The sequence below is a fragment of the Aquarana catesbeiana genome, linkage group LG01 (genome assembly GCF_042186555.1).
Source record: "Aquarana catesbeiana isolate 2022-GZ linkage group LG01, ASM4218655v1, whole genome shotgun sequence".
Classification (NCBI taxonomy): Eukaryota; Metazoa; Chordata; class Amphibia; order Anura; family Ranidae; genus Aquarana; species Aquarana catesbeiana.
This window is the reverse complement of record NC_133324.1, coordinates 58,671,555-58,901,989: the sequence shown is the minus strand read 5'-3', so window position 1 is coordinate 58,901,989 and position 230,435 is coordinate 58,671,555. Positions and strand designations below refer to the sequence as shown.

Here is a 230,435-nt window from a genome sequence, read left to right as displayed (position 1 = left end):
AGGTGGTGGTGTATGACATTCTGCATGAGGTGGAGAAGATTCGGGTGCTTGAGAGAGACAAGCGGAGTCAGGGGGCTTGGTTGAAGGCGTGGAGGGGTTTCAAGCCTCCCTGACTGCCAGGAGTCTCTTTCCCGGGTGTGGCTGTCTGTCTCTTATCACCCTAGATTATTATTTTTTTGGATTAATTTTTGATAAATGGCTGCGTACATAGGTGATGGGTTGTGCCTCTTAGGCCCTCTCTGCTGCTTTATGTAAATAATTTTGGTAGTGGATTATGTATATATTGTATATATTCTGAACATGGATGTGTATTCCTTGGATTTCTGTTGAAGTTTTGTACTATGGTTTTGTTTTTTACTTTTGTATAAAATTGGTTGCTTGATTCTTTTAATAAAAGATCAATAGTGTCCCATCATTGGTGTCACTGGGAGGAATTACGCTCCACTGTTTGTGTCATTGGCAGGACTAGTGCCCCATCATTGGATCCATTGGGAGGAATTATGCCCCATTGTTGGTGTCAGTAGAAGGTATAGTGCCCCACTGTTGAATAGTGGGAGGAATTATGCCCCACATTTGGCATCAGTTGAGGGAATGGTGTCAGTAGGAGAAATAGTGCCTCATATCAGTGAAAGGAATGATGCCCCAAGGGACGGATAAAGGCGGGCAAAGGGCCGCATCTGGCCCACGGGCCACAGTTTGGAGACCAATGCCTTAAAGGATCAGTCGATGCAAAAGTGATATTTTTTTGTTATAGGTGAATGGAGCCACCATCTGACTTCTCGTGTCTTGGATCAGTGGTGGTCAATTTTTTGAGGTATCAACTGTGGCTGATGACATCACCAAGAGCCTGTACATAGTATTTAGTATACAGTATAATGCTACGGAGGAAGAGTGGGTCAAAGACTGTGGATGTGCTACAGGAGTGGTTGGAGGCTAAAAACCTACTGCAGGATAGAGACAGAGGCTGGGGACATATTACTTGAGACTGCTAGAGATCACCATCATTACAGCCCTTTTACAAATCGGTGCTGACTGCTGGTTTCTGTGGGCCACTCAACAAATACTAAATGGCAACGGGTTGGCCGCTATGATCTTGGACACTGAAGTGAAACCTCCCTGTCTTAATTCCGGATTCAGTTCTTCTGGACATTTTGGGTGTTCCCCCGCACATTCTGACCCTTCCTGTTACACTCTACATAAAATATATTAAAGAAAAATACCAAGCAGGGATGGTGGGAGCACCTTTTAATGGCAGCACCAGGTGTGCAAACCCAGGTACTCATTGCAAAGATCTCCCCAATCCTCAAGAGATACACTATATTGTCAAAAGTATTGGGACACCTGCCTTTACCCGCACATGAACTTTAATGGCATCCCAGTCTTAGTCCGTCGGGTTCAATATTGAGTTGGCCCACCCTTTGCAGCTATAACAGCTTCAACTCTTCTGGGAAGGCCGTCCACAAGGTTTAGGAGCGTGTCTATGGGAATGTTTTACCCTTCTTCCAGAAGCACATTTGTGAGGTCAGGCCCTGTTGTTGGACAAGAAGGCCTGGCTCGCAGTCTCCGCTCTAATTCATCCCAAGGGTGTTCTGTTGGGTTGAGGCAGGACACTGTGCAGGCCAGTCAAGTTACTCCACCCTAAACTCGCTCATTCATGTCTTTATGGACCTTGCTTTATGCACTGGTCCAAATCATTTGGTGGAGGGGGGATTGTGGTGTGGAGTTGTTTTTCAGGGGTTAGGCCTGGCCTCTTAGTTCCAGTGAAGGAAACTGTTGGGTGTCAGTATACCTTACCAAGACATTTTGGACAATTTCACTCACCCAACTTTGCGGGAACAGCTTGGGGATGGCCCATTCCTGTTCCAACATAACTGCACATCAGTGCACAAAGCAAGGTCCATAAAGACATAGATGAGCAAGTTTGGGGTAGAGGAGCATGACTGGCCTGGAGACTGCGAGTCAGGCCTTCTTGTCCACATCAGTGCCTGACCTCACAAATTTTCTTCTGGAAGAATGGTCAAACATTCCCATAGACACACCCCTAAACCTTGTGGACAGCCTTCCCAGAAGAGTTGAAGCTGTTATAGCTGCAAAGGATGGGCCAACTCAATATTGAACCCTATGGACTAAGACTGGGATGCCATTAAAGTGCATGTGCCCCAATACTTTTGACAATATAGTGTATAATGAACTGTCAGAGGATTTCACTCTCCAGCATCTACTACACTCTGAATATCAGCTTTGGGTAGACTGACCCCTAAACTAGGAAACTGCACTGGCATATAAAAACCCTGCACATACTATATTAATTTGGTATCAAGCAAACTTTGTAAACTCCTCATAAACATAATAGTTAAAATGCTGTGCAGAGTTTTATCTTGGCTAAAAAGTTTGTGGGGAAAAACAAGAGGGGTACATGGCCAAACATTTGTGGACACAAATTTTTGAGTTCTAGTGTTTCCATGGAAGCGCACTTCTAGTAGTAGTTAGTTACATTCAACCGGACATGTTCTGTAATGTTAAAGACATTTTGCAGCTCATCCAGGAATTCTGAATAAGTATTAATCCTTCAATTCACGTGGCCAAAGGTGTCAATTGTTGTTGAAACCCTAGATTAACACCTGTGCAGACTTCAAACATCGAGAAGTAGTTTGTGTAACTAGAATATCGTGGTTACACAACCTTCACACCTCTCATTCTGTTCTTGGACAATCAGCCTTGACACATTTCATGAAGATTAGATTAGGGTAACTTGTGCTACCTGTGTTGATATAAATGCTGGGGCATCTTCCCAACACTCATTAGAACTGAAGAAGCAACTTGGATAAAATAAGACACATCTTCAACATTACAGAAAAGTCAAGTTGAATGTCACTAACTACTACTAGATATACCATGACCTAGAACAGGGGTCTCCAAACTTTCTGAACAAAGGGCCAGTTTATTATTCTTCAGACTTTAGAGGGGCTGGACTGTGGCCAATGGGAGTAGAAAATGTCCTGGCATCGATAACAATGCCCCTTCATCGGTGTCTATGAGAAGAATAATACCCCATTATTGGTGTCGGTAGGAGGAATGTTGTCCTATCGTTGTTGTCAATGAAAGGAATAGTGTCCCATCATTGGTGTCAGTAGGAGGAATAGTGTCCCATCATTGGTGTCATTGGCAGGAATTGTGCCTCATGCATAGGTGTGCGTAGCCTATTGCATTAGGGTGTGCACCCCAAAGCTCAAACACATATGCATGTGTGTGCAGTAGGAGGATTAGTGTCCCATCGTTGGGGTCAATGAGAAATAGTGTCCCATCGTTGGTGTCAGTAGGAGGAATAGTGTCCCATTTTTGGTGTCAGTGGAAGGAACAGTGTCCCATCATTGGTGTCAGTGAGAGGAATAGTGACCAATTGTTGGTGTCAGCGGGAGGAATAATGTCCCATCGTTGGTGTTAATGAGGAATAGTGTCCCTTCGTTGGTGTCAGTGGGAGGAACAATGTCCCATCATTGGTGTCAGTGAGAGGAATAGTGTCCCATCATTGGTGTCATTGGCAGGAATTGTGCCTCATGCATAGGTGTGCGTAGCCTATTGCATTAGAGTGTGCACCCCAAAGCTCAAACACATATGCATGTGTGTGTATATATACGGAAGGTGTCAGGAGAGCAGTGGATGGTGTCATAAGGGCAGATATTGGTGGTGTCAGTAGGGCAGTTACGATATGATTTTAATTATTTTTTTGCAATTTTTTAGGAGAAAAAAAAAAAGATTTTTGTATTTATTTGGTGAAATATCAGGGGTCTAAACATTGGAAATATGCACCACACGGGGTGATTAGGGTGTGCCCAGGCACACCTGGCACACCCTGTGCGCACACCTATGGCCTCATGGTTAATGTCAGTGGGAGGAATAGTGCCCGAAGGGCCAGATAAATGTCACAGTTTGGAGACCACTGACCTAGATAAATGAGAACCTTAACAGACATTGAAGGGTGCTGTTAATACTATAGCACACAAAGACATAATAGACATTTGTACGCTTCCAACCAGTTTGGAGGAGGTCTTTTAATGTTCCAGTATGACAGTGCCTTTATGTGCAAAGTCAGCACCGTAAAGACATGGTTCAGTATGACTGTGCCCTTATGTGCAAAGTCAGCTCCACATGGTTCAATGTGAAGGAAATTGAGTGACATGACCTCAACCCTACTGAACACCTTTGGGCTGGATTGGAATGCCAACTGTGAGCCCAACATCATGATCAAACAAATGCTCCTTTGGCTGAAGGAGCCCAGTAACACTCCAAAATCTTGTGGAAAGACTTTCCTAAACAGCATAAACTGTAACAGCTGCAAAGGGGATGAAAGGCATGGGGGGGGGGGGGGGCAACTCCATATTAGTGGCCGTGGCTCTGGAATCGGATGTCCAGTAAGCTCATATAGATGTGATGGCCAGATGCCCACAAACATTTGCCTAAATAGTACGTTAAATTCTACTTTTAAAGATGGTTATTTCACTGCCCCACCTTATCCTATGGAAGTTGCCAAAAAGTAGAGCAGTGCTGTAAAAGGTAAGAAAAAAAATGTGAAAGTTGGGAAATTAACATACAACAAAGATTTTAGAATTCTACTTTCTCATTATTGTCCTTCCCTTTCCTATCCTGACATGGTATCTTAAAAGCTTTAATGGCAGATGCTGGTACATACAGTGTGTGCTATGTTGTTTTATGTGCTTTGTCGATTTGTGGCTGTCCAACCAGTGCTGATGGCGATGGATTATTTTCTGTTTGGCTTTTCCGTTATCTTTAACACTGACGCAAGTCTTAAATAGCAGCGCTGGCAAGAGCCAGACCGCCTGGAGGCCTTATCCTATGAAGTTTGCTCAAATCAATTATTGCATAATTTCATTTCCAAAAGCGGCATATCCATGGCATGTGCAGAGGCTGACTCCTAGCTGCACGTGCCCGTGTGTACGCGTAAGATGCCCTTACTGTGCATATGGATGAAGTTGAAGATTTCCGCAGGCATGGCATGGAAACCTGGTCGAGGCTTCACGTTGTCATAGTAGTGGTGGGTAATAAAGACCCCTGATGGGTTCATAGGGAAACCCCAAAATCCGTAGAGGTGGACCTCATCACACAGCTCCAGAGCAGCTGTTACCAGGATCAGTCCGCTGCTGATGCGTTTCGCACGCACACCTTGGATGAGCCAGAAACGGGAGACGTTGATGAGATACTGGGGATGGAAATAGTAGACGGACTGCTGGGACTCAAAGTCATCCAAGACGTACTTGACTCGGATGGACACATCCGTGTTGCGGGTGTTGTAGAAGGCAGGGAGGAGGATAGAGGCATTCTCAAAGCCCTGTAGCACGTCATAGAAAGGTTTTCGCCATTTCTCCAGCTTCTGGAACCTGAAATCCAAGGAACAGTCATCAGCATTCAGGCTATATTAGTCTTATAGGGACAATGATACTTTGCCAATTCATGACAATGATGGTGTCTGCTGATTGCTCACCCATTACAAGTTATACTCACCAATCCAAGCTCTTTTGCTGGGACTTTTGGGTATGGAGGAGCATGTGACCTCTCCCATGTGACCCTGGTCACGTCTGGGTGGCCAAATGCTACGCCTGGTGTGATCACAGTGGGAGAAAGCCGCCGGCAGTGCGCATGAGCACCCCCTACCCTGGAGAGCCGGATAACGTATATATATATATATATATATATATATATATATATATATATATATATATATATAATTAGGCGCAGAGGTGCCGCTCTGTAGCAGTAAGACTGCTTAGCACTTAACTTCTTAAATATAAAACTTAGCCTATCTCTTAAACTTAAAGGGATAAATACCCTTTACCCTTGCAGTGGGTCTTCCTCCCCCCTGCAATGGTAACTGTTCCTTTTGTTAATGGCATGATAAGTAAGGTGATATACTTACCTTATTCATCGCTCCCTCAGCAGCTGGCGCTCTCCTCTATTGTCTAATGCTCCTAAGTTGTGGGTGGCCCCTTGGCATTTTTCCATACAATGAAGGACTTTTTGGTCTTGCATTGTACAGGGTGGCGACAGAGGACTGAGACTGGTTGGGCAGCGAAGGGAAGAATTTTTAGGGGACTGGTCACACGAAGAAGAGGAAGCATGCTGGCAGCGTTGCCAACCTCCCACTGCATTTTATATCATACATTTTATACATTATACGTTTTATACATTTTTTACATATTTTTTTTGGATATGTATTATAGCAGAAAGTAACGTTACTTTCAAACTGGGGCGGGCGTCGGCGGTAAAACGGCGCTATTTTTAGCGCCGCTTTACTGTTGTTTTAGCAGCGCTATTCAGCCGCTAGCGGGGTGGTTTTAACCGCGCTAGCGGACGAAAAAGAGTTAAATCCGCCCTCAAAGCGCCGCTGCAGTAGAGGAGTGCGGAGTGTATGGTGGTGGGTAGTATGTACAGAAGAGAAGTGCGTAGCGCATAGCGGTGGGTAGTATGTGCAAGAGAGGAGTGCGGAGCTTATGGCGGTGGGTAGTATGTGCAGGAGAAGAGTGCGGAGTGTATGGTGGTGGGTAGTATGTACAGAAGAGGAATGCGGAGTGTAGGGTGGTGGGTAGTATGTGCAGGAGAGGAGTGCGGAGTGTAGGTTGGTGGGTAGTATGTGCAGGAGAGGAATGCGGAGTGTAGGGTGGTGGGTAGTATGTGCAGGAGAGGAATGCGGAGTGTAGGTTGGTGGGTAGTATGTGCAGGAGAGGAATGCGGAGTGTATGGTGGTGGGTAGTATGTACAGAAGAGGAGTGCGGAGTGTAGGTTGGTGGGTAGTATGTGCAGGAGAGGAGTGCAGAGAGTATGGAGGTGGGTAGTATGTACAGGAGAGGAGTGCAGAGTGTATGGTGGTGGGTAGTATGTACAGAAGAGGAGTGCGGAGTGTATGGTGGTGGGAAGTATGTACAGAAGAGGAGTGCGGAGTGTATGGAGGTGGGTAGTATGTGCAGGAGAGGAGTGCAGATTGTATGGAGGTGGGTAGTATGTGCAGGATGGTGTCAGTAGGGCAGTGGACCGTGTCAGTAGTTCTTTATTTTTATTATTATTTTTTTTTACAATTTAATTTTTTTTTTTAATGCTTTTTGGGGGCCAGTGGGTGGTGTCAGTAGGGCAATCAGTGCGACAGGAGAGAAAGTTGCAAGCATCAATCTCCCTGTATAGCTTTTCAGCTGACAGACGCTTCTCCCCCTCTCCCTCCCGCAGCTGTCAGCTGAAAAGCTATAGGAGATCGCCGCTTGCAACTATCCCCCCTGCCGCACCGATCACCCTGACTGTCAACCAGGGGATTATCCATGGGTGCAGTGTGGGTCACAGTGGACTCCCCTCGGGATCCGTGTGCAGTGAACACACTGCACCCATGGATGATACGCCACTGCCTTAGTTACAAGCTTTATTTTCCACTTATGGACCGTATGAAGTAAACTACCTTCCAGGCTCCTTTGCCTTTTCAGGTTTCAGATGCACAGCGGTTAGCACTACCGTAGTATTGGTATTGGAATTGAATTTGTATGTTCTCCCTTTCCTTACATGGGTTTCCTCCTAAACTCCAAAGAAATGCTGGTAGATTAATTGGCCCCATTCCAACTTGACCCTATTATGTGTGCGGTGCACATGTGGGACAGGGACCTTAGATCGTAAGCTCCTTGAAGCCACAGATTGATGTGATTGCACAATACGTAAAACGGGCGGCACTATATAAATACTCATAATAAAGAAATGCATGAGAATTTCTGACCTCTCTGTTATAATGCTCGGGTTGATTGTCACCACATCTGTCTTCATACCGACATCTGCCACATATTTTTCAGAGATGGGAGGTAAATTGCACCTTAAATCACAAACAATAACACACTGTTAAAGGGAGATTACAGAAGGTTCTGCCAATTTCAAGTGTGGGAGGCATGTAGGAAAGAGTTAATACTGTCAGTGGGAGAAACACAGCCCGTGGTTGGCGTCATTGGAAAGAATAGAGCTCCACTGTTAGTGTCATAGGGAGGATTAGTGCTCCATAGTAGTGTCAGTGGGCAATATAGTGTCCCATTGTTGGTGTCAGTGGGATAAATAGTGCATAAAAAATTAGTGAGTAAAATAGTGCCCCATCGTTGGTGTCATTGGGAAGAATAGTTCCCCATATTTGGTCTTGAGTGAAAGGAATGGTGCCTTATTCTAGGTATCAGTGGGATGAATAGTACCCCATCATTTTCATCAGTGGGAGGAATAGTGCCCCATCATTTTCATCAGTGGGAGGACAAGTGCCCCAATGTTGGTGTCAGTGGGAGCAATAGTTCCCTATTGTTGGTGACAGTGTGAGAAATTGTACCCCATTGCTGAGGTGTCAGTGGAATAAATAGTGATCCATTGTTGGTAACAGTGGAGAATAGTGCCCTATCATTTGTTTCAATAGCAGGCATAGTACTCTTTGGTGTAAGTAAGATTCGGCAAGGTTTCATACCTCATACTGCTCCTCTGTTTCATGGCAGGAGGTATGCAGGTACAGTTGAGCAGCAGGTCACTCCACAAAACAGTGCCCCCTACAGGACATTACTGGGATGTAGAATGCTCGATTCTCCAGGACCCAGCCTCTGTGGTTGCTCTTCATACAGCAGCTCCAACATGCAAGGAAGAGGCTCTACATTTAGCGGGCCCTAGTTTGAACGCTGTTGCTACTAATCAGATTCCATTGAAAAAACAATCCCCTATTCCCCTCCTGCAACCCCCCCCCCCTCCCTTTTTTTTTTCAATATGATCCAGGGATGGAGGCATACGAACTCGTAGTAGTCGATGTCTCATATAAAGTCCCAATACATTTTTTTATAATCAGATTCCATGTTATTGAAGTAAGATATAAAAAGATATAAAAGACCATGAATATAATTCTTGAGGCTTTGGATGTACACACTCAACACTGAGGGCCAGGCAAAGATGGGGACAATTTGAATATAAAATTACCTGAAGACAAAATCTGCACTGTCTATTTCTTTTCCACATTTGCTTTTTTTCAGTATCCCTCCATTGCCCACCACGGCACACTTCTTAAACTGGGAGCGAGAATAAGGCATATCCTATGTGAAATAAGACATGACAAGCATCATGATAGACCCAACGGCACATGAACCTGGAAGTTCTTCCTTAATAGGTCAATGAAAACGTCACAGAGAGTATATATTACCGTGTGCAGTCTGACACTGCAGACATTCTAAGATACCTTGGGGAATATATTGAAGATTTCAGGGCTGATCTGGAATATACCACTGGTGTCAACTTCATATCGGAGTTTTGTCCCAAGTGGCGTGTTCTTCTGGGTGGTGAAAAGGAAAGAAGGTGCATTGCAACATCTGGAGAGGGCATTTCTGGAGCAAAACACAAGAGCAGCACATGTTACATCTCTATAGTAAAATGCTTAATGTCTTAGGAAAACAGTCTAATAAATGTATACTTTCATCCTGTGTGCAGTGACAAGATGGCACTTGCATTGGGTTTTGGAGAAAAAAAGCCTGCGTTGCTCATTGCCCGGGAGTATCAGTCCAGCCCAGGCATGCCACAGTAACTCACTTTGGGGTAACCCACTGTGTTTTTAGTATAGCATCATGGTCTCTGCACTTTCAGGAGATTTTTTTTCTCCACACCTGTTTCCTGGCATGGACCTTTTGGCTGAGACCGGAGAAAGTTTTAGGCCGGGTTCACACATGTGCAGTGCGAATTTCAGGTCTGTTTTCACTGTGAATTTCCAAAGTAGCTGTTCAGTGGTTCAGCTGAGATTTAGATACAGTTCTGATGCGAATTTTAGGAGCGGGCAGCCGCCGGCGCCCTTAAAAATAGCTGGATGTTAAGTCAGCTATGACAACGTCCATACAACATGACAACGTCCATGACAACAATAACTCATCAGCGGGTTTCCGGCTGAAAGCTGAATGTAAACCAAAGAATTGGCAGCAACAAAATTTGAGAAAAAAACAGCGTGGAGGTCATCCCCAATCCATACCAGGCCCTTTAGTCTGGCATTGATTTTATGGGGAACCCCACGTCAAAATTTAAAGAAAAAACGGCATGGGGTACCCCCCAAAATCCATGCCAGACCCTTATCTGAGCATGCAGCCTAGCAGGTCAGGAAAAAGGGCGACAAGCAAGTGCCCCCCCCGAACCATATTAGCTCACATGCCCTCAATATAGGGAGGATGCTTTGCGGTAAGGGGTCTCCCCCCCAAAAGCACCTTGTCCCCATGTTTATGGGGACAAGGTGCTTGTCCCCACCCCCACAACCAACCCTGGCCAGTGGTTGTGGGGGTCTGCAGGCATGGGGCTTATAAGAATTTGGAGGCCCTCAGATCCCGCACCCCCCCCCCATGTGAATGAGTATGGGATACATCGTTCTAGATCAACAAGTATTCTCTGTACTTGCTCAAAATATCCATAGCCTGCAAAAATGAAAGCAAATGCATCCACCACACCTAGGGACTGATAAGCTGTAATATATTACATTACTGTTCTTGAGTTCAACTCCTAGGCCCTGACGATATGCAAATATGCGGCCTCTCGGCGGGTGGGCCTTAGCGCCAAGAGGCTGCATATTTGTGTACCATATTGCAGACACAAATGCGCCAAGAACGAACGCCCTGCGTGCTCCCGGCACAGTTACCGGAAAGCGCCCAATCGCTCCTTGAGGGTAGGGACTGATGTGAATGTACAATGTATATGTAAAGCACTGCATAAACAGACAGCGCTATATAAGTGCCTTAAATAATAATAATAATAGTAAAAAGTACAACTATAAGTAGAGTGTTTAGACTCAAAGTCAGGGTTTTCTTTTCAAATTCTGCATTTTTTCCATTTTGGTGGAAGTCTAAATGCAAGACTAAAAAAAAATAAAAAAATTTGAAGACATAACATTAACCCCTTTCTGTCTATAATCTGTATATTACCATTCTCTGCCCAAATGCCCCATGCCGAGGACATGTTATTTTACTTCCTCTTCTCTTCCCTGACACTTTGCACAGCTGTTGACTCTAAATCTTGGCTACCAGCCGGGGACCCCGCTGACATTCAGGAATCAGTCAGAGAGGTTCCTGTTCAGTGATCCCTGTGATAACCGTCAGGTCTGTAGGCTCCACTAACAAAAATAAAAGCCTTGAGCCCACAGATGACCATGGCAGTGCTCATACACTGTGCCATCTTTTTAAAAATGCAACAGCCAGATACAGTTGCACTATTAAAAAAAAAAATTACATTTTTGGAAATCTGTTAGCCTATAAGAAAAAAAAAAAAGGTTTTTTTTGGAAAACAAAAAACAAAAAACAGTTTACCAAATAAAAACTATATATACCCTTAAAACTTATGTATAAAAGTAATTTAGGTATGTAAATTAATTATTGTTGAGTTACAGAGGCATGAAAAATTTTGGCCTGAGCATCTAGTCACCAATGACCTCTGGGCACAAATTAGTTAATAAAAGAACAAGTCACCTTTTTGTCACCAGGAATTAGTGCAATAAAATTATTTTCACAGCTTGGCAGTCACAAAAGTTCTGTATCATGCAGTGCATGGTTGCATGAGTGAGTGACCCTTACCCAATAAACAGAGGTTTCATGTAGATATTCCATGTTTGTTTTTGGATCTTTTTTTTTTTTAATTAAATTTTTATTAAATTTTTAAATTTGAACATTAAGATGTTCTTCAAGGTCACAGAGGTGAGGTGATGAGATGCCCACAAACTTTTTGGCCATACGTCGCCTTGAACAGGGAGGCCCACACTGAAGCTTTCCGATGCCGATTCTGGTACACATGTGGCACTTTTGTCCTTCCCTTTTCTTTACAGACAAGTCAATGGCCAGACTCCACTCACACAGAAATACCACATGCCCCTGATGGCTGGAGCATACCGGACTTACTTGAAAGTGTTGGCTTCGGTCACATTTATCTCCCACTTGCAGATCTGAAGGCTTTTCCATCTTTCAAACAGTTCCGTCTCTTTCACCCTGCAGTAAAGAGAATTTCCACACGTGAGAATATTAATAAGATTCTTACTTACCATGCAATCTGACAAAAGTGTGGCAAGCCTCCAAAGGAAGCTGTTACTTTCTAACATCTGAAGCTTTACTGTTAGGCCTTGTTCACACGGGGAGTACATAACCGTATGCCCGTGGATGGTTGTGTTTACCCACACCTATCTAGGATGCATTTGGAGTCACCTGCACGTGGCATAGATGCATAGCTCCCAACTGTCCCTAATTTGGAACAAAGTCCCTCCGTTTCTCTTTCCTCCTCATTTGTCCATCGTTTTGGTCTGATCTATATATTTGTACAGTGGAAAGTATGTTACAGCCTTATTCCATAATGGATTTAATTCATTATTTTCTTCAAAATTCTACAAACAATACCCCATAATGACAACGTGAAAGAAGTTTGTTTGAAATCTATTTATTTATTAAAAAATCTATTGAAATTTATTAAAAATAAAAAATGAAAAAATCCCATGTACATAAGAATTCATAGCCTTTGCTAAATACTTTGTCGAAGCGCCTTTGGCACCAATTACAGCCTCAAGTCTTTTTGAGTATGATGCTACAAGCTTGGCACACCTATTTTTGGGCAGTTTCTCCCATTCTTCTTTGCAGGACCTCTCAAGCTCCATCAGGTTGGATGGGGAGCGTTGGTGCACAGCCATTTTCAGATCTCTCCAGGGATGTTCAATTGGGTTCACGTCTGGGCTCTGGCTGAGCCACTCAAGAACATTCACAGAGTTGTCCCGTAGCCACTCCTTTGTTATCTTGGCTGTGTACTTAGGGTCGTTGTCCTGTTGGAAGATGAGCCTTCGCCCCAGCCTGAGGTCCAGAGTGCTCTGGAGCAGGTTTTCATCAGGGATGCCTCAGTACATTGCTGCATTCATCTTTCACTCAATCCTGCCTAGTCTCCCAGTTCCTGCCACTAAATAAATCCCCACAGCATGATGCTGCCACCACCATGCTTCACTGTAGGGCTTGTATTGACCAGGTGATGAGGGGGGCCTGGTTTCCTCCAGATATGACGCTTGCCAAAGAGTTCAATCTTTGTTTCATCAGACCCGAGAATTTTGTTTCTCATGGTCTGAGAATCCAGGTGCCTTTTGTCAAACTCCAGACGGGCTTTAAGGTGCCTTTTAGTGGAGTGGAGGAGGAGTGGCTTCCGTCTGGCCACTATACAATACAAGCCTGATTGGTGGAGTGTTGCAGAAATGGTTGTTCTTCTGGAAGGTTCTCCTCTCTCCACAGAGAAATGCTGGAGCTCTGTCAGAGTGACCATGGGGTGCTTGGTCTCCTCCCTGACTAAGGCTCTTCTCCCAGATCGCTCAGTTTGGCAGGGCGGCCCGCTCTAGGAAGTGTCCTGGCAGTTCCAAACTTCTTCCATTTACAGATGATGGAGGCCACTGTGCTTCCTGGGACCTTCAATGCTGCAGACATTTTTCTGTACCCTTTCCCAGATCTGTGCCTCAATACAATCCTGTTTCGGAGGTCTACAGGCAATTCCTTGGACTTCATGGCTTGGTTTGTGCTCTGACATGCACTGTTAACTGTGGGACCCTATATAGACAGGTGTGTGCCTTTCCAAATCATGTCCAATCAACTGAATTTACCACAGGTGGACTCAAATCAAGTTGTAGAAACATCCCAAGGATGATCAGTGGAAGCAGGATGCACCTGAGCTCAATTTTGAGTGTCATGACAAAGGCTGTGACTACTTATGTACATGGGTTTTTTTTTAATTTTAATAGATGTGCAAAGTTTTCCAACAAACTTTTTTCACGCTGTCATTATGGGGTATTGTTTGTAGAATTTTGAGAAAAATAATTAATTTAACCCATTTTGGAATAAGGCTGTAACATACCAAAATTTGGAAAAAGTGAAGCGCTGTGAATACTTTGCAGATGCCCTGTAAATAAAATGCACTTTCATATCTTTCAAAAAGTGTCTCCCAGTGTAAAACCTTTCATCCAGTTTCTAAATTGCTGCATTTGTACATTTCAAAAGCCAGTATACAGGGATAGTAGTGGTAAAAAAAAAGCACTTGTGAGTTTAACGAATCATTTTTTTTTGTATAATTCTCTTTTAAGGGCTGGTGGTAGGTGGTGTGTCCTATGCCTACATACTTTTGCTAATAGATGTCCCTCATTACCATCTCAGAAAGTTGGGAGGTATGAAGATGTCACATTGTAAGCAGTGGCTGCGTCCATACAGCCGCTGCGTCCCGATTGACAGCAATAGGACTGCCTGCATGGGGATGGAGAACACCTGTGCATCCTGTGCGGGTAAACATTGTCCTCCACAGGCATATGCCCTCTGTGAACAATGCCCTATGTATAACGTACAAAAAAAAAAAACAAATTTCAGCTTTTCGGTGCTCTCACATTTTGAATGTCATGCAACACTGTACCCATATGAAATTTTTGTCCTTTTTTTCACGCAAATAGAGCTTTCTTTTGGTGGTATTTAATCACCGCTGGGTTTTTTATTTTTTGCGCTATAAAAGAAAAAAGACTGAAAATTATTTTTAAAAATGCATTTTTCTTGGTTTCTGTTATAAAATTTAGCAAATTTGTCATTTTTCTACATAAATTTTGGCTAAAATTTATACTGCTACATATCTTTGGTAAAAATAACCCAAATCGGTGCATATTATTTGGTCTTTGTGAAAGTTATATGGTCTACAAGCTATGGTGCCAATCTCTGAAAATTGATCACACCTGAAGTACTGACGGCCTATCTCATTTCTTGAGACCCTAACAAGCCAGGAAAGTACAAATACCCCTCAAATGACCCCTTTTTGGAAAGTAGACATTCAAAAGGTATTTAGTAAGAGGCATGGTGAGTTTTTCGAAGTTGTACTTTTTTCCCACAATTCTTTGCAAAATCAAGATTTTTTTTTTCACTAAATTGTCATGTTAGCAGGTTATTTCTTACACACAGCATATGCATACCACAATTTACACTCAAAAACGCATTCTGTTACTCCTCCTGAGTATGGCGATATCACATGTGTGAGACTTTTACACAGCATGGCCACATACAGAGGCCCAATATGCAGGAAGCACCTTCAGGCGTTCTAGGAGCATAAATTATACATATTTCTTATTTCTTGACTACCTCTTGCGCTTTTGAAGGCCCTGGAGCACCAGGACAATAAAAACGCCCCAAAAATGACCCCATTTTGGAAAGAAAACACATGTCATTTTTTTTTCTACATGTTTTTGGGAAACGTGGAAAGAAAATGAAAACTCTTTTTTTTTTTTTTTTTTTTTTTTTTTACACAAAGTTGTCCATTTATACAATAATTCTAACACATAGCATGTACATACCAAAAATTACACCCCAGAATAGATTCTCCTACTCCTCCTGAGTACAGCTATACCACATGTGGGTGACTTTTCCACAGCCTGGCCACATACAGAGGCCCAACATGCAGGGAGCACCTTCAGGTGTTCTAGGGGCATACATTTCAAATCTAATTTGACTACCTATTACACTTTTGTGAGGCAGTGTAGTGGCATGGATGAGAACTGATGTGGCATGGATGAATGGGGATGGTTGAGCCATAAATGTGGATGGCTGAGCATGGATGGGATGACTGAGCATGAATGAGTATGGCTGAGTATGGATGGGATGGCTGGGTACAGCTGGGTATGGCTGAGTATGGCTCGGTACTGGATGGATGAGTATTGCTGAGTATGGATGGCTGAGCATGGATGGATGGATGAGTATGACAGAGGGATGGCTGAGCATGGATGGCTGAGCATGGATGGATGGTTGAGTATGACAGAGGGATGGCTGAGCATGGATGGATGAGTATGACAGAGGGATGGCTGAGCATGGATGGATGGATGAGGCTGCAATGGGCACAGAGCAGCGCTGTGGGCACTACACATCCAGCCCATGGCACTGCTGCACCCGATCTCTCCCCTCTCCACTCACACTGTACTGATCGGTACAGAGAGGGGAGAGAGGAACATGATGCCAGTTTGTTTACAAGTGATCGCTCCATCATTTGATCTGTACCTTTAGGGGGGAATATGGCTGTTTATGCATTACTATACTGCATATGACCCACTATTGAGAAATTCAGATAGTTTAGGCTTAAGAGAGGATGCGCATTTTTAACCCATGAGTCCAAGAATCCAAGGAGTCATTGGTTGAGCCCAATAGCATAGATTTGGAAGGCCCCCCCCCTAAGAAGTGGGGGCTATCCAGCTTGAGAAATCCTAATGTACAAAAGTCAAGCGCAGCAGTCATTTCAAGAGTACCAAGTCCTTTAATAAAAACACGAGTAAGAACAGCCGGGCGCGGTGCTCCCGCTAGGCGAACTAGGCAGCCGCCTTGGGCGCACTGTTGCCTAGGGGGCGCAGCCAAGTCCGCTGACTTCCCCACTAGCCTGGCTGGGGAACACGAGGGGCTGAAGAATGCACCGCTACACAGGGCTGAGGTGCTGACTGACTCTCCAAAGAAAGCAGCAGCCGTAGAGGACATCCATCATGGCTGCTGCGGAAGAGGTCAGCACGGCAGCTCAGCCTGTGAGGAGGGCGACAGCTGAGGAGACGGGCACAGCTGTGGAGGGGAGGAGGACAGTGGGGAGGGGACACTGGGGAGGCGGACACAAGGATAGCTGGAGAGTTGGAGGAGGAGGGCATGAGGACAGCTGGGGAGGCTGAGGAGGTGGGCACCATGTCTCAGGTCTCCGGACAAAGGAGAAATTCTGCTGCCCTTGTGAGTCCGCTACAACCCTGTTGTAGTCACCTAGGCAAGATAACCAGCACCCCCCCCCCCCCAGGGCGCCTGGGGCATGAAATAGTCAAGTACCAGCCCTGAGAACAGCAAATCAAAAGGTTTCCAATGCATTTTGGAGGCCAATGTATCTAGCTGGACTCAAAAGTTCCTAACTAGAAGTAGGCAGAGCTCTCATGAGAAAACATGGGCACCACAGTGTTTAGATGGTTAGCACTTCCACCTAGCGGCACTATGGTTGTCCAATTGAAATCCCAACCACAGCACTACCTGCCTGGAGTTTCCATGTTCTCCCTGTGCCTGTGTGGGTTTCCTCCGGGTACTCCGGTTTCCTCCCACACTCCAAAGACATGCTGGTAGGTTAATTGGATCCTGTCTAAATTGTGTATGTACTGTATAAATATGAGTTAGGGGTCTTAGATTGTAAGCTCCTTAAGGGCAGGGACTGATGTGAATGTGCTATATATATATATATATATATATATATATATATATATATATATATTATATAAAAATGTAATGTACTGCATAAATTGTAGGCGCTATGTAAATACCTGTAATAAATCTCATTCGGCTGTAATTACTGGAACAATAATTTGCAAATACAGGCACAGTCAATGGTGAATGCAGGCACTACCACTTGCAAATCATTTTTCCAACCAGGTGTACTGTAAAACCTCTTTGCAAGAACTTTGTATTGAGTCCAATTAGAGTCCAATTACTTTTCATACGAAATCTTCCAATGGAGGACACTAATTCTGGTGACCTAGGGGCCCCAAAAGGAATTCCCTTATTTTGCAGGGATTTCCTCTCACTTCCTGTTTGGCTAAGGGACAGGAAGTGAGGGGAAATCTCCGCAATAATACACAGATCGCGAAAAAAAAAACACATTTGACAGAGGTTATAACCCTCTCTTACTCAACTTATCCAAAATGAAAGAAAAAAATTTTCCCTATAGTTCAACTTTAACTACTTGCCGACCAGCTGCCGTAATTATACTGCGGCAGGTTGGCACAGCTGCGTGAATCGCCGTAGGTGTACGTCGGCCGCTTTAAGAGCGATAGGGGGCGTGCACCCGCGGCGCCACGCTGGAGCCGATGCGCGTAGCTGGCAGCTGTGATCGCTCCACAGAGAGCTAGAACGGGGATATGTCAATGTAAACAAGCAGATCCCCATTCTGACAGGGAAAGAGAGCGAGACCTGCTGTTCGTAGTGATCAGGAACAGCGATCTCTCTCTTCCTCTAGTCAGTACACTCCCCCCCACAGTTAGAAACACCTCCCTAGGGAACACTTAACCCCTTTATCACCCCTAGTGTTAACCCCTTCCCTGCCAGTGACATTTATACAGTAATCAGTGGCTATTTTTAGCTCTGATCGCTGTATAAATGTCAATGGTCCCAAAAAAGTGTCAAAAGTGTCCGATCTGTCCGCCGCAAAATCGCAGATCGCCGCCATTACTAGTAAAAAATAAATAAATAATAAAAATGCCCTAAATCTATTCACTATTTTGTAGATGCTATAACTTTTGCGCAAACCAATCAATATACGCTTATTGCGATTTTTTTTTGTTTTTTTTTACCAAAAATATGTAGAAGAATACATATCGGCCTAAACCGATGAAGAAATGTATTCTGCCCACTAGATGATGCTTTTGCCTTTCTATGCACACACACACACAGGAGCAGTGGGGGAAATCACATGCGATTCTGACAGGAATCGAACCGCATCCCTGTTTAAATCGCATGTGTGTACATTCATTTTGTATCGATGCAAATCGGTATCGGGAGCATTTGGGCAAGTACCGATACTTGCGCAAATGCTTGGTATCGCCGCCGGTATCGTTGCATTTTCTAGATTATACCATTGAAAGCTCCAAGGTTTAACAGAAGCCAGTGGTTGACTCATCCAAACATGGTATGTAAATATCACTTTTGCATGGGTTGTCCCTTTAAGAAGCCTTTAGGGGTGTTTTTTTTTTTTGTTTTTTTTTTTGTTTTTTTTTTATGGTCCTGCATAATACTTCTATGAGCAGTCTCGAAAAGCAGGATGTTAAAAATAAGGGCAATTTTTTATTTAATTATACATTGTTGAGCTTTCAAAAGGAACAAAGATGAGTCAGCACCGCTATTAAGTGCCTTAAGTGGCAGCCAAACTGCGATAATCTTGGCACAGCTGTTTTTCTAAATGCTCCAGCCATACTATGTGGTAAGACGAACATAAGAATAATGGAGCGACGTTTTCCTCCAACGTTCTGGGGCTTTTGCTTCTCGGATGAAAGAATAATGGATAATTGTATACAGGGTGAGCAGGGCAATCGGAAGAAAATCTGTTTTGTACATATTTTTTAATGTGCTAGCAACTTTTGTTGCTAGCACATATATTCTTCAATTCCTTTTTAATAAATATGAAATTATGACACTTTACTTCCATGCCATAGCTTGAAATTAAATTGGGGGGTTGTTATATTTTAAAGCGTAACTCCACTTTTGAAAAGAAATTTTTTTTTTAATAACATTCAACATTCATCATACAATATGACTTGTGTCGCAATTGTATACGCTATATTATTATTTTTTATTTGCAATTTTTTTTCCCATGAAAGTGCAGTTACCCTTTAAAGCAGTCCTCTTTTCCATTAGACCTCTACCTCCTCCTTCATGTAAAATGGAGTGTTAGTCATTTACATAGACGTACTTAGGCTTACATCCATGCAAAGAGCCGTGTACACCCGCATAGGATGCACAGGTGTTCTGTGCATCCATGTGTAGGCAGTCCCATTCATGTCTGCAGCGGTACCCCCGTAGGGGCTGCTGAGTGATTTGGCCCACCTGTCACCCTTCCTGGTCCGGCATTCACTTCCAGACTCTAAGACAATGAAAAGTCCATCAGCTTTGTTTTTTTTTTTGTATTTTATTGAGGGATTAGAACTTGGATGGGGCTAAGGAATTTATGGGATGCCCAGAAAAAATTCTTACATGGTTTGATACTCTTCTCTTGCACAACACTTGCTGCAGACTATCTCTCCTTCTCCCTCTAGCACATGGTTATGCCTGACCCTGATTTCAGCCGGGCCTTAGCAACAGTATCTTATTACAGGCAGGGACGGCGGGCCCCTATGGTGTAGCAAAGAAAGTTCAAATGCCAGCTGCCCTCTTTGTTGGACTACTGCTCCCAGTCAGTCCTCTTCAGACCTTGACAGCCCTCCTGGCTGCAACTGCCTGTCTCCACTGCCCATGACACCACAGTCTCTCCCACTGGCTCCACATTCATTTTTAGACTGAACACTCCCAGTCCACTTCGGCATGCCTCCCAGCTCTCCTGACTGTGCCTGCCACTCACCGACACCTAGGGTTGCCACCTGTCTGGGATTCACCCGGACAGTACGGGTTTTGAATCATGTGTCCAGGTTTTAGTCTGCCTGAAACCCAGACACATTATTCAGACAGGAATGTGGCATGGAACAGTGTCTGACAGGAGGACGAGGTGGCACTATGCACACCGCATACCTATTCTCTTTGGAGTGCCCAAAGATAGGTATCCTAGGTCTGTGATCCTATAGTGCATACTAAAATAAAATAAATTTTGCTGTGCGCCGCTAAAGTGTTCAGGTTTGGAATGAATAAAAAGTGGCAACACTACCAACACCTGGTGGATCGCTCCTGGAGACTTGCCTGGCAGTATTCCCTGCTGTCCTCTCCTGCTCCTGTTCAGGTCACCCCTTGGGTTGTGTGGGGTTCCTGTTCAGCTCCGAGCCCCTTAGCCCAAGGTCACCCTTCGCCCCAGAGTATGGGCCTTCCTCAAAGGTCCTGACAGCCTAATACTCCATCTCCAGTTCTTCCAACAACTCCCCCCAGCTTGGCTGACTCTAGGTATTTAAGAAGGCCTGCCCTCTGCCAATCCAGGTTGGGGATTGGTCAGGGCTACTTAGAACACAAGTAGCTGTGAGTCACCAGCCTACTCCAAGCCACTCCCAGCACCACAGATCAAAACAAACAGGCCTAGCTTTCAGCTAGGCCTGCCTAAATTTACCTGTTCTACAAAAAAAAAGTCTCACTCTAGTACCTACACTAGGTAGAGGGTGCTACATGTCTATTGGGATGCAATGGCTGCAGGGACACAACCACAGGTTCCAATTTGACAACCGTGCAGGTATGTGTTCAGACATCCCAACCTGCAAAAACTAATTTCAGGGAGGTGGCGCTTCGCGCCCTCAACCCACCCGCGGCAAAATATATATATATATATATATATATATATATATATATATATATATATATATATATATATATATATATATATATATACATTTTTTTTACTTCAGAGCAGAATATATAATATATCTCTGCTCTGAAATAAAGTAGAAAACATAACAAATAAACAAACAGTGTGTGTGTGTATATATATATGTATATATATATATATATATATATATATATATATATATAGATATATATATATATATATATATATAATATATTTTTTTTTCCAATGCTGTAAGGAGACTCAACACAAGAAGAACGTTTGTTCTCTAGCGTTTGAGAATTCTCCCATTAAAATCAATGCAATTTGGTCCACCACAAAATGGCCGCCAGCTGGAGCCCTAATTACAAGGATTCTCCCGCACCTCACGGGAGACTTGAGATGTCTGCGTGTTGCCATCCAAACACTGTCTATGTTTGGGGACAAGCACTTGCATGGCTGAAGAATTGAAGACTGCCTACACATGGGTACATGGAATTTGAATTGAGTTAGGAGCCCAGATGTCACTAGAACAGTGCAGGGGTGTCTACATGCAAGATTTAGGGTCCTAAGCCCTGTTTACACTTGAGCGTTTTGTAGCTTAAAGCTCAAAAACGCTTGACAAGAAAAAACTCATTGTTTTTAATAGCCTTTGTTCACATCTGAGTGTGCTTCTAGTAAAATGTCTGTCACTCAAAAAAATTACATGAGCTACAGGGGTTGGACAAAAATATAGAAACACTACATGAGACACCTAGCTAACAGATGGGAAGCCTCACTTTCGTCATTCACTGCGTGCGCTGCTAGTAATACGGAGTAATGTTAGAGCTTACTGAGCTTCAGAGAGGGCAAAATGTTGGTGCCTGCTTAGCTGGTGCCTCTGTGATTGAAGTTGCCAATTTATTTGCGGTGTCGCGAGGTACAGTATCAAAAGGTAATGATAATATACAATTTCTGGCAAAACATCAACTGGTGAGCATAAGCGCGGTCGACATGGTCAACTGACCGAAAGAGACAAAAGGACATTGCGCAGGATTGTGACACGGAATAAGAAAACAACGGCTGCAAAAGTGACTGCAGGGCTCAATCTCAGTCTTCCAAAGCCCATGTCCATAAAAACTATGCAGAGAGAACTCTGCCAAATCACTAGTGACCGATATGAATACTCAGAAGAGGTGAAAGTGCTGCAAGCTCCATAAATCTTGGACTATCGATCAATGGAAGACAGGAATATGGGCCGATGAATCGAGCCTCACACTGTTCCCAACCACCCGACGTGTTTACATGTGACGAACACCGTCCCAAGCTTATGATCAGGACCAGGGGCGGCTGGTGGTAATTTTTTGGGGGGAGCGGCAAACAGTACCACCACCCCGCCCACCTCCAACTCGTACACCCCCGGTTGGTCGGTCAGACGGTCGGGTCTGGAGCACTTACCCCATCTATGGTGGGCTGCGCTTCTCCCGGGCTTCACCGGCGGCTTCCCCTGCTCGGCTGCGGCGGGTTCACCTTCCCCTGCTCTCCACGTGCATCGCAACGGTTTCCGTTTCCTCCCTCCTCCTTGGCGGCCAATTGGGACTCTTTTCGGCCAATCGGAAAACTTATACCCGTTTCTGATAGCCCGGATTGAGGATCAGTGTTTCAATAGCGAATATTTATTTGCTGTTGTAACACCTTGGTGGGCTCATGGCGCAATGCTCTGATCCACAAGCCTCTGGCTCTAATCAGGTGCTTCAAAAAAACACCCACGCCGCTGTAAATCGTGCTTCCGGCGTCCTGAAAGGGGTCGGACGCATCAATAGGGGGTAGCGGCCATGGATCATAGAGCATTAATTAGGATGTGACAGCCGTGGATAGAGGGGGCGGCGCCCGGGCACCCCTAATGGACGGGCCGCTACTGATCAGGACTGTCTTGTGCCAACGGTAAAGCAAGTTTGCGGCGCTATCATGGTTTGGGCAGCCATATCTTAGTATTCTGCAGGCCCCGTCATGACCTTGAAAGGTTGAGTCACTGGCAGTGACTATGTACAAATTTTGGCTGAACATATGCACCCCATGATGCAAACATTATTTCCCAAAGACAGCGACATTTACCAAGACAATAATGCTCTGATTCACACAGCTGGTGTTGTCAAATCGTGCTTTGACGAACATGCAGACGAAGTCTCACACCTTCCTTGGCCGCCGCAATCGCTGGACCTCGATATCATAGAGTCATGATGGTCAATTTTGGAGAGCAAAGTTTGGCTTGTTTTCTGCCTCTGGCATCTCTGCGAAAACTGGAATGATTTTTGCATGAAGAGTGGTATCAGGTTCCATTATCCACAATCCAAGACTTATATTTTTCGATTCCCAGGAGGATTCAGGCCGTTTTAGATGCCAAAGGAGGTCCGACACCATATTAGGTAACAAGTTTGTTCTTTTACCTGGTGTTTCCATCATTTGACCCAACCCCTTTATTTTTCAGGCAGAATTGAGTGGTTTTTGTCCCCATAGATTTCAATGGAAACGCTGGCAAAGCGTCACATGAGCTTCTTTCAAGCGTTTTTTCCAAGAGTTTTGTTGCACATTTTCTGCTCAAACAGCAACTTTCTGGCCCTTTCTCTGCAGCATTCCACACCTTTTAGTTGAAAAATGCCTGAAAATACGCCTCACAAAAGCTGCAGAAAAGTGCCTAAAAAACACTCAAAAACATTTGGAAATGTGACGCTAATGCCCCGTACACACGGTCGGACTTTGTTCGGACATTCCGACAACAAAATCCATGGATTTTTTCCGACGGATGTTGGCTCAAACTTGTCTTGCATATACACGGTCACACAAAGTTGTCGGAAAATCCGATCGCTCTGAACGCAGTGACGTAAAACACGTACATCGGGACCATAAACAGGGCAGTGGCCAATAGCTTTCATCTCCTTTATTTATTCTGAGCATGCGTGGCACTTTGTCTGTCGGATTTGTGTACACACGATCGGAATTTCCGACAACGGATTTTGTTGTCGGAAAATTTTATAGCCTGCTCTCAAACTTTGTCGGAAAATCCGATGGAAAATGTGTGATGGAGCCTACACACGGTCGGAATTTCCGACAACAAGGTCCTATCACACATTTTCCGTCGGAAAATCCGACCGTGTGTACGGGGCATAAAGCTTTCCCGGGATCTTGCTGAAAGTCTCATGACTTTACCCTTACCTAGACACTATGGGTGGAAGTCAGACTATATTTAGTCTATTTAAAGCAGGCCATAGACAGATCGAAATGTGGATGGTTCAGCAGGGACGGGAGTAATTTTGATCAGTGGCCATCTCTGTTTGACGGAAATTGGTCTTGAGATTGACCTCTGTTGAACGGACAAGTTGGAAGCCTTTTATCAATCAGCAGTTACAGACACTGAACAGTTTATTCTGACAGCACCGGGTTCCACTGTCAGAACACAATGTCCCGGGTGTATGTGGATGAAGGAATCTTTTTTTTTTTTTTTTTCTTTTAACCCACCCGCTGAACGGAAAACAAGAAAGCAGTTATGGCCAGCTTTAACCACTTCAGCCCAGGAAGCTTTTACCCCCTTCCTGACCAGAGAACTTTTAGCGATTCGGCACTGCGCTGCTTTAACTGACAATTGCGCGGTCGTGCGACGTTACACCAAAACAAAATTGATGTCCTTTTTTTCCCCACAAATAGAGTTTTCTTTTGGTGGTATTTGATCACCTCTGCGGTTTTTATTTTTTGTGCTATAAACAAAAAAAGAGCAACAATTTTGAAAAAAAAAAACAATATTTTTTGCTATAATAAATATCCCCCCAAAAATATAAAAAAACTATTTTTTTCCTCAGTTTCCTCAGAATAAATGTATTCTTCTACATATATTTGGTAAAAAAAAAATTGCAATAAGCCTATATTGATTGGTTTGCACAAAATTTATAGCGTCTACAAAATAGGGGATAGCTTTAGGGCATTTTTATTATTATTATTTTTTTATTAGTAATGGCGATCTGCGATTTTTATCGTGACTGCAACATTATGGCGGACACATCGGACAATTTTGACACTATTTTTGGGACCACTGTCATTTATACAGTGATCAGTGCTATAAAAATGCAGTGAAGGGGTTATACACAAGGGGTTAAGTGTGTCCTAGGGAGTGATTCTAACTGTAGGGGGGAGGGGATACCACTGACATGACAGCGATCACTGCTCCCGATGACAGGGAGCAGTGATCTCTGTCATGTCACTAGGCAGAATGGGAAAATGCCTTGTTTACATAGGAATCTCCCCGTTCTGCCTCTTCGTGACACGATCGCGGGACACCGACGGACATCGAGCCCGTGGGCACGATCACGCTGTATGAGGCGGGCACGCGTGCCCACTAGCCCCGCAAATTAAAGGGGACGTACAGGTAAGGCCCATTTGCCCACCGCTGCCATTGTGCCGACCTATATCGGCGTGCGGCGGCCGGCAAGTGGTTAAGCTAGCTATAGATGGATTCAAATTGGCCCAGTTGCCAAGGGCCAGCCACATTTTAGTTCTTCTTTATTTGTTTTGAACTTTTCTTTAGTTGCTTCCTGGTTTCTGGCCTAGCCCATAATGATGTCATACAAGCATACCCTCTTATCTGCATGCCTAAGCTAAGGGCAGATGGGTTCCAGGAAGTAAATGGCAAATGCTACATGAATCATTTGCCCTCACTCAAGATGGCCAGGGCTATAAATCCTACAGGTGGAGGGAGGGAGGGTTTTTCAAAATGATTTCTCAACAAAATAAAGCATGGAGACATGGATGGGTGAGTTTGCTTTGAATATTAAAAATGAATTAAAAGAGCTTTTTTGTTTTGTGGTGCTCACTTTACTTTTTTTTGTTACTTCTGAACTCGTACCTAGGCCTTTAATAAGGCTTACCTGTAGGTACAGTGAATATCTCCTAAGCTTGCGCTGCTGCTAAGGGATGCTGCATTTTCCCAAAAAATTGCGTTTGATAAACCACTGCGCAAATATCGTGTGATTTTAAAAATTACAAAGCCCACCAATTTATTCTCTAGGGCCTTTGCTTTAAAAAAAATATATAATATTTGGGGGTTCTAAGTAATTTTTCAGCACAAAATTCTGATTATTACACATGAGCAAAAGTACCAGAAAAGGCCTGGACTGGACGTAGTTAAAGGAGGAGAATTGTGTCACCAGATGTCAAAGACAATTTTCTGCAGACAGAATCATAAAAGTTCATTAAAAAAAAAGATAATTAGTAAAGGGTTAAAAATCTTGCAGAGAGATTGCCTTTAACTGGTTGCTGCCCGCCCACCATCAAATGACGGCGGTGCAGTGCAGCTCTTGTTCTGGGACGCCGTCATATGACAGCGTCCCAGAACGGCCGCTCTCGCGTGCTAGGACACGGCCCGACCCCGATCTGTGTAAAGAGCTGCATCCGCGGCTCGTAAACCATGTGATCGTCTGTGTCCAATCACAGCCGGTCACATGTAAACAAGGAAGTGCCGGTAATCGGCTCTCCTCGCCTCACACTGACAGAGTGTGAGGAGAGGAGAGCCGATCAGCGGCATCTCCTCACAGGGGGACATGTAGGAATGTAATCATGGCACTGATCATCAGTGCCCTGATTACAATAAATAAATACAGTGCCACAAACAGTGCCCACCAATGCCAGCATACAGTGCCCCCCAGTGGCAGCAATCAGTGCCCACCACTGTCCACAAGTGCCACCAATCAGTGCCCATTAGCCATGCCAGTCAGTGCTGGCAATTAGTGCCACCTATCAGTGCTGCCCATCAATGCCCATCAGTGTCGCCCATCAGTGCCACCCATCAGTGCCTATATGTACGCCTATCTGTGCCACCTATCCGTGCCCACCACTGCCACCTATCAGTGCCCGCCACTGCCACCTATCAGTGCCCACTAGTGCCACCTATTAGTGCCCATCAGTGCCACCTAACAGTGCCCATCAGTGCCGCCTATCAGTGCTCATCAGTGCCACATATCAGTGCCCATAAGTGTGGCATATTAGTGCCACCTCATCAGTGCCCATAAGTGCCGCGTCATCAGTGCCCATAAGTGCCACCTCATCAATGCCCACCAGTTCACCCTATCAGTGCCCATTGACGCTGCCTTATCAGTGCACATAAGTGAAGGCGAAAAATTACTTAGTTACAAAATTTACTGCCAGAAAAAAAGTAAAAAAACATTTATTTTTCAAAATTTTTGGTCTTTTATTTTTTACAAAAAAAAAAACCCAGCAGTGATTAACCACTTCAATACCAGGCACTTAGACACCTTCCCGCCCAGCCCAATTTTCAGCTTTCAGCGCTGTCGCAATTTGAATGACAATTGCGCGGTCATGCTACACTGTACCCAAACAAATTTTTTATCATTTTGTTCCCACAAATAGAGCTTTCTTTTGGCGGTATTTGATCACCTTTGCGGTTTTTATTTTTTGCGCAACAAATAAAAAAAGACCGAAAATTTTGAAAAAAAACAAGTTTTTCTTTGTTTCTGTTAAAACTTTTTGTAAATAAGTACGTTTTCTTCTTCAATGATGGGCGCTGATATGGCTGCACTGATGGGCACTGATACGGCGGCACTGATGGGCACCGATGAGGTGGCACTGATGAAGTGGCACTGACGGGCACTGATGATGGGCACTGATAGGCGGCACTGATGGGCACTGATAGGTGGCACTGATAGGTGGCACTGGTATGCGGCACTGATGGGCACTCATAGGTGGCACGGATGGGCACTTATAGGCGGCATTGATGGGCACTCATAGGTGGCATTGATGGGCACTCGTAGGTGGCATTGATGGTTACTTATGGGTGGCACTGATAGTTGGCACAGATGGGCACGGATGGGCACTGATAGATGGGCACTGATGGGCACGGATGGGCACTGACAGGTGGCATGAATGGACACTGATGGGTGGCACTGATGGCATTACTTGTTTGCAGTGATGCCCCTAAGGGTGGCATTGCTGGGCATCACTGCAACATAATTGTGCCAATCAGTGCCCATTTGTGGGCACTGATTGGCACAGATTTGGCAAACTGGGCACATGTGGATGGCCATGGGATACATACCTGGCCATCCACATGTTGCCCCTTCCCTGGTGGTCCTAGTGGCGATCCCTGGTGGTCCAGTGTGGTGATCTGCGGGGGGGCTGTGCTGATAAACAATCAGCGCAGACCCCCCCTGCCAGGAGAGCCGCCGATCGGCTCTCCTCTACTTGCGTCTGTCAGACGCGAGTGAGGAAGAGCCGATCAACGGCTCTTCCTATTGACAGCGTGATCAGCCGTGATTGGACACGGCTGATCACGTGGTAGAGCCTCCGCCGGAGGCTTTTTACCAAGATCAGTGTAGCGGTGTGTCAGACTGACACACCGCTCCACCGATCGCCGCGATGCGCGCCCCCGGGGGCGCGCTGCGGCATGTTATCCTGCTGGACGTCATATGACGTCCAGTCAGGATAACAGAACCACTTCCCGGACGTCAATCCGCTATAGGGCGGGCGGGAAGTGGTTAAATACCACCAAAAGAAAGCTCTATTTGTGTGAAGAAAATGATAAAAATTTAGCTTGGGTACAGTGTAGCATGACCGCGCAATTGTCATTCAAAGTGCGACAGCGCTGAAAGCTGAAAAATGGCCTGGGCAGGAAGAGGGTCTTAGTGCCTGGTAGGAAAGTGGTTAACTATTTTAATTACTGTTTAAAGTGAATAAACATACCCAACGTCCTAAACCAAATTAAGAGTAAACAGGAAATTCAGCACGATGGCCAACTCACATAGAGAGAACCTTCACATTCATGATGTCCTGTCTCAGCTCCAGGCACTTCGTACAATTGAAATCTAAAGGACCTTCATAGAACTCAAAGTACCTGAAAGACAACGAGAGCGAATGTTACTCGGGGGATTATAGCGGTTACATGAAGAAAAAATAAATACATATGAAATGATTTTATTTTTAAGCAGAGCTAAACCGAAGGCTGATATACAAGACACACTTCAGTCATCTCTGTATTCAATCATAAAAAAATCTTTTAAATGCATGCTAAGCCTCTTTTTGTTTTTGTCTGTTTTCTATGTATATGTTTTATATACTGTACAATAAAAGTTACCTTTAAAAAAAAAAAAATGCATGCTAAGCAGTGTTCATTTTGGCATTAAAGTTTGGATTTAGTTTTAGTGATAGTCTTTAGACATGTGCAATTCGTTTCGTTCCGACTTAGTTTTTTAGTGAATTTCGACAAATTCGTTAATTCGCAAATATCCGAATTAACGAAAACCTGTTTAACTAATTTTTCCGAATATTTGGAAATTCGAAAATTCTAAATTTCGGAAATTCGAAAATTCTACATTTCGGAAATTCGAAAATTCTACATTTCGGAAATTCGAAAATTCTACTTTTCGGAAGTTCGAAAATTCTACATTTCGGAAATTCGAAAATTCCAAGTTTCGGAATTTCTGAATTTTAAAATTTCCGGATTTTCCAATTTCCAAATGTTTGAATTTTCAAATTTCCGTATTTTCGGATTTTCGAATTTTTGAATTTCCGAATTTTCGACTTTCTGAATTTTCAAATTTCCGGATTCTCGAATTCCCGAATTTTCGCATTTACAAATTTACAAAAAAAAACCGAATAAAACGAATATTACCTAATTTTTCAGCAGTGCACATGTCTAATAGTCTATTGACTAAAATGCCATTTTAGTTTTAGTCGTATTTTAGTCTACTAAAATCTCCAATACATTTAGAAACCTAATGGGTTTAAATTGTAATGCATTATTTAAGCATTTCTCTAGAATTGCCAAACTCATTATATACTCTTGGAGTAAAAATCTAATAACATGTTATTATTTATGGTATTAAAGTAGAACTATATGCAAAATGCTTTTTTTTTTATTTATTTTTGGATAGAGCAAGAGAGGGTTATAACCCCTATCAGATTTTTTTTTTCCATCTGTGTCCCATTGCAGAGATTTCTCTTCACTTCCTGCCCCATAGCCAAACAGAAAGTGAGAAGAAATCCCTGAAAATTAAGCGAATTCTTTGGGGACCCCCAGGTTAACAGAATTAGTGTCCCCATTGGAAGATTTCCCCTCTATTACTTTTCTGTGGGCAGTCCACAATTTGGGGTTTTCTTCTACTTTCATTTTCAATGATCATAGTAAACAGGAAAAAAAGAGAGGGGGAATCTCCTTAAACTAGAACTATAGGCAAAACATTTTTTCCCCCCATTTTGGATAGAGTAAGGGAGGGTTATAACCCCTGTCAGACTTTTTTTCTGCCATCTGTGTCCCATTGGGCAGATTTTCCTTCACTTCCTGTCCCATAGCCAAACAGGAAGTGAGAAGAAATCCTTACAAAAGAAGGGCATCCCTTGCCCCCCCCCCCCCCCCCCCCCCCACCCCCCCGGTCACCAGAACTAGTGTCTCCATTGGAAGATTTCCCCTCTATAACTTTTCTGGGGACAAAAAAAACTTGGGATTTTCTTTTACGTTCACTATCAATGATAATGGTAAACAGGACAAATAGAGAGGGGGGGGGAATCTCCCTAACACAGACAGCAATAAAAACCGACAAGCGTTCTAATCTCTCTCCATTTTATCCAAAACTAAAAAAAGTTTTGGCTTTAGTTATACTTTGATGCACTACAGACATAGATTTAGCCGTTGTGATATAGAACTTTTTTATAAATAAAACCAAGTTTCATAAACAAAAAAAAAATATTGCTTTTTGACAAACAGAAGTGCAACTTTAAAAAAAATATTAAAAAAAAAACAAAAAAAAACTGTAAATTGGCTGTAATGCCATTGCACATATTACCTGAATATATTACCAACAATAAATATTAAGAAAAAAATAAGAAAAGCCTTTTTCTTAATTTTTTTTCTTTCAGCAGCTTAGTAGATGCCCCATACTTATTCTTTTGTGTTAGTGCAGTGTTAATTTTGATGTCAAATTTTCGATTTAGTTTTAGTCATAGTCTTTTGTCCTAGTCCTTTAGTCATAGTTCTTTGTAGTTCAATTGCTGTGATAGTTCATTCATACTTCCTGTTAGTGTATCTGCTTGCCCGTATGGGATGTATGGGCACACAGCTACACAGAAAGGTCTGCAGGAGACCTGCATAGCACCAGCGATCTGCAATGCTTTACAGGATCCAAAAAAATATATATATAATAATAATAATAATACATGCACATTTTTTTTACCTGCAAAAAAAAAAAAAAAAAAAAAATACATTTATTTTATTTTTTTTTTAAAGTGAACTTATCCTTTAAAGAGAAGTATGTTTTTTTTTGTTGTTTTGTCTTTTTCATAATAATACATGCACATTTTTTTACCTGCAAAAAAATGTACATTTATTTTATTTTTTAAAGTGAACTTATCCTTTAAAAGAGAAGTGTGGTGTTTTTTTTTTTTAATATACTTACCTAGGTGGATGCAGCATCAACCCAATGCTGCATCTGTCCCCCGCCATTTGTAAGGGTGAGAACCGAGTGATCAAACACGGCTCTCTGCTCTCCCCCCAACCTGATTTTGTTTTAGTCATAGTCTTTTGTCAAAGTCCTTTAGTGATAATTTTTTTTTTTTTTTTCAAATCATACTTACCTAGGTAGATGCAGCATCGATCTGTTGCTGCATCTGTCCCCTGCCATCTCTAAGGCTGAGAACTGAGTGATCAAACATCGCTTAATCGCTCAGTTCTCCCCGCGCTCACCGGAGCCCTGGGCTGTGGAGGGGGAGGGAGTGGTTGGCTCAGGCTCTCTGCGGGTCGTTGAGAGGTGCCAGTCAAATTTCCTGGGTGGATCCCGACCGTATGGTCGCGATCTTTCCCCAGCCTGGACTGGCACTGTGACATCAGCTAGCAGCGGACATCAGCCCGCTGTTTGCTGAAAACAGGTCACAGGAGTGCAGAACAAACTGATCCACAGGAGAAGTGCAGACAAACCAGCTTTGGCTGCGCTTCTCCTTTATTGATTACAGAGCTGCATTCATTTGTGTCTTCCATATCTGCTTAGAGTTTAGCTTTAAAAGTGGTACTAAACACACACTGTTTACATTGTACCTTCTGTTTCTGTATGTAGATGATGGCACTGTAATTATTTTAAATTGAAAAAACCCATCTAATTACCTTTTTCCTAATCGATGTGCAGCTGTCACATGACCCAGCTCTCTCCCAGCCTGTCTGCAGGGAAACATAAGCAGGAGGAGCTTTCTAGTCAGATGTGATAAGGAGGAAATGCTCAGCATAGAAACTCACTGAAAACTGAGCATGTGCAGAGTTGCCACCACAGCTGCAAAAACCCCTGGCTGAATTCGGGACATGAACAGAATGTGGAGATAATGAGCAGCAGGATCAACCAGGTTTTTTTTGCAGAATACAGAAAATGAATCTCATAGTGACTGAGTGAGTATGAACAGCATGTAATACACCATTTATTGATCGATTTTTATGATGTGGGTTTAGTGATACTTTACCACTTAAGGACTGAGCCTTTTTTTGAAATTTGTTGTTTACAAGTTAAAAACATTTTTTTTTTGCTAGAAAATTACTTAGAACCCCCAAACATTATACATTTTTTTTCTAACACCCTAGAGAATAAAATGGCGGTCATTGCAATACTTTCTGACCCACCGTATTTGCACAGCGGTCTTACAAGCGCACTTTTTTGGGAAAAAATACACTTTTTTGAATTAAAAAATAAGACAACAGTAAAGTTAGCCGAATTTTTTTTTATATTGTGAAACATAACGTTACACTGAGTAAATTGATACCCAACATGTCACGCTTCAAAAATTGCGCCCGCTCGTGGAATGGCGACAAACTTTTACCCTTAAAAATCTCTATAGGAGACGTTTAAAAAATTCTACAGGTTGCATATTTTAAGTTATAGAGGAGGTCCAGGGCTAGAATTTTTGTTCTCGCTCTACCGATCGCAGCGATACCTCACATGTGTGGTTTGAACACCGTTTTCATATGCGGGCGCTACTCACGTATGCGTTCGCTTCTGCACGCGAGCTCGGCGGGAGACGCGGTACGTTTAAAAATCTTTTTTTTTTAATTATTGATTTTACCTTTTATTTTTTTTATTTTTACACTGTTTTTTTAAAAAAAAAATAATTGTGTCACTTTTATTCTTATTACAAGGAATGTAAACATCCCTTGTAATAGAACAAAAGCATGACAGGACCTCTTAAATATGAGATCTGGGGTCAAAAAGACCTCTGATCTCATATTTACACTTAAATGCAATAAAAAAAAAAACAAAAAAAACTGTCATTTAAAAAAATAATAAATAAAAAAATGGCCCTTTAAGAGCTATGGGTGGAAGTGACGTTTTGACGTCGCTTCCGCCCTGCAATGGTATGGAGACGGGTGGGGGCCATCTTCCCCTCACTCGTCTCCATGCCCAGCAAGGGTGAAAATCCGATTGGCTCCGGTAAGTGGCGGAGGGGGGGGGGTGGACCCTCCTCCGCCGCCGATAAAAGTGATCTTGCAGTGAATCCGCCGCAGAGACCACTTTTATCTGAAAGCGGACCGCCCGGCGAAGAAGAGGATACCGGGGTTATGGTAGCTAGCTCCTGCCATAATAAGGACGTATATTGGTCCGGAAGTGGTTAAGGATTTTAAACTGTTTCAGCAGAAAGCCCAAACGTCAACAGCTACTAGACCAGGATTCTCGGCACCTAAAACTACCATCAGCTCTATGTAATATTTTGGAGTATTTAAGAGGAAATCAGTTAAAAAAAAAAAAAATCTGCCCCTCTGAACTAGGAAAATTGAGGAATTTTCCACTTATTCCCTATGGAGAATGGCACCTTCTGAGAATATTATCCATACTCTCTCTACACATTTGCCTCACATTGGCCCTCGGCAACATTTGCTGGAAACCATAAACAAAGCAACAAACGTGGTAAAGTCAATGAGCCCAACCTCTATAAATCATCTCAGTCTGTGCTATACCCGGTGTCTGTGCCCCAGAAGTGCAGAGCTGGCATTCCAGGATGGGCACATAGTACTTCTGTTGCCCTGTGAAGGACCTGGCTCAGCTTCCATTCATAAGAACCTTCTACCGGAACTATGTGTGCGGCTCAGCGAGCTCACATGTCACGCATCTTCCAGAAGACAGATATGACCCATGCCACTTTTAGGGATGAGCTGACATTAATAGGTCGGATACGGTTATTCAGCAACTCCTAACTATGTTAATTATTTCCTGTTGACTCGGTGCTGCTTGTCCTGTTCTGGAAGTCTAGCTCTGGCTAGACTCCAACACCTTCACCTCCTCTCTACATGAAGGGTCAGTCAATCCAAAACTAATATTTCAGTGTTTGGTAGAAGCTGCAGAGATAAACCAGCAGTTTCCTTTATTTCTGAAGATCCTTGTGCTGAGTTCCCAGGTCTGTACACCCTCTGTACCCATTACGAGGAGTTCCCACCATCGCTGTGCTGAGTTCCCAGGTCTGTACACCTGCTGTGCCCATTACGAGTGGTACCCACCATCCCTGTGCTGAGTTCCTTGGTCTGTACACCTGCTGTGCCCATTATGTGAAACTCCCATCATCTCTGCATTGAGTTTTTGGGTCTTCAGTCCTGCTGTGCCCTTTAGGAAGGGTTTCCACCATCCCTGTGCTGAGTTCCCGGGTCTGTACACCTTCTGTGCCCATTATGAGGGGTTCCCACCATCCTTGTGCTGAATTCCTGGGTCTGTACACCTCCTGTGCCCATTATGAGGGGTTCCTACCTTCCCCGGTCTGTACAACTCCTGTGTCCATTATGAGGGGTTCCCACAATCCCTGTGCTGAGTTCCCGGGTCTGTACACCTTCTGTGCCCATTATGAGGGGTTCCCACCATCCTTGTGCTGAATTCCTGGGTCTGTACACCTCCTGTGCCCATTATGAGGGGTTCCCACCTCCCCCGTGCTGAGTTCCCCAGTCTGTACAACTCCTGTGTCCATTATGAAGGGTTCCCACCATCACTGTGCTGAGTTCCTGGGTTTGTACACCTCCTGTGCCCATTATGAGGGGTTCATTTTGTTTATTGAAAAATCTTACAAACAACAACTTATATACAATAAAACCATAATAAATAAATAAAACATATTTACAAAATAATTGAATATGATTATACAAAACAAGAATATAATAAATGGTACAAACCAAATTGCGCACAACACAATCCCTACGGGAGAGCCAGACTAAGGAACATCACCGTCACCATGCATGTAGCCTTTTATCAAAAATAGATTTGATCTTGAAAATCTAGGGGAGTGAAACAAGAATACAAAGAAAAGCCGCACACCCCGAGATCAACAGGCAGCAGCTACAGCGTCCTGATATTCCTCCACGCCCTTATCCAGGCCTCCTGCTGCCACCTGCCTTTCTCAAGACCCTGAATCTTCCCAACCTCACCCAGAATGTCCTGCACCACCACTTCGACAGGGAAGATTTTACTCCGCAAGGATACCTGACACCGTGCACTCCACGTGAAATAACGGACTACTAGACTAACTAAAAAAGGGTTTCCAAATCATAATCCTGACGAGTCTGGAATGCCCCATACACCCACTCTGCATAACTCATATGGGGGAGGAAGGGTATACTCAGAGCCCTCCCCACCCTCTTGTACTCCTCTATATTAAAAGGGCACTGAAGTAGAAAGTGATCCATGGACTCCACCACTCCTCCATACTCCACTCTCGGGCAGCCCCGATCACTCATGGAAAGAAACTTCAAGTTGCTCTTCACATAAAGTTTTCCATGAAAGGCAAGCCAAGCCTGATCCCTAAACTTCATTGGGATTCTCTCCAAATTAATCAATCGCAAACCCACATGAGGGGTTCCCACCATCCCTGTGCTGATTTCCCGGGTCTGTACACGTCCTGTGCCCATTATGAGGGGTTCCCACCATCCCTGTGCTGAGTTCCTGGGTCTGTACACCTCCTGTGGCTATTATGAGGGATTTCCACCATTTTTGTGCTCAGTTCCTTGGTAAGTACGCCTGCTGTGCCCATTATGTGGCGCTCCCATCATCACTGAATTGTGTTTTTGGATCTTCAGTCCTGCTGTGCCCTTTGTGAAGGGTTCCCACCATCCCTGTGCTGAGTTCCCAGGTCTATACATCTGCAGGGTGGGTCTATACAAGATATATAAGAATCTAAGGGCTGACTCAACCCACCAGCCTCCATCTATAATAACTACACATTGGGTGAACTTAAAGTAGAATTCCAATGTGAATTTAACTAGTCTTAAAAATGTTCCCTTTCCCCCTCCTAAAACCCATGCTGGCTAATGTGTAAAACAGATGTATACACTAGTACTATTTTTGGCCCGCTCCGGTCACATGATTCGGCTCCCCTGTGACAGGGGAGGGAGGGCAGACAACGGATATGACATTGGAGCTTATGAGTGACATCATCACTCCCCGAGGTCCCAGCTGTTGTCGACCGCACTCTCCTCTCCCCTGCAACTGCTGGCTGGCACAGGATCACGTGACTGGACCAGAGAAGGCTGAAAATAGGGAAGTATATACATCTTTTTATTTTTATATGTTTTATTAGGAATGATGAGGGGACATTTTTAAGAGTAGATAAGTTTAGGCTGGAATTCTACTTTAAATTTTAAAGGCAACCTGTTGACTTAACCTTACCTTGTGGGGTGGGCCCGCAGTAGGGTTGCCACCTTTTCTTCAAGTCAAACCCGAACACTTTCACGGCGCACAACATTTTTTTTTTTTTTATATAGTATAAACTTTACATATATTTTGCTATTAAATAACATTTCTAATCATATGAAGTTGATAACAAGAGTCCCCCTTTTACATCTGAATCCGCAGAATTCCCCTTTTACATCTGAATCCGCAGAGTTCCCCTTTTACATCTGAATCCGCAGAGTTCCCTTTTTACATCTGAATCCGCAGAGTTCCCTTTCACTGTAAGGGGGGACCCAGCTGACCCTGATGTAAGGGAGAACTCTGGGGACTCTAACATAAGGGATGCTCTGGGAACCCTGATTTAAGGGGGGGACACTGAGAACTCTGATGTATGGAGAGGACTCTGATGTAAGGGGAAACACTGGTGATCAGTTGCGATACCATCCATTTGACAGCTTGACAGTTTGGTTGAAAGCACAAGCAACTGTGACAGTTATCATTCACACACATCAGAACTTCACTTTGCAACCCCGGATCATAATGCTTCCCACAGCTAGTGTTAATTGGTCAGGGCAGCCACGTGACTGTGTTGTCCAATGTCCACTAGCCGTTGCAAGCATTACGGTGCTGTACAACCTCCGGGGCTGTGTAGTGAGGTTTTCAAGTGCCTGACTTGGCTGGTGTGGGCAGAGGTGGCATTTACAAGCAGTAGGGACTGGGGATAGGGTTGTGTGAGTTAAAGTATAACGAAAGTCAAAAGTTTTTCTTTTAGTTTTGGATAGAGTGCAGAGGGATTAGAACCCCTGTAAGTTTTTTTGCTGTCTGTGCCCCCGTTAGGGAGATTCCCCCTCCTTATTTGTCCTTTTTACCATTATCATTGAAAGTGACAGTAAAGACAAATCCCAAATTTCGGTCTGTCTCCAGAAAAGTAACAGAGGGGAAATCTTCCAATGGGGACACTAGTTCTGGTGACCTGGGGGTCCCCAGAGAATTTGCAGGGATTTCCCTCACTTCCTGTTTGGCAATGGGATAGGACGTAAAGAGAGATCTTCGCAATGGGACACAGATGGGAAAAAAAAAAAATTGGGTCATAACCCTCCCTTGCTCTATACAAAATGGAAAAAATGGAAAAAAAAAGTGTTGCCTATAGTTCTTCTTTAAGCTGGCCATCCACTGCTCAGATTCGAGCTGATGCCTGCTAGATGGCCCTACCGACAACGCTCCATTCAACAAAAGCCGATTGTCCATTGGACTTACATACCTTCCAACTTTTTGAGATGGGAATGAGGGACATCTATCAGCAAAAGTATAAAGGCATAGGACACACCCGTTGCCACACCCCCCTTAAAGGAGAATTGTAAAAAAACAAGATTGGTTAAACCCACAAGGGTTTTTTTTACCACTACTATTCCTTTATATTGGCTTTTGGAATTTACAAATGCAGCAATTTAGAATTCAGATGAAAGGTTTAGCCCTGGGAAACACTTTTTGATAGATAAAAAGTGCATTTTATATACATCTATATAGATCAGACCAAAATGAGGTGGAATGAGGGACAGAGGGACATTGCTCCAAATCAGGGACAGTCCCTCCAAATCAGGGACAGTTTGGAGCTATGAACTCAGGCCCGGACTGGCCATAGGGCACACCAGGCATTGGCCTGGTGGGCCGGGGCCGCCGGGCTCAACCTCGGGGGCCGCGGTCCGATGCCTGTTGAGCCCGGCGGCCCCAGCCCACCGGGCAAATGCCTGGTGTGCCCTATGGCCAGTCTGGGCCTGAGTCCATAGCTCCCAACTGTCCCTGATTTGGAGGGACTGTCCCGGGCCGCACAGTGGGAGGTAAGCAGTGACCGCGGCCTGGAGAGGGTTAACACAGGCCGCGGTCGCCGCTCACCTCCCGCTATGCGGCCGTGCCTGTGTCTCTTCTCCAGGCTCTCCTGCCCTGCTGACAATGTCTTCTATCAGCAGGGACGGGAGGAGCCGGAGATCTGTACACTGAACAGCCTGGGCAGCAGGTCGGATCCAATTAAAACACTGATTGCTGTCCGCGGCCGGCGATAGCTAGACAACGGGGGTACGCTGCCAGGGCTGCGACCGCTGATGTCATGGACACATATGACGTCAGGAGACCCCACCCACCTAGGCAGATTACGTCCATTCAAAAAACCAAGGGGAGTGAAGCGAGGAGACAGTAAACGTGAGAAGTGAAGCCATCAGATCGGGAGTGCATACAAGGAAAGGAGACACAGAAGGTAAAAGGGAAAAGGCAGAACAGGGAGTAATGGAGGACACAGGAAAGTGTAAATTAGATTAAGATGAATGGTGGCAAAAAAAGAGATAAGGAAGGGGGAAGAAGAGGGGAAGGAGGGAAGAAGTACAGATAGAAAAAATGGGGGAAAATATAAAGAGAAAAGGAGAAAGCGTGAGAAAAAAAGAAACAGAAAAAAAGAGACAAAGGAGAGGAAAATAAGAAAAAAAATACAAGTGAAAAATAAAAAAGGATAAAGATAGAGAAATGAGAATAGGAACAAGGAAGAAATGAGTGGGATAAGGAGACAAATTAAGAGGATAAAGGTGCAACTGAGAAAAATGTTGGAAAATAAACTGAAAAAAACAAGTAAAGAAAATTACCTAAGTAAGAAAAAATAAATAAATAAAGTGTGAAACAATAAATATAAATAAAAATATAAAAATAAATAATAATGAAAAGAAAAGAAAAAAGGAAAAATAAAAAATAAATAAAGGATAAAAAATGAAGGTAGGACTGTGCAGGGGAGGCAGAGCGTAAAAGGGGCTACTGTGATTACAGAGAAAAAGGAGGGGGCATGACTGCAAGGGGTACTGTAATGGGGGGCTGTGATTGGTAGGGGCACTGTGATGAAAAGGGAACTGCACTGTAAAGGGGGACTGTAATTATTAGTTTCCTTTACAGTGCAGTCTCCTTTATATCACAGTGCCCCATTACATTAAAGTGCGGAGGACTGACTCCGTGATTATCCCGTCACCAACCCTCTCTCGAAAGGGCGGTTGCTGGAAAATTGGCTGATCAGTCTACATTGCCTGGGCCTATTTTTTGTTCTAGTCCGGGCCTGTATGGACTTATACTGAAGGTGCCTGAGATCTCTCTGTGAACTACAGAACACCTTCCCCCTATGAAATTGAGATTTATTCTATTTATTTATTACAGGTACTTATATATCGCCGTCAATTTACATAGAGCTTTACATATAGAGTATACAGTGCCTTGAAAAAGTATTCATATCATTTGAAATTTTTCACATTTTGTCATGTTACAACCAAAAAAGGAAAATTTATTTTATTGGGATTTTATGTGATAGACCAACATTTTTTTCACAAATAATTATCTGAAAAGTGTGGTGTGCATTTGTATTCAGCCCCCCTTTACTCTGATACCCCTAACTAAAATTTAGTGGAACCAATTGCCTTCAGAAGTCACCTAATTAGTAAATAGAGTCCATCTGTGTGTAATTTAACCTCAGTATAAATACAGCTGTTCTGCAAAGGCCTGAAGGCCAAGGAACACACCAGACAGGTCAGGGATAAAGTTGTGAAGAAGTTTAAAGCAGGGTTCGGTTATAAAAAATACCCCAAGCTTTGAACATCTCACATCCGAATATGGAAAGAGTATGGCACAACTGCAAACCTACCAAGACATGGCCGTCCACCTAAAATGACAGGCAAGGGGAGCATTCATCAGAGAAGCAGCCAAGAGGCCCATGGTAACTCTGGAGGAGCTGCAGAGATCCACAGCTCAGGTGGGAGAATCTGTCCACAGGACAACTATTAGTCGTGCTCTCCACAAATCTGGCCTGTATGGAAGAGTGGCAAGAAGAAAGTCATTGTTGAAAGAAAGTCATAAGAAGTCCAGTTTGCAGTTTGCGAGAAGCCATGTGGGGGACACAGCAAAGATGTGGAAGAAGGTGCTCTGGTCAGATGAGACCAAAATTGAACTTTTTTTGCCTAAAAGCAAAATGCTATGTGTGGTGGAAAACTAACACTGTACATCACCCTGAACACGCCATCCCCACTGTGAAACATGGTGTTGACAGCATCATGTTGTGGGGATGCTTTTCTTCGGCAGGGACAGAGAAGCTGGTCAGAGTCCGACAGCCTGTCCGACATACTTCCGACGTACCTTCGGCGGACTTGCGGCAGACTTTCTTACGAACGGACTTGCCTACACACGACCACACAAAAGTACGACAGCCTAGTACGCGGTGACGTACACCAAGTCCGACGAGACTATAAAACGGAAGTTCAATAGCCCGTACGACACCCTTTGGGCTCCTTCTGCTAATCTCGTGTTTATCTCGTGTTAGTAGAAGTTTGGTGAGAGACGATTCGCGCTTGTGAGACTCGTATTTTTCAGTTCGTTTTAACTGTTGTTCAGTCTGTGCTTGTGAGGTTTGTATCTGCTTTTCAGTGCGTTTGGTCAGTTGGCATTGAGAAATCTTTGTTTTATTGGCCGCTCGTTCCTGATTTTCAGGTCGTTCTTCACAGGCCTTGCTGTTCTTCAGTGCGTTCTGTTTAGTGCGTTCTGACCAGCCGACCGTTTTGAAGCCATGTTACCTGTACGTACTCGTCGTCGAGCTCGTGCATTGTATGTGCTTGGTGCTGTAGTTTATTCTTCAGCCCAAGACCAGTCCATGAACAGGGCGAGGAGGAGTTCATGGACCAAGAATTGGTTGCTTCAGCGTGACCAGTTCTGTCACATGCCTTTGCTCCGTGAGATCCGTGAGAATAATCCTGAGGATTTCAGGAACTTTCTCCGGATGACGGACCCCGTTTTTGACCGTTTGTTGGCTTTGCTGACCCCCTATATCAGCAGGCAGGATACCTGCATGAGGCAAGCCATCACTCCGGAGCAGAGGCTGGTCGCTACCTTGCGGTATTTGGCCACAGGGAGAAGCCTGCAGGACCTTAAGTTCTCGACAGGCATCTCCCCCCAGGCTCTGGGGATCATTATCCCAGAGACCTGTTCTGCCATCATCCAGGTCCTGCAGAAGGACTATATTAAGGTAAGATATTTTTCTTTTATTAGCATCACATGTTCTTTTATGTAATCTTTGATAATGTAATGTATTTCTTGCTTCAAACACTACTTACCATCATTGCAATATAGTGTGAATGTCCCCTTTTTATCCTCACACATGCTGGATTTTTTTCCTGTTATTTTTTGTCATGCATGTATATTTTCCTTCAATAACCTCCCCAGCATGAAGTGATGGGAACATATCCACCTAGTCTACTCATTTTGAATGTATTTTGTTTGAGTGTATTTAGTGTGCTTATAATTAGCAATTAGCTAGATTTCCCAACCCCCCCCCCCCCACCACCTAAACTCACTCCAAATAGTGTGCTGCTAAATAGCAATTATCTAGATTTCACAACCCCCCACCCCCCACCCTCGTAAAAATTAGCTTGAATGTTCTGTGGTGTTGATTTGTCTAAAGCAAATATATGTTGCACTTTGCAAAATGCATGTGCACTCTACAGGTGCATTTGTTCCAGTGCTTTAGTAAATGAGCAGAAGCTCTGCTGATTTCCATCATCAAATCATATGCAAGCCTCAAAGTGTTTTCATTAATTGCCCTTGCATGTGATTGTGTACTCCTTGCAACATGAATGCCTTTTTACATTACCTCATTTACTGTAAGCTGGTTAGCAACTGCACCTGCAGAGTGCGACAACTGCAGTCTTGTAGCCTTTTTAGTCCCTAAATTCCTGCGTGTCCTAAAAGTAATCTTTTTTAGGGATTTCACAACCCCCTAAAATGTAATCAATGTTCCATCAGAGGGGGTGAGCAATCTGATAAGTGTGCCTTTCAATATTAGTTATTCCAGAAGAATTAAATTATTGAATGTTATACTGATGCTGGGGAATAATGTTTTTAATTGTCTAATTTTCTTGCAATGTTAGCTTCAAAATTAATTGATTTTGGTTTTCTTGTTTGATTCCCCAGTTTCCTTCAACGCCACAGGAATGGCAGACTGTGGCATCCCATTTTGCCAGCCGTTGGGACTTTCCCAATTGTGGAGGGGCTATAGATGGGAAACATGTCCACATTGTGCCACCACCCCATTCGGGGTCATACTATTTTAATTATAAGGGGTTCCACAGTATTGTTTTAATGGCGGTGGTGTCGGCACACTATGATTTTTTATATGTGGACGTGGGGAAGAATGGCCGGATGTCGGATGGAGGAGTATTTGCCCAGACGGAGTTCTGCCAGCGTCTCCAGAGTGGTGGCCTGGGATTGCCACCTGATGCGGATAACGTGGAAGGACTCCCCTTTGTCTTCATTGCCGATGAAGCCTTCGCTCTCAGCAAGCACCTCATGAGGCCATTCCCCCAAAGAACCCTCACCCCGGAGAGGAGGGTTTTTAATTTCCGGCTGGCCAGAGCTAGAAGAGTGGTTGAGAATGCGTTTGGAATTCTGGCCAGCCGGTTCCGCCTGTTTCAAACAGACATTAATTTGGCGGAATACAAACCTAATTTTATCATTTTATCGTGCTGCATTCTGCACAACTTTTTAAACAAACATTCTCATAATTATATAGGCACAGTTGGGCCTGAGGCCGGACAAATAGATGCCAACCTTACGGGCCTGGATACTGTCCGTACTGGCTTGGCCCCCCAAAGTGCCCGTCAAGTTAGACAGCAATATGTTAATTATTTTATGGGTAGGGGGGCCATTGCAATGGGCCAGGATATTTAATTTTTTACAATAAAAAAAATATTGATGAAATCTTGCATTATATTTATTGCTTGCCTTTCTTTTGGGCTTTCTCCTAGGTTATGGTCGAGCAGTTGTAGTGCCAACTGTATTTTAATTTTAAATGTCTAAATAAGCTCCATTGCCACTGTAAACAACTTTTTTACAATTATAACCAAACTGATACTGAGCCTTGAAATAACAAACCACACATTTATTTAATTCCTATAAGGAGATGTTTTTATTAATGGTTGTTATGCATTCAGTTCTGCATTTAGTATAAAATGTTCATAGACAAAAATATAATGATATCTTAATAATGTAGAAAAATATAATTATATTTAAATATTTCTACCTAATCCACAAAAAAATATTTTTGGCTTTTTGATTTTCGCAAACAGGCTTTTTTTTTTTTTTTTTTTTTGGTTTTTTAAAATCAAGTTTAGTTTTTTTTTTTTTGTTTTTTTGAAAATCAAGTTTTGTTATTTTTTTGGTTTTTTTGAAAATAAAGTTTTGTTATTTTTTTGGTTTTTTTGAAAATCAAGTTTTGTTATTTTTTTGTGTTTTTTAAAATCAAGTTTTTTTATTTTTTTGGTTTTTTTAAAATCAAGTTTTTTTTTTTTTTTGTGTTTTTTAAAATCAAGTTTTTTTATTTTTTTGTTTTTTTAAAAATCAAGTTTTTTTTTTTTTGTGGTTTTTGAGAAAATCAAGTTTTATTTTTTTGTGGATTTTTTAGGTATTTACGAGAAACAGCCCTCCTTTTTTCAATTAGGTTAAACAGCCATTTCTGTTCAGCCAAAAAAATAAAGAGAAGGCCCAGAATGGGGTCAGCAAAACAGGAAATGAAGGACATGATTGATGTTTTGGGGTTTCAAAAAGGGCATTTAGATTCGACCCAAAACATCAATCATGTCCTTCATTTCCTGCTGCATACGATCCAGCCGATTACGCATTTCATCGATGTCCTTATTCTAGGCCATTATTTGACCAATTAGCCGTTGGGCACTTTCTGAGGTGAAATAGTCACTTCTTGTTGTACCTAAAGTGGAATGAAACCAAAAAAGGTCTTTAGAAATATGCACACATACATAGTTTACCTTACCATAATAAAGCTGTTGTCTCAGACACTGACCTGGTGGGGTGCCCATGTAGCATAATTCCTCCACATCCTCGGGGGTGGCGCTGTTGCTTGAATCAAGCACAACCAGATCCCCTAAAATAGAGTAGACAGATTACATTAAACAAAAGGCAGCCATGCATAGATTACCGTAAGCTGGTGTGTCAGACACTCACCTGGTGGGGTGCCCATGTCGCCCACCTCTCCTTCCTCCACATCCTCAGTGGGACTTGGGCTGATTTCCCAATCATGTTTGGCTTGGGGTGGACTGTCTTCTTGTTGGCTGAGTGATTTTTCCCCTATGTGAAACAAAAAATTATTAATCTACTTAGCACACAGATATTTTAGTACATAGTAATTTTCCAACATTTGTAGTGAAGTGGTTTGTGTAGAGTTCCTATTTTACCTCAATATTTAAAATTATAAAGACATATCGTATAGATAGATATCTAGATATCAATATCTCAAAATATAGTTAATAATCTTTTGATCTCTCTCTCTCTCTCTCTATATATCTGGAACAAAATCTATAAATATCTAACTAAATGTAAAGCAAAAAAAAAAGATAACTTAAAATATTCAAAAAGAATGTTTTACATTTCTATATCTATCTACCTATCTCTATATTTCTCTCTCTCTATATATTTCTCTCTCTCTCTCTCTCTCTCTCTCTCTCTCTCTATATCTCTCTCTATATATATCTCTATATATCTATCTATATATATATATATCTATATATCTATATATAGATATATATAGATATATAGATATATAGATATATATATATCTTTATCTATCTATATCTATATATCTATATAATAGATATATATATATAGATATATATATAGATAGATAGATAGATAGATCTATCTACAGATATGTAACGAAGTTTATTAAAAGATCGTTTAAAACGATGAACAAAAAAATCGTATAGGAAGGAAAAGCACATGGAGCAGTATACAAGGTAATAAACACAAGAGAAAAACACGACAAGTACTTACTTTTTTTAAGAACTTTCCGGATACGTCTGTATTGATCCGGCTCCCTGAGTTTCAGGTCAGACCATCTTTTTCGAAGTTGATCTCTGGAGAGCTGGACCCCAAAAGATGCCTGCAAAGTGTCCACGACCTTCGCCATTATTTTGGCCTTGCGCAAATTTGGCCGTACGTACGGCCCATACTTCCCATCATAGTCGTCTTTGTGAAGAATGGCCACCATCTCCACCATCTCTTTAAAACTCATATTAGAGGCCTTAAATCTAGGCCTCACAGATTTTGTTGACTAGGGATGAGCCGAACACCCCCCTGTTCGGTTCGCACCAGAACATGCGAACAGGAAAAAAATTCGTTCGAACATGCGAACACCGTTAAAGTCTATGGGACACGAACATGAATAATCAAAAGTGCTAATTTTAAAGGCTAATATGCAAGTTATTGTCAATAAAAGTGTTTGGGGACCTGGGTCCTGCCCCAGGGGACATGAATCAATGCAAAAAAAAGTTTTAAAAACGGCCGTTTTTTCAGGAGCAGTGATTTTAATAATGCTTAAAGTCAAACAATAAAAGTGTAATATCCCTTTAAATTTCATACCTGGGGGGTGTCTATAGTATGCCTGTAAAGGGGCGCATGTTTCCCGTGTTTAGAACAGTCTGACAGCAAAATGACATTTTGAAGGAAAAAACACATTTAAAACTACCGCGGCTATTGCATTGCCGACAATACACATAGAAGTTCATTGATAAAAACGGCATGGGAATTCCCCACAGGGCAACCCCGAACCAAAATTTAAAAAAAAAAATGACGTGGGGGTCCCCCTAAATTCCATACAAGGCCCTTCAGGTCTGGTATGGATATTAAGGGCAACCCCGAACCAAAATTTAAAAAAAAAATTGACGTGGGGTTCCCCCTAAATTCCATACCAGACCCTTCAGGTCTGGTATGGATTTTAAGGGGAACCCCGCGCCAAAAAAAAAAAAAAAAACGGCGTGGGGTCCCCCTAAAAATCCATACCAGACCCTTATCCGAGCACGCAACCTGGCAGGCCGCAGGAAAAGAGGGGGGGACGAGAGTGCGGCCCCCCCCCCTCCTGAACCGTACCAGGCCACATGCCCTCAACATTGGGAGGGTGCTTTGGGGTAGCCCCCCAAAACACCTTGTCCCCATGTTGATGAGGACAAGGGCCTCATCCTCACAACCGTGGCCGGTGGTTGTGGGGGTCTGCGGGCGGGGGGCTTATCGGAATCTGGAAGCCCCCTTTAACAAGGGGACCCCCAGATCCCGGCCCCCCCCCTGTGTGAAATGGTAAGGGGGTACTTACCCCTACCATTTCACTAAAAAACTGTCAAAAATGTTAAAAATGACAAGAGACAGTTTTTGACAATTCCTTTATTTAAATGCTTCTTCTTTCTTCCTTCATCTTCTTCTTCTTCTGGTTCTTCTGGCTCTTCTGGTTCTTCCTCCGGCGTTCTCGTCCAGCATCTTCTCCGCGGCGTCTTCTATCTTCTTCTCCTCGGGACGCTCCGCACCCATGGCATGAGGGGAGGCTCCCGCTCTTCTCTTCATCTTCTTCTCTTCTTCATCTTCTTCTTCATCTTCTTCTTCATCTTCTTCTTCTTCTTCTCTTCTTCATGTCTTCTCCGGGCCGCTCCGCAGCCATGCTGTGGCATGGAGGGAGGCTCCCGCTGTGTGACGGCGTCTCTTCGTCTGACGGTTCTTAAATAACGGGGGGCGGGGCCATCCGGTGACCCCGCCCCCCTCTGACGCACGGTGACTTGACGGGACTTCCCTGTGACGTCACGGGGAATGCCACAGGGAAGTCCCGTCATGTCACCGTGCGTCAGAGGGGGGCGGGGTCACCGGGTGGCCCCGCCCCCCGTTATTTAAGAACCGTCAGACGAAGAGACGCCGTCACACAGCGGGAGCCTCCCTCCATGCCACAGCATGGCTGCGGAGCGGCCCGGAGAAGACATGAAGAAGAGAAGAAGAAGAAGAAGATGAAGAAGAAGATGAAGAAGAGAAGAAGATGAAGAGAAGAGCGGGAGCCTCCCCTCATGCCATGGGTGCGGAGCGGCCCGAGGAGAAGAAGATAGAAGACGCCGCGGAGAAGATGCTGGACGAGAACGCCGGAGGAAGAACCAGAAGAGCCAGAAGAACCAGAAGAAGAAGAAGATGAAGGAAGAAAGAAGAAGCATTTAAATAAAGGAATTGTCAAAAACTGTCTCTTGTCATTTTTAACATTTTTGGCAGTTTTTTAGTGAAATGGTAGGGGTAAGTACCCCCTTACCATTTCACACAGGGGGGGGGGCCGGGATCTGGGGGTCCCCTTGTTAAAGGGGGCTTCCAGATTCCGATAAGCCCCCCGCCCGCAGACCCCCACAACCACCGGCCACGGTTGTGAGGATGAGGCCCTTGTCCTCATCAACATGGGGACAAGGTGTTTTGGGGGGCTACCCCAAAGCACCCTCCCAATGTTGAGGGCATGTGGCCTGGTACGGTTCAGGAGGGGGGGGGGCCGCACTCTCGTCCCTCCCTCTTTTCCTGCGGCCTGCCAGGTTGCGTGCTCGGATAAGGGTCTGGTATGGATTTTTAGGGGGACCCCACGCCGTTTTTTTTTTTTTTTTTTGGCGCGGGGTTCCCCTTAAAATCCATACCAGACCTGAAGGGTCTGGTATGGAATTTAGGGGGAACCCCACGTCAATTTTTTTTTTAAATTTTGGCTGGGGTTCCCCTTAATATCCATACCAGACCTGAAGGGCCTTGTATGGAATTTAGGGGGACCCCCACATCATTTTTTTTTTTTTTATTTTGGTTCGGGGTTCCCCTGTGGGGAATTCCCATGCCGTTTTTATCAATGAACTTCTATGTGTATTGTCGGCAATGCAATAGCCGCGGGTAGTTTTAAATGAGTTTTTTCCTTCCAAATGTCATTTTGCTGTCAGACTGTTCTAAACACAGGAAACATGCGCCCCTTTACAGGCATACTATAGACACCCCCCAGGTACGAAATTTAAAGGGATATTACACTTTTATTGTTTGACTTTAAGCATTAATAAAATCACTGCTCCTGAAAAAACGTCCGTTTTTAAAACTTTTTTTTGCATTGATCCATGTCCCCTGGGGCAGGACCCGGGTCCCCAAACACTTTTTATGACAATAACTTGCATATAAGCCTTTAAAATTAGCACTTTTGATTTCTCCCATAGACTTTTAAAGGGTGTTCCGCGGCATTCGAATTTGCCGCGAACACCCCAAATTGTTCGCTGTTCGGTGAACTTGCGAACAGCCAATGTTCGAGTAGAACATGAGTTCGACTCGAACTCGAAGCTCATCCCTATTGTTGACGTTCCAGCCTCCGGGCTGTCTCCACTACCTGAGGTCGTCAACATGTCAGGTGTCTCCGCCATTATTTACTCCACTACGCGCCGTAACAAAAAATGGGCGGAGAACATGAGTTAAAATCGAACGTCAGGGGCGGGCGACGCAGGCGGAGTTTCACACATGCGTAGTATGTAAAGAGGGCCCTTGCGCACGTGTCGTACGTACGTTCTGTGCGTCGAATTAGGGGGCGGAGAACATGAGTTAATTTCGAACGTCAGGGGCGGGCGACGCAGGCGGAGTTTCACACATGCGTAGTATGTAAAGAGGGCCCTTGCGCACGTGTCGTATGTACGTTCTGTGCGTCGAATTAGGGGGCGGAGAACATGAGTTAATTTCGAACGTCAGGGGCGGGCGACGCAGGCGGAGTTTCACACATGCGTAGTGTGTAAAGAGGGCCCTTGCGCACGTGTCGTACGTACGTTCTGTGCGTAGGTGATAGTGGACCAGGACGTTACAAAACGAAGGTAATTTTAGATATATTTTTTTTTGGGTTTTATTATGGTCATGACTTTGTAGCAAGCGGCCTATATGGCTTGATAGATTGATGAGGCCTACATAGGGAGAAGATGATGAGGGGTTAGCAGAAACATATAATAAAAGTGTTTTTTGTCTTGTGACTTCATCTTTTCCAGATATAATGAATCCCCTATTTAAGGATCCAGAGTTCCTTACAGCTTTTATTTCTAAATATCGAGAGATGAGGAATTTGTGGGAGGTGAAACACCCTCAGTATTATGCAAAGCATGTGAGGAAGTCAACGCTGGAGAGACTTCTGTCCTTTGTCCAGGCGACCATCCCGGAAGCAACAATGGAGACATTGCTCAAGAAAATTGGGGTCTTGAGGAACATGTATAAGAGGGAGCATAAGAAGATCCAGGAATCAAGGAGATCAGGAGCATCAGCAGATGATGTTTATGTACCCAGGCTGTGGTACTACAATCAACTCCGTTTTCTTGATGACCAGAATGAAGCCAGGCCATCACTTTCAACCCTTCCCTCCACCCTTCCCTCCACCCTTCCCTCCACCCCAGCAGAGGCTGATGAGGAGCAAGCTGGGTCTTCCATCCTGGATGAACCAGATATGACCATCTGGAGTCAGGTAAATTATTTTAACAAATATTTACTGTACTAATATTAATGATGTTAACTGGATGTTATAATTGTCTAAAATAATTTTGCACTCAAAATTGTGTATACATATCAATTGACAGTAGTGGCTAAATATGTTTGGCACCTGCTTGAAATAATTAGGGTGTCTGATTAGACTCTTTTATTAAAGAGATGTATTCACATTGAATTTGCTATTCATGAGAAGCAAACTGTGTGTCATTGATGAACCCAAAAAAATATACTCAAACTATTGTCCTTTTTTTATACACAGGATGAGTCTATCCAGGAGGAATGTGGGGAAAGTGGCAGGCAGGAGGAGACCGGGCCCATGGACAGCCTGGAGGAGGCCGGATTCACCATCATCCTGGAGGAGGCTGGGCCCAGTGTCAGGCAGGAGGTGGCTGCTCCCAGTGAGGTGGCTGCTCCCAGTGAGGTGGCTGGGCCAAGTGAGGTGGCTGGGCCAAGTGAGGTGGCTGGGCCCAGTAGGAGCCTGACCGAATCCCAAGTGCCTCCCCTCCACCTTCCCAAAAAAAGGGCCAGGAAGGGGATGGTCACACAGGACGCATCCCTGCGCCTCATGCAAGAGGCCACCCGTTTTTTAAGGAGCCCCCCCGAAGCGGAAGAATCCTATGGCTGCTACTTAGCCAGCAGGCTTCTTCAGATGGATTGGGAGCAGCGCCTCATTTGTGAGCGCCTATTTGGGGAAACAATCCATAAGGGGCTGCAGGGCACGCTAACACAAAACACCCAACTACATGAGGCAGCCCCCCCTCCTCCTCCTCCTCCTCCTCCTCCTCCTCCTCCTGCCACAACTGAAACACCACAGCCACAGCCTCCAAAGAAGGCTACAGGGAAGGCTGCAGGGCAGCGTGGAGGAAAGGCTGCAGGGAAGAGAAGAAAGTGATGACCTGGGTTCAGTCTGGTCTGACAGAAGACGCAGGCTGTTGTAGGACCACAGTCTGGGGACATCTAGATCATCTGCTGGTGCTGTTGATCTCTGGGATTCTTGGACCAGATTGTGCTCCCTCTTATATGGACTCCGCAAGATCCCAATTTTCTTGTACACCGACTTTTTCCAGCGTTGACTTCCTCTTTATTTTATTTTGACCATGAATAAATGGATCTTTTTGGAGTTTAGCAAAAGACTTTATGTGTTTTCTTTTAAATCATTGATTTTACACACAATGTTAAATTAACAAGGGACAACAATCTCATTGAGTTTGAAAAAAACACACCAAAAATACATTACTAATGTTAATAATGTTCAAGTGGTAAGTCTTGAAAATAAAAAAATTTACATAACCAAAAACGGTGCTTTGGGTTAACTTTATCTAAAAACTAAAAAATAATCACTATAAAAAAAAACTAGAATAATGGGTTCTTTGTGGTAACTTTACAAACCTAAAAAAAAAAAAAAAGGGGAAAAAGTATTATTAGTATGGAAACATTGTTTTTAAAATGCATACTATATCATTCATGAGATCAAAGAGAAAAAGAATCCAGAAATCAGTTCAGGAGAACTCTGATTATGAACAGCAAAACACCTTCGTTCTTTAGAGCATTCGTAAAGAAGAAATAAAATGCGCTGCATTCAACGATCAGAGATTTTGCAGCGTGATGAATGTGCTACCTACAATACGAACACTAGTTTTACTAGACCGAGTGCTTCCGTTTAGTTTTTGCTTATGAGCATGCGTCGTTTTTTTGTCCGTCGGACTAGCATACAGACGAGCGGACTTCGGGGTCCGTCGTAGTTACGACGTAAAGATTTGAAGCATGTTTCAAATCTAAAGTCCGTCGGATTTGAGGCTAAAAAAGTCAGTTGAAAGTCCGGAGAAGCCCACACACGATCGGATTACCAGCCAGCTTTAGTCCGTCAGCGTCCGTTGGACTTTTGTAGACGAAAAGTCCGACCGTGTGTACGCGGCATTAGAGTCTGCAAAAGACTTGAGACTGGAGCGGAGGTTCACCTTCCAGCAGGACAACGACCCTAAACATACAGCCAGAGCTACAATGGAATGGTTTAGATCAAAACATATTCATGTATAAAGCCCAATACACACTATTAGATTTTCTGCTGATTTTTGTCTTCAGATTTACCAAAACCATGTAGTGCAAGGGCCTGCATGATTGCATAAAAATTAAAACTCTTATGCCCTGTACACACGGTCGGACATTCCGACGACAAAATCCATCGGATTTTTTCAGACGGATTTTGGCCTAAACTTGTCTTGCATACACACGGTCGCACAAAGTTGTCGGAAAATCTGATCGTTCAGAACGAGGTGACGTAAAACACGTACGTCGGGTTTATAAACGGGCCAGTAGCCAATAGCTTTCGTCTCGTAATTTATTCTGAGCATGCATGGCACTTTGTGCGTCGGATTTGTCTACACACGATCAGAATTTAAACGATCGGATTTTGTTGTTGGAAAATTTTATATCCTGCTCTCAAACTTTGTGCCTCGGAAATTCCGACGGAAAAAGTCAGATGGACCCCACACACGATCGGAATTTCGGACAACACAATCCGATCGTACATTTTCCGTCGGAAAGTCCGACCGTGTGTACAGGGCATTAAGGTTTTACCTCATATTATATGGTTTTGGTAAATCTGAAGACAAAAATTTGCAGAAAATCCAATAGTGTATATGGGGTCTTAAGCCTCGTACACACGGTACAATTGTTGGCCAACCGAGCGTCTGATTTTTGTCAAAAGGGCGTGTGCTAGGATCTTGTCTTGCATACTAACGGTACACAATTCTCGTGCCACAAACACGAACGTAGTGACGTACTACAAGGAATTTCAGCTCTTGAGCGCCACCCTTTGGTCCCCTTCTGCTAATTTCGTGTTTGATGACCATTGATTCCGAGCATGCGTGTTTGTACTTTCGACTTTTGTGTAACGGATTTGTGTACTGACCATATGAAAATCTAATGTCAAACTGTTGTCTGCCAAAAATGTACTAGCCTGTCATCCAACATTTGTTGGTGGAAAACTGGATAATTGTCAAGAGGAGCGTACTAAACGGTAAGATTTTAGGACAACAGTTTGTCAATAGACAATCCCCTGCCAACAATCGTACCGTGTGTATGAGGCTTTAGAATGGCCCAGTCAAAGTCCAGACCTACACCCAATTGAGAATCTGTGGCAAGACTTGAAAATTGCTGTTCACAGACGCTCTCCATCCAATCTGACAGAGCTTGAGCTATTTTGCAAAGAAGAATGGGCAAAAATGTCACTCTCTAGATGTTCAAAGCTGGTAGAGACATCCCCCAAAAAGACTTGCAGCTGTAATTGCAGTGAAAGGTGGTTCTACAAAGTATTGACACAGGGGGGCGCTATACAAATGTACCCCATACTTTTCACATATTTATTTGTAAAAAAAGTTGAAAACCATTTATCATTTTCCTTCCACTTCACAATTATGTGCCACTTTGTGTTGGTCTATCACATAAAATCCCAATAAAATAAATTTACGGGAACTGCTAGTGGTCACACTTCAGTTGCTTCATAGGATTGTTAGAGGTCCGGTGACCACAATCCTGAAGACCTTACTTATCTAACAATGAAGTGAACCATGACCCCCGAGGAACCACACAAGATACCAACTTATACGCCATTGAGGCCTAACCCTATCCCGTTACCAACCACGGCAAATTTCACGTTACCCATCGTGAAACATCCTTATAACACAATTGCCAGGAGAAGATAGCCTTATGCCGCGTACACACGACCAGCTTTGCCGACTGAATAAACTCCGAAGCTTTCTCCGACGGAACTCCAACGGAATTCCATTCAAGCTGTCTTGCCTACACACGGTCAAACCAAAGTTCGACCGTCCAGAACGCAGTGACGTACAGCACGTACGACGGGACTAGAAAAAGGAAGTTCAATAGCCAGTAGCCAATAGCTTCCGTCTCGTACTTGCTCAGAGCATGCGTAGTTGTTGGACCGTCGGAACAGCATACAGATGAGCGGTTTTCCCTATAGGAATTGGTTCCGTCGGAAATATTTAGAACGTGTTCTATTTCTAGAATTTTCAAAAAAAAAATTCACTTGAGGCCTACACACGATCGGAATATACAAAGAAAAGCTTCCGTCTGACTTTTTCTGTCGGACATTCCGCTTGTGTATACACGGCTTATCAATAGCAAGTTATAACTGCAAATATGAAATACCAGACCAAGTGGTGCAGATTTCACTGGTTAAATCATATGTCCTACCCGAAATTCAGCTCATCTACACCCTGGTACTTCCTATCAGACCTGATGAAACACACGCATAGCATATACTAGATTAACTACACATATTGTTTTCTGTAAGTTACTTGTGTTATTGTTACATATGTATACATGTATTGCCAATGTTCATGTATATTTCTTTTCTGTTTCAATAAACTTCTTTTGAAAAAAAAATACATTTACGTTTTTGGTTGTAACATGACCAAATGTGGAAAATGTCAAGGGGTGTGAATACATTTTCAAGGCACTGTACTAGGGCCAATTTAGACAGGAGCCAATTAACCTACCAGCATGTCTTTGCAGTGTGGGAGGAAACCTGAATGCCCAGAGAAAACCCACGTAGGTGCAGGGAACGCATAGAAACTCCAGGCAGGTAGCGCCGTGGTTGGGATTCGAACTGAAGACTGAGATGCTGAGATGGGAGACAACAGCTGCACGGACACGGCCGCTGCTCCCAATGTGACATCCATGTGGGATGTCACATTGGGTGATCCATGTGGGTAAACACGGCCCTAACATGGGGTACGGATTCAATTGCCCTGTGTTAATGAGGCCAAAGGGTGCAATGGGCTTGAAATAACTTCTAATGCCGCGTACACACGAGCGGACTCTTCGACCGGACTGGTCCAACGGACTATCCAACGGACTTTCGGCGGACTTACAACGGACTTTCCCAACAAACGGACTTGCCTACACACGATCACACCAAAGTCCGATGGATTCGTACATGATGACGTACGACCGGACTACAATAAGGAAGTAGAGAGCCAGTAGTCAATAGCTGCCCTAGCGTCGGTTTTCGTCCGTCGGACTAGCATACAGACGAGCGGACTTTTCGATAGGAACTGGGTCCGGCGGAGTTCCAACGTAAAGATTTGAAACATGTTCCAAATCTAAAGTCCGTCAGATTTTTGACCGAAAAAGTCCGCTGCAGGTCCAATGAAGCCCACACAAGGTTGAATTGTCCGCCGGACTCGGTCTGTCAGACCAGTCCGGTCGAAAAGTCCGCTCGTGTGTACGCAGCATAAGGGTTGCTAAAGTACATTTTTTAGTATATTTTTTTGCAGAAGGTATTCACATGTCTCATTCTATCACATATCCCAAAAATAAAAGGATTATTCCCAGTGGAGCATTGCAAAAGATTGCTTTACACCCAAAACAGACAAATGTATATCCAGAACTCTTGGTGTATAGTAGCATTGTAGCCCAATAGTATAGAGCCATTTATTCCAAACTCATAGCTCCCAACTGTCCCTGATTTCGAGGGACTGTCCCTGATTTGGAGCAATGTCCCTCTGTCCCTCATTCCTCCTCACTTGTCTCTCATTTTGGTCTGATCTATATAGTTGTACATAAAATGCACTTTTTATCTTTCAAAAAGTGTTTCCCAGTGCTAAACCTTTCATCCAAATTCTAAATTGCTGCATTAGTAAATTTTAAGAGCCAATATAAAGGAATAGTAGGCCTACATACATTTGCTAGTAGGTGTCCCTCATTCCAATCTCAAAATGTTGGGAGGTATGCAAACTGCATACAACCTTTGCAAGCTTTTTGGCTATCATCAGTGCAGTGTATGGAAACCAAATAGTGAATAAAAGTAAAAAAATAAATTATAAAAATTTAAGTGGAATTACACAAATAATCAAATTTAAGAGTTCTCACTCTCAAAATATTTAGATGGCAAAAATCACTCCGTTCACCTCTAGTCTCTGCACTGCTTAACATGCCCGGACCCCAGTCCTGACACTGCAGAGATGGAGGGGTGGGGGGGGGGTGGGCTCAGTGATTAGGGACACATAACTATCAATGACAGGTTATGCAGTAATCTGCTCCTTTCAGCTGTGCACAGGAGATACAGTTTCAAATGAGCAGGAAGTACAAATTGAACCTGACACGGATCACTTAACCCCCCTGCTCACATCATTCAGGACCCCCTGTGTATATTGGCAGAGTCCATGTACTGATTTAGGCCATATTATTATTATTATAACTATCATACAGGATTTACGTATATAAGCTTGAGCAGCGCTTTACAACATGAGGGCAGACAGTACAGTCATATTCTAGGCAGATAGAAAATGCACAAATGAATGCAACACTGTAATGATTAAAGCAGCCCATAGATTATACCCGATTTCCCCATCCACCTATTAGATGTGTATGGGGGAATTCTTCCCACTGAGCAATTGTATTCTGACAGCGGAGAGACTTCCCTGTCAGCTATAGCCTGCAGTGTTGATGGAGCAGGGAAAACCCAACAGGGTGGTTGTAACTGGTCAACTGGTCGAATGGGACGAGACTGAACGTACCAAGTCATAACTGTAGTATATAGACGTGGGTGTAAGGAATGGACAACCCCCCAAGCAAACTCCCTTTGCTAGCAATAATATGACTTTTTAAGGATTTGGTCAGTTTGCAATCACACGTTCCTTTGGTATGAGTAACCGGACTTTGTCCTTGTATGCGGCTCCTTAACCAGGTTTAGAATTAATTATTAGATATTTGTGAGACCACTAGACAACTTTAACTATGGAAATAAGTAATATGCAATTTCCCCTTCATTGCCCATACATGGATCAAAATTCAGCTGGTCTCTACTGAACTGATTCAGTTCCTGTACAGCAGGGCAGGAGTGAGAGGATGAAGCAACATAAGGAGCCAATCAGTTAATGTGCTGGAAAGAAGCATGCTGATAGGTGGATAGAGCAGATGAACTCACTGTGCTGCTTCTCCTTTCACTGTCCAGTCACAGGCTGGTGCGGGTCCAGGACAACCTGGGCACAGACAAAGTGGTTGAATGATGCTGGCCATTAGACTGAGGACATCCAGTGTCCCAAAAAAGTACTGCTGCGGAAATTTCTGGATTAAAGCTGGTTAAAAAAATAGTTTTGATGTTTTATCTTTCAGCGGGCTATTCATTTTATTTTTTGCTGCTTTAAAGGGTAAGGGAACTTTACCAGTAACACTCCCTCCCCAAGCAGAATTACTATATATTTTGTTTGTGGCCCTGACCCACATCACATCTCCCAGGAGGCTGAAGGAGTTGCCAGTGGGTGACCCAGGGGGATTATTTCAGAGCATCATCACATCAGCCTGCCTGCCAGCTGAAGAGGACCAAGATGGGGGGGGGGGCAGTACCAGCAGCTTGGCATCCAAACAGTGGGTGTTGGCACTCAAACATATGTTGGAAAGTGCCTGTTGCATCACATCCCTTGAAACATTGAGGGGAGGAATTTAACAGGTACTGTATGTGACATAGCCAAAGAGCAGAGTTCTCCAACCCAGGTGGTGTTTGCACTAGAGAAAGACCATCCTTATTATCTAGGCCTCCTCAGATGGGTACATAACATAGCCAGAAAGCAGAGTTTTCCAACCCAGGGAGTGTTTGGACTGGAGAAATGCCATCCTTATCATCTAGGGCTCCTGAGATGGGTATGTAACATAGCCAGAAAGCAGAGATCGCCAACCTAGGGAGCGTTTAGACTGGAGAAAGGCCATCCTTATCATCTAAGGTTCCTGAGATGGGTACATAACATAGCCAGAAAGCAGAGTTCTCCAACCTATGGAATGTTTGGACTGGAGAAAGGCCATCCTTTTCATCTTGGGCTCCTGAGATGGGTATGTGACATAGCTATAAAGCAGAGTTCTCCAACCCAGGGAGTGTTTGGACTGGAGAAATGTCATCCTTATCATCTTGGGACCCTGAGATGGGTATGTGACATAGCCATAAAGCAGAGTTATCCAACCCAGGGAGTGTTTGGACTTGATTGTGTTATTGTTACATATGTATACATGTATTGCCAATGTTCATGTATATTTCTTTTCTGTTTCAATAAACTTCTTTTGAAAAAAAAATACATTTACGTTTTTGGTTGTAACGACCAAATGTGGAAAATGTCAAGGGGTGTGAATACTTTTTCAAGGCACTGTACTAGGGCCAATTTAGACAGGAGCCAATTAACCTACCAGCATGTCTTTGCAGTGTGGGAGGAAACCTGAATGCCCAGAGAAAACCCACGTAGGTGCAGGGAACGCATAGAAACTCCAGGCAGGTAGCGCCGTGGTTGGGATTCGAACTGTAGACTGAGATGCTGAGATGGGAGACAACAGCTGCACGGACACGGCCGCTGCTCCCAATGTGACATCCATGTGGGATGTCACATTGGGTGATCCATGTGGGTAAACACGGCCCTCACATGGGGTACGGATTCAATTGCCCTGTGTTAATGAGGCCCAAGGGTGCAATGGGCTTGAAATAACTTCTAATGCCGCGTACACACAAGCGGACTTTTCGACCGGACTGGTCCAACGGACTATCCAACGGACTTTCGGTGGACTTAAAATGGACTTTCCCAACGAACGGACTTGCCTACACACGATCACACCAAAGTCCGATGGATTCGTACATGATGACGTACGACCGGACTACAATAAGGAAGTAGAGAGCCAGTAGCCAATAGCTGCCCATCCTTATCATCTAGGGCTCCTGAGATGGGTACATGACATAGCCATAAAGCAGAGTTCTCCAACTCAGGGAGTGTTTGGATTGGGGAAATGCCATCCTTATCATCTAGGGCTCCTGAAATGGGTATGCGACATACCCAAAAAGCAGAGTTCTTCAACTCAGGGAGTGTTTTGACTGGAGAAAGGCTATCCTTAGTAGGGATGAGCTTTCTGAAAACGAACATTTTCGGCCGTTCACGCCTAATTCGAGCGGCGCGTAATGGCCCATAATGCACTGCGGGAGCGCAGTGCATTGCTGTACTATGACCCACATGCTTTGGCCAATCACAGCGCCGTCAGCAAAGATAGCCATAATTGGCCAAAGGCAGGGTGCCTTTGGCCAATTATGGCTCAGGGGGTTAAGTCCACACCCACACTATATAAGACTGCCTGCACGTCGGGCCTGTGTAGTGTGTTGCTGGCGTTGACCGAGAGAGTGTCATTTCATTTAGATTGAGCAGGCAGGCGATTCAGTTAGCTGCAGTGTATCATATATATATATATATATATATATATATATATATATATATGTATATATATATACACACACACACACACACACACACACACAGTCAGTCTTGTGTATATATATATATATATATATATATATATATATATATATATATATATATATATATATATATATATATCCAGTTTAGCTAGATCTGACTGCAGTCCGTTCCTGGTGAACTCTTTCTAAAATACTTCAGGCAGGTGATTCAGTTAGCTGCAGTGTATTCAATATATATACAGTCAGTCTCGTGTATATATATATATATATATATATATATATATATATATATATACTGTATCCAGTTTAGCTATATCTCACTGCAGTCCGTTCCTGGTGTACTCTTTCTAATATACTTCAGGCTGGCGATTCAGTTAGCTGCAGTGTATTATATATATATATATATATATATATATATATATATATATATATACAGTCAGTCTCGTGTATATATATATATATATATATATATATATATATCCACTCTATCAAGTTTAGCTAGATCTGACTGCAGTCCGTTCCTGGCGTACTGTTACTAATATACTTTCAGGCAGGCAGGTGATTCAGTGATCTGTAGTGCAATAAATATATATACAGTCTCCTACATATATATCCACTGCATTCCAATCTAGCCAATCCTTTACCTGACTGCAGGCCATTCCTGGTGTACGTTTTCAAATACACTTTCAGGCAGGCAGGCAGGTGATTCGGTGATCTGCAGTGCATTAAATAAATATAGAGTCTCCTACATATATATATCTACTGCATTCCAGTCTAGCCAAGCCTATATCTGACTGCAGGCCATTCCTGGTGTACGTTTTCAAATACACTTTCAGGCAGGCAGGCGATTCAGTGATCTGCAGTGCATTAAATATATATATATACAGTTTCCTACATATATATATTCACTGCATTCCAGTCTAGCCAAGCCTATATCTGACTGCAGGCCATTGCTGGTGTTCGTTTTCAAATACACTTTCAGGCAGGTGATTCAGTGATCTGCAGTGCATTAAATATATATACAGTCTCCTACATATATCTCCACTGCATTCTAGTCTAGCCAAGCCTATATCTGACTGCAGGCCATTCTTTGTGTACTTTTTCTAGTAAACTTCAGGCAGTGGTTTGCTAATAAAATTTTACAGCATGTCTGGAAGGCCACAAAGGAGAGGCAGACGCTTACAGCCCACTAAAAGAGGGCAAGCAGACTCTGTGTCCACAGCCAACAGTGCTGGTCGTGGACACGGTGCATCCTCAGCACCTGGCCGTGGGGCACGCTTGTTCTTTTTTTTCGGCAGCTGGCCGTGTTGATCCACAACATGCAGAAGAGTTGGTAGAGTGGATAACTAAGCCTTGCTCATCCTCTGTCACCCAGGCTCAGAGTAGTTTGCCTGCCAATGCAGCTGGCAAAGCAGCCTATTCCATCGGCTCAATGTCATCAGTCACTCCTTCCTAGCCCCACCATCATGCACGGAGGAGTTCCCCGAACTGTTCGACCAAAGTGTCAGGTACATGCTGCAGGAGGATGCGCAGGGTTTTGAAGGCTCAGATGATGGTACCCAGGTTGAGGAAGGCAGTAATGTGAGCCCAGAGAGTGGGGGTGCCCAAGAAGGACAAGAAACTGGCAGTCATGTTCCCCCAGCTGCAGCATACTGCCAGGTTTGCTCCAGTGATGAGGAGGGAGGGGATGATGAGGTCACTGACTCTACGTGGGTGCCTGATAGAAGAGAGGAGGAGGAGGAGGCACATCTCCAATGAGGCAGGATGCCCTCCAGGGGCCAGCTTAAGGGCAGCCACCTGACTGCATCACACCACAGAGCTCCGCATGTCCAGGGCGCTGCTGACTCCGTGCGTTTTTTGAAAAGTTCTTTGGTGTGGGCCTTTTTTGATACATGTGCAGCAGATCGCACCGTTGTTGTTTGCAACATATGTCTGAAGCGTATCAAGCGTGGCCAAAACAGCAGCCGCTTGGGCACCACATGCTTGACCAGACATATGTTGACCTTCCATGCAGTCCGTTGGCAACAGTACTTAAAAGACCTACACCAAAGAACAAGGAGGACCTCTCCTTGCTCCTCATCAGCTGGGATCTCCAACCCCACTATACCTTTAGTGCTCTCAGAAACCTGCACTGTGGGGAGTGAAGGTGTAGAATTAGGTGTGCCAAGTACTTGCGGGCAATATTTCTTTTTGCTACACCAACATCCAATTGTACCAGGCAAATTTCCCTACCCCAGTTGCTAAACCTTAGAAAGAAATTCGGTCCCAGCCATCCACATAAAAACCATTAAAGTGTATTTTTTCCCAAAAATTTGCATTTAATATCCGCTGCACAAATATCATCTGATATAAATATATGCAACACCCACTATTTTATTGTCTAGGGCCTCTGAAAAAAAATATATCATATTTGGGGGTTCCAAGTCATTTTCTAGCAAAATATTTTTTTTTACTGGTAGGGGAGGAATGCCAGAATTGGCCTGGACTGAAAATTGACAATTTGGCATTAGGAGAGTGTTTACCTGACCAAGCTGTTGCTGGCCTTTCATTGTCCAGTCATAAGCTGGATTAAGGTGACCATGCTGTGTTGCTTAACGGTAGTAGAGAAAGATCAGGCTGACTGTGCTATATGGTAGGGCTGTGTAAATCACAGGAGTGCATGGATACAAATTCAAATTCTTTGCAACAAAAGTCAGGTTCCTTTTATATGTAGTTCAGCTTAACCGCGTGCCGACCAGCCGCCGTCATTTTACTGCGGCAGGTCGGCACGATCCCGTGAACCACGTCGGCTCACGGGATCGGGATAGCAGGCGCCGCACGCGCCCGCTGCACTGCAGGGGTGTCAAAGCTCGTGGCCGACAGTCACGATGACCGCCAGCCACGAGCGATCGCGGGCACGAGAGGGAGAACAGGGACGTGTGTGTGTAAGCACACAAATCCCTGTTCTGTTCTGAGAGGAGTGACAGATCGTGTGTTCCTATCAGCTAGGAACCACGATCCGTCACTTCCTCTAGTCAGTCCCCTCCACCTTTAGTTAGAAACACGTAGCAGGGAACACAGTTAACCCCTTGATCGCCCCCTGCTGTTAACACCTTCCCTGCCATTTTTATAGCACTGATCGCTGTATAAATGTCAATGGTCCCAAAAATGTGTCAAAAGTGTCCGATGTGCCCGCCATAATGTCGCAATCCCGATAAAAATTGCAGATCACCCAAATTACCAGTAAAAAAAAATAATAATAAAAATGCTATAAATCTATCCCCGATTTTTTTTTTTTATCAAAAATATGTAGAAGAATACATAACGGCCTAAACTGAGAAAAAAAATTGCTTTTTTTTAAAAAAAAAATGGGGATATTTATTATAGCAAAAAGTACAAAATATTGTGTTTTTTTTTTTTTCAAAATTGTCTCTCCTTTTTTGTTTATAGCGCAAAAAATAAAAACCGTAGAGGCAATCAAATACCACCAAAAGAAAGCTAAATTTTGTTTTGGTGCAGCGTTGCATGACCACGCAATTGTCAGTTAAAGTGATGCAGTACCGAATTGCAAAAAATGGCCCAGTCATTCAGCAGCCAAATCTTCCGGGGCTGAAGTGGTTAAACTTTGAAAAAAATCTGATTGGTTGAAAGTGGTATGTTTAAATGCACAGTTAATAAATCTCAAAATAGAATGTGAGTTCACAAGTAGTAAGAGCATACATAACCAAATAAGTCACATACTACTTGCTTTTTATAATACCCACTGCAAAGAAATAAAACTCAAATGAAGATAGTGGCATCTATTTCCTATAGTCCTTCAGGGAAACATGATTCAACTGACATACCTATGCTCAGGCCTGGACTGGCCATAGGGCACACCAGGCATCCCCCCCCCCCCCCCCAGTATTACCACTGATCCCACCCCCACCCCTCTAGCAACCAGTCAGTGAGCAGGAATAATATGCAGTAACCTCTAGTAACCAATCAGTGAGCGGTAATGGTGTGCAGTAACCTCTAGCAACCAATCAGCAAGCAGAAATTATGTGCTGTAACATCTAGCAGCTAATCAGTGAGCCATAATGTGTGCTGTAATCTCTAGCAACCAGTCAGTGAACAGGATTTATATGCTGTAACCTATGGCAACCAATAGTAATCACTGCCTGGTCTACTGCTGTAAACTGATTTTGAGTCTAGCTGCTATTTATTGTATGTCTCAGAGCAGGTGGAAAGCAAAAGTGCATGGGGGAGGGCTGGGAAAATGTTTGCCCAGGATCCAATCAATATTAAAGACAGCTCTGAATGTGACAGAGAGCTCCAGAGGGTGAGAACCGCAGCATAAAATATGCAATTATATTGTATATATCATGCACCTGGCTCTCACCTGCAGGTCTTTGTCCACTGAAACCATGTGGGGATCTAGGGAGTGACACCGACCTCCTGGACTGGTTTTCCCTTCGGCCTCACCACAGAACATGATGACACCGCTTAGTGGTAGCTGCCTGTAAAAACCCGGTGGTGGAAGACAGAAAACAGAATCTGTTACGCGATGCGAGTAGCCAGGTTCTGTTTTATACTTCTATAGTGAGTCGGGTGCGGGCCTCCAGGGAGGGACTATGGCATGGGCAGGAACTTACTCTGCTTGAGTAATGCTCTTCTGCAGTGGGTCACCTCTCGTGGCGCTCAATAGAGATACCAGCGTTCAGAGAGGGGCAGTAGGCTTCTAGCCCAGGCAACCCTTTGGAGGAGGAATAAAGATGTATCAGGTAGGATACGCAATGTGCTTAGAATACACTATGGGCAGCGCCAGATACTGTCTTTCTTCTTCTTCTCTGGTGCTGTGCTGGTCTGCTGCCCTCCAATAAGCTGGCAGGGGGCTTGGTCCTCCTCCCACAGTAAGTTTGTGAGAATTATCTTCCCTGCCGACTGCCCAGAATTAGTGACACTTTTTTTTTCTTTTATAATTTTATATTTTACTTAGATGTCTCAGAAAAAAAATCAGAGAGAAACATAAGAAGTCTTTGGAAGTTGATGCTCAGAAATGTGCTAAAATTTCGGATATGTTCAGTCCTCATGCACAGAGTTCCAGTGATCCCATGGCAGGGCCCAGTAGAGAGGCAACAAACATAGAACAAATAACAATAGAAGGTGATTTAGTGGAATCTGTTGATGAAACATCAGAATTATCCACTGAAGAACATAGAGAATTGGGGCACACTGAATTTCCAAGTAAACAAGTTATTTTCTTGTCTCGGGGTCATGCCACGACCTGTTGTGGCGTCTTATGACGCCGAGATGCAGGGACGTCTTTTGTCCATCTCACGCCGGGGTTGGCGTGGCTCCACTTTGGCGCTTGCGCCGGTGGTAGATTTCGCTGTCAACTCCTATTCTCATTCGATGTTTTGCATGACGTTGGTTGGGGACCCGCCCCCCACACCTGGATTACATAAGCAGGTGAGCTTGATTGCCTTACAATTTCACTATGTGTTTTACACCACGGAGGTAGCACACACACACAGCTCATTCATTGGATACACATACGTAAGTTATGCACATTTTTTTCCCTAGCCCTTTCTTTTTCTTTTTCTTTTCACACATGCAACATACCCATTTATATTATATATACATAACACTTTTTACAATTTTTTTATTTTTTATTTTTTTATTTTTTCCTTCATCCCAAACACTTATCATGTTTTTTTTACTTTCCACATTTCTTCCCTTTTTATATATTTTTCACATATTTATTTATTTATTTTTTTTGGCGATTGAGTATGCTATGTGGATGTTTTCTTGGCTGGGGCGGGGTCCCTTGCCTCAGCTCCGGAACAGACAACCATTTTGGGGTCCCCATCTCTCTCGATGCTAGCACAGTGCTTTAGCCGCCCTTCGAGTATAGATCCCTTTCTCCCCATAAGGTTCTTTCTCCCCTTACAGGTAGAATATATTAACTAATACTACATATCCATTTGTATTTACAGTTCATTTCTGTACCCAACTCCTGATGAATGGCATATAGCCATGAAACGCGTCGAGTTTCCATGGGGTGCTCAGTCAAGTCTGGCTCATGATCTAGTTACTGGCGCTTATATACCTTTTATACATTCATAATTCATTGAGTACTATGTAACTATTTATGTGTATGTGTAGCTTTTCTTGTTTCTACAGCAGCTCTGTTGCATATGGTGCGCCAATGCCTGTTAATTGGAAATATCTTGTATTATATCCACAATTAATCATGCTCAAGATTGATATTTTTCACCTTATTGCCCAATGCTGTCTCTATGACATGTTACATATTTGTATTTACACCTTTTTATCAATATTCAATACTTCCCATGTGTTGTCAAGCTGAAACATATGTATCCATCATGTTCATGCCATGTGTGCATGTGTATGTATATTAGAGCTGCGCGGTTAATCGTCAACAATCGTTATCGCAATTTTTTCCCCGCTGCGATCTTGAAAAAAGTGTTTCAGGATTCTTGCTATGCAAAAAATTCTTTCTGCTCTTCTGAAGCCACAGCCCTCAAAAGAAAGGTAGAGAAAAACTGGGCAGTCTGCCAAGAATCAGACATTCTTTGAACTTAAGTATAAACATTGTAACAATTTGTCAATGGAACAGACTTTGTGTGTAAGTGAGGAAAGTTTAACCACTTAAACACTAAACCTTTTTCTGACATTTGTTGGTTAAAATCATTTTTTTTTTTGCTAGAAAATTACTTAGAAACCCCAAACATTTTATATAATTTTTTAGTAGAGACCCTAGAGAATAAAATGGTGGTTCTTGCAATATTTTATGTCACACTGTATTTGCGCAGCGTTCTTTCAAATGCAATTTTTTTGAAAAAAATTACTTTAATGAATTTAAAAAAAAAATAACCAGTAAAGTTGGCCCAAATTTTTTTAGTGTAATGTGAAAGATTTTACGTTGCGAGAATCGCGATCTTTTTATTCTAAGCAAAAAAAATTGTGATTCTCGCTTTGGCCAGAATCGTGCAGCTCTAATGTATATAAAGCGGAACCTCGGATTACGAGCATAATCCGTTCCAGGAGTATGGCTGTACTTGCATATCAAAGCGAGTTTTCCCATTGAAGTCAATGGAAACGAAAATAATTCGTTCAGCATTGACTTCAATGGGATGCAATACTGCATGCGACCTGAGGCGGGGGGGGGGGGGGCGGAGAGCCTCGGAAACGGCCGAAAAGGCCCGAGGACACTTTGGCGGACCTCGGCAAACCTCGGAAAGACTTCCTAACCGAGATTTGCCGAGGTCAGCCGAAGAGTCCTCGGGCCTTTCCCTGCATTTCCAAATGGCGCCGATCGGCGATGTTCGGCTCTGCTCGGTTCTGGCACCCCCCCCCGCCTCAGGCCAAAAGTGGTACTGCACACCGCTTTGGCCTGAATCGTGCTCGTTTTGTGAGACAACACTCCCATGCTGAGTTACGATTTTTAAAAATACAGTGCTCATATTGCGAAAACTGTAGTCGTTAACCGCGTTACTCGCAATCCGAGGTTCCACTGTATATGAAAATACTTTTTTACTTGTTTCATACTATTGTTACAAATAAACAATGTTTGCCAACCATTCTACCTCTACAAATCAATTGCCTCGTTTAAAGTCCCACACTCCTTTCTTAATTAGAGCACGTTGTAGATGTAATAAAAGTTATAGAAAAGCGAGGTTTGAGTTATAGGGGAGATAAAGACGAGGCTGCCTATAATTTAGAGGACATAACGAAAGACCATGGAAATTTTTTAGAGCTCATTCTTCTCGTCAGCAAGTACGACATTTGTCTGGAAGATCGTGTAAACAAATGTATTGAAGACAGCAAGAAACTGCAGCCTTCCGGAGGAAAAGGAAGAGGATCTTTGATAACTTTGCTCTCAAAAACAACTGTCAACAAAGTAATACAAGCTATTCGGATGCTTATCCAGGAAAACATCTCAAAAGAAGTAAGAGAAGCCGGGATGTTTTCAATTCAGATTGATACAACTCAAGACATCACTTCAAAAGATCAATGCTCCATAATTGTTCGCTATGTGACTGATTGTATCAATGAAAAGCTTCTTGCAGTTGTTGAATGTGAATCTTCAACAGGGCAAAACCTTTTTAAGTTGCTAACGGAAGTCTTAAAATCATGCAAACTTAATATTACAAATTGCATTGGCAATTCAACGGATGGAGCAGCAAATATGCAAGGCCAATACAATGGTTTCTCTTCCTGGCTGTCAACGGAATCACCAGGGCAAATTCACATCTGGTGCTATGCACACATTCTGAATTTAGTACTTGCAGATACAACAAAGGTGGTAGTTGAAAGTGCATCACTGTTCAGTTTGTTGTATGACATTGCTGTCTTTATTCGTGATTCTCATCAGCGCATGAATGCCTGGGAACAAATTAGCCAGGACCCTCACCATCGAAGAATTTCCGTAATTGGGGAAATGCGTTGGTGGTCAAAAGATGCTGCTCTAAGAAAAGTGTTTGGGGAATTTTCAAATCCTGATTCTGCTTTGTTTCTTAGTCTACTGCACACTTTGAGCAGAATCAAAGACAGTGTCTCATCAAAACCAGAGGTGCGTGATAGAGCAAAATCTTATGCAGAATCCTTACTCAAATATGAAACCATTCTTACAGCTCAAATTTTTCTGAGAATATTTGAATTGACAACACCATTGTCCAAATATCTGCAAACAACTCAGATGGATAGCTCAAAAGCTATTCAAATGGTACAGGGAACTTTTGAAAAACTTAAAACAATTAGACAAGATTTTGATTCCATACAAATGACTACTGATAAGTTTGTTAAGTAGGCAAATGACAAGGTTCAAGAAGAAGGAAGTTACCATACAGAGCAGAAGACATGTATGTCTGCAGAATGATGGTCTGTGGGTGTTATTACATTATTGCTCATTGGTCCTAAAATCTTCCTAATAGAGACTACTATATTTATAAACTCAGAATTCTGACTTTGAATCTCAGAATTCTGACTTTTAAACTCAGAATTTTGACTTTGAAACTCGAAATTCTGACTTTTAATCTCAGAATTCTGACTTTTGAATCTGGACTTGCCTACATACGATCACACAAAAGTCAGTCGAATTCGTATGTAATGACGTACACCGGACTAAAATAAGGAAGTTGATAGCCAGTAGCCAATAGCTGCCCTAGTGTGGGTTTTTGTCCGTCGGACTAGCATACAGATGAGCGGATTTTTCGACCGGACTCGAGTCCGTCGGAAAGATTTGAAGCATGTTCCAAATCTAAAGTCCGTCAAATTTTCGACCGAAAAAGTTTGCTGCAGGTCCGGTGAAGCCCACACACGGTCGAATTGTTCGCCGGATTTGGTCCGTCGGCGTCCGTCTGACTTTTGTAGACGAAAAGTCCAACCGTGTGTACGCGGCATTAATCTCAGAATTATGACTTTTGAATCTCTGAATTCTGACTTTTGAATCTCGGAATTCTACAGAATTTTTTTATTTTTTTTTTAAAACTTACAATTCTGACTTTCAATCTCAGAATTCTGAGTTTGAAAGTCAGAATTCTGACTTTTAATCTCAGAATTCTGACTTTACAACTCAGAATTTTGTAAAAAAAAAAAGTTAAACTCAGCATTCTGTAAAAAAAAAAAAAAAAAAATTTTTTTTTTCAAACTCATAATCCTGTATTTTTTAAAAAAAATTTTATGATGGCCCCAGGACTCTTCCATAACCTAGAAGTACAGACCACTTTGCCTAAAAAAAAAAGAAGAAAAAGAAAGCGAATGGCTGATGAGACTGTTGACGATGTAGCAGTTTATAAAATATGTGTGCACATACGATGGCGCAATATGACGTCATCCCAGAACGAGAGCTGCACCACCCCACTGTCATTTGACGGTGGGCGGGCAGCAAGCAGTTAAAAGATGTTTCTCCTTATATATTGCATTCATTCTATCATTTATTATCATATATTTACATAATCCCAAATGATTGACAAGTTACAGTGACTGAAGCAGGCTAAATATAAACTAAAATACATTGAGAAACCCGTCATTATTTGCAATTTGTTTTTTTTAAATGAGCTGCTCAGCTTAGAATGCCCGGGCCTATTTTTTTGTCCCAGTCCGGGCCCTGGCTCAGACCACACTGCCTGAAATAGATAGCATGTTCCTGAACATTCAATGGAGTCCTTGTGTCACAAGCCAGCTATGGCATCATGGTAAACTACAATCTCATTGGGGGATCTTTCGATCTTATGTCAAACAATGCCTTCGAAACACAAAAAGCACCCACAAGTCATCAGCTATTCCTACAGTTTATGTATGATAAAATTTGGTAAATTTGTCTTGACTTTTCCCTTCAAATGCAGTGGAGCAGACAACAGCATGTGAGCAGCGGCTGCAGATTAGAGTGAGCCCCACTTCTGCTGGCAGTGCCCGGGGTACCGGCGGGGGGGGCAGCTCGGTTCAGCACAGGCGAACAGAAGGAGACAGAGCTGATCTGTCAGAGGATTATATAATTCTAGGGGCTCGGTGTTCAGCTGCGGCCGAGTTTCCAGCACAGTGAACTCGCAGCCAGATTCCAGAACCTGCGGCATGACTGCCAGATGATGTTGTCACGGTTGGGACGATCTGCTTAATGACCTCTGCCGCGTACTTCCCTACATTTTCCAACCCCCCCCCCCTTCGCCAATCCACATTACGCAGCTACCTCGGCCATGTGCTGTCTCCCCCCCCCCCCAGCCTACAGTGAACTTGTCTCATATAATTACTTACACAGCAACTACGAATTCTGCCATGCAGTAGAAAAAAGATAAAACAGAACAAAAAATATGCGGCTTATTCAAAATTCTGGATTACAGTTCTATATATAGGAGTCAATGTCTCCATAAGTTGTAAAGCCAATAGCTGGTAAACCTAGGTAGCGAATCTGAGATGAGGATGATGGCTCCGAAGTCTGCTGCACACAGTGCACCCGGAAAGTATTCACAGCGCTTCACTTTTTCCACATTTTGTTATGTTACGGCCCTATTCCAAAATGGATTCAATTAATTATCTTCCTCAAAATTCTATAAACAATACCCCATAATGACAATGTGAAAGAAGTTTGTTTAAAATCTTTGCAAATTTATTACAAATAAAAAACTAAAAAAAAACCAACTATTTTTTTGCCTATTTCGGCTTGTCATAGATTTTCACAGGCTCCTAACCACTTAAGCCCCGAGCCTATTTTTCAAACTTGTTGTTTACAAGTTAAATTCATTTTTTTTTTTTTTGCTAGAAAATGACTTAGAACCCCCAAACATTATATATATTTTTTTCTAACACCCTAGAAATAAAATGGCGGCCGTTGCAATACTTTTTGTCACACCGTATTTGCGTAGCGGTCTTACAAGCGCACTTTTTTTGGAAAGAATTCACTTTTTTAATTAAAAAAATAAGACAACAAAAAAGTTAGCCCAATTTTTTTTTTCTATATTGTAAAACATAATGTTACGCCGAGTTTATTGGTACCCAACAGGTCACGCTTCAAAGTTGTGCCCGCTCGTGGAATGGTGACAAACCTTCACCCTTAAAAATCTCCATATGCGACGTTTAAACAATTCTACAGATTGCATGTTTTGAGTTACAGAGGAGGTCTAGGGCTAGAATTTTTGCTCTCGCTCTACCGATCGTGATGATACCTCACATGTGTGGTTTGATCACCGTTTTCATATGTGGGTGCGACTCGCTTCTGCACGCAAGCTTGGTAGGACGGGGCGCGTTAAAAAAAAAAGCAAAACATTTTTTTCTTATTTATTTTACCTTTTATAATTACACTGTTTACACTTTTTAAAAAAATGGTGTCATTTTTATTCCTATTATAAGGAATGTAAACATCCCTTGGAATAGAAAAAAAGCATGACAGGACCTCTTAAATATGAGATCTGGGGTCAAAAAGACCTCAGATCTCATATTTACACTAAAATGCAATACAAAAAATTAAATTAAATGTCATTTTAAAAAAAAAATAAATAAAAAATTTGCTTTAAGAGCTATTGGCGGAAGCGACGTTTTGACGTCGCTTCCGCCCTGCAATAGTATGGAGAAGGGTGGGGGCCATCTTCCCCTCACTCATCTCAATACCTAACAGGGAGAAGGACGCGATCGCCTCCACTGGCTCCGCTAAGCGGTGGAGGGCCCCCTCTCCCGCCGCCGATAAAAGTGATCTTGCGGCGAATACGCCCCAGAGACCATTTTTATCTGAAATCGGACCGCCCGCTGAAGAAGAGAATACCGGGGTTAGGGCAGCTAGTTGCTGCCATAACAATGATATCCCTCTTCAAACAGCCGACGTTTAACGACGGCGGGCAGTCTGGAAGTGGCTAAGCAGTGTTAATTTTTACATCAAATTTCAATTTTAGTTTTAGTCATAGTCTAGTCGAGTTTAGTATACATACTAAATAGTTTTTTTCATTCATATTGAGGTGATATGGTTGACACAGCTTAGATAGCAAGCTTACAATTTTTGCTATCTCTACTTTACTATGCAGTGTGAGTGTCCGGGGAATTTTAACTTTGTTGTTATATATGCTATTCCTTCCACTGACACCAATGATGGCACTATTCCTTCCATTTAGGCTGGGTTCACATATATGCGAATTGGGTGCGTTTTACACCGTATCCAATTCGCATAACATGTGAGTGTGACCGGCTTTCAATGGAGACGGTTCACACAAGTCCCGGGCAGCTGCAGTGCAAATTTGAAAATGGTCCTTTGTGTTTTTGGGTCCAGTTCAGGTGCGAATTCAGGGAAAAATGTGCACCTGATTCGGTGAACACAAACGCACAGGACACCGGACTGAAAACCGCAGTCGGACCTGCGTGAACCCAGCCTGACACCAATGACAGGGAACTATTCCTCCCACCGATATCAACAATGAGGCACTTTTTCTTCCACTGATACCCATGATGGTGCACCATTCATCCTCCTACATGACCAATGTCATTTTTTTTACTCCCACTCACCACCAAGCCTGAGGAATTTTCTACTCCCATTGGCCACAGTCCTCCTAAAGTCTGAAGGAAAGTAAACTGGCCCTTTGTTTAAAAAGTTTGGAGACTCCTGCTCTAAACTAATCTAAACTAGTACCCTCAAACACCCCCACTCAACCAGGTGTTTACTTACCTCTTGCTGACGATGGGGACATCCTCAGAGGGCTTTTGCTGACTGCAGGGACCTCCTCTGAGGGATCTTACTGACTGCAGGGACCTCCTCTGAGGGCTCTTGCTGACTGCGGGAACCTCCTCTGAGGGCTCTTGCTGACTGCGGGGACCTCCTCTGAGGGCTCTTGCTGACTGCAGGGAACTCCTCTGAGGGCTCTTGCTGACTGCGGGGAACTCCTCTGAGGGCTCTTGCTGATTGTGGGAACCTCCTCTGAGGGCTCTTGCTGACTGCGGGAACCTCCTCTGAGGGCTCTTGCTGACTGCGGGAACCTCCTCTGAGGGCTCTTGCTGACTGCAGGGAACACCTCTGAGGGCTCTTGCTGACTGCGGGGAACGCCTCTGAGGGCTCTTGCTGACTGCGGGGAACTCCTCTGAGGGCTCTTGCTGACTGCAGGAATCTCCTCTGAGGGCTCTTGCTGACTGCAGGGAACTCCTCTGAGGGCTCTTGCTGACTGCGGGAACCTCCTCTGAGGGCTCTTGCTGACTGCGGGGAACTCCTCTGAGGGCTCTTGCTGACTGCAGGAACCTCCTCTGAGGGCTCTTGCTGACTACAGGAACCTCCTCTGAGGGCTCTTGCTGACTGCGGGAACCTCCTCTGAGGGCTCTTGCTGACTGCGGGAACCTCCTCTGAGGGCTCTTGCTGACTGCAGGAACCTCCTCTGAGGGCTCTTGCTGACTGCTATAACCTCCTCTGAGGGCTCTTGCTGACTGAGGGAACCTCCTTTGAGGACTCTTGCTGACTGCAGGGATCTCCTCTGAGGACTCATGCTGACTGTGGAGACCTCCTTTGAGGTTTATAGCCCTTCATGCAAAATCTTTTGCGTCTGCAGAATGATTCATCATAGACTTGAATGAGGCCGTACACCTATAGAACAAATGTTAGGAGTATGATCCTATTAAGTCCAATTTTGACATATACTCTAGGCTGTAAACACTGGAGGAGGCCGCAATCTTTACAGAGAGCAAAGGAGGCACTTAAGTGGGTGGTTGTAGCTCAGATTAGAGAACAAGGGAGGTGGGGCTGAAGGTTTTTTTTTCATAATTAGTTTTCCAATTTCAGCATTACAATGTTACTATGAAGATCATCAATATACAGTAACAGTCTTATCTTGCATGGAGTAATAAAATGTCGAAGCCCCGACGCGTTTCGACCTATTGCGGTCTCTTCAGGGGGCACGTCTGAATCTATAAAACAATACAAATATTGAAAATAGTATATGATTTTCTAAAAAAGATCACAATTGAATAAACCATAATGATGGGTTTTACCGTTGAAGTGAAGTAGGCATATCTAGTGGGGGCATTGGGGAGCCATGGAGGGGTCCGGGCGGCGCGCAGGCCATCCCCAACACCCACCCGGGGAAAGAGCCAGCCCCCTGGGGCTTACAAGGAGCCACACTGGTACACGTCCCCCCGGGGGAGCGGGAGACCGAACACCTGCAACAGACATCCATGAGCAGCCATTAAAGAAGTAATATATTTGTGTATAAGTCATCATAGTAAAAATTAATTAATTTGAATTATATAGATATATGGAGACCAAAAATGTGTGTATGTTTTTAGGGATGGTAGTTGAATCACATAGATTAAACAAATAAATAATCAAATTGAATTAGTATTGCTGGCAACCCAAATCTAATGTGCAAGTAGTACCTAATGTGTGAGTGAAAATGTGTGCTATGAGTGAAAAAAAGGGGAATCCTTGGGAGAGTGCATAATGAGGAAAATCCTGGTGTGATGGTGTGACAGGCCTAATGTAATGATGTGATGAACCTAGTGTTGGCGAAATAAGTGAAGAGTGAAAAAACAAACCAAACAAATAGGGTGAGGAAAAAATGTAGAGCCAACCAAATAGCAATGTGTGAGGAAAGAAGGGGTGTGAAATGGGATGGCGTGACTAGGAAACATAAAAATTTACCTTGTGCTGTATAAAGTTGTATGAGGTATGTGAAGCTGGTTGGCTTGGCAATGACCAAGCTGCAATTACTAAAAAACGAATACCGTTAGTCCTGAACAGCAGGGAAAAACTGTTAGCTGGTAGACATTGAGGTCTACCAGCTAACAGTTTTTCCCTGCTGTTCAGGACTAACGGTATTCGTTTTTTAGTAATTGCAGCTTGGTCATTGCCAAGCCAACCAGCTTCACATACCTCATACAACTTTATACAGCACAAGGTAAATTTTTATGTTTCCTAGTCACGCCATCCCATTTCACACCCCTTCTTTCCTCACACATTGCTATTTGGTTGGCTCTACATTTTTTCCTCACCCTATTTGTTTGGTTTGTTTTTTCACTCTTCACTTATTTCGCCAACACTAGGTTCATCACATCATTACATTAGGCCTGTCACACCATCACACCAGGATTTTCCTCATTATGCACTCTCCCAAGGATTCCCCTTTTTTTCACTCATAGCACACATTTTCACTCACACATTAGGTACTACTTGCACATTAGATTTGGGTTGCCAGCAATACTAATTCAATTTGATTATTTATTTGTTTAATCTATGTGATTCAACTACCATCCCTAAAAACATACACACATTTTTGGTCTCCATATATCTATATAATTCAAATTAATTAATTTTTACTATGATGACTTATACACAAATATGTTACTTCTTTAATGGTTGCTCATGGATGTCTGTTGCAGGTGTTCGGTCTCCCGCTCCCCCGGGGGGGCGTGTACCAGTGTGGCTCCTTGTAAGCCCCAGGGGGCTGGCTCTTTCCCCGGGTGGGTGTTGGGGATGGCCTGCGCGCCGCCCGGACCCCTCCATGGCTCCCCAATGCCCCCACTAGATATGCCTACTTCACTTCAACGGTAAAACCCATCATTATGGTTTATTCAATTGTGATCTTTTTTAGAAAATCATATACTATTTTCAATATTTGTATTGTTTTATAGATTCAGACGTGCCCCCTGAAGAGACCGCAATAGGTCGAAACGCGTCGGGGCTTCGACATTTTATTACTCCATGTAATGTAATGATGTGATATGCATTTTGCCGTTTATGAAATATGAATTCATCATTGTACTAGATTTCACATGAATACATGACATCTTGTCAAATAAATTGTTATACTAATGATCTTTTGTAATGGTACATCTTGCTGCTTTAAAGCCCAATCAGGGGAATCCTAAATTCTTTTATCTATTTCAGGGTGTGCAGCTTCCTTGTTCTCTCCCATGTATGTCCCCCCTTAGTTACAGTCTTATCTTGTTTAATATCAAATGATGATACGAACAGACATTGCATAATATGACATTTCCAGTACAGAAACACAATGCATAGTGATAGAAATGGGGGGAGGGGGTTAAGTAATGTTGCCTTATTGGGGTGACCGATTTGATTTTAGTTTACCACACACAATAGGTACTGTACATGTTGCCCATGCTGCATCCAGAAGTACTAAACAAAGCTTAGAAAAGCCCTGGGCACAGCTACACAGGCTGAGCAAGAGCCTTTGGCTTAGCTGGCAGTGCATACTGAGAATTGCGGCACAGCTTGCAATAAAGGGTCATTACATTCCAACAAAAAAAATTGCAAGTTAGACTTACCGGTAACTTGTTTTCCAATAGGCTTTCAGGACAGCACCCGAGAGATCATGGCTCCTCCTCCCACAGGAAACACCTCATCAATTAGGTCTTTAAATTGGAATCCTCCACGTTGCCTCATCAGTTGTTTGTAGAGAACTCCAGCCCCAGCTGCAACACATAAGTGACAGTTATATCATAGTATTACAGCATTAGCATAAACAAAGGGCGGGTTACTGCTGTCCTGAAAGCCTATTGGAAAACAAGTTACCGGTAAGTCTAACTTGCAATTTTCCAAATCGTCTTTCAGGACAGCACCCGAGAGGATAATCGAGACTTACTCCATTTAGGGTGGGACAACAGCCTGTAAGACTTTCCTTCCAAAAGCCTGGTCCCCAGCCGTCATGAGATCTAACCTATAATGACGGGCAAAGGTTGTCAGACTTGTCCAAGTAGCTGCCTTACAGATTTGTTCGGGGTTGGCGCCAGCTTTTTCTGCCCAACTCACCGCGGAAGCTCTTGTAGAATGAGCCCGGACATTTAATGGACTCTCCAGACCTGTAAGGGAATAGGCTTCTGAGATAGCCATTCTTAACCATCTGGCAATGGTTGCTCTAGAAGCTTGTCTTCCTTTTTTATTACCGGAAAATAAAACAAACAGAGCATCTGAACATCTAAAGTCTTTAGTGTTTTCCAAGTAACTCAAGACTGCTCTTTTAACATCCAGGGTATGGAATTCTTCTTCCTTCTTACCCGATGGATTAGAACAAAAGGTAGGAAGTATTATTTCCTGAGTTCGATTCTGGATCGAAGCGACCTTCGGCAAAAAATTAGGATCCGTCTTCAGAACAATTCGGTCTGAAAAAATGAAAAAGAAAGGCTCCCTGATTGATAAGGCTTGCAGCTCACTGACTCTTCGAGCTGTTGTAACAGCCACTAAAAACACTGTTTTCAAAGTAATAAATTTCAGGGAGGCTAAATTAATGGGTTCAAAAGGTTCCTTGGTCAGGGCCTGTAGAACAACCGATAAGTCCCATGCTGGACAGCTTTTGATTACCACTGGTCTAGACCTGGTAAGAGCTTTGAAGAATCTTATTACTAGGGGTTCTGATGAAATGGATTTTTCCAGGAATACCCCCAGCGCAGCAACCTGAACTTTGAGGTGCTGACCGCTAAGCCCTTGTCCGCCCCTTCTTGCAGAAACTCAAGCACAGAAGAAATTTGTTTTGGAGATCTGTCAGATGCTGTGCACCAGGAGTTGAAGATTTTCCAGACTTTGGAATAGATTGCTCTTGTAACCTTCTTTCTACTAGACAGAAGGGTAGCTACCAACCTATCCGAGAAACCTTTCCTCTTCAAGAGCTGCTCCTCAGTAGCCAGGCCGTGAGCTTTAGTTTTGCTACTTCCTGGTGAAATAGAGGACCTTGTAACAGAAGGTCTTTTCTTAACGGAAGGTGCCAGTAAGGTTCTTGTTGCATCTGGAGAAGGGATGAAAACCAAGGCCTTTTTGGCCGGAAAGGAGTGATGAGAATCACTGTTGTCCCCTCCTTCCTGATTTTCGCTATGACCCGAGGGATAAGCTGAAACGGGGGGAATGCGTAACAGAGGTGAAACTTCCAATCTTGTGCCAGAGCATCCACTCCCAGTGATGTCTCGTTCCTGTCCAGGGAGAAGAAGCGAGACATTTGCGAGTTTTCCTGGGTGGCAAAGAGATCCACTCTTGGGCACCCCCATTTCTGCACTATTAACTGGAAGACTTCTGGATTCAATTGCCACTCTGCTTCTAAAATCTGGTTCCTGCTTAGGAAATCCGCCACTCTGTTTAGGGTCCCTTTTAAATGGACCGCGGATAAGGATAGAGTATGGAGCTCTGCCCAACTCAGAATGCCTTTTGCCAAACTCTGCAGAACCTTGCTTCTGGTTCCCCCTTGTCTGTTTATGTAAGCCACCGCCGTGGCGTTGTCTGACAGGATCTGAGTATGTTGCCCCTGGACTTCTTTCGCAAAGGTCAGTAAGGCCATTTCTATAGCTTTTAGTTCCCTCCAATTTGAGGACCTCAGGGCATCTCTTGTGTCCCACGAGCCCTGGGCCCACCGGCCGCTCACATGAGCCCCCCAACCCCAGGAACTGGCATCTGTTGTCAACCTCACCTGAGTTGGGAAGGACCATAACAGCCCCTCTGAGTACCTTTTCTGGTTCTTCCACCACCACAGACTTCTTTTTACTGAAGTAGGAATCTTCACTAATGAATCTAGTGAATCCTGCTGGTGATTCCAGGTTTTTAACAGGAAACTTTGCAGAGGTCTGAAATGGAGCTTTGCCCACTGGATGGCCGGAATGGAAGAGGTCAGGGTTCCCAATGCTGACATAACCTTCCTGATGGACAGAACTTGATTGGACTGTAGCAATGACACTACTTGAATCAACTTTTTCTGTTTTTCCTCTGGAAGAAAAATTTTTTGTTCTAAAGAGTTGATACGGAAACCCAGGAATAACACTTCCTGTGAGGGAATCAGACTTGATTTTTGAAGGTTTAAAATCCACCCCATGGATTCTAGATGAACACGGGCTCTGAGCAAGTTTTCTTGAAGACCTTCTCTGGTCTGGGCAAAAAACAGCAGGTCGTCCAGATAAGGAATAACTGAGATCCCCTCTAGACGCAGAGGCGCCAGAGCTTCGGCCATTATTTTCGTGAAGACCCTTGGGGATGATGACAGACCAAACGGGAGTGCTCTGAATTGCAGATGTACCACCTTCTTCCCTTCTTTCAGTGCTAACCTCAGATATTTCTGCGATCTGGCGGCAATAGGAATGTGGAGGTAGGCATCTTGTAAATCTATTGATGCCATATAGCACCCTTGGTACAGGAGGTTTCTTACTGAAAATATTGAATCCATCCGAAACCTTCTGTATTCTACCGATTTGTTCAGCATTTTGAGATTCAGGATAAGACGGAACTTTCCTGAAGGTTTCTGAACCAGAAAGACATGTGAGTAGAACCCCTGGAAGAACTCCCCCGCTGGGACCGGAACAATGACTCTCTGATTTTTCAGTTCCTGAATTAAGGACTTCATGGCGAGAGCCTTGACTGCGTCCCTTGGGACGTTTGTCACCAGGAATCTTCTTGGAGGTTCTTCCGTGAATTCTATCACATACCCCTGGGAGAGCATCTTTACAACGAATTGATTTGAGGAAAAGGCTCTCCACTGAGGAAGAAACTCCTGTAGTCTTCCCCCGACCTTGACAGAGTCATTGTGGTTTTGCGGAGGCCGCAGGAGGATTGAAGAGCACTCCACCCCTACCTTTGGGCTTCTGAGAAGACCATGACTTCCTCTTGCCCTGCATTTTCCCTTCCTGCTGACCTTTTTGGGGCCGAAAGAAACGCTTACGGGTTTGCACCTGTTTCTTCCTAACTGGAAATGACTTTTTCTTATCTGCCGTTCGGTCAAGAATGGACTCCAGCTCTGAACCAAATAGCAGATCACCCGCAAACGGAATACCACACAATCTATTTTTAGATGCAGCATCTCCTGGCCACGTCTTCAGCCATAAGGCCCTTCTGGCAGAATTTGTCAAAGCTGCTGACCTTGCTGACATGTGGATAGATTCCGCAGACGCATCTGCAATATATGATATTGCTGCCGACAGGGTTGAAAAAGAGTCTAGAATCTCCTGTTTTGAGGAATCTGCTATGACATGGGCTTTCAACTGGTTAACCCAGTGATCTAAGTTCCTTGCAACACAGGTTGTTGCCATTGCTGGTTTCAGATTGTGCATTACTGATTGCCAGGTTCTTTTAAGAAGCAGGTCCATCCTTTTGTCCATGGGCTCCTTCAGAGTGCCCATATCCTCAAAGGCTAGGTCCGTAGACTTAGAGACCTGGGAAAAGGCAGAGTCCAATTTTGGAACCTTATTCCATATAGAATCTGGATTTTCTTCAAATGGAAATCTTTTCTTGTGAGCCCGGGAAAAGAAAGGCTTTTTCTCAGGTTCCAGCCACTCTTTTTTAATCATATCAGTGATAACTGAATGGACTGGAAAAGAACGACCTTTTGAATCTCCTAAACCAGCATACATGCGGTCATGCAGGGAGAGTTCCTTCTTTTCCTCTTCTATCCCCAAAGTGGCATGGATTACCTTCAGGAGTCCTCCCACCTCTTCTAGTGACAATTTGTATTTAGAAGTGGTATCTGATTCATTTTCCTCCTCCTCAGAATCTGTATCATCTGGAGCGAGGGAAACGGACCTTTGAGAAGCGTCCTGGGATATTGGACCCCCAAAAATTATTTGAGAACCGCTCTGGGGTTCTGAAGATGGCTGCGGAACCAGAGGATCCCTAGAGGGACCTGGCTCCTCTCTTAGGTTTGACCTAAAAGCTTGAAAGGTGGCCCGGAGCTCATCCTTTATTGTTGACACTAAGTCGCCACAAACGGATGGAGTCTCCTCTTTGACCAAATTTGTAATGCACTCTGCACAAAGCGTTTTGGTCCAAGCATCGCCTAATTTTTCTTTGCAAACAGGGCACCTTTTCTTGACTGGTTGGGCAGAACCTTTGGCCTGGACAAACAGAAAAGAGACAAGCAACCACGCTTAAAAGGCTGTAATACAGCGCAAATAATCCACCCAGGTGCACTAAGGAAGAAACCTCTCATTTCCATGTGCCCAGCAAGCCACCACCACCTAATCCCCTGTTGTAGGGCAGATATCTAAATCTAGCCACTGCAACATACCTTCTGAGAGGGGGGTGGGGGGGGGGTGGTGGGGGGAAGGGGGGGGAAGGGTGAGTAACCCCCCCACAGGAGAAAACGGCCCAGGGTAATAGAGGACACAGTCCCTTACCTTAGCCTTGCTGGCGCCTTGGCTTGCCCCCTTCTCCGCTGCATCGCTATCCATAGCTGTCTGCGGTGCGTGGTAGAACGACCGGTTCCAGATTCGAAAACGCCGCTGCGCTGACCTGGAACCGGAAATAAGGCGCCAGGTGACCCTGCCCTCTCCCACTGCACTTTGCGCCGGAAATGACGCACGCGCCGACCCGGAAGTGCTGCCTGGACGTGGCTGAAGCGCTCTTCTGCCACCAGCAACATGGCGGCCGCCACCGCTCGTTCCCTCTGTAAAAGGGAACAGAGGACGGCCACCTGTAGGCCAAAAAAAAAATTTTTAGACAGCACCCCCGGACGTACAGGCTCTCCCCGAGCACGGAAGAGGGAGAGGGAGCCCACGGGACCATCCATATAAGAGGCAAGTGGGAGGCTCACTCTCCTAGCCTAAAAAAGACCTATCAGGTGAGAACCTGTGTCTCCCAGGATAACCTGAGAGATCATGGCTCCCACCAGAGGTGTTCCTCCAGCTGGAGGAAACACAAAAAACTGATGAGGCAACGTGGAGGATTCCAATTTAAAGACCTAATTGATGAGGTGTTTCCTGTGGGAGGAGGAGCCATGATCTCTCGGGTGCTGTCCTGAAAGACGATTTGGAAAACTGAGATTTCACTTGTAGGTGGAAGCTGTTGTTGAATTATCAGTTGGCTTCCTAATATATAATTTCATGGGGGGGATTGTGGTGTCGCCATTTCTGTGAAAATACTTGTTGCCTGGCTGTTATGGTAAATTTTATTTGACTTTACTATACTACTTCACAGTCAACATCTCAAAGTATTGATGCCAGAAGGTTAAACTGGCCATAGGGCTCAAATTGTGGGCTATTCCTGCTGAACTGGAAACAATTCTCCTTGGGATTTGGACTTTACCGACATTAAATTAAATGTACAATAGTATTGTATTAAAAAATATTTATTTGTGATACATGATTAAAAACAGGTAACATGGAGTATACATTACAACAGCAACTCGAAATACAACTTATACAAGCTTGTAAATTGTAACGGATATCCTTCCCCGACGCGTTTCAGAGTCTTAATTCAAGTACTCCTTCCTCAGGGGTATATAGGACATCAAATCTCTGCAATATACAGAAGGTCAAAAGGCGTTCATGCATATACATTGGGGTCAAATATGCATAGTTTAACATCTGAGACTTACAGTTGTTACATAGAGTTGGATATGTGCGGACACTCCATGTGAATTAAAACAGCACACAACGTACATATCAGGGATTGCCGCCCCTCATCCCCAACAGACCAATGTGAGTTTAACTGTATATAATATAAAGGTGTCAGGGCTGGGCTCAGCCCTTCCTTCTCTGAGCTGGCCGCTCAGCTGTTGGCTAATTGCCAGCTCCCATCTCTCTCCACAGTTACTCACCTGTTGATGATATCCTGCTCGTCAGTCCTGCCTACTTAAGCCGTCCAGTCCAGAGAATCTCTGCCTTCGCCTTGGTCAACATCACAGAAACTTTCTCCTGCGATCCTGTTCAAGACTTGCTTTGCTGACATCCCTTCTGGCTCCAGATTCTGCTTGCTGTTGCACTACATTGATTCCTGACTTCTGGCTTGGCTGACTATCTGTTCCGGTTTCTGAACTTTGGCTATGTTTTGACTACGTTTGTTCTTTTTACTTTTATTATTAAACAAGTGTGATTTAACTGTACTTCTGTCTCGCCTGATTTCATGGCTTCTGACAAAAGGCCAATGTTTCAGATGTCATAGGGTACCTCGAAGAAAATCCCTTGTGTGTGAGAAACGTCTCCAGACCCAATGTGGCCAACAGATGGAGTCCTATAATTATAATGCAATAATGGGTAGCCTATTTATGGGCAAAATGTATATATACATTGGATAAATCTGTATTATAATATATAGAGCATACCTTAGGGCTGGTGGTTCATGCATGAGGCTTTTATTTTATTTTTTGGTTGAATAATGATTTGATTTGGTAAATTTTCTATATTTTTGGATGCATAGAATGCACTTTTTGGTTAAGTTCTATTGGCAGACAGCATGTCTAATTTTATTTGTTTTCTTTTTTTAATGCACAATAAAAAAATAGTGTAGAATAATACTTGGCTATGTGTTTTACTTCAAATGACAGTTTGAGAGTAGGCAGTTACATTTAAAAAAATACAATGTAAAATTACCAAGGGACACCAACATACCGTAGTTGTATCTTTGATTCTAAAAACTACGGGATAATAGTGTTGTGGTAACTTGCACCAAAAAAAAAAAAAAAATAACAAGCATAATAATATTATTCTTGATATCACTAGAAAAAAAAATCCTTAGAAAATTTGTTTGCAATAACTCCATCAGTATCACCAGCAAAGCAGCTTCATTATTATCCCATTAAAGAAGAAGAGAATTGTGCGCTGCATTTCGAAATGTCATAATTTGCCGCGTCACGAATGTTAATTCTCCATTGCGAACGCTAGTTTACAAGACCGACCGCTTCTGGCTCCTCCTTGCTTCCGACCATGTGTGTTTGTACTTTGCACTTTTGTCCGACGGACTTGTGTGCACACGCTCAGAAAATCCGACAACAGACATTTGTCTGCGGAAAATTTTAAAGCCTGCCATCCAACATTTGTCTGTGGAAAATCAGCCAACAATTGTCCGATGGAGCGTACAAACGGTCGGATTTTCCGCCAACAGCCTGTCATCACACAAATCCCGTCAGAAAATCCGATCGTGTGTACGAGGCTTTATTATAAAACTCCATCTGTGGGCCTCAGTGGGTCTGGAGACGTTTCTCACACACACAAGGGATTTCCTTTGAGGTACCCTATGACATCTGAAACATTCGCCTTTATATTATATACAATTGAACTCACATTGGTCTGCTGGGGATGAGGGGCGACAATCCCTGATGAGTACGTTGTGTGCTGTTTTAATTCACATGGAGTGTCCGCACATATCAGACTGTAACAACTGTAAGTCTCAGATGTTAAACTATGCATATTTGACCCCAATGTATATGCATGAACATCTTTTTGACCTTCTGTACTTATATCGTAGAGATTTGATGTCCTATATACCCCTGAGGAAGGAGTACTTGAATTAAGACTCTTAAATGCGTCGGATGAGGGATATCTGTTGCAGTTTACCAGCTTGCATAAGTAGTATTTCGAGTTGCTGTTGTAATGTATACTCCATGTTACCTGTTTTTAATCATGTATCACGAATAAATATTTTTTATTACAATACTATTGTACATTTGTTTAAGTGCTGGTAAAGTCCAAATCCCAAAGAGGAATGGTTTCTTGTCTTATACCTAGGATGTTGGCACTGTGAATCGATCACTGATACTCTTCACATTCCTGGTGAACTGGTCAAATTTGAGCCATGGGTGGCCAATGGAAAAGTATTGGTTGAACAGTGACTGCATCCTACCCGGGGCTTTTCTCCCTCAGGGATTAGGTACAGGTACTGCCCCCTTTTAGGTCACCCCTTGTCTCTGCCCCCACCACCGTACCTTGGTTGTGGCAATAAACTGCCCCAGCAACAAAATAACCCCCCCAGCAACAAGAGACCAGCCTAGCAACAATAGATTCCCCCAGCAACAATAGACCCCCCTAGCAACAATAGATTCCCCCAGCAACAATAGACCCCACTAGCAACAATAGATTCCCCCAGCAACAATAGACCCCACTAGCAACAATAGATTCCCCCAGCAACAATAGACCCCCCTAGCAACAATAGATGCCCCAGCAACAACCTGTAAACTGCCCCAGCAATAAACTGCCCCAGCAACAAAATAACCCCCCCCAGCAACAAGAGACCCCCCTAGCAACAATAAACTGCCCCAGCAACAAAATAACCCCCCCCCAGCAACAAGAGACCCCCCCTAGCAACAATAGATTCCCCCAGCAACAATAGACCCCCCTAGCAACAATAGATTCCCCCAGCAACAATAGATTCCCCCAGCAACAATAGACCCCACTAGCAACAATATATTCCCCCAGCAATAATAGACCCCCCTAGCAACAATAGATGCCCCCAGCAACAATAGATGCCCCCAGCAACAATAGATTCCCCCAGCAACAATAGACCCCCCTAGCAACAAATAGATTCCCACAGCAACAATAGACCCCACTAGCAACAATAGATCCCCCAGCAACAATAGACCCCACTAGCAACAATAGATTTGCCCAGTAACAATAGACCCCACTAGCAACAATAGATTTCCCCAAGAATAGACCCACTGCAACATTAGACCCAAAAGCAACAAAAGTTACACCCCTGCAACAACAGATTCATGCCAGCAACAACAGATCCCTCTAGCAACAATAGACCCCCCCCCCCCAACAAAATACCTACCCAGCAACAATAAATCCCTCCCCAGCAACAATAGACCCCTGCAACAACATACTGAATGTGCTGATAAATCTCATTGCAGCCAGCAGCAATAGACACCTTGAAGCAACAATAGATCACCAGCAGGAATCAACTGCCACAGCATCAAAATACCCCCCCCCCCAACAAGGGACCCCCCTAGCATCAATAGATTACCCCAGCAACAACAGACCCCACTAGCAACAATAGATTACCCCAGCAACAACAGACCCCACTAGCAACAATAGATTTCCCCAGCAACAATAGACTGCCCCAACAACAGACCCACCGCAATATTAGACCCAAAAGCAACAAAAGGTACACCCCTGCAACAACAGATCCATGCGAGCAACAACAGATCCCTCTAGGAACAATAGACCCCCCCCCCAACAAAATACCTACCCAGCAACAATAAATCCCTCTCCAGCAACAATAGGCCCCTGCAACAATATACCCCCCCCAGCAACAATAGATCCACCCTTGCAACAACAGACCCCCCCAGCAGTCAATATCAATAGACCCTCCAGCAGCCAACATTAATAGACCCCTCCCTCAACAGTAGATCCCTCTGAGCAATAATTGACCCCTCAGCAACATACACCCCCCACCCCACCCCCCACACGTGCAAAAAAAGACCTTTTCAGCAAAAATAGCCCCACCCCGCAACATCAGATCCCCCTCACTGACAATAGATCCTCCAGCACATGGCAGCACTGCTTCCCATTCCCATATATTCAGTGCTGGAGGTGCCCAAACTGCATTCCCCCACCTTTCCGCTAAACAAAAGCTCTGATTCTATCAGATGCAGTCACTGTTCGGCAGCGCTATGGTACATAACTCAGGCAATCACGGATACCACAGCTGCTGACGACAATGGCGACAATGAAGATTCCGTTTAGCTCTTGTTCTGAATGAGAAAAAAGTGAGCCATGCATGGCTAGCCTTAGAGTGACAGTCAGGCGATAAGCATTTTCAGATGGGGCAGCCACCAATCCAAATTTCTAAGCAGACAAAAATCCAGCAGAAAGAGTAAGACCCCTCCAGAATGGACCAGACAGGTGGGCGGAGCTGGGAACACAGGTGTCGGTTATCTTACTACTGCACGGTGCGATTTGTCCTGTGATTTGACAGTTCCAAGTCGCATGACAAGTCGCACCCCGTTGCCGTCAATGAAACCATTCAAATTGACGCGATTCATGACGCAGCGACTTCGAAAAAGTTCCCGCACTACATTTTTTTCCGCCAATTGTGCGGTTGTGCGATGCTGTACCCAAATAAAATGTATGTCCTTTTTTCCCAACAAATAGAGTTTTCTTTTGGTGGTATTTAACCACCTCTGCATTTTTTTTAGTTTTTGTGCTATAAACAAAAAAAGATCGACAATTTTGAAAAAAAAAAATATATTTTTTTACTTTCTGCTATAAAACATATCCAATTAAAAAAATGCAAAAAATCGAATTTCTTTATCGATTTAGGCCAATATGTATTCTGCTACATATTTTTGGTAAATAAATCCCAATAAGCATATATTGATTGGTTTATGCAAAACTTATAGCGTCTACAAACTAAGCAGTAGATTTATTTTTACTAATAATGGCGGTGATCAGCGACTTATAGCAGGACTGCGATATTACGGCGGACATTCTGACACTAACTGACACTTTTTGGGGACCAGTGACACTAATACAGTGATCGGTGCTAAAAATATGCACTGTCACTGTACTAATGACACTGGCTGGGAAGGGGGTTAACATCAAGGGCAATCAAAGGGTTAACTGTGTGCCTAACCCGTGTTTTACTACCGTAGGAAGGTGCTTTTACTAGGGGAAGACATGGATTCATATCCCCATACCTCCCAATGTTTTGAGATGGGAATGAGGGACACCTATCAGCAAAAGTATGCAGGCATAGGACACACCCCTTGCCACACCCCCTTAAAGAAGAATTGTACAAAAAAACAAGTGCTTTTTTTTACCACTACTATTCCTTTCTATTGCCTTTTGGAATTTACAAACGCAGCAATTTAGAAATCAGATGAAATGTTTAGCGCTGGAAAACACTTTTTGATAGATAAAAAGTGCATTTTATATACATCTATATAGATCAGACCAAAATGAGGGAGGAGGAGGAGGAAAGAGGGAGAGAGGGACATTGTTCCAAATCAGGGACAGTCCCTCCAAATCAGGGACAGTTGGGAGCTATGATATTCCTTTACAGGAACACAGGATCCATGCCTTCCCTCCTGTCAGAACGGCGATCTGCCTTGTTTCCATAGGCAGATCATCATTCTGCCTCTCTGAAGGATGATCGATGGGTGCCGGCAGACATTGAGACCGCGGTACCCGCTGATAGGGCATGCATGCCCCCTACCCGTTAATGCTGGATCAACTATATATACATGATCTGGCGCAGAGGTGCCGCCGTGTAGCAGTAAAACTGCTTTAGGGCAGACCTTAAGTGGCTAAACGAAGCCGTAAACCGCAATCTAATCGGAGGTGCAAATCGCACTGATCTGAGGCTTTGAAATTGCACTGAAGCAGCCTGATTTTAAAGCCACACCAGTGTGAACCAGGTCTTAGAGCCCAATCACACCACCCCAGGTGTGTTAATGCATAGCTCCCAACTGTCCCTGATTTCGAGGGACTGTCCCTGATTTGGAGCAATGTCCCTCTGTCCCTCATTCCTCCACATTTGTCCCTCATTTTGGTCTGATCTATGTAGTTGTATATAAAAATGCACTTTTTAACCTATCAAAAAGTGTTTTCCAGTGCTAAAAATTTCATCTGATTTCTAAATTGCTGCATTTGTAAATTCCAAAAGCCAGTATAAAGGAATAGTAGTTGGTAAAAAAAAAAGCACTTGTGGGTTTAACCAATCTTGTTTTTTGTACAATTCTCCTTTAAGGGGGCGTGGCAAGGGGTATGTCCTATGCCTGCATACTTTTGCTGATAGGTGTCCCTCATTGCCATCTCAAAAATTTGGAAGGTGTGGTTAATGCACATGTGTTGATGACTGTTATGTGGTGTGAGCGTTGCATCATCAAAATGATTAGGCTGCCAATGCGCCAAAAAATGGTGGGTGCGTCATTCCCGGCAGTGCACCGCACGGTAGTGTGATGCTGGTGTTGCGCTGCGTCACACATCCGTCTTCAAGCTGCAACGGGGAACGAAAGGCACCGCATCGCACCAATGTAACATGCATCGCTTATGACTGCAGCGTGATGGTGTGGATGGGCCGAACTGTCATCAAGTGAGGAATGACCCTTTAAGCCGGTGCTGAAAGAACAGCAGACATTGTGGGACAGAATGCATTGTATTGTCTGTTATGCTCTGCTATCCATTGTTATTCTGTGTGAGTCTGTACCTGCCGCTTGCGTCACTCCCCGTCTTCACTGCTCCGTCATCCGTGAAATTAAAGATCCTAGTCCAATTTCCCAACTCCTCTCCGCTCTGCCAGCTAAACTGCAGGCCTCTAGTAAGAAAAGCAGGCAATTTACAATGCGCTCCTCTAGGCTCATATCGCAGTATTTTTACATTGGAAATGTACAGCAGAATTTTTGACAATCATTGTAAGCATGTATATAAGAACCGTCTCCAACGTTCCTGCAAATCTGAGGCTGGAAGGCAGGGCAGCAAAATAACCAGATTTTTAATTAGTATTTATTACCTGTATTGTTATCTTACACTTGCAGGGTCCATTCATACTGTCCCCATGTGTCTTAAAACAGTAGTCCCCAACCTTTCTGGAGCCAGGGACCGGTTTCACGGCAGTCCATTTTCCCAGGGACTGGGGGGGGGGGGGGTTGGGTTAGGGGCTATTCACAGAGTCTGCCCCACTTTACAGCACAGTCCCACCTTTATATCAGTGTCCTCAGTTTCCCTTCACATCACTGCCCCTCTTTACATTACAGCCCCCCTTTATATTACAGTGCCCCTTTACATCACAGCCCATTACAGTGTCCCCTTTACATCACTGCCCCTCTTTACATTACAGCCTCCCTTTATATTACAGTTCCCCTTTACATTACAGTGCCCCTTTACAGCACAGTCCCCCTTTATATCAGTGTCCTCAGTTTCCTTTAACATCACAGCCCCCCTTTACATTACAGCCCACTTTATATTACAGTGCCCCCTTTACATCACAGCCCATTACAGTGTCCCCTTTACATCACAGCCCATTACAGTGTCCCCTTTACATCACAGCCCCCTTTTTACATTTCAGTGCCCCCTTTACAGCGCAGTCCCCCTTTATATCAGTGTCCTCAGTTTCCCTTCAATTACAGACCCCCTTCACATTACAGACCCCCTTTACATTACAGCCCCCTTTTAGATTACAGTGCCCCCTTTACATCACAGCCCCCCTTTACATTACAGGAAGAAAATAAAAAAGCGCCACTAAGTGTAGTACTTAGGTGCAATTTATTATGGCCCCCATAATGGGTTACTCACAAAAAGGAGATGGCTGTGGGGGAGCGGAGATGGCAGCCCCACAGAGTGAGGCCCAGAGTGAGGCCCAAAGTGAGGCCCAGCGCACGAGGATTAGACGGGCAGACCCCCCAGAGAGTACCTATATTGAAGAGCCTGTATACCATCTACTTTTTGTGAGTAACCCATTATGGGGGTCATAATAAATTGCACCTAAATACTACACTTAGTGGCGCTTTTTTTCTTTTCTTCCTGGCTGTTTATTACAGAGTGAGCTGTGCTCTGGATCGCAAGCTGACACAAATGTATGGACTTCCTTTACGAGACTTATACTACGAACATTTCTGATTAATATTTGTGTGTTTGCCTTTGCGCCTATTACCCAGTTTAATTGTTACCCCTTTACATTACAGTGCCCCCTTTACATTACAGTGCCTCCTTTACATCACAGCCCCCTTTACATTACAGTGTCTCCTTTACATCACAGCCCCCCTTTACATTACAGTGCCCCCTTTACATCACAGCCCCCCTTTACATTACAGTTTCCCCTTTACATCACAGCCCCCCTTTACATTACAGTGCCCCCTTTACATCACAGCGTCTCCTTTACATTACAGTGCCCCCTTTACATCACAGCCCCCCCTTTACATTACAGTGCCTCCTTTACATTACAGTGCCCCCTTTACATCACAGCCCCCCCTTTACATTACAGTGCCTCCTTTACATCACAGCCCCCCTTTACATTACAGTGTCTCCTTTACATCTCAGCCCCCCTTTACATTACAGTGCCCCCTTTACATCACAGCCCCCCTTTACATTACAGTGCCCCCTTTACATCACAGCCCCCCCTTTACATTACAGTGCCTCCTTTACATCACAGCCCCCCTTTACATTACAGTGTCTCCTTTACATCGCAGCCCCCCTTTACATTACAGTGCCCCCTTTACATCACAGCCTCCCTTTACATTACAGTGCCTCCTTTACATTACAGTGCCCCCTTTACATCACAGCCCCCCCTTTACATTACAGTGCCTCCTTTACATTACAGTGCCCCCTTTACATCACAGCCCCCCCTTTACATTACAGTGCCTCCTTTACATCACAGCCCCCCTTTACATTACAGTGTCTCCTTTACATCGCAGCCCCCCTTTACATTACAGTGCCCCCTTTACATCACAGCCTCCCTTTACATTACAGTGCCCCCTTTACATCACAGCCCCCCTTTACATTACAGTTCCCCCTTTACATTACAGTTTCCCCTTTACATCACAGCCCCCCTTTACATTACAGTTCTCCCTTTACATCACAGCCCCCCTTTACATTACAGTGTCTTCTTTACATTACAGTGCCCCCTTTACATCACAGCCCCCCCCTTTACATTGCAGTGCCCCCTTTACATCACAGCCCCCTTTACATTACAGTGCCCCCTTTATATCACAGCCCCCCTTTACATTACAGTGCCCCCTTTACATCACAGCCCCCCTTTACATTACAGTGCCCCCTTTACATCACAGCCCCCCTTTACATTACAGTGCCCCCTTTACATCACTGCCCCCTTTACATTACAGTCTCTCCTTTACATTACAGCCCCCTTTACATTACAGTGCCCCCTTTACATCACAGCCCCCCTTTACAGTGCAGGGATATATTTTAGAATTTGTATTTATTTATTTATTTTTATACTACTGATGGCTTATAACATGAGTGCGGAGGGCAATCTGACACTAATGGATGCTGGGGGGGACTGACTAACTGCCACTGACATCATCAGGTGACATTAATATCAGTGATCAATGATAATAATATGCACTGCCACTGTACTAATGACACTGGGTAGGAAGGGGTAAACATCTAGGGTGATCAAGGGGTTAAATGTGTGCCTAACTATGTGTAATGTGTGTGATATGTGCTGCTTTTACTAAGGATCTTGTTGTTTTTTTTCCCTAGCAGGGATCAGTGGGTGCCGGCGACCAATCATTGACCAAGACCTGGTGATTGGCTTGTGCTGTGACGAATCACAACACAGACGGGCAGGCATGTGTGCACGCCCCCCTGCCCGGGCATTTGGATCACATATTAGGTATGGGATGCAGGGCAGGGCAGCCGCTTTGCCGCCGTACATCCTCATAATGCGGTCGGCAAGCCGTTAAGGTGACAACGCTGCTCCTTCCTAGATACAGTACAATGAGTGAGTGTTGTCACCCTAGCACAGGAAGTATTTTACTGGCCAGGTCACAAAGTGAAAGTAAAGGGAGAAAAAATGATAAACCAAATCACTCACCTTCCTCATGTAGCACCCTCATGGTTAGGCAGGGTTGCTAGTTTATTTACCTGCCAGGTATAGTTGCCTTGGCCAATTGATAGATCAATTGATTCCACCCTAATTCTGGAACTGCTGCACTTCTCTCTTCCGTCACTAGATGGCCGGGTATCTGGTGGTGGCATTAGATAAGACAAGGGCATTTCAAGGACAGATTAGGAATAGATGGGGTATCTCAGCCAATGGGCAGGGGTCTTCTTGGGTCCCTTGGCCTGCTGGGAGAGCCTACTTATTTGGGTGAGGTCAGATGATTGGGGTTCTGTGCCACCTGGATGGCTGTCTGGCTGGATGTGTGTTGTGCTGTCCCGGGCTTCTAGGCCAGAGCCTGAGGCCTATCCCGGGAGCATCTGGCTGCTAGGCTGTCTGAGGCAGTGGTGTATTTAGGTTTTGTGCTGCCTTAGGCCTGACTAAACTCATGCACCCCCCTAATTTAAATACGACCCACCCCTTGCTGCTGAGGCCACACCCCTTCCTGTTTAAGACCCACCCTATCATCTGTAAACCACACCCCTTCCTCTTTAGGCTCATTTGGCACCTTTCAGGGGAGAGGGGGGAACAGGTACCTGTTTTTGACAGGTACCCTTCCCCACTCCCTGGAGACTGCAACTAAATGTGGACTGTTTAAAGGGTTTGCATTGATTTTAGCATGCATGGAACACTTTGCACATGCCAGTGGCGGCTGGTGCTCAAAATTTTTGGGGGGGTGCAAACAAACTAAGAAATTCAGAAAAAAAGACATCAATTGCAGCCTCACTGTGCCCCATCAAATGCAGCCACTGTTCCATCAAACGCAGCCACTATTCCCACCAAACGCAGCCACTATTCCCACCAAACACAGCCACTATTCCCACCAAATGCAGCCACTGTGCCCACCAACTGCAGACACTGTGCCCACCAAACGCAGACACTGTGCCCACCAAGCGCAGACACTGTGCCCCATCAAATGCAGCCACTGTTCCATCAAACGCAGCCACTATTCCCACCAAACGCAACCACTGTGCCCACCAAACGCAACCACTGTGCCCACCAAACGCAACCACTGTGCCCATCAAACGCAGACACTGTGCCCCATCAAATGCAGCCACTGTTCCATCAAACGCAGCCACTATTCCCACCAAACGCAGCCACTGTGCCCACCAAACGCAACCACTGTGCCCACCAAACGCAACCACTGTGCCCATCAACTGCAGCCACTGTGCCCACCAAACGCAGACACTGTGCCCCATCAAACGCAGCCACTGTGCCCACCAAACGCAGCCACTGTGCCATCAATTGCAGCCACTGTGCCATCAAACGCAGCCACTGTGCCCACCAAACGCAGCCACTGTGCCCATCAATTGCAGCCACTGTGCCCATCAATTGCAGCCACTGTGCCCACCAAACGCAGCCACTGTGCCCACCAAACGCAGCCACTGTGCCCACCAAACGCAGCCACTGTGCCCATCATTTGCAGCCACTGTGCCATCAAATGCGGCCATTGTGCCCCATCAAACGCGGCCACTGTGCCCATCAATTGCAGCCACTGTGCCCATCAATTGTAGCCACTGTGCCCATCAATTGCAGCCACTGGGGCCCACCAAACGCAGACACTGTGCCCCATCAAACGCAGCCACTGTGCCATCAATTGCAGCCACTGTGCCATCAAACGCAGCCACTGTGCCAAACGCAGCCACTGTGCCCATCAATTGCAGCCACTGTGCCCATCAATTGCACCCACTGTGCCATCAAATGCAGCCACTGTGCCATCAAATGCAGCCACTGTGCCAAACGCAGCCACTGTGCCCATCAATTGCAGCCACTGTGTCACCAAACGCAGCCACTGTGCCCACCAAACGCAGCCACTGTGCCCATCATTTGCAGCCACTGTGCCATCAAATGCGGCCATTGTGCCCCATCAAACGCAGCCACTGTGCCCATCAATTGCAGCCACTGTGCCACCAAACGCAGCCACTGTGCCCATCAATTGCAGTCACTGTGCCTTTAAACGCAGCCATTGTGCCCCATCAAACGCTGTCACTGTGCCCCATCAATTGTAGCCACTGTGCCATTAAATGCCAACACTGTTCCCAAAAAAATCTTATAATTTATTTAATAACTTTACCTGCTGTTCTGCGAGGTTCCCTTGTGCCTCTCTCTCTGTTTATCTTTTCCTGACGTCACTGCCAGACCCTGCCCCAGTGCCAAGGAGAAGGGTCAAGCAGTGTGGAGGAGGGTAGGCGGAGCATAAGGCTCCACCTCCGCCAATCATCGGCCGCTTATGGGGGCGTGAGTCACACGCCGCCCCCCGCATGAAAGAAAGTCCCCCCACCCGTCTTCCTGATTCCCGGCTCCCGCGCCCGCCCCCGCACATATGCAGCCCACGGCAGCAGCCTTGCTGTAGCGGGTGGCGCTGCTGTGTATGGGCGTGCTTGTCAGAGGGTGGAGGGGCGTGAGCTCTGCTAAGCACGCCCATACACACGCCCCTCCACCCTCTGCCAAGCACGCCCATACACAACAGCGCGGCTACAGCAAGGCGGCCGCCGTGGGCTGCCTGTGTGCGGGGGACGGCCGCGGGAGCCGGGTATCAGGTGGGGGGACTTTCTCTCATGCGGGGGGCGGCTTTTTTTGCCGCCCCCCGCAAAGTGCCGCCCTAGGCCTAGGCCTTGTCGGCCTAGGCCAAAACACAGCCCTGGTCTGAGGGCCTATCCAGAAGCAAGAAAGCAGCGTAGGGTTGGGACTGCGGCTTGCAGTCCAACCAAAAGTGACGGTTCCGCCGGCCGGAGAACCTGTCATAGTCGGAGGTAGAGGAGAAGCTGTCACCACTAAGGGACCATCCACCTTATTATCAGGGACCACAGTGAGTAGCTGGGACCCAACCAGCGGAGGAGATGCCTGCAGAACAGCCTTGTGTGTCAAGCCAGGGACCGAGCAGGCCAGTGGGGTGAAGCTTGAGGAGTATCTATGAGTGCCAAGCCAGCAGAGAGGCGGGGGTGACGCTTGAGGAAGATACTCAGTGAGAAGGTTGGAAGAGCTCAAGGGATCCAGTGGCAGTGGATTAGGAAGTCTAGTGAGAGATACTGGGAGCTCAGTGGAGTGAAGATCTACAAGAGGTGATTGTAGAGGAAGTACAGAAGTTCGTTACAACTTGTGTTAGAAACTGTAATAAGAATGTGGCCATAGGAGACAGCAATCCTACATATGCAGACGTGGTGTCCTGCTGGGGGCCTTTCCCTGCATGGCTGTCTACCTATAGAAGTCTCGGAGTCTGCTAATTACCACTGCAACTACTTAAGGGTGTCCTGGCCCTAACCCTCTCTCCCACAGTTCTGTTCAAGAGAAAATAAATCTCTTTGCATTCAAGAAGTGTCTGGCGCCCATGAATCTACCCTGCATTACACCCACCATGCCCTGTAACCCACTCTACACTGAAGAATGTCAGCTATCCCTAACTCTGGAGGTTCTCATTAAACCAAAGGGGACCCGGGACCTTGCTACACATATTTAAAGTGGAACTAAAGTTTAGCAGTCAGGCCTTTTATTGCAGAAGAGACATGCAATGCTTCTTCAATAAACTACACCTACCTGCCTGCTCACAGTGATCCCCAGACTGTAACCTGAGCTTCGCAGGCACAGCTCAGCTTACAGCAGCCAGCCAATCCCTGTGTGGCAGAATGACTTGCTTCCGCTCATGCATGGGAGTGATGTCATCTGGTGCCAGCCAATGAAGGTGGCTGAAAACCCGGCACACAGAAGATCCTTGATCCGGGGAGGGACCATTGGAAAGGTATTAGTCCTTTAGTTCTGCTTTAAAGCGGAGTTCCACACAAAAATGGAACTTCCGCTTTTCTGAACCCTCCCCCCCTCCGGTGTCACATTTGGCACCTTTCAGGGGGGGGGGGGGTGCAGATACCTGTCTAAGGCAGGTATTTGCACCCACTTCCGGCATAGACTCCCATGGGAGTCTATGCCTCTTCCTGTCCCTCCGCGCTGTCTCCAGGGAAACACACAGCTCCCAGGAGAGAGCGGGGACCAGTTACGATGCGCAGCGCCACTCGCGCATGCGCAGTAGGGAACCGGGAAGTGAAGCCGCAACGCTTCACTTCCTGATTCCCTCACCTAGGATGGCGGCGGCAGCTGCCGAGAACTGAGCGGGTTCTCAGCGTCCCCTGCCGACATCGCTGGACCCTGGGACAGGTAAGTGGCCATTTATTAAAAGTCAGCAGCAGCAGTATTTGTAGCTGCTGGCTTTTAATATTTTTTTTTTTGGCGGTTTAGGTGGACCCCCACTTTAATAACTGGTATGCTGCAATATATTACATGGTTGTTGGTAGGTGTAGATATATTTTAAAGAGGTTGTATACCTTCCTTTTATGATTTGTACCTACAGGTAAGTCTATAATAAGGCCTATAGGTACTGTAAATATCTCCTAAACGTGCGCCGTTTAGGAGATGTTTACTGTATACTGCGCCGATGATGTCATCAGCGAATGCCCCCTGAAGGAACGGCTGCCCGTGCCATTTCTTCAGGAGCGTGTGCCGCGAGTAATGTCACATGGCTCCGGCCAGTCACACAGCCGGAGTATGTGGCCCCGGAAGGAAGACTGGCGAAGATGGATGCTGCCTGCTGCGGGGACGACGCGGGCTTCGCTTGCAGGTAAGTGTCACATAATGTGCTAGTATGCAATGCAAACTAGCACATTATGCCTTTACTTTGCATGGAAGAAAAAAAAAATGGGAAAAAAACCCCTGGGTTTACTTCCTCTCCCATTAAATGCATTTTTTGGTGCATGGACAAGTTTTGCATTGCATTGGCCAATTAAAGTTTTACTAAACCCAGGAGCCTTCGTTCACTATATCTGGTCTCCCACAGTACACAGAACATGGAAATGCAATTATTTTAGTAAATATAAACTGCTAAATACCTTTTCTCATCAGCAGTATACAGCAGTCCTGTGACTTCTATCAGTGTCTGGTTAAAGCTTGTAGGAGGAGTTTTCATTCTACTCTGATTGTCCTATGAAGTTGCAGGACCCCTGACCCTCTGTCTGGACAGTGCTGATCACATGCACCCTCCCAAAAATAAAAAAAATAAATCTCTAGCAATACACACAAAACTGAGCATGTGCAGAGTGCCCCCAAGGCTCTGTACGATCAGGAAATGGATTGGGGACAGTGGTAGAAGGGGAGGATCAGAGAAGACAGGATCAAACAGCCTTTTTACACAGTGCAGAGGATTAACCCCTTGGGTGTTGCAGTAGGTATAACAAGCATGATTTACTGCATATACAAACTGATTTTACTGTTATAGGTTTAGTAACACTTCAGTTTTTCTATTAGCCATCTATGTGCGTCCAAACACCAAGAGAAAAAAACGTTATTTATTTCCAACATGCAATGCATGTGAATTTAAAAGTATGTGTTGTGGGGTTTCAAAGTGTAAATTGCATTGTTTCCTGCATTGACATGCAATGGAAGCCCAAAAGAAGATGGATATGCATTGCTCAATAATGCACACAAAATTGCAGGGAAATGTGCGGGGTGAACAAGAGTGAATCAACAGACTCTTAAAAATTATAATTTTTGGAAAATATTCAAGCTTTATTTTTTTGCCATTGAGAAATGTGGACACCTGGGGTGCTGTGTCTATGGTACGATTATGGTATGTGTCTATGGTATGGTAAGAATAAATCCCCATACACACTATTAGATTTTAGATTTTTTCTATTAGATTTTCTGCAGATTTTTATCTTCAGATTTACCAAAACCATGTAGTGCAAGGGCCTGCCTGATTGCATGCAAATTGAAACTCTAATGCCGCGTAAACACGACCGGTTTTGCCGTCGGAATAAACGCCGAAGGTTTCTCCGACGGAACTCCGAAGGAATTCCATTCAAGCTGTCTTGCCTACACACGGTCAAACCAAAGTCCGACCATCCAGACGTACAACGCGTACGACGGGACTAGAAAATGGAAGTTCAATAGCCAGTAGCCAATAGCTTCCGTCTCGTACTTGCTTCAGAGCATGCGTCGAGCATTAGCGCAATAGCGCCTGCAAACCGCCCCAGTGTGAAAGGGCTCTAAGAGTCTTTCATAATGTTTTTTTTTTTTCAGCGGTTTACAACCGCTTTATGGCCTGGCTAGTAAATAGTTACATATTTACATAGTTAGTCAAATTGAAAAAACACAAGTCCATCCAGTTCAACCAAGAAAAAAATAAAAAACAATCCCATATGTCCAATCCTATACCCACAGTTGATCCAGAGGAAGGCGAAAAACCCCAGAAAAGCATGATCCAATTTGCTACAGCAGGGGAAAAAATTCCTTCCTGATCCCAGAGAGGCAATCGGATTTTCCCTGGATCAACTTTACCTATAAATGTCAGTACCCAGTTATATTCTGTACATTTAGGAAAGAATCCAGGCCTTTCTTAAAGCAATCTACTGAGCTGGCCAGAACCACCTCTGGAGGGAGTCTATTCCACATTTTCACAGCTCTTATGCCCTGTACACACGGTCGGACATTGATCGGACATTCCGACAACAAAATCCATCTGATTTTTTCAGACGGATTTTGGGCCAAACTTGTCTTGCATACACACGGTCACACAAAGTTGTCGGAAAATCCGATCGTTCTGAACGCGGTGACGTAAAACACGTACGTCGGGACTATAAACGGGGCAGTTGCCAATAGCTTGTTTCGTCTCTTAATTTATTATGAGCATGTGTGGCACTTTGTGCGTCGGATTTGTGTACACACGATCGGAAATTAAACGATTGGATTTTGTTGTCGGAAAATTTTATATCCTGCTCTCAAACTTTGTGTGTCGGAAATTCCGACGGAAAAAGTCAGATGGAGCCCACACACGATCGGAATTTCCGACAACACAATCCGTTCGCACTTTTTCCATCGGAAAATCCGACCGTGTGTACAGGGCATTACTGTGAAGAAACCTTTTTGGAGATGAAATATTTTTTCTTCTAGACGTAAAGAGTGCCCCCTTGTCCTCTGTGATGACCTATAAGTGAATAAATCAACACCAAGTTCACTATATGGACCACTTATGTATTTGTACATGTTGATCATATCCACCCTTAATCTCCTCTTCTCAAGAGGGAATAAATTCAGTTCCTCTAATCTTTCCTCATAGCTGAGCTCCTCCAGGCCTCTTATCAGTTTGGTTGCCCTTCTCTGCACTTTCTCCAGTTCCCTGATATCCTTTTTGAGAACTGGTGCCCAAAACTGAACTGCATATTCCAGATGAGGTCTTACTGATAGTAGCTCAGGACTTGAAATTCTGTAGATAGATAGATAGATAGATAGATAGATAGATAGATAGATAGATAGATAGATAGATAGATAGATAGATAGATAGATAGATAGATCTATAGATGTATTTTCTTGCTCCATGTGAAGTAGGGGTTCTTTAGAAGGACAGATAAAATAGAAGCCCCCCCTTGAAGTGAATTGTGGATATTTGTGAAGCTTTGTGTGAAAGTTCTTGAAGCTGAGAGGGAGAGACAAGTGAGTGACAAGTTATATGATTTCTTAAATTGTTTCCAGATATTGGGCCCAGTGCCTAGAACTCTGCTAAAGCAGCTCCGTAGAGATAGAAGCTAATTATATGCTCAGATCTTTCTATAATTCACATGTAGTCAGCGGAAGGCAACCTGGTAATTTACTGGGTAACAAGCGCACAATGTTTGAAAACCGACATTCCGACAGCTCTGGAATAAAAAGGTGTATTTGTGTCAACCGGTTTACATGAGCATATTTTTTTTTCCACTCGACATAATATGTACTGCTGATGTTTATCTTAAAAGGAGAACGCCAGTAGAAACTTTTTGCATCTGAAAAAAAATTTTAGAAAAAAAAACAACCCTTCCTGTGAAAAATATATATATATATATATATTTTTAATAGGGGTCACACAATTCATGTCAGAAGTTTCAAAAACTGGAGTTGTGCAAAGTCAATTCTTGCCCTCACCGTGTCAAAGCCATGCAGTATATTAGAACTAAAATAAAAGGTTTCCCATGGACCAATAAATGCTTTACTTGCTGCGCTTCAAGTGTCAGTCACGATGGTGCCCCCCCCCCCCCCCCCCCTTGCCTCCCAGTGATGTTGACAGGGCCATGGAGTTCTGCTGAGGCTAGAAAAAGGTTTGCTTCTCTTTGAGCTGCACGACTTCTGGTGCCCCCTTGAAGGTTTATGTAAGTCACCTCTGTGGCATTGCCAAAATTAATCCTGGTCAAGTGACCTTAAAATTGAGAGGTCCAGCATTGCTGGGACAGCCAAATCATCCTAAGTTCCAGAATGTTGATGAGAAACCAGACTTCTGCCAATGACCAAGTCCAGTGTACCAAGAGGGCATCTGGGACTCCATCCCAGCCTCACAGGCTTGTGTCCATCTTGAGCACCTTCCAAGACATTTGGGGGAGAGAAATGGATATCCATCATGCTAGGGCAAACCTACTTTTTCTGATCAGGTGAAAGGGACAATCCAGAGACTTGAGTCGGCTTGACCAACATGACCAGGTAGCATCAAGACCCAGACTCCCATGTAAAAGGGAATGGTGGGGCATTTCCTGGACTGTAGGGGCTGAATGTGGGAGAGGAGAGTAAGAAGAAAAAACAAAATTGGGCCTGGATACTCAAAGCAGTGGAAAGTTAGAGGAGGTCGGTTAAGAAACTCCTTTAATCTTCTCCTTTTCTGTAATAATGACCCCCTGAAAGAGGAGCTGCTAGAGAGCAATGTAAAGATCCACAAAGGATCCCCATTGAGAACGTCACCTATGATGAAACGCGTCTGGGAGGGCACGCACTGACGTCACCACGCTGTTGAGAGGAGGATGGGCTCCTTTGTTTACCGGCCGGCATTGATTTTATGCGATCTTTTTATCTACATAAATGTAAGTGCAATGCCACTTCATTTTTAATAAATTGTCATGCAGTATCACGCTATGGTCAGTCTCTCTCCTTTTTGAGCCTATCCGGGTACATTTCCGTATGGTTATGAATCAAAGAGACGTTTAGGGGGTTGTCACTATCGGGTTCCATCCTGTGTTGTATCCAGCAGTCATCCTGGGAGACAGAGGCCGTGGCTGGGCTATAGCCAAACGCCCCTTTCTGCTTACTATCTGGTAAGCAGACATTTTACATGGTGGTCGGGCACTTTTATCTAGATGTGGAATCACTGTGGTGCTTTTCTACTATTCAAGTTGATGGACTATTTTCATCAATAGCGATTTTATTGTTTGGGCGCCATTCTTTATTTTTTAAATGTAAAGATCCACCCACTATAGTGGGGAAGACGGCAAGTGTTACAGTTTATGGCCCCTGGATACAACATTCTGGATGTAGATATCTGAAAAGTCCTGCACCCAGATCGTCGTGATAACCAACAAGCAACCCTACCCCACTTTGATAAGTGGGGGCACCCCGTCATTGTTCACAGCTTTGGTGGGCTTGGAGGTACAGGTCCTATGGCAGAAATATGAGCCAGTCTTATACCTGGAGAGAAATGAAAGGCAGGGCTGGGACAAGGGGTAGGCAGGAGCGGCAGCTTCCCTGGGCGCAGTGGGGATTTGGAGGAGGGGATTTGGACTAAGAGGGTAGATTTGAGTTAGGAAGGGGGATTTGGGGGAGGAGGTGGATTTGTGTTAGTAGGGATGAATGGGGGATTTGTGCTAGGAAAGGAAATTTGGGGGGGGGGGGGGGGTTAGTGCTAGAAGAGGGGATGGGGGGGGATTTGTGCTAGGATGGGGGATTTGGGGAGAGAGAGGATTTGATCTGGGAGCGGGGAAATAGTACTGGTAGAGGGGGAATTTCATTTGAGGAGAATTTTGGCTCGCAAAGGGTAAGTGTGAAGATTAGTGCTCAATTTTTTTTGGAGGGGAGGGAGGGGATTTTTGCTAACTCATAATGCTCATACATTTTGTGGGGGGACGCCGTTTGACATCTTTGCCCTGGGCACTGCAGTAGATGACCTTGTTCCGGAACTGATGTAAGGCACTCTGTCAATGATCTAGAAAGCTGCAAGGTGGAAGTCACAAGAGCAGCTAGTAAACTTTCTAGAAGTAATGATGTGAAAGCAGCAAATGAAAAAATAAAATAAATGGTTAGAGCACAGAGAAGAGATTCATAACCTAAGGACACTAGCAAAAAGTATACGCCTTGCTGGGAGTGGTAGGGGTTGTTTGACAGTGTCCAGTTACCTATAGGTAGTAGCAAATTCCATAGCCTAAGACAGGGGCCTCCAAACTTTCTAAAGAAAGGGTCAGTTTACACTCCTTCAGACTTTAGGGGCACCAGACTGTGCCCAGTGGGAGTGAACAATGCCCTTTGGTAGGGGGAGAAATAGTTGGTGTCAGTGGGAGGAACAGTGTACCATTTTTGTTATCAGTGGAAGGAATTATGCCCCATTGTTGTGTCAGTGGAAGGAATAGTGCCCCATTGCTGGTGTCAGAAGAAGGAATAGTGCCCCATTGTTGGTGTCAGTGGAAGGAATAGTGCCCTATTGTTGGTGTCAGTGGCAGGAATTATGCCCCATTGTTGGTGTCAGTGGAAGGAATAATGCCTCAAAGGCTGAATAAAGGCAAGCAAAAGGCTGCAGCTTGGAGACCACTGGTCTAAGACAAAGATCCTGTGTCCTGTATTTTTAATTAAACCTGTACCCACCTTTTTTCTTGAAGTCTGATGACATCACAAGAGGTTCCTCTTCATTTTTTCAGCAACAGGTATTATTCCAGGACTACCGCCGCGTACACACGACCAGTTTTTACGTCAGAATAAACTCTGACGGTTTTTTCAAAGGAGTTCCGACGGAGTTCCGCTGAAACGGACTTGCCTGCACATGATCACACCAAAGTCCGATCGTTTAGAACGCGATGGCGTACGACGGGACTAGAAAAAGGAAGTTCAATAGCCAGCAGCCAATAGCTGCCCTTGCGTCGTGTTTGGTCCGTCGGAACAGCAAACAGACGAGCGGTTTTCCTGATAGGAACTGCTTCTGTCGGAAAGATTTGAAACATGTTCTATTTCTAGGTCCATCAGAATTTTCGAAAACAAAAGTCCGATAAAGCCCACACACGATCGGAATGTCTGATAGAATGATTCCGTTGGACCTTTTCTGCTGGAAAGGACGGTCATGTGTTCGCGGCATTAGAGGCTCATTTGTGAGTCCAGTCCAGGAGAACTTTGAGCCCAGTCTGCGTGATGACATGCTTTTTTTTTTTTGAGGTGGGGTGTAAACAATAGATTGGGCTCAAAAAAATGAATGACAGAGAATTGTTCTGCCCTGAAGAGGACCGCTAGCCAATGAACAGAAGAGGTAGACTGGCACGACGCTGGAGTGTGCAGTAAAGGTTGGCACTATTTTCTTCATTTTTTTTTTTTATAGGAAGAGTAACAATAATTATTTAAGTTCTACTTTAATTATTATTATAAATTAATCCCTTTATTTTTATTTTAAATTATTGAACCATTCCACGATGAACAGAAAGACTTGCGAATTTCAGTATCCAGAAATGACTTTGCCATTCAAAAAGCACAGTTATCCTTTAAACGCTGGGGAGTTATTTGTAACAGTCATGAATATACTAAAGATCTTTTTTTTTTTTTTTCTTTTCTCAATAGGCATTCAAAAAATTATAAATAAAACGAAATAACAAAGCACGCACAAGCCTTTTCCAGAGACTTTTCTCCCATGCAGGGTGTGTGGGAGCAGGTGAGAGAATTTCGTGTCCTCAGCACACAGATGAAGCACATGACCCAAGGCTCGCTCCTAAAGGAAATTGCATCTCTTTTTTTTTTTTTTTTTTTTTTTTCCGGCTGAAAGTGAGAGAGCTAATCTAAGTGACTCTAAACCCTACAGATAAAGGTGTTTTATGTGGAGCTGAATTCAGCTCACTGAAAGAGCTTATTAATCAAGAAAAAAGAAAAAAAAGGCATCTGAAAAATACCGTAACTTGTTTTATCTGGCAAATGAGTCTAAAGCTGTTTTGTAGGCAACTGAGAAATTCTCTTCTCTGGATTCCTGCTGAATGTAGACATTTTTTCTTCCACAGGGATAACCGATGACATAAATAAATGTATTTCCTTGGCCAGTCCAAGTGCCTATGGCTCAAATTCCAGGAATGTGTGAGGTCCGTGTTGCTGAGGTTCTGAAAAATGGGTCTAATGAGAGCAAACTAAGGTGTCCAGATTTGTTGACCAACCAGACATTTACAGAATCAGTGAGTAGTTTGTTGGGAAGATGGGGGATTCTGCCCCTCCTGGGAGAAGTAGAGGAGAACATGAGGAAATTCTCCCTACATTGCAAAACAGAAGGACTTGCTAGAGACAAAACTCATAATATTTCAGTGGCCAACCAAGGATCCTTTGACTTCTCATGCCGCGTACACACGACCGGACTTTACGGCAAACTTGGTCCTGCGCACAGGAGTCCGGCGGACAATTTGATCGTGTGTGGGCCCCAGCTGACTTTTTTTCCCCAAAAGTTCGACGGACCTAGAAATGAAACATGTTTCAAATCTTTTCGACGGACTCGAGTCCGGTCGAAAAGTCCGCTAGTCTGTATGCTAGTCCGACGGACAAAAACTGACGCTAGGGCAGCTATTGGCTACTGGCTATGAACTTCCTTGTTTTAGTCCGGTCGTACGTCATCACATACGAATCCGTCGGACTTTGGTTGATTGTGTGTAGGCAAGTCCGTTCATTCGGAATTTCCGTCGTATGGTCCGTCGAAAAGTCCGCAGGACAAAGTCTGCCGTAAAGTCCGCTCGTGTGTACGCGGCATCAGACCTACTTTCTCAGGCACTCATGTCACCAGGTATCTTCAGGTCCTAGAAGAAGATTAAACTGGAAAAATCTCCACGCATTCCAGGCATTTGTTTCTGGATGCATACTGCCCTAAATGTTAGTACCCCACAAGCTTTCAGCCACTCATAGAGTTTTACAGGCTGTTGGCAGCGGAGCTGGATGATGTACCCACAGCTCCCAATTTCGAGGGACTGTCCCTGATTTGGAGCAAAGTCCCTCTGTCCCTCTTTCCTCCTCAATATAGTTGTATAGAAAAAGTATTAGCACTATAGTAGTAGTAGCACTATTTATCTATCAAAAAGTGCTTCCCAGTGCTAAACCTTCCATCCAATTTCTAAATTGCTGCATTTGTAAATTTCAAAGGCCAGTATAAAGGAATAGTAGTGGTAAAAAAGCACTTAACCAATCATTTTTTTGTACAATTCTCCTTGAAGGGGGGGGGGGGCGACGTACTGGATGTTTCCTATGTCTACATACATTTGATAATTGGTGTCCCTCATTCCCATCTCAGAAAGTTGGGAGGTATTGTGTACCTGTGCTTGTAGCCTGCACCAAAATGCTTGGATCTCATGTACTGGGGCATGTCCATGAGGCCTATAATGTTTTTTTTTTAATTATATAAATCAAAGTCTCACATACATGTTCATACTACCAGTTGTTTTCTCTTCCTGGATCCATGGGACTACTCTACCCACTGGCTTTCTTCCTGCTGAGCGTATTCATGCTCCCCCATTAAACCTGTTTTCCTACTTACAAGTACATGTCACAGCCTGAGGGCAGTGCTGGGAGAATGATTGACAGCAGATTCCATATGGAATCGTAGGAACAAAAACAATTTTGCAGCAAACAAAGCACACATGATATGTCCAATACTCCGAGTACTGCTATTCTCAAAAAGAGAGATGTACAGTGCCTTGCAAAAGTATTCTCCCCCCTTGGCTTTTTACATATTTTGTTACATTACAGCCTTTAGTTCAATGTTTTTTTAATCTGAATTATATGTGATGGATCAGAGCACAATAGTCTAAGTTGGTGAAGTAAAATTAGAAAAAATATATACATAAAACTATTTTTCAGAAATAAAAAACTGATAATAGGCATGTGCGAATGTATTCACCTCCTTTGTTATGAAGCCCATAAAAAGCTCAGATGCAACCAATTACCTTCAGAAGTCACATAATTAGTGAAATGATGTCCACTTGTGTGCAATCTAAGTGTCACATGATCTGTCATTACATATACACACCTTTTTGAAAGGCTCCAGAGGCTGCAACACCTAAGCAAGAGACACCACTAACCAAACACTGCCATGAAGACCAAGGAACTCTCCAAACAAGTAAGGGACAATGTTGTTGAGAAGTACAAGTCAGAGTTAGGTTCTAAAAAAATATCCAAATCTTTGATGATCCCTAGGAGCACCATCAAATCTATCATAACCAAATGGAAAGAACATGGCACAACAGCAAACCTGCCAAAAGACAGCCAGACACCAAAACTCATGGACCGGGCAAGGAGGGCATTAATCAGAGAGGCAGCACAGAGACCTAAGGTAACCTTGGAGGAGCTGCAGAGTTCCACAGCAGAGACTGGAGTATCTGTACATAGGACAACAATAAGCCGTAATCTCCATAGAGTTGGACTTTATGGCAGAGTGGCCAGAAGAAAGCCATTACTTTCAGCAAAAAACAAAATGGCATATTTTGAATTTGCGAAAAGGCATGTGGGAGACTCCCAAAATGTATGGAGGAAGGTACTCTGGTTTGATGAGACTAAAATTTAACTTTTTGTCCATCAAAGAAAACGCTATGTCTGGCGCAAACCCAACACATCACCCAAAGAACACCATCCCCACAGTGAAACATGGTGGTGGCAGCATCATGATGTGGGGATGTTTTTCAGCAGTCAGGACTGGGAAACTGGTTAGAGTTTAGGTAAAGATGAATGGTGCTAAATACAGGGATATTCTTGAGCAGAACTTGTACCACTCTGTGTGTGATTTGAGGCTAGGACGGAGGTTCACCTTCCAGGAGGACAATGACCCCAAACACACTGCTAAAGCAACACTTGAGTGGTTTAAGGGGAAACCTGTAAATGTGTTGGAATGGCCTAGTCAAAGCCCAGACCTCAATCCAATAGAAAATCTGTGGTCAGACTTAAAGATTGCTGTTCACAAGCGCAAACCATCCAACTTGAAGGAGCTGGAGCAGTTTTGCAAGGAGGAATGGGCAAAAACCCCAGTGGTAAGATGTAGCAAGCTCATAGAGACTTATCCAAAGGGACTTGGAGCTGTGATAGCCGCAAAAGTTGGCTCTACAAAGTATTACATTTAGGGGGGTGAATAGGTATGCACATTGACTTTTTCTGTTATTTTGTCCCATTTGTTGTTTTTTTTTTTTTTGTTGTTTTTTTATTGTGAAACAATCTTCAAAGTTGTGGGCATGTTCTGTAAATTAAATGATGCAAATCCTGAAATAATCCATGTTAATTCTAGTTTCTGAGGCAAAACACGAAAAATGCAAGGGGGTGAATACTTTTGCAAGGCACTGTAGGTGATGTTACCTCTGTAAAATGGAATAAAATTGATAGTTCCAACTCATTTTTTTTCTTTATTTCGATTTGCATTGCATTTCCTTAATAAATCCTTCACTAAATATTACAACTGACTGTAAATGACGGTGAAGACTGAAAATGAAAATCCCTGCAACTGAAGTGCACTTCTCTGGTGGCCTGTGTCTCCTACCATTCGAACGCGGGAGCCTCCACCAGCCTCTTGGGTATTCAACACTTCCTGGAGTGTGGGATGCCAATGTTTTCTGCTGCACTCCATGCTTACATGCTCTGATTCCTAAAGTAATGAGTCCTGTAAGGATGTAGGGGTCATAGCATAGTTGGGAAGTGGCAAATGTAAAAACCAGGCCAAGGTATAAATGTGTAGTCAGAAAACACAGCCAAGAACAGGACAAGTAGAGTACTAGAAAAGCCGGGGCAAGCAGGGACAGCAACAGAAGCCAATCTAAAATGCAAAAAAAAAACTGTACTCAAGAGCTAACAAATTCTCTGATGAACAATGTAAGTCACGGACAACCCTTAACGCAGAACTCTAGCTAGGAATAGCAATATAAATATGAATAGCCTATTAAGTAGGAAATGGGCCAATCAGAATGCACGCTAATCCCTGCAGATATGAGTGCACTAGGAATACACCCTTGCGGAGAACAATATGCTTGAGCCTTTAGGTAACACTGCATCAGGTGTATAGACTGTGAAGGAAAGTTTGTAGTGCAGGAAGCCATGGGACCCAGGAAGTGTAAACATGTATGTATGTGCAAACGCACAACTCCCCAGCGCAAATATGAACAAAATGGCAGAAGACTCAAAACTCAACCAAAGTGTCAGGGCCCACAGAAATGTACATGCGTGCGGCAAGCTCCACAGAATGGTAACCAGGCACACGCATGCACACAGGAATGCGCAGGGGAATGCACGCACACAGTGCATGTTGGTGCCATACATACTATTTAAGGATACTCCTGCCTGTGCTCTAGTGTTGACTCGTCTTCAGATGTTCCCTATGTCCTGCGTTTTTCCACTGTGTTCCCTTTGTTGCTGACTTCTGGCTTACTCCTGACCTGATTTCGGATCCTACTTTTGTCTTGACGCTTGTTCCTGACTACACTTGTTCCTGACTTCAGCTCTGCTTATGATTCGGTACCTCACTGCCTGCCTGTTGATGACCCTGGCTAATCCTGTGACTAAGCTTCTGACTCTGATCCTGGCTTCCCCACATTTGAGTGTCTGACTGGCTGTCTGCTTTTGCAGTTTTGCGCCCCGCTGAGGGTTCCCGCTGCAAGTCTGCTGAGAACTCTGACCAGTCACATGTCCCGAGCCTGCAGGTCAAGTGCAGTGCTTCTTTAACCTGGACTACTGAGCACGGCTACTGTTCCTGACCTGATGGTTCTCCTGTTTTCAGCTTTTTAATTTGTAAAAGGTTTTTAAAACCATTTATCATTTTCCTCCCACTTCACAATTATGTGCCACTTTGTGTTGGTCTATCACATAAAATCCCAATAAACTGCATTTACGTTATTGGTTGTAACATGACAAAATGTGGAATATTTCAAGGGGTATGAATACTTTTTCAAGGCACTGTACAACTCCGTAATCCAAAAATCCATATTCCTCCATGAATATAAAGGATGAACGCCATCAGTGTGAGCAGAATCTTTCCAGATGGCAGGAATGGTAATAGTTTACTAACTCTCATAAAAACAAAGATAATATGCACTCACAGTGTATGATCCAAGAAGAAGCATGTAATGCAATTCCACTAAGATGGCAGACTTTTCACAGGCCAGGTACTTTCTCATGCAGTTAGCCTCTTGCCAGGAACCAGAAGCTTCGCTGTGGACTGCATGGAAATCATCATGGCAGAAGCAGGGCATCAGAATTACGCAATGAACTCAGAGAAGGCGTGGCAACGTGTTTCAGGTGTCCCTGCTTCTTTCTCAAGCCCGAGGCTTGAAAAAAAGGGACGCCCTGACAATCTCCATGCGGTCCGCATCGCCCCTTCTGGTTCCTGGCAAGAAGCTATCATGCACTGCGAGTGCATATTATCTTTGCTCTTATGAGAGCTAATAAACGACTACACTTAGTCGGTGGCGCGTTTTCTCTTTCCTTGTCTTTTACATACCTGTGGCAGAGGAAGTGTGGTAGAGGAATTCTGAATAGAGGGAGCCAGTAGAATCGACTGTATATGCAGTGTGGATGGTTATTTCAACAACAGAGAGAATGGGGGAAATTCAGTGGATGCCCTTCAAAGATTGAGTGGGCCATGCAGCCCTAAGGTTGGTCATAGGTGGCCGATTTTGCAGGAAAATTTGAAACGTGGGTGGCTCTGCAAGCACCATCCAGCTCGAAAAAAGTCAACTGAGCCAGGTGGAAAATTAAAGACCAAACATTCCTATCAAATGCAGTCACTATTCGGCAGAGTCACTGTATATAGGCAGCCGCTGGTGCTTCAGCTAATGAACACAATGGACAGCAGTGAAGGTTTCTGGATTTGCGCTGTTTCGTGTGGATGAAGGAAACGTTTGATTCTCTCTCGCTCAGCCTATGGAGATGTTGAGGACCCTTGGGTTCAGAGGTCCAACAGACAGGCTCTGTAAAATAAAGGACCTCCTGGATGGGGCAATTTCATAGAACAATTAAGAACAGTTCCAAGCATAGGCTATAACCTTCATGGAGACAAGATAGGGGTACAGGTGAAAGTAAATGAAAAACCCAAAGTGAGAATATTCCCAATAACAGAAGAATGACCGTTTACCTTATTTCAATCTTGTGAGTCGGGTGAGGGTTAAATTATTTTGAAGGTTGAGCCTTCTTTTGCTGGAGTGAGCTGTAAACAAGGAAGAGCCTTCCAGCAAGGTGAGAAACCTGATTAAGCCAATTTATGTTTTCTGTTACTAAATGAGGTGGGATTGATTTTGCTAGGTCTTAGAGATTGATCGGGGAAACCTTTTGTAAAGTAGTTTGGCAGCTTGGCCTTTTTATTTAAGAAAGATTCCATTTTATCCTTTTATGGAACAAAAATGTGTGAAAAGAAAATGGTATTCAGCTTATTTTGTTCTTGATGGAAAATGATGGCCCCCTCCATGACCATCTCCACAACCATATGGCGTGGTTGTAATGGAATCCCTATGCATTGCTGTTAAAGTGATATTAAAAGGCAGATATTTTTCCTTTTAATAACAAACATGTTATACTTACCTGCTCTGTGCAGCAGTTTTGCATAGAGCAGCCCTGATCCTCTTCTTCTCTGATCCCCTGTCGGTGCACCTGGCCCCTCCCTCCTGCCTAGTGCCCCTATAGCAAGCAGCTTGCTATGGGGGGCACCTGAACAAACTCGCTCCCGAGCCACTGCTCTGTGTATCTATTCACATAGAGCGCGGCTCGGTCCCACCCTGCTCTCTCCTCATTGGCTCACTGGCTGTGGTTGACAGTCATCGGCTCCCGCTGCTGTCTCAGTCAATGAGAAGGAAGAGACCCGGGAGAGCTGCTGCTTTCGTGCACATCCCTGGATCGAGATGGTGCTCAGGTAAATACGAGGGAGGGGGCTGCTGCACACAGAAAGTTTTTTTACCTTCATCAGAGCTTCAGATGGTGGGTTAAAGTGAACTCCAGGTAAACAACTAAATACATGTATGAAGAACATATGATGAAGTTTTTCAGCCAAGTCCTGAGATTTACACAGCTCTACCGCGTGGAAGAGTGCTGACCGACAGGTTGAGTGAGTGCTGACCGACAGGTTGAGTGAGTGCTGACTAGGGTTATTCCAATACCACTTTTTTAAGACGGAGTACAAGTACCGATACTTTTTTCCAAGTACTCACCGATACCGATTACCAATACTTTTTTTTAATGTCATGTGACAGTGGCACTAATATGCAGCATTGATGAGGCGTGGACTGTGTCAATAAGTTTTTTTTGTTTTTGTTTTTTTTACAATTTTATATTTTACAATTATTACTTATTATTTTTTACAATTTATTTATTTAATTTTTTTTTTACAATGCTTTCTTTATTTTTGGTAGTGGAGCGGAGGAGCACACGGAGGGGGAAAAGAGGAGGATGGGGTGGGGGGGAGAACCCGGAGGAGCACATGGAGGGGGAATAGATGAGGATGGGGGGGAGAAACCGGAGGAGCACACGGAGGGGGAACAGAGGAGGATGGGGGGGGGGAGAAACCCGGAGGAGCACACGGAGGGGGAACAGAGGAGGATGGGGGGGAGAAACCGGAGGAGCGCACGGAGGGGGAACAGAGGAGGATGGGGGTAGAAACCAGAGGAGCACACGGAGGGGGAACAGAGGAGGATGGGGGGAGAAACCGGAGGAGCACATGGAGGGGGAACAGAGGAGGATGGGAGGAGAAACCGGAGGAGCACACGGAGGGGGGACAGAGAAGGATGGGGGGGAGAAACCGGAGGAGCACACGGAGGGGGAACAGAGGAGGATGGGGGGGGGGGGGGGAGAAACCCGGAGGAGCACACGGAGGGGGAACAGAGGAGGATGGGGGGGGGAACCGGAGGAGCACACGGAGGGGGAACAGATGAGGATGGGGGGGAGAAACCGGAGGAGCACACGGAGGGGGAACAGAGGAGGATGGGGGTAGAAACCAGAGGAGCACACGGAGGGGGAACAGAGGAGGATGGGGGGGAGAAACCGGAGGAGCACATGGAGGGGGAACAGAGGAGGATGGGAGGAGAAACCGGAGGAGCACACGGAGGGGGGACAGAGGAGGATGGGGGGGAGAAACCGGAGGAGCACACGGAGGGGGAACAGATGAGGATGGAGGGGGAGAAACCGGAGGAGCACACGGAGGGGGAACAGAGGAGGATGGGGGTAGAAACCAGAGGAGCACACGGAGGGGGAACAGAGGAGGATGGGGGGGAGAAACCGGAGGAGCACACGGAGGGGGAACAGAGGAGGATGGGGGTAGAAACCAGAGGAGCACACGGAGGGGGAACAGAGGAGGATGGGGGGGAGAAACCGGAGGAGCACATGGAGGGGGAACAGAGGAGGATGGGAGGAGAAACCGGAGGAGCACACGGAGGGGGGACAGAGGAGGATGGGGGGGAGAAACCGGAGGAGCACACGGAGGGAGAACAGAGGAGGATGGGGGGGAGAAACCGGAGGAGCACACGGAGGGGGAACAGATGAGGATGGAGGGGGAGAAACCGGAGGAGCACACGGAGGGGGAACAGAGGAGGATGGGGGGGAGAAACCGGAGGAGCACATGGAGGGGGAACAGAGGAGGATGGGAGGAGAAACTGGAGGAGCGCACGGAGGGGGAACAGAGGAGGATGGGGGGGGGACCGGAGGAGCACACGGAGGGGGAACAGAGGAGGATGGGGGGGGAACCGGAGGAGCACACGGAGGGGGAACAGAGGAGGATGGGGGGGGAGAAACCGGAGGAGCGCACGGAGGGGGAACAGAGGAGGATGGGGGGGGGACCGGAGGAGCACACGGAGGGGGAACAGAGGAGGATGGGGGGGGAACCGTTGGAGCACACGGAGGGGGAACAGAGGAGGATGGGGGGGAGAAACCGGAGGAGCACATGGAGGGGGGGCAGAGGAGGACAGGGGAATGGGAGGAGCACAGAGGAGGACACAGAGGGGAGCCAGAGGAGGATACAGGGCACACTCAGGAACGATTGGTGTGGCGGCGGGGGTAGTTATACTCACCAATCCCTCTGTGTGGCTTTCATTAAAAGCAGCTGAAAGCCACCTGTGCTGGAGGAGTACACGGAGGGGGAACAGAGGAGGACTGGGGGGGAACAAGAGGAGCCCACGGAGGGGGAACGGAGGAGGGCGGGGGGGACCAGAGGAGCACAGAGGAGGACACAGAGGGGAGCCGGAGGAGGATGCAGGGGACACTTAGGAATGATCGGTGTGGCGGCGGGGTTATACTCACCGATCTCCCTGTGTGGCTTTCATTAAAGCAGCTGAAAGCCGCAGAGGGGGGAGGAGGAGAAGCGACTGTCAGCTGCTTTAATGAAAGCCACACAGGGAGATCGGTGAGTATAACTAACCCCGCTACCACACCGATCATCCCTGAGTGTCCAGGTATCAGACTAGGCCTCGGGAGCATTTGCAGGAGTACAAGTACTCCTGCAAATACTCGGTATTGGCACCGATACCGATAATAGTATCAGTATCGGGACAACCCTAGTGCTGACCGCTCAGGACAGGGTTTAATAACGAGTGGTATTTATGAGTTCTGGAGCTCAACATGACCCTCCGAAATACACTGAAATCACTGTAAATTGAAAAAAACATGGGCAGAGGCTTCCTTATTCTTCACCCTTTAGATCGTTTGGCTCAACATGCCAGTATACTTCTTAGAGGGCTGTATAAAATGTCTTTTAAGGACAGATTGTGACACATGAGACAACAGTGGGCTCTGTATACCAACACAGTGAAGGTCACCGGAACACACGGTGCAAGAGAGGGCCAATGGAAGCTCAGTATATAAATGTGCTACTAACGTAGCTCTATCAAAACATAATAAGTGATGTCAGAGCATTACAATCCCTGAGCTACCCAGCATTGTCACATAGAGGGGACAACACAGCAAGATTAAACACTACACCGGCATTAGACTGCACTGCAGAGAATGTGGGCCGCTACTAAATAACACATACAATTGATTGTTTGAGTTGACTTTGCTTTGGTTGGTCATAAAACCGTTTAAAAAAAAATATAGAATTAAATTGCAACAACTTAGGCAGGCCATAGATGGTGAGAATTTCTTTCCTGCAACCATGGGTTGCAGGAAAGAAATTCACATGATTCCCCCATCAACATAGACAGTGCCGACAGGGGAATCCCTCCTGCCGAGACATTGTGTTTTCCCGGCGGGGCAATAATCACTGTCTTAAAACAGACACTCACCTGTCCCAGGATCTAGCACTGTGAGCCGTTGTTTCCACTGGTCTTCGGTCCCCGGCACCAGCATCCTAACTGTGGGCACCTGGCTGTGACATCTTGCGGCTTCATAGCTGTCTGCCCACTGCGCATGCGCGAGCCACGCTGCATGGTCTGAATAATCCCGCAATCCTCTGGGACTTGTGATGTGTCCCACAAGACTGCGAGGAGAGAAGGGAGGAGAACTTCCTCTTAGGCAGGCCAAATGGAAATGGGAGTGAGTACCTATCAAAACCAGGTACCTGCTCCCTCCCTCACCCCACAAAAAAAAATGTGCCAAATATTGCAGAGGAGGGGGGAGTAAAATGGTTTGTCATGATAAGAATGCCTAGCAGCCTGTCGCTACAACCAAAAACTGTCAAATGGCAGAGAGAGTGAATGCACCTCTCCCTCCAGAGTCGCCGACACTGCTAATTGGAGTGCCTGTTGTGATAAAAGAAAGGTGCAGCAAAGAAGTTCAGGGAAGGTGAGTATGAGATGTTTGGGATAGGACCTCTGCAGAGACACTGGGGGAGATTTACTAAACCTGGTGCTCACAGAATCTGGTGCAGCCGTTCATGGTAGCCAATCAGATTTTCGTTTTAGGCTTCCAATTGAATATGCCACATATATCCTATCCTTCCCCCTTCTTTTCTATATAGTGTGACCAGTATGTTCACAGATAGGGTTAATATGGTTGCCTTGCCAACTAAATTATAGTAACCTTGCCTTGTAATTCGGTGCGTAGTGTTGTTACGCTTTCTCGTGCTGACACCTAGATGTCTTGTTGTGTCATGTGACTGCGGCAGGCATGATGACGTGTGACGTCACCGCGTCCTGTACTGCGCATGCGTCGGCGTCCCTATATAACCCCAGATGGCGTACCTGCTCCATGCGGATGCTGCCTGCTGGGGTTCTGTGTGAGACAAACGCCGCCATTTCTCCACTAAGGTACTAAATACTGCTTTTTATTTATGCAACAACAATCATCATATAATATGTTTTTACTTTCTGGCTTTATTATAATATCAAGGAGACTTAGTTTAATTTTCCTATTATTTTTTTGATTTAATATAATCAACATATTTAAGTTACTATTGCAATGGAGGCAATGCTCGATATATGTTATATATTACATGCTCTTGTTTTGCCTTCTTTTTTTGTAAAGTAATTTCATTTATTTATCCCTTGTTATTTGTTCTGTAGGACTGATTCTTTCCAACAAGTGTAGCTACATTGCCTTGCAAAAGTATTCACCCCCTTGGCTTTTTACCTATTTTTTACATTACAGCCTTTAGTTCAATGTTTTTTTTTAATCTGAATTATATGTAATGAAACAGAACACAATAGCCTAAGTTGGTGAAGTAAAATTAGAAAAATATTTACATAAAACTATTTTTCAGAAATAAAAAACTGATAATTGGCATGTGCTTATGTATTCACCCCCTTTGTTATGAAGCCCATAAAAAGCTCTGGTGCAACCAATTACCTTCAGAAGTCTTATAATTAGTGAAATGATGTCCACCTGTGTGCAATCTAAGTGTCACATGATCTGTCATTACATATACACACCTTTTTGAAAGGCCCCAGAGGCTGCAACACCTAAGCAAGAGGCACCACTAACCAAACACTGCCATGAAGACCAAAGAACTCTCCAAACAAGTAAGGGACAATGTTGTTGAGAAGTCAGGGTTAGGTTATAAAAAAAAATATCCAAATCTTTGATGATCCCTAGGAGCACCATCAAATCTATCATAACGGAAAGAACAAAACTCATGGACCGGGCAAGGAGGGCATTAATCAGAGAGGCAGCACAGAGACCTAAGGTAACCCTGGAGGAGCTGCAGAGTTCCACAGCAGAGACTGGAGTATCTATACATAGGACAACAATAAGCCGTACGCTCCAATGAGTTGGGCTTTATGGCAGAGTGGCCAGAAGAAAGCCATTACTTTCAGCAAAAACAAAATGGAACGTTTTGAGTTTGCGAAAAGGCATGTGGGAGACTCCCAAAATGTATGGAGGAAGGTGCTCTGGTCTGATGAAACTAAAATTGAACTTTTTGGCCATCAAAGAAAACGCTATGTCTGGCGCAAACTCAACACTTCACATCACCCAAAGAACACCATCCCCACAGTGAAACATGGTGGTGGCAGCATCATGCTGTGGGGATGTTTTTCAGCAGTCGGGACTGGGAAACTGGTCAGAGTTGAGGGAAAGATGGATGGTGCTAAATACAGGGATATTCTTGAGCAAAACCTGTACCACTATGTGTGTGATTTGAGGCTAGGACGGAGGTTCACCTTCCAGCAGGACAATGACACCAAACACACTGCTAAAGCAACACTTTAGTGGTTTAAGGGGAAACATGTAAATGTGTTGGAATGGCCTAGTCAAAGACCAGACCTCAATCCAATAGAAAATCGTGGTCAGACTTAAAGATTGCTGTTCGCAAGCGCAAACCATCCAACTTAAAGGAGCTGGAGCAGTTTTGCAAGGAGAAATGGGCAAAAATCCCAGTGGTAAGATGTGGCAAGCTCATAGAGACTTATCCAAAGGGACTTGGAGCTGTGATAGCCGCTAAAGGTGGCTCTACAAAGTATTGACTTTAGGGGGGTGAATAGTTATGCACATTGACTTTTTCTGTTATTTTGTCCTATTTGTTGTTTGCTTCACAATAATAAAAAGAAAAACATCTTTAAAGTTGTGGGCATGTTCTGTAAATTAAATGATGCAAATCCTCAAACAATCCATGTTAATTCCAGGTTGTGAGGCAACAAAACACGAAAAATGCCAAGGGGGGTGAATACTTTTGCAAGGCACTGTATATACTGGTCTGCACATCTCTGTTGAGTGGACTCACTTTACTTTTGGGGACCTTTGTGAGGGATCTCTTGAGCCTTGAGGATTCATGTTTTTTGCTTGGGTAACCATCTCCCCCCCTGGACATGTGTCTCTACACCCATTTGGTATCATCTTTAACCATCTATTTTTAATATTCTATTCTATGAAGTATTATTGGTATGTACACATTTTATAGCCATGATGCTTTCAATGTTTGACATTGTCCTTTTTATGTAAGTCTAGACTCTATCTGTTTCTCTATTTCAGAGCATCTCCAATTAATGTCTCCTCCATGCCCCCGAAGAAGGGATTTATCCTGAATCTCCCGAAAACACGTCAGGCTATAGAAGTGTCTTTCTGTTTATATACTACATATGGATACTGTATATTACTCTGTGCATCACTGTTACATTTGTATTTAATACATTTTTCTACTTTTCTATTTTTTTGAACAATATTTGTGTCTTCTAAAAAGTTCACCCCTAAAGTCTCTTCTGTACTGGGGGGTACTTGGCTTTATATACATATCTTATCTGGGATGGTGGTAACAACAAATGGAGTCTTGTCTCCATAATGGTTCTTCTTATAGAATCTCTGTGAATTTAGGTTCCTCTGGGTGCACGGTGATCAAGTAATGCCTACGAGCACTGAGCGTTCTGCTCTATTTTAAGAGCCATACATCTCTGGTTTGTTCTATTTGTAGCGACTCGTCAACAAGTTCAAGTGCTAGTAAAGTGCAAGTAGATTGTACAAGGTATGCACTCTCTGAAAATATACTAGCGTTGCCCTCTAAATGATAAACAGAAGACAAGTTGGTATTTGCAGATAACATAATCCCCAACCATTTTAAAAAAATTAAAAAAATGTTAAAAATGCAAAATAAACTAAAAACATACCAGACCATCAACATTTGCTGTGTGCTATGTTGGTGATCCCATGAAGTCAGTCATTCATGTCCTACTGACACCATCCCCAATATTTTTGTTTTTGTTTTGAGGGCCATTTTTTGGACTGGCGGGTGTTGGTGGTGCCTCCTCTCCCTTCTTGGGGTGAGTCTGACCCCTCGCGGCTTCCCGGCAGGAAAAGGGGGGGGGGCATGCGAATTTCTTTGCGTGCCCCCTTTTTTGCTCACCGCTGCAGTTAAGGTGAGCTCTATCCTGCCGGCGGCGTCCCGTGTTCATCTCCGGACGTTTGACGGAGTGCGCATGCCTGTAAGGGCCCGGCTTGCGCACAACGTCATGACGTCACGCGCATTGCGGCGGAGATGACGACAGTGGTCGGGGCCTGCAGGCCTTCTGGGACGCCGAGGGAGCCACACAGGGGCCGCTCCATCAGCGGTTCCAGTGCCTACCCCTCCGGGGTTTTTTTTTTTTTTTTTTTTTCTTGGGGGCGGTGTGGGTGGGGGGTTTGCACCTGCACATGATTATCCCATTTGCCTGAATTTGGATATAAAGGGAGACTGGAGGCCTGATAATCAGACATGATCTCCTACAGGCCAGGATGAATGCTACTGCTGCCAGGTTCTTTCTACACTAGAGCCCTTATTTTTGCATGATCGCCACCAAGCTTATCACATTGAACCTATCAACAAGTCCAACATTACCTCCAGCCTACACGATTTATACAACTGATAAGGTAAATTTTTTGTTATTTCACTTTTATTCCACACAGCACTCTCCTACATACACACACCACCCTACATACACACTTTCACATTTTGATTTGCTTTTCACTTTTTTAGTTCACTTTTCATTTTTGTTTTCACACAGTAGGCACCAAGCAAGCACCATGTCATGTTACCACACCATGCACTACCTCATTCACACCATTCTCCACCACACAATGCACTCCTCTCCATTCAGGCCATCGTTGTTGCTGTGCTTTTTTTTTTTTTTTTCACACACACATCTTTTTCCCTCTTTTTCACCCATTCTATCCTTCTTATTAACCTATTCATTACAATAGTATAATAGACCTACCATACCACTGCATTGTTGGATCACACGATCATTAAATCTTATCGATTATATTTATGGAATGGAATTAACATTTCAATATATTTACATAGTAAAAATCCTATCCAATGCCAGTCTCCACATAGACAAATTGGAAACACTCAGTACATTACCAAGTTAATTATCAAACTTCCTCTAACTAATACATGGCTATTCTTGGGTTTCTGTTGCAGGTGTGGGCTCCTCCCCCTCATCTCCCCTTCCCCCCCCCCCCTCCCGGGGGGCGCGCTAAGTGTGGCTCCTTGTAAGCCCCCTGAGGCTGGCTCTCCTGGGAGAGTGAGGGTGGCCCCCCGAGCCCTCCAGTGTTTCCATTGGCCCTCAGCACATATCCTGGACTAGAGAACACCCATTCCACCATTTAGCGGTAAAGACTCATTATCTTGGTTTAATCCAAGTGATGCACAATAATATATATATTTATCTATTTGAATTTAATTTATGTAATTCTTTTTTAGATCCAACTGTCCCCCTGAAGAGACCATATACAGGTCGAAACGCGTCGGGGCTTGCTATTTATGTAACATGTAACCTAATTATGTGTATTAATATGTGTTTGTTACTGCACTGGGGAATAAGATGTGTGTTACTGTACCAGATGATTTTCTATACTGTACTTCAAACCATGATATTGGATAAAACTTTTTATACATCTATTAAGAACTTCCTTTCATTATGTGCATTGCTGTTTTAAAGCCCCATGGGGAAAATTATTTTTCTTTAACATAATCCCCAAGCTTGGGTGGTCCCAAAGGATGGAGGTTGGAGACCATCATAAACTTTGGGTTCTCTGGGAAGGTCTACTTTGGTTCCATTTTCTTTCTTCCACTATATTTCTTTCTGTTAATCAGCTCCTATAACTGGCTTATAGTCAAACATAGGATGGAAAATCAATATCTTAACAGACTTTTCTTCATGGACAACCTTAATTAGCCTGCACTTCTCAAAGACTATCTGTAAATCTTTGGAATGATTGATATACTATTTGTTGTCTCGAAACTTGAGCGGATTTCCCCAAAAAGAAACTGCAGCAGGCAGCAAACCTCTAAATATGACCAGAATCGACCCTGTAGATCGATGTCTTTCTAGTATTTTATCTTGACAATGTCACATCAAGGTTGCACATAGAAATAGAGAAAGCCGTAAGACCAATCAGAACAGGAGCGATAAGAACGCCGTGAGTATATAAAGCAACCGACGTCATAGAAAAACCCTTCACAGAAAAGTGAAAGCATCCATGTAACGTAATCAATAAAGCTGCGTAGTAATTTCACAGAGCGCCAGGAAAAGGCTCAGGATTTGGCTGTAATGCAAGATATAAACCCCCCCCCCCCCCCCCCCCGAGACGTTTGTACGGGAAGACACATTAGTCTGCAGCCGCATATAGCAACTTAAACCTAAGTGTCAGCTATTGGTAGAACTGGAGGATGCTGCGGAAGATTTCCTATATAAATCAGTAAGGCCGATTATACACCGTATGATTTTTGGAGGGCAAGATTTTTCAGGGGCACCAGGCAGGGGAACTGCTTTTTCTGTTCTATTATAAAGAAAGAAGGTTAAAATGTTAAGTGCCCATATTTTTTGGTTTCCCAGGCTCCTTATTTTGAAGCCCAATTCTGTGAAACGTAAAAATGATCCCTTGCGATGGGGCTGTGCCCGCACTGCAAGGGTTAACTGCTTAATATAAGAAGATGCTACGTTCTAACTCACCGGCCTTTTTTATAGGTACGAAAATAAAAGTGTAGCGCTATATACTATACAGATATATAGATCAAAAAACCCCAAAACATAAGTGCATACAAACAGTAAGTAAAAACCTTATCACACCTTGTATGATCATAAATATGGATTGCACAATAAAGTAACACTGTGTTATTCAGCAAAACAGTTAGGGTGAAACAGTAAATGATAAATCTTAATTGACAAATGTAACCAATAACTTATGTTTGAAAAACCATGAAGGTTCAGCAAATCTAACACCTAAATGTATGCAAAGAAAAGTCCTGAAACATAACAGTCCACAATATAAGTTTGTAAAAAAATTGTGAAAAAAGAAACCACCACCAAAAGTCTATGGAGGTTGCACGCTGAAAGTGGTGGAAATGTAACTCCCAGGTTCACAAGTAGATAAAATTCACCAAATCTGGAAGGTAAGTAGACAATGAAGGATCCACAAGTGAACAGAGGGTCTAGATTGGTGCCGGGGCCATCACCGGAAACATCAAGAGGCTTACCGGAACTTAATGACTTGAAAGGACATACGTCATACAAGTCAAAAAGGCTTATTGACCAACCGGTCTGGACAATGTGTCTTGTCAAATGTTGTCAGCATACAGTAGGAAGGGGGGTATCAGCACAACCATTCTAACCAATCCACTGCTTGATACTGCTGACCAATCCCATGGCTGTTGCTGCCCGGGGATACCGCTGAAACCAATGACAACCTTGAAGGGCGTGAGGGTGTACTCAGGAGATGTTGCTCACAGAAATTTGGCAACGCATATCCACACCTGGGTCCCAGAGTGCGCGCATCCTGGAGGATGCGGGGTGTGTGCTAGTGGGGTCAGCTGGTCAACTCCTTCCTGTGTCGTGACCTACAGTCTGTGAGGACGTAAGGCAGAAGCAATAGATACGTTTGGATTCATAGATGGAGGACAGGAAGGTTTGAGCCTGCAACTGCATTTTTTGGCTGTTGGCCGTGCTGACTGATCACCCTTTTGTTTTGCTGCATATATCTCTACTACCTCACAGTTTATCATGACCGCTGGGCATTAAGTGCTTTTGAAAAGCACCATTGTGTGATTCCGGATAAAAGTTACATCTCCCCCTACGGGAGATCTGGCCACTCTGGGACCCAGGTGTGGATATGCGTTGCCAAATTTCTGTGAGCAACATCTCCTGAGTACACCCTCACGCCCTTCAAGGTTGTCATTGGTTTCAGCGGTATCCCCGGGCAGCAACAGCCATGGGATTGGTCAGCAGTATCAAGCAGTGGATTGGTTAGAATGGTTGTGCTGATACCCCCCTTCCTACTGTATGCTGACGACATTTGACAAGACACATTGTCCAGACCGGTTGGTCAATAAGCCTTTTTGACTTGTATGACGTATGTCCTTTCAAGTCATTAAGTTCCGGTAAGCCTCTTGATGTTTCCGGTGATGGCCCCGGCACCAATCTAGACCCTCTGTTCACTTGTGGTTCCTTCATTGTCTACTTACCTGCCAGATTTGGTGAATTTTATCTACTTGTGAACCTGAGAGTTACATTTCCACCACTTTCAGCGTGCAACCTCCATAGACTTTTGGTGGTGGTTTCTTTTTTCACAATTTTTTTACAAACTTATATTGTGGACTGTTATGTTTCAGGACTTTTCTTTGCATAAATTTAGGTGTTAGATTTGCTGAACCTTCATGGTTTTTCAAACATAGGTTATTGGTTACATTTGTCAATTAAGATTTATCATTTACTTTCACCCTAACTGTTTTGCTGAATACCACAGTGTTACTTTATTGTGCAATCCATATTTATGATCATACAAGGTGTGATAAGGTTTTTACTTACTGTTTGTATGCACTTATGGGTTGGGGTTTTTTGATCTATATGTCTGTATAGTATATAGCGCTACACTTTTATTTTCGTTGTTATCTCTTGCCTTGAGTCTACAGGTGTGTTAGCTGCTATCATAGTGTTTTTTCTGGTTTTAGCGCAGCGCTGTACTTATCTCCCTATTGTTCCTATTTTTTATAGGTACACCTTGTTAGTACCGGGTTGGACCCCCTTTTGCCTTCAGAACGGTCTTAATTCTTGGTGGCAAAGATTCAACAAGGTTTTGGAAACATTCCTCAGAGATTTTGGTCCATAGTGACATGATAGCATCACGCAGTTGCTTCATATTTGTCGGTTGCACATCCATGATGCGAATAACTCCTTCCACCACATCCCAAAGGTGTTCTATTGGATGAGATATGGTGAGTGTGGAGGCCATTGGAGTACAGGGACCTCATTGTCCAGTGGTGAGATGATTGGAGCTTTGTGACATGGTGGATTATCCTGTTGGAAGGAGCCATCAGAAGATGGGGACACTGTAGTCATGAAGGGATGGACATGGTCAGCAACAATACTCAGGTAGGCCGTGGTGTTTATCCGATGCTCAATTGGTACTAAGTGGCCCAAAGTGTGCCAAGAAAATATCCCCCCCACACCATTACACCATCACCAGCCTGAACCGGTGATAGAAGGCAGGATGGATCCATGATTTCATGTTGTTTACGGCAAATTCTGACCCGACCATCTAAATGTCACAGCTGAAATCGAGACTCATCAGACCAGACAACGTTTTTTCCAATCTTCTATTGTCCAATTTTGGTGATCCTGTGCGAATTGTAGCCTCAGTTTCCTGTTCTTAGCTGACAGGAGTGGCTCCCGGTGTGGTCTTCTGCTGCTGTAACCCATCTGCTTCAAGGTTCGATGTATTCAGAGATGGTATTCTGCATACCTTGGTTGTAACGAGTGGTTATTTGAGTTACTGTTGTCTTTCTAGCCTCTCAATCCAGGCTGTCCATTCTCCTCTGACCTCTGACATCGACAAGGCATTTTCCTCCACACAACTGCCGCTCACTGGATAGTTTCTCTTTTTCAGACCATTATTTGTAAACCCGAGAGATGGTTGTATGTAAAAATGACAGTAGATCAGCAGTTTTTGAAATAATCAGACCAGCCCGTGTGGGCACCAACAACCATGCCACGTTCAAAGTCACCTAAATCCCCTTTCTTCCCCAATCTGGTTTGAATTTCAGCAAGACATCTTCACCATGTCTAGATGCCCAAAAGTATCAAGCCATGTGATTGGCTAATTAGAAATTTGTGTTACCAAGCAATATGCATACAAAATCAAAGTCCAATGTGATTAAAGTCTCTATAAAGGTGATATGAAGATAGTCCACCAACTAATCTCTCCTGTAAAGTGGCAAGTGCAAAAAATGCCAATATTCCAGGCAGGACCGGGGCAAGGGGTGGGCAGAAGGGACGGCTGCCCTGGGCGCAGCATGTGTTGTAGGGATTGGGGCACGCAAGTTTCCTTCTACTATAACGCTGACAGGAGTAGTGACAATGGCATCACTACTTCTGTCAGCCCAGGGCTGGAAGCAGCAAAGAGAATGCGGGGAGGAGGTGCGGGCAGTGCTCTCTCTCCCCCTCCTCCTCATAAGCCTGCACATAAAAAAGGGGGGAGGGGGCACAATTTGGCATTTTTGCCCTGGGCACTGAATGATCATGTCCTGGCACTGATTCCAGATATATTCCAAGATATATTTTACCACTGTGTTCTCCCACCACTCATATGATCACACCTGCTTACCAGAACAAATTCACCCTCTAGAATAGACTAGTCAAATTAATTTGCATATACAGCCAGACTCCCATCAATAAAGCTGCCACAACCTTGCACTATCTGTTTTTTGATCTACAGCTCATTTTTCTCTTGCATGGCTGATGTTTTTGTTAGTTTTGGATAAAGTATGGAAGGGTTGGACCCTCTACCAGGTTTTTAAATGCGATTGGTGTCCCCGCTGGGGAAAGTCACCCTCTCTATTTCTCCTGGTGATCATTTTTAGATGCGGTTCACACTAGACATGTGCACTGACAAAAAATTTGTTCGTTTTAGTTTTCGTTTCATTCGTTTCTTGCTATTTTCGGAAATTCGAAATTCAGGAAATTTGAATATTCAGAAATGAAAAAATTTTCGGATTTCTGAATTTTCAAATTTCCGAATTCCCGAATTTCGAATTTCCGAATTTTGAATTCCAAATTTCCGAATTGTCAAATTTCCGAAATTCCGAATTTCCGAAATTTAGAATTTCCCAATTTCCGAATTTCCAAAATTTCGAATTTTCGGAAATTCGGAAATTTCGGAATTAACGAATTTGTCAAAATTCGTTAAAAAACGAATTCGGAACTAAACGAATTGCACATGTCTAGTTCACATTGCAGCGATGCGGGAACCCTGCGAATCCGGTGCGGGTGCGAACTGCTGGGAGTGTCAATACAAAGTTAATGACACCCCCATTTCAGTTCGCATATCGCAGTGCGAACTGTCAATTAGGACAGGAATCGGATCGTATGGGTGTAAACACTCATGCGATCCGATTCTGCTGCGGACCAAATAAGGGTCCTGTGCGTGTTTGGTTCCGAATGCAATGCAAATTCAGCCATACAAGCTGTATGGCTGAATTCGCATCGCACAGGCATCACATGTGATTTGCAGAGTGGTGCAAATCGTATGCGATGTCCGACATTGCAGCAGTGGGAACCTGCCCTTACTGAAGAAAAATTCTACATTTTAGAGTTTTCTCAAGAGTAAGTGGTAAGTAGAAATGTTCCAATGGGGACAAAAGTTCCACTGACAACTGTCATTAGGGTCGCCACCTGTCCAGGATTCACCCGGACAGTTCAGATTTGGAATCATGTGTCCGGGTTTCAAACTGCCTGAAACCCGGACGCATTATTCAGACTGGACTATGGCTTCCCAGGGTTGCTGGCTGCAGTTGTCTAAGTCGAGAGTGTCTGTTACACTCTCTTTCACACTGCCCAAAGCCAGCACTAACAACCCCACCCCCCACACACACAATGATGGGAGAGGAGAGAGGGCTCGATCTGCTCCTTTCCCTCCGGCCCCTACCCCTCTGTGTCTGCCCACACTCCAATCCCCAGCAGTGTGCCTCAGTAAAGGAAAGTGGGGGCGGGAAATTTGAAGCCCAGCAGCCTCAGATACATCTGGATGAGAGGTGCTGACTGCCAAGTTGTCAGGGTAAGTGAGCTCACCATCCTTCTCCCTCCTGCCTCTGAGTGAGTACACTAAGGTAAATCAGGGTTCTCAGAGCACCCCTTACATCAGAGTTCCCCTTTACACCAGAGGCCACAGCGTTCCCCCTTACAACAGGGTTCTCAGTGTTCCCCCTTAAATCAGGGTTCCCAGAGCATCCCTTATGTTAGTGTCCCTAGAGTTCTCCCTTACACCAGAGTCTGCAGAGTCCCCCCTTACCGTGTAAGGGAATTATACGAGTTCAGATGTAAAAGTCTCTGCGGATTCAAATGTAAAAGAGGGACTCTGTGGACTCCGATGTAAAGGGGGTCTCTTGAGATTAACTTTATATGTCTAGAAATGTTATTTAATTGCAAAATATATGTATAGTTTATACTATAAAAATAAAAATTTGCTGTGCGCCGCTAAAGTGTTTCGCGTTTGACTTGAAGAAAAAGTGGCAACCCTAATGCCGCGTACACACGGTCGGAATTTCCGACAACAAATGTTCGATGTGAGCTAGTTGTCGGAAATTCCGACCGTGTGGTGGCTCCATCAGACATTTGTTGTCGGAATTTCCGACAACAAAAATTTGGGGGCTGGATCTCAAATTTTCCGACAACAAAATCCGTTGTCGGAAATTCCGATCATGTGTACTCAATTCCGACGCACAAAATTCCACGCATGCTCGGAATCAAGCAGAAGAGCCGCACTGGCTATTGGACTTCATTTTTCTCGGCTTGTCGTGTGTGTTGTACGTCACCGCGTTCTTGGCGATCGGAATATCCGACAACATTTGTGCGACCGTGTGTATGCAAGACAAGTTTGAGCCAACATCCATGGATTTTGTTGTCGGAATGTCCGATCGTCTGTACGCGACATAACTGTCATAGACAGGAATTCCCCTTACTTTGAGGAGATTTTCTCTCATTTTATTTTTCGTTTCCAAGGCAAGAAGCAAAGGGAATTTGCCCCAGTAGGACACAAAAAAAAAAAATATTAAAAAAAATACATGATACCCTGTTTCCCCGAAAATAAGACCTAGCGTGATTGTCAGTGATGGCTGCAATATAAGCCCTAGTTAAAGTCCTTGTAGGTCTTATTTTCAGGGTAGGGCTTATTTTCGGGGAAACAGGGTAGGGCTTATTTGGGGGGTAGGGCTTATATTGCAGCCATCACCGACAATCACGCTAGGTCTTATTTTCGGGGAAACAGGGTTAGGGAGTTTAACCCTTCCCTACGCTACCCAAAACTTTACATTCAATTTAAAAAAAAATGTTTTTGCCTATAGATACTATAAATAAATTTTAATCACTTCACTACCATCATATGTTTAAAAGTAGGGGAATAGTGGACGTATATTGTATACGGTCAGAAATCACCCTGGACCAGCCAGAGTGCCGGCAATGACTGCTGTCTGAGCCATCATTGGACAGCTCAGATCACAGGCACAGTGTGCAGAGCCGATCAGCATGGCTCTGTACCACCACAGTACTACTGTTTACATCTGAGAACCCTCGCCCTTCCCCTCACAACAGAGGAATGGGGGGGGGGGGGGTTGTATTTTATCAATCAAGTTAATGTATGAAGGGGATCAGTGCATCAGATTCATAGTGAGAGGTTTCAACTAACTGTGGGATGGTTTTCTTAATCCTTTTAACCCTTTCACTCCCCTCCCTCTCCTGTAAATCTCATCTTTATGCTGCCTCTCTATGTGACCTGAATATTATCCCCTTCCCGCCGACCGTACGCAGATATGCGTACTCGGCTTTCCGGGGTTATACCGGGATGATGCCCGCAGCTGCAGGCATCATCCCGGTAACGTTGTTTACAGCGGGCGATCGGCTACCCTAAAAGCCGCTCGGTTGTTATACCGGAGGAGCGGGAGGGGACATCCCCCTCTTCCGCCGCCTCCCGCCGCTGTTACCAGGCCTCCCATGCAATCGGGAGGCCCGGTGTCTGATCGTGCACCTTCGGCGGCTGGAACGAAGCTGTGGGCGGCTTCGTTCCAGCCTTCTCGTTGTAAACGCGGAAGCGACGTCATGACGTCACTTCCCGTTTACTCGGCTGCCAATGGCGCCGAATTTAAAAAAGTACACAGTATTCAGAATCGCCGTTTTCGGCGATCTGAATACTTTGAAGTGTAAAGGAAGGATGGGGGGTCTTTTAGACCCCCCATCCCTCCATAAAGAGTACCTGTCACCACCTATTACTGTAACAAGGGATGTTTACATTCCTTGTGACAGCAATAAAAGTAAAAAAAAAATATTTTTTTTTAAACACAATTTATAAAGTAAAAAAATAAAATAAATAATAAAAAAATTGTTTTAAAGTGCCCCTGTCCCCGCGAGCTCGCGCAGCTAAGAAAACGCATACGGAAGTCGCGCCCGCATATGTAAACGGTGTTCAAACCACACATGTGAGGTATCGCCGCGATCGTCAGAGCAAGAGCAATAATTCTAGCCCTAGACCTCCTCTGTAACTCAAACCTGGTAACCGTAAAAAATGTTTAAAGCGTCGCCTATGGAAATTCATAGGTACCGTAGTTTGTCGCCATTCCACGAGTGCGTGCAATTATAAAGGGTGACATGTTTGGTATCTATTTACCCGGCGTAACATCATCTTTCACATTATACAAAAAAATTGGGGTAACTTTACTGTTTGGATTTTTTAAAATTCATGAAAGTGTCCCTTTTCCAAAAATTTGCGTTTAAAACACCGCTGCACAAATACTGTGTGATAAAAAATATTGCAACAATCGCCATTTTATTCTCTAGGTTCTCTGCTAAAAAAATATATATAATGTTTGGGAACTCTAAGTAATTTTCTAGCAAAAAATTCGGATTTTGACTTGTAAACACCAAATTTCAAAAATAGGCTTAGTCATGAAAGGGTTAAAGGGTTACTAAAGCAGTGTTCATTTTGTAGACTAAAATATTTTTTGTTGACTAAATTACCAATAATTTAGTCAACTAAATCATAACTAATATGAAAACAATTCAGATGACTAAAATACGACTAAAATTCAAATGGCATTTAGGTCAAAAGACCAAAATAAGACTAAAACTAAAATAGCATTTTAGTCAAAAGACTATGACTAAAACTAAATCAAAATTTGACGTCAACGTTAACACTGCACTATGACGTAAGAATAAGTAGAGGGCATCTACTAAGCTGCTGAAAGAAAAAAAAATATTTTCTTAATACCGTATTTATCGGCGTATAACACGCACAGGCGTATAACACACACATTCATTTTAAGAGGGAAATTTCAGGAAAAAAACTAAAATTTTAAATAAGGAACTTTGAAGCAAAATAAGGGTCAGCGCCCATCTGCCGCCAAGTAAACAGGAGATTCTCACTGTATCTAATCTGATGGCGCTCGTCCCGCCCCCTTCCCTGTCCCCTCCGAGGCAGCTAAAATTGAAGTATTGGCGTATAACACGCACACGCTATTTGCACCTGATTTTCATGGTGAAAAAGAGAGTGTTATACGCCAATAAATACAGTATTTAATGTTGTTAATATATTCAGGTAATTTGTGCAATGGCATTACAGCCAATAGAGTTTACAGTTATTTTATATTTTAAAGTTGAACTTCTGTTTGTCAAAAAGCAACATTTTTGTTTGTTTATAAAACTTGGTTTTATTTCTAAAGAAGTTATATATATCACAATGGCTAAATCTGTGTCTGTAGTGCATGTTCAATCCTTAATACCATGCAGTGCATCCAGAAAGTATTCACAGTGCTTCACTATTTCCACATTTTGTTACTTTACTGTCTGATTCCAAAATGGATCAAATTAATTATTTTTCTCAAAATTCTATAAACAATATCCCATAATGACAATATGAAAGGAGTTTGAAATCTTTGCAAATTTATTCAAAATAAAAAATGAAAAAAATCACATGTACATAAATATTCACAGCCTTTGTCATGACACTCAAAATTGAGCTCAGGTGCATCTTGTTTGCACTGATCATCCTTGAGATGTTTCTACAACTTGATTGGAGTCCACCTGTGGTTAATTCAGTTGATTGGACATGATTTGGAAAGGCACACACCTGTCTATATAGGGTCCCACAGTTAACAGTGCATGTCAGAGCACAAACCAAGCCATGAATTCCAAGGAATTATCTGTAGACCTCTGAGACAGGATTGTATGGAGGCACAGATCTGGGGAAGGTACAGAAAACTTTCTGCAGCATTGAAGGTCCCAATGAGCACAGTGGCCTCCATCATCCATAAATGGAAGACGTTTGGAACCACCAGGACTCTTCTTAGAGCAGGCCGCCCGGCCAAACTGAGAGATTGGGGCAGAAGGGCCTTAGTGAGGGAGATGACCAAGAACCCGATGGTCACTCTGACAGAGCTCCAGCATTTTTCTGTGGAGAGAGGAGAACCTTCCATTGGAACCACCATCTCTGCAGCACTCCAAAACAGGCCTGTATGGTAGAGTGGCCAGACAGCAGCCACTCCTCAGTAAAAGACACATGACGGCCCATCTGGAGTTTGTCAAAAGGCACCTGAAGGACTCTCTCAGACCATGAGAAACAAAATTCTCTGGTCTGATGAAACAAAGCTTGAACTCTTTGGCCTGAATGGCAAGCGTCATGTCTGGAGGAAACCAGGCACCTCTCATCATCCCTACAGTGAAGCATGGTGGTGGTAGCATCATGCTGTGGGGATTTTTTTAGTGGCAGGAACTGGGAGACTAGTCAGGATAGAGGGAAAGATGAATGCAGCAATGTACTGAGACATCCTTGATAAAAACCTGCTCCAGAGCGCTCCGGACCTCAGGCTGGGGCGAAGGTTCATCTTCCAACAGGACAACAACCCTAAGCACACAGCCAAGATTTTCTACACAGCCAAGATAACAAAGGAGTGGCTATGGGACAACTCTGTGAATGTCCTTGAGTGGCCCAGCCAGAGCCCAGACTTGAACCCAACTGAACATCTCTGGAGAGATCTGAAAACGGCTATGCACTGACGCTCCCCATCCAACCTGATGGAGCTTGAGAGGTCCTGCGAAGAAGAATGGGAGAAACTGCCCAAAAATAGGTGTGCCAAGCTTGCAGCATCATACTCAAAAAGACTTGAGGCGCCCAAAGACTAAAGATTCCCCATTTTGCTCAAAAGTCATCCATTGCCACACGGGTACAGAAGACTAGTTATAAGATCCTTACTCGATGGTACAGGGTCCCCCACCCAACTTCACTGTATGTTCCCCCAGGTCCCGGACTCCTGTTGGCGTTGTGGCACGGCAGGTAGGACTATGCTCCACATTTTTTGGGAATGCCCCAAAATTCAACAGTTTTGGCAAGATGTCACCGCTATCATTAAACATCTTACAGCTGTCGATCTGCATGCTAACTCGGCGGCCTGTCTATTGCCTTTGACGAAATGACCTATTAAAAAATACAAATCTTCCCTCACAATGCAACTCCTAAACGCAGCGAAGGCCTGCATTCCACTTCGCTGGAAATATGCTGACCCCCCTACGAAGGCTCTGTGGTTCGCCAAAGTCAACAACATACGAGACATGGAAGAACTCACAGCCACACTGCGTAACATGGAAGAGATGTGTATGGAAACATGGAGGCCGTGGAATTATTTTGTGTATACTGATGCCTACCTCAATAAGGCTCTCCACCGCCCAGTAAACTTACGCATACCTTGCCTTACCCAGGGAGAGAGATGACCGGGTGACCCCTCCGCCTTCTCTCCCCCCCCCAATGTTTCCCTTTCCTCTGCGCCCCCCTCTCTGGTCCTGTTCGCTCTCCCTTGCTCTGCTCTCTTTCTCTTCTTTCCCTGTTCTTCCCAATTACACAATACTAGATGAGTGGAACCTTTTTGGACCACTCATGGTCTTCCACTTGCCGACACACATGACCTCACCATGTGTGCCATTTATTGTCCATTGACAATGTTTTTGATGTTTGCTCTCCTGACTTATGAGAGAACAATATTATATTTGATACAGTCGTGGTATTGGATTAGCATCTTGAATACTACCTCTGGGATCGTTGTCCTTTGTTTTTGTTTTTCTTTTCAGCCATTCATATATTGAAGTTTATATTGTCAATGTATTAAGCTGCATATTTCTATTTTATATGTTTTTCTATGACTCTAGTCATAGTAAAGGAATTACAAAAAAAAAAAAAAGACTTGAGGATGTAATTAGTGCCAAAGGTGGTTCCAAAAAGTACTGAGCAAAGGCTGTGAATACTTGCATATGTACATGGGAATTTGTTTTTTTTTTCATTGTTAATAAATGTGCAAAGATTTCAAACAAACTTCTTTCACGTTGTCATTATGACGTATTATTTGTAGAATTTTGAGGAAAATAATGAATTTAATCCAGGGGGTCTACTTCCTGAAAAAGAGGTCATTCTGATATGTTTTATAACAGAAAGTAAAGCAAACTGTTGTTTTTTTCTTTTTTTTTGAAAATGTTTGGCCTTTTTTCTTTTATATAGTAAAAAAATAGAACTCTGCAGTTTTTAAATACCACCAAATGAAAGTTATATTTGTCCCAAAAGAATGATATAAAATCCATCTATGTACAGTGGTGCACGAGTGAGTATTTATCAATCAAAATATCACAGAAATGAAAAATGGTCTGAAGGGGTATTAGAGGGGTGCCTTTGAAAATTAAATGGCGACACAATGTGCGTAACCCGCACCGCCATGTGCATAGCTATGAAGGGGCCCATAGGGCCACGCTGGACTTGCAATATTGGCACTGGTGACAACTCCTAGAGACAAAAATGGTATACTCACCCGTCTCCACGTGTTGCTTCCTCACTGGCTGGGTCAGCAAGACCTTGCTCATCTGGCCAGTGAGGAAAAAACTTGGGGAAAGAGGGTGTTGTCCCCAGCGACAGGATCACAAATGAGCCATGGGCCTAAGGCTGGCCATACATTAATCATGTTTTTTTTTTTTTTTTTTCGTTCAAGCCGCGGGTTAAAAGAAAAAAAAAAAAATCACTCCCGCTGTGCTATTGTATTCTGACAGCGGGGAACCTTCCCCGCCAGCAAAATACAATGATCACTGTTGCTTAGCTACAGCCAGTGGCACTGATCGAGGAAAACCCGTGGGCTGGTTGTACACAAGTCAATCAATAGTCCCTGCTAAATTGGCCAAATTTCAATCCATGTATGGCTTGGTTTTGGTAATGTGCTTTAACCACTTCAATACCGGGCACTTTACCTCCTTCCTGCCCAGGCCAATTTTCAGCTTTCCGCGATGTCACACTTTAAATGACAATTGCGCGGTCATGCAACATCATTTGTCATTTTGTCAATTATCATTTTGTTCCCACAAATAGAGCTTTCCTTTGGTGGTATTTGATCACCACTGCATTTTTTATTTGTTGCTAAACAAAAAAAAAAAAAGACCGAAAATTAAAAAAAAAATAAAAAAACAAAAGAAATAAAGTTTTTCTTTGTTTTTGTTATAAAATTTTGTAAATAAGTATGTTTTCTCCTTCACTGATTGAAATATTATATTGTAATTATGTTCATTATATTGGAATTATGTGCATTATATCAGAATTAGGTACATTATATTGTAATTATGTACATTATATTGGAATTACATGTTTTTATTGGAATTATGTCAATTATATTGTAATTATGTGCATTATGATGAAATTATGTACATTATATTGTAATAATGTGCATTATATTGGAATTATGTACATTATAACGGAAAAATGTACATTATATCGGAATTATGTGCATTATCTTGGAATTAAGTGCATTATATCCGAATTTTGTACATTATATCAGAATTTTGTACATTATATCAGAATTATGTGCATTATATTCGAATGACATTGTTTTTATTGGAATTATGTCAATTATATTGTAATTATGTGCATTATGATGGAATTATGTACATTATATTGTAATTATATACATTATAATGGAATTATGTACATTATAACAAAATTATGCACATTAAAAGTAAATATTTCCTTTTATCTTTTGATGTGACAACACTGAAGAAATGACACTTTGCTACAATGTAAAGTAGTGAGTGTACAGCTTGTATAACAGTGTAAATTTGCTGTCCCCTCAAAATAACTCAACACACAGCCATTAATGTCTAAACCGCTGGCAACAAAAGTGAGTACACCCCTAAGTGAAAATGTCCAAACTGGTCCCAATTAGCCATTTTCCCTCCTCGGTGTCATGTGACTCATTAGTGTTACAAGGTCTCAGGTGTGAATGGGGAGGAGGTGTGTTAAATTTGGCGTTATCGCTCTCACTCCCTCATACTGGTCACTGGAAGTTCAACATGGCACCTCATGGCAAAGAACTCTCTGAGGATCTGAAAAAAAGAATTGCTGCTCTACGTAAAGATGGCCTAGGCTATAAGAAAATTGCCAAGACCCTGAAACTGAGCTGCAGCACGGTGGCCAAGACCATACAGCGGTTTAACAGGACAGGTTCCACTCAGAACAGGCCTTGCCATGGTCGACCAAAGAAGTTGAGTGCACGTGCTCAGCGTCATATCCAGAGGTTGTCTTTGGGAAATAGACATATGAGTGCTGCCAGCATTGCTGCAGAAGTTAAAGGGGTGGGGGGTCAGCCTGTCAGTGCTCAGACCATACGCCGCACATTGCATCAAATTGGTCTGCATGGCTGTCGTTCCAGAAGGAAGCCTCTTCTAAAGATGATGCACAAGAAAGCCCACAAACAGTTTGCTGAAGACAAGCAGACTAAGGACATGGATTACTGGAACCATGTCCTGTGGTCTGATGAGACCAAGATAAACGTATTTGGTTCAGATGGTGTCAAGCGTGTGTGGTGGCAACCAGGTGAGGAGTACAAAGACAAGTGTGTCTTGCCTACAGTCAAGCATGGTGGTGGGAGTGTCATGGTCTGGGGCTGCATGAGCGCTGCCGGCACTGGAGAGGTACAGTTCATTGAGGGAACCATGAATGCCAACATGTACTGTGACATACTGAAGCAGAGTATGATCCCCTCCCTTCAGAGACTGGGCCGCAGGGCAGTATTCCAACATAACCTAAAACACACCTCCAAGACAACCACTGCCTTGCTAAAGAAGCTGAGGGTAAAGGTGATGGATTGGCCAAGCATGTCTCCAGACCTAAACCCTATTTAGCACTAGCGGAGCATCCTCAAATGGAAGATGGAGGAGTGCAAGGTCTCTAACATCCACCAGCCCTGTGATGTCATCATGGAGGAGTGGAAGAGGACTCCAGTGGCAACCTGTGAAGCTCTGGTGAACTCCATGCCCAAGAGGGTTAAGGCAGTGCTGGAAAATAATGGTGGCCACACAAAATATTGACACTTTGGGCCCAATTTGGACATTTTCACTTAGGGGTGTACTCACTTTTGTTGCCAGCGGTTTAGACATTAATGGCTGTATGTTGAGTTATTTTGAAGGGACAGCAGATATACACTGTTATACAAGCTGTACACTCACTACTTTACATTGTAGCAAAGTGTAATTTCTTCAATGTTGTCACATGAAAAGATATAATAAAATATTTACAAAAATGTGAGGGGTGTACTCACTTTTGTAAGATGCTGTATGTGCATTATAATGCAATTATGTGAATTAGATCAGTATTATGTACATTATATTTGAATTGTGTGCATTATATCAGAATTATGTACATTATATTGGAATTATGTGCATTATATTGAAATTATGTACATTATATCAGAATTATGGGCATTATATTGGAATATGAGTTCCCCATAAATGTTTACTGTACAAAGTATGGTCCGTTGGCATGGACCATAGGGTGAGTACATGGATTGAAAACTGTCTACAAGGGCGAGTTCAGAGGGTGGTGATAAATGGGGAGTACTCGGAATGGTCAGGGGTGGGTAGTGGGGTTCCCCAGGGTTCTGTGCTGGGACCAATCCTATTTAATTTGTTGATAAACGACCTGGAGGATGGGGTAAACAGTTCAGTCTCAGTATTTGTGGACAATACTAAGCTAAGCAGGGCAATAACTTCTCCGCAGGATGTGGAAACCTTGCAAAAAGATCTGAACAAATTAATGGGGTGGGCGACTACATGGCAAATGAGGTTTAATGTAGAAAAATGTAAAATAATGGATTTGGGTGGCAAAAATATGAATGCAATCTATACACTGGGGGGAGAACCTCTGGGGGAATCTAGGATGGAAAAGTTTAACAAGACTCGTGGCCACTCATTAAAATTAGAAGAAAAGAGGTTTAACATTAAACTACGTAGAGGGTTTTTTACTGTAAGAGCGGCAAGGATGTGGAATTCCCTTCCACAGGTGGTGGTCTCAGCGGGGAGCATCGATAGTTTCAAAAAACTATTAGATAAGCACCTGAACGACCGCAACATACAGGGATATACAATGTAATACTGACTTATACATAGGTTGGACTTGTGTATTTTTTCAACCTCACCTACTATGTAACTATGATGCACATTATATTAGAATTATGGGCATTATATCAGAATTATGTACATTATATTGGAATTATATACATTATATTGGAATTGTGTACATTTTAGCTGAATTATGTACATTATATCTGAACTATGTGCATTATTTACATTATATTGGAATTATGTACATTATAGTAGATTTATGTGCATTACATTACATTGGAATTATGTGCATTATAGCAGAACTATGTGCATTATAGTGCAATTATATGCATTATAGTTGAATTATGTGCATTATATTGGAATAATGTACATTATATTGGAGGCTTTTTTTTTTTTTTTTTGCTTTTGCTTTTTGTCGTTACAGTTGAAAACAGCCGCAGCAGATGTCAATCCATTTTCAAAATAGCTTAAAATATTTCTGTGGCAAATAGCAAAAAAAGAAATGAATGTCCTAAAATGCACGGCACAGCTACCGCTCTGTAAAGCTGAGCATAAGTAGTGGAAAAAGCATAAGATTTTCCAGTCATTACATCAAGTGGTAACTTCCTTGTAGACAGAAAACTCCCTTTATAAGCCTCTTATAGTCCTGTCACTCCTCCTCGGACTCCCATTTCCAACATGCCTTCGTTTCATCCCATTTCTCTCACAATTTAGAGTAGATGTTAAGATTATTCTTCTCTTCTTCTCAGCTCTGCTGATCTCACATGGCCTGGTTCTGGCTGGACACCATTGATCAGGGTAGGCTTCCCGATAATGACAATGGTGAGGGGATGACAGCACAGGAGCACATTTAGGGAGACTGTTGTCACCCCATAACAGGGAATACCTGAGCGGGGGGGCCTTCTTTGCAGATCAGCCGGTAATCTTTCAGGACGCATGCGTTCCCATGCGATCCCGTACAATCCAACATATTCCCATGCAATGTGGTATTCTATGCATGAAGGTAAAAAAAACCTTCTGTGTGCAGCAGCCCCCCCCCCCTAATACTTACCTGAGCCCCATCGCAATCCAAAGATGTGTATAAAGGTCTCGGCTCTTCGGGGGACTCTCCTACCTTATTGGCTGAGACATCCTCATTGGCTGAAAGAGCATTGGCTCCCGTTGCTGTCAATCACAGCCAGTGAGCCAACAAAAAGAGCTAGGGGGCAGGGCTGAGCCGCAGCTCCGTGTCTGAATGTTTGCTGTAGGGGCACCTGGCAGGATAGTGGAGCCAGAAGCAGCGACGGGGGACCCGAGAAAAGGAGGATCTGGGCTGCTCTGTGCAAAACCATTTCACAGAGGAGGTAAATAACATGTTTGTTATTTTTTTAAATAAAAAAATTGACTTGACTTTAAAGAGGAAGTTAAGTCTTCCTCTTTAATTGTACCTACAGGTAAGCCCTTAGGTAAGGCTTACCTGTTGGTACTGTAAATATCTCCTAAACTTGCACCGTTTAGGAGATATTTACTATATACGCTGCCGTCGACGTCATTGGCGCATGCGCACTGAAGGAACGGCTCGCTCGTGCCGTTTCTTCAGGACCCGTGCCGTGACTGGCGGCACCCACGCACATGCGTGGGAGTGACGTCATCGCGGCTCCGGCCAATCACAGCGCTGGAGCCCGTGAACCCGGAAGGAACTCCGGGAAAGGTGTCGGCTGTGGGAGTGGAGTGCAGGCGGCACTGCAGGGCATCGTTCCAAGGTGGGTATTGATCATTCAATGTGATCGGTGGCCTTGCTAACCGGTAAAAGGGCTCAGGACACAGGGTACAGGGCCAAACTTTACTTTTCCTAGAAAAGACCAGATGGTTCAATCTCTTTGTTCCTACACTGTCACTCAACCTGCAGTGAGGGCTTGTTGGTTCTTTGTGCCAGTCTCACCAAAACCCAACTGGCTATAATATATAATTTATGATGTTCCTATCCTACCAAACACAATCACTGCTGTATAGACATCTCTACTACCACCCAGGCCCATCATATACAGTAAGTCCCCTACTTACGACTGAGTTCCAATCTAGGAGCATGTTCGTAAGTCCAATTTGTTTGTCCAGCAAAGATCAGCGCTTGCAGACAAAGGCTGCGAGTGCTGAACAGTGTGTTCTCGCAAGGGGAGTCCTTCCAGTCAGAACACAAAGTCACAGAATGGGAGATTGTTGTACCAACATTGCTTGTGTTGGTACTAGGGTTGCACCGATATAATTTTATTACGGTGAGTACAAGTACCGATTCTGATATACGTTCGGTCAAGTACTCGCTGATACCAAGTACAGATTCATTTTGTTTGGACACCACAAAGGTATCGGTTTGGGTATCAGAGCATTTGCATGAGTACGATTACTCATGCAAATGCTCAGTATTGGCACCGATACCACTAAGGGTAACGGTGCAACCCTAGTTGGTACCGCAATCTGTTCAGCCTGCTGGGTTGAACGAACAAACTGAGTGTGTGTACCCAGCTTTTCAGAATTGGACATGCAACCACATATCTGCATCTTTGAAAGTTTGCAAGTTAAATGTTCGTATGTAGGGGACTAACTGTATAGATTTATAGGCATCAGTACTGCAACCCACACTGGTGTGAAGCTCTACTGGCACCAGTTCTACTACACACAGTCACGTTACAGTTCTAAAGGCACCAGTAACACCACTCCAACTATCGTGCACAGTTCTACAGACATTAGTTCTACCATCCACTTCAACATCACAGTATTATAGCCACCAGTAATACCAGCAACACTCGCATTACAGTCCTACAGTCACCATTTCTAATACCCAGACTCAGTTCTTTAGAAATCAGTTCTACCACCCATACTCACATCACTGTTAATGTACATGGGCACTAGTTCTACCACCCACACTTTCATCACAGTTCTATAGCCACCAGTCCAGTACCATTACCCATTCGCACGTTACAGCTCTACAGGCACTAGTATAGCCACCAGTTATACCCCCAACACTCATATCACAGATCTACAGGCACCAGTTCTACTACCTACGCTCATTAAAATTCTATAGGCACCAGTACTACTACCCACAATCACATAACATTTCTATAGACACCAGTACTACCACCCACTGGCATATTACATTTCTGTGGGCACCACCACCCACACTCACATCAAAGTTATTTAGGCACAAGTTCTACCACCCACACTCATATCACAGTTCTATAGGCACCAGTACAATGACCTACACACACACCAAAGCTCTATAGGCATTAGTACCACCACCCACTCCCACGTCACAGTTCTATAGTCACCAGGAATACCACCAACAATCATATCACAGTTCTACTACCTATACCCACATTACTGTTCTATAGGTATCATTTCTACCACCCATTCTCACATTACAGTTGCAATACATAGGCACCAGCACCACCAAATACACCCATAATGTACAGAGTTCTATAAGCAGTAGGTCTCCCACCCAGCACCCATAACACCAGACTTACTTTACACAGCTCTACAGGCACCACTGCAATCTCCCAATTCTCAGTTCACAGTTCTATGGGTGCCAGTGCCCACACTTACCTCATACTCAGTTCTATGCATGCCAAGTAAAACCACTCTCACTGGCATTAGAACCAGTTCTATAAGGGTCATTACCCCCACCCACACTCACATCATACCCAGTAATATAGGTGCCAGTACCCGTGCTCACATTAACATCACACCCAGTTCTATAGGTGTTGGTACGCCAACCCACACTCACATCATACCCAGTAATATAGGTGCCAGTACCCGTGCTCACATTAACATCACACCCAGTTCTATAGGTGTTGGTACGACAACCCACACTTACATCATACCCAGCTCTATAGGCACCAGCACTATCAACAACCTTCTACTTGTACACTATCCTATAGGCACCAGCAATACCAACAACCTTCTCCTTGTATGCTATCCTATAGGCACCAGCACTACCAACAACCTTCTCCTTGTACACTATCCTCTAGGCACCAGCACCACCAACAACCTTCTACTTGTACGCTATCCTATAGGCACCAGCACCACCAACAACCTTCTACTTGTACGCTATCCTATAGGCACCAGCACCACCAACAACCTTCTACTTGTACGCTATCCTATAGGCACCAGCACTACCAACAACCTTCTACTTGTACACTATCCTATAGGCACTAGTATATATCACCATGAAATTACAGAGAACAATTAGTGGAGCCCCTGCATCTTCCATACTCCTTTTCTATTAGAGACTCTGGTCTTGGAACTTACAAAACAACCCTACATGTTCAGTATGTTCCCTTAACTTTAACACTCAGTACTTAGTGCGACCTCCCCTTCTTCACCAGTGACATACATATCTACTGTGACCAATAGATATATTTAACCTTTACTAAATAAAATATTATAAAAATACTATTATTATGTAATGTAACATAAAAATAGCAATAATAATAATAATAATAATAATAATGTTAAAAACAATCCATATTTGTGCCAATAAACATTCATACACCTAGTAGAGTAGTGGAAGGGTCTACCATGAGAGTTGTCAAGCTTCAGTGCGTACAGATTTTTAGCCCGTGTAAGATAGAACCGAGTAAAACCACAGATAGATAATGCAACACAGGACAACTCATATCTGTAGATATCATTTTAAGCATCTACTGCAGAAGTAGAGGTGGGTGATAAGTTACTTTGCTGCCCAGGACCTGAGTTGGTGGCACTGGCCCTCCAGGAAGGAAGGAGATAAATGCATGCCCACCAGAAACAGAAAGGGGTCACTTCATAGCCATCAGATAAAGATGGTGGTTAATGTAACACATAATAACACTCATATCACAGTTCTATAGGCACCAGTACAATGACCTACACACACACCAAAGCTCTATAGGCATTAGTACCACCACCCACTCCCACGTCACAGTTCTATAGTCACCAGGAATACCACCAACAATCATATCACAGTTCTACTACCTATACCCACATTACTGTTCTATAGGTATCATTTCTACCACCCATTCTCACATTACAGTTGCAATACATAGGCACCAGCACCACCAAATACACCCATAATGTACAGAGTTCTATAAGCAGTAGGTCTCCCACCCAGCACCCATAACACCAGACTTACTTTACACAGCTCTACAGGCACCACTGCAATCTCCCAATTCTCAGTTCACAGTTCTATGGGTGCCAGTGCCCACACTTACCTCATACTCAGTTCTATGCATGCCAAGTAAAACCACTCTCACTGGCATTAGAACCAGTTCTATAAGGGTCATTACCCCCACCCACACTCACATCATACCCAGTAATATAGGTGCCAGTACCCGTGCTCACATTAACATCACACCCAGTTCTATAGGTGTTGGTACGCCAACCCACACTCACATCATACCCAGTAATATAGGTGCCAGTACCCGTGCTCACATTAACATCACACCCAGTTCTATAGGTGTTGGTACGACAACCCACACTTACATCATACCCAGCTCTATAGGCACAGCACTATCAACAACCTTCTACTTGTACACTATCCTATAGGCACCAGCAATACCAACAACCTTCTCCTTGTATGCTATCCTATAGGCACCAGCACTACCAACAACCTTCTCCTTGTACACTATCCTCTAGGCACCAGCACCACCAACAACCTTCTACTTGTACGCTATCCTATAGGCACCAGCACCACCAACAACCTTCTACTTGTACGCTATCCTATAGGCACCAGCACCACCAACAACCTTCTACTTGTACGCTATCCTATAGGCACCAGCACTACCAACAACCTTCTACTTGTACACTATCCTATAGGCACTAGTATATATCACCATGAAATTACAGAGAACAATTAGTGGAGCCCCTGCATCTTCCATACTCCTTTTCTATTAGAGACTCTGGTCTTGGAACTTACAAAACAACCCTGCATGTTCAGTATGTTCCCTTAACTTTAACACTCAGTACTTAGTGCGACCTCCCCTTCTTCACCAGTGACATACATATCTACTGTGACCAATAGATATATTTAACCTTTACTAAATAAAATATTATAAAAATACTATTATTATGTAATGTAACATAAAAATAGCAATAATAATAATAATAATAATAATAATGTTAAAAACAATCCATATTTGTGCCAATAAACATTCATACACCTAGTAGAGTAGTGGAAGGGTCTACCATGAGAGTTGTCAAGCTTCAGTGCGTACAGATTTTTAGCCCGTGTAAGATAGAACCGAGTAAAACCACAGATAGATAATGCAACACAGGACAACTCATATCTGTAGATATCATTTTAAGCATCTACTGCAGAAGTAGAGGTGGGTGATAAGTTACTTTGCTGCCCAGGACCTGAGTTGGTGGCACTGGCCCTCCAGGAAGGAAGGAGATAAATGCATGCCCACCAGAAACAGAAAGGGGTCACTTCATAGCCATCAGATAAAGATGGTGGTTAATGTAACACATAATAATAAAAATAACAATCAGTATAAGTACAAATTAAAATTTTCAACACCTATAGTAGCATAGCGGTAGTGGTGGGAAGAAATACTACTTTGCAGCCCAAGACCTCTGTTGTTGGCACTGGCCTACCATGGAAAGAACATAGTCAATGTAGCAGATGATGATAATAATAATAATCCATACAAGTACAAATAAACCTTTTAAACCCCTTTTGTAATAGAGGGGTAGTGATGGGGGCAATACTACCTTGCTACCCAAGACCTAAGCTGTTGGCACGGGAAAGAAGGTGGTTAATGTAACAAATAATATTAACAATAATACCCGTCTATATGAGTACAAATAAACATTTTAAACCCCTTTAACAGTAATGGAGGGGTGGTGATGGGGGCAATATTACCTTGCTGCCCTAGACCTATGCTGTTGGCACTGGCCAACCAAGGAAAGATGTGGTTAATGTAACACATAATAATAACAACAACAATAATAATAATCCATATGAGTACAAATAAAGATTTAAAACCCCTTTTTTTACAATAATAGAGGGGTGGTGATGTGGGGAGTATTACTTTGCTGCCCAAGGCCTATGCTGTTGGCATTGGTCCACCAGAGAAAGAGGGCAGATAATTTAACACATAATAATAATAGTAATGATCCATATGAGTACAAACAAATATTTTAAATCCCCTTTACAATATTAGAGGGGTAGTAATTGGGGGCAATGTTATTTTGCTGCTCAAGACCTATGCTGTTGGCACTGGCCAACCAAGGAAAGATGTGGTTAATGTAACACATAATAATAACAACAACAATAATAATAATCCATATGAGTACAAATAAAGATTTAAAACCCCTTTTTTTACAATAATAGAGGGGTGGTGATGTGGGGAGTATTACTTTGCTGCCCAAGGCCTATGCTGTTGGCATTGGTCCACCAGAGAAAGAGGGCAGATAATTTAACACATAATAATAATAGTAATGATCCATATGAGTACAAACAAATATTTTAAATCCCCTTTACAATATTAGAGGGGTAGTAATTGGGGGCAATGTTATTTTGCTGCTCAAGACCTATGCTGTTGGCATTGGCCCACCAGAGAAAGAAGATGGTTATTGTAACTATTATTATTATTATTATTATTAATAATAATAATAATAATAATAATAATAATGATCCATATGCGTACAAATAAATATTTATAACCCTTTTTTTACAATATTAGAGGGGTGGTGATGGGGGCAATGTTATTTTGCTGTCCAAAACCTATGCTGTTGGCATTGGCCCACCAGAGAAAGAAGGTGGTTATTGTAACAAATAATAATAATCCATATGAGTGCAAATATCACACATAATAATAATAATAATAATAATAATAATAATAATAATAATAATAATAATAATCCACATGAGTACAAATAAACATCTTAAACATTTATTAGAAAAGTATTGGGTTGAGGAAGTAATCTTGCCGTTGAAGACCTGTACTGGTGGCACTGGCCCACCGGGGACAGAAGGTGGTTAATATAACACATAATAATAACAATAATAATAATTATAATAATAATAGTATTCAAAATCCATATGAATACAAATAAACATTTTAAATCCCCTTTTTCAATAATAAAGGGTGGTGATGGGGGAAATATAATATCTTGCTGCCCATGACCTATGCTGTTAATAACAAATAATAAAAATAATAATGATCTATATGAGTACAAATAAATATTTTTAACCCTTTTTACAAATATTAGAGGGGAGGTGATGTGGGGAGTGTTACTTTGCTGCCCAAGGCCTATGCTGTTGGCATTGGTTCACCAGAGAAAGAGGGTGGATAATTTAACACATAATAATAATAGTAATGATCCATATGAGTACAAATAAATATTTTAAATCCCCTTTACAATATTAGAGGGGTAGTGATGGGGGGTAATAATATTTTGCTGCCCAAGACCTATGATGGTGGCATTGGCCCATCAGAGAAAGAATGTGGTTATTGTAACAAATTATAATAATAATAATAATCCATATGAGTACAAATAAACATTTTAAACCCCTTGTACAATAATAGGAGGGTGGTGATGGAGGCAATATTACCGTGCTGCCCAAGTAATAAACTATGTGACTACAAGTAAACATTTAAACATCTATTATTATTATTATTAATATTATTATTATTAGAGAAGTATTGGGTTGAAGAAGTGACCTTGCTGCAGAAGACCTGTACTGGTGGCACTGGCCCACCAGGGAAAGAAAGTGGTTAATGTAACACATAATAATAATAATAATAATAATTATATTAAAAATCCACATGAATACAAATAAACATTATAAATTCCCATTTTCAATAATTGAGGGGTGGTGATGGGGACAATATTATTTTGCTGCCCAAGACCTATGCTGGTTGCACTCGCTCTCCAGGGAAAGAAGGTGGTTAATATAATACATAATAATAACAATCCCCACAAGTACAAATAAACATCCTAAACATCTATTAGAGTAGTAATGGGTTGAGGAAGTGATGGGTTACGTTGCTACCGAAGACCTGTGCTGTTGGCACTGGCCCACCAGGGAAAGACGGTATTTAATGTAATCGTAACAACAATAATAATAATAATATAACAATCCACGTGAGAACAAATAAACATATTAAACCCCTTTTACAATAATAGAAGGGTGGTGATGAAGGGTACTATTACCTTGCTGCCCAAAACCTATTCTGTTGGCACTGACCCGCCAGGGAAAGAAGGTGGTTACTGTAACACATAATAATAATAACAATAATAATAATAATCAGTATGAGTACACATAAACCTCTCAAACACCTATTACAATAGTAATGGGTCAGAGAGGTGATTGGTAACCTTTCTGCCCAAGACCTGTGCTGTTGGCACTAGCCTACCAGGGAAAGAAGATATTTATCACATAACTATAATAATAATAATAATAATAATAATAATAATAACAACAAAAATTCACACGAGCACAAATAAACCACTTTTACAATAATAGAGGTGTGGTGATGGGGGCAATATTACTCTGCCCAAAACCTATGCTGTTGGCACTGGTCCACCAGGGAAAAAAGGTGGTTAATATAATAAATAATAATAATAATAATTATAGTAATCAGTATGAGTACAAATAAACCTCTTGAACATCTATTAGGGCAGTATTGGGTCTGAGAGGTGATGGGTTAGCTTGCTGCCCAAGATCTGTGCTGTTGGCACTGGACCACCAGGGAAAGAAGGTGGTTATTGTAACACATAATAGTAATAATAATAATAATAATCAGTATGAGTACAATTAAACCTTTCAAACACCTATTACAGTAGTATTGGGTTGGAGGGGTGATGGATTACCTTGCTGCCCAAGACCTGTGCTGTTGGCACTGGCCCACCAGGGAAAGAAGGTATTTAATGTAACACGTAACAATAATAATAATAATAATAATAATAACAACAATCCACACAAGCACAAATAAACATTTTAAACCAATTTTACAATAATAGAGGGGTGGTGATGGGGGCAATATTGCCTTGCTGCCCAAAACCTATGCTGTTGGCACTGTCCCACCAGGGAAAGAAGGTGGTTAATGTAATAAATTATAATAATAATAAATCTAATAATCAGTATGAGTACAAATAAACCTCTCGAACATCTATTACGGCAGTATTGGGTCTGAGAGGTGATGGGTTACCTTGCTGCCCAAGAACTGTGCTGTTGGCACTGGACCATCAGGGAAAGAAGGTGTTTAATGTAACACATAATAGTAATAAAAATAATAATAAATATCAGTATAAGTACAAATAAATCTCTCAAACACCTATTACGGCAGTATTGGGTCTGAGAGGTGATGGGTTATCTTGCTGCCCAAGACCTGTGCTGGTGGCACTGGCCCACCAGGGAAATAGAAGGTCAATGCATGCCCACCAGCACAAGGAAAGGATCAACTCTTGCCCTACCAGGGTCAATGCATGCCCCCCCCCCCCCCCCAAGTCGCTCACCTCTTGATGTAGTTCCTGCCATACAGGATCTGTTGCAGCAAGGTCACCAGGGCGAAGGCGCAGATGAAGATGAAAAATAAAGTTCTGTTGCCCAGCAGGTCCCTGCCAGAAGAGGGGTCTGCGTACCCCATGGAGAAGGATGGGGGGAGGGGGGGTCGGTGGTACAATCGCTGGCCCCCTGTGTATTTATGGCTGGGCTGCAGCAGGGAAGGTGTCCTCGTTGATCACAGTGGAAGCATGACGAGCCCCTCGGCCAGGACAAGGTGCCCCATTGTGCAGCCTCCTCCTCCGGGGAGCCCAGGGTAAAGTTTCCAAGAGCCCAGGACGTGGGCAACATGCAAAAGCAGGCTGCTCTCCCCCTTTGGAGGGGTGGGATACATGCAGATCCCGGGCAGACCTCTCTATGGGTGGCTTCTCCTCTCTCTCTCTCCCCCCCCCCCACCCCTTTTTTTCCTTTTAAACCAGCCTGCTTGTAATGATGTACTCCACTCTGCAGGCTTGATCTTCCAGATGAGTGACAGGCATGCTGCAAGTGCCCCGGGGTGCTGCTGCTGCTACTGCTGCTGCATCGGTGTCACCCAGGCAGGCTATGCAGATACACAGAGACGTGCCTGGCTTGTGCTATGTGACTGATCGCATCTCCCAGCCTCCGCAATCAGTGCAGTGTGTGTGTGTGTGTGTGTGTGCGGCAATCAACGCACGTGTCCTTCATTGTCCCCCTGATCAGAGTGGAGCACATTGAGGAATCCCCCCCCCCCAATCCCCGTACACATCCAAGGTCACTCTGTGCCTTTGCCAAGGACACAGCTCTGGTGGATGACTGCAGCATCAACTGACAGGCAGCACAGCCCCTCTCCCCGAGCAGGCAGCAACATTTCCTACACACATCCATTGATTTCCTGTCTATTCTTTTTTTTTTTTTTTTTCCAGGTGAGATCGCAAGGCTAAGGGCGACTTTTTTTTTTTTTTCTTTTTTTTTTTTTTGGAGACGATCAGTTAAGTCGAGCAAAAGCGTCTGTCGCCTATGACGGCGCGCGAGCGTCAAATTCACAATTTGCTTTTCGGTGCCGAAAAAACGCGATAGTTTTGCAGAAGATTGAGCCGCAATCGCAAAAAAAGACAACTGAAAACGCTCAAAAATGTTGTACCCAGGTGGCGGAAGTGATGGAGATGGCAGTGAGAAAAAAAAAAAAAGTCAGTTTACACCGCAGTTTGATCCGTTTCTGCCGTGCGTTTTGAGTTTTTGCACACACGTTTTTCCCGCGTTTTTTGATGCGTTTTGCATTTTTTATGCTTTTTTTTTTCTTTTTCTTTTTACTTTGGCCAAGTTGCTGATTAAAAAAAAAAACAAAAACTAATTGCAGCAAAATCGCAGCAAAAAAAAAAAAAAAACGCACTACATGCTTTTTTGCAGCTTCTCCATTGAAGTCTATTGAACCAAAAAAAGCATCGTTTTGCTTTTAAAAAAGTCCCCTGACCATAGTTGCTAACCTCCCGCAGCATTTTTTACTGACAACACATGGAAAATTTACTGGCGGAGCACCTTTTTTTTTACTGGCAACCTGAGAAATTACAGAACTCCTATTGAAAACTAACACAGTGAATATTTGATTAGTATAAACATGATATGGAGACACTGACAATACCTACAACAAAGGAATTTGCTTGATTTACACTTAAAAAGTCAACACAGCATGAAATTATCAGCCCCCGATATTTACTGGCAGTTGTAAAAAAATCACAGATTTTTACAAACGGTCAGTAAATTTACTGGCGGTTGGCAACCCTGCCCCTGCCCCTTTCCAAAAACGCAACGGCTGAAAAAAGCATAGATGTGAACATGTCCCATAGGAAACCATGTTAAATGGACTGTAGTGTGTTTCTGCAAAAAGCAAAAAAAAAAAAAAAAGCATAGGTGTGAACCAAGCCTAAGGGTGGCCATACACTATACAATCTGATTGGACAATCTCCTTCAGATCTGCCATCAGTTATGTAGTGGAAGGTCTCAACCGCAATGGATAGTTTTGGCGTGTCTTCATATTACATAGCTTTGGTAAATCTAAATGAGATTGTACAATCTGATTGTATAGTGTATAGCCGGTGTTAAGCTGGCTGTACATTATACAATTTTCCTGTACAATTGCTGTACAATTCCTTTAGACCTGGCTCCCACCTATGCGTTTTTAGGTGCTTTTTGCAGAAATGCATTACAGTCCATTTAAAGTAGGATTTTTACCTTTATGCATTCTATTATTTTATTTGTCTTTTTTTTTTTTTAGTGTTTGGTATATTTATATTGTATTTTTTTTCCTTGTATAAGAATGATTTAAGATGTTATTTGGATAATTACATTTCTGGAAGGTTTATAATTATATTTTTATATTATAATTGTATTATATATAATTAACATTTAATTGTAACTGAGAAATTGGAATGCACGATTGTTGGTATTGTAATAGAAATGTCTAAAAATGAATAAAAATATTGCAGAAAAAAAAAAAAAAACCTTCTGTGTGCAGCAGTCCCCCTAGTACCCCCCCCCCCCCCATACTTACCTGAGCTCCTTCTCGATCCAGCTATGTGCATGAGAGCCTCGGCTCTCTGGGGACTCTCCTTTATTGGCTGAGCCATTGGCACCCGCTGCTGTCAATCACAGCCAAACAGCCAATGAGGAGAGAGGAGGCGGGGCACCAGCTGTGGCTCTGTGTCTGAATGGACAGGCAGAGCAGCGGCTCGGGAATGCGCCTGCAAGCTGCTTGCTGTGAGGGGCACTTGTCAGGAGGGAGGAGCCAGGAGCTCCGGTGAAGGACCCAAGAAGAGAAGGATCGGGGCTGCTCTGTGCAAAATCATTGCACAGAGCAGGTAGGTATAGCATGTTAGTTATTTAAAAAAAATTGCCCTTAACCACTTGACCTCGAGATGCTTTACCCCCCCCCCCTTCATGACCAGGCCATTTTTTGTGATACGGCACTGCTTTACTTTAACTGACAATTGCGCGGTCGTGTGATGCTGCACAAATAAAGTGATGTCCTTTATTTATTTCTACAAAAAAAATTGATGTCCTTTATTTCCCCCACAAATAGAGCTTTCTTTTGGTGGTATTTGATCACCTCTGCGGTTTTTATTTTTTGTGCTATAAACAGAAAAAGGCCGACAATTTTGAAAAAAAAAAAAAAAAAACAATATTTTTAACTTTCTGCTATAAATCATTTCCAATAAAAAAAATGTAAAAAAAATTGAATTTCTTCATCAATTTAGGCCAATATGTATTCTGCTACATGTTTTTGGTAAAAAAAAAAAAATCACAATTTTAATTCTTTTTACTAGTAATAGCGGCGATCAATTTTTTTTTTAGCAAGACTGCGACATTGCGGCGGACAAACCTGACACTAGGAGGCACTTTTTGGGGACCAGTGACACCAATACAGTGATTAGTGCTATAAAAAAATGCACTGTCACTGGACTAATGACACTGGCTGGGAAGGGGTTAAAGTTATTGTAAAGTCTTGTTTTTTTTTTAAATAACAAACTTACCTGCTCTGTTGCAGTGGATTTGCATAGAGCAGCCTCGATCCTCCTCTTTTCAGGTCCCTCTTTGGTGCTCCTGGCCCCTCCCTCCTGTCGAGTGCCCCCACAGCAAGCAGCTTCCTATGGGGGCACCTAGGCCGAGCTGCAGCTCCGTGTGCCCATTCAGACACGAAGTTGCCATTTAACCCCGCCCTTTCTCTCCTGATTGGCTAACTGACTTTACTTGACAGCCAAGGGAGCCAATGGTGCCGTTGCTGTGTCTTAGCCAAACCAGGAGAGAGAGTCGTGGACTGAGGGACTCGTGGACATCGCTTGACAGAGATGGGGCTCAGGTAAGTGTTAGGGGGGCTGCTACACACAGAAGGCTTTTTATCTTAATGCATAGAATGTATTAAGATAAAAAGCCTTCTGCCTTTAAAAACCTTTAACATCAGGGGCAATCAAAGGGATAACTGTGTTCCCTGGGAGTGCTTTCTCACTGTGGGGGGGAGGTGCTTTGACTGGGGGAAGACAGAGATCCATGTTCCTGCTTAGCAGAAACAAAATATCTCCATCTTCCCCTCTGACAGAACGTCGATCTGCCTAGTTTACATAGGCAGAATGCCGTTCTGTCTGTCTTGGGAACGTTCGGTGGGTCCCGGCTGACATCAGGTTCCGCCAGACCCGCTGATTGGCTCCCGCTGTGATTGGACACCAGCGGCATGTGCACGCACCCCAGACCCGGCATTTTAAAATCACGTACGGGTACGTGATTTCGTTCTGAAGGGCCGCCGCCACTGCAGTTAATGTACGTGGGGCGGTCTGGAAGCTTGTTAAACCCTAGATCGCCATCTAGTGGCCAAAATGTGATACCGTTTTCTGAAATACCTCAACAAGAAAATGAGAAAATATACTGCATTTTGGCCACTAGATGGCGCTAATGATTATAGGGAATAATCTATTACAGAAATAGCAGCCAACAATTGTGCAGCATGTATAAACTGATTGATGTTTATTTTATCAATTTGTAGTTTCTCCTGGCTTGTTCCAATAAACTGAAGATCAAAGAAATATGGTATCTGAAGTTTATGGAGCACGCAGGTTTAGCTCTCTGTCCTAGAGACAGAACAAGATGTACTGACATTTGTCCAGTGAATGTTTAATAATTAGACTCCAAAAGTGAGAGTACATCTTGTTCCGTCTCTAGGACAGAGAGCTAAACCTTCTTGCTCCATAAACTTCAGATACCATATTTCTTTGATCTTTAATTTATCGGAACAAGCCAGGTGAAACTACAAACTGATAAAATAAACATCAGTCAGTACAAGTTTGCATATAATAAAGGAAAATGCACTATAACACAGAATGGGATAACAAAAACGTACTTTTTAAGAGGTGATGGCGAGGGGATTGGAGAAACAGCCTTACTGTCTTGTTGTAAATTCTTAAAATGGTGGCTGACTCACTTCCTCTAGAGAATTCTCCCAGAACGCACTGGTTCCTAACAACTTTATTAACACATTGCAAAAGAATGTAACTTCTATAAACAGCAAAGCTATACCAGAAAGGGAACAGTAGGTGGCGCCTGCGCTCTGCATATAACTAGCTTGATGTACATCAAGAAACTCAACATGTTATTTTAAGCACATAAACATAAGTAAACTGAATAGAAGCCCAGTGGGCAGAACACATCTCCCCTAAATGAAGGGAATCCCTCCTTAGTTGTAATGGGAACATGCATCCCTATTGGAAGATTTACCCTCAATTCCTGTTCTGGTAACAAATAAAAATTTTGGATTTCCTTTCAGTTCCTGTGACAGCGGTTATCAGGACAAGCAGAGAGTGAATATCCCCAACAGGGACATAGATGGCAATAATAAGCAGAAAATGGTTCTAATTTATCTAAAATAAAACAATAAAAAAAAAGGTTTGGGCTTTAGACTGACTTTGATGTTGTTTAATTTGTCTATATTTTACCTACAGTGGTGGTTTCAGGAAGTTATGTATAACATCCTGTCAGCCCCTCCCAACAGCCAAGATCTGCTTGCATTGCATAGAGGAGCACAGAGACCCAGTAATGTTGAAATTGATGATAAAATTGGGTATGTAGTGAAAATGGAAAGGTTTTATTTAAAAATCTATGTAGCATGTTTGAGGGGCAAAAAGACAATTTAATGTAGGTAAAATATAGACTAATCGAACAGCTTTAAAGTCATTCTAAAGGCGAAACCTTTTTTTATATATATATTTTTTAGATAAATTAGAACCCATTTCTGTTTTTTTTTATTTACATCTGTGTCCCTGTTGGGGATATTCACTCTCTGCTTGTCCTGACAACCGCTGTCACAGGGACTGAAAGGAAAGCCAATGTTTTCATTAGTCAACAGAACAGGAAATGAGGATTAATCTTCCAATGGGGATGCATTGGAAGATTACAACTAAAGAGGGATTCCCTTCACTTTGGAGGGTTTTTTCTCTCACTTTTGGAGTTTAATTATTCATCATTCACTGGACAAATGTCACACATTTTCATACATGCTGTACAAATTTTGTCTGTTATTGATTAATCCCTATGATCATTAGCTCCATCTACTGGCCAAAATGCAGTATGTTTCCTAAGTGCCATGAATGCAGCCTCACCATGCCATGAATGCAGCCTCACCAGTGCCATGAATGCAGCCTCACCATTGCCATGAATGCAGCCTCACCATTGCCATGAATGCAGCCTCACCAGTGCCATGAATGCAGCCTCACCAGTGCCATAAATTCAGCCTCACCATCGCCATGAATGCAGCCTCACCAGTGCCATGCATGCAGCCTCACCAGTGCCATGAATGCAGCCTCACCATTGCCATCAGTGTAGCCTGATCCATGCCCATCTGCAGCCTCAGAGGGGACAGGGAGGGGGGCAGGACGAGCGCCAACAGATTACATACAGGAGAATCTCTTGTGCACTCTGTGGCCTCTTTAATACAAAGTCCCGCCTCCAGTGAGACAAAACACTCGTCCAATGCCAGCCCAGGAGACGAGACTTCCTAATACAGATGCCACTGAGTAAACAGGAGATTCTCCTTTATGTAATCTGTCGGCACTCATCCCGCCCCCCTCCCTGTCCCCTTCGAGGCTGCCAGAACGATAAATACGGTATATATCTTTTGTGGCCCCCCCAACGAACTCGGAGATTCGTTGGGGGCCACGAAAGATATATATATCCAAATTACCAGGGGGGGGGCGCATTAAACTGGAACGCGGGCCGCAATTGGCCTGCGGGCCTGACTTTGGACATGCCTGGTTTAAGCAGATAAATTAGGGTCAAAGTTTGTACATCATACACAAATGTTTTATATATGGACTCCAAAGTGAAAGGAAAAGAGGGTTCTAGAGAGATTTCCTCTCACTTTAGAGCCTATTTATAAAACAATTGTTGGGTAAATATCACATCCATTGATGTATGCTGCACAAATTTTGGACATCGTTTCTCGAATAGATTAACCACTTTCCAACCGCGCTATAGCTACATCGCGGTTGTCCAGTTCTGAGAGGGCGTCTATTGACGTCCTCCCAGAACTCCACCCCCCTGCTCGCCCCCTGTGTCCTTCAGACACAGCTGATCACATATCCAGGTAAAGGACCAATCAGAGAAACCCTTTACCTTGAGATCAGCTGTGTCCAATCACAGCTGATCCCATGTAAATAAATGCTGGTTATCGGCATCCTTTCTTCAGCGCTGTCACTGTGTGAGGAAAGAAAACTGATAACCGGCTACCCTGTGACAGCAGACATTTACACTGATAATTAGGGCACTGATTATCAATGCAGCCCCATCAGTGCCGATCAGTGCAGCATATTAGTGCCCATCGGTGCCGCATATCAGTGCCGCCTTATCAGTGCAGCTTATCAGTGCTTATCAGTTCAGCCTCATCAGTGCCCATCAGTTCAGCCTCATCAGTGCCCATCAATGCAGCCTCATCAGTGCCCATCAGTGCAGCCTCATCAGTGCCCATCAATGCAGTCTATCAGTGCCCATCAATGCAGCCTCATCACTGCCCATCAGTTCAGCCTCATCAGTGCCCATCAATGCAGCCTATCAGTGCCCATCAATGCAGCCTCATCAGTGCCCATCAGTGCAGCCTCATCAGTTTCCATCAATGCAGCCTATCAGTGCCCATCAATTCAGCCTCATCAGTGCCCATCAAAGCAGCCTATCAGTGCCCATCAGTGTAGCCTCATCAGTGCCCATCAATGCAGCCTATCAGTGCCCATCAGTGCAGCCTCATCAGTGCCCATCAATGCAACCTATCAGTGCCCATCAATCCAGCCTCATCAGTGCCCATCAGTGCAGCCTATCAGTGCCCATCAGTGCAGTCTCATCAGTGCCCATCAATGCAGCCTATCAGTGCCCATCAATCCAGCCTTATCAGTGCCCATCAGTGCAGCCTATCAGTGCCCATAAGTGCAGCCTCATCAGTGCCCATCAATGCAACCTATCAGTGCCCATCAATCCAGCCTCATCAGTGCCCATCAGTGCAGCCTATCAGTGCCCATCAGTACAGCCTCATCAGTGCCCATCAATGCAGCCTATCAGTGCCCATCAGTGCAGCCTCATCAGTGCCCATCAATGCAACCTATCAGTGCCCATCAATCCAGCCTCATCAGTGCCCATCAGTGCAGCCTATCAGTGCCCATCAGTGCAGTCTCATCAGTGCCCATCAATGCAGCCTATCAGTGCTCTTCAGTGCAGCCTCATAAGTGCCCATCAATGCAACCTATCAGGGCCCATCAATGCAGCCTCATCGGTGCCCATCAATGCAGCCTCATCGGTGCCCATCAGTGCAGCCTCATCAGTGCACATCAGTGCAGCCTCATCAGTGCACATCAGTGAAGAAAAATTACTTATTTGCAAAATCTTATACCAGAAAAGAAGAAACATTTTCGGTCTTTTTTCGTTTGTTTAGCAAAAAATAAAATGCTCAGTGGTGATTAAATACCACCAAGAGAAAGCTCTGTCTGTCTCAAAAAAAATGATAAAAATCTCATATGGGTACAGTGTTCCATGACCGCACAATTGTCATTCGAAGTGCGAGAGCACTGAAAGCTGAAAATTGGCCTCGGCAGGAAGGGGATGAAAGTGCCCAGCCTCCATGAGAAAATATACTGCATTTTAGCCACTAGATGGAGCTAATGATTATCTGAATTAATCTGTTGGAGAAACTACAGCCAAAATTAGTGCAGCATGCCTGACTATGTATGACATTCGTCCAACGAATGTTTTTTCAATAGATCTCTTTCTGTTGTTTTTTTCAGGACAGGAATGAAGGGAAATCCTCCCAGTAGGAAAAAAAAGGTGCCACACAAAAAAAGAATTACATGCGTTTACCCATTCCCTACTTCATTAAAAAATGAAATAGGCGGCACAGTGGTGTAGTGGGTAGCACTTTCACCTAGCAGTAAAAAGGGTCACTGGTTCGAATCCCAACCACAACACTACCTGCCTGGAGTTTGCATGTTCTTCCAGTGCTTGCGCGGGTTTCCTCCGGGTACTCCAAAGACATGCTGGTAGGTTAATTGGCTTCTGTCTAAATTGGCCCTAGTATATGAATGTGAGTTTGGGACCGTAGATTGTAAGCTCCTTGGGGGTAGGGACTGATGTGAATGTACAATGTATATGAAAAGCACTGTGTAAATTGATGGCACTATACCTTAATAATAATTTAAAAAATGCTATAAATATATGGGCATGATCAGAGCTTACATATAGGACCAGGCTGCCATTAGGATTAAGGGCTGGTTCACACCACAAAAACGCACTCCAGATGCTTTTCTGCATGTGCGTTCCGGTGCATTTTTGATGTATTTTCGGAAAGCATTCCAGACACTTTTTTCCTGTTTTTTTCTTTTTCACTGTACTGGGGTACGGTGCCTTTTTGATGCATTTTTGATGCGTTCCAATACAGTCCAGTGCATTTTCGATGCATTTTCCTGTGCTCCAGTACAGTCCAGGAAAAATGCAGCATGTTCTACTTTTTCTTTCTGGAACTGGAAAGCCCTGGCACGGATTACAATATATAAAGTGCAGCGCTACTGAAAAGTGAATAAAAGTGGCACGATGTCAAAAAAATATATAAAACAGTGTGACAATGTATAAGTGACATAAACTCAAATTCATAAAAAAAAATTTTAAAAATCTAGAAATGTCCAAAAAAAAAGGGAACTCAATGAAAAATAAATAAAATAAAAATTCAAGTGTCCCCGAGAAGCAGATTCCATGGGAAAAGGAAATGAATGATTGCCTGCATAGGAGAGCCAGCTTCCCCAGATCCTTTGTGTGCAACGCCAACAATGTAGAAGGCAGCAGCTAACCAGAATGTATTTATCCTCCAAACTAATGCAAAAGCCAAACGAGCTGTAGGGAAAAAAACGTTCCCAAATACATCCACAGTTATACTGGCGGTCCTGGTGTCCTCCAAATCAGAATCCCATTCCCGATATATATATGCATGTTAAACATAGAAGATCATAGCATAATTCTTAAAGAAGAACATCATCAAAACCAGCAACAACACTACTATAGACCCCACACCTAGGTCTAAGGGGTTTCACTTCCGCCGCCTGTACGCCACAGACACTGTGGCACTGATGTGAACTATGCCATTGGAAACCAAATAACCTAGTCTCCATGTGTTTTTCATGCAGAAAAAAAAACGCACTGGACTGCATGTGGCGTGAACTGGCCCTAAGGGCTGGTTCACACCATAAAAACGTACTCCAGATCCATTCTGGATGCGTTTTTAACGCGTTTCAGTGTGTTTTTGATGTGTTTCCAGATGCATTCCAGATGCTTTTTTTCTTCTTTTTTTTTTTTCACTGTACTGGGGTCCGGTGCATATGTGATGCGTTTTTGATGCGTTCCAGTGTGCATTCCGGTGCATTTTTGATGTATTTTACTGCGCTCCAGTACAGTCCAGGGAAGGAAAAAATGCAGCATGTTCTGCTTTTTTTTCTGGAACTGGAAAGCCCTGGAACTGGCATAGTTGGCATCGTTTTCCAACGATGCCAATGCGTTTCCGGATGCATTCCAGATGCTTTTTTTTTTTCACTGTACTGGGGTCCGGTGCATTTTTGATGCGTTCCAGTGTGCATTCTGGTGAATTTTTGATGCGTTCCAGTGTGCATTCTGATGCATCTTTGGTGCACAGGGCAGGAAAAATGCAGCATGTTCTACTTTTTTTGGCATAGTTTTCCAACTATACCAATGCGTTTCCAGATGCTTTTTCTTCTTTTTTTCCTGGGTTTTCTTCACTGTTCTGTGGTCCAGTGTATTTTTGATGCATTCCAGTGCATTTTTGATGCATTTTACTGCGTTCCAGTCTAGTGCAAGAAAAACGCAGCATGTACTACTTTTTTTTTTTCTAGAACTGGAAAGCCCTGGAACTGGCATAGTTGGCATAGTTTTCCAACTATGCCAATGTGTTTCCAGATGCTTTTTCTTCTTTTTTTCCTGTTTTTTTTTCACTGTTCTGTGATCCAGTGTATTTCTGATGCGTTCCAGTGCATTCTGGTGCGTTTTTGATGCGTTTTACTGCGTTCCAGTCTAGTGCAGGAATGCAGCATGTTCTCCTTTTTTTTTCTGGAACTGGAACACACTAAAACTGACCGCACCGGTATGAACTGTTTTTCATTGGAAACCATATAACCTACTATCCATGTGTTTTTGATGCAGACAAAAAAAAACGCACTGGACTGCATGTGATGTGAACTGGCCCTATAGGTTTATGAAGATGGAGCTTTATAGGTATTTTATATGTCTAGCATCTACCCGCCACCCACAGTTGCCCCTGGGACAGATTGCCAGTCATACACAGACATACTCTTGCAAATATTGATGCTTCTTTGCATCTGCGTATTACCCACACACCCAAAAAGGTGATACAAAAATGTGATCACTTTTGAAAAAATAATTGTATTCTGATCACTGTATAGATTGTAAGCTCTAACGAGCAGGGCTCTCTGATTCCTCCTGTATTGAATTGTATTGTGATTATATTGTCTGCCCTCATGTTGTAAAGCGCTGCGTAAACTGTTGGCGCTATATAAATCCTGTATAATAATAATAATTATGAGAATAGTTACATAAAGTCGATTTTTTTTTTTTTTTTTTAGTTCTTTTTTCATTTTTTGTGACCACCAGAACAGAGGAGGATCCACCACTATTCCGACCGACGAAATGTAACCCGTGGTGACCTGGGGACAGGGGGGGGATTTGCTTCCTGACATGAAATGAATCAATGAAATAACATGAAATAATTGCGTTAATGTGCCGCATATCTCGCATTCTCAAGGGAGGCCGGGGAGAGAATGACGGAGGAGCCACGTCTTCATCTCGGAGAATGATCGCATCCCTAAATGTGTGCCTTGCAGGATAATGACCGCAATCAGAGCTCCTTTGTGAAGAACGCATGAAGACCCCGCATTGTTCCTGGGCTGAATGCCGAGCTTGAGACCTATTATGAATATGGAATGGAGGAAGCTGGGGCAGATATGAGCAGAAACATCATAGACAAGGACAAGTATCCCCTGCCGTAGTGCAGCGCAGTCAGAGAACACCAGCATGTCTTATCCCCCCGGCTCTTCCAACGATCGTCGCTATCAGACTCCATGAAGAGTGACAGCTTTTGCCTTTAGAGGAGTACGAACATCTTTTTTTTTTAGGTCTGTCTTTTTAACCTCTTGCCGACCATGTAACACACACACACACATATATATATATATATACATACAGCATGAAATTAAAATAATGCAGCGCGACTTAAATATACACTCACCAGCCACTTTATCACTTTATTAGGTACACCTGTTCAATTGTGGGCATTAGTCTGGGGTGTCAATACCTGGATGTGGGCATCAATCTGGGGTGCTAGTGATTGGGTGGGGGTGGGCATCAGACTGGGACGTGAGTGGTTGAGGGTGGGCATCATCCTGGGATGTCAGTGATTGGGTATGGGCATCGCTCTGGGGTGTCAGTGGTTTGTCGTGGGCATCAATCTGGGGAGTCATTAGTTGGGTGTGGGCATCAGTCTGGGGTGTCAGTGGTTGGGCATCAATCTGGGGAGTCATTAGTTGGGTGTGGGCATCAGTCTGGGGTGTCAGTGGTTGGGGGGGGGGGCATCAATCTGGGGAGTCATTAGTTGGGTGTGGGCATCAGTGGTTGGGGGTGGGCATCAATCTGGAGAGTCATTAGTTGGGTGTGGGCATCAGTCTGAACAGTCAGGAGGTAGATGTATGTTAGGGGTGGGCATCAGTCTGGGATGTCAGTAGCTGTGTGTGGGCATCAGTCTGGGGTGTCAGTGGTAGGGGTGGGCATCACGGTGTGGTGTCAGTAATTGGGGTTGAGTAGGTGTCAGTCTTGAATGTTGGTAGTCTGAGGGATGGATGTGATGGAGTAGGGCTGCCACCTCATCCGTTTAAACCTGAACACATATGAATTACACAGGTTCTGAGGCTCATTTAATGCAGAAAAGGCACCGAGTGTGTATAATTACCATCTTAATCAGCCACAGAGCCTGTGTAATCATTATGTGTTCGGTTTTAAAGGGATGAGGTGGCAACCCTAGATGGAGGTGCAGTGCTGTCTGGACGTTAGTACTGCTGGGACTTGTAGTTCCTTATTGCTGCTAGATGAATACAGGGACTGCTGGGTCTTGAGATTCTGTACTAGCCATGTGCTACTACCTGGACACTGGTGACACAGCTCCATATTAGCTGCTTGCTACTACCTGGACACCAGGACTGCCGGGATTAGTGATTCTATAGTAGCTGTAAGCTATCTGTAAACTGGCAGTTGTAGTTCCGTAGTGACCATGTCTTTCTAATTGGGCTGCTGGGACTTTTAGTTCTCTATTGGCCATGTTGCTATCTGGACACTGGGACATGTAGTCCTATACTGAATGTGTGCTGCTAGCTGGACACTGGGACTGCTGGGACTTGTACATTTGTAGTGGCTGCATCCCGCTATCCGGAAACTGGGACTGCCGAAACTTGTAGTTCCGTAATGGCTGCGTTCTCCTATCTGGATAATAGGACTACTTAGACTTGTAGTTCTGTATTGGCTGCATGCTGCTAATTGGACAATGGGGCTGCTGGAACCTGTAGTTAAATATCGACTTTGTGCTGCCAGCTGTACACTAAGGCCCCTTTCACACTGGGGCGGTTTGCAGGCGTTATTGCGCTAAAAATAGCGCCTGCAAACCGCCCCTAAACAGCCTCTGCTGTTTGTTCAGTGTGAAAGCCCGAGGGCTTTCACAATGAAGTGGTGCGCTGGCAGGAGAAGAAAAAAATCTCCTGCGAGCCGCATCTTTGGAGCGGTGAAGGAGCGGTGTATTCACCGCTCCTAAACCGCGCCCGCCCATTGAAATCAATGTGACAGCGCGGCTATACCGCGGTAATACCGCGACTATAGCCGCGCTATAGGAGGGGTTTTAACCCTTTTTCGTCCGCCAGCGGGGGGGTTAAAACCGCACCGCTAGCGGCCGAATACCGCGGTAAAACAGCGCTAAAAATAGTGCTGTTTTACCGCCGACGCCCCCTACCGCCCCAGTGTGAAAGGGGCCGAAGTCTGCTGGGGCTTGTAGTTCTCTGTTGTCTGAGTGTGACTATCTGGACCCAGGGACCTGTATTGGCTGCGTACTACTACCTGGACAATGGAACCTGTAGTTCAGTATTGGCTGCATGCTACTTCCTGGACCCTGGGACCTGTAGTGGCTGTGTGCTGCTATAAGGACACTGGGACTTGTAGTTCTGTTTTGGCTGTATGCTACCCATCTGGATACTGGGACTTGTAGTTCCATATTGACTGTGTGCTACTATCTGGACACTGGGACTGCTGGAGAGGGGGACATATTTTCTTTTTCATCCGAGTTCAGCTTTAGGTGATCATGCCTCTTTAGGTATGCAAGTCTTTATATGCATATTGTTCTGGGTCAGCATGGCAGTCAGGCAACTGGCATTTTTTGCAGAGAGGTCAGCAAAGCCAGTTTTCAAGTTTCCAAACTGAGAGTTATCCTTCCAAGTGATACTGTCACTAGATTAAAAAGATTTATTGTAAAGACTTACAGTACATCTGGAAAGTATTCACAGCGCTTCACTTTTTCCATATTTTGGTTATGTTACAGCCTTTTTCCAACATTGATTATTTTCCTCAAAATTCCAAAAACAATACCCCATAATAACAACGTGAAAAAAGTTTGTTTGAAATCTTTGCAAATTTATTAAAAATAAAATATCCCATGTACATAAGTATTCACAGCCTTTGCCATGACACTCAATAATGAGCTCAGATGCATCCTGTTTCCACTGATCATCCTTGAGATGTTTTTACAACTTGATTGGAGTCCACCTGTCAGTGGCGTAGCATGGGGGGTGCAGGGGGTGCCGTGGCCCCAGGCGTGACATTTAGGGGGGCACCAGTATGTGTCACTGGCTGCCTCCTCCTAATTTCAAATTCCTGTGTCCCCTGCGCTCCGGCCGCCATGTTAAGTGTCCGGCACCCTGTGATTGGGCGTATGGGGGTCATGTGAGGCGTAGGGCTGGCCTGTCCTCGATCGCTCCTGAAGTCCCGCCTCGGCACATGACCCCCCATACACCCAATCACAGGGCACTGGACACTGAACATGGCAGCAGGCAGAGCGCAGGGGAGAGAAGAAACAACGTGAGCCGTCGCTGTCTTCTCCTCCTCATCCGGATTGATGCACGCCAGGATAAGAAGGTGAGTGAGACTCCCTCGTGAGAGTCTTGTTACTGGCCGAGGGGGGGGCGAGAGAGAGAGAGACTGTAGGCAGGACAGTATAGTGTAGTATAGTGGTCAGTATAGTGGACAGTGTAGTGTAGTATAGTGGTGAGTATAGTGGTCAGTGTAGTATAGTATAGTGGTCAGTATAGTGGTCAGTGTAGTATAGTATAGTGGTTAGTATAGTGGTCATTATAGTGTAGTTTAGTATGGAGGTCAGTGTAGTGTAGTGGTCAGTATGGGGGGCAGTGTCGTTGACAATATAGTGTAGTGGTCAGTGTAGTGTAGTATAGTATAGTGGACAGTGTAGTATGGTGGTCAGTATAGTGTCGTGTAGTATAGTGGACAGTGTAGTATAGTGGTCAGTATAGTACAGTAAAGTGGTTAGTGTAGTATAGTATAGTGGTTAGTATAGTGGTCATTATAGTGTAGTTTAGTATGGAGGTCAGTGTAGTGTAGTGGTCAGTATGGGGGGCAGTGTCGTTGACAATATAGTGTAGTGGTCAGTGTAGTGTAGTATAGTATAGTGGACAGTGTAGTATGGTGGTCAGTATAGTGTCGTGTAGTATAGTGGACAGTGTAGTATAGTGGTCAGTATAGTACAGTATAGTGGTTAGTGTAGTATAGTATAGTGGTTAGCATAGTGGTCAGTATAGTGTAGTTTAGTATGGAGGTCAGTGTAGTGTAGTATAGTGGTCAGTATGGAGGTTAGTGTAGTGGACAGTATAGTGGTCAGTATAGTGTAGTGGACAGTGTAGTATAGTGTGGTGGTCAGTGTAGTGTAGTATGGTGGTCAGTGTAGTGTAGTATAGTGGTCAGTATAGTATAGTGGACAGTGTAGTGGTCAGTGTAGTGTAGTATGGTGGTCAGTATAGTGGACAGTGTAGTATAGGCGACAGTGTAGTGTAGTATGGTGGTCAGTATAGTGTCGTGTAGTATAGGCGACAGTGTAGTATAGTGGTCAGTGTAGTATGGTGGTCAGTATAGTGGTTAGTGTAGTATAGTATAGTGGTTAGTATAGTGGTCAGTATAGTGTAGTTTAGTTTAGTTTAGAGGTCAGTGTAGTGTAGTGGACAGTATAGTATAGTGGTCAGTGTAGTGTAGTATAGTGGACAGTGTAGTATAGTGGTCAGTGTAGTATAGTGGTCAGTGTAGTGTAGTATAGTGGTCAGTGTAGTATGGTGGTCAGTATAGTGTAGTATAGTGGACAGTGTAGTATAGTGGACAGTGTAGTGTAGTATAGTGGACAGTGTAGTATGGTGGTCAGTATAGTGTAGTATAGTGGACAGTGTAGTGTAGTATAGTGGTCAGTGTAGTATGGTGGTCAGTAAAGTGTGGTATAGTGGTCAGTGTAGTGTAGTATAGTGGACAGTGTAGTATAGTGGACAGTGTAGTGGTCAGTGTAGTGGACAGTGTAGTATAGTGGTCAGTATAGTGGTCAGTGTAGTATAGTGGACAGTATAGTATAGTGGTCAGTGTAGTGGACAATGTAGTGTAGTTGACAGTGTAGTTCTCAGTGTAGTGGACAGTGTAGTGTGTAGTGGACAGTATAGTATAGTGGTCAGTGTAGTGTGTAATGGTCAGTATAGGAATCAGGTAGGTCAGTATTATTGTATTTGAAGGGACTCAGGGATAGCTAAAAGTCCGCAGGTTAGGGGGGCGCAAATTACTTGCCTTGCCCCGGTGCTGACAACCCACGCTACGCCACTGCCACCTGTGGTAAATTCAGTTGATTGGACATGATTTAGAAAGGCACACACCTGTCTATATAGGTGTGTGTGTCAGAGCACAAACCAAGCCATGAAGTCCAAGGAATTGTCTGTAGACCTCTGAGACAGGATTGTACCAAGTCACAGATCTGGGGAAGAGTACAGAAAATGTTCTGCAGCATTGGAGGTCCCAATGAGCACAGTGGCCTCAATTATCCGTAAATGGAATACCCAGCCAAACTGAGCGATGGGGGGAGAAGGGCCTTAGTCAGGGAGGTGACCAAGAACCTGATGGTCCCTCTGACAGAGCTCCAGCATTTCTTTGTTGAGAGAGAAGAACCTTCTAGAAGAACAACCATCTCTGCAGCACTCCACCAATCAGGCCTGTGTGGTAGAGTGGCCAGTCAGAAGCCACTCCTCAGTAAAAGACACATGACATCCTGCCTGGAGTTTGCCAAAAGGCACCTGAAGGATTCTCAGACCATGAGAAACAAAATTCTCTGGTCTGATGAAACAAAGATTGAACTCTTTGGCCTGAATGGCAAGCGTCATGTCTGGAGGAAACCAGGCACCTCTCATCACCTGGCCAATACCATCCCTACAGTGAAGCATGGTGGTGGCAGCATCATGCTGTGGGGATATTTTTCAGCGACAGGAACTGGGAGACTAGTCAGGATCGAGGGAAAGAAGAATGCAGCAATGTACAGAGACATCCTTGATGAAGACCTGCTCCAGAGCACTTTAAACCTCAGACTGGGATGAAGGTTCATTTTCCAACAGGACAACGACCTTAAGCACATAGTCAAGATAACAAAAGAGTGGCTAGCGGACAACTCTGTGAATGTCCTTGAGTGGCTCAGCCAGAGCCCAGACTTGAACTCAATTGAACATTGCTGGAAAAATCTGAAAATGGCTCCCCATGCAACCTGATGGAGCTTGAGAGGTCCTGCAAAGAAGAATGGGAGAAACTTCCCAAAAATAGGTGTGCCAAGCTTGTAACATCATACTCAAAAAGACTTGAGGCTGTATTTGTTGCCAAAGCTGCTTCAACAAAGTATTGAGCAAAGGCTGTGAATACTTATGTACAGTGCCTTGAAAAAGTATTCATACCCCTTGAAATTTTCCACATTTTGTCATGTTACAACCAAAACCGTAAACGTATTTTATTGGGATTTTATGTGATAGACCAACACAAAGTGGCACATAATTGTGGAGTGGAAGGAAAATGATAAATGGTTTTCAACATTTTTTACCAATAAATATGTGAAAAGTGTGGTGTGCATTTGTATTCAGCCCCCCGTGTCAATACTTTGTAGAACCATCTTTTACTTCAATTACAGCTGCAAGTCTTTTTGGGGATGTCTCTACCAACTTTGCACATCTAGAGAGTGATATTCAGCTCAAGCTCTGTCAGATTGGATGGAGAGTGTCTGTGAACAGCAATTTTCAAGTCTTGCCACAGATTCTCAATTGGATTTAGGTCTGGACTTTGACTGGGCCATTCTAACACATGAATATGCTTTGACCTAAACCATTCCATTGTAGCTCTGGCTGTATGTTTAGGGTCATTCTCCTGCTGGAAGGTGAACCTCCGCCCCAGTCTCAAGTCTTTTGCAGACTCTTATACCGCGTACACACGGTCGGATTTTCCGACGGGAAATGTTGGATTTGAGCCTGTTGGCTGAAAGTCCAACCGTGTGTACACTTCATCGAACATTTGTTGGCGGACTTTCCGCCAACAAATGTTGGCTAGCAGGTTCTCAAATTTTCCGCCAACAAAACTTTGTCGGAATTTCCGATCGTGTGTGCACAAGTCCGTCACATAAACGTTCACGCATGCTCAGAAGCAGAAGCGGCCGGTCTTGTAAACTAGCGCTCGTAATGGACAATTAACATTCGTGACGTGGCAAATTATGAAATCTCGAAATGCAGCGCACAATTCTCTTCTTCTTTAATGGGATAATAATGAAGCTGCTTTGATGTAGTTATTGCAAACGGATTTTCAAAGGCTTTTTTTTTCAAGTGATATCAATAATAATATTAATAATAATAATAATAGCGCTAAATGAAAAACACAAAAAGAAAAGCATGAATCAACACTCGCCAAACTTCTACAAACACAAAATTAGCAGAAGGAGCCCCAAGGGCGGCTCTGAAGAGCTGAAAAACCACCTAGTATGTCTAGTACGTCACTACGAACATAATTGTTGGGCGACTTTTGTGTGATCGTGTGTATGCAAAACAAATTGGTGCCAACACCCTTCCAACAAAATTCCACGGTTTAGTTGTCGGAAAGTCCGATCGTGTGTACGGGGCATAACAGGTTTTCTTCTAAAATTGCCCTGTATTTTGCTCCATCCATCTTACCATCAACTCTGACCAGCTTCCCTGTCCCTGCTAAAAAAAAAGCATTTCCCTCAACATGATGCTGCCACCACCATGTTTCACAGTGGGGATGCTGTGTTCAGGGTGATGTGCAGTGTTAGTTTTCCCCCACACATAGCGTTTTGCTTTTTAGGCCAAAAAGTTAAATTTTGGTCTCATCTGACCAGAGCACCTTCTTCCACATGTTTGCTGTGTCCCCCACATGGCTTCTCGCAAACTGCAAACAGGACTTCTTATGGCTTTCTTCTTGCCACTCTTCCATAAAGGCCAGATTTGTGGAGAGCACGACTAATAGTTGTCCTGTGGACAGATTCTCCTACCTGAGCTGTGGATCTCTGCAGCTCCTCCGGAGTTACCATGGGCCTCTTGGCTGCTTCTCTGATTAATGCTCTCCTTGCCTGGCCTGTCAGTTTAGGTGGACGGCCATGTCTTGGTAGGTTTGCAGTTGTTCCATACTCTTTCCATTTTCAGATGATGGATTGAACAGTGCTCCGTGAGATGTTCAAAGCCTGGGATATATTTTTTATAACCTAATCCTGCTTTAAACTTCTCCACAACTTTATCCGTGACCTGTCTGGTGTGTTCCTTGGCTTTCATGATGCTGTTTTTTCACTAAGGTTCTCTAACAAACCTCTGAGGGCTTCACAGAACAGCTGTAGCTACACTGAGATTAAATTACACACAGGTGGACTCTATTTACTAATTAGGTGACTTCTGAATTGGTTCCACTAGATGTTAGTTAGGGGTATCAGAGTACAGGGGGCTGAATACAAATGCACGCCACACTTTTCACATATTTATTTGTAAAAATATTTAAAAACCATTTATAATTTTCCTTCCACTTCACAATTATGTGCCACTTTGTGTTGGTCTATCACATAAAATCCCAATAAAATACATTTACGTTTTTGGTTGTAACATGACAAAATGTGGAAAATTTCCAGGGATATAATTACATTTTCGAGGCACTGTACATGTGTTTTTTTTTTCGTAAATTTGCAAAGATTTCAAACAAACTTTTTTCCACGTTGTCATTATGGGGGATTGTTTGTAGAATTTTGAGGAAAATAATGAAATGAATCCATTTTGGAATAAGGCTGTAACAGAACAAAATGTGGAAAAAGTGAAGCGCTGTGAATACTTTCCGGGTGCACTGCAGAAAAGGAAAAATGTACCTACTGTATATAAAAAGCCAAAACAGTTTTTATTTTTGGATAGTGTAATGGAGGACTAAAACCGTCTTTTTTTTCTGCCATCTGTGTCAGGGAAATTTTCCTTCACTTCCAATCCTGTAGATTCAATAGGAAGTGAGGGGGTATGTGAGAGAAAACCCCTCTACACCTGGCCATACACTATAGCAGAGATCTGCAATTAGCGGACCTCCAGCTGTTGCAAAACTACAAGTCCCATCATGCTTCTGGGTGTCATGCTTGTGGCTGTCTGAGTCTTGCTATGCCTCATGGGACTTGTAGTTCTGCAACAGCTGGAGGTCCGCTAATTGCATATCCCTGCTCTATAGGATTGTACAATCACTGGATTTACCAAAACAATGTATTAGGAGGACAAACCTAAGCAATTCGTTCAATTATTATCAAATCAGGCAGGCTTTTGTATTGCACAGCGGATGGCAGATCTAAAGGACATTTTACAATCAGATTGTATAGTGTAAGGTCATCCTTATGGTGGCCATGGACCGAACGATTTTATATACAATAGTAATGTTGATAGATTTACTATATGATCAGAAGAAAAGAAAAGATAATTCAATACGCCTAATGGTTATATTGAGCGAACTACTTTTTCTAAAATCTGATTTTTTTTTTTATGATTTATATCACATAGACGGTGCTGACCAATCAGAAGCAGTCTAGCCAGCACTGTAAGAACTGCGAGGAGAGGAGAGAAAACCGCTGAGATTTTGAATCCCCGAAGCGGTGAATCGGCTTGTCAGTGGGGGATCATGGCAATCTGATACAGCGGGACCCGGTGGGATGGTGGGGGGGGATCCAGTGTAAGTTCACCTTACAGATTTTCTGTAAGGCTCAGTTCACATCTATGCGGTTTGCGATTAGTGCGTTCTACAGTGCATTTTGCACACGCGATTTTACATCGATTTGGCCGCGATTTGTTGTTGGGCAGATTAAAAACCTGCAAATCTCTGCTCAAAACGCATTACATGCTTTTTTTTGCAGCTTCTCCATTGAACTCTATGGAACCAAAAAAAAAAAAGCACCGTTTTGCTTTTAACCACTTCATACCCCGCCCATATGACGTCCGCAGGACGGATCTCCCATCCTGGGCGGGCGTCATATGACGTCCTGGGATTCCCGGCCGCCTAGGGGGCGCACGCGCCACTCGGGAGCCGGTGCACATGCCCGGTGGCCGTGATGGCCCCCGTGTTTGCCGGTAACAGAGCCGGGACGTGGATATCTGTGTGTGTAAACACACAGATCCACGTCCTGTCAGGTGAGAGGAGACCGATGGTGTGTTCCCAGTACAGAGGAATGCTGATCGGTCTCCTCCCCTTGCTAGTCCCCTCCCCCTACAGTTAGAATCACTTCCTAGGAAACACATTTAACCCCTTGATCGACCCCTTCTGTTATCCCCTTCCTTGCCAGTGACATTTATACAGTAATGAGTGCATTTCTATAGCACTGATCGCTGAATAAATGTGAATGATCCCAAAATTGTGTCAAAAGTGTCCGATGTGTCCGCCGCAATGTCACAGTCACGATTTTTAAAAAAAAAAATATATATATATATATATATATATATAAAAAATATCGCAGATCGCCGCCATTACTAGTAAAAAAATTTTTTTTAAAAAAATGCCATAAATCTATCCCATTTTGTAGACGCTATAACTTTTGCGCAAACCAATCAATATACACTTATTGTGGTTTTTTTTTTTTTTTAACCAAAAATATGTAGAAGAATATATATCAGCCTAAATTAATTTTTTTTAAATTGGGATATTTATTATCGCAAAATGTAAAAAATGTTTTTTTTTCAAACTTGTCGCTCTTCTTTTATAGCGCAAAAAATAAAAACCGCAGAGGTGATCAAATCCCACCAAAAGAAAGCTCTATTTGTGGGGAAAAAAATGATAAAAATTTCATATGAGTGCAGTGTTGCATGACCGCGCAATTGTCATTCAAAATGCGACAGCGCTGAAAACTGAAAATTGGCCTGGGCAGGAAGGGGGTGAAAATGCCCAGTATTGAAGTGGTTAAAAAAGTCCCTGATACTTTCCATAAACACAGCAGCTGAAAAAAAAAGCATAGATGTGAATGTGTCCCATAGGAAACCATATTAAATAGAGTGCGTTTCTGCAAAAAGCACCAAAAGACGCATAGGTGTGAACCAGGCCACAAGGTGAACTTACCCTTTAAAAGGGTAGGCTCCCCTTTTCACATAAAAAATAAAAAGGTGAACTAACCTCAAAAATCTTGGTCACCCCTCCCCCACTGTGGCTGCTATGCAAGGGCACATTTTTTTTTAAAGTAAAGCCGGCCACAGACGGTTCGAATCTCAGCTGGTTCAGCAGGGTCCAGCCGAGATTTGAAGCATGTATGGGCAGCCTGATTATACCCAAGTTGAGGGATCAACTTGTGTTCAACCATCGTGTTGGACTTTTCATGCGATTCTTGCTAGCGGCAATAATCACTGTTCATTCTCCTGGCTGGGTCGGCTCCCCCCTGTAGGAGGAATTCCCCCACTGACACTGACTGTATTGATGGGGAAATCAAACGATTTTCTTTTCTGCAAACCGTGGTTGAAGATCATGTCTTCTATAGCCGGCTTAATCCTTTACCTCCACTAGATCAGACCACTACAAGATCTAGATTGTTTACTATAGTTGCTGCGATCACAATCAGCAGTTTTCTTGTGTTGGACTTTCAGATAAAACCCTCAGCATCCCCCCCCCCCCACCACCACCATAAAATAACCCGAAGAAATGGGCTCCAAACATGACCCGAAGGCAGACTTTGTTTACAAGCCGTTATATTTTATTATTGATAAATCAGTCATATTTTGACAATTTCTAAAACTCTGGAATGTAATATATACAATGGCTACATTTACATGGTCAATAAATAGAAAGTCCTTATTATCTGCAAAGAGATAGAGATAGGTCCTATTTTCAGCCTAGGAGATTTAGGTCTTCGATCAGGCCGTTCTCCATACGTCGGGATTGTTCAGTCTGTCTTTTTATTGGACGATTCTTCATGTGCTTGACTGACGTTTCCATTAACGGTTCCATTACTGGTGGGCTGCAACCAGAACAACAAGTATGAGTAAAAGTGCTCCTGAAATCTACTTTTTTTTTTTCCACCATAATGCATTCTCTGCACTAACTGTCCTAGCCACCCACCTCCCTAAACACTTACCTGACCCCCTGTCTTCCCTCCAGTGCTGTCCCAGCTGCAGCACCGCTCCTCTCACTTTACTGAGTCATGAGCTCCTGCTACTGTCAGTCAAACTCCTAGAAGGAGGGAGTGGTGGGTGTGGCTTACCGGCGTTGTGCGTGTTTATGGACGCACACAGCTTAGCGTGGGAGTGTGCTAAGGAGGCAGCCGCAGGAGTGGACAGCGCCAGCAGGAAACTGCCAAAGAGGAGGTGAAGGACTGCTCTGTGCAATATAGGACATGGAGAAAGCGGAGACATGATTGAAATGTTGAAATACATCAAGGGGTCCAATAAGGTAGCCAATAATGAGAGATTGTCTCCTGAACGCAAGTGTGATAACCTGGTACAGGCGTTAGACCCCTTTCACACTGGGGCAGTTTTCAGGAGCTTTAGCACTGGAAATAGCCTCTGCTAAATGCCTGAAAACCGCCTCCTATTCATTCCAGTGTGACTTTTCACACTCAGGCGGTGCGCTTGTGGGACATTCCCAAAAAGTCCTGCAAGCAGCATCTCTGGGGAGGGTTGGGAGCGCTGTATTTAGCGCTCCCAAACGCCCTGCCCATTGGAATGAATAGGCAGCGCTTACAAAGCGCCGCAAGGAAATGTACGAAAAGTTCTGGACAGCCGCACAACGGGAGAAATTTCATGTTTTTTTTTTTTTTAAAGGAACTGGATCATAAAGTACACAGGACACCACAGCGAGAAAGTACAGAAAAACATCTGACACGTTTCACACTTATACTAACGGCTTACTCACGATTAAGCACTTAGTATAAGTGTGAAACGCGTCAGCGTGTTTTCCTGTACTTTCTCGCTGTGGTGTCCTGTGTACTTTATAATCCAGTTCCTTTAATAAAGACACATGAAATTTCTTCAGCTGTGCGGCTGTCCAGAACTTTTCGTAGATTTCCTGCCTGTCTCAGCATTAGCCAGCACCTGGGGCTCTTCTCTCCTGGAGGTAAAGGATTTGTTTACTGTCCAGAACTTTTCGTAGATTTCCTGCCTGTCTCAGCATTAGCCAGCACCTGGGGCTCTTCTCTCCTGGAGGTAAAGGATTTGTTTACTCCGGTCTGGATCTACCTGTGCGGTGGAGTCTCTTTTGCTACAAAGCGCCACAACACAGGAGTCTTTAACTCCTTCTTTGGGGTTAAAAGCGCCCCGCTGGCGCCCAAAAAGCGCTGCTTAAACAGCGGTAAAGCACCGCTAAAACGAGCGGCGCTTTACCACGAACGTGGCCCCAGTGTGAAAGGGGTCGCGTCGCTGCGGAATGCTTCAAGCCTTGCTGCCCTATAGGATTAAGGATGTCCTGAAGCCACTACAAAAAACAAACAAAAGAGGGCACACCAGCCTAGTTCATTGCCCCACAGCATTTATTTAGGATCAACAAGAATAATACAAACGTGTGAATTCAAATTTCTCATCAAGCTCCTCATCTATAGAAAAGTATTCCTAGACTCGGCACACTCCAGAGTGCAGGCGGACCTCACCGGGATCCTTTATGGCTAATGCTTTTCGAAGGTTACCCCTTCTTCATCAGAGCCGAACAAGAAGGGAAACCTTTGAAACACATTAGCCATAAAGGATCCCGGTGAGGTCCCATTGCACTCTGGAGTGTGCCGAGTCTAGGACTCCTGGACAGTTGAGGCTCTCGTGCAACATCACTGGATCGAGATGGGGCTCAGGTAAGTATTGGGGGGGCTGCTGCACACACCACTTTAAAGAGATGCACAGCAGTAATGCAAACTATTACAATGGGAATTCTAAAAACTTCTTATAATCCCAAAACAATATACCGTATATACTCAAGTATAGGTTGATCCGAACATAAGCCGATGCCCCTAATTTACCACAAAAAACTGGGAAAACGTATTGACTCGAGTATAAGCCGAGGGCGAGAAATGCAGCAGCTACTGTAAGTCAAAAAGAGGGTCAACAATGCCCATCTGCAGCTGCATGCCTTCCTGTGTCCTGTGCAGCCTACCTGTGCCAATCTGCATCCTCTCTGTGTCCTGTGCATGCCTCCATGTGCTGATCTGCAGCCACCATTGCGCCGATCAGCATGTCATAAAAACATACGGCGGCCATTCCAGTGTTCAAAAGCCCCACCTCCTCGTCTGTGATAGGCAGAACACTTAATTTCTCAGCAGTCAGTGTTCAGCCTATCACGGACATCCGCTGATCCTCATACCACGGACGAGGATGAGAGGATGTCCGTGATAGGCTGAACACCGACTGCTGGGAAATTGAGTGTTCTGCCTATCACAGATGAGGAGGAGGCGCGGCTTTTGAACACTGGCGTGGCCGCCGTATGTTTTTATGACACGCAGGCTGCCGTCTGTCTACATGACACGCTGATCAAGTAGGCAGACAGCGGTGACTCGAGTATAAGCCGAGGGGGGCTCTTTCAGCCTAAAAAAAAAAAAAGGGCTGAAAATCTCGGCTTATACTCGAGTATATACTGTATACACATACATACACACATTTTTATATATATATATATATATATATATATATATATACATATATATAGATATAGATATAGAGAGAGAGAGAGAGAGAGAGAGAGAAAGAGAGAGAGAGATATTATACACACACACACGGGTTACTTTAAAAAGTTTCCCGCGCTCTATTACTTATAAAAAAGTGAGGAAACTTTTTGATGTGTGTATGTGTATATATATATATATATATATATATATATATATATATATATTACACACATACACATTTTAAGCATGGGCTTTAGAGAATAAAATTGTGGGTATTTTTATTTTACACAATATTTGCGCAGTGATTTAGTGCAATTTTTTGGGGAAAAATACACTTTAATCAATAATGATGCGCAAAAAACACAATAGAATACCCAAGTAAAATATAAAAAAGATGATGTAAATAAATACCAAACATGCCACGCTTTAAAATTGGGTACGCCCATGGAACGGCTCTCACTCTGATGCTCGCTGCAATACCTCACATGTGTGGTGTGATCACTGTTTACAGATATGTGCGTGTGCAGTTGCCTTTTGCGAGGTGGCACAGGGGTGCTTTTAATTTAAATTTTTGTAATATTATTCTTATTTAAAATTTTTTAACACTGTACCTTTAAAAAAAATGTTGATCAACTTTATTGCTTTTACAAGGAATGAACAATATCCCTTGTGACAGCATGGCCGTCTTTTTTTTTTTTTTTGCAAAATTCTTTTTATTAAGTTTAACAAAAAATATTAACGTCAAATTTAGATTAAAAAATGCAATTCAGGAGGGTGCGCATGCGCGGGACTTCCGGGAAGACGCTCTGAACGGGAGCTCCGTCGCAGCCGAGCCTTCCGCGGTCCCCAGTCGCTGAAACATCTAGCGGAACCGTCCCCACTGCATACCCACAGGTAGAGGAGGTCCGTGGGAACAAATTTATATGCCTAACCGCTCACATCGCTCAGCGGTTAGCAGGAAACTCACCTTCGGCCTGCCTGACCCCACCGCTCCTAAGATGGCGGCCGCGGCCTCTTCACATGCTGACACAGGAGATGGAGACCTCATGGCAGACTTCCCTGAGGAGGAACAGCTCGCCACTACCACACTGGGATCTTCTGTGAGTAGTACCCCCCCCAAGATGGCTCTCCCTAACAGTAAAGACTCCCTTTTTAACAAGGCCTTATCTGATATGCTCCATATCCCTTCACTGCAAGCTCCCGCCCCATCCCCTGCCATGAACAGGCCGCAAACCTGAACTTGCCCCACCAATCAGACATGGCACAACTTCTGAACTGTTTTTCAGACATGCTGGCCTCAGGCCTGGCCCAAAATGCAGCGCAGATCACCACATCCATAAAGGCCGACTTACAGAGCTTGGGGGCACGCATTGATTTAATTGAACAAGCCGTGGATCATTCTGTTGCGCGCACCAATCAGAATACTGACTGTATTCAATTGCTGCAGGAACAACTTGATACAGCACTAGGGAAGATCGATGACTTGGAAAATCGTAATCGGAGAGGTAACTTCCGCATTCGAGGTATCCCTGAAGCTGTTACTAATGTTCATGACACAGTGAAGCTTTTCATGAAAGAACTTATCCCAGATATCTCTGACCACAAACTAGAGATTGATAGAGCCCACAGAGCGCTGCAGCCTCCCAGACAGGACGGGCTCCCGAGGGATATAGTGGTTAAGCCCCACCATTATGAAACCAAAGAGGAAGTTATGAAAAGATCTCGGAATATAGACACCTTATCTTTCCAAGGAAACAAGATTCAAGTCTTCGCTGACATCTCCAAAACTACAATTCTAAAAAGAAGAGCTTTGAAACCTCTCCTTGAAATCCTCTCACAGAATTCAATTAAATATCGATGGACCTTCCCTTTCCGGCTCCAATTTCAATATAAGGAAAGATCGTATGGGTTTTCTTCATTCCAAGAAGGTGAACACTTACTCCTGCGACTTGGACTCATCTCTCAAGAAGCTTCCCCCCAGGATCCCCCATCCAGGCCAAGTTCCTCGAAGAGACCCCCTCCAGGCAGCCCCATTACTCCCCTCTGGAACAAACAGCAACCGAAGCGCCACCGTGACTCCTTCCCTCCAAGATGAATCCCTCTTTTTACGGCTCTACAAGGACTGTGTGCATATCTTCTCACCTCCAAGTCATACCCTCTGAACGGGGGGTACGTGTATACATTGTATACACCCCATCTGACCGCATATACCCATCAGTGAAAATGGTCGCACTTACCTGATTTTTCTTCACTCATTTCCTTAAAATACAGAGGGGGGTAGACGATCCCGGGATGTGCAATCCCCCTCCCCCCCTTCCCCTCCCCTTTTTTTTTTTTTTTTTTTTTATATATATATATTTTTAGACGAATACCCTCGACTTTCATAATGGACCGCACTTTAGGTTATGATGACTTTCGGGAAAGCCAAGGCTTTCCCCCCCCCTCCCATATCCCTACTCCCCCCCTCCCCCCCCCCCTCCCGATTACTGGAAAGATATCTCCTATGGCAGTAATTGTTTCGTTACTTCTATTTATGGTAGTGATTTAACCAGGTACCTCTTAGAGGTTGAAATTAACTCCTCATTTTTGTTTTCTTTCTTTTTTTATGAGTATATATTTAAAATTTTGTTGAATTTCAGGTTCTTTAGGTTCCATATTTCCCCAATAGATGGGGAACCGGCGGCTCGGCTGGGCTAGCATCGCCACTCTTTCTGTTGTGACCAGGGGAGATCCTCCCACTGGTTACATCAGACTAACAACCTCGGCTGAGGTTGTTCCTGTTTTTTTTGAGACCCTTCTGTTTTTGGGTCTCAGACTTGAACTGAACTTTTTAGTCCAGTTCACTGCTTTTCTAGGCTCATACGCCTAGACTCTTTTGACGTTATCAGTTTGTTTCATATAATGATTCTTCCCTTCTTCCTTCATCTTCTCCTCGCTTTCATCTTTTCCCCTATCTCTTCCTTACCCTTTCCTCTATTTCAGGAAGGTGCACAGGAGACCAGCTTTATCCAGACCAATCCGCTGCGACAACAGGATCTCCCTCCCAGACTCAGCGCTGCATCTTTAGAGAACCGGGTAGGTGCGCACCTAACATACCAGGATCACTCCCACTGTGACTGTGGCTGACACACCTCCTTTACAGAGGGCACTTAAGGTGATCTCTCATAACACCCAAGGGCTTAACTCGCCCGTCAAGAGACGCAAAGCTTTCCAAAGCTACCATTCAAGAGGAGCAGATGTCGTGCTCCTACAGGAAACCCATTTTCCCTCAAACTATTCGCCTTCTTTTTTACACAACAAATACCCCACCTTTTTCCTTGCAAACGCCAGCGAGAAAAAAAGAGGAGTAGCCATCCTAATTTCCAAACAGATCCCTTTCTCTCACATTTTAACAGTTAAAGATGACGATGGGAGATATATATTGGTTAAAAGATTGATTGAAGGTAACCCCTACACTATCATCTCATATTATGCCCCTAATAAAGGACAAGCTAAATTCTTCTCCTCCTTACTGGCTAACCTCTCTTCCCACTTTGAGGGTAGGGTGATTATGGGGGGGGACTCCAACATTACATTTGATCAGACCCTAATTAAAGCAGCTCAGGAAATCCCCCGCCTTAAACAGCCCCCCAAACAGAGCCTCCAGATTGCCAGACTCTTTCATTCGATAGGCCTCATTGACTCATGGAGGGAACTAAACCCATCATTAAGGGACTATACACACTACTCGGCTCCCCACAAGATATATGCTAGAATCGACCACATTTTCATGTCGAACCCTGATATACACTTAGCTAACCACGCCTCTATCCATGATGTGCCGTGGTCCGACCACTCCCTGGTAATCCTAGGAATATCCAACTCATTGTCCCCACATGGCTCTCGCACATGGCGCCTAAACGAGAAAATATTATCTAACCCTGTCCACTGTAATTTAATAGAAAAGGATATTAAAGAGTATTTCCTATTAAATGACACTGATGACATCTCCCCTACTACTCTCTGGAACGCCCACAAAGCGGTAATCAGAGGGAAATTGATTCAACTAGCGGCCAAATTAAAGCGAGAACGGCAGATGGATATCATAAAGTTACAGAAAGAATTCAAAAATCTTAGTAGATCTCATAAACTCAACCCCAATTCAAACAATCTCTCTAAACTTGATGCTATTAGACTATCTCTCAACTCAGCCCTTACATCCAACGCAGACAAGCACCTTCATTGGCTCAGCGGCAACTTTTATCTGCGCGCGAACAAATTTGGCCCCCAGTTAGCAGCCAAACTTACTCCGAAACAAAGGTCATTTGCCCTACCCAAAATAAAAACACAATCCGGGTCGCTCACCCAAAACCCAAGTAAAATCCTTAAATCTTTCCAATCCTTCTATGCCAAACTGTACTCCGATGATTGCCCAATCTCTCAACAAAAACTGGATGCATTTCTAGAACAAATCACATTACCTACAATCTCTGAATCTCACCGTTCCATCTTGGAATCCCCATTTCAAGAATCCGAGATCCGAGCAGTCATAAAAGGGTCTAGAAAAGATTCAGCCCCAGGCCCAGATGGTTTCTCAAACCACTATTATAAAACTTTTACAAACGCTCTCTCTCCGTACCTGGTCCGCCTCTTCAACTCCTTAACCAAAACTTCTCAGCTGGACCCTAATGCCAACTTGGCTTTTATCTCGGTCATACCTAAGCCAGGTAAAGACCCCAGCGAAGTCAGTAACTACAGACCTATTTCATTAATTAATAATGATCTAAAACTTATGACAAAAATATTATCCAATAGACTCGCCTCTTTTATAGGCACCTACATACATAAGGACCAGGTGGGGTTCATACCGGGGAGACAGGGACCGGACCAGATGCGTAGAGCAATAAATGCAGTCTCCCTAATAAGATCGGGGTGGGACGGGGGACCTCCTCAGGGAGGCCTCCTCCTTTCCATAGATCTCCAAAAAGCGTTTGATACAGTGGCTTGGCCCTATCTCTTCACAATTTTAAGTAAATGGGGTTTTGGCCCAAACTTTATTAATATTTTGAGATCCCTTTACCACCATCCCAAGGCACAGGTGAGATTACAAGGACATCTATCAGATAATTTCTCTATACAGAAGGGAACAAGGCAGGGTTGTCCCCTCTCCCCTCTTCTTTTCGCGATGGCTATCGAATCTTTAGCCATCGCGATCAGACAACACCCTGACATCCATGGGGTTCGTTGTGGACAAAATTCTCACAAATGCGCTCTTTTCGCGGATGATGTCCTCCTGTTAGTCACATCTCCCTTAATCTCCATCCCTAACATTATGCAACTTTTACAAGACTTTGAAGCAGCTTCCGGACTTAGGGTTAATGTCTCCAAATCAGTCGCTCTTAATGTTTCAATTTCTCAAGACATTGTGGACAACCTAAAAAATAAATTTCCATTCTCATGGAATTCCGCATCCATCCCTTATCTTGGCATTAACCTTACGTCTGGTATCGATACACTTTATAAACACAATTTCCCCCCAATGTTCAAAAAGCTCACAGACGACCTGTCCCAATGGTCGCTATATAAGCTCTCGTGGTTAGGTAAAGTGAACGCGGTCAAAATGACACTCCTACCTCGGTTATTATATCTCTTTCGTTCTTTACCCATCCCAGTCCCCAAATCGCACATTCTACGACTACAATCCGCAATAATACGATTTATATGGGATAAAAAAGGCCACAGGTTCTCTAAAGAGGTACTCTTTAGACCCAGAAGAAAGGGAGGATTAGGGGTTCCTAATCTTTGGTGGTATTACCAGGCAGCACAACTGAGCCAATTTTCAACTATTTATATGAAAGGACCCAAACCAGACTGGGTGAGCATGGAGCGAGAGGCGGTCCCAGGATTCACTTTAGACTTCCTGCTATGGAATATCCCCAAAAAACGTCCCCCTATTTTAGCTCCCACATTATCTCATTCAATGAAACTTTGTGACGCTCTTCATAAGCTCAAACCCCTCATCTCTACTTGGCATCCCTTGGCACATATCTTTAGGAATCATAATTTCCCACCTGGATTAGATATTCGAGCCTTCAAATGGTGGCTTGACAAGGGCCTTTATAGAATTGGTCAATTCTTCAATTCCAATGGTCCCCTCACTCTAGCATACTGTATTACCAAACTAGAAATGCCCTCAGCTGAAAAATTCAGATTCTTTCAACTTTCACATTTTTTGAATCAAGTTTGGAAGAGCAATGAGAATCATCTCTCAGTAACGCCTTATGAACAATGGTGTGCTTCGGCCTCAGACACAAAGGGAGGTATCTCTCTCATCTATTCTTCCCTGGCGGAACCCACGGAAAAGGCAGCGTACATGATGAGCTGGGAGAGGGATCTTGACTTCAGCTGGGATCTGGATAAGTGGCATACTAACTTTGCCCGCTCCTTTAAAGGTATGGTTAACACTTCATTAAACGAAGCAGGGTTGAAAATTCTTACACGCTGGTACCTGGTTCCGTCTCGTCTAGCCAAATTCTTTCCGCAAGTGTCGCCTCTATGCTTTAGAGGCTGCGGTCATGTGGGGACTCTTTTACACACACTATGGGAATGCCCTAAAATCAGAATGTATTGGAACAAGATTTTCTCCCTTATCCGCAGAACATGCGGTTGTACCCTGAAACAAGATCCAATTATTGCATTGCTTAATGGCCCCATCCCTAAGATTTCCAAACATTCCCAGAAGCTGATCCATTTTATTCTAGTAGGGGCCAAAATGACCATCACCCGGTCCTGGAAATCACCGAAAGTGTCCATTCGGCTAGCCAAACAAAAAATCACTTGGATCATGCTGCAAGAAAAAATATCCAACACAATCCTAGATACCCTAGACAAATTCAAAACTATCTGGGAACCCTGGGCAAATCTAGTGGGGCACCCTCTGTATGTGTGAACGATAGTTCTAAGCATGGTTTTTAGTCTATGGACTTTCAATCTCTCTCTTGTAGGGGTCTCCTGTGCACCTCCTCCCCATCACTCCTGATGAACAGCTATTCCTCGCATCCCCCCCTATCCCCTCTGTCTCTCCTAACTTCTTCCTTTCTCCATCTCACTTTTCTATTCTCTCCTTATTTTAATACTGATCACACAGGCTCTCGGTACTCTTGATTGCATTGGGTATTGGCCTCAAGGAGGCTATCAGGGCAGACTCTCAAACGTAATACCACCTTATCCCACAAGCATAACACACTTCGGTCCGGTTCGACCGGCCAAAGTGTAATCAACCCTGAAAGGTCAACTGACCGATAGGCTTCCTTGTTTAAAGCATTGTGTGTAGAAGTACGTTATTGGCATGTTAGTTGGTTGTCGTATAGATACATGCTCCATTCAGTTTTATCCTGTTTATTATTTTCCCAGTTTATAAAGCTGTGTATCCATACCCTGGACATTTCTCCACATATTAATAACGGAATGGGCTCGGGGTCTCCCGGTTCACCAGAGCAGTCAGTTCCCAGAAGGGGCTCTGGTGTCGAGACTCCCAAAGCTCATAGCAATATATGTGTTTAGGTTACATGTTTATGTCTATTCAAGATTTTCTGTTGACATATATAACAACTGTACCGTTATTATAATCTGTACTCGATGAGCGCTGTGCTCCTTTCCATCTGTCTTATTCGATGTATTTTCTCAAGAATTCAATAAACTTTATTTTAAAAGTGAAAAAAAAAAAAAAAAAAAAAAATGCAATTCAGGAAACACACAGTACAGCAAAAATACAACATTTCCCGCGTTGACTATGCATGACAGTTGTCTTTATGGAAAGATCTGGGGTCTTTTAGACCCCAGATCTGGCTTCAAACCATCAGATCAAACCGAGGTTTGATCTGATGCTTTCACAAGCCACTAATGGTTTGTTTACATGGGCCTGAAATCCTCGTCACTTCCGGATTCTGATGTCACAGAGTGGCAGGAACACCATCGGTTCCTCTCACTGTATCCCAGAAACCAAATGCTGCTGGTCGCATCCTTACCGGGCTGCCCGATCGGACTGAAGAGCACGCTAAAGGCAGCTGCCGAGGGAGGGAAACCTCTCTCCTGCACCTGTGGAAGTAATCCAACAGCTGTATGGTGGCTCAGATTACTTTTACTAATAAAGGGAATCGTCGGATCTAAAAAAAAAAAAGACTGTAGTTGCAGTCATGATCCTGGTATAACCACTGCAACCTGTCACTGTTTATAAATGACAAAGGGATGGGAAGTAATGCACACAATGGAACACTTGCAGCAAATTCACCTGAAAAGTTTAAGTCCCACTCACAGTGTTCATCCCCCAGCCTATAAAAAGATCTTTTTTTGGGGGTGGGGGGGGGTTTGAAGCAAGTACTTCCTTAATCCTCGACTAAGGTCGGGCCGCCACACCCGTACCCTCCTGGGATAGACAACACATATCCCAGGGAGGCTCCAGGACCAATCTCATTGCATGCCTTCACTCTGCACAAGACTCAATTGGGGGCCAGGTGTGAGTCATCAAGAAATCACAGCCAGCTCCGTAACGCAATAACGGCCACACATTGATCTGAAACCCTGAGAAGTATCGGCTGCAGGGAATACAGCACTGGACTTCTTCGGCTAGAAAGTTAGAGGCTTGTAAAAGTTAGAAGCTACAGTATTTGTATTTGATATTATTTTTAGACACCTGGATGAAGTACCTTTAGAAATGTGATTGTGCCCTAAAAGCACTATGCTAATGAAAAAAATAAAAATCTGCTGTTAATAACGTCCCAATATTGACAGGAACTGGATCTAACCTTTGAGGACTACTCTGACTGGTTTCCCAATAAGGCAGTGGTTCTCAACCTTGCTAGTGCCGTGACTCCTTGATAAAATTTCCCAAGTTGTGGGGACCCCTAACAGTAAAATTATTTTCGTAGCGTGGGTTGTCATCACCACCCAAAGCAAGACAAGTAATTTGCGCCCCTAGCCCACGGACATTTAGTGCTCCCTGAGTCCCTTCCACTTGTACAGTATTAAAACCCCTTATGGTACATTTTAGAATGTACCACTCTTTCTTTCTCTTTGTTCTCCTTTCTTTCCCTTTTATCTCTCTCTATCCTAATTTCTTGTTTTTTTCCCCACTCCACTCTCTAGCCATCTTTTTAGTTTTTTCTCCTATTCTTTCTCTCCCTTTTTCTTTGTTCATCCCCCTCTTTTACTCTCCCTTAAACGTATTCTCATTTTTTATTTATTTTCTTACTCCTTGGTGGGGGGTGGGGGGAATAGGATGAGTAGCAGTGCTGGCGGGGAGTTGGGATAAGTGGCAGTGCTGGCGGGGGTGGGATCAGAGTTACATACATAGTTACATAGTTACATAGTAGGTGAGGTTGAAAAAAGACACAAGTCCATCAAGTCCAACCTATGTGTGTGATTATATGTCAGTATTACATTGTATATCCCTGTATGTTGCGGTCATTCAGGTGATTATCTAATAGTTTCTTGAAGCTATCAATGCTCCCCGCTGAGACCACCGCCTGTGGAAGGGAATTCCACATCTTTGCCACTCCTACAGTAAAGAACCCTCTACGTAGTTTAAGGTTAAACCTCTTTTCTTCTAATTGTAATGAGTGGCCACGAGTCTTATTAAACTCTCTTCTGCGAAAAAGTTTTATCCCTATTGTGGGGTCACCAGTACAGTATTTGTAAATTGAAATCATATCCCCTCTCAAGCGTCTCTTCTCCAGAGAGAATAAGTTCAGTGCTCACAACCTTTCCTCATAACTAATATCCTCCAGAACCTTTATTAGATTTGTTGCCCTTCTTTGTACTCGCTCCATTTCCAGTACATCCCTCCTGAGGACTGGTGCCCAGAACTGGACAGCATACTCCAGGTGCGGCCGGACCAGAGTCTTGTAGAGCGGGAGAATTATCGTTTTATCTCTGGAGTTTATCCCCTTTTAATGCCAATATTCTGTTTGCTTTATTAGCAGCAGCTTGGCATTGCATGCCATTGCTGAGCCTATCATCTACTAGGACCCCCAGGTCCTTTTCCATCCTAGATTCCCCCAGAGGTTATCCCCCCAGTCTATAGATTGCATTCATATTTTTGCCACCCAAATGCATTATTTTACATTTTTCTACATTGAACCTCATTTGCCATGTAGTCGCCCACCCCATTAATTTGTTCAGGTCTTTTTGCAAGATTTCCACATCCTGCGGAGAAGTTATTGCCCTGCTTAGCTTAGTATTGTTCTGACCAGTCTAGTTATGTGCTCTTGATTAAGGTCATCTGCTGATCTGAGAACTGTAGTGGGGACTTTTAATGGCAACTCTAATCACAGGTAAAGTCACTCACGGTCTCTGGCTTCACTGCGTCTCCAGCTCTGTGGTGTCTCGCAGCAGTGACACCTATGCCGAAATCAGGAGATGGGGTCTCCTCCAGTCCCTCCCACTTCACATTCCTCACCAGTCAGCCGGCCTCTAGTCTCTCCCCCCAACCATGCCGTGAACTGAACGGGCGGCTGCGAAGAGGCTGAGTGGGCGGCCGCGGGCTTTATGAACAGCCCAGCTGGGAGGCCACAAAAAGGCTGGGAGAGCGGTGCGGGCTTCAGGAACAGCCCAGGATCCGGTGACCCCTGGCAAATCGTCATTCGACCCCCAGGTTGAGAACCACTGCAATAAGGTGGTCAATATGACAGCCAATCACAAGAATCACATGGATTTGTTTACAAAAGGAAGGAGCGGGTACCTGTTTTTGACAGGTACCTGTCACCACTTCCTGGAGACCTCGCCGTGGCGAGATGCCTCCGAAGCTAGCCCGTCCCCCCCCCTCCGCCGCAGGGTCAGTTAGAAAACGCAGCACGCTTCACCATGTGCATTAATGAACTGGCTGTGAACCCCGAATGGCAGCGGCAGCACCCGAGAGCCAATCAGAACAATCGCCTGGGGTGCTGACAATGCGGAAACCCTGGACAGGTAAGTGTCCTAATAGTACCAGTCAGCAGCTACAGTATTTGTAGCTGCTGACTTTTATTTTTTTTTTTGAGGGGGGGGGGGGGGGGGGGGGACTCCTTTATAGGTGGATATACTTCAACATACCTTACTGCTGCCATTGCATTCTACTTTGCCTGTGTTCTCTGAGGATGGGATGCTTTGAACGGCTTTCTTTGGCCATATCCGGTTGATGAAGGGGGATATGAAGGGGTAGATGATGGGCTCCAAGAACTTCTTGTAGACCCACAGGAGAACTGGAATGACGATGCAGGGGATGCACACCATGGCTGACGATCTGTAAAGGAAAACATACTGCCGTGTCAACAGTCATCTTCACAGACAGCTATATAAAGTACAAGGGGAATAACTTCAGTAAAAACAATTTGCTGATTTAAAGCTGAACTCCAGGCAAACAGCAGGATCCACAGATGTAATAGAGCTACAGGGGCCGTTTTACCTCCCAAATGGTTTCTATTCTTGTTCATCCAGTTCTGAGATTTACACAGCTCTGTCACACAGAATTGTCCTCTCTAGCAGAGCAGGTGACCTGATTTTTCTCTGCTGCGGTTAAGTAAAACTTACAGGTTTTATTTTAGCGTGTGACTTAACAGTTAAAATGAGAAGATCATCCGTCACGCTGCCATCTCTACCTAACTAAATGCTCCTTAGTACTGCATCACAACTGCATAGCTGCCTCCCCTTGTCCCAGTCTGAGCTCTACTCCAAACATCTTGGAGAACCAACCACAGACCTTCTGTGGATATCGGCTGTCTCAAATCCTTTTGTCTTCATGTAATCCCAGACAGACTCCATGATGTTGAGATCAGGGCTCTGTGGGGGCCAAACCATCACTTCCAGGACTCCTTGTTCTTATTTACACTGAAGATAGTTCTTAATGACATTGGCTGTATGTTTGGGGTCGTTGCCCTGCTGCAGAATAAATTCAGGGCCAATCATACCCCCCGATGGTATGTCATGATGGATAAGTAATTTATTGCGCACACAACAAAAAACAAAATAGCCTATGGGACTTTTGCAGTCACCCCTCAGACATGTATAAAAATGTAACAATAAAAAAAAAAAACAAATGTATAATGCCACCGGTTTCACAGTCTACCCCCGGGAGCCGTGACGGGGCGGAGATGTATAACAGTGAAGGGATCAGAGACCGGAATCCGAAAAATGGGTGTCAAACCAAAAAGGGGTTAAACCCCGCACCTAGACTGGTGAAACCGGTAGCATTGTACCATATATTTTTATATTGTTACATTTTTATACTTTGATACCTGTTTTGGTGATTATTTGTATTGGAATACATCAATCCCTCGCTTACTTCACAGTCTACCGCCTATCCAGTATTAGTAGACTAGACTGAGGTTTTTTCCATCAGCTATACTAGCTTGTGCTTTTCCTGAAGATGTGAGATCTCTCTCACGAAACGCGTCGAGACCCTACAGCACACTTGTTCCAGCCTGTTGGCATATATCCTCATAGTATATCTAGGTTCCATGGAAATTAATCTAAATAAAGTTTTATGCAAATTCACCCTTGTATTGATGTTAACTGTTTATTTTTGTATTATGTGTTGTTTTTAAACATTTTGTTAATAAATTCTTTATAAATTTTACTCTTCATGTCTGAGGTGTGACTAAGCAAAAGTCCCATGGGCTATTTTGTTTTTTGTTGTGTGCATACTATTGGGGACTGAGCAATACCTCTACCCATATCACATCAGTTCTCTCTTTTCGCAAGTAATTTATTATATTCCTCAGAATTGAGGACACCATCGATCAGGCAATGTTGAGGATTGTAGATGCAGTGGTTGGTCGGTCGGCCAAGGAAATTTAATGCAGCAGATGAAAGACACATCATGCTTACTTCCCTTCCACGTCAGAAGATATCCAGCAGTGCCATCAGCACAGAACTGGTAGAAACCAGTGGGACCCAGGTACACCCATCTATGGAGAACTCTGGTCAGAAGTGGTCTTCATGGAAGAATTTGGCCAAAAAACATGGAAACAAGGCTAAGCGACTCAGCCATGCGGGAAAACATGGGAACCGGGGTGCAGAAAAATGGCAGCAGGGGCTCTGGACTGATGAGTCAAAATGTAAAATATTTGGCTGTAGCAGGAGGCAGTTTGTTGGGGGAAGGGCTGGAGAGCGCTACAATAATGAGTGTCTGCAGGGAACAGTAAAGCATGGTGGAGGTTCCTTGCAAGTTTGGGGCTGCATTTCTGCAAATAGAGTTGGAGATTTGGTCAGGATCAATGGTGTCCTCAGTGCTGAGAAATACAGGCAGATACTTACCCATCATGCCATACCATCAGGGAGGCATGTGATTGGCCCCAGATTTATCCTGCAGCAGGACAACGGCCCCAAATATACAGGCAACCTCATTAAGGAATATCTTCCGTGTACAGAAGTGTGGAAACCTGGAAGTATTGGTTTGGCCCCCACAGAGCCCTGATCTCAACATCACGGAGTCTGTCTGGGATTATATGAAGAGACAGAAGGATTTGAGGCAACCTACATCCACAGAAGATCTGTGCTTAGTTCTCTGAGTTGTTTGGAACAACCTATCAGGCGAGTTCCTTCAAAAACTGTGTGCAAAAGGTGGTCACACCAAATACTGATTTGATGTGGATTTCTCTTCTGCTAATTTACTTTCTATTTTGTTAATAATAAACTAAAACCCCTTCAATTTCTGAAAGCAGTCTAATTAGCAGCTGGATTAGGCGTTCCCCCGTGCAGCTCTCCCGTCCCACTGGGGAACCCAAGAGCGGAACGGCTCTGATTAACTCTATGGCAGTGATGGCGAACCTTGGCTCCCCAGATGTTTTGAAACTACATTTTCCATGATGCTCAACTACACTGCAGAGTGCATGAGGATCATGGGAAATGTAGTTCTAAAACATCTGGGGTGCCAAGGTTCACCATCACTGCTCTATGGTCTAAGAAACATGTCATCACTTCTGGTTTCGCTGGATGTAAAATAAACCCTTAGTGCAGCGCTCTCAAACTGGCAGGCCCTCCAGCTGTTGCAAAACTACAAGTCCCATCATGCCTCTGCCTGTGGAAGTCATGCCTGTAACCGTCAGCCTTGCAATGCCTTATGGGACTTGTAGTTTCTCAACAACATGGGCTCACTCAGATTGGCTGGCTGGGGGGGGAGAGGCTGCTGGATTCATCTACAGATACCTGCAGCCGCACTCTGTACTATGGGTGCACACAAACTGGCTTAGTTGTGTCCAGAAACATTGTCCCTGGATGCAGGGACCCAGGGCGGGTCAAAGTCCTTTGTGGCATGTTGTCACAGCTCACGGTTACATGGGAACGCTGCTGGCCACGCCTGTTTGCACACACTGCACACTCACCCGGTGGCGGGGATTCTCCAATATTCCCCTGCAGACGTGGGGAAAGTTACAGCCAGGCCTGGAAGTAACGTAATACACATCACGTCTGTGTTCATTCACTGAAGGAGAGAGATCAGCGGGGAAACATTCCACCTTCCAGGCCATACCTGGGGCTGGGGCAGTCAAGCGGGGAGAGCGCTACCTTCAGCGGGCTGTAAAGGTGATCTGGCGGCTTTACAGCTGCTCAAAGCTTTTCCACATGATAGAGCAATCCCAGTCTATCAGCCACCGTTTACAAACAGTGATTGTACACAAGTGGTTAATCAAAGAGTGATTTATTAAAAAAAAAAAAGGGGGGGGGGGGGGGGTCTGCTTTAAAATGCACATTATGATGCACATTGATGTATCACGGCACACAAACAAATTATAATGCATTTTGATGTGCGTTTGGCTGCGTTTCCATTGGAAATCACAAGGAAGGAATGCAAAGGAGTGAAACCGGCCTTGATCTGTAATATGACATCATATGGTGCCCTCTGACCTGTAATATCTCATCATACACTGCGCTCTGATCTGTAATATTATATGGTGCCCTCTGATCTGAAATATAACATCATACACTCCCTCTGACAGCACCATTCATGCGCTCTGATACTAATATCACATCATACGCTCCCCCTGATCGGCACTATGACATCATACGCTCCCCCTGATCTGCACTATGACATCATACGCTCCCCCTGATCTGCACTATGACATCATACGCTCCCCCTGATCTGCACTATGACATCATACGCTCCCCCTGATCTGTAATATGACATCATACGTTCCCCCTGATCTGCACTATGACATCATACGCTCCCCTTGATCTGCACTATGACATCATACACTCCCCCTGATCTGTAATATGACATCATACGCACCCCTTGATCAGTAATATGACATCATACGCTCCCCTGACCTGTAATGTGACATCATACGCCCCCCCGATCTGTAATATGACATCATACGCCCCCCGATCTGTAATATGACATCATACGCCCCCCTGATCTGTAATATCACATCATACGCCCCCCTGATCTGTAATATCACATCATACGCCCCCCTGATCTGTAATATCACATCATACGCCCCCCCCCCTGACAGCACCATTCATGCTCTCTGACTGTAATAAGACAACACATGGTGCCCTCTGACCTGTAATATGACATCACATGTACCCTCTGATGACATCATACACACTATATACAAAGTATCTCATACAGAACACTTCCTATGACCTCCGCCATGACTACACTGATCATGTCCAGCTTTTCTCCCCCTTCTGATGACCAGAACACACGAATTAGCCCCTCCAGCGCGACCCCACACAAACCTTCCGCCTCTCTATGTTCCTTCTGATCACCGGACCGGGATCGCCGCCACTTCCGCTTCCGCTACACTGGAAAGTTCTGTCATCATTGCTCGCGGTGTACCAGCGCCCCTAGCGGCTATCTGACAGATTACAGGGCGCCGTTATGTCAAAGGCACTGTACTGTACATGTGCAGTGCTAAGTTCGGGGTGTAACAGCACCCCTAGCGGCCATCTCTTACACTACAAAGGCGCTGTTCTGCAAAAGGCACTGTCCTGTGCTAGGCTGAGGCTGTACCAGCACCCCTAGCGGCCATCTCACATACAGCAGAGCGCTAAGAGTATTTTTTTTTTTTTAATGCAGCCCTAAAAAGTGACTGAACAAAATGTACAAAAAGAAAGAAAAAAGACATATATGTTATTAAAAAAAAAAACAGAAGGGGAATGAAGGTTTAAAAACGAACCAAAGGATTTAAAACAGAACTCCAGGAATTATCTTTATTGGCAACTTACACGGGTCCAGCTTGGCGCAATGGAATTACCAGTATTTTTTAACTGTGGGACTGCTGGAGATGTTGAAAACCATTCTACATACATTTGGTTGAGCTGTCTCTGTGACAGCACGCCGGTCTCCAAGTTAGCTGTGTTTGTATGCAAGTGAATGAGTGGCATACACTATATTAGCAAAAGTATTGGGACACCTTTACACACAAACTTTAATGACGTCTTAGTCCGTAGGGTTCAATATTGAGTTGCCCACCATTTGCAGCTATAACAGCTTCAACTCTTCTTATGGACCTTGCTTTGTGCACTGGTGCGCAGTCATGTTGGAACAGGAAGGGTCCATCGCCAAACTGTTCCCACAAAGTTGGGAGCATGAAATTGTCCAAAATATTTTCGTATTCTGATGCCTTAAGATTTCCCTTCACTGGAACTAAGGGGCCAAGCCCAACCCCTGAAAAACAACCCCACACCATAATCCCCCCTCCACCAAATGGTTTGGACCAGTGCACAAAGCAAGGTCCATAAAGACATGGATGAGCGAGTTTGGGGTGGAGGAACTTGACTGGCCTGCACAGAGTCCTGACCTCAACCCGATAGAACACCTTTGGGATGAATTAGAGCGGAGACTGCGAGCCAGGCCTTCTCGTCCAACATCAGTGCCTGACCTCACAAATGCGCTTCTGGAAGAATGGTCAAACATTCCCATAGACACACTCCTAAACCTTGTGGACAGCCTTCCCAGAAGAGTTGAAGCTGTTATAGCTGCAAAGGGTGGGCCAACTCAATATTGAACCCTACAGACTATGGCTGGGATGCAATTAATCACTTTCCACCCGGCCTATAGCATATTGACGTCCGGGAAGTGGTTCTGTTATCCTGACTGGGCGTCATATCACATCCCGCAGGATAACATGCCGGCGCACATCGCGGCGTGTCAATCTGACACCCCACATCTCCGATCGTGATAAGAAGCCTCTATCAGGGGCTTCTTACCACACGATCAGCTGTGACCAATCACAGCGTGAACCAGGAAGTGCCGGTAAACGCCATTCCTCGGTTCGCGCTGACAGGGAGAGACGATCGGAGCCGATTGGCGGCTCTCCCTGTCAGAGGGGGGGTCTGTGCATTGATTATCAGCACAGCCCCCTCAGATGTGAAAAAAAACACTACCAATCAGTGCCCAGCATTCCCCCAATAAAAAAACCCTTCAAGTGCCCACCACAGTGCCAATCAGAGCCCACCACAGTGCCAATCAGTGCCCAGCAAAAACACCTGTCAGTAACACATCAGTACCTCATCATCAGTGCTGCCTATCAGTGCCACCTGTCAATGCCAATCAGTACCACCTATCAGTGCCAATCAGTGCTGCCTGTTAATGCCCATCACAGCCATCTGTCAGTGCCCATCAGTGCCGCCTGTCAGTGCCCATCACAGCCATCTGTCAGTGCCCATCAGTGCCGCCTGTCAGTGCCCATCAGTGCCGCCTGTCAGTGCCCATCAGTGGTGCCCATCGGTGGTGCATATCAGTGCTCATCAATTCTACATATCAGTGCCCCCTCATCGGTGCCTGTCAGTGAAGGGGAAAACAAAATTTTATGACAAAAACTAAGAAAAAATTTTTTTTTTTTCCCAAAATTGTGGTCTTTTTTTTAGTTTGTTTATCAAAAAATAAAAACCGCAGAGGTGATCAAATACCACCAAATGAAAGCTCTATTTGTGGGAAGAAAATGATAAAAATTTTGTTTGGGTACAGTGTTGCATGACCGCGAAATTGTCATTCAAAGTGTGACAGCGCCGAAAACTGAAAATTGTCCTGGGCAGGAAGGGGGCGTAAGTGCCCGGTATTGAAGTGGTTAAAGTTCATGTGCGTGTAAAGGCAGGCGTCACTTTTGGTAATATAGTGTATGTTGATACCGGCTAATCATTCGTTTGGAAAGCGATTGTATTGCAGTTACATTCGGCTCAATAAAGTTTGCTACACTATGATTCCTCATTTATGTCATTTTGGTGGTATAAAGATAATAAATGAAAGGACCCCATTGGAGGAGGTTATCTGGCCTGTATCCATCCACCTGGGCTCACACTGAAGCGGTGCGGGACACCCCATGTAATTCACACAGGAATCACTGCACATTCCTGTTTGAATTACATGTGGTGTCTCTGGGGTGCGATATGGGTCGTGGATTTGTGTGGCTCAAATCGCACCACATTCACACGAAACTCGTGCAGGACCCCGTTTTTGTCTTGTCCTCACCAGAATCGCATCACAGGGGTGTGAGCACCCAATTCAATCCGATTCTGCAAATGGCAATTCATTTTGAAAATCGGTTGCAGGGTGTCGTTAACATACACTCTACAAACGGTTCGCATGAATGGATTGCGATTTTGATGCTGTGCAGAATCCGCAGCAAATTCGCATCACATCTAGTGTGAACCGAGGCTCCATCTCACTAAAGTGTGTTGGCTGCGCTCTCCATGGCAGCACAACAGATCTGGTGAGTGTGCACTGCATGAGGGGGAGGAAACCCGACTCAAGATTGATGTGCGACTTCCATCCACTATTAGGATCCGTCCACACCTAGGTGATTTGAATCGCGGGCAGAGTCACTGTGATTCTACAATCATGGCAAAACACAGGACACGTATGCGATGCCATTATTTCTTAATGGCACCCTAAACACTGTGTGATTTTGCCGCGATTGTCATGTGATAAATCGTGCAATTTGCCATGAGCGCAGCTCGATTTATCACGCGACAACCATGGCAAAAATCACCCGTTTTGCCACAATTTGGAATTTCGGCAAATTCAGATTGCCTAGGTGTGAATGGAGCCTTCCACAGGGAATTGTGTGATGACAGGCTGTTGGCTGAAAATCCGACCGTTTGTACGCTCCATCAGACAAATGTTGTCCAACTTTCCTCTGACAAATGTTGGATGGCAGGATTATAAATGTTCCACGGACAACAGTCTGTTGTCGGATTTTCAGAGCGTGTACACAAGTGCGTCATACAAAAGTCCAAAGCGCAAACACGCATGCTCAGAATCAGACCTCACCAAACACGACATTAGAAGAAGGTGCCCAAAGGGTGGCGCTCAAGAGCTAAAATTCCTTGTAGTACGTCACTCCATTCGTGTTTGTTGGCCGACAATTTTGTACCGTTTGTATGCCAGACAAGTTCCTGGCACACGCCCTGTGAACAAAAGTCTGATGCTTTGCGGAAAATCCGATCGTGTATACGAGGCTTAATACTCATTGCATAAAGTGTGTAAGGACTCTTTCACACGGGGCAGATCAGTCATGATCCGCCCCGTGAACACCCGCTTGCTCAGAGGGGATCGCTCCGCCGATCCCCGCTGAGCAGGAAGATGACTGGTCCATCGCTACACGCTGTGCAGCGGCGGACCTGTCAGAGCGCCGCTCTCCCCTATGGGGGGATCGGATGATGACGGACCGTAGTGTCCGTCGTGACCCGATCCGATCACGGATGGAAAAGTAGGTTTTTCCTCCGTTACACTTTTCGGATCGGAGCGGGTCGGATGTCAGCGGACATGTCACCGCTGACATCCGACGCTTCATAGGGATGAATGTATGTCCGTTTTTCATCCGAAAACGGAAGGATGAAAAACGGACATACGGATCGTCCGTGTGAAAGAGGCCTTAAGCTACGGTTACTCTGGCAGCACATGATTTCTGGTGAGTGTGCAGTGCATGGGGAGGAATTGTAGATCACAAGTGCATATTGTTCTTCACTGCCTGCAAGGGTGTTTATTTTTTTTTTATGTTCTTTTTTTTAAATTACAACAGTACACTAGAAGTTTTATTTGCATTCATGATGCTTCACATGCTATGATATTGCAGAAGTCTGAACAAAAGTAATTGTAAAGGCAGAAGGGTTTTATCTTAACCTCCTCACACCCGCGCTATAGCCAAAAGACGACTACAGTGCAGGCCCAAATTGCCAGAAGGGCGTCCATGTACGTCCTACCGACCATGAGCTGCCTGCATGCCCCCTGTGATCAGCGAGTGCACAAGACTAGGCTGATCGGAGTAAGGGCCCAATCGCGACCCCTTACCACGTGATCAGCTGTCAGCCAAGGACAGCTGATCACCTGATGTAAACAGAAGCCCATAATCTGCTTTTTTTTTTTTCCCCCCCCCCTCACGCTGATCGATTACCGGCTTCTGCCAGAGGAATATCGGTCCCGCACACAGACACCCACTGCTGCCAGGCAGTGCCCACCAGTGCCACCCCCATGAGTGCAGCCTCATTAGCACACATCAATGAAGGAGGAAAAATTACCCACTTGCAAAATAGTATAACAAACCATGAAACTTTAGTTTTTCAAAATTTTCAGTCTTTTTTTTTTTTTTTTGAGATCCCACAGGTCAGATCTCCTGTGCAGATCCCACTAAGTGCCGGACAGGGACAAGGGAGATACAGAACAGGTGCCCAGGGTTTAGTGCAGTCAAGGGCAGGAGAGGTTGCATAGTAGGCTGCACCCTCTGTGGTCTCCATTTTTTCCCTGGTGACCAGTTGTTGATGCTCCTACTGCATAATCTCCCTTGCAAGTGACTGTAGTATAGTATATCATGCTGGGAGGTACTACAGCCAGATGGGTGTTTCAGCTTAATATTGCAACAAAGGTAAGATGTATGACAGATGGTGGAGATTTTAAGGAGGGGAGAGAAGATGAGGGCAGTGGTGGGAGGGGTTGTATGCAGAGGGAAGAGCTACTATTTGATGCCATTTGGGAGGGGTGTGCGTGTGCGTGGGGCATGGTTGAGTTCCTGCACCAATTCTCTGAGGAAAAAAAAGCCCTGCTAATAAATATCCCAATTTTTTTTTTTTAGAAAACTATTTTTTCCCCTCAGTTTAGGCTGATATGTACTCTACATATTTTTGGTAAAAAAACAAAAAAAAAACAAAAATGCAATAAGCGTATATTGATTGGTTTGCGCAAAAGTTATGGCGTCTACTAAATAGGGGATAGATTAATGGCATTTTTATTAATTTTTTTTTTTTTTTACTAGTAATGGAGGCGATCTGCGATTTTTATCGTGACTGACTTTGTGGCAGACATATCGGACACTTTTGACACTATTTTGGGATCATTCACATTTATACAGAGATCAGTGCTATAAAAATGCACTGATTACTGTATAAAGGTCACTGGCAGGGAAGGAGTTGACACTAGGGTGGCGACCAAGGGGTTAAATGTGTGTCCTAGGAAGCGATTCTAACTGTAGGGGGGGGGGAGGGGACTCACAAGGGGAGGAGACCAATCGGTGCTCCTCCTTACTGGGAGCACACCATCGATCTCCTCTCACCTGACAGGACGTGGATCTGTGTTTACACACACAGATGTGCCACGGTTCTGCTCTGTTACTGGGCAATCGCGGGGGCCCGGCGGACATCACGGCCGCCGGGCACGCGCATTGGTTCCCGAGTGACAAGGCGCGCGCACCCGACGGCTGGGAAGCCGAGGACGTCATATGACGCCCGCCCAGGGTGGGAGATCCCTCCTGCGGACGTCATTTGACGATGGCTAGGATGGGAAGTGGTTAAATACCACCAAAAGAAAGCTCTGTTTGTGTGAAAAAAAAAAAAAATGATTTGTGTACAGTGTTGTATGACCGCGCAATTGTCAGTCAAAGAGCAACAGCGCTGAAAATTGGTCTGGGCAGGAAGGGGGTTTAAGTGCAAGTGGTTAATGCATTCTATGCATTAGGATGGAAAAAAAAAAAAAAAAAAAAAAAAAAAAAACAACCTTCTGTGTGCAGCAGCCACCCCTAATACTTACCTGAGCCCCATCTCTGTCCAGTGATGTTGTATGAGAGACTCAGCTGTCCGGGACTCTCCCTCCTGATTGGCTTACTGACTTTGACAGCAACAGGAGCCAATGAGGAGAGAGAGGGGGCCGGGCCCAGTCGCAGCTCAGTGTCTAAACAGACACATGGAGCTGCGTCATGGCTCGGGGGGGGGGGGGGGCCTATTGCAAGCTGCTTGCTGTGGGGGCACTTAGCAGGGAGGGAGGGGTCAGGAGCGCCAGCAAAGGACCCAATAAGAGGAGGATCCATGCTGCCCTGTGCAAAACCACTGCACAGGGCAGGCAAGTATAACATTTGTTATTTTTTTTTTGTATGAAAGAGACTTTAGTATTACCTTAGTACTGATACCCGATAACCATGGCACTGAGGGAATAGCTAGACCAAGACTCCGTTCACACCTGATCGATCCGGATCGCAGAAAAACACAGGGCGCAATTGCGATGCCATTACTTCTTAAAGTGGAGATCCACCCAAAAGTGGAACTTCCGCTTTTAGAACTCCTTGCCCCCTTACATGCCACATTTGGCATGTCATTTTTTTTTTTTGGGGGGGGGGGGGGGTACCTGGTTTTGACAGGTACTTCCTATTCCACTTCCTTCTTCTGCCACCTAGACAACTCCTCTCCTCCTAGGCGGTCCCTCCCCCTCTGCAATCTTCTGAAGATTGCCTGGTCACTAGGAGAGCGCAGTGCGCACCCAGCTGTGAAGCCGCAAACTGTAACGGCCGGGTGCCCACAGTAGTAATGACGGCGCCGCAGAGAGGAGCGACGATTCGGGCAGCTGCATCACTAGACCATGGGACAGGCGAGTGTCCGTTTATTAAAAGTCAGTAGCTACACTTACAAAACAATTGGAACCTCGCTTTAATGGCACCCCAATTGCAGTGCGATTTTGCCACGATTGGCGGCCGTTAAATCATGCTCCAAATGCGGAAAAAAAAAAAAAAAAAATCGCCACACGCTACGCTGTCGCCCAAAAGAAGCTGCTGCTTCACGTTGCGATTTGGTACGATTGAGTAATGGCATCGCACACTTGTCCCGCCATTTGGAATCGCAACAATTCAAATCGCCCAAGGCCCCGTTCACACCTGAGCAATTTGCTGCCTGAAACTTGTAGCTCTAAAACGCTCAACAAGCCAAATTTAATTCATTTCCATGGCCCCTGTTCACATCTAAACGCCCGACGCAAAATACCCGTCGCTCAAAAAAGTGTGGGCTTTTTTTTGGGGGGGGGGGGCAGATGACCAGCGTTTTTGACCCCATTGACGTCAATAGAAACACTTGGCTTGAGTGTTTTCTGCTCAAAATAGCAGCCCTCCACCCCTAATTTCCTTTCCCCGTACCTGAATCTTTTACACTTGTAGTACGCTTCAAAAACACTTCTACAGATCCGCGCTACAGTGCAGACCTACTTTGCTGGGAGGGCGTCAATAGACGTCCTCCCGTGCTCAAGCGGCCTGCGCGCTCTGTGATCAGCGAGTCTATGAGACTCGGCTGATCACAGATCGAAGTCGATCCCGACCCCTTACCACGTGATCAGCTGTCAGCCAATGACAGCTGATCATGTGATGTAAACAGAGTCGGTAATCGGCTATTTTTTCTTCTTGCATCACCGGCGCCTGTCAGAGGGACATCGGTCCCGATCAAGGAGAGCTGCCGCAAGCTCATCTGTGCCGCCTACCAGTGCCCACAGTGCCACCCCATCAGTGCCTCAACAGTGCTGCCCATCAGTGTCAACTACCAGTGCCCATCAGTGCCACCTATCTGTGGTATCTATCAGTAACAGCAATCAGTGCCGCCCCATTAGCGTATATCAATGGAGAAAAATTACCTGGTTGTAAAATTGTATAACTATGAAAAACATGATTTTTTTTTTTTTTTTTTTCCAAAATTTTTCATTTTTTTGTTTGTTTAGCAAAGAATAAAAACCCTAGCTGTGATTAAATGCAACCAAAAAAAAATGATAAAAAAATTTATTTGGGTACAGTGTTGTATGACCGTGCATCTGAAAATTGGTCTGGGCAGGAAGGGGGGTTTAAGTGCCCAGTAAGCAAGTGGTTAAAAAAAGCTTGTAAAAAGCTGCAAAAAAAACACCAGTAAATCGATATGCTCAGGTGTGAATGGAGCCGAAGCGATTTTGCTGTTCTCTTGATTGAGACAGCATTTATTTCTGGCGAGTGGCCACTTCTTCTGTTACGCACATGTGAAGAGGTTTCAACAGTTAGGACTTTGAAACACACACTGATGAACTGTTTATTATTACTTGGACTCTATGTCTTTTTGAGCGCTGCAATTTTGGGTCCTACTCGAGTCACCTCCCCACTGTTCACGGGGGGGGGGGGCGCTCACTGCGCACCACGATCAGAGAACGCCTTACATTTTTCAGTGAATGCGTTCTTTGATTGGATAAGGGTAGATCTTACCATCATCTGCCCCGCCTCTCTACCTCGCCCAGTTGGGAAGACCTTGTATTGAAGGCATCTTGGGAATGGTGGTGGGGCCAACAAGCAACTCCCTGTGGTCCATCTGCAGAGAGGAAGCCCCTTGAGCAGTATGCCATCACTGGATGGTAGCACAGAATTGTTTTTCAGCAATCACCAAATAAAAGGATAATTACATTGAGCCCGTGTACACCAATCAGCCAAAATTATAGGACGACCCACCAAATATTGAGTAAGTCCCCCTTTTGCTGCCAAAACAGCCCTGACCTGTCGCAGCATGGCTGCCACTAGACCTCTGAACGTCTGCTGTAGCATCTGGCACCAAGCAGTCCGTAGCAAATCCTTTACGACCTGTAAATTGCAAGGTGGGGGCTGCCGGGGATCAGACTTTTTCCAGCACAATGCTCAAATTGGATTGAGAGGCCAAGTCAACACCTCAAACTTGTGTTCCTCACACCATTCATGAACTATTTTTGCAGTGTGGCATGTCGCATTATCATGCTGAAGGTGGCCACTGCCATCAAGGAATAGTGTTTTCATGAAGAGCTTTACTTGGTTTAGGTAGGTGGTATGTACCATTCATATGAATGGCAGGACCCAAGGTTTCCCATTAGAACATTGCTCAAACCATCACACTGCCTCCACCGCCTTGCCTTCCTCCTATACTGCATCCTGGTGCTCTCTCTTTCCCAGGTAAGCAGCACACTTGCACCCATCCATCTACATGATGTGAATCTTCAGACCAGGCCACCTTCTTCCATTACTCCGTGGTGCAGTTCTGATGCTCATTATAGGCACTTTTGGCAGTATGGGCACCCTGACCAGGCTGTGGTTATGCAGCTCCATACACAACAAACTGCAATGCCCATTTTTTTTTTCCTGCTGTCAGCACATCAACTTCAGGGTCAAATTGCTTACTTGCTGCCTTATACCATGTAATCGATGGGTTATTCGCTTTACCCGTCAGTCATCTTAACCCCTTCACACAAATATACACAGCCTCACTGGACTGGGCTTTCTGCCGTGGAGGCCACATATATGCACATCTGTCTTGTGTGTGTGCACCAGGTCCATAACAAAGAAAAAAAATTTAGAGATGCAACAAAGGGAAGTTTTGGTGCCAAAACCAAAAATGCAGGAGGCTTAAAAAACAAAAAAAAAAAAGTTTAAAAACATTTTTTTATATAAATAAAAAAAAAAAAAAAAAAAAAAAAAAAAAATGTATTATGGGCCATTAATCAACACCTTTAGCGCAAGAAAAATGCATCCCTTTATTTTCTATGTCTCCACACTGGTCTGTCGCACTTCCATTGCGGTGTTAAAAAAAAAAAAAAAAAAAATCTTGCATGCTGCATTTTTGGTCAGGAAAAAAAAAAAAAAAAAAAAAAAAAAAAACCCACCTCCCTGATGAAATGCATTGAAAACCCATCAATACCGCACCTATTTAAAATGTTTGACTTGGGAAAAAAAAAAAAAAAACCATAAGCACCACAAAAAAAAACATGTTTTTGGCGCCATTATCAGCACTTTCTTCATCTGTAAGATGCAGAAAACACCATTTTTGGCCTGCTGAAATTTCAGTGCATCTCTAGAGAAAAAAAAAAATACCTAGATCAAGGTTTGATCTAGGTCAGTGTCAGGTAAAGCATTTGGGTCAAGTAAGGGCCAGTATGTTTTAGGCAGTACTTATTTTTAAATTGGTAGCAGTGCAGGTAGCAGAAAGGAGGGGGAAAAAAAAAAAAATTGCACACTTCCAAAAGACTTTAAAGCTATTATGGCTATGCTTCTTCTGGAATGCAGTTGGTTCCGCACTCCTGGGACAGCAGACTAAAGGGCACTGTTGGCTGTTGTCACAGACAGTCCAGGCTCAGGCAAGATCCAGACTTTAAAGTCAGGATCCACCCAGATGCCTGGACTAGCAGCTGGCTCAGCCACTCAGCAAGCCGCTGCTGCCCCTCCACAGCCCAGCACTCCAGTGACCGTTGGAGGAGAGAGCTGGCGACTGCAGGCTTAAAGTGGTTTTAAAAGCAGAAGGTTTTTATCTTAATGCATTCTAAGTATTAATAAAAAAAAGCCTTGTGTGCAGCAGCAACCCTCAGCCCCCTAATACTTACCTGAGGTCCCTCTGTCCACGAGTGTCTCAGCCGTCCAAGATTCTCCCTCCTGACTGGTTGAGACACAGCAGCCGCTGCAGTCAACTAGCCAATCAGGGGAGAGGGGCCGGGGCTCCGAGTCTAAATGGACATAAGGAGCTGTGCCCCCATAGGAAGCTGCTTGCTGTGGGGGCACTGAACAGGAGGCAGGGACCAGGATCATAGAAGAGGGACCCACAATGAGGAGGATCTGGGCTGCTCTGTGCAAATCCACTGCAACAGAGCAGGCAAGTATGGCTTTTTTTTCCTATAAAAAACAACAAACAAGAGACTTTAAAATCACTTTAAGACCCGAGATCTGAGCAATCAGTGGTGTTTGATAACTCAATTCTCAGTCTTTGAGGAGGTGGGGGACAGATGCAGTTGGGATTGATGCTGCAGCCATCTAAACGATAAAAAAAAAAAAAAAAAAGCCAAACTTTTCTTAAGATTTTCCAATCCATTATGCAAATCAGGAATTCTGACTTGACTTCTTGCATGCTGATGCGCTGGAAAGATTGTGAATAGCAGGCAAGACTAACATTACAAAAAAACAGAAGGGAGGCAACACCAAATTTGGTGGATTCCATTCAAAAATTCCTGGACCTGAATGAAGACACTAAGCCAAGATGGAGCACAAATGCCCACTTTGTTTTTGAACAACAGGAAGTTGGAGTAAAACCCCTAAAACTGTTCTGCTACAGGGACTTCTGACAGCATTAGACATTCGACATATACTCTCTATGGAGAAATCTGGGGTCTAAGTCCCTCAAATCCCTCTTCTGCTCTTTAAAAAAAAAAAAAAAAAAACCCACACACAAAAAAAAAAAAAAAAAAGTTTTGGAATGTTTTTGATTTTTTTAAATGGTGCCGTTGACATTCAGGCAAACTGGAAGTGAGGTCGTGTCATCACTTCTAGGTTACCATATCTGATCAAGGCTTTGCTCAGCGTGCCGGCTGGTTTGACAGGAGAGCCATGGAAGTGGCACCCCCTCCCGATGCTTGTTAAAGCAAACCAGTGGCTAATTAGAATAGCTTTTACAAGAGCCAACCGCTGGCTCTAATAAACGGTACCGGGGCTGCAAGCATCATCCCAGTATAACAACTTGGAAGTCCAGCGGCGTACAGAGTTGCTGGTCGACAAGTGGTTAAAAAAAAAAAAAAAAAAGAAGGCCATTTTCCCCTTTAACTTTAGAAAGAAGTGGCGCACTGGTTAGCGGAGTAGAAGCCCATGTTAAATCAGAGGATGAGCAATCTTTCCCTGCATTTGCTTTGCTATATGAAACAGTAGTAATTATATCCCCTCATTTTCAAATAGATCTCAGCGGTGGTGGCGATTGAGCATTTCCAACTTCTTCCTCAGCAGCAGATGCCCAGAGTTTTCCAGAGATGACATTATTGCCAGGACTAGTCATCTCATTTCTATGGGAAACATTACAAGAACATGAGCAGACAAGAGCCCCAGTTTTCAATTTACAGTTTTAAAGACTGACAAGACAAACAGGATTTAGAAGGATGTAATTTATTTCTGTACATTGCTTTTAGTCCCGAGCCAAGAGTTTTTGCTTTTTCAATTTCTTCTGAGAGATCTGTAAAGAAAAAAAAGCAAAAGGTTATCCCTCAAACTACACCGATGTTTGTTATAACAGCATTAATGCATCACAAAGTGGCAATTATGTAATCTGCCTGAATACTGCATGAAAATCAAGCTCCGACTTTAAAGCGAAACTCACCTTTTCAAGTGTGCCAGCTTATTATAGGTTAAGTCCAACAAGATGTATGTCACCTAGTGGATATCCTATTTACAAATTTAGCTGACCGCAGGGAGTACAGCTATTGATATACTCCCAGACCTCTGACAGGAATAATACTGCTTTCCCTGCCCAATCACAGCTTTTTAACTTCAGGATCTGAGACTCTGTGGTCCAGGATCAAAACAATGAAGTATAGCTGTACTTCCGGCACACAGTAAAAATGCAAGTCCATGAGGTGGCAAACACTTTGTTGGACTTAACCCACATTTTTAAGCCTGCACATTTTATTTAAAAAAGTGACTGCATTTCTGCAATTCTTCCTTAAAGTGAAGGCAAAGTCAGAAGGTTTTTTTTATCTTAAATGTATCCTATGCATTAAGATAATAAACCAGTGTACAGCAGCCCCCCTCAGCACCCCCTAATACTTACCCAAGCCCCATCTCTCTCCATAGATGTCCACGGGTGCCTTCTCCCCCCCCCCCCACATTTTGGATAGGAGTGGAGAGGGATTAGAACACAGTTCTAATCCCCTTAACTCAGTTTTGTTTTGTTTTTTTTTTTAGTTGTCAGTTTTTTGCTGTCTGTTTCTTCATTAGGGAGATTCATCCTATTCTCTTGTTTACCATTATTAGTGAAAGTTAAAGAGGTTGTAAACCTCATGGAAAAAAAAAAAACCCACCCCTGCAAGACAAAGGCATAATGAGCTAGTATGCATCACATACTAGCTCATTATGAAATACATACCTTAGAACGATGCCCTGCAGTGCAACCTGCACTCCGCTCCCATGGCCGACATCTTTCACCAGAGTTACTTCGGGGTTCGTGGGCTCTGGCGCTGTGTTTGACTGGAGACACGATGACATTATTCCCTCGCACGTGCCGCCAGTCACAGTACGGATACTGAAGAAACGGCACCAGCAGCCAGTTTCTTCAGTATGCATGCGCCGATGACGTCGACAGGAGCGCATATCGTGAATATCTCCTAAGCCAGGGATCTTCAAACTACGGCCCTACAGCTGTTGCGGAACTACAAGTCCCATGAGGCATTGCAAAACTCTAACATTCACAGACATGACTAGGCATGATGGGAATTGTAGTTCCTGAACAACTGGAGGGCCATAGTTTGAGGACCCCTGTCCTAAGCTGTGCAAGTTTAGGAGATATTTACGCTACCTACAGATAAGCCTTAATATAGGCTTACCTGTAGGTACAAGTAGTGTAACAGTTTACAACCACCTTAAAAAGGGAATACCAAATTTTGGTCTGTCCCCAGAAAAGAGGGGAAATCTTCCAATGGGGACATGGGGGTCCCCAAGGAATTCCCCCCCAATTTGCAGGGATTTCCTTGCTGCCGAATTGGCTATGGGACAGGAAATGAAGGTAAATCTCTACAATGGGACACAAAGGGGAGGGAAAAAATAAATAAAAAGATAGATAGATCTATCCATCTCTCAGGGGTTTTAACCCTCCCTTGCCCCATCCAAAATGAAAAAGCTTTGCCTATCGTTCTACTTTAAGGGTCAAGTCCACAATGCACCACATTTCATTCTAGAATAGGGTTAGACCAATACCGTTTTGTTTTTTACTGCCAAGTACGGAGTACCGATACCTTTGTGATGCAGTTTGAGACCCTACAATATGAATGCAAAGAATCACATGCAGTTTCCTGTGTGAACAAGCTGAAGTCACTATGACAAGCCTTGGTTCACACAGGAATATTTACAGGTTACCAGTTTAGCGTTACAGAGAAGAGTGCTAGAATTATTACTCTCACTATAACGTTTGCAACGATACCTCACATGTGGTACGAACATTGACATTTGCAGGCACGGTCACTTATGTGTGAGCTCGAGGGGATGGGGCGCTTTAAAATTTTATTTTTTTACACTGTCCCTTTAATTTTCAATCACAAGAAATGCAAACATCCCCTGTAATAGAAAAAGCATGACAGGTCCTCTTTATGGAGAGATCTGGGGTCTATAAGACCCAAAATCTCTCCTCTACCCTGTAAAATTTGAAGGACACACAAACATTAATCCACCTGCCAAAACTGGAAGTGATGTCATGATGCCACTTCCAGCCTCCCAGGTGCATAGAGATGGCTGGGGACCATCTGGTCCACAGCCGGCTCTGTGGTAACCCGGCAGAAGCAGCGGAGCAGATCCCAGGCTTTTTAAGGAAGGATTGTTCCTGCCTGTTGTAAGTATCTGTAATGGTACCAACATCCAGAAATTCAGTTAGGCAGTCATAGAGCTCATACTATATGGCAGAATTTCCCATTAGTCCTACCACTCGTATTTACAGGAATCTTCCAGAACAGCAACCTGGAAATACACTTGCTGTCCTGGAAGAGGAGGACAATTCCTCGCTCGTTGTAAATGGTATTTCAAGGAATATTTCAGGATAGCAAGCCTACTTGCTTCTCCTCTTGGGCTGCTGTTCTAATTGAAGATTGGGGAAATCTGTATATACAGAGCAAATAGTCAAATTGCATAGTACAAATCACATTAAATACTTAAAAGTATTAGAACAAATCAAAAACACACAAAAAAAAAAAAAAAAAAATTGTTCCAAACAATATTTTGAAGAGTTGCTCAGACGGTAAGTTGGTTTCATGGTTATTCCAAAGGTGTCCTAAGATAGTCATCATTGCAACTCCTAAGAGAACAGAGCCCCACAAGTTCAAACATTAAAAGGTGAAAAAAAAGTAAACCACAGTCATAGCGGAGAAAAGAAACGCATTGCTTAAAGTGACATCTTTCAATGTGCATGCCTTTTTTTTTCAAATTAGTTTACACGGTCCCTTTAAATTTTTTGATTATGTTTATGCCTATTAAAAGAGGTGCAAACATCCCTTGTGATAGAAATAAGGCATGACAGGCCCCTTTATGGAGAGATCTGGGGCCTATAAGACCCCAAATATCTCCTCTACCCCGGGAAGCATGAGGGGGGTGGAAACACACCACACACATTGATCTCCGCTTCCCAAGAAAAAGAAAAAAAAAAAAAAAGAAGGGGCATTGTCTACATCTGCCAAAACCGGAAGGGACATCATGAATCCGCTTCCAGCCTCCCAGGAGCCTAAAGATGGCTGGGGACCATCTGGTCCACAGCCGTCTGTGGTAATCCAGAGGAAGCGCTGGCGTGGATCCCGGGCTCTCCTATCACATGGGGGAGCATACAGAGGCAGCGGTGGGCAGACAGGGGGGTGGGGGTGGTCCTCTCTTGCTGCTTGTAAAAGCAATCCAATGGCTAATAAACCACTATGATGGCTTTTTACTAAAATAAAAATAAATCACTGGCTAAAAAAATAAAAAGGATACTGGGATGATGCCTGTAGCTGCAGTCATCATCCTGGTATAACCACTTCAACCCAAAGACGTCAATGAATGTCCTACGATTGGGAAGTGGTTAAGGTTGAGTGGGGATAGCTAGTAGTTTCACCATCCAAAACTTAACAGGAACTTGACAACTATTGTACCAGTTGCTAGAGAGATACAAGCAGGTGGCGATTTAGCTACCCAAATAGAAACTGGTGAAAGACTCCAACAAAAACAAAATGTAAGTATTCCCAAAAGAGTTGACATCATTGCAATTAGAGGAGACACACATATGCTGCCTATGAAGTGTACGTACCTTTTTCTTCTGGGCAATTTCCTCCTCTGGTTTGGGGACAATTTGCTCCTTTTCAGTTAAGATCATCTCAATGTGGCAAGGGGAGCTCATGTAAGGGTTGATTCGCCCGTGAGCACGGTAGGTTCGTCTGCGCATCTTGGGAGCCTTGTTTACCTGAATGTGCTCAATGACCAGGGAATCAACATCCAAACCCTGGGAAAAAAATAAAATAAAAATAAATAACCGTTTTTAAGAACAGAAAAAAAAGCCATTGTGCATAAAAAGGGCTGGTAGCTCAGATATAAAGTTTGTTTCATGTTTTGACTCCAAAGGTGTCCTAAGAGTCATCATCGCCACCAGCAATGCATATTATGGAACAGTAATAATTACAGCATTTGTTTAGAAAGAGAGAATGCAACTAAGTTTTAGACATCGAAAATAAATAGTTTAAATGCTGCATTGGGTACCTCATGTGGGGAAATAAGTTTTATCCCCACGGTAGTTTGTGCATTCCTCGCAGTAAGGGCATAGGTGTTTAGTCATCACCAATGTGTTTACAATAAATGGGGCAGGAAGCCAAGAAAGATTCAATGTTTAATAGGCGGCGAGCTGAATTGCAATTATGCATGGAAAACACGCCATTAGCAAGTTGTGTTTTTTTTGTCTCTCAATTTAGGATGTTGTAGGGAATTGTTAGAATCTTTATTTCTTGCTTAACACTTCTACTGGAGAGATCTAAAAAATGCTATAAATAAAAAAAAAAAAAAAAAAAAAAAAAAAAAAAAAAAAAGGAAGAAGACCGTAACAATAAAAAGGAAGTTTGCAACTGACATGTGCTTTCAGCATTTTGTTTTCCTACTGAGGAGTTTCTCTTCACCTGTCCCATTGATTCAAAAGCGAATGCAAAAAACTTCAATAGGGTACAAGCAACACCAGACAGCCTTACAGTTTACATATATCATAAAATAAAGCTTTGATTTAAGTTTTAAGCTCTGGCATTTAAAGCGCCCATACAAGTTATTTTCTGGACTTCAGGCAATTTCTGTCCACTAAACTATATGGAGACGGATTAAAGTAGCACACACACCTTGAGTTCTGCATTGCTCTCAGCATTCTTCAGCATGTGCAGGAGGAATTCTGCACTCTTCTTAGGCCAACGTCCCTGTGTCCAGTCCCACTGTTTGGCCTGTAGGGTAAGCATTGATTAGTCAATTTTTTGTCATTAGGTAGGGTGTATGTGTAATTGATATACATCAATCAACTTTAAAGATGACCTCACATGTCACATTTACTGTTGCACTCCAATTTAACTAAATTTTTAAGACAGAAGAAAGTGTACATGTTGGGTCCTAGGGGACTGTTTAGAACACCTCTGCAGTTTAGTTTGGTGGGTGTGGGCACCCGCTCCCACCACTCAGATCACCTAGGCAGGAAGTTCTCTCCTCCTCCCTCCCTGCAGTCTTTATATCACAAGTCCCAGAAGACTGCGGGGCCATTCACAAAGTGCAGTGCGGCTCACGTATGAGCAGCCGTAAGTGGCTGCCATCAGTTTTGATGCCAACACTGGGAACCCAAAGTCTAATGAGGAACTAGCCCAGGTGAAGACAGAGCGGTATCCCTGGACAGGTAAGTGTTCTTTTATAAAAAGTCAGCAGATACAGGTTTTGTAGCTGCTGACTTTTAATAGTGAAGAGTTGCTCAGACGGTAAATTGGTTTCATGGTTATTCCAAAGGTGTCCTAAGATAGTCATCATTGCAACTCCTAAGAGAACAGAGCCCCACAAGTTCAAATATCAAAAAAGGTAAAATTTCCTGTAAACCAACCTGGGCACACCTGCCAACACCTCCGTTGTAGCGGCGGAAAGGAACGCATTGCTTCTTTAAGGTGACATCTTTCAAATACTTGGTGGCCTTACGAATGTGCATGCCCTTGATAGCTTGAGCTGTCTCACGAGTGTTCTTGAAAGGAAAGCAGTTAGGGTTAAAATCTACTTTTATAACGTAACAGGAAGACAATTTGTTTACTGGGTAGTAAAATAATTTACTTTTTCTTTTTAATGCAGTTATGATTTCATCTTTTCCCCATCTCAGTTCTACCAATCTCCTCTAGCCAATTCTAGTCTACACGTGTCAACGGCACATAACTGCTTTGGACGGTATTGCTGACCATGCATGCACAACATGTGTTGGCACCACAACTTTTAGTTTCCGCAGGTGCCCTGGTATCTAGGAAAATCTTAAGAAACCAGCACACTGATAACTTACAGTAAAGGTTGAGAAGGAAAGCGCCAATGTTTTGTGGCTGCATAGAGACCTCTTTATAAAAAAACAAAAAAGGTACATCTGTTCATCACAGTCACAATGGGCTCCTATGCCTCAATAAAGAAAGGCTTTTACTGCATGTTATATGTACTGGTCTGTCAATTTTCAGAGTGACAACACAGGAGGCGCAGTTGAAATACAGCTGTCAGACCATAATAGGAAGCACCTAAAACAAGAACCTTACACTTCACTCTTCCAATCATTATTTTGAATCATCAAGCTGCTAACATTAGTAAATAGGAAAGTATATCATATTTACTTGTTTTACATTTTTCCAGTTACTTCCTGGTTTCTTGCCTGGGCAAATTATGTCAGACATCCCAAGTCTTCAGCAGGGTCACCAACTGGGTTAATTTTTAAAGTGATACTAAACCTAAAAACGTTTTTTTTTTTTTTTTTTTTTTTTTTAACCTTAATGCATTGTAGAGAAGGAGCCAAGATAATAGCCGGGGACCAGAGACGAGGAGGATCGGGGCCCGCTCTGTGCAATACCACTGCACAGAGCAGGTGAGTATAACATGTTTGTTTCAATTTTTTTTAAAGTCAGACTTTAGTAACAGTTTAAGTAACTCAGGAGTCTTCAGGAGAGGACGGGCTTTCCCAACTAAGCACACTCTCCTGCATGCATGCCTGAACTAAGGGCAGATGATTCCAGGAAGTAAATGCTACATGAATCATTTGCCTTTACTCAAGATGGCCATAGGCAGAATGCTAGGGGGTTGTTTTTCAAAAGTGATTTCTCAACAAAATAAAAGCATGGAGACGTGAATGGATGGGGGAAGTTTGCCTTGAATAATAAAAATGAATTAAATAGTCTTTTGGGTTTGTGGTGCTCAGATGCAGTGAAGATCCACTTTAATCTGGACCAAACATTCTCCTGATTAAAACGAAGGAATTGCAAGGTTTAAAACATTGGAAAATCCACTAAAAAGGTTAAAAACTTGCGTCAGATGTTTAAGTTAAGCTCAAATTCAAAACAGAATTCCAACTCGCCTTAAAATGCCCTCCCCCCCACCAACACCTATGCTTAAAGTGATTGTAAATGATGACCTTGAAAGAACTACCCAGGGTAAAAGAAATTAAAGGCAAAACATTTTTATAGATAAAAAAATACATTTATAATTTATTATAAGTGATCACATTGCCTTTATCCTCAGCTGCACAAGAGCTTTGGGGGAGGAGAAGCAGCAGTACACCGAGCTTCCCAGTGCATGGCTGTGCAGCGGAGGGCATGTCAGGGCAAGTCTGATCATTGGAGAGCAAGCTGAATTCCCAGCACAGCTAGAGAACTGACCATGCTGTGTTCTGCTTCATGTGTTCAATTTTAATTGGAAAGCAGAGGCACTGGCAGGAACATTAGGGATTTAATTTAAATGAAGAAATTCAAAGAGAAGGACTTTCTCATACAAGTATATGGTAACAAACACTTTAACTACCCTGTGCAAGAAAGGTGTATACTTACCTATTTTCAGGCCGCTCTGGTCCAGTCACCTGTGTCAGCCAGTGCAGGGAATAGGAGGGAGTGCCATCAACAGATGCACCATTGAATCCTAAGGGTGACATCACCGCTCTTGGTATTACCAGCCATCAAACCACTCTTTCCTCTCCCCTACAGCAAGCCGATACAGGGGAAATGTGACTGGAGCGACCAAGAAACAAGTATACACATGTTACTTTTACAGGTTAGTAAGGATAAGTGTTAGGTGTAAGCTGGAATTCTACTTTAAAGCGGAGCTCCACCCAAAAGAGGAAGCACCGCTTGTTCACACCCAGCACTTTTTTTTGGGCAAAAATAAGGTGCATTATTTTTTCCCACAGGGGCCTGCAAAGCATTGAACCCGTTATCAGTGGATCAGGGGTGCAACATCAGGCTCCTTCAGACAAGCCCTACAAACTTTTAGCTTGTACCTCTGTACAGGCTATCAGTTTGAAAGCTACAGGGCTTGTGAATAAACTGAGTGCACTCATCAGCGCCCCTCGCAGCTCATTGAGAACAACAAGCCATCTGCCAAATAATTAGGAGGCAATATACTGCTCCAGGTAGCAATCCAGGGAATTCACCTCCCTGCACTGGGTGGGTGTGCTGGCTCTGTATGCAAGATACAAGCAAAACGAAAAAAAGATCTGGGAATAGCCGCACTCCAAGCGATATCTTTATTGAATAGAGAGCAGTACAAACAGCATATGGATTCACAGATGAATGGCTGACGCTTTTCACATTTGTTTACGGGTGCCATTCATTCAGATTCCTGTGAATGAATGGTGCAGCTGTGCAGTCAGAGAGCTGCGCTGTTCTTAAAATATGACAACTAGAGGGGAACATGGGGGGCGAGGACAGGTGCAGGGGCATGTCATACCCCAAATATGGATGTAATGTGTAACATACTCCAAAAAGGTAAACTTACCCTTTAAAGGAAAAAAAAAAAAAAAAAAAAAATGATAGGCTTATTTACTAAAACTGGAGACGCGCTACACAGAAACCAATCAGCTTCCAGGTTTTATTGTCAAAGCTGAAATTAAACAATCTGAAAATAGAAGCAGATTGGACTAACATGCACAGCTGCACCAGATTTTACACTCTCCAGTTTTAGTAAATCAACCCCATATAAGCTTTAAATTTTTTCAAATATATAAGTAAAAGAAACCCCTTGATGTAAACTTTGTTAGTGTAGACCAGGGATATGCAATAAGCGGACCTCCAGCTGTTGCAGAACTACAAGTCCCATGAGGCATAGCAAGACTGTCAGCCACAAGCATGACACCCAGAGGCATGATGGGACTTGTAGTTTTGCAACAGCTGAGGTCCGCTAATTGCATATCCCTGGTGTAGACAGTTTTAAAAACCCTGCTTCAGCATACAGTGCGTATGTACACAGCTATAAACAATAAAATACATTATGATGTAAAAATGACTATGGGTCCCATATTCTTACAATTCAAAGGTCTGGAAAATACATGATATTTGCTGCTCAGAACTCTTGATTATTTTTCACAAATATATCAAAGGTGTCCTAAGAAAACATCACAGCAGCAAAGAAAGATTACCAACCACCTACTAAAAATAAATAAAAAAACAAAAATATCTTACCTTGAAGTGCACTCGCAAGTTGGAACCCCGAGCCTTGCATGCTAGAGAACATTATAGAAAAGTATTAGTCATATAGCAATTCATTGTCATCCAAATATTTATAAAAAGATTCAGAATACTTAAATGGGAGTTCCACCCAAAAGAGGAAGCTTTGATTGTTCGCACCCCCCACTGACACATTTGGCACTTTGGGGGGGGGGGGTTGGGGGTGCGAGTACCTGGTTTAGACAGATACCTGCTCCAACTTCCAGGTAAGATCGATGGTCTCTGACCCCTCCTCCTCCTGGGACACACACAGGTCGGGGTCATTTGGAAACTGCAGCGTGACTCGCACATGTGCAGTAGGAAACCGGAGGTGAAGCCTGAAGTCTTCACTGCTGGTTTCCATTACTTACAATGCCGGCGCCTGCACCCGCCCGAAGCAGATTGACGAATTGCCTCTGGGTGCCGACATCGCATGATCCTTGGACAAATAGGTGTCCGTTATATTAAAAGCCAACAGCTACAGTATTAGCTTCTGATTTTTTTATAGACTGCAGCTCCTCTTTAAAGCGGAGTTCCACTTGTTTTTCAGTTTATTAAAAAGTCAGCAGCTATAAAAAGCGTAGCTGCTGACTTGACACTCATCTGTCCCACGGTCCAGCGATGCAGCCGCCCGGGGCCTTGCTCCTCTCCCCCTTGCCGGTATTACCACTGTGGGCACCCAGGGTGTGACAGCTTGCGACTTGACGGCTGGGCACGCATTGGGCATACACGAGTCGTGCTGCGCTCTCCTAGTGGGCAGGCAATCTTCTAGGACCTGCGACGTGTCCCAAAAGATTGCAGAGAGGGAGGGGCCGCCTAGAGGGAGAGGAGGAGTGACCTAGGTGGCCAGAAGACAGGAGGAGGAAGTGGGACAGGAAGTACTTGTATAAAAAAAAAAGGCTCCTCCTCCAACAAACAACATGCCAAATGTGGCATGTAAGGGGGCGAGGAGTGCTTAAAGTTCCACTTTTGGGTGGAAGTCCGCTTTAAAGAACAGCCCCAGGCAACTTCAGAAAAAATTTAAAGTCAGCAGCTACAAATACCATAGCTGCTTACTTTTAATATAGAGGACAGTTACCTGTCCAGGGATACAGCGATGTCCTCACCTGAGCCGATTCCTCAATCGGCTTCGGGTGCAGGCGCCAGGATCTGAAGGGAAAAAGGAAGTGAAGCTTTGTGGCATTACGGGCCGTTTCAGACGGCACATGGGCGAGTCATGCTGTACCTTGAGAATTGTCCCGTAGTCTTCTGGGACCTGTGTGTCCCCAGAAGATTGCAGGGGAAGGGGGGGGGGGGTCCGCTTTAAGATGCAATTACATTCAACAAAGACAACACAATAAATGGAAAGATGGAACATCATGAATTACTTACATTTTGTCGGGTTTTCGGGGTCAAGCGAGTAGCGGACCATTTTGAGATATTACCTGGGAAAAAAAAAAAAAAAGGGGGGGGGGGTGTACAGAGTTCAAGTAAACGTGGTTATACTATCAGAAATATTATATGGATTATCACAGCTGCTCAGATACAATTTTTTTTTTTCATAATTAATTCCAAAGGTGTCCTAAGAAGGTCATCATCGCAGCTTTCAACACAAAGTATGGCTAAGGCCTGCTTCCCACCTATGCAGATTGTTTTTGATTGGTTTCTGCAGTGGTTTTTATGGTGCGTTTGCCTTGCAGGAGAGGCGGCCGACAACGGGAGCCCCATAGTAACTCTACGGGTGACGTCACTTCCAAGCCGTTGTCGCCCGTCTCCTCTGCAGAGCTTCCACCGCTGGAGACAGGAACGGCTTCAGAAAAGGTATGTATAGCGATTTCTTCTTTACAGGGCTATATAGATTATTATTAGGTCGTGGCTGCCTGCAGATTTACAGATTTTAGGCTGAACTTCCACAGACCCCCTTCACACTGGGGCCCTTTTCAGGCGTTTTAGCGCTAAAAATAGCGCCTCTTAATCCACCCCAGTGTGAAAGCCCGAGTACTTTCACACTGGGGTGGTGCTATAGCAGGACGGGGAGAAAAAAAAAAAAAAAGTCCTGCAAGCAGACACACCGGGGGCCCCTGCCAACCACCCCCAATTGGACACACACCGGGGGCCCCCGCCAACCCCCCCCCCTTGGAGACACACCGGGGGCCCCCGCCAACCCCCCCCCCCCCTTGGACACACCGGGGCCCCCCCTGCCAACCCCCCCCCCCCTTGGACACACACCGGGGGGGCCCCTGCCAACCACCCCCCCTTGGACACACCGGGGCCCCCCTGCCAACCCCCCCCCCCCCCTTGGACACACACCGGGGGCCCCCGCCAACACCTCCCGCTTGGAGACACACCGGGGTCCCCTGCCAACACCCCCCCCTGGAGACACCGGGGGCCCCTGCCAACCCCCCCCCCTTGGAGACACACCGGGGGCCCCTGCCAACCCCCCCCTTGGAGACACACCGGGGGCCCCTGCCAACACCCCCCCCCCCTGGAGACACACCGGGGGCCCCTGCCAACCCCCTCATTGGAGACACACCGGGGGCCCCTGCCAACCCCCTCATTGGAGACACACCGGGGGCCCCTGCCAACCCCCCCCATTGGAGACACACCGGGGGCCCCTAGTGCTGAGTGACACCCTTACATATACACAGAGCAGAGAAAACCATGCCCCCCCGTGAGGTTCTCACTATGGTGACAGGCCTGTGCACAGGAGACACCGCACTCCATGACACTGAGCCCTCCTGGATCTCCGGACCACAGGCCTCATCCCCAGACCCTCCTCAGGCTTCTCCCCGCACCCATATCTTCCTTTTTCTCATCCTCACCCCGCGCCCTCATCCCTCCGCACAGTCCCGGCACACAGGGGCCAGCGATGGCGGAGATATCGCACGGATTGGTCGCCGAGATGGGGAGAAGACCGTCGCCGCCATGTCTCACTCACCTCAGGCCGCGCAGGAAGAGGGCTCGCACAGCACTCTGGGAACGGTATCACGGAACCAACTCTCGCGAGAGACGAGATTTTGAAAACGGCGGCCATCTTGCCAACCATTGCCTGCCAACCATTGCGAGTGCGGGGTGTAGCAAGATGGCGGCGGCGACAGAACGTGACTTCCGTGACAATTTTCTGACGGGTCGCCTAATTCTGACGAAACACCTGCCAACCAGCGCACTGTGCACAGAGGGAAATTTATCAAAACGGAAGCAGATGTGCATGGAAACCAGTCAGCTGCTATGTTTTATTTCAAAGTTTAACTGAACAAGCTGAGGAAAGTAGCTGATTGGTTGCCCATGCACAGCTGGTCCAGATTCTGGGGTCAATAAGAGTTAAATAAGGGTCACAAAAATGTGGTAAAATAACACTTGCGGCAAATCAGCTGTGAAAGTGCAATCCACTAAGAAATAAGAAATCCACAAAATAGGGGATATATTTATGGAGTTTTTATTATTGGTTCTTTTCCTACTAGTAATGGCGGCCATCTGCGATTTTTATTGGGACTGCGACATTGCGGCAGACAGATCGGACACTTTTCACACTATTTTGGGACCATTGACATTTATACAGCGATCTGAGCTATAAATAACCATTGATTACTGTATAAATGTCACTGGCAGGGAAGGGGTTAAACACTAGGGGGCGATCAAGGGGTTAAATGTGTGTCCTAGGGAGTGATTCTAACTGGGGGGGGGGGGGGGACTGCCTGGGGTGAGGAGACTGATTGTTGTTCCTAAGTAGTAGGAACAACAGATCGCTCTCCTTACCCCTGACAGAACGGAGATCTTACATTGACAGATCTCCATTCTCTCCTTCTCAGGAGCAATCGCGGGTAGCCAGCGGCTGTCAGGCACACGCACGGGCTTCTACATCACGCCGCGGTGCGCGCCCTATACTCCTTAAAGTGCCCATCGTACAGCTACGGCGATGGGCGCAGGAGTGCCACTCGGCGGGCGGTCGGTAAGCGGTTAAGGAGGGACTGCACTTGCGCTGCAGTGCCGGGACATATGGCTGGTCAGAGCTCTCAGCCGACTTGCAGCAGCCAGCAGGAACACCCAGCAAGGCGCAGAATTGCAACAGCAGACAAACGGGGTGGTAAGCCAGGATCAGAGACAGAAGTGTAGTCATAGGATTAGCCAGGGTCAGTGGCGTCGCTAGGGGGGGGCTTTTGGGGCTATAGCCCCGAATCTGGGGCCCATAGCCCCGAGTCTCTGCAGGGGTCCCCAAGGGGAGGGGAGGCTCTCTGGGGACCCTGATGTAAGTGGGTGGCTCTCTGGGAACTCTGATTTAGGGGGAGGCTCTCTGGGGACCCTGATGTAAGTGGGGGGCTCTCTGGGGACTCTGATTTAGGGGGAGGCTCTCTGGGGACCCTGATTTAAGGGGGAGGCTCTCTGGGGACCCTGATGTAAGGGGGGGCTCTCTGGGGATATAAACACACACACATATATTATATACATGTGTATGCCTGCCCAAGCGTATGACTTTCTTTACTACGCTGCTATGGGCTCTAGCCCCAGATCTTTTGTAGAGCTAGCAACGCCCCTGGCCAGGGTCATCAGCAGGAGGGAAATGAGGTACCAAATCAGGAGCAGAGCCAAAGTCAGGAACGAGCCGGGTCAGCAACTAACGACAGAAGCAGATAGACATGTGCACTGCCAAAAAATGTGTTCGTTTTCATTTTCGTTTCATTCAGTTTTGGAACATAAGGAATTAATAATAAATAATAACAATATGTTTTTAAATTATTTTTTTTTTTATTATTTTTATGTTACGTTCCATTCGTTTAGATGTGGCATTCGTTATTTTGGATAATTTGTAACTTTGGATAAATTCGTATTCGTTACATTTACTAACAATTGAAACAAAATTCCAATACCTATAATTTAATACTTAGTAATAGTTATTATTAGTTAATTAGTTATTTTGGATTTTCGAATTTTCAGGTTTTTAAATTTTAGGATTTTCGTTCTTATTTTTTGAATTCTCAGATTTTCGAATTTTCGAATTGCAGATTTTTGTTCTTTCGGATTTTCAAATTTCGGATTTTCGAATTTTCAAAATTTTCGAATTTCGGATTTTCAAATTTCAGATTTTCATTTATTCGAATTTTCACATTTTCAAAATTTTGCTAATTTCGTTAATTTGAATGTTTCCAAAAAACGAATTTGTCAAATTTAGTGGAAAAACTAATTCAGAACGAAACGAATTGCAAATGTCTAGAAGCAGGATCCGAGATCAGGTCGGGGGTAAGCTGGGTCAGCAATAAAGGGAACACACTGGAGGTACACAGGACACAGGGAACAGCTGAAGACCAGTCAGCATTAGAGCACAGGCAGAAGCATCCTTAAATAGACCGTCTGGCGCCAACATACATTGTGCGCGTGCACAGCAAAGCAGTACTGAGACAATGATCATGAGGCCAGAAGGATGGGACCATTTTCCCTTAATGGATGCCAAGAAAAGGATTTTACGTTGAGTACAAAAATCCTATTTTCTTTCTCAACCATTGAAGGACACAGAAAGTCTTTTATCTTCAGGACGTCTGTGAGCAGGGGCAGGTTGTAGAGTGATGGGGTGGTCGTCGCATCCTCTATGTTTCCCTCTTCGTTGGGCACCAAGCAAGGGTCACATGAGAGGCCTACCTCGTGGTGGGTTCTTCTGGGCACTCTTGACCTCTATGACTAAGGCCCAATGGGTGGGGTGAAACGCATCAGAGGGCGTGGCTTGTAGAGCGATGCAGGCTGAGGCTTTCACTCATGTTAACAACAAAGACTGGATCGGGAGAGCAGCAGTTTTCTGAAAGCATTCTGTTGCCTGAAGCTTCTCCAGTATTCAGGAACAATTAGCTTTTCCTAAAAAGCTCTACTGTACAGTTTGGATCTTTCCTTCTCAAGCTGCAGAATAAGTTGTTCAGGGACGTAGGGGAACACTTGTCCATACGTCCGCAAAATATAATGTTTCATGTAGAGTTGTAGCTGAGCTAATCAGGTTATCTGAGCCTGAGGTAGGTATGCGTCAATTTGCCATATTTATGCCCAGTTCTCTGCACCATTACTGGGTCAGGAGAAGAGGGATATGAGGACAGGGCATGCATGGCTCTAGGGGTGGTAGCAGGTCCTCCTCTAGGTCAAATATAAGAGATACCCCTAGGCCGGTCTCGGGAATGCACAGTTTGCATAACCATCAGGGCCTCATTAGCCGGGGAGTAGTCGAACAGTGGAGGTGTCCAGAAGAAGAGAATTCAGGAGGATCGAGCTGGTGCTGTCTGGACAATCCACTGTTGGTGGCCTAGGGATTGGTGGGGGTGGCAGTTCATCCAACAGGAGCTCATGGAAACCCTAATCTTCATTCTGAGGGGTCGTAGACTCTGAAGAAGCAGGGCAGGGCGGCAGCTCAATCCCAGAAGCAGCGGGGGAGACCATCCCTGTTAGCTGGTCAGTGCTTCACTTTACCGAAGGTTCAGCTGAGGTGGCGTCTCTGGCAGCGGTGGTAGACTTAGGAAGGTCATCAAGGCCAAGCTCACCAAAGGGTTCTTCCTCAAAGAAACACCGGAATAGAGGTGTGTTGCACATGTGGCAGCGAGCCCGAGGAATCAGGGTAGCCAGACACCTCTTGCAGGTGGGACAGATAACTCTGAATTCATGGCAAAGCGCTAATCAGTAGACTAGTTGATACCGAGCTCCGATATCGCAGACTGTAGGGATCTGTTTCCACGGAAGCTGGTGACTGGCCATAGTGTCTGGTATAAATGCCCGTGGAGCATCTGAGCGTTGTTCCTGGGTCCTATTGCTATATACGAATCCTGACAGGACATCCACCAATCTGGTGTTGGAACCTCATGCAGGAGCCAATCAGGAAGCAAACATGTGCAGTTCACGTGGACTATTGCTGTGCAAGCCTGGACAAGTTCTAACTAGCTAACTATTGCCATGGTCTCTTTAGAGGTGGTCCTCAGGTGTATGCAGTAGGTGTAGCCTCGCACTGGGTGTCAAATGTGAGCAGGGGCAGGTTGAAGTGTGATGGGGTGGTCGTCTCGTCCTCCATGGTTCCCTCGTTGTTGGGCATGCTGGTGCTGTGTCTTCTTGTTGGCTACTCTGCTTTTTATAACAGAGCAATAATGCTTACTGTCTTTTTCATTGCTGACCTGACTGCTTTCTTAACTCTGATTGAACCTTACCTCCAGGGCCGGTGCTACCACTAGGCAAACTAGGCAGCCGCCTAGGACGCACTGCAGCCTAGGGCGCCGGCCACTGGTGTACCTACTCTCTTCTCTCTGCAGCAAGCAACTATGTCTCGGCATCAGCAGGCAGCCGCTGCCCCATTCGCACATAGTGTCAGAGGCGCAGTGGCGCCGGAGGACTGTGTCTGTGCCCCGACTCCCGAATGAATGGAAGCAAAGCAAACATTTGATGATGGGAACTCGTAGGCTGCATTTGATGGGCGCTGGTGAGGCTGCATTTGATGGGTGCTAATGAGGCTGCAATTGATGGGCACTTCATTAAAAAAGTGGGGTATACATGGGCAGGGAAAAGTGGTTGGAGTCAGGGGTGGAGCCAATGGGGGGTAAATTGAGGCTTCGCCTGGGGTGTCAAAAATCCTTGCACCAGCCCTGCTTACCTCTCATCTGCTGCCCTTTTTTTCCCAAAACAGATTGTCAGTGAAACCCATCTCCAGCATCAGAAGTTCTGGTGAAAACCGGCTGATGCTTAGACTCCATGCCTCGGGTTAGCAGGGGTGTTGTCGTAACAACAAGATTTGACCTACCTCTCCTGCTCCAGCAAGACATTTGGTTCCTTCCTGATTGTTGATGTATGTGCCGTTGTGGCTTTGTCCAACTGAATCTGGGCAATGACCCATGCTTCAGGGAGCATGATTCTTTCCAAAGTCCCTTGCACTGACAAGGTGTTATGGACTCCACGCCAGCCCAACAGAATAATGTTTACCATGAGGAACTTCCAAAAGACAAGAAGGAAGACCTAAGCCTGGTAAACACCACTATTTTTTGACAGCTCCGGTCTGAGCCGCTGTACTAATGATTCAACGTTAGTGCAGCTATCTCCCCTGCTGTTCTTTTGTGTTCAACCAGAACACTCCAGTCAGCGCTCTCAGCCATTTGTCTTCCAGCATGCTCGTCTGACAGAAGCTTGCCAAATGGCTGGCTTCTGTCGGGCCAGCTATCATACACATACCTCCCAACACTTTGAGATGGGAATGAGGGACACCTACTAGCAAACGTATGTAGGCATAGGACACGCCCCTGCCACACCCCTATAGCGGAGAATTAGCAAAAAAAAAAAAAAAAGATTAATTAAATCCACAAGGGTTTTTTCTACCGCTACTATTCCTTTATATTGGCTTTTAACATTTACAAAGGCAGCAATTTAGCAATTGGATGAAAGACGTAGCACTGCGAAACACTTTTTGAAAGATAAAAAGTGCATTTTATATACAACTATATAGATCAGACCAAAATGAGGGACAAATGAGGAGGAAAGAGGGACAGAGGGACATTGCTTCAAATCAGGGACAGTTGGGAGCTATGGGTTTAGGTATCATCTTGGTATCGTTCTTTTCAGCCAGCGGTCAGCTTTATGTAAAAGCAATCCTAGCGGCTAATTAGCCGCTAGACTGTTTTTACAAGCAGTGGGAGGGAACACCCCCCCTCCCCCCTCCCTCCGTCTTCCATGGTTTTCTCGGGCTCTCCTGTACCACCGAGGAACCTGATAATGCAGCCGGTGGTTCCGCTAGCTGACTGTAGAGCTGATCGAAGACCAGAACAGCTCCAATCATCTTTATGGCCTAAGAAACCGGAAGCTACGAGCATTTCGTGACTTCGGTTTCGCCGGATATAAACAGCGCCATTGGGAAATTGGGAAACATCTTATCACACTGTTCTTGGTGTGGTCAGATACTTTGAGGGCAGAGGAGAGATCTAGAGTCTAATAGACCTCAATTAAAAAAAAAAGAGTACCTGTCACTACCTATTACTATATCATAGGGAATATTTACATTCCCTGTGATATAAAAAAAAAAAATGATTAAAAAAAAAAAAAAATGAAAGGAATAGTGTAAAAATAAAACAAAAAAGCTAAATAAATTATAAAAAAAAAAAGTACCCCTGCCCCCCGCGCAATGGCGAACACAAGCGTCCGTCTCGTGTCATATGTAAACAGCAATTGCACCATGCATGTGAGGTATCTCCACGAACGTCAGATCGAGGGCAGTAATTTTAGCAGTAGATCTGCTGTAAATCTAAAGTGGTAACCTGTAAAGGCTTCTAAAGGCCTTTAAAAATGTATGTAGTTTGTCGGCGCTGCACGGTTGTGCGCAATTTTAAAGCATGTTGTGTTTGGTATCTATCTACTTGGCATAAGATCATCTTTTATATTTTACCAAACATTTGGGCAATATAGTGTATTTTAGTGCATTAAAATAAAAAATAAAAAAAAGTGTTTTTTTTCCCAAAAAATTGCGTTTAAAAAATCGCTGCGCAAATACTATGTGAAAAAAAATTGCAACACCCACCTTTGCTTTAAAAAAATATATAATGTTTGGGGGTTCAAAGTAATTTTCTAGCAAAAGAAAAGTATTTTTTCATGTAAACAAAAAGTGTCAGAAAGGGCTTTGTCTTCAAGTGGTTAGAAGAGTAGGTGATGTGTGACATAGGCTTCTAATGTTGTGCATAAAATACCAGGACAGGTCAAACCTCCCCCCCCCCCCAATGACCCCATTTTGGAAAGTAGACACCCCAAGCTATTTGCTGATAGCCATGTTGAGTCCATGGAATATTTTATTGTTTGCCGCAAGTTTCGGGAAGTTGTCACCAAATGATATATTGCTCAAATATGCCATGGGAATATGTGAAATTCAGGCCCGGACTGGGACAAAAAATAGGCCTGGGCAATTTAGACTGAGCAGCCCATTTTCCAGCAACCGCCCGTTCAGGAGGGTGGTTGGTGATGGGATAATCATGGAGTCGTGCCTACCAGTGCCCATCAGTGCCACCTTATCAGTGCCACTTATCAGTGCCACCTATCAGTGCCGCTTATCAGTCCCACCCATAAGTGCCACCCATCAGTATCCATTAGTGCCGCCTATCAGTGCAGCCTCATCAGCGCATATCGGTGAAGGAGAAAAATTACCTGTTTTCCAATTTTATGACAAACTATGAAACAGTTTTGTTTGTTTTTTTTTTCAAGATTTTGGTCCCTTTTTGTTTTGTTTTTTTTAGCAAAAAATAAAAAAACCCAGCAGCAATTAAATACCAGCAAAAGAAAGCTCTATCTGTGTGAAAAAAATGATAAAAATTTATTTTGGGTAAACTGCAGCATGACTGCGCAATTGTCATTCAAAGAGTGACAGCGCTAAAAGCTGAAAATTGGCCTGGGCAAGAAGGGGGTTTAAGTGCCCAGTAAGCAAGAGGTTAATTTCCTCTCCTTTGTCTCTCTTTTCTGTTTCTTTTTTCCTTTTTTCTCTCTTTCTTTTCTTTTCTCTTTATATATCCCCCCTTTCTTTCTATATGTTCTTCCCTCCACCCCCCTTCCTTATCTCCTTTTTCCCGCCATTCATCTTTATCTATTTACACTTTCCTGTGTCCTCCATTACTTCTTGGTCTGCCTTTTCTTGTTTACCTGTATTCCTTCTGTGTCTTCTTTCCTTGTATGCACGCCTGATCTGATGGCTTCACTTCTCTCTGTGTACTTAAGCTCCTCCTTCACTCCCCTTGAATGGTTGTAATCTGCCTAGGTGGGCGGGGTCTACTGACATCAGCGGCCCCAGCCCTGGCAGCGTCTCCGTTGCCTAGCTATCGCTGGCCGCAGCGCGCGTGTGCGGGCAGCGATAGCTATTTTGATTGGATCCGACCTGCTGCCTAGCAACCACAGATACAGATCTTTTGCCATGAGTTTTGTGAAAATTACAATACTTTTTTTTTTTCACAAAGTTGTCACTAAATGATATATTGCTCAAAGATGCCATGGGCATATGTGGAATTACACCCCAAAATACATTCTGCTGCTCCTCCTGAGTACGGGGATACCGCATGTGTGAGACTTTTTGGGAGCCTAGCCGTGTACGGGGCCCCGAAAACCAATCACCGCCTTCAGAATTTCTAAGAATGTAAAATGTTGATTTCACTTCTCACTACCTATCACAGTTATAGAGGTCCTGAAATGTTCAGATAGCACAAACCCCCCCAAATGACCCCATTTTGGAAAGTAGACACCAAAAGGTATTTGCTAAGAGGCATGGTGAGTATTTTTTTGCAGCTCTCATTTGTTTTTGAAAATGAAGAAAGAAAAGGAATTTTTTTTTTCTTTTTTCAATTTTCAAAACTTTGTGACAAAAAAGTGAGATCTGCAAAATACTCAACATGCCTCTCAGCGAATAGCTTGGGGTGTCTACTTTCCAAAATGGGGTCATTTGAGGGGGGGGGGGGTTGTGCCATCTTGGCATTTCATGGCCTCGGAAACTGTGATAGGCAGTGAGGAGTGAAATCAAGAATTTACGCCCTTAGAAAGCCTGAAGGCGGTGCTTGGTTTTCGGGGCCCCGTACGCGGCTAGGCTCCCAAAAAGTCTCACACATGTGGTATCCCCGTACTCAGGAGAAGCAGCAGAATGTATTACAGGGTGTAATTTCACATATTCCCATGGCATGCTTGAGCAATTTATCATTTCAGTGACAACTTTGTGAAAAAAAATATATTGCCATTTTCCTGAAACTTGTGACAAAATATAAAATATTCCATGGACTCAATATGCCTCTCAGCAAATAGCTTGGGGTGTCTACTTTCCAAAATGGGGTCATTTGGGAGGTTTTGTGCTATATGGGCATTTCATGGCCTCGGAAATTGTGATAGGTAGTGAGGAGTGAAATCAAACATTTACGCCCTTAGAAATCCTGAAGGCGGTGATTGGTTTTTGGGGTCCTGTACGCGGCTAGACTGCCAAAAAGTCCCACACATGTGGTACCCACATACTCGGGAGAAGCAGCAGAATGTATTTTGGGGTGTCATTTCACATATGCTCATGGCAAGTTTGAGCAATTTATCATTTCAGTGACAACTTTGTGTACATTTTTTTTTTGTCATTTTTCAATCACTTATGACAAAAAAATTAAATATTCAATGTGCTCAACATGCCTCTCAGCAAATTCCTTGGGGTGTCTATTTTCCAATATCACATGTGTGGTACTTTTTGGTTTGTACTGCCCTGCCGTTTTAGCACCTCAAGAAATGAGATAGGTAGTCATAAACTAAAAGCTGCGTAAATCTCAGAAAATGTACCCTAGTTTCTAGACGCTATAACTTTTGCGCAGACTAATAAATATACACTTATTGAATTTTTTTTTACCCGAGACATGTGGCTAAATACATTTTGGCCTAAATTTTTTTTTTTTTTTCAAAATTTTCAGTCTTTTTTCGTTTATTTTGCAAAAAATAAAAACCGCAGAGGTGATCAAATACCGCCAAAAGAAAGCTCTATTTGTGGAAAAAAAAGGACGCAAATTTCGTTTGGGTACAGCATTGCATGACCGAGCAATTACCAGTTAAAACAGCTATGTGCCAAATTGTAAACAGTGCTCTGGTCAGGAAGGGGGGGAAACCTTCCGGGGCTGAAGTGGTTAAGGGAAACCGGCAGTGGAGCCTTGCGGCTTCACTGCCCATTTCCTACTGCGCATGCGTGAGTCGCACGGCGCTTTGTGAATAGCCGGCTGTCTTCTGGGACACACACAGGTCCCAGAAGACAGCAGGGGGGGGGGGGCTCGTCGAAGAAGAGGATATGACGTCCTGCGGCGCAGACCAGATGGATCAGAACTACAGGCTGTACTTCATAAAAAGGATCTGTTATTAGCAAAAAAAATTTTACTATCCAAAAACGAGGGGTGAAGATGTGGTCTTTCGTTTAAGACCACCTCTCAAAAGTGGGTGGAACTCCGCTTTAACAAAGGATGAGTCATCAGCTGTCAGCAGGCTTCCCCATTGCCGGCAATAAAAAAATGGGAGGCAACGGCGTTGGGGGTCTCCCCTCAATCTACACCAGGCACTTTTGGGCTAGTATGGATTTTAAGGGGAACGCCACGCCAAAATAAAAGTAAATAAAAAACGGCGTGGTGTCCCCCCTATATCCATATCAGACTCTTAGGTCTGGTATATATTATGAGGGGAACCCCAATGCCAAAATGAAGAAAAAAAATGGCGTGGTGTCCCCCCTAAATCCATATCAGACCCTTAGGTATGGTATAAATTCTGAGGGGAACCCCATGCCAACATTAAGAAAAAAAAAACAGCATGGTGTTCCCCCTAAATCCATATCAGACCCTTAGGTATGGTATGGATTCTGAGACGAACCCCCATGCCAAAAAAAAAGAAAATATGGCATGGACCCCCCCCCCAAAATAAATGCCAGGCCCTTATCCGAGCATGAGCCAAAGGGCCTGGTGTGGATTGGGGGGGACCCCCACGCCGCTTTTTTTTTACATTTTTTTATTGCTGGAAATGTTTTTTTTTTTTTTTTTACATTCGTCTGTCAGTGGGGAATCTTACTGACAGGTGATGACTCATCCGTTGCTAGGGATGCAGCAGCTGGCTATTCACTGGTTGTTAAGGACGCTGGCAGCCCCGCTCTTTAGGTCCCCTTTCACACGGGCGGACCGTTGAGGTCCGCCTGTCAGTCTTTTAGGCGGACCTGAACGGACACTCCATACAGGTCTATGGAGCGACGGATGTCAGCGGTGACATGTCCGCTGACATCCGACCCGCTAAAGTGTGACGGATGGAAACCCTATTTTTCCATCCGTCTGGGGGATCGGATGAAAACGGACTCTGCAGTCCGTCTTCATCCGATCCCCCATAGAGGAGAGCGGCGCTCTGACAGGTCGGTCCCTGCACAGTGTACAGAGACCGACCTGTCATCTGCCTGCTCAGCGGGGATCGACGGAGCGATTCCCCGCCGAGCAAAGTGGAGCCCGTACAAGGACACGTCCGTGTGAAAGGGCCCTAACACTGAAGCTGCTAAACGCTGGCAAAAAAACTAAAATGTTAGTGGTTTTTTTTGACAAGCATTTCTAAAGGTTTTTTTTTTAATCTTTCTACTGTGCATGACCTCTTATAGTTAGATGTGTACGATTTTGGTTATGTGAGGTACTCTTCATTTGAATGTATAGGGGTTACCCCTCTGAGGTAAGAGGGGGGGGGGTGCAATTCCTTGATCACAGTCTTTTCTGTCACACTCAGCACTGCCTCATATTTGCCTCATGCCCCGGCCTGAGGCGCATTTTCCCGCCCTTTTTTTTTTTTGTTTTGTTTTTACTCGGGGAGGAGCTGATTGGATGACACGCTCAGCCGTCCCGCCTGGCAGGGGAATTTGATCGAAGGGGGTCACGTGGCCGTGTTATTTATTTATTTTTATTTGGAGGGCGGGACTTAGACGAGCGGGAGCGCGCATATGCGCGTGCCCGGCGCAACCCATCCCCCACACGGAGCTTTTTTTTTTTTTTAAGCCCCAAGGTCACGTGATCCCCCGCCGAGCGCAGGAATGGTACCGGGAGAAGATGGCGGATCCCGAGGAGCTGAGGGTGAGAGAGGGGAGGGGCGGCCACACCGGAGGAGAAGGGGGCAGGGCGGCCGCTGGTGGTGCAGTGATGGAGGCGGCCCGGTGTGTGTGTGACGTCTTTCCTCGCTCCGGGCCCAGAGATAGTACCGGGGACAGGGGGGGGAGGGGGAGTGTGCTGTGTACTGAGAGGAGGGGGAGGGGTGATCTGTCATGGTGTCTGGTTCAGAGGAGGAGGAGGGGGGCAATCGGTGTCACAGTGCCAGGGGGGAGGGGGAAGTGTCTTCTACTGACAAACACTGACTGGGGGGGAGGGGAGATACTGTGTCACAGTGCTGGGGGGCGGTAATCTGTGCTGCAAAGGGGGGGTGGTAGTAATCTGTGGCATGATATGGAGTAGGGGGGTTGCCACCTCACCCCTCTTAAACCCGAACACACATTAACCACTTGCCTACTGGGCACCTAAACCCCCCTCCTGCCCACACCAATTTTCAGCGCTGGCACATTTTGAACGACAATTGCGCCGTCATTCTACACTGTACCCAAATTAATTGCGTATTATTTTTATCGTTTTTCCCCCCACAAATAGAGCTTTCTTTTGGTGGTATTTGATCACCTCTGCGGTTTTTATTTTTTGTTAAAAATGTAAAAAGACCGAATTAAAAAAAAAAAAAATACAAAACTGTATTATATTTTGTTATTAAAGTGGTTGTATACCCGCTGACGTTTTTTTTTTTTTTACCCCTAAAAGGCATAATGAGCTAGTATGCCCCGAAATACTTACCTTAGAACGAGGCGTCGGTATCTTACCTGGTCCACGCCGAGGGAGCTGTCATGTTGCCCCGGCGTGTCTTCCGGGTATCGCGGCTCCAGCGCTGTGAGTGGCTGGAGCCGCGATGTCGTCACTCCCGTGCGCGCGGGAGATTTATTACCCGGCAAGGTCCGGCAGCTGCCGGGCCTTCAGCCGAGAATCCCCTGTGCGCATGCGCCGCTGCGGTCAGCGGCTCATAGCAAGGGGAATATCTCCTAAACCGTACAGGTTTAGGAGATATTTTTTTTTCACCTACAGGTAAGCCTTATTATAGGCTTACCTGTAGGTAAAAGTTAAAGAATAGACTATACAACCACTTTAAATTTTAATTGTAATTTTATTTTGTAATTTTTCTCCTTCATTGATGTACACTGATGAGGCTACACCGATAGGCCGCAGTAAAATCTTTCACATTATACAAAAAAATTGGACTAACTTTACTGTGGTGTTTTTTTTTTTTTTAATTATTCATTAAAGTGTTTGTTTTTTTTTTAAATTGCGTTTGAAAGACCGCTGCGCAAATACGGTGTGGCATAAAATATTGCAACAACCACCATTTAATTCTATAGGGTCTCTGCTAAAAAAAAAAAAAAAAGATAGATATCTCGATAGATAGATATCTCGATAGATAGATATCTCGATAGATAGATATCTCGATAGATAGATATCTCGATAGATAGATATCTCGATAGATAGTTAGATAGATATCTCGATAGATAGTTAGATAGATATCTCGATAGATGGATATCTCGATAGATAGTTAGATAGATATCTCGATAGTTAGATAGATATCTCGATAGTTAGATAGATATCTCGATAGTTAGATAGATATCTCGATAGTTAGATAGATATCTCGATAGATAGATATCTCGATAGATAGATATCTCGATAGTTAGATAGATATCTCGATAGATAGATAGATATCTCGATAGATAGATAGATATCTCGATAGATAGATAGATAGATATCGATCTATCTATCGAGATATCGATCTATATCGATAGATAATGTTTGGGTGTTCCAAGTAATTTTCTAGCAGAAAATAATGATTTTTACTTGTAATGAACAAATGTCACAAAAGGTTTGGTCTTTAAATAGTTAAACCTCCCTCATTTACACGCCAGAGTTCTTTCCTTTGATAAAAGAAGGAAAAGATACTTTGTTTCTACTTATTCACAGTGTTGTGATAAAACTTGGCAGGTTGCCCAGATTTTTTTTTTTCTTTTCCAGCTGTGAGAACTCTCTGCACTTGTTAAAGAATGGTGACATGCTGTTTTGAGGATGGGAAGGAAAAAAAAAAGATCTCGATTTTGATTCTTAATGATTAATCGTGCAGCTTTAGGTGGCAGTGATGGGCACTGGTAGGTGACACTGATAGGTGGCACTGATTGGCACTACTGGTGGACGTTGATAGATGGCACTCGTGGGCATTGATAGGTGGCACTGTTATGAACTGGTGGGCACTGATTGGTGGCACTGGTGGGCACAGCTGAGATGGCTGTGCATCTTCCTCTTTGGGACAGATGTCCCTTGCACAGAAGCCGGTGATCGGCTTTTAAAAAAAAAAAAAAATGATTACTGATCTACTGTTTACATCACGTAATCAACTGTCATTGGCTGACAGCTGATCACGTGGTAAGGTGCCGGGATCGGCCCCTTCGATCTGTGATCACCTGAGTCTCATTGACTCGGTGATCACAGCGCACGCGGGGAGCGTGCAAAGGGGAGGACGTCTATTGACGGCCTCCCGGCAAAGTAGGTCCGTGCTGTAGTCGTCATTCGGCTATAGCGCGGATCTGAAGGGGTTAATTGCACAGGTTCTGTAGCTGATTAAGGTGGTTATTAAACTCACTTGGTGCCTTATCTGCATTAAATTGGCCTCAGAACCTGTGTAATTCATATGTGTTCATGTTTAAAGGGATGATGTGGCAATCCTATGCGGGCGCGTGCCCGCTGGTCGGGTGTAACTCGATGTCCGCCCACGATCGCCTAGTACAGAGGCAGATCAGGGGAACTGCCTTTTTGTAAACAAGGCGATTTCCCCATTCTGACAGGGGACTTGACAGAGATCTTCTGTTCCCAGTGATCGGAGAACAGTGATCTCTGTCATGTCCCCTGGCAGCCCATCCCCCCCCCCCCCCCCTACAGTTAGAACACACCCAGGGAACACATTTAAAGTGTAAGTTCACCTTTACTGAAAAATCGGTAAGGTGAACTTACACAGGCCCCCCCCCCCTCCCCTGTTCTAAGCCTTCGGTATATCCGCGTCAGAACCGTATTTTCAGCGGACAAAGTTTTGGTGCATCACTTGCTGCATTGGTGTGTAAAGAAGACCTGTGGCTTTGTGTAATTAAAAGGCAAGCTCGATCCGCCAGCTGGATCGACCCCAATATACACTTATTGGGATTTTATTTATTTTTTTTAACCAAAAAACTTGTAGCAGAATACATATTGGCCTAAATTGATGAAGAAATGTAGTTTTTTTCTACATTTTTTTGTATTTATTTTACTGGATCTGTTTTATAGTAGAAAGTATGTATATGTGTGTGTGTGTGTGTGTATGTATAGAGAGAGATAGAGATAGATAGATAGAGGAGGGAGAGAGATAGAGGAGATAGATGGAGATAGAGGAGAGAGAGAGATAGAGGAGAGAGATAGAGGAGATAGAGGAGATAGAGGAGAGAGAGGGATAGAGGAGAGAGAGGGATAGAGGAGAGAGAGGAGAGAGAGGAGAGAGAGGAGAGAGAGGAGAGAGAGGAGAGAGAGGAGAGAGAGGAGAGAGAGGAGATAGGAGAGAGATAGGAGAGAGATAGGAGAGAGATAGGAGAGAGATAGAGGAGAGATAGAGGAGATAGGAGGGAGAGGGGGAGATAGAGAGAGAGAGATCTATTTTTTTTTTTTTCAGAATTGTTGGTTTATAGTGCAAAAAATAAAAACCGCAGAGGTGATTAAATACCACCAAAAGAAAGCTCTTTGTGGGGGAAAAAAAAGAACATCAATTTTATTTGGGTACAATGTCGCACTACCGCTCAATATAGTCAGTTAAAAGAACACCATATCGCAAAAAATGGCCTGGTCGGGAACGGGGTAAAACCTTCCGGGGCTGAAGTGCTTAAAAAACAAAAAAAAAAAAAAGATTTCCTGTGAATCGGTGAACTAAAAGAACTGACATTCTTTGTGGCTGTCACCTTGTGGTTCTCGATGAAATGCCAGGGTACTGTGGTAGCTCATTGAGTTACATAGTCAGGTTGAAAAAAAAACACAAGTCCATCCAGTTCAAACAAAAAAAAAAATACAATCCCATATACACAATCACCCACAGTTGATCCAGAGGAAGGCGAAAAACCCCAGCAAAGCATGATCCAATTTGCTCCAGCAGGGGGAAAAAATTCAATTCTGACCCCCCCCCCCCCCCCGAGAGGCAATTGGATTTTCCCTGGATCAACTTTACCTATAAATGTCAGTACCCAGTTATATTATGTACATTTAGGAAAGAATCCAGGCCTTTCTTAAAGCAATCTACTGAGCTGGCCAGAAACACCTCTGGAGGGAGTCTATTCTACATTTTCACATCTCCTTCTCTGACAAAACTTTTCCGTATTTGGAGATGAAATCTCTTTTCCTCTAGACCTAAAGAGTGCCCTCCTGTCCTCTGTGATGACTGTAAAGTAAATAACTCAACACCAAGTTCACTATATGGACCCCTTTTATATTTATACATGGTGATCATATCCCCCCTTAAAGTGATTGTAAAGGTTCGCATATTTAAAAAAAAAATAAACATATCATACTTGCCTCCACTGTGCAGTTTGTTTTGCACAGAGTGGCCCCGAACACTGTCTTCTGGGGTCCCTCTGCGGCGACTCCTCTTATCAGATAACCCCCTAGGAGGAGCGCTCTCCTGGGGGGTTACCATGCGGGCGTGCTCCCGAGTCTAGCATTTGCGTCTATAGACACAGAATGCCGGACTCAGCCCTGCCCCCGCGTCGTTGGCTTTTTTTTTTTTAATTATCTTTTTAATGACAGATGCACAAAGGATGACAATTACAGGTAGATAAACTGTGTCAGAGAAAGGAGAGGGGGAACAAGAGGGAACCCCCAAGAAAAGATGGTCCGCTCAAGAACAGGCTATTGTGAACCTAAATAACTTTATTGTGTCAAAATAAATACAGTACAACTATCCACAAACCATGTATTAAAAATAGGGCAGGGGTCCTATTATGTGCAGGTGGCCACCATTGACATTCCACATACATCCATCACTCATGCACTCGCACCCATATGAATCATATCAAAAGAGACCCGGGTCTATGCAATTTTCACAAAGTTCCTGAGCAGGATAAAATATGTGAATACTAATGCTGGCCATACACTATACAGAAAATCGGCCGAACCCATTTTCGAAAAACGAACGTTCGACCGTGACCGCAAACGATCGTGCCATCATATAATGACCGATAAATTGTTCAGTGGACATGAATAAATAATTTTTTATTCGTTTTTTTACATATACCTAGTGCAGACAGTTCGGACGGGAAACACATTAACCTTGCAATTTATCGTACGTTCGGCAGAAATTTTCCAAACTTCCCGTTCGTTTTTTTTCCCACAAAAACATCACAAACGATTATCGATTTGTGCCCATTAACTTGCCGAAAAACGAACGAAGTGTCTATACGAACGATTTTTCGGCCGATTTTTCGTATAGTGTATGGCCAGCATTAGCCTTCGGTCTTTTCTCAATAAAGTGCAGGTGCTGGTGATTAATGA

General features: G+C 44.2%; 4 protein-coding genes and 5 non-coding genes across 13 annotated transcripts in view; 1 reads left to right on the top strand and 8 right to left on the bottom strand.

Annotated features, from left to right (window-relative positions):
• Nucleotides 1–3,871: 3,871 nt before the first annotated feature.
• ST8SIA5 (ST8 alpha-N-acetyl-neuraminide alpha-2,8-sialyltransferase 5) lies at nucleotides 3,872–147,425 on the bottom strand. 3 transcript variants are annotated; one of them, XM_073618986.1, is made up of 8 exons: nucleotides 146,680–147,425; nucleotides 88,556–88,663; nucleotides 28,796–28,888; nucleotides 11,916–12,002; nucleotides 9,236–9,380; nucleotides 8,980–9,092; nucleotides 7,766–7,858; nucleotides 3,872–5,396 (listed from the first exon to the last, which is right to left on the bottom strand). In XM_073618986.1, the coding sequence occupies exons 1-8, from the start codon at nucleotides 146,808–146,810 to the stop codon at nucleotides 4,934–4,936; spliced, it is 1,233 nt and encodes a 410-aa protein (XP_073475087.1). In that variant the 5' UTR covers nucleotides 146,811–147,425; the 3' UTR covers nucleotides 3,872–4,933. The 3 variants fall into 3 exon arrangements, with proteins under 3 accessions (XP_073475087.1, XP_073475098.1, XP_073475108.1); XM_073618997.1 differs by lacking the exon at nucleotides 88,556–88,663; XM_073619007.1 differs by lacking the exons at nucleotides 88,556–88,663; nucleotides 146,680–147,425 and adding an exon at nucleotides 32,147–32,663.
• Nucleotides 147,426–170,050: 22,625 nt separating this feature from the next.
• Nucleotides 170,051–188,798, bottom strand: LG01H18orf32 (linkage group 01 C18orf32 homolog). Its single transcript, XM_073618972.1, has 3 exons — nucleotides 188,652–188,798; nucleotides 184,029–184,218; nucleotides 170,051–170,336 (listed from the first exon to the last, which is right to left on the bottom strand). Exons 2-3 carry the CDS (start codon nucleotides 184,206–184,208, stop codon nucleotides 170,262–170,264), a joined length of 255 nt encoding a protein of 84 aa, XP_073475073.1. The 5' UTR covers nucleotides 184,209–184,218; nucleotides 188,652–188,798; the 3' UTR covers nucleotides 170,051–170,261.
• A 12,241-nt stretch (nucleotides 188,799–201,039) lies between these two features.
• On the bottom strand, nucleotides 201,040–213,319 carry RPL17 (ribosomal protein L17). Its single transcript, XM_073618959.1, has 7 exons — nucleotides 213,254–213,319; nucleotides 211,708–211,760; nucleotides 210,313–210,353; nucleotides 206,727–206,861; nucleotides 205,990–206,088; nucleotides 204,924–205,115; nucleotides 201,040–201,122 (listed from the first exon to the last, which is right to left on the bottom strand). Exons 2-7 carry the CDS (start codon nucleotides 211,745–211,747, stop codon nucleotides 201,075–201,077), a joined length of 555 nt encoding a protein of 184 aa, XP_073475060.1. The 5' UTR covers nucleotides 211,748–211,760; nucleotides 213,254–213,319; the 3' UTR covers nucleotides 201,040–201,074.
• On the bottom strand, nucleotides 203,877–203,942 carry LOC141125019 (small nucleolar RNA SNORD58). Its single transcript, XR_012241323.1, has one exon. It is a non-coding gene; the product is annotated as a small nucleolar RNA SNORD58 (small nucleolar RNA).
• On the bottom strand, nucleotides 205,193–205,258 carry LOC141125023 (small nucleolar RNA SNORD58). Its single transcript, XR_012241326.1, has one exon. It is a non-coding gene; the product is annotated as a small nucleolar RNA SNORD58 (small nucleolar RNA).
• On the bottom strand, nucleotides 206,596–206,661 carry LOC141125017 (small nucleolar RNA SNORD58). Its single transcript, XR_012241322.1, has one exon. It is a non-coding gene; the product is annotated as a small nucleolar RNA SNORD58 (small nucleolar RNA).
• On the bottom strand, nucleotides 210,189–210,255 carry LOC141125022 (small nucleolar RNA SNORD58). The gene has a single exon (XR_012241325.1). It is a non-coding gene; the product is annotated as a small nucleolar RNA SNORD58 (small nucleolar RNA).
• On the bottom strand, nucleotides 211,850–211,918 carry LOC141125020 (small nucleolar RNA SNORD58). The gene has a single exon (XR_012241324.1). It is a non-coding gene; the product is annotated as a small nucleolar RNA SNORD58 (small nucleolar RNA).
• Nucleotides 213,320–224,626: 11,307 nt separating the features above from the next.
• Nucleotides 224,627–230,435, top strand: part of PIAS2 (protein inhibitor of activated STAT 2) — a 65,328-nt gene continuing 59,519 nt past the window's right edge. For 2 of the 3 annotated variants that reach the window (XM_073618944.1, XM_073618935.1), the window contains exon 1: nucleotides 224,629–224,879. In XM_073618944.1, the coding sequence (XP_073475045.1) occupies nucleotides 224,856–224,879 (24 nt within the window). In that variant the 5' untranslated portion in view covers nucleotides 224,629–224,855. Of the gene's footprint in view, nucleotides 224,880–230,435 lie in introns of all 3 variants that reach the window. The other variant, XM_073618927.1, reaches the window with a different exon arrangement.

Coding starts and splice junctions, on each gene's coding strand:
- ST8SIA5 (XM_073618986.1), bottom strand. CDS start 146,810: ATGGGGTACGCAGACCCCTCTTCTGGCAGGGACCTGCTGGGCAACAGA. Junction 88,664..146,679: donor GGCAGGAACTACATCAAGAG/GTGAGCGACTTG, acceptor TTTTCTTACTAG/AGGCCTGCAGTTTAGCTGGC. Junction 7,859..8,979: donor AGTGCAGATTTTGTCTTCAG/GTAATTTTATAT, acceptor TTGTGATTTAAG/GTGCAATTTACCTCCCATCT.
- LG01H18orf32 (XM_073618972.1), bottom strand. CDS start 184,208: ATGGTGTGCATCCCCTGCATCGTCATTCCAGTTCTCCTGTGGGTCTAC. Junction 170,337..184,028: donor AATGCAATGGCAGCAGTAAG/GTATGTTGAAGT, acceptor TTCTGGTTGCAG/CCCACCAGTAATGGAACCGT.
- RPL17 (XM_073618959.1), bottom strand. CDS start 211,747: ATGGTCCGCTACTCGCTTGACCCCGAAAACCCGACAAAAT. Junction 210,354..211,707: donor CCCCGAAAACCCGACAAAAT/GTAAGTAATTCA, acceptor AATGTTCTCTAG/CATGCAAGGCTCGGGGTTCC. Junction 201,123..204,923: donor AAATTGCCCAGAAGAAAAAG/GTACGTACACTT, acceptor TTTTCTTTACAG/ATCTCTCAGAAGAAATTGAA.